General features: G+C 44.4%; 1 protein-coding gene across 1 annotated transcript; it reads left to right on the top strand.

Moving 5' to 3' along the window:
• Window positions 1–3168: 3168 nt before the first annotated feature.
• On the top strand, window positions 3169–219716 carry LOC141252906 (myosin-binding protein H-like). Its single transcript, XM_073670668.1, has 11 exons — window positions 3169–3556; window positions 70589–70723; window positions 72670–72837; window positions 119583–119671; window positions 148725–148920; window positions 152098–152237; window positions 156745–156904; window positions 170526–170662; window positions 197661–197847; window positions 210587–210618; window positions 219599–219716. The coding sequence occupies exons 1-10, from the start codon at window positions 3244–3246 to the stop codon at window positions 210595–210597; spliced, it is 1536 nt and encodes a 511-aa protein (XP_073526769.1). The 5' UTR covers window positions 3169–3243; the 3' UTR covers window positions 210598–210618; window positions 219599–219716.
• The last annotated feature ends 68642 nt before the right edge of the window (window positions 219717–288358 follow it).

Genomic DNA, 288358 nt, shown 5'->3' on the forward strand with positions numbered 1-288358 from the left:
TATGTGGCTTGTGTGCCAGCAGATCTCTGTGGCTTGTGTGCCAGCAGCTTTCTGTGGCTTGTGTGCCAGCTGCTCTCTATGGCTTGTGTGCCTGCAGATCTCTGTGGCTTGTGTGCCAGCAGCTCTCTGTGGCTTGTGTGCCAGCAGCTCTCTGTGGCTTGTGTGCCAGCAGCTCTATGTGGCTTGTGTGCCAGCAGGTCTCTGTGGCTTGTGTGCCAGCAGCTCTCTGTGGCTTGTGTGCCAGCAGCTCTATGTGGCTTGTGTGCCAACAGCTCTCTGTGGCTTGTGTGCCAGCAGCTCTATGTTGCTTGTGTGCCAGCAGATCTCTGTGGCTTGTGTGCCAGCAGCTTTCTGTGGCTTGTGTGCCAGCAGCTCTCTATGGCTTGTGTGCCTGCAGATCTCTGTGGCTTGTGTGCCAGCAGCTGTCTGTGGCTTGTGTTCCATCAGCTCTCTGTGGCTTGTGTGCCAGCAGCTCTCTGTGGCTTGTGTGCCAGCAGCTCTCTGTGGCTTGTGTGCCAGCAGCTCTCTGTGGCTTGTGTGCCAGCAGCTCTATGTGGCTTGTGTGCCAGCAGCTCTATGTTGCTTGTGTGCCAGCAGCTTTCTGTGGCTTGTGTGCCAGCAGCTCTCTGTGGCTTGTGTGCCAGCAGCTCTATGTGGCTTGTGTGCCAGCAGCTATCTGTGGCTTGTGTGCCAGCAGCTCTATGTGGCTTGTGTGCCAGCAGCTCTCCGTGGCTTGTGTGCCAGCAGCTCTATGTGGCTTGTGTGCCAGCAGATCTCTGTGGCTTGTGTGCCAGCAGCTCTATGTGGCTTGTGTGCCAGCAGCTTTCTGTGGCTTGTGTGCCAGCAGCTCTATGTGGCTTGTGTGCCAGCAGCTCTATGTGGCTTGTGTGCCAGCAGGTCTCTGTGGCTTGTGTGCCAGCAGCTTTCTGTGGCTTGTGTGCCAGCAGCTCTATGTGGCTTGTGTGCCAGCAGCTTTCTGTGGCTTGTGTGCCAGCAGCTCTCTGTGGCTTGTGTGCCAGCAGCTCTCTGTGGCTTGTGTGCCAGCAGCTCTATGTGGCTTGTGTGCCAGCAGCTCTATATGGCTTGTGTGCCAGCAGCTTTCTGTGGCTTGTGTGCCAGCAGCTCTCTGTGGCTTGTGTGCCAGCAGCTATGTGGCTTGTGTGCCAGCAGCTTTCTGTGGTTTGTGTGCCAGCAGCTCTCTGTGGCTTGTGTGCCAGCAGCTCTATGTGGCTTGTGTGCCAGCAGCTTTCTGTGGCTTGTGTGCCAGCAGCTATATGTGGCTTGTGTGCCAGCAGCTCTATGTGGCTTGTGTGCCAGCAGCTTTCTGTGGCTTGTGTGCCAGCAGCTCTCTGTGGCTTGTGTGCCAGCAGCTATGTGGCTTGTGTGCCAGCAGCTTTCTGTGGTTTGTGTGCCAGCAGCTCTCTGTGGCTTGTGTGCCAGCAGCTCTATGTGGCTTGTGTGCCAGCAGCTTTCTGTGGCTTGTGTGCCAGCAGCTCTATGTGGCTTGTGTGCCAGCAGCTTTCTGTGGCTTGTGTGCCAGCAGCTCTATGTGGCTTGTGTGCCAGCAGCTCTATGTGGCTTGTGTGCCAGCAGCTTTCTGTGGCTTGTGTGCCAGCAGCTCTCTGTGGCTTGTGTGCCAGCAGCTCTATGTGGCTTGTGTGCCAGCAGGTCTCTGTGGCTTGTGTGCCAGCAGATCTCTGTGGCTTGTGTGCCAGCAGCTCTATGTGGCTTGTGTGCCAACAGCTCTCTGTGGCTTGTGTGCCAGCAGCTCTATGTGGCTTGTGTGCCAGCAGCTCTATGTGGCTTGTGTGCCAGCAGCTCTCCGTGGCTTGTGTGCCAGCAGCTCTATGTGGCTTGTGTGCCAGCAGCTTTCTGTGGCTTGTGTGCCAGCAGCTCTCTGTGGCTTGTGTGCCAGCAGCTATGTGGCTTGTGTGCCAGCAGCTCTCTGTGGCTTGTGTGCCAGCAGCTCTATGTGGCTTGTGTGCCAGCAGCTTTCTGTGGCTTGTGTGCCAGCAGCTCTCTGTGGCTTGTTTGCCAGCAGCTCTCTGTGGCTTGTGTGCCAGCAGCTCTATGTGGCTTGTGTGCCAGCAGCTTTCTGTGGCTTGTGTGCCAGCAGCTCTCTGTGGCTTGTGTGCCAGCAGCTATGTGGCTTGTGTGCCAGCAGCTCTCTGTGGCTTGTGTGCCAGCAGCTCTATGTGGCTTGTGTGCCAGCAGCTTTCTGTGGCTTGTGTGCCAGCAGCTCTCTGTGGCTTGTTTGCCAGCAGCTCTCTGTGGCTTGTGTGCCAGCAGCTCTATGTGGCTTGTGTGCCAGCAGCTTTCTGTGGCTTGTGTGCCAGCAGCTCTATGTGGCTTGTGTGCCAGCAGCTCTATGTGGCTTGTGTGCCAGCAGCTTTCTGTGGCTTGTGTGCCAGCAGCTCTATGTGACTTGTGTGCCAGCAGCTTTCTGTGGCTTGTGTGCCAGCAGCTCTCTGTGGCTTGTGTGCCAGCAGCTATGTGGCTTGTGTGCCAGCAGCTCTCTGTGGCTTGTGTGCCAGCAGCTCTATGTGGCTTGTGTGCCAGCAGCTTTCTGTGGCTTGTGTGCCAGCAGCTCTATGTGGCTTGTGTGCCAGCAGCTTTCTGTGGCTTGTGTGCCAGCAGCTCTATGTGGCTTGTGTGCCAGCAGCTCTCTGTGGCTTGTGTGCCAGCAGCTCTATGTGGCTTGTGTGCCAGCAGCTGTCTGTGGCTTGTGTGCCAGCAGCTCTATGTGGCTTGTGTGCCAGCAGCTCTCTGTGGCTTGTGTGCCAGCAGCTCTATGTGGCTTGTGTGCCAGCAGCTCTATGTGGCTTGTGTGCCAGCAGCTCTATGTGGCTTGTGTGCCAGCAGCTTTCTGTGGCTTGTGTGCCAGCAGCTCTATGTGGCTTGTGTGCCAGCAGCTCTATGTGGCTTGTGTGCCATCAGCTGTCTGTGGCTTGTGTGCCAGCAGCTCTATGTGGCTTGTGTGCCAGCAGCTTTCTGTGGCATGGCTTTCTCTCCAGAGTCCGGGCATAGTCATTGGTAGGGGCTATAGAGGGTGGCAGGGCTGCGACCTCCGCATCTTGTCATGTAGGGTTATTTTTGGCCTCAGAAGATGAGTGCCCCAATGCTCGAAATATCCAGAGGCAGTTCGTAAAAAACAGATGGTAAAATGCCTGACAGGCGGCTATATAAATTACAGCGCCCGACACTTTCTGCCATTCTGCTGCAGCGCACGAAGGAGACTGAATCATGCCAGCTAAGGTGCCCATTAAGAAATCCCCAGCGTCTAAAGCTGCCCCGAGCAAGGCTGCTGCTCCCGTGGCGGCCGCTCCGCCTCAGCCATCTGAAGAATCTAGCGCCAAAATCCCCGATAATCCCGCAGTAATCCCAGAGACGCCGGCTCCAGCTCCCGCGGCTCCTGCTGCGGATGTCACAGCCCCCGAGCCCCCTACAGCGGATGCCAGTGCCCCAGCGCCCGCTGCCCCGGCGGAGGAAGCCCCCGCTCCAGAAGCGCCTGCTCCTGCAGAAGAGAAGGTTCCCGAGCCACCTGCTCCAAAGGACGGTAAGGACGGTCAGCCGCTCAATGCAGGCACAGCCGGAGCTGAGCCTGGGACTTGCTGTGAGCCTGGGACCGCTGCGAGCCTGGGACTTGCTGTGAGCCTGGGACTTGCAGTGAGCCTGGGACTGCTGTGAGCCTGGGACTTGCTGTGAGCCTGGGACCGCTGCGAGCCTGGGACTTGCTGTGAGCCTGGGACTTGCTGTGAGCCTGGGACTGCTGTGAGCCTGGGACTTGCTGTGAGCCTGGGACCGCTGCGAGCCTGGGACTTGCTGTGAGCCTGGGACCGCTGCGAGCCTGGGACTTGCTGTGAGCCTGGGACTTGCTGTGAGCCTGGGACTTGCTGTGAGCCTGGGACCGCTGCGAGCCTGGGACTTGCTGCGAGCCTGGGACTTGCTGCGAGCCTGGGACTTGCTGCGAGCCTGGGACTTGCTGCGAGCCTGGGACTTGCTGCGAGCCTGGGACTTGCTGCGAGCCTGGGACCGCTGCGAGCTTGGGACTTGCTGTGAGCCTGGGACTGCTGTGAGCCTGGGACTTGCTGTGAGCCTGGGACTTGCTGTGAGCCTGGGACCGCTGTGAGCCTGGGACCGCTGCGAGCCTGGGACCGCTGCGAGGCTGCCGGACATTTATGGAATGTTCACACTGAGGTTTTTCAGGAGTTTCGGAAGAAGAAACTGAGTGGATGGTTTCCAAATCCTTCTAAAAACTTCACAAAAACTTGGATTCTCCACTCAAGTTTCAAGTGCTCCAAGAACTCCTTGAAAAACTGTGCCTGAACATTACATGCACACAGTGGCCCCGATTCATCCATTGGTCACCCTGGTCTCCATGAGATGTGCTGGAGCCAGACACTCCTGATTCATGAAGAGGCACATGTATGTTCATGAATCAGGAGCGTTGGGCGAGCTGCGTACACCTATGTGTGGGTGTCACCACAAGTCCTACTCCAGTCCCTGCTGGAGTAAGACTTGTGGCTTGACGAATGCTGCCATTTCTCATGAAATTGATGAGCGGCAGTCACCACGCCCTGTCCAACCTCAGCTCTGCCCACTGTGTCCAAGCTGGGCGATCATGGTGTGAGAGCAACAAACGTCGCACATGTTAGCGCAGCCTCCAGAAACTTCAATTTTATGTGACTTTTTAAAGCTTTTTACTCAAGAAAACTGGAGTAATAACTGTGATTTATCAGCTCCGGTGTTTTTAAATAGTGGTTTTGTTGGCAGTTTTGCCGTAGTTTTTGTGGTAGTAGAACAATTATCCAGAATAAAAGACAGTTTTTCACCTGTACAACGCCAGAATGTTTGTTTTTTTACATTTAGGCCATGGCCCCACTATCAGTATTTGGTCAGTATTTTTCTCTGGAGTGGGAATCAAAACCAGGTGAGGAACAATCAGAGAAAAGGTATAATAGAAACAAGTCACCAATTCTGCATTTATCACCCACTCCTGGTTTTGGCTCCCACTCCTGAGAAAAAATACTGACTGAATACTGACCAAATACTGATAATGGGGCCATGGCCTTACAGTGAATAAAATGTACAAGGACAAAAGCAGTTTCCTATGTTAATAATTGCAATTTAGCCATATAAAGCAGATGCTATATGGTGGATTTGTATAAGATGCATTTTCTTTTGTGCCCCCATAGACTTGAGTAGGCGAGTCACATCCAGCACATGGAAGACACTAGTACAGGCTACAATTTTTTTTCACATTCGGGTCGTGTGACATAAACAGTCATCTGAACAGCCCTATGGAGTTAGATTGGTCCTAGTGCTGTCTGTTAGAGGGGAGCTGTTATCACAGATGGCACATGGGCTGAAAATACAGGTATAGGAACATACGCTCTGGAGTATAAGGCTCCATCGTATTCCACTCACCCATTGTATAACCTGTGGTAAAAGAGCAAACCGGCTAACTGTATGGGAACAGTAAGAAAGATAAGGATGACATGGCTAAAAGCTTAGTCTTATGACCTTGGACAATCCCTTGCATTGGTCTCTTTCGCATATGGACTGAAAATATGCTTGTGTGAACCAGCCCTTTCTCTGTGGCCACAAATGAACTAAGAGTGGTTTCACACTGCATTTAGGCACCCGTTCAATGGCCCCGTCTGGACTCCCCTAAAAACGGGATTTGGGTGTATACGCCGGCGGGACCATAGACTATAATGGTGCCAGCAGAGCAAACGTGCCCTCTGACTTGCATTATTTTTGGACATGTATACCTACTGGAGGTGGACACTCAGACGTAGTAGCCTCTTTCTGCACCATTAGTCTATGGCTGCATCGGCGCATACGTCCGAATCTCATTTTGCGGGGGTTCAGACGTAAGCCCTGACTGAGCCAGTGAACGATTGCTAGAACGCAGTGTGAATAGGGAGTTATAGTAAACACCTCACTGGACTGTGGGCCCAATTCATTAAGACTGGCATTAATGCACACTAGTCTTAATAGCTGGAGCGTTGGAGTAAGACCACGTGCACACGCTGAGTATTTGGTCAGTTTTTTACCTCGGTATCTGTAAACCAAAACCAGGAGTGGAACAGTCACAGGTAAAGTATAATGGAAACACGTCACCTCTTCTGTATTTATCACCCACTCCGGGGTTTGGCTTATAAATACTGAGGTAAAAAACTGACCAAATACTCAACGTGTGCACATGGCCTTAGATGTGCCTCTTAAAGATTTGGCCGCATCTTACAACCGCTGTGCACCTCTGCCAGTAACATTACTCCAGCCAATGGCTAGCGGACATTCCTGGTGAGTTTTTGATCTTGCAGATGTTCTGCACCCATTAAGTAAATTAGGTCACTTGTGGTTTTTCATTGCGTTTTTGGGTGTTTTTTACGTACATTTTTTGACTTTATTGATAGCATCTTGTGTGGATTATGTGCTTTTTTTATGTGTTTCCACTGCGGAAATTCACTAGAAACGTATATGCATTTTTAACTGTGGATTTTCCGCATCTAATGCAAGTCTGTGGGAAAAATCTGCACAGAAAAGTCAGTATCCCCACAAGAGAAATTGACATGTTGCAGATTTAAAAGGAAATTGCACCACAGGTCAGTTTACGCTGAGTAGAAAAAGAAGCTCAGTGGGCTGGTAAAAAACGCACATGTGTTTTAAGGGGGGTTCTGCATCAGAATCACACCAAAAACACATGTAACCCGCACATGACTGTTAATAAAGTTTTGTTAAAGCCAAATACCAGGATGTATCGAAACAAAGCAGCTTTATTTAAAAAATAACGTATCAAAAAGAGACAAAAAGCACAGAGTCAAAAGCAAGATAAAAACGGATGTAGAAAAGCACTCAAAAACGCAATGAAAAATGCAAGTAACCTAATTTACATAATAGGTGCAGAAATTCTGCAATATCAAAAATTACCAAATTCTCATCATGGGAACGTATCTCACAATGACTATTCGGTGCATTTTTTTGAGTGCGCAAAAAACACAAAGAACTATAAATCCATTTCCAGCAAAGTGAATGGGATTCATAGAAATCTCATGCTCCCCGTGCTTCTTTTACGCAGTGTAAACTGATCTTGAGAACATGTCATCTTCCCTTGCGGTAAATATGCATTTTATTTGCAGAATTTCCCCATAGACTTGAATGAGAGGAGAGATAAAAAATGCAGAAACGCACTAAGAACACATGTAATCCTCACATGACTTTATCAATAAAGGTTTATTAAAGCAAGGTAACAGAATGTTTCCAAAACAAAGCAGTTTTATCTAAAAAAAATGACAGAGAGAGACAAAAACTGCAGCTGATAAAAACACATAGGATCCATAGACTTGTATTGGCCCTTGTCATCCGTGCTGCTGGTAAAAAGCAGACATGTTTGCAGCACTATAGATTATAATGGGTACGTGTCGTATCCGTGAATAAAATGGATGCCTCACGTACCTGAAACAGGGACATGTGAAGGGGGCCTTAAAGAAGTGTTAAAGGGGGGTTTAATTAGATTAGGGCCTAGTGATAATTAGTTGTTTCTCGGTTTACACCTGTTCATCAGCTGTTCAGTTTTCCTTTTTTTAAACTACTGGGGGTTTCTCACGCAGCATGATTTGTAATTCCATGTTTGTGCTTTTTTATTTAACAAAAGAATATACAAAACTCAACAACACAGGTTTTCATGGAGTTTTTTTTGAACCAAAGCCAAAAGTAAATTTACAGATCATGGGAAATATAAAGGAAGAAATTTGACTTCCTGCATCTTGCTGAATCCACTTCTGGCTTTGGTTAAAAAAAAACTGCATAAAAAACTACAGAAAGTAGAGGTTTTCCAAAAACCGCTTTTTTTTCACATGGATTCCTCCTGGAACTTAAAAGTATCACAAAACTGCTGCAGAAAACGAACATAAGGCTATGTTCCCACCATGAGCTTTTTGGTGAGTTTTTGATGTTGCAAATTGTATGCACCATTTCTGCACCTATTAAGAATAATTGGTAGTACTGCGTATTTTTCCGCAATGATAACCCGCAGCGGAAATTTCCGCAGCATGTACACAGCACATGCGGATTATCATTGCTATGCATGGCAGGCCTTCTACCATGCGTTTTTAAAGCATTTCTGCAGCGTTTTTGCCGCTGCGGAAACGCTTAAAAAACGCATCGTAGGCACACAGCCTTAAGCAGTTAAAAGAAGTAACCTGTTCATTCTTTAGGCAGCTTTATTTGGAAGCCACCCATTGTTTATAGTTGAAAGTACACAGGTAAAAAACTGGCAAAAAGTGACAGCGAAACTGCCAGCTCCGCCATTTTAGGAAAAAAGACTGATAGCTATTCTTGAAGTGGCTTCGCCTAGGAAAACCTCGGCGACTCCACCGATATGACGTCATGTGCATATACTCTTAGGGTATGTTCACACTGAGGCGTTTTGCTGTGGAAACTGAGCGGATATGGTACAAAATCCTTTTAAAAACTTCAAAACTCCTGAAAAAAATGGAGTTTCTACTCAGATTTCAGTTAAAAAGATGGTGAACACACCTAATTGGGTATATACCAAGAGCGAAATTAAACCCTATCCATAGCATTACTCATAACTTCCCACATGCTGAGGAAATTACCTCTGGGATGTCTTCCAAGCCTCGTTGAACATGCGCATCTCCGCTCCATTCACCATTCTTTGTCAATGGGAGTGCTGGAGACAGCCAAGTGGTCGGACTCCACTGATCAGGAAATTATTCCCTATGGATAGGGGTAACTTCAAAATTTAGTACATACCCCATAGGCCCCTTCACACATCCTGATATTTCCGTTACTGGAAAAAACAGTACCGGTGCTATCCGTGTCCGTGTGTGTCATCCATGTGCACAGTTTGTGTGACACATACTGGAATAGAATGCAGAATAGAATGACAGATGTTTAAGTGTTAAAGATATGCAAAGAGATAGATGAGATATATAATTAGTGAAGTGTGTTTGTAGTTTACTATACATGTATTAAGCTAATGAATAAACTAATGAAGAAAAACAATATGGGGTCCCCCCCCATTTTTGATAACCAGCAAAGCTAAAGCAGATAGCTGCGGCCTGATATTACCAGGCTGGGAAGGTTCATGGATATTGGGGCCTTTCCAGCCTAAAAATACAAGCCCACAGCCGCTCCAGAAGTGGCACATCACATTGGATGCGCCAATTATGGCACTTTGCTCGGCTTTTCCTGATTGCCCTGGTGCGGTGGCAATCAGGGTAATGTTAGTTGGGGTTGATGTCAGCTGTGATTTTTGACAAATCACACCTGGAATCAAGCCCCGGGGTTAGTAATGGAGTGGTGTTTATAAGACAACCCCATTACTAACCAAGTAATAAAAAACACCATACACACACACACAGAAAAAAAACACTATATACTATCCCTCGTTCACCACTTTATTGGAAAAAAACCCCATGCAGGTCCAAAGTAATCCACAAAAACTGAGGAAATCCAGAAATGGATACCTCAAAAATATAAAAAAGACAGAAATAAACACACGAGACAGTCATTCGTTCACCAATTTATTTGTAAAAATATTCCCACGAAACTCCGATGTGGTACACTTTCCTCACATCCTGCTCCAGCGTCTGTGAATAGCAGCAAAGTTACTGCTATTAACAGGCACCAGGTAATTACATCAACGCTCATCATCGTCTCCATGTCTCACTGAGCGCAGCGAGACTCGGCTACTCTGATGAGCATTGTAGTCAGTCCCCGGCGGGAACAACAGGTTAAAGCACCAGATGCGCCACTTCTGGGACGGCAGCAGGCTGGTATATTTAGGCTGCAAAGGGCCCAATCACCAGGGGCCTTTCCAACCTGATAATATCAGCCCACAGCTGTCCGCTGGTTATCAAAAATAGGGGGGGAACTCCACGTCATTTTTTTCATTTATTTATTACCTAAATACATCTATCTCTATCTTTGCACATCTAACACCTAAACATCTGTCATTTCTATGGTCCCCAATGATAATCCTCATGTGCTGTGCACATGCTTCAGTAATTTCCACTGCGGATTATCATTGTGGAAAACTATGCAGCATGTCCATTAATTTTGCGGACACGCAGCGTAATTGCCGACATTGACTTGCATTGAATCGCATAATATCCGTATGAGTACATGTGCACATGCGGATATTAAGCAATTCAATGTGCGGATGGTACCCGGGGAGGAGACTCTCCTCCAGACCCGGGTACCATAGAACCTGTTAAAAAAAGAATTTAAAATAAAAAATAAAGATATACTTACCTTCTGATGTCCCCCGGTGTTTTCTCCGCTACGTCCGGTCTGTTGTATGGGTCACGGTGGTATGAAAGGACCTGCGGTGACGTAATTTAGTCATGTGACAGGTCACATAAAGAAGTTGTGCACTACTTGATATTATTCCCCCAATGTATTCCCCCGGGGCCCCTAAAACTTTTTGTAAATACCTTCTGTTGCAGATAATGCCTGTGAGCGGCGCCATCGGTGACCACTCACAGGCATCACGTGACCCCGCGCTGACGTCACGTCAAGTGAGGCGTGACTCAGCACTGGGGTCCCCGCGGTGGCTGCTTGGTTGTGGGCGGGGTTACCCCCCGCGACACATCCAGCATCAACCGCGCGCTTTCCCAATGAATGGGGAGAGGCAGAGTGTGCGGTGGATGCCGGGTGTGAAGGGGGGGGGGTTGGTAACCCTGGCATCCACCGTGGAACCAGGAAGACAAAGACCCCCGGATGCTGCCAGCACTTGTTGTGACATCAGCGAATGTCAGAGCCGGCTGCAGCCGGGGGTCACGTGATGCCTGTGAGCGGCCAGTGATAGCGCAGCTCACAGGCATTATCTGCAACGGAAGGTATTTGCAAAAAGTCTTAGGGTCCCCGGGGGGATACATTGGGGGGGTAATCTAAAGTAGTGGACAACCCCTTTAACAAAAAACACCTGCAAAGGCTTCCTAAGCGTTTAAAAAGGTCCCTCAGTCTGTTTCAGTAGGCTCCACAACCATAGGGAAGACTGCTGACTTGACAGATGTCCAGAAAGCAGTTATTGACACACTCCATAAGGTCATTGGGACTCCAGCAAACCACAGTGAGAGCCATTATCCACAAATAGCGAAAACATGGAACAGTGGTGAACTTTCCCAGGAGTGGCTGGCTGACCAAAATTACCCCAAGAGCGCAGAGATGACTCATCCAAGAAGTCACAAAGAACTGCAGGCCTCACTTGCCGCAGTTAAGGTCAGTGTTCATGACTCCACTATAAGAAAGAGACTGGGCAAAATCGCATGCATGGCATAGTCCAAGATGAAAACCACTGCTGAGCAAAAAGAACATAAAGGCTCGTTTCAGTTTTGCAGGAAACATCTTGATGATCGCCAAGACTTTTTGGAGAATACTCTGTGGACTGACGAGACAAAAGTTGAACTTTTTGGAAGGTGTATGTCCCATTAAATCTGGCATAGAAGTAACACAGCATTTCAGAAAAGGAACATCATACCAACAGTAAAATATGTTGGTGGTAGTGTGATGGTCTTCGGCTGTTTTGCTGCTTCAGGACCTGGAAGACTTAAGGGACCTGGAAGAAAAACTAAATTAAGACTTTACAGTGGCCTAGTCAAAGTCCTGACCTTAATCCAATTGAGATGCTGTGGCATGACTATAAAAGGGCGGTTCATGCCGCCAGCAGTCAAGGGTCCAGTTACTCACAGTAAAGTGCAAATAAATGCTGGTCACAATCCAGCCATTTAGCATCTACATACGCTGCCTATGGTGTTAATCGAGTGGATGTAATGACTACGCGACCTGTGGTTTCTGGTGATCCTCCTCAAGCGCTGCATTCAGTCCTCTGAGGCGGGATGTAGTGGCAGCAGAAGATGGTGCTACTCCCCACAGGCAGAGCAGGGCCTCCAGGATATTTTTAATATCTCTGGAAAGGAGTATTGCAACACAAAAAAGTAAAGGTTTGCATTTTTTTGAGCAAGTGATGGTTCATCTTTTAATTGCTTCAGTTTGGTTTATTGCAAACAGCAACAAGTTTGTAAATTTTGCTAAGTCTAATTTGCAATGTTATAACTGATTGCAACAGCACATATTTCTTTATGTATATTTTGTAGTTTATTGGTAAGATTTATCGGCATTTAAAAGAGATATATCTTTCCAGGTTTTCATGAAAATCAGTCTGATTTTCTTCCCGTATTACATTAGAACTTCTGTTTTTTTATGGTATATGTGTTTTAGGTCTTAATAGTTTTACAGTTGAGATGAGACACAACTCCACGGTCATCTTAAAAACTAACATGCTGATCCAGAAGAAAGCAAACACCCCATGAGGCAGATGCTAATTATCTTGTATTATGGGAAATATTCCTTCCTGACCCCACATACAGTAATCAGAGTAGTTTCCTGGATCTATGTCCCAATGTGCTCATAACTTGTAATGTTACATTTATGAAGAACAGCATCAGGCTCTGCTTTAACTTGTTTAGTAAATTGACAATTACAACATGTTATGCCAGTGAGTTGCTCATCCAGTAAAGAAACGCCATCTACGATGATGATTAAAACTTATTTATTAAGCCTGCTTATATAGCCCCATCATGTTCCGCAGACATTATTATCTTAGTCCCCATTGGGGCTCACAATCTAAATTCCCGATCCATATGTTTTTGGAGTGTGGGAGGAATCCGGAGAACCTGGAGAATCCTAAACAAACACGAACAGAACATGCAAACTCCTTGCAGATGTTGTTCTCGGTGGGATTTGAACCCAACAGCCCAGCGCTGCAAAGCAAACCTTCTTTCTTTGTATAAAACTTGCACCTGGAAAGATCTTTGTGCTGTTTTTTCTACCAATTCCTTTAATAACCTTGGTACTTTTTCTTTGCATTTGCTCTAGTTCATCTACAGTGGAATAGACATACTACATAGAAGACAGACAACATACAGTGGGTAAAATAAGTATTTGATACACTGCCGATTTTGTAAGTTTTCCCATCTACAAAGAATGGAGAGGTCTGTGATTTTTATCGTAGGTACACTTCACCTGTGATAGACAGAATCTAAAAATGAAAAAACAGAAAATCACATTGTATGATTTTTACATCATTAATTTTCACTTTATTGCATGAAATATGTATTTGACACAATAGAAAAACGGAACTTAATATTTGATACAGAAACATTTGTTTGCAATTACAGAGGTCAGATGTTTCCTGTAGTTCTTGGCCAGGTTTGCATACACTGCAGCAGGGATTTTGGCCCATTCCTCCATACAGATCTCCAGATCTTTCAAGTTTCGGGGCTGTCGCTGGGCAACATTGAGTTTCAGCTCCCTCCAAAGATTTTCTATTGGGTTCAGGTCTGAACACTGGTTAGGCCACTCTAGGACCTTGAAATGTTTCTTACACTGCCACTCCTTATTTGCCCTGGCTGTGTGTTTCGGGTCATTGTCATGCTGAAAGATCCAGCCATGATCCATCTTCAATGTTCGTACTGAGGGAAGGAGGTTGTTGGCCAAAATCTCGCAATACATGACCCCACCCATCCTCCCTTCAATACGGTGCAGTGGTCCTGTCACCTTTGCAGAAAAGCACCCCCAAAGTATGATGTTTCCCCCAACATGCTTCATGGTTGGGATGATGTTCTTTGGGTTGTACTCCTTCCTCCAAACACGGCGGCGGGAGTTGATACCAAAAAGTTCTATTTTGGTCTCATCTGACCACATGACCTTTTCTCATGCCTCCTCTGAATCATCCAGATGGTCATTGGTGAAATTCAAATGAGCCTGGACATGTGCTGACATGAGCAGGGGGACCTTTTTTGCCCTGCAGGATTTTAATCCATGACTGCGTAGTAACGGTAATGTTTGAGACTGCTGTCCCAACTCTCTTCAGGTCATTGACCTGGTCCTCCCGTGTATTTCTGGGCTGATTCCTGACCTTTCTCAAAATCATCCTTACCCCAGGAGGCGAGATCTTGCATGAAGCCCCAGACCGAGGAAGATTGACTGTCATATTGTGTTTTTTTCATTTTCTAATAATTATGCCAACAGTTGTTGCCTTCTCACCAAACTGCTTGTCTATTGTCCTGTAGCCCATCCCAGCCTTGTGAAGGTCTAACATTTTGTCCCTGGTGTCCGTAGACAGCTCTTTGGTCTTGACCATGGTGGAGAGGTAGGAGTGTGATTGATTGGGTGTGTGAACAGGTGTCTTTCATACAGGTAACAAGTTCAAACAGGTGCAATTAATACAGGTAATGAGTGCAGAGTAGGAGGGCTTCTTAAAGAAAAACTAACTGGTCTGTGAGAGCCAGAATTCTTGCTGGTTGGTAGGTGATCAAATATTTATTTCATGCAATAAAATGTCATTCAATTATGTAAAAATCATAGTATGCAATTTTCTGGTTTTTATTTTTACATTCTGTCTCTCACAGTTGAAGTGTACCTATGATAAAAATTACAGACCTCTCCATTCTTTGTAGGTGGGAAAACGTGGAAAATCGGCAGCGTATCAAATACTTATTTTCCCCACTGTATGTTGTCTGTCATCTATGTAGTATATAAATATGTATATTCTGGAGCACAAAGTTATACAAGTGTGGCCTTTTAATGCATCCCACAAATTAATTTGACTTAGTAGAACTGGTCATTAAAGTTAAGTTTAATGTCAACCAAATACAGGTCTTTTTCAGTTCCCGTTTTCCCCAGTGTTTTACTATTTAGTACCATAATGGTACATTTTGTTTACTTGGCTCAAGTGCATGACCTGACATTTGTCTATGTTAAACTTTAATTGACATTTTTCGGTGTAAGCTTCCATCTTTCACAAATCCCCCTGTAATGCTAATTTATCCTCGTCTATATAAATTACCTTGCATAGTTTACAGTAATCTGCAAATATTGAAATAATAATCTATATGCCCTCAACAAGGTCATTCATATATTGAAAATATATATTACAAAGAAAAGAGCACAGTGCTCAACCCTATAGTACCTTAATGGCAACTGTGATCCAATCAGAGTGCATTCCCATTTTAACAGATATTTTGTCCTAATCCTATATCCTGTTTATATACCAACCTTTATATGGCACAGTTTCAAATGCATTTGATAAGTCCAAATAGACACTCACGGCCTTACCTTCGTTCAGTGTGAAACTTGCTTCCTCCTATTAGTTTGATAGAACCAATTCCTCAAAAACCCATGTTGATATAGGGTTATGACGTTATTTTTATTGAGAAACTCCAATATAGCGTCTTTTAGAAAACCTGCAAAGATTTTGCCATAGGGTTATATGTTCCAGGCTTTGAATATTGACACCACATTTACTATGTGCAAGTACTCTGGAATACACTTTGTTATTAAGGAATCCTTTAATGCTAGAAATAACGGTTCTTCTATCACAGTTCCTGTGGAACTTGGGACTTAGTTATTTGTCTATTTTGGTGTTTAGAGGAACTTCTTGTAGGGTTATGCATTTAAGGTATACCTCAACATGTCATCTATCACTAGACTTTCATGTATACTGTACTGTAGAAAAAAAGGTGTATTTAATAGATTGGCCTTTCCCTATTTTAACTTTTTTTTGGCAATGATTCTCTTTGCCTTAATCAGGTATTGTTTCAGATAAAATAAAAAAGGCCGAGATTGAAGATATTGGTAGATTGTTCTGTAAGATACTGTTCTATAGATAAGATGTACTCACAGATATGAGACACCTCAATGTCTTTTGCGACATAATTATCCTTGAAAACAAACTAATAATTGTTTTGCTTGTGCGTTGTTTAATTATTACTAATGTTCAACATTCTTTGGTCTGAACAAGTGTAGAAACTCCATGATTGTCAGCCAAAAGTATGACTTGTATATTGTATTCTTTTTGCAGCAAGTGAGATCCCTCTCTCATATTTCTTTTGCCTGTTATATTTTGCTATCCATTTTAGTTGTTTTTTATTGTAACTTTTATGCTATATAAATCTCCTTTTTACTGAAATCACCTAGGAAAACTCAATCTTTAACTAGAAAATATATATTTTTCCATATCAAGGTTATCTCTTAGCCAGTGATAATTAGCCTTCTCGAAGTTTAGTGGTTGTGTTACCCCTCTACTAAACATCTTACTAAAAAATAAGTGAAAACTTATTATGCTGTGATCACTATTACCTAAGTGACCTCCAACCCATACATTTTATAGTCTGTCTGACCAATTGCTTAATATTCATTCATTTTCATGTCTAGAAGTGCCCCCTCTTGTTGCTTCCTGTACTAGTTGTGAAAGGCAATTGTCTTTTATTACCGTCAAATATCTGCTGGACCTGTTCCCCAATTTATATCTGGGTAGTTGATGTCTACATTTCCGGATTGGAGTGCCAAGGGCGCACCAATAACACTGACTCTGGGGGGCCCACTGCTCAGCTACATGCAAATGTCACATTACCATCATTCACAAGTTTGCCTATGTTTCTATATAATAATAAACAGGGTAGTTTGTTAAATGAATGATGAGATGCTGCCTTAGTCTGTACATTGTGAAACAAATGTATTGTGCCAACTATTTATCTGATAGATGGAGTGGGGCCCACCTAGGGATTCACCTGTTCTCCTGTGGGCCAGTCAGAGCCTGGATGTCTCCTATAATTACTTCACTTTGACTTACTGCCTCATCTCTTCGTGTTATCAGTACATATTCTGGTACTTCTATTATACTTGTAATCTTTATTATTATTTTATTATTCTTTATCCGTCCCTGATATCCACCCATAGGGATTCTACAGTTTGATTTTCGTCACAGTTATCATCACGCTGAATGCGCTTTGGGGAAGATTTTACATGTAAACAAACCCCTCTCCCTTGTTGATTTGTACCTTTATTCCTAAACAAACTGTAGCACTGTAAATTTTATTAGCCCAGTTAGAGCTGTTTTTCAGTGATGTCTACATCATACATCATCTACATCATAATTTTTATCCAACATTATAATTTTCCATCGTATTAGTATATATTCACTTTCTGTAACTTTCTGCATCTCTATTCCTCCTCTCTATATTAACTGTTTTAACCCCTCCCCCCCATTCCACACTTTCAATACTTATTCTCAGGCCACTACCTACAATATCTTTCCCTCCTGTACAATAATTGCCTTTCCCCATTCTCTAGTTTAAACACTTACCTAGCATTCTAGCCATTTATTTCCCCAGTACAGCTGCACCCTCCCCATTGAGGTGTAGCCCAAGTCTATGATAGAGCCTATAGCCAGCAGATAAGTCAGCCCAATTTTATTTGAAACCCCAAGCCCTTCTTCCTCTACATATTTATGAGCCATTTACTTGCCTTCCTTATGTGGTGTGGGTACATGGCATAGGTAGTATTTAAAAAAACACTACCTTTAAGATCATTGTGTCATGCAGGGGTGGCGAACCTCCAGCCCATAGGCTGTTTATGTCCCACAATGTAATTTCTTCTGGTCCACGGGCATATTCCTGAGACCACAGTGACTGGCCCTATTTTGCCCTTTAATTCCTCCCTAGACTATGAGTACGCTCACGCAGATTTTGTTGCAGCACATGCAACAGATAATTATGTGTCATGCACAGTGTAGGAAAGACAAAGTGTAACACGAGGGGATGAGGGGAAGGGAGCCCAGACACTAGGGAAAGGGGAAGTGGAGACTCCTAGGCAGATCTAATATCACCATGTTTCCCCTACCGTCCTTATATTGGTTCCTCATCAATCACCGAACAGGAAACCTAAGCCCTGTATATCCCTAGAGCTAGGCCCTGGATAGGGAAGGGGGGTGAGCACTGGTCAGTCCCCACTATAAACTAAAGACATCAAGGGAGACATACACAGGGGGAAGAAACTTAGCTTGTGCAGACTTCAGAGAGATTACTCCAAATGTCCTCCAGAGCACCAGAGAGGAAGTAAGCCGACTGCAATAGCTCCAAGCCTTCACAAGGGAACATGTGAATATCACCGGCACCTCCCTGCAGCAAACTGAAAGTATTTAAACACCCAGGCAAGGGTGTCAATCAGAGCAAGACGGAGGTAGCCGCTGGGTCCTAAAGAAAGACAGATTTGAGAAGGCGTCTGTAATGCCAAATGAAGTGACCTTCTGCAACCAGCTGCAGAACGACTGTCTGTTACATCTGACACACCCGTGACATTATGTCCATACTTATAAGAGTACTTAAGGGAAATCTGTAGAGTCGTTTTGTATAGTATTCTAATAATATACTGAAATAGGACTCAGGCAGCCCTTTCAGGATATGTAACTTTTTTTTCTAAGTGGCCCCATGTGTTGCTGTAAGCCCCAGACAAATTTATTGTCTTGCGCTGGCAAGTCAAGCATATGTAAATGGCAAATGAATATTCACCCCTTCCTCCGCCCATAATCCCGCCAAACACTCTGAACTGATTCTGTCAGACTGCCGTATGCCCGAGGGTCAAGTCGCAATCCTTGAACCTTGCCGTCTGCTCGCCTGACCTGGGAGTGACAGCTACTCACTCATGTCTGGAGAGCAGATGGCCAGTCCGAAGATTGAAAATCGATCTTCTAGCGAGTAACTCAGCAATCTGACTAAGTGATAACGGCCTGGACAGGTGGGTGGGATTATGGGAGGGGTGAATATTCATTTGCCATTTACATGCACACTGGCAAGTCAAGCGTATGTAAATGCCAAATGAATATTCATCCCTTCTCCCGCCCATAATATCGTCCACACCTCCCGGCGAGCATCACTGATTGGATGCAGTCAGACTGCTGTGTTACTTGCCGGAGGATTGCATCGCCATCCTCGGACTGGCCGTCTGCTCTCTTGACATGAGGGTTACAGGATATATTTCTGTGCAGCTGTCACACTCAGGTCAAGAGAGCAGGCAGTTGGTCCGAGGGCATACAGCAGTCTGACAGAATCAGTGAAACCAGTGCAGAGGGGTGGATGCGATTATGAGCGGGGGAAGGGTAGAATATTCATTTGCCATTTACATATGCTTGACTTGCCTGCGCGAGACAATAAATTTGTCCAGAGCTTACAGCAACACAAATGGGGCCATGTAGAGAAATAAAAGCTACATAGTTGTCCAAACCCTATTTCAGGACACTATTAGGATACCACACAAAAATCACCTGACAGATTCCCTTTAAAGAGTAATTGTCATTTTAATTTTAATTTCACAAATCAACAGTACACATGAAAATAAACCACTTTGTAATAAATATTATTGGAGAAAATAGCTTTTCTCACTTTTTTTACTTCTTGATTTGACCTTTTTCTTTAATTTCATGGGCAAAATCTGTGTTCAAATTTTCCCATTGCTGATATAGGAGATAACAGTTGATGCTTATAAAATTCTATGGAGAGGGACGGAAGAGGCAGAAGCTAGAGGATGACACTGATATTTTGCTGCAAAATCTCTTGAAATGACAGTTTCAGTTCTTCATAGAACTTTATAAAACTTTATAAGCACCAAATATCATACCCTGTCTCAGTAATGGGAAAGTTTCAATTCACTGAAGAGGAGAAAGAAGCATTTCTTCAATAAAATATATACTCTATGGTGATATTCACATGTCCATGTTTTTTCATAGACCATGTGTCCATGCAAAACTCACGGAGATGTGTCTGTTTTTCTCTGGTGTCATGGATAAAAAGCGCCAATACAAGTCTATGGATCAGTGAAAAACACGTCCAGCACACGTAATGGCATTTGTGTGCCAACCATGTGCTGCCCGTATTTAACATTACAAAGGATAGGAGAAGCTTTGTAATTTATTTATCCATCCATGACTAACCCTGATGACACACTGATGGTAAAAACGGACACACAGACCATACATTGATGACACCCTGACCAAACATTGATGACACACCTGTCATCAAAACACTATATGTGGGGTTGTTCGCATGTCCGTGTATTTTGGTAGACCTATTGGTCGCACATAAAATCACAGAGACATACACGATTTTGATCTCGGATAAACCTTACCAATGAACATCTGTCGGTCCATAAAAAAATTGGGCAGCACTCGGATGTCATCATTGTGCTGTTCATATTTCACGGACTGATTGACATGAGAAGGTTGAGAAACCTTCATTGTTTGAGAAAAACTGATGTACAATACAAAGTTATATTGTGGTACCGTGTTAGCCAGAAAAATCGATGTAAATACTTTTATGCCAAAAATGACAAAAGTATTCTTGGGGTCATACCTTTATTGGCTAACCAGAAAAAAAAAAAAAAAAAAAAAAAAAAAAAATATATATATATATATATAAATATGCCAGCTTTCAGAGCACAGAGGCTCCTTCTTCAGGCGAGATTACAAATGAATTCATAAGACAAAAGGCACAGCATTTGAGAGATGTTACAGCAAGACATTTGTTCATGAGGTGTAAGTTGTGATGCCTCCTACAGATAAGTTAGGGAGAGCAAATTAGTTTTTTTTGTTGCAAAATGAGAGGCCTTAGGAATGTTTAATTATCTGGAGGTGTGAATTGTGTCCATGTAGTGAGTCATAAACCCAGGTGTTATATTTAGTCCTGTTGTCAGTGAATTGAACATCCTTATCAATTTGAATTCCCCAATTTTTCTTTCTCTGTTGCCCTTGAAGTGAGCTTTTAGCATTAAAACTTTTAGATCTTTCATACAGTGTCCCCGGCCAGAGAAATGTTCACAATTCAAACCTCCAGATAATTAAACATTCCCAAGGCCTCTCATTTTGCAACAAAAAAAACTAATTTGCTCTCCCTAACTTATCTGTAGGAGGCATCACAACTTACACCTTTTGTCTTATGAATTCATTTGTAATCTTGCCTGAAGAAGGAGCCTCTGCGCTCTGAAAGCTTGCATATATATATATATACACTGCTCAAAAAAATAAAGGGAACACTCAAATAACATCTCTTAGATCTGAATGAATGAAATATTCTCATTGAATACTTTGTTCTGTACAAAGTTGAATGTGCTGACAACAAAATCACACAAAAATCATCAATGGAAATCAAATTTATTAACCAATGGAGGCAAGGATTTGGAGTCACCCCCACAATTAAAGTGGAAAAACACACTACAGGCTGATCCAACTTTGTTGTAATGTCCTTAAAACAAGTCAAAATGAGGCTCAGTATTGTGTGTGGCCTCCATGTGCCTGTATGACCTCCCTACAATGCCTGGGCATGCTCCTGATGAGGTTGCGGATGGTCTCCTGTGGGATCTCCTCCCAGACCTGGACTAAAGCATCCACCAACTCCTGGACAGTTTGTGGTGCAATGTGACGTTGGTGGATAGAGCGAGACATGATGTCCCAGATGTGCTCAATCGGATACAGGTCTGGGGAACGGGCGGGCCAGTCCATAGCTTCAATGCCTTCATCTTGCAGGAACTGCTGACACACTCCAGCCACATGAGGTCTGGCATTGTCCTGCATTAGGAGGAATCCAGGGCCAACTGCACCAGCATATGGTCTCACAAGGGGTCTGAGGATCTCATCTCGGTACCTAATGGCAGTCCGGCGACCTCTGGCGAGAACATGGAGGGCTGTGCGGCCCTCCAAAGAAATGCCACCCCACACCATTACTGACCCACTAGCAAACCGGTCATGCTGAGGGATGTTGCAGGCAGCAGATCGCTCTCCACGGCGACTTCAGACTCTGTCAAGTCTGTCACATGTGCTCAGTGTGAACCTGCTTTCATCTGTGAAGAGCACAGGGCGCCAGTGGCGACTTCGCCAATCCTGGTATTCTGTGGCAAATGCAAAGCGTCCCTCACAGTGTTGGGCTGTGAGTACAACCTCCATCTGTGGACGTCTGGCCCTCATACCACCCTCATGGAGTTGGTTTCTAACCGTTTGTGCAGACACATGCACATTTGTGGCCTGCTGGAGGTCATTTTGCAGGGCTCTGGCAGTGCTCCTCCTGTTCCTCCTTGCACAAAGGCGGAGGTAGCGGTCCTGCTGCTGGGTTGTTGCCCTCCTACAGCCCCTTCCACATCTCCTGGTGTACTGGCCTGTCTCCTGGTAGCGCCTCCAGCCTCTGGACACTACGCTGACAGACACAGCAAACCTTCTTGCCACAGCTCGCATTGATGTGCCATCTTGGATGAGTTGCACTACCTGAGCAATTTCTGTGGGTTGTAGAGTCCGTCTCATGCTACCACGAGTGTGAAAGCACAACCAGGATTCAAAAGTGACCAAAACATCAGCCAGAGAGCATTGGTACTGAGATGTGGTCTGTGGTGCCGACCTGCAGAACCACTCCTTTATTGAGGGTGTCTTGATAATTGCCAATAATTTCCATCTATTGTCTATTCCATTTGCACAACAGCATGTGAAATTGATTGTCAATCAGTGTTGCTTCCTAAGTGGACAGTTTGATTTCACACAAGTTTGATTTACTTGGAGTTATATTCTGCTGTTTAAGTGTTCCCTTTATTTTTTTGAGCAGTGTATATATATTTTCTGGTTAGCCAATAAAGGTATGACCCCAGAAAAACTGATGAAACTCTGAAAAAACTCTGATGTTAAAAACTGACATGCTGATCAAACTCTGATGAAACTTTGATCAAAAACACTAATGAAACTTGAGACTGAATTTTTATTTCTCATATACAAAAAAAATGTCTAAAAGAGGCCATGTTCCCACAATAAGCCTTGGTGAGTTTTTGATGTTGCACATTTTCTGCACCCATTAACCCTGCTGTTCTGTTTGGTCAAAAATGACCGAATTTGAAATGTGATATTTTTTAAAATATTCATTATGCGGTTCTAGAACCTGTGGTTAATTGGCTTTTCCTCATTTGAGGAGTTCTTACTATGGGTATTCTTTTTTTTTTGTTTACTTTTTGCTCCACTTTTATTTTTACACTTGTACTGTTCGGTCAAAAATGACGGATAGCCTTTTATACTAATCTCCAGCCATTTTTTGAGTAAAATAAAGGAGTTATAATCTCATTTTGGACTATATATTACATCTACTATTATTTATCAATTTATCTAGGTCCTTTTCGTCCGTGCAGATTTACACATACATACAAATCAAGGTATGCGAGAAGTTTTGGATTTGAAATACGGACTCAAAGGACAAAATGTTACATGCCACAATTTTTTCACATCATACCAACTGGGACAGATGTTGCTGAAAAGAAAAATGACCATGCTGGGTACTGTTAGAAAAAATAAGCCAGAAGGTATCCTCAGTAAGAGAGACGTTTATAGTTCTATGTTTTATTTTACTAAGGATACAACAGTAGTTTCTTACGTTCCCAAAAAACACAAACAGGTCATTCTGATGAGCACAATGCACCATGATAGTGCAATCAGTAATTGAGACAGAAAGCCGAACATGATTTTACATTACAATGCCACAAAAGAGGCAGTTGATACTCTAGATCAACTCATAGGCACTTACACCTGTAAACGCAAAACAAATCGGTGGCCAATGGTTGTTTTTTACAACACTCTTGATGTGTCAGCATACAATGCATTTGTGTTATGGCGTGAAATACACCCAAATTGGAACAAAAATGAACTATATAAAAGAAGAATTTTTATAGAGGAATTGGGAAAATCACTGGTTAGCCCATATATCGAAGAAAGAAAAGTAACACCCAGAGATGATGGAGCGGCAGCCATTGTCCACAGGATCTGACAGCATACTAAAGGAAGTGAACCAGCGGCTTCCACCGGCACTGCTACGATACCCACGGCCTCCACCAGCAACGCAACCAGCCTAAAACGGAAACGATGCGCCTTCTGTCCAACATCAATTAATCACAAAACAAATGGGATATGTTGCAGTTATGTAAAGTACTTATGCAAAAGACATGTAAATTATACTTGTGACGAATGCAAACAGTAAATTTAGCACCGTGAACCTTATTTACCATTTTATATAGAAAAAACTGAACTTTTTATTTTTTTATTTATTTTTTAAAAAATATATTTACATACAGTTTGATATTATTAGTTATAGTTTACAGTTATATAAAGAATATGTTTTTATGTGCAATATGCATGAATATTGCAATAAGGCCATGTAACAATTTTTGATACAAAAAAAATAAAAATTAAGTTTTTGATTTAATTTTTCATTTGTTTATGAACAACCATGTTCACATACAGTATAATAATGCAACAGGTATTCAAATAAAACACTTGAATTAGCTAAAAATCAAGACTTTAATAGGTCCGGTCAAAAATGACCGGAACATTCTAAGTGTATAGTAGACCCGAACAGAACAGCAAGGTTAAGTAAAATAGGTTACTTGCATTTTTTTTCGAAAATACACAACATACAAAAACTCTCAAAAACTCATTATGGGAATGTAGCCTCTGGGTTTCATCAAACTGACTTTTTTTTGGCATGGACTTTTCTGACAGAGAAAATTGGGATGAAAATCTAAGTATATTTTTACAGTTTTAATAGTGGTGTTTATGTATAAGATTTTTTATGCTTATTATTCATTCAGTGGCTAAACTTTGAACTAGTTTTCAAGCAGAAACACCACAAGAATTGACATGTGCTTTTTTCCATGCTGGTAAGCAACTTTATGTGCGCTATGAAAGCCTGTTTTCCTAGTGAAATCAGTTGGAAACTTATTTCAAGAGTTCAGTTCACCTCAGGGTGAAACCAGATAGTGCGACTAAATTAAAATTTGCTGAGCACACCCACTTGCAATGGTGTATTGAGCAGCTATTGGCCACTGTGGGCAGTTGTAGTTTGAGAATGTGTATTTAGCTGCACCATATGTTTTTACTTTAACCCCTTCAGGACCTTAGACATATCCATACGTCCAGGTTGGGAAGGACTCCCCGACCTTGGATGTATGGATATGTCCTAGTGATTTTGTGTTCACAGGAGCTGTATGCGCGCGATCGCTGTCTACTGTTAAGTTAACATCATAGCAGACACGCAGCTGTCACTGCCAGGAATGGCAGTTTAACCCCTTTACCCCCCAAGGTGGTTTGCACGTTAATGACCAGCCAATTTTTACAATTCTGACCACTGTCACTTTATGAGGTAATTACTCTGGAACGCTTCAACGGATCCCCCTGATTCTGAGATTGTTTTTTCGTGACATATTGTACTTCATGATGGTGGTAAAATTTCTTCGACATCACTTGCGTTTATTTGTGAAAAAAAAACGGAAATTTGGCGAAAATTTAGAAAATGTTGCAATTTTCAAATTTTTAATTTTCATGCCCTTAAATCAGAGAAATATGTCACACAAAATAGTTAATAAATAACATTTCCCACATGTCTACTTTACATCAGCACAATTTGGAAATAAAATTTTTTTTGTTAGTAAGTTATAAGGGTTAAAAGTTGACCAGCGATTTCTCATTTTTACAACAAAATTTACAAAACCATTTTTTTTTAGGGACCACATCACATTTGAAGACACCATTCTAAAAAATGCACCCCTCAAGGTGCTCAAAACCACATTCAAGAACTTTATTAACCCTTCAGGTGCTTCACAGGAATTTTTGAAATGTGGAAGAAAAAAATGAACATTTAACTTTTTTCACAAAAATGTTACTTTAGACCTCAATTTTTGTATTTTCGCAAGGGTAATAGGAAAAAATGGACCCCAAAATTTGTTGTGCAATTTCTCCTGAGCACGCCGATACCCAATATGTGGGGGAGCACGGCAGGGTTTGGAAGGGAAGGAGCACCATTTGACTTTTTGAATGTAAAATTTGTTTGAATAATTAGCGGACGCCATATTGCGTTTGGAGAGCCCCTGATGTACCTAAACAGTGGAAATCCCCACATGTGGCACCATTTTGGAAGCTAGACCACTCAGGGAACTTATCTAGATGTGTGGTGAGCAACCTGAACCCCCAGGTGCTTCACAGAAGTTTATAACATGGAGCCGTGAAAATAAAAAAATGTAACTTTTTCCACAAAAATTATGTTTTAACCCCATATTTTCACAATGGTAAGGGTAGAAAATGGACCCCAAAAACTTTTGTGCAATTTCTCCTGAGTATGCCCCATATGTGGGGAAAACACATTGTTTTTGAACGCAAAATTGGCTGGAATTGAGAGCGGACGCCGTGTCGCGTTTGGAGGGCCCCTGATACGCCAAAATAGTGGAAACCCCCCACAAGTGACCCCATTTTGGAAACTAGACCCTTCAAGATTTTTATCAAGGGGTATAGTGAACATTTTGAACCCAGAGGTACGACACAGAATTTGATAACATTAGGTCATCATATTCAATAAGTCGTCATTAGTCTTGAGCGCAAGTGCTCGCTACTTGAGTTTGCATCGGGTGCTCGAGTGACTTGCTCGAGTCCCTGCCCCGCATGTTTCACGGTTATTAGACACCCCAAAAAAAACATGCGGGGATTGCTCGTGCATAGCAGGCAATCCATGCAACTTTTTTGGTCACGAAGCATATGGGGCGGAGACTCAAGTATGTCACTCGAGCACCCACGATACTCGGTGCATACCCGAGCCCCTGATACAAACTCAAGTAGTGAGCACATGTGCTCAACACTGGTCACCATATTGTCATTTTTTTCCTTTGCTTTTGAAAAAATCCCAACCCCAACCCTAGCACAGCCCTAACCCTAGCACAGCCCTAACCCTAGCACAGCCCTAACCCTAGCACAACCCTAACCCTAGCACAGCCCTAACCCTAGCACAACCCTAACCCTAGCACAACACTAACCCTAGCACAACCCTAACTCTAACCCTAGCACAATCCTAATCCTAGCACAACCCTAGCACAACCCTAACTCTAACCCTAGCACAACCCTAACTCTAACCCTAGCACAACCCTAACCCTAGCACAACCCTAACCCTAGAGTTTATTTTTTACTCTGCTCCTCGTGCGGTATAAGTGATTAGACGACTTTATTCTTCGGGTTGGTGCGATAACAGCGATACCAGATTCATATCAGTTTTTTATGATTGACAGCTGTCATACACTAAAAGACGCTTTTTTTTGCAAAGACTCGTTTTTGCATCATCATATTTTGAGAGCTATAATTTTTCCATATTTCGGCCGACAGAGTCATGTGACGGCTTGTTTTTTTGCGGGACAAGTTGACGTTTTTATTGGTCCCATTTTTGGGCACGTGACATTTTCTGATCTGTTTCTATTCCGATATTTGGGAGGCAGAATAAACAGAAAGGAACAATTCAGGAATTGTTTTTTTTATGTCTGTCCACGTGTGGTAAAAATGATAAGGCAGCGTTATTCTTCGGGTCAGTATGTTTACAGCGGTACCATATTTATATATTTTTTTATGTTTTGGCGCTTTTACACAATAAAAACTATTTATAGACAAAATAATTTTTGTATCGCTTTATTCTGAGAGCTATAACTTTTTTATTTTTCGCATGATGGAGCTGTGTGGCGTCTTGTTTTTTACGGGACACGATGATGTTTTCAGCGGTACCATTTTTATTTACATTCGGCTTTTTGATCGTGTGTTATTCCATTTTTTGTTGGGCAGTATGATGATAAAGCATTGTTTTTTGCTTCGTTTTTTTTTTTTTACTCTGTTCTCTAAAGGGGTGAACTAGTGAGACAGTTTTATAGGTCAGGTCATTCCGGATGCGGCAAATATGTGTACTTTTATTGGTTTATTTTTTTTTTCATAATAAATATTTTTTTTAACTTTCTGTCACTTTTTTACTTTTAAACTTTGTCCCACTATGGGACTTTACTTTTGCAGCCTGATCCGCTGTATAGCATAAGAATGGCGCCTCCCTGTGCTATGCAGCTCGTCAGCGCTGCACAGGGAGATGTTACTTTAGTCATGCACTGCGCATGACCAAAGTAACTTCCTGCTGTCTGGTGACCCGAATGTTGTCATGACGACATCGGGTCACCATGATAACATCCGGGAGCCGCCGCAGACAGCGCAAGACACCGGCAGAGGAGGTAAGTATTGGCGCTTACCTCCCCTTGCCCCTTCAATGCTGCGATCGACTTCAATCACAGCATTTTGGGGGTTAATGTGCCAGCAGCGGTGCAGGACCGCTCTTGGCATATAGCACTGGGTGTCAGCTGTGACAATCAACTGACAACTGGCGGCGATTGCTCCGCACCGCTTGTGTGCGGGCGCGATTGCAGCACGCGTAATAGTACGTAGCTAGTCCATAAGTCCCAGGGCACAGCTACGTACTATTACTGACAGTGTCGTAAAGGGGTTAATGCCCTAAATGCTGTGATCAATATCAATCGCAACATTTTGAAGGCAGGGGGTTCCCTCTCCCTCCAATCCGCACCTCCGCAAAGTCATCGCAAGGGGCTCATCGTTGCCATGGTAACCTGACGTCGTCATGACAACATCTGGGTCACCATGGGTAGCAAGCTTGCTAGACCATGCTCAGTGCATGGTCTAACTAGCTTGTGTTAGTGCAGCACTGACAGTTATAAACCATTGCAATGCTCGTGCACTGCAATGGTTTATAACAGTGATCAGACTGCAAAAAATGAAAGTCCCATAAAAGAACTACCAAAAGTAAAAAAAAAAAGTAAACAATTTTTTTAAAAAATCACCTAATAATAAAAATATATTGTGCCCATAAATAAAGATTTTTATGAAAAAAAAAATAAACAAAAAAGTACACATATTTGTTATTGCCGCGTCTGAAATGACCTGACCTATAAAACTGTCCCAGTAGTTAACCCGTTCAGTGAACACTGTAAAAAAAAAAAAAAAAAAAAAGAAAAGAAATGAGGCAAAAAACTATGCTATTTCATCATACCGCCAAGCAAAAAGTTGAATAAAACGCAATCAAAAAAATGAATGTAAATAAAAATGGCATCGCTCAAAATGTCATATTGTCCCGCAAAAAACAAGCTGCCATACAGCTCCATCAACGGAAAAATAAAAAAGTTATAGCTCTCAGAATAAAGATATGCAAAAATTATTATTTTTTCTATAAAATAGTTTTGATTTTGTAAAAGCTCCAAAACATAAAAAAATTATATAAATGTGGTATCGCTGTAATCATACTGACCAGAAGAATAAAGCTGCCTTATCAATTTTACCACACGTGGAACGGCATAAAAAAAATAAAAATAACGCAATTCTGAAATTGCTGGTTTTTGTTCATTCTGCTTCCAAAAAATTGGAATAGAAAGCGATCAAAAAATGTTATGTGCCCGAAAATCGTAACAATAAAAACATTAACTCGTCCTGCAAAAAACAATCCCTAACATGACTCTGTCAGCAGAAATATGGAAAAAATATAGCTCCAACAGTATGGTATTGCAAAAACTAGTTTTTGCAATAAATAAACATCTTTTAGTGTGTGTGTGACAGCAGCTAAACAGTAAAAAAAACTAAAGAAATCTGGTAGCGATGTAATCGCACTGACCCGAAGAATAAAGTCATCCAATCACTTAAACCGCATGAGGAACACTGTAAAAAATAAAACCGATTTCTGACTTACTATTGATTTGTTCATTCTGCCTCCCAGAGTTCGCAGTAAGGCTTCGCTCACATTTATCCTGCACTCTGCGTGATATATGATTAAGATGCAACCCCTGAAGGAAGATTTCCTATAATGAAGCAGATGAAGGCACTGTGGATTCTGTCTGGCCTATGATCCGACAGTGTCCGTATGTTTAGGCGTGCATAAAAGTGCGATCGGCCACAGTTTTTTGCACCTCTGAAAAGAAGGACTCCGCTGAGCAGAGGCCAGATGGAGTCCAGAGTAATTCTGCTGCCTCATTATAGTGAATGGGTCCCTCGTGGGTTTCTTCTAAATCCTGTCATTCGGAGATTTACATGGAAACCCCAATATAAGTGCTCAGCCTAGAGCGCTGGATAAATGTGATCCCAAATGTTATGTAAAATGTTCCCAATAAAAGCTTCAACTCAATCCACAAAAAAAGCAAGTCCCCACTCAGGTTCATCATCTGTTAACAGAAATATAGGGGACTTCCACGTGACTGGTAATACATCAAAGGCTCTGGAAAAGTGCTATGGCTCCTCTCCACCCAAAAGAAATTGAGCGAATTCTGCACTCCCAAATACAAATGCTCCCTTCACATCTGAGCCACAGTGTGCCTAAGCCACATTTAATGTCCACATGTTTGGCATTTCTGTAGCGATGAGAGCCCGCCTAATTTAAGGGTGCATGTCTACAGAAGCACAAGCTGGGCTTAACGTACTGGGCACTACAACGTACAGGGCACTACAGTGTACAGGCACAACAATAGCAGATTTGCATTTTTCACTCAGCAACATCCACTGCTGCGTGTTTTTGGAAAACACCAATGGAGTCAAATCATAACTACACCTATAGATAAATTCCCAAAGGGGTATAATTTCCAAAATGGGGTCACTTGAGGGGGGGTCTTCTGCTCTCCTAGCATGTAGTGGTTAGGTATATGGAGTCTGCAAACTATTCTAGGAAAATATGTGTTCCAAGAGTCAAATATTGTTCCGTACCTCCCGAGTCTCGCCGTGTGGCTAAGCAGTACTGTACAGCCACATATGAGGTATTTTCACGTTCAGCATAAACTGTGTGACAAGTTTTGGTGCCACATTTACCCATTTACCTTTGTGATTATGTAAAATCTGGGTCTAAAACAAAATTTTGGTGGTAAAAATGTAATTATTTTTTCTTCACTCCCCAATGGTACAAAACTCTGTCCCACACCGCGGTGTCTATTTGATCACTGTACCCTTAGATTAATTAATGAAAGGTGTAGTTTGTAAAATGGGATCACTTATAGGGGATTCTTCTGTTCTAACACCTCAGGGGCTCTCCCAGTGGGTCATGGCACCCGCAAACCATAACAGTAAAATGTGCATTAAATTATGGTACTCCTTCCCTTTTGAGTTTTGCACTGTGTCTCAAAAGTAGTTCCTGAATACATGTAGGGTATTGGTGTACTCAGGAGAAATTGCACAACAAACTGAGAGGTCCATTTTTTCCTATTAGCCCTTATAAAAATTAAAAATTTGGGGCTAAAACAATATTTTAACGGAAAAAAATGAATTTTTATTTCTTCACTGCCCAATGTTATATATTTCTGTGAGGCAAATGTGGTGTCAACATGCTCACTGCACCCCTAGATGAATTAATTGAGAGGTGTAGTTTGTAAAATGACATCACATATGGGGGATTTCTGCTGTTCTGGAATCTCGGGGGCTCTGCCAAGGTGACATGGCACCCTCAAACAATTCCAGCAAAATATGAACTCCAATATGGCGCTTCTTCCCTTCTGAGTTTTGCACTGTGTCTCAAAAGTAGTTCCTGAATACATGTAGAGTATTGGCATACTCAGGAGAAATTGCACAACAAATTGTATGGTCCATTTTGCTCCTGTTACCCTTGTGAAAATGAAAAATTTGGGGCAAAACCAACATTTTTGCAGGAAAATTTAATTTTTTTCATTTTCATAGATCAACATTATACACTTCTATGAAGCTATGAAGCACCTGGGGGTTCAAAGTGCTCACCACACATCTAGATAAATTCCTTGAGGGCTCTAGTTTTCAAAATGGCATCACTTGTGGGGGGATTCCACTGTTTAGGCACATCAGGGGCTCTCCAAACCCGACATAGCGTTCGCTAATGAGTCCAGACAATTTTGCATTCAAAAAGTCTAAGGCGCTCCTTCCCTTCCGAGCCCTACAGTGCGCCGAAACAGTAGATTTTCCCCACATACGGGATGGGGTATCAGCGTACTCAGTAGAAATTGCACAACAAATGGTATGGTCCAATTTCTCCTTTCTCCCTTGTGAAAATAAAAAAATTGGGGCTAAAAGAACATTTTCACAGCTCAACGTTATAAACTTCTGTGAAGCACCTGGAAGTTCAAGATGCTCACCACACATCTAGATACATTCCTTGAGGGGTCTATTCACTTAAGGGGGGGTTCAACGGTTTAGGCACATCAGGGGCTCTCCAAATGCGGCATGACATCCGCTAATAATTCCCGCCAATTTTGTGTTCAAAAAGTCTAATGGTGCTCCTTCCCTTCTGAACCTTGCCATGCACCCAAACAGTGGTTTTCCTCCATATATTGGGTATCAGTGTACTCAGGAGAAATTGCTCAACAAATTTTATGGTGTATTTTCTCCTTTTACCCTTGTGAAAATGCAAAATTTGGAGCTAAAAGAACATTTTTGTGGTAAAAATTAGATTTTTGTTTTTTATTTTAGCATCTCTACGTTATAAACTTCTGTGAAACACCTGGCGGTTCTAGGTGCTCACCACACATCTAGATACATTCCTTAGGGGAGGTATAGTTTCCAAAATGTGGCCACTTGTGGGGGATTTCCACTGTGAAAATAAAAACTTTGGGGCTATAGTAAAATTTTTATGAAAAAAAGTAAAATATTTAATTTTTTTCCTTCCACGTTGCATTTATTCCTGTGAAGCAACTGAAGGGTTAATAAACTACTTGAATGTGGTTTTGAGGGGTGCAGTTTTTTGAATGGTGTCAGTTTGGGATATTTTCTGTCATATAGGCCCCCCCAAAGTCACTTCAAATGTGATGTGGTCCCTAAAAAAAGGTTTTGTAAACTTTATTGGAAAAATTAGAAATCGCTGGTCAACCTTTAACCCTTCTAATTTCCTAATAAAAAAAAATATATGTTTAAAAAATTGTGCTAATGTAAAGTAGACATGTGAGAAATGTCATTTATTAACTATTTTGTGTAACATAACTCTCTGGTTTACGGGCTGAAAAATTAAAAGTTTGAAAATTGCAAAATTTTCATCAAACATTATTATTATTTTTTTTTTACAAATAAACGTAAGTCATATAGAACAAATTTTACCACTATCACGAAGTACAATATGTTCCGAAAAAACATTCTCAGAATCAGTGGGATCCGTTGAAGCGTTCCAGAGTAATTACCTCATAAAGTAACAGTGGTCAGAATTATAAAATTTGGCCTGGTCTTGACCGTGAAAACAGGCTTGAGAGTTTAAGGGGTTAAGTGATTTTTCTGATATGCAAGAAACAGGCTGCTTTTCATAAGTGTTTTGGACCAGATTTTCATCAGTAATTGGTCCATGTATTTGATATTGCTGTTAGAGAATAATCAGTCATTTTCTCGTATACTAAAAATAATAGCAAAGCTTTTTCTACACATTACAATATTAAAAAGAGACAGCATACGGCTTTAACACAGATGACATCTTGGTGCTTTCCTTGATTTTAATGGACCCTTTATGGGTGATTTTGATCAGTGACTTGGAGTAAAAACAGGCGTGTTCATTTTTTTTTCTGTGGACCGCAAAAAGAAACACTGGCATATGTACAGTCACATACTATAATGGGTACATGTTCTATAGAATGGATAGAAAATGAATGTTAAAACGGTTGTCTGAAGGGGACCTAATCCAGACCCCTTTTATTAATTGGCCATAGTATGTGTCCTGCGAAGGAGACATGAGTTAAAATTGTGTTGTAAAGGTCAACAAATGTGCATATCGTAATGTTGTAATTGCATGCTCGTTCTGAAGAGGGGACATGAGTTAGTAATTTGTCGAATGAGGAGGAAAGGTTAGTTAAAAGAGTGAGCCGTGTGTGCATGCTGAAGAGGAAACATGAGTGCGTAGTGTGTACTGTACGTCCTTCCCAGACTTCACGGATGTCTTCCTCCACCTGTTCATGGAAATATGTAGAGAATGTGCCCTGTCAAATGTTTGAAACAACTTTAAATAACACATGCAGAGCTATGCAAGAAAGCTTCTCGTAGGCACATTCCCAAATTACTTCTGTTTACATGAAGCATTAAAAAAGCATTAAAGAAGCTCTCCACTGCTGGACAACCCCAGCATAATAATTTCAGGATCCTAATTAATGTAAAAACAGTGTATACTCAACTCATGGTGGGGCGCCGTTCCAGCGATGTTGGCTCCTCTGTTCCCAAAGAGTCACGTGCTTGCTGCAACCAATCAGCCTTTACTATTTCCTCAGAATGGACAGAATATTGGTGAACTGCAGCCAAAGAACGCCTACTGATTGGCTGCAGCCTATACTAGACACAACTCACGTTACTTTTCTGCTGCAAGTGAGTATCCACTGTTTATTTTATTTTTTTAAATTTGCATCCTCAATTGATTAAGCGTAAGTTGTCGAATAGTGGATAACTCCTTTGATTGGTACTCGTGTGGTAAAGAATCCGGCACTCTTGAATATTTAATATAAAAAATTATTTAATGTTACAGTTCAATATATAGTGTATAAATCATGTAATGTTTCAGTCAAACCAAGTTTTAGCAAACATAAACAGGGAATGGAGGACAGCCCGGGTAAGGCTGTAGCAGCAGTGCTCTTACTGACGTGCCAACAAGCTGCTCTTACTATTTCTCTCATTGCGCAGTGAAAAACTGAGAGAAACAAGAAGAAAAGCTAGTTGTCACATGACTATAACTATGAAAATCGCATATGAGTGAAGTGGCCAAGTGATGGCTACTGGACCTAGCAAGCAGAGCTGAATCCTGACAGTGAGTATATCACACACTGTTAGGATTGGTATGCTACAGGGCTTAATTTTCATAATTGAGATGAAAGTCTGCAGTCACTCCAAGTGACTGCAGGATTCTGTATTCTCAAAGCGCGTGCACTACACACTTTTAGGATTCTCCCATGATGGCGGCAAGAGTGGACGGTCTGCAATTTGCAAACTTCCAGCCACATTCTGACTAGATGTGTCTGGCCTTTTTCATTGAGTGAGGCCATGCATGTTTAGTCGGCACGTGACCGCATGTATGTAAATCGCATACTTGCGGTTTTGAGACCTGACATTCTCACCGCCAGCACCTGAAAATCCTGACTGTGTGCAGTGCACGCTGTAAGAATTAAGTCTGCTGTCACATAGAGTAACTTTAGACTTCAATCACAAACTTGGACAACCCGTTTAATGCTCCTAACATAAATAAAAATATAGTAACCCTTAACTATGTTTGACGACACAACACTTTATCAATATAGACATGTATCATGTAATCGAACAATTTATGGATTCTTACATGTGTACCAGATCAGAACCAATAACAGCACAAAAATACATCACCAGAACCACCATTAGTACAGAAATACATCACCAAAACCACTAGCAGTACATGAGTACATCACTAAGACCACCATTAGTACATGAATACATCACTAGGGCCACTATTCGTACATGAATTCAGTACCAGAACCACAGTCAGTACAAAAAATACATCACCAGAATCAACATCAGTACAGAAATACATCACCAAAACCACAATCATTAAATAAATAAATAAATAAATAAATAAATAAATCACCTGAACCATGATCAGTACATGAATACATCACTAGAACCACCATCGGTTCGTGGTACATTAATTGTAATGTCAGGTCATACCCATATATATTTGCAGCGCATGAACCTACAACTCCCAGAATGTCCTTAACAATGGTAAGGAGATGCTTGAAGTTGTTATCAATCATCATCAGACTGCGGACCATACAGGAACCACAGCACAGTACTGATAAGAATTAATTAGTATTGCAAATAAGCATTTACATCTAGGTACCTCATAGATGATGTCTCTGATTAGAATTGTTCTCGCTTTTCTTCAACTTGTCCAGATGTCATGATGACTTTTCACATTCACAGCTCGTCTCTGCTGATTTCTATCTTCTCCAGTCTTCTGCAGCACATCCCCACATGATGCTCTTAATAGAAGCGCGATTATAATGCTCCTGAATAAAAATATCTTCCCTACTCTGTGCCCCTGAATAAATAATTGCCTTTAACTGTGTTCCCTACACAAAATATGACTTCCAAACACTGTCCCTCTTATCGTACATGCCCTCCACATTGCCCTCTCCTTTCCATACTGGGCCCCACTCTCTATACTGTGTGCCCTCATCACATTCCCCTGTCCCCGTCATACTGTCCCCCCATGCTGCCCCCTCTCTATACTACCCACACACTAACCAGTCTCTATTTTGTGCCCTGCTCACACTTTTCTCCCCTATACTGTTTCCTCACATTATTCCCCTCAGTATTCTTTTCACACATCCTCCCCCTGCTAACCATACTGTCTCCTCACATATTTACTCCCTCGGTGTCTATTCTGTCTCTTCACACATTCCCCCTGCTCCCTATACTGTGTCCGCAGCCATCTCATCCTCCTCGCCCCCCATACCATGTTCGCACCCATCCCAACCCCTTGCTCCCCTATGGTGTCTGCACCCATCCCCACCCCACGCTCCCCATATGTCCAAATCCATCCCCTTATACTGTTTCCTCATAAATCACCTCCCTCGCTCCCCATACTGTTTCTGCACACATTACTCCCCTCATATTGTTTCCTCATACACTCCCCCTCGCTTCCCATAGTGTGTTCACACCCATCCCCCTTTCACTCCTCAAACTGTGTCCTCAAATTTCTCCCACACCTTTCGCTTCCCATACTGTATCAACGCCCAACCCTCCTCACTCCCCATGCAATGTCCGCACCCATCCCCCATCACTCCCCATACTTTGCACCTGCCCATTACCCCTTGCTCCCCATTCTGTGTCCGCACCCATCCCCCTTGCTCCCCATACTGTGCTTACACCCATCCCGTTTTGCTCCTAAAACTGTGTCCACACTCATCCCCCTCCCTTGCTCCCAATATGGTGTCTGTACTCATACCACTTGCTTTCTATACGGTGCTTGCACCCATCCCCCTTGCTCCTCATACTGTGTCTGCATCATCCCCCATCATTCCCCATGCTGTGTTGATGCCTACCCCCCGTCACTCCCATACTGTCTGCACCCATTCCTCTCTCCCTCACACCTAATAGTGTCTGAACCTATTCCCCCCTTGCTCCTCATACTGTGTCTGCATACACCCCTTCTCTCCTCATACTGTGTCTGAATCCATTTCCCCCTCTTGCTCTCAATACTATGTCTGCACCTATTTCCCCTTCGCTCCCCATACTTTGTTTGCACCCACTCTCCCTCGCTCACCTTACTGTGTCTGCATGCATTCCCCCCTCCTTTACTTCCCATACTGCATCTGCACCCATCCCTCCTCGTTCCCCATACTATACTGCACCTAATTTCCCTCTCCCTTGCTCCCAATACGGTGTCTGCACCCATCTTTCTCTCGCTCCCCATACTGTTTCTGCACCCATTACCTCACCTCGCTTCCCATACTGCATCTGCACCTATCCCTCTCTCTCCCCATTCTGTGTCTGCACACATTACCTCCTCTCGCTTCCCATACTGCATCTGCACCCACCCCTTTCTCTCTCTCCCCATTCTGTGGCTGCACCCATTCGCTTCTCCCTTGCTCCCCATACTGTGTCTGCACCCTTTTCCCCTTCACTCTCCATACTGTGTCTGCACCCACCCCCCTTTGCTCTCCATACTGTGTCTGCACCCATCAATCCTCACGCCCCTTACTGCATCTACACCCATCCTTTCGCTAAATCCCCATACTTTGTCCTCAAATTCCTCTCCTCCCTATTAAAAATAAATCTTCTGTGTCTTAAGCTACACTAGTTGCTATCCGGATTTAATGTGGTTTTCCTGTACTGCAGATGGACTCACAAGGAGAAACTTGGGAAGCGATGAGTTGATTAAGAGTTGTTTACTGATGTAGTTACAAAGTCAACGTGTTTTAAAGTTATCCTAAACTTTTTCCTTGTACTGAACATACATCGGAATTGACAACCGACACAGGGACTAGCCCAGCCCCTGAATGCATGTCACTGATGACCCTTTGTTCTAGGATGGGGACAGAGGCTGCGGCAGTGACAGCAGCCTCTGCCCCCTCATGACATCCCATTTGAGTATCCCAGCATGCACTGGGGATTCTCAAACGAAGGGTCATGAAAACAGGAATACTTAAAAAAAAATAAAAGTAATTAGATAGATTAGAGATGGAATGGTAGGGACTTTTTAATTAAAGTGTACTAGAAAAGGGTTTAGATTATTACAATTAATAGATAGACATGTAGAATTAAAATCAATGTTAGGTTCGGCCCACCCCTTTAAAGTTTTCTGAAAAACTTCCCATTATTAAAACGTTTAATTGATTGCTTGCAAGGCAATGTAATGTTCCCTCTTGATTCTTAGTGGAAAAGTTTTATTATTATAATTATGCTGAGTGGACGGACTCCAAAATCTCTTCAATTGCTGTTCTCCTTTTCTGGGAATGGTTTATATAATTTATTGGGAGATTATTGTTTTTTACTAATGCCTCTCCACTGCCACTGCGATTTTAATCTGCAGTTGTGCTGTCAAATCTACAGCACATGCTTCCACATTATGGATATATAATGACTCTTGTAGACTGCGACCCGTCAGTGGGCTCAGTAATTGGCTGCGGTGATCACATGCACTAAGGTCGTGATGGCACTGCTGCAGCTTGTCAGCAAAGGCCATAACTGCTGAGTTTGGTATGTACAAGTACAAGCCAATACACATAAAAAATTGATTCCCCCTTAAGTTTTTTTGAATGTTTTACAGCTAAACATTTGCATTTGTAGTTTGTATGTTCCTGGGTACTCCAGTTTCTTCCCACACTCTAAAAGACATTCTGAAGGGAATTTAGATTGTAAGCCCTAATAGGGAGTGATGACAGTGTATATAAAGTGTGGTGCAATATGTTGATGGTATATGATAATAAATAAGAGTCATTTTCTTTACTAAACATAATTGCATGCATTTTTACTCAAAAATTGTTTGCAGCCATAAATGCATTTTCTCACCAACAACACTATAGACACACACTACAGGCATGTTGAGTGCTGCATGGGTCACAAGCTTCAACATAAGAGCACAGCTAAGTTTGTCATTTAGTATAACACTGCTTGTTACCATGATGAATTTTTATAAGACCTTAGAGTCTGCTTCATAACTTCTACCTACGCCAAGTATCAGTCATTTTTACTAATGGTGTTACATCCAGGAGGAATCTACTTGTCAAACTTTTATACAAGGAGGCACTGCTATAGTGAGGGTGATTAATGAGTGGAACAGGCGGCCACGAGAGGTGGTGAGTTCTCCTTCAATGGACGTCTTCAAGGAGAGCCTGGACAGACATCTGAGATGATTTAGTGAATCCTACATTGAGCAGGAGGTTGGACACGATGGCCCTGGAGATCCCTTCCAACTCTAACATTCTACGATTCTATGATTCTAAGTGATCAATCGGGCAAAACAACATGATATGTAGAAATAGAACACAATTTACACTCTTTTAGTCTTTTTATGACTGGTAGCCCTCCTTAATAGGGAACAATGTAGCTAATAGTGTGTTGTCCTGTCTGTGATGAAGCTCAGAAGGAAATTGCAAATGTTCTTTCTAGGTTGAACGTGGTCTTGCTGGTTCCAATAAGAGTTTATGGAAATGTAATGACTCATATAGACCAATGGCAAAGCTATTTCTAGTGTTGCCTTGTAAAAATATTTCCACACATGGATGATGGCAAACTGTACGGTTTTAAAAATAGAAGTGAGAGTTGTATTTCAAGTATACCCTTGTATAGAGGAAGGCAGTGTAGCAAGGTTCACAACCATACTAGCAATTTTATGGCGTACTTCACTTTTCATCTTATTGTGTAGTATATGTTATATGATAAAATCTGTCAATCATTACATTTTATACAAGTTTAGGGACTGAAATAAGGACCAGTAAAGCTTCAGTATTAGTAAATTGTAGTTCATTGATAAAGTATAATAATTGTAATAATAATTAAAGCCATGTGAAAAACTAAGGATACCTTATGGAAAATTAAGTCAATGTAGCTGAGCAAAGGGAAGATATTGATTTTGCAATAGTTAATCAAACACTTTATGTATGTCATTTGCATACTATTGTCATATGCATACTCTAATTGTTACTAGTCCTTGAGAGTAACTAGAATTATTTTTTCCCAATTCTTCATGGAAATTTTTTTTGTTGTGTTAAACGACCAACTATTTTGGAGGAGATAAAAATTTTGTTTTAGAACCTATATTTGAGTTTTTATAAAAGAAAATCTGTGCTTTCTTAAATAGTGCTTGTGATGCTCCATACTGTATTTAAAAACTCTAGATTTGTTGGCTGTATAGGTTCTATAACAATGTTAAACATGATACACAGGTAGCTAACATCACTTGATTTATGTGTAGCCATCATAATCCCTTACTGTATTTACCATAAATCTCAATGGATGGATATGATATTGAGGTCTTTATAATAGTGTACGAATATATTTGTATGTGCATGTATAACGAAGATAGCATTGCACATACCATTTTAAATACTAAATATCATATTCCTCCATTGAAATTTATGTTATGAGATCATGATTATGACGGCTACATATAAATAAGGGGATGTTAGCCATCTGTTCATAGAGTTGTATACTAAGTTATAGACTGTATCTCATGCATCTGGTTTTTACCCTATTTTTATTGAAACAAGTTTAATTTATGAGGATAATAATTTTAATTATAATAATAAGAGTTACATTTTATCCTCTATGTTCCCATCCTTGGTTTCATCTGACCACTAGAATCAGGTTTCTGCCCTTACTTTGTGCCACTCTTAGATGAGTTAACAAAACTCTGGTAACAGTGTCTGTTAAAGGGAACTAGTCAGGTCAGATAATACTATTAACCTGCATATGTAGGGTTAATCTGAAGGTTAATAGCGTTAAGAAAGTGCTTAGCCGTAGTACTGAAAGTGCATCAACTGGGGGAAAATGAACTTTATTCCTCCCAGGAGCCGCAGGCTTTCAGTCACACAGGCGTGGCGGCGCGGCTTAACTCACCATTCCCAGCACTGGAAGCTGCAGTTGTAAACCTGTCCCAGCACTTTGATTGATGTCTCACTCTGCTCTGATGCACCAAAAATACGGCTGTCAAAGTGCCATGGCACGCTTATACTCTCTGCCCAGCAGTTGGGCACCTCCCTTATGCTATTACCCTGCAGATGAACCCAATATCTTCAGATTGTTAGCGTTATCCAATTTGACAGGTTTCCTTTAAGGGCTTGCACACACGAGCGTATAATATGGCCGAGTACTATCCGATCTTTTATCGGATAGCACTCGGCTCATTGTTATACTATGGAGCAGGGCAGATCTGCGTGTTTTTTTTTTCTCATGTCTATTCAACATGAGGAAACAATCGCATCATGCTGTGAGGGCATCCGATAATTGGATCACATGCACCCATACAAGTCTATGGGTGTGTGTGAAACGTATGTCATATGAGTGGAATTCAACATTAGCGGACAGAAACAATGGAGAAGATGGAGAAATTTAAATTCTCCATCTTCTCCACACCTGTGCTGTGATTCTCTCATGCAAGAGTATCACAGCACAGTAAGATGACACTCGGCTCAAACTCTGATAGTTTTAGAAGAGTGTCATTAACATAAATCGACGGCCGTGTGACCCCAGCCTAAGGCTCCCTTCACGTATCTGTATAATACCAGTATCGGTGACATCAGTGTGTTGGATCAGAGTGCCATCAGTGTGTCATCAGTGTGCCAACCTTTTTTTTCCTTTTCTTTTCTCAGGAGTGGGAGCCAAAACCAGGTGAGGAACAATCAGAGAAAAGGTATAATAGAAACAAGTCACCAATTCTGCATTTATCACCCACTCCTGGTTTTGGCTCCCACTCCTGACAAAAAATACTGATCGAATGCTGACCAAATACTGATAGTGGGGCCGTGGCCTAACTGAAGAAAACTGATGAAACTCTGGGCATAAAAATCTAATGAAAATCACTGATGAAACTGTCCTTTTTTCTCGTATGTCAAAAATACTGTCATCAGATGTTCATCAGCGTTTGGTTAGTTTCATCAGTTTTTTTCACTGAGAAAACAGCTGCATTTAAAGGATTAGCACCCATTACTGTGTATGAGTGATTTTAATCTCTGATGCCAACAAAAAAAACAGATAACAGATATGTTTCTGTGTTTTTTTTTATGGACATAATTCGTAAAAAATAAACCAGACAAATCAGCAGCACCGTGGACTATAATGGGTACATGTTTCAGCCTGAAAAACAGGGATAGAACATATACATGAAACACAGTCGTCTGAATGAGGCCCTAGATGCAGGTATATATCCAGTGTCTGCCTTCAATGGAGCAGAATCAGCGTGTGATCTAGTCATCATTTACTACTCAGCGAATATGCTGACTTTCTCCTCTCCGTTGTGTGTGTGCGGTATTTTGTTACACTGAACAATCGTGTCTTAGACCTAATGTACCACACCACACTCCAAATTATTATGCAAATGCTATTTTTCTCTGATTTTCCTAAATGTTTGATGCAAATGAGTCAGTATAAAGTTCAAATCATCAAATATTAGAGTATAAATCATTTTATTGGACAAACCTCACAATGATAAGTGTTTTTTTTCAAAATGAAAAAAACTCAACATGCACCGTTCCAAATTATTATGCACAACAGAGTTTCCAAAAAGTTTATAGGTTGTAAAGAACTGAAAATGGTCATTTGTTGAATTCGCAGCACTAAGAGGTCACATTTACTGGAATCAAACGCCTTTTCAATCAAAAACATCTTAACAGGCCAAGTTACATGTTAACAAAGGACCCCTTCTTTGATATCACCTTCACAATTCTTGCATCCATTGATCTTGTCAGCTTTTGGATAGTTTCTGCTTGAAGTTCTATACAGGATGTCAGAATAGCCCCCCAGAACCCCAGAACTGCTCTTTTGATGTGAACTGCCTCCCACCCTCATAGATCTTTTGCTTGAGGACACTCAAAAGGGTTTCAATAGGGATGAGGTCAGGATGACCACTCCATAAGTTTCAATCCTTTTCATGCCTATAGCAGCCAATGACTCAGAGGTATTCCTTGCAGCATGAGATGGTGCATTGTCATGCATAAAGATGATTTTGCTAGAGATGGATTGGTTCTTCTTTTTGTACTATGGAAGAGAGTGGTCAGTCAGATACTCTATATGCTTTGCCAAGGTCATTCTCACACCTTCAATGACCCTAAAGACGCCTATCAGCTCTCTCTCCATGATTCTGACCCAAAACATGACTGTCACCTTGTTGCTGACATCAAAGCCTCGTTGGGACATGCCGGCCATCCACCAACCATCCACTACTCCATCCATCTGGACCATCCAGGGTTGGTCAGCACTCATCACTAAACAAGACTGTATAAAATTAATTTTCATGTATGTCTGGACCCTCTGCAACCGTTTCTGCTTGTGAGCACTGTTTAGGCGTGGCCAAATTATAGGTTTATGCACAACTGCAAGCCTTTGGAGAATCCTACACGATGATCATGAAAGATCTAATGTTTTCATACATAGTGCAATGCTTTGGACAATTTGATGCTTTTCGGCAGCAAAGATCCTTTTTCTTTCCCATATTGCTTGAAACCTTTAGCTAGCGTAATAATGTGAAATGTCCTTTTTAAGTAGTTTTCCTTTAATTGGGCTCACCTGGCAAACTAATTATCACAGGTGTTTAAGATTGATTTCAGCTACCCAAAGATCCCTGAGAAACAATACCATCCAAAAGTTTATTTGGAAAACAAAAAATTACATCTTTATGACACTTAACGACTGCTGATACACATTAAAACGGCGGCTGTTATGGGGCCTTATTTCCTCATTGTTGTTTTAAAACGCGATTGGGAATAAGGGTATAGTGCCACCCAGAGTTGGACAATTCTGGGGTCTAGAGCACATGATCAGAGACGGATTTTACGGTTCCCGATCAATGAATAACCGATCACAAAAAGAAAAACTGTGCCTGCTATTAAAATCATTTCTCTCTCTTCTGACATGATATACCTGTCAGAGGAGAGAGAAATGATGCTCCCCGAGCCCTCCGGTATGTCTGCCATCCCCCGGACCCTCATGCTCCGTCCCACAGTCCTCCACGTCATCTTCCTGAAAAAAAATGGCTGGTGCATGCACAGTGCGCCCGCCGAGATCTGCTTGCTGGTACCCAAGAACAATAGGGAATTTTTCCTATAGGTTCCTTTTAATCACTGTGATAGACCCTATCACAGTGATGAAAAAACAATCAAATCCCCCTCCATCATCCCCTTAGCTAGATAAAAATTATAAAATATATATATATTTTTTTTTCCATTCTTTGCCATTAGGGTTGGGGTTAGTGTTGTGTTATGGTTAGGACTGTGTTAGGCTTTGCTTTAGGGTTGTATTAAGGTTGGGGTTAGGGTTGTGTTGTGCATTCCCCGCATGTTTTTGTTTGGGTCTCTAACAGCAACGAAACATGTGGGGCTTGGACTCAAGCATGTCACTTGAGCACCCGTGATATTCGGGTATAGTTTCCAAAAAAGGATCACTTATGGGGGGTTTCCACTGTTAAGGCATATCAGGGGCTCTCCAAATGCAACATGGCATCCACTCTTGATTCCAGCTAATTTTGTGCTCAAAAAGTCAAACGATGCTCCTTCCCTTCTGAGCCCTGCCATGTGCCCAAACAGTAGTTTTCCCCCACATATGTGGTATCGGCATGCTCAGGAGAAATTGCACAAATTTTGTGGTCCATTTTCTCTTGTTACCCTTGTGAAAATAAAAAAAATTGGAGTCAAAAGTAACATTTTTGTGAAAAAAAGTTAAATGTTAATTTTTCCTTCCATATTGCTTCAGTTCCTGTTAAGCACCTGAAGGGTTAATAAACTTCTTGAATGTGGTTTTGAGCACCTTGAGGGGAGCAATTTTTAGAATGGTGTCACTTTTTGGGTAAAGTTTTTTTCACAAATAAACGCATAGTCATATCGAACAAATTCGAACTGTTGTGTTCCAGTTCAATTGCTTCTATGATGTTTTGGACTTCCCATTAGATACATGTAGGGTTTCGCTAGCTATAGGGTTTAACTGAGTGTCTTGTTAGCTTTCGGAGATCTTGTGGTTATGAAAGACAGTAAATCCATTGAGGAAATTATGCAGTACCTTTTAGATACATTTATTACATTTTTTAAATCCCTTAGTGATGTGAGACGTATCAATACATCCCTGCGGCCTGGTACTTATCGACCAGGGACGTATGGATACGCCTCGGCGATTTTGAAAGCACAGGGGCTGTGCACGCTCGATTGCCGCGGGATATCAGATGATTCTAACAGCTGACAGCCCACACCGCTCCCGGCACTTTAACCCGCTAAATGCTGCGATCACTGTGATCGCAGCATTTAGCGTGCAGTCAGCGGGAAGAAAGCCCCTCTGCCTTTGGATAGAAGACCCGCGACATCATCACGGGGTCGCGATCATTGTCATAGAGACCCGATGGTCAACAACGCTCGGAAACTTAGTAGATTATGCACAGTGCATGATCTAGCAAGTTTGTCTGTTAGTTCATAAGTGACAGCTTGTATAGTACAGGAATGCTGCTGCATCAGCCTGCAATTAGTGAAAGTCCCATAGTGAAACAAAGTGTAAAAGTAAGAAAAAGTAAAAAAAAAATTGAAAAATATTTTTTTAAAAAAATCACAAAATAATGCTAAAAAATAAAAATATATTGTACCCATAAATAAATATTTTTATGAAAAAATAAATAAAAAAAGTACACATATTTGGTATCGCCATGTCTGGAACAAAACTAGCTAACCCCTTCAGTGAGCACCATAAAAAAACAAAAAAACGATGCTTTATCATCATAGCGCCGACCAAAAAGTGGAATAAAATGCGATCAAAAAGAAGAATGTAAATAAAATGGTACCACTGAAAACGGTACCGCAAAAAACAAGCCGCCATATAGCTCCATCAGCAGAAAAATAAAAAAGTTATAGCTCTCAGAAGAAAGCGATACAAAATTATTATTTTTTCTATAAAATAGTTTTTATTGTGTAAAAGTGCCAAAATCTAAAAAAAGTTATAAATTTGGTACCACTGTAATCATGCTGACCTGAAGAATAAAGCTGCCTTATCAATTTAACCACACGCGAACGACATAAAAAAATTCCCAAAAACCATTCCTGAATTACTGTTTTTTGTTCTTTCTGCCTCCCAAAAATAAGAATAGAAAGTGATCAAAAAATATCATGTGCCCCAAAATGGTACCAATAAAAACATCAAGTCGTCCTGCAAAAAACAAGCTGTCACATGACTCTGTCGGCCAAAATATAGAAAAATTATAGCTTTCAAAATATGGTGATGCACAATAAAAAGTGTATTTTTTTCGTGTGTGACAGCAGCCAAACATAAAAATCCGCTATAAATCTGGTATCGCTGTAGTAGCACCGAACCGAAGATTAAAGTTGCCTAATCACTTATACCGCATGAGGAATGGCGTAAAAAATGAATAAAACCAATTCTTCACCTGCTGTTGATTTGTTCATTCTGCCTCCCAAAGATGACAATAAGACATTTTTTCTGCGCTGATTGCTTACACCTGGGTTTCCGTGTAAATCTCTGAAATACATGATTCAGACAGAACCCCTGGAGGAAGATTTCCTTTAAAGAGGCACTGTGGACACCATCTCTCCTATGATCTGTCGGCATCCGTCTTTTTATTAGGCATGCATAAAAGTGTCGTCGGCCACAGTTTTGTGCACTTCTGAAAAGGACAACGCTGAGCAGAGGCCAGACAGAATCCAGAGTAACTCTACTGCCTCGTTATCTTGAATGGATCCCTCGGGGGTTCACGTTACTCGGACATTTAGATGGAATCCCCGATATAAGTGCTCAGCGTAAAGCGCAGGATAAATGTGATCCAAAATGTTATGTAAAATGTTCCCAACAAAAGCTTCAACTCAGTCCACAAAAAAAAGCAAGTCCCCACTCAGGTCCGTCATCAGTTATCGGAAATATAGGGGACTTTCATGTTACTGGTAGTACAAAGGCTGTGTAAAAGCCCCATGGCTCATCACCCCCCATAAGAAATTGAGCAAATTCTGCACTCCCAAATCCAAATACCCCTCTCCCTTCTGAGCTTCAGTTTGTGCCTAATCCGCAGTTAGCGTCCACATGTTTGGCATTTCTGTAGCGATGAAAATCTGCTTAATTTACAGGTGCGTGTCCAGAAAAATGAGCTGGGCACAACATACTGGGCACTACCATTAATGTTCATTACAATGGCAGTTTGCAATTTTCACTCAGCAACATCCACTGCTCTTGTTTCTGGAAGAAATCCGTGGAGTCAAAATCGTCAGTGCACTGGTAGATAAATTCCCAAAAGGGGTATAATTTCCAAAATGAGGTCATTTTAGGGGGGATTCTACTCTTCTAGCTTTTAGAGGCTCTGTATATGGAGTCCGCATACTATTGTAGAAAAATCTGTGCTCCAGGAGGCAAATAGCGCTCTGTCCCTCCCGAGTCTCGCCACAGGGCTGCCAACAGCAATTTCAGGGCCCCATACTGGCAAAATTTTTGGGCCCCCTTGTGGCTCCGCCTAGGCTCCATCCCAGCTCCACCTCCACCCCAGCTCCGCTTCTACCTCTCGAACCTTTCACTGTCCCACCGCCCACTCTTGAAAAAATTCCACTTTTGCACCACGTCCTCACCAATCACACATTACCAGTTCCCATCGAACACCATATCACATAGATAGCCTTCAGCTTTTGTTTTGGCCAAAAGATTTTTTAAGCTGCCACCACGACAAGGTAGACTCTTCTGGCCAGGCCCTACTCTACTGTAACCTATTAAACATTTCTTAAAATATCCAATACTCTTTTTAGGTATATTTTTATTTATTTTTCTTTAAAGGAATGTGTCACATACATATTTTAAAATGACCAATACCTCAATCAAGGGACAAATACCGTCACACCATGACCAGACCACATGCTACCACAACATAGTGACCGAATAATACAACATACAAGGGACAAATACCGCCACACCATGGCCGGACCACATATTACCACCACATAGTGACCGAATAATACCACATACAATGGACAAATACTGCCACACCATGACCAGACCACATATTACCACCACATAGTGACCGAATAATACCACATACAAGGGACAAAACCCGCCACACCATGACTGGACTACATATTACCACCACATTGTCACCAAAAAATAACACATACAAGGGACAAATACCACCACACCATGACTGGACCACATATTACCACAATATAGTTACCGAATACTGCAATACTGATCATTAATAAAAAAAAACCATAATACTAATATTACCATAAGCGCCATTATACAAGGGAGCTCTGTACATGGTATACGGTGTATAGTGTAAGTGTACAGGTAATACAGTGATCACCAGTGACATTATACACAGGAACTCTGTACATAGTATATATTGTCAGTGTACAGATAACACACTGACTCACCAGTGACGTTTCTAGGTGAAGTCCTTCATCTTCGTTTTTCTCCTTCATCCAGCACAGACCGTCGTCACTTCTTCCAGCCAGGACTCATCTCTGCATAAAATAACACACGGTTATCTAGAGCACATTCCCCAACTTCTACACTACACAGCTGAATACAGATGTGAACCCACCATTAATATATAATTAGTTATTATGCAACCCACCATTCCAAATATAAATTGCAATCCACCCCTGCGCCCCCCCACTTACTGTAAATAGCCACTTCCCCATCTAATAAATATATAAATTAATTAGAACCTGTACTCTTTCCCCTCAATTCATTACCAGTCACACTCCTGCATCCTCAACGCCCCCTACTCTGTACCTCCTGCTCCCCCGATTCATTATATTTACATGCACCCTCTGCCCCAATTTATTATGTCATGTCCGTGCTCTCCCCACCCCCACCCTCTATTCATCATCATTTACTTTCCCCCACTCCCAATTCATCATTTGCTCTCCCCCAACTCCCAATACATCATTTGCTCTCTCCACCCCCCACTCCGAATTCATCATTTGCTCTCCTCACCCCCCACTCCCAATTCACCATTTGCTCTCCCCATCCCCCACTCCCAATTCACCATTTGCTCTCCCCATCCCCCACTCCCAATTCACCATTTGCTCTCCCCACCCCCAATTTACCATTTGCTCTCCCCACCCCCATCTCCCAATTCCCCATTTGCTCTCCCCACCCCATCTCCCAATTCACCATTTGCTCTCCCTACCCCCATCTCCCAATTCACCATTTGCTTTCCCCACCCCCACTCCCAGTTCATCATTTGGTCTCCCCACCCACCACTCCCAATGCATCATGAGCTCTCCCTACCTCACACTCCCAATGCATCATGTGCTCTCCCCACCCCCAATGCATCATGTGCTCTCCCCACCCCACTCCCAATTCACCATGTGCACTCCCCATCCTCCCCACTCCCAATTCACCATGGCTCTCCTCACCCTCCACTCCCAATTCACCATTGGCTCTCCCCACCCCCCACTCCTAATTCTCCATGTGCTCTCCCCACCCTCCACTCGCAATTCTCCATCTGCTCTCCCCACCCTCCACTCCCAATTCTCCATTGGCTCTCCCCACCCTCCACTCGCAATTCTCCATCTGCTCTTGCCACCCTCCACTCCCAATTCTCCATGTGCTCTTGCCACCCTCCACTCCCAATTCTCCATGTGCTCACCCCCCACTCTCAATTCACCATGTGCTCCCCCCCCCCACTCCCAATGCATCATGTGCTCTCCCTCAAGAACATTTAATTAATTCTATTAAAAAACATAAAGTTTTCATACTTACCTCTCATACAATCCCTGCAGCTGTACTGGCATCCTGGCGCTCTATGCAGGCACGTACGCGATGACTCATCGCATACGCGCCTTCATCAGCGCATCACTGAAGGGGAGGAGGGACTCCCTTGGAGGTGCTGCATGGCCATTTAGTCTTGAAGGCTGTGAGCGCCCCTAGGGTCCCTGCGCCGTGGAGATGTATGCCGCCACACAAACGATACCCTGGGGCCTGGTGAGCAGTAGGACAAGAGGGGGGGCCCCGGCCCGGCCCAGGCCCCTGCTCTTTGCTTCTGGTCACCGGGCAGCAGTAAGGGCAGTAATGCCCTGATGGCGGCCCTGTCTCACCTTATGGCTAAGTAATGCTGTACAGCCACATATGGAGTATTTCTCCATTCAGCAGAAATTGTGGGACAAATTTTGGTGCCATTTTTACCCATTTCCCAGTGTGAAAATGTAAAATCTGGGCTAAAACAAAATTTTGTTGGTAAAAATGTTATTATTTTTTTCTTCACTTCCCAATGGTATAAAATTCTGTGATCCACCTCTGGTGTCAATATGCTCGCTGCACTCCTAGAATAATTAATTGAGAGATGTAGTTTGTAAAATGGGGTCTCTTAAGGGGGGTCTGCTGTTCTGACTCTCAGGGGCTCTGCCAATGTGACATGGCACCCTCAAACCACTCAAGCAAAATCTGAACTCCCATATGGTGCTTCTTCCCTTCTGAGCTTTGCACTGTGCATCAAAAGTAGTTTTCGACCACATATGGGGTATCAGCGTACATAGGAAAAATTGCACAACAAATTTTGGGGTCTATTTTCTCCTGCTCTCCTTGTGAAAATGAAAAAAAATTGGGATAAAACAACATTTTTGTGGGAAAAATATATTTTTTCATTTTTACAGATCCATGTTGTAAAATTCTGTGAAGCACCTCTGGGTTCAAGGTGCTCACCACACATCTAAATAAATTTCTTGAGGGGTCTACTAATTTCCAAAATGAGGTCATGTGTGGAGGTTTTCCCATGTTAGGCAGGGGCTCTCAAAACGCAATGACACCCGCAAACCATTCCATCAAAGTCTGCGTTCCAAAATGTCACTCCTTTTCTGAGCCCTGCCATGAGCCTAAATAATAGTTTACCCCACATATGGGGTATCTGAGTGCTCAGAAGAAATTGCCCAACAAATTTTGGGATCCATTTTTTTTATGTTACCCCTTTGAAAAGAAAAAAATTTGGGCTAAAAAACATTTTTATGGGAAATAGTGGATTTTTTTTTATTTTCATGACTTCGTTATAAACTTCTGTGAAGCACTTAGGGGTTCAAGGTGCTTACTACACATCTAGATAAGTTCCCTTGAGGGGTCTAGTTTCCAAAATGGTTTCACTTGTGGGTGGTTTCCACTGTTTAGGCACATCAGGGGCTCCCCAAATGCGACATGGTGTCTACTATTCAAGCAAATTTTACATTCAAAAAGTCAAATGGCGCTCCTTCCTTTCTGTGCCCTGCCGGGCACCCAAACAGTGGTTTCCCCCTCATATGGGGTATCTGCTTACTCAGGAGAAATTGCACAACTAATGGTATGGTGAAATTTCTCCTGTTACCCTTATGAAAATGCAAAATTGGGGGCTGAAAAACATTTTTGTGGGAAAAATGTGAAAATTTTATTTTTACAGCTCAATGTTATAAACTTCTATGAAGCACCTTGGGGTTCAAGGTGCTCACCACACATCTAGATAAGTTCCCTGAGGGGTCTAGTTTCCAAAATGGTGTAACTTGTGGGGGTTTCCACTGTTTAGGCACATCAGGGGCTTCCCAAACGCAAAATGTCATCTGCTAATTATTCAAGCAAATTTTACATTCAATAAGTCAACTGGCATTCCTTTTCTTCCAAACACTGTCATGCGCACAAACAGTGGTTTTCCCCCACATATGGGGTATCAGCATGCTCAGGAGAAATTGCCCAACTAATTTTGGGGTCCATTTTTTCCTGTTACCCTTGCAAAAATAAAAAAATTTGGGTCTAAAGTAAAGTTTTTGTGAGAAAAAGTTAAATGTTCATTGTTTTCTTCCACATTCTCGAAATTCCTCTAAAGCACCTGAAGGGCTAATAAACTTCTTGAATGTGGTTTTGAGCACCTTGAGGGGTGCAGTTTTTAGAATGGTGTCAATTTTGGGTATTTTCTGTCATAAAGGCCCCTCAAAGTCACTTCAAATGTTATGTGGTCCCTAAAAAAAATGGTTTTGTAAATTTTGTCGGAAAAATGTAGAAATTGCTGGTCAATCTTTAGGCTGTGTGCCCACGATGCGTTTTTTAAGCGTTTTCTCAGCGGCAAAAGCGCTGCAGAAATGCTTAAAAAACACATGGTAGAAGGCCTGCCATGGTCCCCAATGATAATCCGCATGTGCTGTGCACATACTGCGGAAATTTCCGCTGCGGATTATCATTGCGGAAAAAAACGCAGCACTACCAATTATTTTGTGGAGGTGCTGAGTCTTCGCCGACATTGACTTGTATTGAAACGCATGGATTACGCATCACTGCATATGCAGATGCGCATTCCACGCATTTCAATGTGCAGATGGTACCCGGGTCTAGAGGACAGGAGACTCTCCTCCAGACCCGGGTACCATAGAACCTGTGAAAAAAAGAATAAAATAAAAAATAAATATTATACTTACCTTCTGATGGCCCCAGCTGCGCTCGTCTTCACTTGCCGGCAGATTGCGGTGGACTGAAGGACCTGCGCTGACGTCATAGTCATGTGACAGCAGGTCCTTCAGTGAAGTGTACCGCGATCTGCCGGCAGCCAGGACGCATCGAAGCAAGACACCGGGGGCCATCAGAAGGTAAGTATAGATTTATTTCTTTATTTTTAACCATTCTATAAGGTCACACTATATAAATTCATGCCATTTGCATGGATTTATATAGTGTGACCAAGTTGTCAAACACTTTCCAAGTGATGCTAAAATCGCTTGTAAAGCGCTTGTCAACCCGCATGCGGAAATGCATGTGAAGAACGCTTCAATTACGCTTGTTCCTGGCAGGAAAAACGCATGTACAATCCGCATGTACAATCCGCATGCATTTTTTCTGCCAGGGAGATGCAGAAACGCTCAGGAAAAATCCGGAGCATTTCTGCATCGTGGGCACATAGCCTTAACCCTTATAACTTCCTAACAAAAAAAATGTTGTTTCCAAAATTGTGCTGATGTAAAGTAGACATGTGGGAAATAGTTATTTATTAACTATTTTGTGTGGCATATCTCCCTGATTTAAGAGCATGAAAATTCAAAGTTTGAAAATTGCAAAGTTTTCTAAATTATAGTCAAATTTCCGATTTTTTCACAAATAAGCGCCACTCATATCAAAGAAATGTTACCACTATCATGAAGTACAATATGTCTCGAAAAAACATTCTCAGAATCAGTGGGATCCATTTGAAGCATTCCAGAGTTATTACCTCATAAAGTGGCACTTGTCAGAATGGTAAAAATTGGCCTGGTCATTAACGTGCAAACAGCTTTCGGGGGTAAAGGGGTTAAAATCATCCATACCCTGTCTGGTTAGTGCTAGGGTTTCTTCACACAAAAATTATTTCTTTAATATTTTAATTGTTTTTTAAAAAGTTTTAAGTGTTTTTAATATTGTTTAATTACAAACAACTTTGGTGGTAATTATTTTTTTAAGTTTCTTAGAGAAATTGTCATGACTCTGTTGTCGGGTTTCCCGGGGCCAGGGGCACCTTCCCTGTCCCTAACGCTTGGAGCGCCCTAGCTATCCCTGTTCCCCGGATTACTTCTAATGGTGATGACGCCGGGGCCAAGTACCTTGCTGAGCTCATGAATCCACCGTCAGTCTGTTCCCTCCCCCCACCCAGAGAAGAGGGGAGTAGTAGTGTATTGCAGTACACCAAACTGACTAACAAGGTAATTTGAACAGGGATAAAGGAAAATACCAATAATACAAATATACACTCGCAAACAACAGTTCCCTGTTATCAATGTCATAGTTTTTCTCAGCGGATGACTTTTTTAGAAAAATATGCACATGGACGCCATTTACCAGGAGATGCACCCTGCGACAGTACAGCCCCACACCCACTTCAGATGCGTCAACTTCTACTATAAATGTCTGAGTGACGTAAGACTGTATGAGAATCGGTGCTGATGCAAAAGAGTCTTTCAAGGTATCGAATGCCTCCCTAACCGGACTGAACCATTTGGAAAAGTCCTTCCCTTTCCTGGTCACATCCGTCAGAGGTTTGGCCAATACCGAAAAATTATTGATAAACTTATGATAGTAGTTGGCAAAACCCAAAAACCTTTGTATCACCTTTAAGTCCTTAGGACAATCCTTTACCGTCCGGACTTTCGCCGGATCCATGCAAAAGCCGGTGGACGATAAAACAGAAAAGGAATCTCCTCAACCGAGAACATACATTTCTCTGGTTTGACAAATAATTTATTGTCTCTGAGTATCTGTAAGACCTGCCTGACATGTTCCTGATGTGATTCAGTCAGGCGAATAAATTAATATGTCATCAAGATAGATCACAACAAATCTACCTGCCAGATTACTAAAAAATGTAATTTATAAAGTGCTGAAAGATGGTGGGAGCATTAGTCAACCCAAATGGCCTCACAAGTTCTCATAGTGTCCCTCAGGTGTATTGAAGCCTGTTTTCCACTCATCTCCCTTTTTAGTAAGAATGAGATTATACACCCTCCCTGAGATCCAGTTTAAAAAACCATTTTGCTTCTACAATCTGGTTAAAGATGTCCGAGATGAGAGGGAGAGGATACGGTTCCTGGACCGTGATCTAGGCAGGGGCATCTTTTTTCTTAACAAAGAAAAACCCTGCAGCAATGGGGGATGAGAATGGTCTGATATGACCCTTTGCCAAACTTTTCACAATATAGTCCTTCATGACCTGGACCAGATATATTATATAGTCTGCTCTTTGGCAGTTTGGCCCCAGGAATAAGGTTAACGGCGCAATCATAAGGACAATGGGGAGGAAGTTCTTGGCACCCCTTCTCTGAAAGCACATTCCCAAAATCAGACAGGTATTCAGGCACAGATTGGGTATCCACCCTGGCTAGCTGGGTGCCCTTGACAATATTCGCTCCACTTTGCAACCTCCCGAGTCTTAAAAAGGACCACAGGGTTGTGAAGCGTAAGCCAAGGTAGTCCAAAAAACACATAGCAGTCAATACATTCTGAGTGCATGGCCCCCACCTGTAGCTGTATCCTTTGGATGACTTGAGTAAAATTCCCCTGGCTCAAAGTTGCGGAGTCTATAGCACTTATGGGTATGTATCTAGACAGGGTTTGAGGCCCTGGATCTGGATGAATCTGGCGTCGATCAAATTAAACCCTATCCCACTATCCATAAAGTCTGAAATAACACCCTTATTTTTGCCCAGATGGATCTCAGTCGGTAGAAAAAATTGTGACCTACCCACGGAGTAGATATGTAAACCCGGGTTGCTAACCTCCGCATAACCCGGGCTCCTTAGTTTTCTGGCGGTTGTTTTGCGGTGTGATAGGAAAGGATAAGAACCCACAAAATGACCCTTTCCATCACAGTAAAAACACACTCCACTTTGTGCCGAACTGTAGTTGAACCGATAGAATGAGCCCACCCAACTGCACGGGTTTCTCAGTTAACACAGACCAAGGTTCCCTTGACCCCAGACCCCCCCATGAATTGGAAGGTTCTTTATGTCTCATACAAAGTAAAAGCATCCTTTACTTTTACAGATTGCCCTTGACAGAACCAACTACAGAGCTCGGGGTCATTCCACTTAGTATGTGTGGACCACCTCTGAAACTCGGAGCAACAATCCTCTGCTGGCTGGTCTCCCTGCTGGAGCTGCCGTAGCGTGGACTCGGCCAGAGAGACACAGACATCATATACAGTGCCTTGTGAAAGTATTCATTATACTTGAACTTTTCTACCTTTTGCCACATTTATGGCTTCAAACATAAAGATATAAAATTCTAATTTTTGGGGGGGAAGAATCAACAACAAGTGGGACACAATCGTGAAGTGGAACGAAATTTATTGGATATTTTAAACTTTTTAAAAAAATTAAAAACTGAAAAGTGGGGCGTGCAATTTTATTCGGCCCCTTTACTTTCAGTGCAGCAAACTCACTCCAGAAGTTCAGTGAGGATCTCTGAATGATCCAATGTTGTCCTAAATGACTGGTAGAATCCACCTGTGTGTAATCAAGTCTCCGTATAAATGCACCTCTGTGATAGTCTCAGGGCTCTGTTTCAAGTGCAGAGAGCATCATGAAGACCAAGGAACACACCAGGCAGGTCCGAGATACTGTTGTGGCGAAGTTTAAAGCTGTATTTGGATACAAAAAGACTTCCCAAGTTTTAAACATCTCAAGGAGCACTGTGAAAGCGATCATATTGAAATGGAAGGAGTATCAGACCACTGCAAATCTACCAAGACCCGGCCTTCCCTCTAAACTTTCATCTCGAACAAGGAGAAGACTGATCAGAGATGCAGCCAAAAGGCCCATGATCACTCTGGATGAACTGCAGAGATCTACAGCTGAGGTGGAAGAGTCTGTCCACAGGACAATAATCAGTTGTACACTGCACAAATCTGGCCTTTATAGAAGAGTGGCAAGAAGAAAGTCATTTCTCAAAGATAGCCATAAAAAGTCTCGTTTGAAGTTTGCCACAAGCCAACTGGGAGACACATCAAACATGTGGAATAAGGTGCTCTGGTCAGATGAAACCAAAATCCAACTTTTTGGCCACAATGCAAAACAATATGTTTTGCGTAAAAGCAACACAGCTCATCACCCTCAAAACATCATCCCCACTGTCAAACATGGTGGTGGCAGCATCATGGTTTGGGCCTGCTTTTCTTCAGCAGGGACAGGGAAGATGGTTAAAATTGATGGGAAGATGGACAGAGCCAAATATAGGACCATTCTGGAAGAAAGCCTGTTGGAGTCTGCAAAAGACCTCAGACTGGGATGGAGATTTATCTTCCAACAAGACAATGATCCCAAACATAAAGCAAAATCTACAATGGAATGGTTCAAAAATAAACGTATCCAGGTGTTAGAATGGTCAAGTTAAAGTCCAGACCTGAATCCAATCAAGAATCTGTGGCAAGAGCTGAAAACTGCTGTTCACAAACGACCTCCATCCAACCTCAATGAGCTTGAGCCGTTTTGCAAGAAAGAATGGGCAAGGATTTCAGCCTCTCGATGTGCAAAACTGATAGAGACATACCCCAAGCGACTTGCAGCTGTAATCGCATCAAAAGTATAACTCAAGGGGGCCGAATAATATTGCATGCCCCACTTTTCAGTTTTTAATTTTTTAAAAAAGTTTAAAATATCCAATGAATTTCGTTCCACTTCACAATTATGTCCCACTTGTTGTTGATTCTTCCCAAAAAAATTAGAATTTTATATCTTTATGTTTGAAGCCAGAAATGTGGCAAAAGGTAGAAAAGTTCAAGGGGGCCAAATACTTTCACAAGGCACTGTATATGATATGGAAAAATTCATCAACCGTCCTGAGCGACAGAGAGTCTTATAGGAGAGAAAATGCTCATTCTTGGGGGTGACCCATACGGATAGAAATTACTATCCCAAGCCAATGCTACTCAGTTCCTGAGGAGTGAGGGCATAACTTAAAGTAAAGCTTACGGGCCTCTCTGAAAACAGCAGACTTGTCCCGCCCCCCAGAAAATCTGTCAGGCAAAGCAATTTTGGGCTCCACTAGGCGTTGCCTGGGAGTCACAGTCCCCAAGCCTGATTGGTTAGGATGCTGCAAAGCTACCGTGCATAGGTCTGCCACTTCCAGGCTAAGTTGCTGCAGTTGCCCTGCCAAAGCAATCACTGGATCCATGGTGGATAAAAAAAAAAATGGTCATGGCCTGAGTTAATGTCATGACTATGTTGTCCAGTATCCCAAGGCCAGGGGCTTCTTCCCTTTCCCTAAAGCTAGAGGCACCCTAGCTATCCCTGTTCCCCGGATTACTTCTATTCCTCAAGACACCATCAGTCTGTTCCCTCTCCCCTCCCAGGGAAGAGGGGAGTAGTAGTATATGGCAATACACCAAACTGACTAACAAGGTAATACGAACAGGGATAAAGGAAAATACCAATTATGCAAATATGCACTCACAAACAACAGAAGGAAACACTGGGGAGTGAAGGATCGGTAAAACCAAAGTAGGAGAAGAAGAGGATTTGCATACAACCAAACTAAGCAACAGTCTTCAATAAATCCACCAAACATCCTCAAACAACAACACTCCACCAACTCCTGAACCATGCAGCAATGAAGCTAAGTCTGGCACTTCTTGATTGCCAGAGGCGAGTATATATAAGAGAGGGGAGTGACCAACTGTTAACAGCTGAGAGCTTCAGCACAAGCAAGCTTCCAGGAGCTCTCAACTGAAACAAATTAACCTCTGCACTGCTAGAAGAAAACTGCACCGTTTAATATGAAGGTGAAGTGCTTCTAATTAGTGCAGTAGTAGGAGAAATCAGACAGTGCGGTCTTCTGACTCCTCCCTGTCGTGATAAAACCCGTGATAGAAATCTATAGAAAAATTGTCAGAGAAAAAGCTATATTAGAGCTTACTGCATTTTGTAGGAAAAAAATCACTAGGGACTTTAAAGTGATACCTGTAATGTTTAAACTATAGGTTCCAGTTGGGCCCTCCCCTCTCAAAAAAAAAGAAAATATATGTTTGGCAGGGTCACAGAAGAGCATATCTCACAACTTTGCAACCTTAAAAAAAAATTTGCCTCCTATAGAAGCCCTAGATTCCCCTTACATTGCACCCATCAAGTATGATTCCAACAAAAGTGCACCACACTGTATGATATCCCCACAGTGAATTCCTACACAGTACCCTTTCAACGCAAAGAATGATGGCCCTACTGTGCCCCACCTCAACTCCCCCGGCAAAGTATGGTAACCCCAACACAGGATGATCCCCCATCTTTGACTCCCACACAGCCTTCCATACAGTATAACTTGCCTACATACAGTATTATGACTCCACACCTCTCCACACTGTATAATGGCTCCCACTAGCCCTCCAAACAGTATGATGGACCCCACACAAACCTTCACACTGCATTATTGCCTGCATACAGTATAATGGTCCACACATAGCTTTGTATAAACTATAAATGCTTTCACATAGCCCTCCAAACATTATAATGGCCCCACATAGCCCTCTAAATATTATTATAGCCCCCACACAGCCCTCCATAAAGTATAATGGACCCCACATTGCCTCCCAAATAGTATTATGCACTCCTCATAGTCCTCCATATAGTATAAAGCACTCTCTGTAGTCCTCCATATAGTATAATGCACTAGAGTCCTCCATATAGTATAATGCACTCCACAGTACTCCATATAGTATAATATACTCCACAGAACTCCATATAGTATAATGCACTCCCCATAGTTCTTCTTATAGTGTAATGTTCTTCCATAGTCCTTCATATAGTATACTGCACTCCGCAAAGTCCTCCATATAGCATAATGCACCCCATAGTTCTCCATATAGTATAATGCACTCCCAATAATCCTCCATCTAGTATAATGCGCTCCCCATAGTCCTCAATATAATATAATGCTCTCCCCATAGCCGTTATATAGTATAATGCACTCCCCATAGTCCTCCTTATGGTATAATGCACTCCCCATAATCTTCCATATAGTATAATGCGCTCCCCATAGTCCTCAATATAATATAATGCTCTCCCCTTAGCCTTTATATAGTATACTGCACTCCCCATAGTCCTCCATATAGTATAATGCCCTCCCCATAGTCCTCCATATAGTATAATGTATCCCACAGTTCTCCATATAGTATAATGCACTCCCAATGATCCTCCATATAGAATAATGCACCCCATAGTCCTTGATATAATATAATGCTTCCTTTAAACAGTATACTGTACTCCCCATAGTCCTCCATTTAGTATAATGTACTCCATAGTCCTCCATATAATGTAATGTACTCCGTAGTCCTCCATATAGTATAAAGTACTCCCCATAGTCCTCCATATAGTATAAAGTACTCCCCATAGTCCTCCATATAGTATAATGCACTCCCCATAGTCCTTCATATAGTATAATGCACCCCATAGTCCTTCATACAGTATAATTCACTCCCCTTAGTTCTCAATATAGTATAATGTCCCCCATATTCCTCCATATAGTATAATGTACTCCCCATAGTCCTCAATATAATATAATGCTCTCCCCATAGCCTTTATATAGTATTCTGCAGTCCCCATAGTCCTCCATATAGTATTAATGCCCTCCCCATAGTCCTCCATATAGTATAATGTACCCCATAGTTCTTCATAGAGTATAATGCACTCCCTTTTGTTATTCATATTGTATAATGTACCCCACAGTCCTCCATATAGTATAATGCACTCGGCATAGTCCTCCATATAGTATAATGTACCCCACAGTTCTCCATATAGTATAATGCACTCCTAATGATCCTCCATATAGAATAATGCGCCCCATAGTCCTTGATATAATATAATGCTCTCCCCATATTCCTTTAAACAGTATACTTCACTCCCCATAGTCCTCCATATAGTATAATGTACTCCATAGTCCTCCATATAGTATAATGCACTCCGTAGTCCTCCATACAGTATAAAGTACTCCCCATAGTCCTCCATATAGTATAATGCGCTCCCCATAGTCCTTCATATAGTATAATGCACCTCATAGTCTTTCATACAGTATAATGCACTCCACTTAGTTCTCAATATAGTATAATGTCCCCCATAGGCTTCCATATACTATAATGCACTCCACATAGTCCTCCATATAGTGCAATGCATCCCCCATAGTCCTTTGTACCCCATAGTCCTCCATATAGTATAATGCACTCCCCATATTCCTCCACACAGTATTATGGCCACTACCAAGCTACCTACTGACCTTCTCCTCCCTCTCCCTCCCCTCTCTGATCGCCCCTCCCAGCACACTCCCCTACCCCCGTAGAAACCTCAAACTCATCGACTTCCACTCACTCTCTGAGTCCCTCCTCCCTCTCTCCGGCCTAGCTTCTTCTCAGGACGCCGCCGCCGCCGCCACCCTCTACAACACCACCCTCACCACAGCCCTCGACCAAGCTGCCCCGCTCTCACACGTCACAACCCGTGCACACAGACAACCCTGGCTAACGCCCCTCACGAAAAAACTTCGGCAGACGTCTAGAGTGGCTGAGCGGAAATGGAAGAAATCCCACTCCGCTGAACACCTCACCCTGTTCAAACAGTCCCTCACCGCCTTCAAGACTGCTCTCACGAATGCAAAACAAGACTACTTCTCTTCCCTAATAATCGCCCTATCCCGCAACCCCAAGCAACTTTTCAGTACCTTCAACTCTCTACTCCGTCCCCCTGCACCCCCCCCTCGCCCCTCATCTCAGCCGACGACTTCGCCACCTTCTTCAAGGACAAGATTGACAAAGTCAGACAAAGCTTCGATCTACAAGCCGCTCGGCCCCCCACCCCCACCGCCCAACCCCCCTCACCCAAATGTAGTTTCTCCCCCATGACAGAAGACCTCCTCTCCTCTCTGCTAGCTCACTCACACCTCACCACCTGTGCCCTCGACCCCCTCCCCTCCCACCTCATCCCTAACCTCACCACTGTCCTCATCCCCGCCCTAACCCATCTTTTCATCCTATCACTTAAATCCGGCACTTTCCCATCATCCTTCAAGCATGCCACAATCACACCCTCCTCAAAAAACCCTCCCTTGACCCTGCAATAGTCTCCAACTACCGCCCGATATCTCTCCTCCCTTTTGCCTCAAAATTACTTGAACAGCACGTTCATGCCGAGCTGTCCTCCCACCTCTCCTCCTCCTCCCTCTTCGACTGTCTTCAATCCGGTTTCCGACCCCACCACTCCATCGAAACAGCCCTAACTAAAGTCACCAACGACCTACTGACCGCCAAGAGCAAGCGACACTACTCCGTCCTCCTTCTTCTCGACTTCTCCGCCGCCTTCGACACAGTCGACCATCCCCTCCTACTCCACATCCTAGAATCCCTTGGCATCACTAACTTAGCCCTCTCATGGATCTCCTCCTACCTAACGGACCGGACTTTCAGCGTCACCCACTCCCACACCTCATCCTCGCCCCACCCCCTTTCTGTTGGAGTTCCCCAAGGCTCAGTCCTGGGACCACTACTCTTCTCCGCATACACCCTCGGCCTGGGGAAACTCATCGAATCCCACGGCCTCCAATACCACCTCTACGCTGACGACACCCAGCTCTACCTATCTGGCCCCGACATTTCCGCCCTACTATCCAAAATTCCCCAATGCCTATCCCCCATCTCATCCTTCTTCTCCACCCGATTCCTGAAACTCAACATGGACAAGAACGAGATAATCGTCTCCCCCCCCCAACCGCTCTCCCCAGCACCACAACTTATCCATCACAATCAACGACTGCACCCTCTCACCCGTCTCCTACGCCAAGTGCCTCGGGGTAATCCTTGACTCCTCCCTCTCCTTCAAGCCCCACATCGAAGCCCTCGCCACCGCCTGCCGACTCCAACTGAGGAACATTGCCCGAATCCGCTCGTTCCTTGACCAGGACTCGGCAAAAACGCTTATCCACGTCCTCATCATCTCCCGTCTCGACTACTGCAACCCCTTGCTCACTGGCTTCCCCGCTTCCTCCCTTGCACCTCTCCGCACCATCCTCAATTCCACTGCCCGACTCATCCACCTATCTCCGCTTTTCTCCGCGTCCCTCTGCCAAGCCCTTCACTGGCTCTCCATTGCCCTGAGATCACGGTTCAAAACCCTAACCCTAACATACAAGGCCATACATAACCTGTCCTCTCCCTACATCTCCGACCTGGTTTCCAGACATGTCCCCCCGCGCGATCTTCGCTCCTCTCAAGAACTTCTCCTCTTCTCCCCTCTCATTTCCTCCTCCCACAAACACCTACAAGACTTCTCTCGTGCATCCGCCATTCTCTGGAACTCTCTCCCCCATCACATCCGACACTCCCCTACCCTGGGAACCTTCAAGAAAAACCTAAAGACCCACCTCTTCCTTCAGGCCTACAGCCCACACTGAGACCCATCCGCTACACCATCTCACCCTCTCCTCTCCCTTTCCTCCTGTTTCCCCACCCACCCCCTATAGACTGTGAGCCCTCGTGGACAGGACCCCCTGCCCTACTGTACCAGTGCGCCTCGTTCGATGTTTCATGTTCGTGTCCCTGTCTGCCCCTACACTTGAAAAGCGCCATGGAACCTAATGGCGCTATATAAATATTTAATAATAATAATAATAATAATAATAATACCAAGCACTCACTGATTTAAAAAAATACGATACTCACCTCTACAATACTCACCTCTCCTCCTCGTTTCCCTGAGGCATGTCATCCTGCCCACTGGGACGTCATCCCGCCCACTGCACTGAGATGCCAGATGCGGAGGAAGAATTATGGATCATCATTGCTTTCAACTGTATCAGCCTCCAGGATGCCGATACAATTGAATGTGCGATGATGGGTGGGAGTATTGGCCCTGACAATGGGCATTCCCAGCACACGGGCCCCACAGCGGCTGCGTGGCCTGCCCCCGTCACTGATGACAATATCACAAAAAAAGCAATTGTGTGGGAATCCAACCAAATAGAGTCAGAATCCCCAGTGCGTTTTCTTATTTCTTTAATAAAATATCTGTATATATTTAATATATTTTTCTCTGATCGCTGTATAACATTAATCCATCGTTCAGTATTTGCATAAGGGTTGGATCACTGAGATGTCGGACTCAATAATAATACAATTAATTTTCCTTTCCAACAAATGGTGAAAAAAATTGCAGTATGCACTTGTCTGGTCCAGCTTACAGCTGCTTGCTATATCAATTACAAGCAGCTGCACATGGAGACATTCAGGTCTGCAATTTTCAGACGTGACTGTCCCGAGTTTCAGCTGGCCTAAGGAGCACTACTGAAAAGCAACCAACAGTTTCCTTATCTCAAGTAAATGAAGGAGGGTGGATTACATCTATTTGTTATGCTTCACCTGCGCTTGTCTCTTCAAACCACAGCAAATGCAACATGGCACCTTGAATTATCCTTTAAGAATACAAAATATGTCTGAAATAAGTAGCATGTGAAAATAAGCAATATACGGTGTATATTTATTATGAAGATGCAGTAGTGGAGCTATATTATCAACCTTGGAACTCTGCCTATTTTCTAAGGAGTGGATGGTGAGCACAGGACGATGACCTGAAACTTGATCAATCTAAAGGCGTCTTCCGGCTCAACATACATTTTTGCAGTCACTCTCTGGAATGACAGATTGCTAAATCCTAACAGTGTGCAATATGCACACCGCCAAAATTCCCCTCTCTTCCTGGCTTAATCCAAGTATTCTGTTGAGAAAAGGGGATGAGAAGTTTGTGGACACATAATTTCAATAGTGCAAATTGCATGCTTGCGGTCACATGACTGCCTGCTTGAACTGGAAATAGAGGAGAATCCTGACTGTGCAATTTGCACACTGTAAAGATTCAGTAATTTGCAGTCACGTTGAGTGACTGAAAAAATGTATATTCAGCCCAGAAAACCCATACAAGAAACAGTTGAGATTTATCATAGCTAGTGCAATAAAAATTGGGGCAGTTGCCCTTGCAAACCAGTTACAATCTATCCCTCATTTTTACCTCTTCCTAACATAGGACATCCTAGCATGTCCTATGTCTGGTCCTCGACTTTGATGCAAGCTCAGGATCTGACCCTACATCGTAGCCTGCAGACATTGGCTCATTAAGGCTACATTCCCACCATGAGTATTTGGTGAGTTTTTGATATTGCAGATTTTCTGTACCATTTCTGAACCTATTAGGCAAATTAGGTTTCTTGCATTTTTTCATCAGCTGTCATGTCACCCTAAGGCCACATGCACACGTTCAGTATTTGGTGAATTTTTTACCTCAATATTTATAAGCCAAAACCAGGAGTGGATCAGAGGAAAGTATAATGGAAACTCGTCACCACTTCTGTATTTATCACCCACTCCTGGTTTTGGCTTATAAATACTGATGTAAAAAACTGACCAAATACTTAACGTGTGCACGTGGCCTAACCACCATGGATGGAGTCGCGATTCACTTGTGTCTGTTAATATGTTAAATGCCGCCATGACCGCGCCGGAAGAGCGTCATGAGACCCGCCCATCGGCGTGCCCGTTGCATTATCGCCGGTCACCGATAGGTTGGCCCAGTGGTCGGCGCTCATAGCAGATGAGCACTTTTTGTTGCTGTAACACAGGCGATCCGATGGAGACTATTGACGTGAGTAAAAAGTAGAAAAAAAAGTTTTTAAAAACATTAAAAAAATCTAAAAGTTCAAATCACCCCCCTTTTGCCCTATTCAAAATAAAACAATAAAAAGAAAAAAAATAAATACAGATATTTGGTATCACCCTGTTCAGAATCGCCCAATCTATCAATATATAACAAGAATTAATCCAATCAGTAAACGGCGTAAAGAGAAAAAACACTAAAATGCCAGAATTACGTTTTTTTGGTTGCTGCAACATTGCAATAAAATGCAATTAAGGGGCAATGAAAACATAATTTCAGCACCAAAATAGCATCAATAAAACAACAGCTCAAAAAATAAGCCCTCACCCAGCCCCAGGTCCTGCAAAATGGTGATGCTAGGGGTCTCGGAAAATGGCCCTGTCTCATGCTGCACATAACACATCTGCATCTCTGGCTGCTGTGGGCATAAAAGGGGACAAACTTATGGTGTGGCCCCCATTCTCCCCTGACCTCAACCCCATTGAGAACCTCTGGAGCATCATCAAAAGGAGTGTCTATGATGGCGGGAGGCAGTTCACATCTAAGCAACAGCTCTGGGAGGGTATTCTGTCCTCATGCAAAACAATTGAAGCAGAAACCATCCAAAACCTGACAAATTCAATGGACGAGAGAGTTCAGAAGCTCCTTTCGAACAAGGGGTCCTATGTGCAAATGTAACATCACCTAGAATAAAGTTTTGAGTTGAAAACTGTTTGATTTCAGTTTCTAATAACCTGCTAATGCTTATAATTTCAAAAATGACCATTTTTTTGTTCTATATTAAAATGAAAAGGTTGAAAACTCTGCTGTGCATAATACATAGTTACATAGTTACTTAGTTTATAAGGCCGAAAAAAGACAAGCGTCCATCCAGTTCAGCCTATTTCTTGTGCACTGCAGCTATTCCGCAGCATTGATCCAGGGGAAGGCAACAAAAAACCATGCGGTATAGGCCAATTTACATCATTGAGGAAAAATTCACTTCCCGACACCAATCTGGCAGTCAGATTAAATCCCTGGATTAATTAACTAAGCATAAGATGTAATTTTATTGTTCTCAAGAAAGGCGTCCAGGCCTCTCTTGAACTCATTAAGTGAGTTGGACATCACCACTTCCTCTCCCAGAGAGTTCCAGAGTCTCACGGCTCTGACCGTAAAAAATCCCCTTCTATGCTGGTGCAGGAACCTCCTTTCCTCCAGACGCATAGTGTGCCCCCTCGTCTTTGTCACCATCCTTGGTATAAACAGGTCATGGGAGAGATCTCTGTACTGCCCCCTGATGTATTTATACATGTTTATGAGGTCTCCCCTAAGCCTTCTCTTTTCCAACGTAAATAGGCCTAATTTTGACAACCTCTCTGGGTATTCTAGGCCCTCCATTCCCTTTATTACCTTAGTCGCCCTCCTTTGTACCCTCTCTAGCTCCAATATGTCTTTCCTGAGCACTGGAGCCCAGAACTGTGCACAATATTCTAAGTGCGGCCTTACCAGTGCTTTATACAGAGGAAGAACAATGTTCTCATCATATGCCCCTATTCCTCTTCTGATGCATGCCATGACTCTATTTGCCTTCGCAGCTGCTGCCTGACACTGGGCACTCCAATTTAATTTGCTATTAACCAAGATGCCCAGGTCCTTCTCCATGTCAGATTTCCCCAACGGTTTCCCATTTAATATGTATGGGTGACTGCTGTTTTTCTTTCCCATGTGCATGACCTTACATTTATCGGCATTGAACCCCATTTGCCATTTTTTGGCCCAACTCCCCAATTTATCTAAATCCTCCTGTAGCTGTGCCCTATCCTCATCTGTATTAACTACTTTACAAAGTTTAGTATCATCTGCAAATATTGCTATTTTACTATGCAACCCTTCCACTAGATCATTAATAAATATATTAAATAATATAGGGCCCAAGACAGACCCTTGAGGCACCCCGCTAGTAACCCTGACACACCCTGTGCTTACTCCATTGATAACCACACTCTGCTTTCTATCACTCAGCCAGCTATTTACCCACTTGCACACATTATCCCCCAGACCAAGCATTCTCATTTTATAAACCAACCTTTTGTGTGGCACGGTATCAAACGCTTTGGAGAAGTCAAGGTATACAACATCCACTGACTCTCCCCGGTCCAGCTGTGAGCTCACCTCCTCGTAGAAGGCGATCAGGTTTGTTTGGCAGGAGCGATCCCTCATGAATCCATGTTGATATGGAGTTAGACAGTTATTATCATTAAGATATTCTACAATAGCATCTCTAAGAAATCCTTCAAACAATTTACCCACAACAGACGTTAAGCTGACTGGTCTATAGTTCCCAGGGTCACTTTTAGACCCCTTTTTGAATATTGGTACCACATTTGCTTGGCGCCAGTCTAGTGGGACAGTCCCTGTCCATAAAGAGTGCTTGAATATAAGATACAGCGGTCTGTCTATCACATTACTTAATTCTTTTAGTACCCGGGGGTGTATGCCATCTGGGCCTGGTGACTTGTCTATTTTGATATTATTTAGGCGTTTCTGAACTTCCTCCTGGGTTAGGTGGGTGATATTTAGCGGAGGGTTTACTTTATCACTCTGCATTTCCTCCGATAAATTGTTTTCTTTTGTGAAAACAGTGGAGAAGAAGCTATTGAGTAGGTTTGCTTTACCCTCATCGCCCTCTATGATTTTACCCAGGTTATTTTTCAATGGGCCAACTCCATCAGTTTTAATCCTTTTACTGTTTACATAGTTAAAGAACAGTTTGGGATTCGTTTTACTTTCCTTGGCAATTAGTCTCTCTGTCTCCTCTTTTGCTATTCTTATTTGTTTCTTACAGATTTTGATTTTTTCCCTATAAGATATTAGCGCTTCCTCGCTGCCTTCATGTTTAAGTTTACCGAAAGCCCTTTTTTTGTTTTTCATTGCCCTCTTGACTTCCTTATTTAGCCACATTGGCTTCCTTCTATTCCTAGCCCTTTTATTCCCATAAGGTATGTACCTTCTACAGTGACTATGTAGGACTGTTTTGAAAATTTCCCATTTTCCGTGCTCCTATTACTAAAGATACTATCCCAGTCTATAAGGTGAAGGGCATCTCTTAGCTGATCAAACTTTGCCCTCCTGAAGTTCAGTGTTTTTGTGACTCCCTTGCTGGGCACCCTACTGAAGCACATGTGGAATTGTATAATGTTGTGGTCACTATTTCCCAGGTGCCCCCCGACCTGCACCTCAGTTATTCTGTCTGGCCTGTTAGTTAATATTAAGTCTAAAAGGGCCGTCCCTCTAGTTGGTTCCTGCACAAGTTGTGACAAATAATTGTCTTTGATAATTGACAGAAACCTGTTTCCTTTCTGAGATCTACAGCTTTCAGTTTCCCAGTCTATGTCGGGGTAGTTGAAGTCCCCCATAATAATCACCTCGTTATTTTTTGCTACTTCGTCTATTTGTCTCATTAATAGACTTTCCGTGGCTTCTGCTATATTTGGTGGTTTATAACAGACTCCTATGATAATTTTATTATTGTTTTTTGCCCCATGTATCTCCACCCATAAGGACTCGACCTCCTCATTTCCCTCCCATACATCCTCCCGTATTGTAGGCTTTAGACACGTCTTTACATATAGACAGACTCCACCCCCTTTCCGACTTCTTCGATCCCGTCTAAACAGACTGTAACCATGTAAGTTAACTGCCCAGTCATAGCTTTCATCTAACCATGTCTCGGTTATTCCCACTATGTCATAGTTACCTGTAGATATTTCTGCTTCCAGTTCATCCATCTTGTTTGTCAGGCTCCTGGCATTTGCTAGAATGCAGTTTACATGATTTTGTTTTGTTCCAATCTTCTCCCTTTGGATTGTATTTGAAATTTTCTTACCTCTCTTCCAAGTATCTTGTCTTGGACCTTCTTTGTCGCACTTCATATCTTTCATTAGTATGTTCTCTGGTTGCATGTTCGTGTCCGGCATTTTTCTTCCCATCCCCTCTTCTTCTAGTTTAACGCCCTCCTGATGAGTGTTGCGAGTCTCCTGGCGAATGTGTGTTTCCCGGGTTTGTTGAGGTGTAGTCCGTCTCTGGCAGGGAGTCCGTCATAGAGGTAATTCACACCGTGGTCCAGGAATCCAAATCCTTGTTGTCTGCAGCATCGTCTCAGCCAGTTGTTCACATCAAGGATACTGTTCCATCTCCTGACGCCATGCCCGTCTACTGGAAGGATAGAAGAAAAAACTACCTGCGCATCCAATTCTTTTACTTTCTTCCCCAATGCTTCAAAGTCCTTGCAGATTGTCATTAGGTCCTTCTTTGCCGTGTCATTGGTGCCAACATGTATCAGAAGAAATGGGTGGACATCCTTGGAACTGATGAGCTTCGGTATCCTATCGGTAACATCCTTGATCTTCGCCCCTGGGAGGCAGCATACATCTCTTGCGGTTATGTCCGGTCGGCAGATAGCTGCTTCTGTTCCTCTCAGTAGTGAGTCTCCCACCACCACCACTCTTCTTCCCTTCTTGGCTGTCCTTTTTCTTGTCGCTTCTGGGTGCTCTTTTCTTTTTTGCTTGCTGGTAGTTCCTCATCCTTAGGTGTGCCATCTTCGTCCTCCACAAGTCCTTGGAATCTGTTTCTCAGTTGTGTGGTTGGTGGTGTCTCCATGGTCTTCTTGCTTCTTTTGGTCACTTGCCTCCATTTGTCTGCCTCTGGAGGTTCTCTGACGCTTCCTTCACTTTCCGTGACCAGTAGTGACGCTTCTGTTCTGTCTAGGAAGTCTTCATTTTCCTTGATGAGTTTTAATGTCGCAATTCTTTCTTCCAGTCCCCGCACCTTTTCTTCTAAAAGAGCCAGTAGTCTACACTTCTGGCAGGTGAAGTTGGTTTCAGCTTCTGGTCGATCTGTGAACATGTAGCACATGTTGCAGCTCACCATGTAGGTTGTCACATCTGCCATGCTGCTCCTTGTCCCTGCTGACTGGATGTCTGTCTTCTTTCTTGTGATACCCTAGGAGAAACAAAATTAATTTGGAACATGCATTTTGAGTGCAGTTTGAGTGTTTTATTTTTTTAAAAATATACTGTTATCATAGGCAGTTTGTACAAAAACCTTTCAATTGTACTCTAATAGTTATTTGACTGGAAAATTACTATGACTGCAATTCATATAGGTAATTTGGAAAAATCTGAGAAAATATTATTTGCATAATAATTTGGAACACAGTGTATTGCCAGGTCATTTCTACAGCACAGTGAATAATGTAAAAACAAAACTCTAAAAACAATTGTGATTTTTTTTTCCCCCCATTTTTCAGTGCATCGAATGGTAAAATGAATGGTAAACTAATGCTTGTCCAACAAAAAAACAAGCCCTAGTTCTGTTATGTTGAAAAATAAATTGATGTCTCCTGGAAGAAGGGAGGAAAAAACAAAATTCAAAAATTGCCCTGTCAAGAAAGGGTTAATATATCCTTTAATAAATATAAGCTGGGATTTGATTGGTTGCTATTGGAAGTATACTAGTTTTACCTGGCACTGAAAATAAATATATATTTGGGTACTACCCTGCTAAAACTGTCACACATTATTATACTTGGCACTAAAAATATTTGTGATGAAAGCTTTTCTTATTTGACCAAATGTCCTTACTTTATTTTCAGAACCACCCAGCGCTCCTGGAAATTTGTCAGTGGATGGGATTGAGGCAACCTCTATATCCCTAAGGTGGAAAACTCCTGAAGCCGAAGGAACCTTTGCTATAGACGGATATTTGATTGAGTACCAAAAGGAGGGCGGTAAGTCTAAATAAATGTTTTCAATTAGTAATTTATTACCAGATGTAGTTTAGTAAGGTGACATATAACTATTTCTAATTCCAAAATCTGTCATAGTGCTAAAATTCCTTTACATAATGTTATGTTTTTGCATAATACATAAAAATTCATAATCTGTTGTTGGTCATTGCAGCCCAAAATACCACCCCTACAAACAGTATAAAGAGATGCATTGTAAAAGTATGCAGTTGTAGCTATGCTGCAACTCAATGCATTATTTTCTTTAACGCAATGGTGTATTCTAATGGTGAATTCCCACACTACAGATTTTGGCACAGTAAGGCCACGGCCCCACTATCAGTATTCAGTCAGTATTTTTTCTCAGGAGCGGGAGCCAAAACCAGGAGTGGGTGATAAATGCAGAATTGGTGACTTGTTTCTATTATACCTTTGCTCTGATTGTTCCTCACCTGGTTTTGGCTCCCACTCCCGAGAAAAAATGCTGACCGATTACTGACCAAATACTGATAGTGTGGCTGTGGCTTAAGACTGAGGCTACATGGCAATTTTGGCTCTGACACAGGTCACGCTGCCACAGACCTTTATTAGTGATGGGAGAGCATGCTTGGCACTGCTCAATACTCGATCGAGCAGCGGAGTGCTCGATCAGTTATTGAGCAGTGCCGAGTATCGCGAGGTGCTTGTGTCCCCTTAAGAAATGCCGCACTAAAGCTGGGTATTACCCTTCTGGGAGAGCAGGGACTCCTCTGTCAGCTGGACTCATTGTGAGTACTCGAGTATTTTATTTTTTCCAGATAGAGAGCGATCTTCAGCTCACAAAGAGTGCTTATGATAGAGGCGTCCCTGCGCTCCCAGCAGGGGAATACCCGGTTTCAGTGAGGCGAGTGGCTTCTGTTTCCCATTCACTTCTATTATTCTCGCTACTCGAGTTGAGGACATCCGAGTAACCGACGTGCTCAATTCAAGTACCGAGCACTTGAATTTTTCAGTACTCAATCAACACTAATCTTTATGTGCCACTGCTCCATTGCAGTGTAATGCAGGTGAATGGGGTCATATTGCAATCCCAAACGTACTGTGTTCACGACAAGCAAGTCGCTAGAAATCTAACTGGGTCCGACTTTTTACATCTTGCTTGTTGCAAGCAATTTATTAGTCATTGTTTTATCTTTTTAAACCCGAGTGCCAGTTTATCAAAGTTTTTTTGCAAGAAAACTTACTTAAAAAGTTTTGAAAAGTTGCTATACAAATTGCCTCTTCAGAGAAAAAGAGGACTTGAACTCAATAGCGCCACCTTTTGGAAGCAGCAATCCTACAAGTAACAATCAACCCTTTAATGAGTCGTGCAATATGAAAAGTTGCTAAATTTTTGCACAATTTTGCAACTCTGGTGCTTTTACTCCAATTTCACATAACTCTTCTAAATTGGATGGAGTTGAAGCAGAACAGAGGTGCAATGGGGCCATGATGCCACAGCTCCTTTAATTCATGATGAGCTGTGGCGTACTTTATACCAAAAAGCTTACTCCAGTATCTGACTGGAATAAGATTTGTGGTGGGCAAATGACGGAAATTGTCATACACCAGTCAGATGTTCCTGATTCATCAAGAGGCGAATCCACCCCAGAAACACACTAAAAACCCTTGTGTGTTTCTTAGCTGCGGATTTTCTGCATCTGTTGCAAGTCTATGGGGAAAATCTATATATAAAACTCAACTTACCCACAAAAGAAATTGACAGGTTGCGCATTTGAAACATGCACCACAGGTCAGTTAACGCTGAGTAAAAAAAAAAAAGCACAGTGGAAGTGTGATTTCTATAAATACCATCTTTACTGGAACAGTAAGATGCTGCCATTTTGACGCAGCAAAAATACACAGCGCCAAAAACTCACCAAAAACTCATCGTGGGGACACAGCTTAACTGTCTCTGTATTTTCTTTTAGGTACAGAGTGGGTGTCTGCAAACAAAGAGCCCAGCATTTCTACTCATTACAAAATTACAAATTTGACTACAGGTGATAAGATCTTAGTTCGGGTCAAAGCCATTAGTAAGGCCGGAAACAGTGATCCAACAGCTCTGGAGCATGCAGTTCTAATTCGTGAAATAGTAGGTAAGAAAATTTGTGTGTTTATATATTGTTACATAGAAGCCGCGTATTCTTCAATTACGTTTCCATAATAAGGATGCAAACAGCAGACTATCCCAGTCCAGAGATGCACTTAAAGCCAAGAAAAAAAAGAAGTGCACCACACTCAAACTTCAGCCACCACATTTTATTCACCAGGCATGCAAAGTTTGAACCTCAACCCTTGGCTGGACAAAGACGGTTGAGGTTGAAACATTGCGTTGCATTGTGAATAAAACACCTTGGATGAAGTTGGAGTGCTGTGGACTTTTTTATTCTAAACCTAGAAAACCCATTTGCCATGGGGTTTGCACAATCCACTATACAATTGCAATCAAAATGATTATACCCTCATTGCAAATTAAGCTTCTTAGCAAATTCACCAACTTTCTGTTTTTTGCCATAAACCAAACAAACAAGAACAACGTAAATAGCTCAACTAAACTAATATAACCACTAATATAAACATGAGTATGGTGGTTTCTCTAAATTCAACAAAAAATGCCTCTTTTACTGATACTAAAGTTTCAACTCCTTCATGACCAGTGTCTTTAGTACTTCGTAGAGCACACTTGGGTTGTTATGACTTGCTGCAAACATGATCAGTAGCCCATTCACAGCTTCTTAGCAGCATTCCTAAGGAATCTTAGAACTTTCATTGTAAGCAATGGCATCCAGTTCACTTATGCTTTGGGGTTTGTTGTATGTTGCAATCTTTTTCAAATCATGTCAGAGATTTTCTATGGAGTTCAAGTCACGCAACTGTAGCACCCACTCCAGGACTTATTCTAAAACCAGGAATTGGTGGACTTTAAGGTACTGGTATACTTGGGATCATTGTTCTTTTGGATGGTCCAATGACTCACAAGCTTCTGCTTCTTCACAGACGGTATGATGTTTTCTGCTAGCTTTTCCTGTTACTTGATTGAATCCATTTCTAGTGCCAGAGAATGCAAAGCAGTGTCAGAGCATCATAGAGCAATTGTCATGCTTTCCAGTAGGCAGGGTGTTCTTTTCAGTGTATGCTTCAATCGTCCTCCTCTAGATAATACCGCTGATTCATAGATCCGAAAAGGTAGAGTTTTGTTTCATCATTCCATAAAACAGAATCACAAAGTATCTTTGGCTTATTTATCACAAAATATAGTCACAAAGTAACCTTGGCTGTGATGTGGAAACCTATATGCAAAGTTTTCGAAGAAGCTCAAGAGGCTTCACACGTTTGCCAGTTTTGATCAAATCAGTGAGTCGATCGGTCGGAGACAAGAGAACACACAACCAATTCTGTGTGCCAGACTCGTCTGAGTCTCAGATGCCTGGTCACAAGCAAAGAGATAAGGAAAAAAAAAGGGGAATGTCTTTACAGGCTTTACCTAAAAAGGAATATTTAAGTTTGGGAAAAACATGGTCGTAAATTATGTCTAAATTCCTTAGAAACTGGCTATATGTAGTTTTACTATACGTTCAGAACAAAGGAAGGCTTTAATACAAAGACAGCTCTATTAGATACGCCTTATGTTATTTGCTTTTACGAATAACACTTATTAAGCTAATATTAAAATACAAAATTATCAAAGATATGTGAATTGTCTAAATAATAAAGCAAAGTATAAATATTTACCATAACAATTGTCACCAGGTCAAAAGTGACCTTTTGTTGAGTTGAAAATTTTTATGGTCTTTACAAGGGGGCATTGCTCTCAGGTTAATAAGGCACAACAGTCTAAAGCACGCCCCCAGAGAATCATCATGTGCGCAACGCTCCCTTGGTAAAGACCATAAAAGTTAGTACTAAATACAAAGACTCATATTTCTTGAACCCTATTGTGGATTGTTAAAAAAAAAAAAAAAAACTCAGAGCAATGAGACCTGACAGTTCCTCCTTAAGTGATTTTGACCATATTGGAAATTCCTGTTTTCTGCTTTTAAGTTAAAGCGCACCTGTCAGTAGGATTGTGCTCACTAAACCACATACATTGCCAGGTGGGCGACATTACACTGATTAAAATGGTACCTTGGTTGATGAAATCTGTCCTGTCGTTCTTGTGTAATCTTTACTTTCAGTTTGGAGATAATGATATGCTCGTGCTTCGGGGCAGCCTGTGGGGGGCGCTCTATCTGGTGCTCTGCTTATATATTCATCTGTTTGCTCTTATGACAGCTCACTGATCGTTCACTGACCTGCCTCCTATTTTACCTAGCCCCACACTACTAGATGCATTATGTGGGGTGAGGAGAAGCCTCAGGAAACCTGCCTATTGTAATTGTCATGCTAGTCTCATTTTCCATGGATGGCATTTTCAAGTATAATTATTTATTTGAACTGCCACAACTTTTCAGAAACCATACATGGCTGCAGAAATGGAGTTAGTCTCTGATTCATGCTGCCTGTGGTTTGGGCAGCTGAAAATTTCCCTTTAAAGGGAACCTGTCAGCAGATTTTAGTACCCCCAATTGATCTAAGCTGTGCTTTTTCAATCCTTTACATGATCAAAGTAATCGCTTTTCCAAAATTTATGTAAATGAGCCACAAGTTCTGGGGGCTTGTGTCTGCACTTACTTGACTCTCTGGCTTATTTCCCTCTTTTCCCACCCACCGCTATTTTTGGGTTATTGAATTAAAGATTATTATTATAGCGCCATTTATTCCATGGCTCTTTACATGTGAAAAAGGGGTATACATAGCAAACAACAAGTACAATAGTTTGAACAAAAACAAGTCACCAACTCGTACAAGAGGAGAGAGGACCCTGCCGACGAGGGCTCAGTCTACAAGGAATGGGCGAAGCTACAGTAGGTGAGGGTACAGCTGGTCGTACAGCGGTATGCTGGAGTGAGGGTTACGGGAGGTTGTAGGCTTGTCAGAATAGGTAGGTCTTCAGGTTCCTTTTGAAGGTTTCCACGGTAGGCGAGAGTCTGACATGTACAGAGTTTCCAGAGTAGGAGGGATGCACAGGAGAAATCTTGTATGCGATTATGGGAAGAGGAGATAAGAACGCATGTGTAGTCAAGTCCTGATGACGTTTTGAAAGTCAGACCATCGAGCTGCTCATGCGCGCCCCAGGGACTGACACCACCTGTAGGAGATCACTTAGACAAGAGTGATGAATCATTCAGTGACCGGTCTGTCATGCTATGTGATCGGTGCAGAGCAGGAGAGGAAGTTTACCGGTGCACATGACCTGAAAGGTCCTTAAGTTACAGTAATTGTGTGGAAAGTCCTTCAGCTGCTCAGCTCATGTAGCCTCCATTCAGGTCCTGATCAGGAACTGCAAGTGTGTGGTGTGTCTGTGTCAGAGCTGTGTGTATGTAAATATGCAGAACTCGTCCATTTAATATGCTCATTTGAATGATCCTTTAAAGGGGTATTCCCATCTCCAAAATCCTATCCCAATATGTAGTTGGTGTAATAATAATAATATTAGCAAATACCTCCAATTAGAAATGTAGAATAGTTTTTCTGATTCGCCCGATCTTTCCTCATGTGCAGGTATTGCAGGAGCTTAGGTATACATGGTTACGACAACTAGCAACTATCTAACTGTCACTATATTAGTGGTTATAACCATGGATGAGTTTTGCAATCGGAAGCTACCGGCAGTATTTTTCTCTTCTCTGGTGTCCTTCTTGATGTTTTTTTTTTAGCGGTATGTATAAGGAAGTGAAGGGTTTCCAAAGGGAAGCCTCCAGAAGAATGGTCAGGTTACCGTATATACTCCAGTATAAGCCGACCCGAGTATAAGCTGAGGTACCTAATTTTACCACAAAAAAAATGGGAAAACTTATTGACTCGAGTATAAGTCTAAGGTGGGAAATGCAGCAGCTACTGGTAAATTTCCCCATCCTGTTAAGTATTTCCCACTCATCCCCCAATCCTGGTATGCATTGCTCCCTCATCCCCAATCCTGTTATGCATGGCCCCTTCATCCCCAATCCTGGTATGCATGGCCCCCTTCATCCCCAATCCTGGTATGCATGGCCCCTTTTATCCCCCAATCCTGGTATGCATGGCCCCTTCATCCCCAATCCTTGTATGCATGGCCCCCTCATCCCCAATCCTGGTATACATAGCCCCCTCCATCCCCAATCCTGGTATGCATAGCCACCTCCATCCCCAATCCTGGTATGCATGGCCTACTCATCCCCCAATCCTTGTATTTAAGGCACCCCTCATCCCCAATCCTGGCATGCATGGCCTCCTCATCCCCAATCCTGGTATGCATGGCCCCCTCATCCCCAATCCTGGTATGCATGGCCCCCTCATCCCCAATCCTGGTATGCATGGCCCCCTCATCCCCAATCCTGGTATGCATGGTCCCCTCATCCCCAATCCTGGTATGCATGGCCCCCTCATCCCCAATCCTGGTATGCATGGCACCCCTCATCCCCAATCCTGCTATGTATGGCCCCCTCATCCCCCAATCCTGGTATGTATGGCACCCCTCATCTCCAATCCTGGTATGTATGGCACCCTCATCTCCAATCCTGGTATGCATGGCCCCCTTCATTCCCAATCCTGGTATGCATGGCTCCCTTCATCCTCTATCCTGGTATGCATGGCCTCCTCATCCTCCAATCCTTGTATGCATGGCCCCCTTCATCCCCAATCCTGGTATGCATGGCCTCCTCATACCCCAATTGTTATGATCTGCAACAAGAACTAAGGAAAGAAGGGGACAGCTTTCCCTACAGTAAGACTAAGCTGAATCCCTTCGATGTAGCGGGCTGGGTGTTCCTAGCGAACAGACCCGCCTTAGTCCTAGGCTAGTCTGAATGAAGACCTATAGAATAAAGGGAAGGGGTCCCTAAAAGAAAGTTCTCACGCTCGCGGTGCCTGCAGAAAGGTCATCGGAGTTCATATCCAGAGAAATCTCAGATTATCTCAATGACGTTAGTGCGCGCCGTCGGAAAGTTCCATTGACTTGCATTGGCGAGGCTCGTCTGAGATATGCAGCAAATCGCAGCATGCTTCGATTTTTTTTCTCAGTCCGATTTCAGCTGAGAAAAAAAATCGCAGTTGAGATGTAACCCATTGAATAACATTGGTCAGAGAGCAATCCGATTTTTTTTTTTTATCGGATTGCACTCATCCGTTTTTCTCACAAATGAGTATGCGTTCTTATGAATTCACCACGCCATGGCTTCTAATGCTGAAAGTTGAAATCTGTGTGTCGGGTGCCAGTCCTGCTGGTGAAATTCAGCCAAAGATTTGAAGAGAGGAAAGTAAGCGGCACGTCCGTCCAACAATATAGAAAAATTTAAAATTTTTCTATATCGTTGGACGGATGTTCTTCTTACTTTCCTCTCTTCAAATCTTTGCCTTCAATTCTCCTGTATTGAAGTGCATGAGACCTTCAGTTTTACTCTGGAGTCACACGAGCTTATAGCATCTTATGCAAGAGCATCGGATGCGATATGCTAATGACACTCGGCTCCCGCTCTGATGTGAGCATGAGCTGAGTGTCAGTGCTCTGTGCTCTGATTCTCTCGCATGAGAAAATTGCAGCACAGGTGCAGAGGAGATGGAGAAAGTTATTCCTCCATTGCCTATCTCAGCGTATATCGGACTGCCCTGGGGTGACATTCAAGTGCAGGTCGCTGTTTCACACCACCCATAGACTTGTATTGGTGCCTGTGCGCCGAGTCTCGCTGCCAATCGCAGTTTACTGTGATTATTTTCTCATGCCGAATCAGCATGTGATCTGCACTTCCCCATAAAATAACACTGGGCCGAATGATATTCGATAAAACATCGTATAGCACTTGGCTGTATTATACGGCAGTGTGAGCAATAGCCTTAGGGCTCATGCAGATCACAATATAAATCAGATGTGCTATCCGATCAAAAATCAGATAGCATACAAGGACAGCATATTTACCCATTTTATTTAATAAGGCTTCTAAGAGTAATGATTTTTGTCTTGGTTCAACTGTCAGTAAAAAAATCACAGCATGCATTACTTTCTTTCATATATCAGATGAGACTCGCCTATTCAATTTTTTGGGTGCTTTAAGGGAATCTGTGAGTAGATCAACCCTCCTAAGCCGTCTATATAAGCATGTAGGTCATTGGAAGCTTAATAAAATGATACCTTGATATCTGCTATCTGATGTCTTATTCCAGAGAAATTTTCTTATATGTAAATGAGCTGTTCAGGACTATGGGCTGGACACTGATCTACATGAGACTCCGCCTCCAGAGCTTGTTATAAATAAAAGGGGGCATTACCAGTGTGATGTATAATGGTCGCTCTCTGCTCTCCTGATCTCACTGCAGAGCTGTGTGTGATTATACCTGACACATCTGCAGGCTCCTCTCAGCCTCAGCTTCCATCTCACAGGCAGACATTGTGGCAATATTGTTGCAATACAACAGTGCTCAGAGAACTGCAAAAATGAATTTGCAAGAAGACAAAGTTCAGTTCTACTTTTCTGTGTTAGTTACATGTCTCACACTGGTAACTCCCACTATTATTTATAATATGCTCTGGAGGCAGAGTCTCATGTACATCAGTTTTCTGCCCACAGTTCTTAACAGCTCATTTACATACAAAAAAACGTGGATTTCTCTGTAATAAAACATCAGATCGCAGTATTCAAGGTATCATTTAATTCAGCTTTCTATCACCTACATGCCCATAATGACAGTTTAGGAGAGTTGATCCTACTGACAGATTCCCTTTAAAAAAAAAAAAATTGGGATTGCACACAGAACCTTCATGTGGCATCCGAATTTTGCAGATGCATTTCTGTTATTTATGTAGAAAACTGTCTTTGATTATGGACATTTTTTAATTTAGATGTATGAAAGTGGATCGCACACTGACGTCAAACGAATGTCACGCGGGCGTTATAAATCAGACACATGGATAGCACACGGATGAAAATAAGATGAAAATTGTCTGAGTTTTCTGGATGAAATTCAGCTGATTTTTTTATACTCTCATTTCTAGCTGGCCTTACGCTGACACTTGGCCTATTAGACCCTTAGGCTTATAATACTGTCTAACAAGCTACCATACCATGAGGTCATTACCTGGCCTGGAGTTGCATGGCAACAGTTGCGATCCTGCGATCGCTGGGTAGTGATAAGCTTAAATTGGGAGCCACCTCCCTTTTTTAACATCTAGAGGCCACTGTCACTATTGACAGCAGGGTATAGGGGGTAAAGGACCATGATCGGTGCTCATGTCAGATGCATTAGGCTGTCAGTTATGTATACAGTTGACGCCTCTTGCAATTTTGCTCATTGAAAGAGCGCTATTTACTAAAAAGGTTTATCAGCAATTGTTAAGGGGTTAAGCCTAAAACCAAGCTGTAGCACAAGCTGTCTTTTATTGGAAGTTTAAGTGGTTTTGTTCCTTTGAAATTACAAACTTTACGCAAAAATTGCAGCTTTTTTGTGTCTTAGGCTGTGTGCCCACTATGCGTTTTTTAAGCATTTCCGCAGCGGCAATTCCGCTGCAGAAATGCTTAAAAAACACTTGGTAGAAGGCCTGCCATGTTCCCCAATGATAATCCGCATGTGCTGTGCACATGCTGCGGAAATTTCCGCTGCGGATTATCATTGCGGAAAAAAACGCAGCACTACCAATTATTTTGTGGAAGCGCTGCGTTTTCGCCGCCATTGACTTGCATTGGACCGCATGGAATCCGCATCACTGCATCTGCAGATGCGGATTGCATGCGTTTCAATGTGCGGATGGTACCCGAGTCTGGAGAAGAGGAGACTTTCCTCCAGACCCGGGTACCATAGTACCTGTAAAAAAAGAATAAAATAAAAAATATACATTATACTTACCTTCTAATGGCCCCCGGTATCCATAGCGATGCGTCTTGGCTTGCCGGCAGCTCGCAATGGTCTAAAAAGGACCTGCCATGACATCATTTAGTCATGTGACTGGTCACGCGACCGCTGACGTCGGCAGGTCCTTTAGTCTACCGCGAGCTGCCTGCAAGCCAGGACGCATCGGATAAAGACACCGGGGGCCATTGGAAGGTAAGTATAGATTTATTTTTTATTTTTTGACATTCTCTCGGGTCACACTATATAAATCCATGCCGTTTGCATGGATTTATATAGTGTGACCAAGTTGTCAAGCACTTTCCAAGTGATGCTAAAATCGCATGGAAAGCGCTTGACAACCCGCATGCGGAAATGCATGTGAGGAACGCTTCACTTCCTCTTGTCCCTGGCAGGAAAAACACATGTACAATTGACGCGCCCCCTGGGCCGTGGGGTACCCGGAGCCGGGTCTGTAGACGCTGGGGGTTGTAGTCACCGTGGCGGTGACCCGGTCCGTGACCCAGGGTGGTCAATCCAAGGGTAGTACCTGTGTATATGGGTTTTATAATGTCCGACTACGCCACCTGTGGAGTGCTACCAATGAGGCCGCTGCGGAACTGTCCTCTGAAGCTGGTGGTATTGCAGCAAGGGTATTATTACTCCCCACAGGAAGAGTGTAGCTTCAGGGCAGTGTGGGTGGATGATGGTGGTTGTAGTGCAGGGAGTCAGTAATGAACACAGTGTCCGTGTGATGCAGTCCCAAGATCTTTACTCACAGTTGTTGCAGTTCTGGTTACAGGGACCCATGTAACGGCCCTCGTCGTTCTGTGCTCACTCAGTGAGGGGTTCAGCCGACCCCCAAGTAACTCCGGAGTATTTAGCAGGACCCCCTTCTGTGTGTCCTTTCTCTGGCCTTCTCCCTGCACCTCACACCCAGTGACACTTCTATCCGGTACCCTCGGGCCTTGGTGGACGACGTGTGTTCCGTCCCCTGGGTTCTATGTGGCCACCTTCTTAGTGAGACTGGTGTGGACTTTGGCTTACAGTACATGAAATGATGCAGCCTCCAGTTTCTAGTTGAGCCTTGCTGTTTCTCTGCTAGTTGAGGGACCGGTTCCCCTCATCTGGCCTGACCCCTCTACCTCCTGGTAGCAGCGGGCGTACGGGTGGCCTTCTGCACGGCCCGTACCCCTAGGGTCCCTTCGGTTCCTGGAGCCTTCCTGCTCCCACTCCTCTCTTCTCCTTCCAGGCTCAGGCCTCCTGACTAGGCCCGCCTGTGGAGCAGAGCTCATGCAGAGCCTCTGCTCCTTCCACTTCTCCTCCTCTGACTGTCTGAACTCGATGACGACTCTCCCATCTAAGATGGTGTCCTGTTTTATACAGTTTCCTTTCAAGTGCTCCCAGGATCTACTTCCTACACCCCATCCACTACATGGCTCTCCCTCTCTAGGTGGTTCCCCCTCTCCAGCCAGGAACCAGGGACTGTGCTCTCCCGTAGGAGCAATCTCGCCCTGTCCCCCGGAAATGTGGTGTAGTGAATGCAGGTGTTATGGTCCTGAGCCATACTCCTTCCTTACCTGAGAGTGAGGTACCACACCTCTGGATGAGATGCAATAACTCTGTGGCGACCGAAACCTCAGGGGCGCCACACAATCCGCATGCGTTTTTTCTTCCAGGGAGATGCAGAAACGCTCAGAAAAAAATCCGGAGCATTTCTTTATCGTGGGCACATAGCCTTAAAGGAATATTTTCAAGTTGTCTATTGAGCATTTCAGTGGAATGCACTCTCCACTCAGTTTTTTCCTGGTTTCTAACAGGGTAGGCTCTCCTTGAATGACACCTCTGTTGGATAGAACTGTAGTATTAGCAGAACTATAAAGCCCATCACAAGTTCTCCTATATCACATTATTTGAATAAGCACACAGCTCTGGACAGGGAGAGCAGAGAACTGTGATTAGGAGACCTGCTGTGAAAGCTGCAGGGCTGGTGATTTATAACTGTATCTTTTCAGACCATGAGAGGGAGAGGCGGGAGGGGAGGTGAGCAGATAACTGTTGTATAGAAATCAGTGGACTGGAAAGAAGTGGATGGTATGTTAGGAGTTGACTTCCCTCCTGGAATGTAACTACTGCACACTCTGGCCTGCCGCTAGAGGCTGGACTTGATGGAAATTCATTTGAACTATAAAATATGAAGCCTCTCATTCCAGAATGACAGCAGATAGGAAAAGCTAGTCAACTGCAAACTTGGTTAATTTCCTGCTGTCCAAATTATTAATTAAAGCAATTTATTTGGTTTCTGATTACTGCAATAGCAATGGTTAGCTGAGCCATCTTGACAGGTTCCAATGAACTTGAAACACAAAACAAAGCCCTTAATTTTGACTTGTGTTGCAATAGGTAAATACTAAGGCTGTGTGCCCACTATTCGTTTTTCAAGCGTTTCCGCAGCGGCAATTCCGCTGCAGAAATGCTTAAAAACCACTTGGTAGAAGGCCTGCCATGTTCCCCAATGATAATCCGCATGTGCAATGCACATGCTGCGGAAATTTCCGCTGCGGATTATCATTGCGGAAAAATCCGCAGCACTACCAATTATTTTGCGGAATCGCGGCGTTTTCGCCACCATTGACTTTCATTGGACTGCATGTCATCCGCATCACTGGATCTGTACATGCGGATAACATGCGTTTCTATGTGCGGATGGTACCCGGGTTTGGAGAAGAGGAGACTCTCCTCCGGACCCGGGTACCATAGTACCTGTAAAAAAAAGAATAAAATAAAAAATAAATATTATACTTCCCTTCTGATGGCCCCCGGTGTCCTTGTCTTGGCTTGCCGGCAGCTCGCGGTAGACTAAAGGACCTGCCGACGTCAGCGGTCGCGTGACCCGTCACATGACTAAATTATGTCATGGCAGGTCCTTTTAGTCTACCGCGAGCTACCGGCAAGCCAAGACAAGGACACCGGGGGCCATCAGAAGGTAAGTATATATTTATTTTTTATTTTTTACCATTCTTTCGGTCACACTTTATAAATCCACGCCGGTTGCATGGATTTATATAGTGTGACCAAGTTGACAAGCACTTTCCAAGTGATGCTAAAATCGCTTGGAAAGCGCTTGACAACCCGCATGCGGAAATGCAAGTGAAGAACGCTTCACATCCACATGTCCCTGGCAGGAAAAACGCATGTACAATCCGCATGTACTATCCGCATGTACAATCCGCATGCGTTTTTTCTGCCAGGGAGATGCAGAAACGCTCAGGAAAAATCCTGAGCATTTCTGCATCGTGGGCACATAGCTTTAGGCTATGTTCACATGTCCAGAAGTCATTTTTTTTATTATCTATTTTGGGATGACAAAAGCGAAAATAAAATGCTTCAATACAGGATCCATTCATTTGAGCGAAGATGGAAATGTCCTATAATATCTCCCGTCTTTCTGCAATCCAAATGCAATCTTTTTCTTTTTGCTAGATAAAAAAAACAGGTCTGCATAATTTTTTTTTGTCCAGTTAAAATAAATACAGTATATTCCATAATTCAAATCCTTTAAAAAAAAAATTAAAAAAAAATTTGAAGCCTATGGTCATCTGTTATGTCATGCATTAATGGATCTGTTTTTTAAAACCAAGCACAGATCACTAGTTAAAAAGGAAACAAAAACAGATGCAAAACAGAAACGAAAAGTGTATATGTCTTTGCACAGCTTGTAATGGATCCAGCATTAAAGACTAGCTCCATTGGAATCAGATGCCAACTGGACATGTGAGCACGGCCTTAGGCCTCATTCACATGTCCGTGTTTCCAGTACATGTGGTAGTGGTGACGTGTTTCCTCTGATTACAAATACTGATGTAAAATACTGAATGTGTGAATGTGTCCTATCCTTCCGAGGCTATTCACATATCCGTGCTTTTTCATGGACTGTGTGTCCGTACAAAACACATGGAGACATGATTGTGTTTTTCCAGCAGCACGGATGAGAAGAGCCCGTACAAGTCTATGGGTCCATGAAAAACACGTACAGCAGATGGGTGGCATCCGTGTGCTGTACATACGTAAGACTGCAAAGTATAGGAGAAGCTTTGTCATTTATTTCTTTATCCATGAAAAACACTGATGGTAAAAACGGACACACGGGCCACATTCTGATGCCAAACACTAATGGCACCTGTACCTCTTTCACGTACATGTTTCAGCACGGACGTGTGAATGAGGCCTTAGAGGGAGGCTGTTTTCTAGAGCTTCTATTATTGGACAAACCAAGATACTCCTTTCCCTAAGAAATGTGTTCATAGTGCATTATGCCTTTCATGCTCCTGAAGTTCATTATTTTTTCTGCTGAGGTTATGCAAGTTTATTAATTATAAAATACTACAATTATGTTAGCTTTTCTCATACATCTGTTTAGACATATATTTTATGCCAAACCACCTGTGCAACCATTTGACTGCTGGTGATATATGTCCAGTTTGTAACAGGACAGTCGGTCTATAAACGGGTGTCTAATTTGAAGCCCAGCTGTTAGTGTATACGGTCTTGCTTACCGTCACTGATTCTAAAATTAGACACCCTCCCTTTGGCGTTTGTCTATTCATGTGTTTGCAAAACATGTATAAAAATATCTGAAAATGTAACACAAACTTATTCACCTGTGTATTTTGTACAAAAAAATAAGATGAGCCGTGATAAATGTAACTCAGGCTCTGTGCCCACGATGCAGAAATGCTGCAGATTTTTTCTGCATTTCCCTGACAGGGAAATCGCATGCGGATTTTACATGCGTTTTTCCTGCCAGGTAGAACGTTTGTCAAGCGTTGATCACATGCATTTCTGCATGCGGGTTATCAAGCGCTTTTCCATGCGATTTTAGCATCACAACTTGGTCACACTATATAAATCCATGCGACCTGCATGGATTTATATAGTGTGACCAAGTAATAGTTAAAAAAGGAATAAAAATGGTAAAAAAAAACAAAAACCATTATACTCACCTTCTGATGGCCCGTGGTCTTCTCTCCAGTGCGTCCGGTCTCTTGTACGGCTCGCGGTGGTGTAAAAGGACCTTCCATGACGTTATTTAGTCGTGTGACAGGTCACGCGACCGCCGACATGACTAAATGACATCATGGAAGGTCCTTTTATACCATCGTGAGCCACCGGGGAGCCAGGATGCACCATAGAAGAGACCAGGGGACAGGTGAGTATAATGTATATTTTTTATTTTAAATTCTTTTTTTTAACAGGTACTATGGTACCCAGGTGTAGATGTGTGGCGCCCTGCTGCGCATTGGTGCCACAGATCCCAGAGGGGTGCATGGACGGATTCCTCCACAAGAGGCTCTCGTAGCATTCACACACCTCCACCTTCCACCTCAGACCACCAGAGGGAGCCCGTTAGGGATATAAAAAGGGAAGGTGGAGCTAGGCAGTTCGGTCTGAGTCTGAAGTCTGCAGTCTACAGTCAGTCTGCTGCAGCCAGAGAAGTTGTCAGGTCAGTACAGACTCAGTGAGCTCAGTTAGTGAGCCTAGGATGTGCCGACGCCAAAAGAGCGGTGAAGAGTAGCGAGGCCTACTGCCCGTGTGAAGCCTAGCGAGGGCCCCGAGCGTGGCCGAAGGCAAGTGGAGTAAGCAAGCTACATAGGGGGCAGAGGAGCTTAGCCAGCTCACCCCAAAACCATTACCGGACACCGGGTCCGTGTCTGCAGGGATTCCTTACATCCAGCAGAAATAACCGGAACCCCTGGTGCACTATATGTCCCAGGAACACCAAAAGCTGACTGTTATACCAGGGTCAGGAGTCACGGAGGCCCAAGAGACCGGGGAGTGTGATCTCCAACAGAAGGCCTTACCACCATGTCAGCAGGTGCAAGACAGAGACTAAGTTAGGCCTAGCTCCAGGCAGGTCATAAACTTATCAGGAAAAGGCAAGAAACAGGAGGCCCCACACCCGCTCACTTGTCGAGAGTCCTGATATGTACCCTTCACCCTACAGTGCCCTGGATCGTGCCTGAAACACCACCAGTAAAGGTACTGAAGTGAACTTCGGTGTGCGTGCCTATTCTTCTACCCTTCCTCTGACCCGGCTGGGTCCCCTCTGTCCTGCATCCCTTCTCCTACGCTGCCCTGAGGCCCTGCTCCACCTGTGGGGAGCCGCACCAACTAAGCTGCCTGATCACCGGCATCAGAGGACTGTAGCAGCGCTGGTGATCCTCACCAGACACCACGGGTGGCGTCACAAACATTCCCCTTTCCCATACACCTTTTCCCCTTCCTTTGCTTTTATGAGTGACCCCAGGGTACGGCCCCGGGAGCTGGCCACCGCGGCATCCCCAGAACCAACAACAAGGCCCGGGCGCCGAGTCGTCCCCATCCCCTGGGCGTATCATCTCAGAGTCTCCTCTTCTCCAGACCCGGGTATGACGCACCCCTGGGCCTACTTGGTGTAGCGTTGCGCACGCGGGGACTACCCGGAGCCGGGCCTGTTGGGGGTAGTAGTCTCGTGGCGGTGACCCGGTCCATGCCCAGGGAGTCAGACTAAGTGGCGGTATATTAGCAGTAGATGTAGGACGACTACGCCACCCGTTGAATGCAGCTATGGAGCTGCCGCTGCAGGGCAGACCGCTGAGGCCGGTGGTAGGATAGTGCAGCGTAGATGGTATAACCCCCAACGGGAGGGGTATGGCCTCAGGGCAGCCGACGTGGATGATGGGGGTAGCAGGAACCACTCAGACGATGCGGTGTAGTTCAGGGTCTTTACTGGTGACAAAGATAGACCCTCCCGGAGTACTGGCTAGCGGTCGGGGCCTGGTCAGTCCTTGAGCAGATGGGATCCCCCTTGGCCAGGCGGAGTTGTAGGCCTCCCCAACTAATTGTACTCTTCTGGCTTCCTTGCTAGAGGCGGGTAAAGGTAGCCCACGTCCCTGAGTGTACCGTGTGGTGCTCACCCGTATGGCCGGTGACTTGGGGCCTTCTAGTGGCTTCCGCTCCATGACGCCGGTGCTGGTCCCACGCGTGTGACCGTGCCTTCGGGTTTCTTGGCCAGAGGACCTGAAATCCCCTGCCGGGCGGTTTCTGCTGCTGGGTCTGGGTTAATCCCCACAGCCTCGGACTCCGGGTCCGGTGGTAACTCTTCAATCAGGGCGAGCTCTTCAGCTGCCAGCCCCTGATTCCTTTTAGCACTGCTCCCACAGAGCTCCTGATCTCTCTTTCCTATAGCTGCTTCTCTTCTTCTCAACTCTTCTTCTCTCTAACCCTGCCTCAGCCCCAGCTTTATATAGGGGAAGTTCTTCCCCTCCCAGGACTGGGCAGGAGGTGTGGCATGCATAGGATTCCTGACCAGGAGACCTCCCACCTGCTCTCAGACGTAATATCTCTATTACTGTGGCAACCAGACCCCTGGGGTGTCACATTCCCCCCTAGTAAAATTTAGTACTCCGGGACTAAACATACTTTTGTAAACATAACAAGGTGCAAACAATAACATTCCAATAGAGACAACACATAAGGTGGTCACGGCGTGTCCGCAACCGGGTGTAACTTTTGAGGAAAACAAGGATGTCCATTTCACCAACACAGGGAGACGTAACCAGGTAGGGGTCTGTCCTGCCCCGAGTCCTTAACAGTCTTTCAGTCCGTCCTGGGTTACGCTCCAACTATATGCACAAAGGATTCCCGGTAAATCCACCAAAGACTCCTACAATTAACTAGAAACACATAATTATACACAAGCAACAATAAACAGGTAAACATTAATAAAATAGCTTGAATATTTAGATCCTCCACCGTATGGGCAGCTGGCCTCTAGTGACCCTAGTGGACCTACGGAGCTGGTTGATTGGTCCTGAGCTACAGGGTATAGGAGCTGTCAAGGGTAAACTGGGCAGCCGTCTACGTACTCTTTGGCTCACTAGGGGTATGGCAGGCTCACTATAAGCAGAGGGTTGATTTTCCTGGTCTGCTTGTGTGGGGCCTTCTGCCTCCTGGACCGGCTGTTCTTTCAGTTCTACCTGTGTCTCCGTAGGCACTTGGGATGCTGGTTGGAGGAACGTGAGGACGGGTACCACAACAGCACCATTGACTTGAGTCCAAGACCGAGGGAAGTCTCCGAGCACAGTACTAACCATATCTTCCCTTTCCTCTACGGGTCGAGGGTCTTCTTGTTCCTCTTCAGGGTTCCGTAGCTGTTCAGGACACTTCTTCAGGTGATCCCGGGATACAATGGCTGTGGTTTCCCCTCCGTCTTTACTGATTGTACAGATCTTTGGGTTGTCGTGGCTTGAGGGCAGTACGGTGTACGGGTCCTTCTCCCACTGGTCGTCCAACTTGTGGAGCCGTCTTTTCCTCTTCAAGACCTGCTCTCCGGGCACCAGGGGAACAGCGGGAGCATACTGGTTGTAAGTTTTCTCTTGTCTTTCCCTAGCTTGACAGAGACTTCGCTCCACGCTCTCCTGTACTTTCCGGTACTGCTGCTGCCTCTCTGTGTCCCAGTCTGCTTCTGGTGAAGTGTCCTCGGGTGTCAGGACTCCCATCTCCAGATCAACAGGAAGCTTACCAGGTCTTGCCCTCATTAGGTAAGCCGGGGTACAGTTGGTGGAACCTACAGGGATGTGGTTGTATAGGTCCACCAGGTCGGGCAGCTTTTCAGGCCACAGACTACGTTCTTCCAGGGGCAATGTTTTCAGAAGATCTATCACCACCTGGTTCATTTTCTCACAAAGTCCATTAGTTTGCGGGTGATAGGGTGTTGTTCTAATCTTCCGACAGCCATACAGGGTGCAGAACTCCTGGAAGACTTCCGCTTCAAAGGCAGGCCCCTGGTCCGTCAGCATCTGCTCCGGGTATCCGTGCGGACGGCAGAAGTGCTGCTGGAAGGCTCTAGCTGCTGTTTGAGCCGTTAAGTCCTTGACGGGGACGACAACCAAGAACCGGGAGTAGTGATCCACGATGGTTAACGCGTAGACGTAGCCACTTCTGCTTGGGGTCAGTTTTACATGATCCAAGGCTACCAGTTCCAACGGCTGTCTGGTGATGATGGACTGCAGGGGAGTCTTCTGGCTGGCACGGTCCCTCCTTCTTAGGTTGCATGGGCCACAGTCTCTGCACCACCTCTCGATGGTTCCTCTCATGCCTACCCAATGGAACCGCCCGCGCAGCAGGAACTCCAGCTTCTTCCATCCGAAGTGCCCAGCTCCGTCGTGGTATGCCTCCATCACCATAGCTGCGTCTCTTCTTGGCACCACTACTTGCCAGATTAGTTCATGCGTCCGGGAGTTAACCATTCTGCGGCACAACTTCCCCTTGTAAAGGAACAGTCGACTCTTCTCAGCCCACAGTTGCTTGGCTTCCTCCGGAGCGTCTGGGTCAAGGCGTGCATCTGGCCGAGTCAGCATCTCCTTTACCAGTCGGACGGCAGGGTCACTGTCTTGCGTCTCCGCCCAGTTGTAATGAGGTAATGGGTTGAACGTAGCGGATTGCTTACTCCTTACACGGTGGGAATACTGGATAGTCCCATGACGGTGGAACGCGGGGAGCTCAACTTCTTCCAGTTCCTCTGAATCTTCCCCTACGTCCGGTAGGTTTGGCATCCTGGACAGGGCGTCTGCGTTGGTATTGGAGCGTCCTGCCTGGTATTTGATTGTAAACTCATAGTTGGACAAGCGGGCCATCCATCTCTGCTCTAGGGCACCGAGTCTTGCAGTGTCCAGGTGTGTCAACGGGTTGTTATCCGTGTACACGGTGAACCGGGAAGCAGCAAGGTAGTGCTTAAAGCGTTCGGTGACTGCCCACACCACTGCCAGGAACTCTAGCTTAAATGAGCTGTAATTCTCAGGGTTTCTTTCGGTGGGTCGCAGTTTTCGGCTGGCGTAAGCAATTACCCGTTCCTTCCCCTGGTGGATCTGGGACAGTACGGCTCCTAGCCCGATGTTACTGGCGTCGGTGTAGAGGACAAAGGGCTGGCTATAATCAGGGTACGCCAGGATTTCATCCCCCGTGAGGGCCATCTTCAGCTGGCGGAAGGACTCTTCTTCCAGCTTCTCCCATCTGAAGGGTGGCTTCTGGTTCTTGGCCTTCCTGGACTGGCCTATCAGGAGGTCCTGCATAGGAGCTGCCTTTTTGGTGAAACCGGGAATGAACCTTCGGTAGTAGCCTACCAACCCGAGGAACTGCCTCACTTCCTTTACGCTGGAGGGGCTTGGCCATTCCTTAATTGCGGTGATCTTATCAGGGTCGGGAGCCACTCCGTCAGCACTCACCACGTGTCCCAGGTACTGCACCTTTGGCTTCAGGAGGTGACACTTGGAAGGTTTCACCTTTAGGCCGTAACTTGCCAGAGCTTCAAACACTTCCGCCAGGTGCTTCAGGTGGTCCTCGTAGGTCTTGGAGTAGACGATGACATCGTCCAGGTATAACAGGACCGTCTCAAAGTTCCGGTGTCCCAGACAGCACTCCATCAATCGCTGGAAGGTTCCTGGTGCGTTGCAGAGTCCAAACGGCATGCAGGTAAACTCGCTAAGTCCCATCGGGGTGGTGAATGCGGTCTTCTCCCGATCCGCCTCTGCTACAGGAACCTGCCAGTACCCGCTAGTGAGATCCAAGGTGGAGAAGAAGTTAGCAGATTTTAAAGCAGCCAAAGACTCCTCTATTCTTGGTAAGGGGTACGCATCTTTGTGTGTGATACGGTTAATTTTCCGGTAATCTACACACATTCTCATGGTGTTGTCTTTCTTTTTGACCAAGACTAGTGGAGCTGCCCAGGGGCTACAGCTATCCCTGATTACCCCAGCCTCCTTCATGTCTCTAAGGATCCCCTTGGCGTGTTGGTAGTGTGCAGGGGGTACGGGCCGATACCTCTCTTTTATGGGAGGATGGTCTCCCGTGGGGATGTGGTGTTCTACCCCCTTGACTCGCCCGAAGTCTAACGGGTGTTTACTAAACACTCTCTCGTTCTCTTGAACCACCCGGTAGACTCCCTGTTTCTGGTGGGAGGGAGTGGAGTCAGTACCCAAATGTAGTTGCTGACACCAATCCTCCATTATTTTCTCAGAGCCGTTACCTTCCTCCGGATGAGATGGAGGCAAGGGTTCCACAGACTGTATAGAATTTTGGTTGATAGTATATAATTTGGCTAGCGTAGCATACCGGGGCAGGTATACTTCCCTTTTCCCAATATTTATTATGCGAACGGGTACCCTCCCATGGCGTACATCAACTACCCCCCGGGCTGTCAAAATGGTGGGCCTACTGTCTGAGTAGACTGGCTCTACCATAGCCTGGTAATCTCTACCTCTCAGACCAATAGCTGCCCGGCACCAAATCATCATTTCACTTTTCGGGGGTATGGCAATAGGGAAAGGGTCACACATTCTTACGCTACCAATCTCACCGCCGGAGAGTTCCACTTGTTGCCGTCGCATCAGTGCCCGGATCTCTTTCTGGAGCACTCGCTGCTGGCCGGAGCTGGCGTTCTTGGCAACCTGCTGTAAAATGAAAATCACCTCTGCAAGACAATTTTCAATCACATTAGTTCCTAGAGTTATCTTTGGGTGACTCTCACGCTTGTCAATGTCCACAATGATCAGTCCCTGTGCTGCCAGTTCGACTCTACCGATTTTAATGGTCATCTCTTTAAATCCGATCTGCGGCACGGGTTGACCATTGCTGGCAATAATACTCAAGTCGTCGTCAGGGTAGCGGGTTATATCCGAGTCATTCCAGTACTGCTTGAAGAGCACGTACGGGATGGTGGTGACCTGTGACCCGGTGTCCAGTAGGGCACTCATAGGAATGCCATCCAGTACCACAGGCAAGACTGGACGTCCTCCCACATATTTGTCGCGCCAGCTCGATGGGCCTGGTGATCTTTTTCATGGGGGTTGGCCCTCTACCCCAGGTTGTGCCAGTTTAAAGGACAGTACCTTGCCATATGTCCGGGTTGATTGCAGCGGCGGCAGATGGGTTGTCCGTCCTCGTTGTATCGGTCGCTGGGTCTTCCTCTGGCCGGTGGGGTCCTCCTTGGTCGACGCCACGGGATGTCCTCCGGTCCGGATGCCAGCTGGATCTTCCCTGGAGTGGAAACCTGTAAAGACTGCACAGTTCGGGTTAGCGCAGCAACGCTTTTAGCTAGCTCTTGGACCTGATGGTGCAGGTCTGGAGCCGGGTCATTTTTCAAAGCCTGCGCATCAGCCCCCACAGGCCCTGCCGACAAGGGCGCCGCCTCCTGGTGGTAAGTGATAGCTGGGCGCCTGTGGGTCACAACGCCACCCGGTGCCGGTTCTCGGAGCACCCGGATGGCTCTGTCCTTGAACTGTGCAAAGTCCAGATGAGGATCCTGTAAGGCCATTGCTCGCAACTGGGTTCGGTGGACATTGCAATATAGTCCCTCTATAAATTGTTCGGTCAACAGCCTGTCCTCGTTTCCCACGCTGTCGGGGTCGGTCTGCTTAATGGCTCTCAGGGCCTCTTGTAGGTTTAGTGCATAGTCCCTTATACTCTCATGTGCTCGCTGCTTGCACCCATAGAATTTAAGCTTAATCTCGGCTGAGGTGCGGGTATCAAAGGTGTCCCTCAGCCGGGTTAGTATCCCTGCGACAGTCCTCCTCCCAGGTGGCCAGGACTTTACCTCCCTTTGGGCTGCCCCGGTTAGTTGGGCCACCAGGATGCTCACTTTTTGCTCCTCTGTGAGGGGGTACACCTGGAAGAGGCTATCCAGCTTTTCTTTAAAGTCATTCAGGGTATGTGACTCCCCTGAGTACTGGGGTAGCCAGGCTGCTCCCGGGACATAGGGCATGGTGAAAGGCATGACTGCAGCAGCGGTGGCGCTGGCGGGGGTTGAGGCAGTGAAGCTCTCCTCCGTATCCGACATCTTTCTCCCCCCCTAGTGGACCGTGGCCTACCTTGCGATGATCCTCTTCCGTAGGCCGCGGCTCCGCAGTGGATCGTCAGGGTTGAGGACCTTCCGTCGCGCTCCTGTGACGTCAGCGTCTGCTGGGCTCCTTCCAGGACCTTACGCGACGTCTGGACGTGAGGCGGGGCTTAGGTTCTCGCGCGCTTTCGGAGTCCACGCCCCTCTTCTTCCCGCGCGGCGTCTTCAAGATGGCGTCCAACGGCGGGAAAACTCCACGGAAGGCGGGAAGAAGGCAGAAGATGGCGCCGGATGGCGGGAAAACTTCGCGGATGGCGGGAAGAAGGTAGAAGATGGCGCCGGATGGCGGGAAACCTCCACGGATGGCGGGAATCTTCACCACTGGTAAGTTTGAACAGTCTTTTTCAGGCACGCAGTACCCGGTGGTTGCGGGCACGAAATCCTGCCGACTACGCCAAAAAGCTGACGCACCCCTGGGCCTACTTGGTGTAGCGTTGCGCACGCGGGGACTACCCGGAGCCGGGCCTGTTGGGGGTAGTAGTCTCGTGGCGGTGACCCGGTCCGTGCCCAGGGAGTCAGACTAAGTGGTGGTATATTAGCAGTAGATGTAGGACGACTACGCCACCCGTTGAATGCAGCTATGGAGCTGCCGCTGCAGGGCAGACCGCTGAGGCCGGTGGTAGGATAGTGCAGCGTAGATGGTATAACCCCCAACGGGAGGGGTATGGCCTCAGGGCAGCCGACGTGAATGATGGGGGTAGCAGGAACCACTCAGAGACGATGCGGTGTAGTTCAGGGTCTTTACTGGTGACAAAGATAGACCCTCCCGGAGTACTGGCTAGCGGTCGGGGCCTGGTCAGTCCTTGAGCAGATGGGATCCCCCTTGGCCAGGCGGAGTTGTAGGCCTCCCCAACTAATTGTACTCTTCTGGCTTCCTTGCTAGAGGCGGGTAAAGGTAGCCCACGTCCCTGAGTGTACCGTGTGGTGCTCACCCGTATGGCCGGTGACTCGGGGCCTTCTAGTGGCTTCCGCTCCACGACGGCGGTGCTGGTCCCATGCGTGTGACCGTGCCTTCGGGTTTCTTGGCCAGAGGACCTGAAATCCCCTGCCGGGCGGTTTCTGCTGCTGGGTCTGGGTTAATCCCCACAGCCTCGGACTCCGGGTCCGGTGGTAACTCTTCAATCAGGGCGAGCTCTTCAGCTGCCAGCCCCTGATTCCTTTTAGCACTGCTCCCACAGAGCTCCTGATCTCTCTTTCCTATAGCTGCTTCTCTTCTTCTCAACTCTTCTTCTCTCTAACCCTGCCTCAGCCCTAGCTTTATATAGGGGAAGTTCTTCCCCTCCCAGGACTGGGCAGGAGGTGTGGCATGCATAGGATTCCTGACCAGGAGACCTCCCACCTGCTCTCAGACGTAATATCTCTATTACTGTGGCAACCAGACCCCTGGGGTGTCACAGGTACCATCCTCACATTGAATCGCTTAATATCCGCATGTGCACATGTTGTCATGCGGATATTAAGTGATTCAATGCAAGTCAATGGCGGCAATTACGCTGCGTGTCCGCAAAATTAATGGACATGCTGCGGATTTTTCCGCAATGATAATCCGCAGCGGAAATTTCCGCAGCATGTGCACAGCACATGCAGATTATCATTGGGGACCATGAGGCACGTATTACCAAGCATTTTTAAGCGTTTTCGCTGCGGAAATTCCGTAGCAGAAATGCTTGAAAAATGCATAGTGTGCACGCAGTCTCACACTGTGTAGAAATTTTCCATGCAGAAATAGACAGGTCATGCAGATTTTTAACTCTTTGCTGACATCTGCAGTTCATTTACAGCAAATGTGTGCTCTTACTATATTGGTAGGCTCACATGAGCATGCAGTATTTTTTTTCCAGGTGCTGTCCGTGAATAAACTGACAGGTGCTGTCCGTGAATAAACTGACAGCTCACGGACCAATGTTATTCAATGGGACAGTTGAGATGAGCGATTTTTTTCACTGACCAAATCTGCGTGTGAATAAAATTGCAGCATGCACTAGTTTCTTCAGTGCGTCGGATGAGACTCACCTATTCAAGTCTATGTATGCTCAAAACAAATCAGATGCTGTACAGAGTCACAGTATAGCATCCATTTTTTATGGATACTTTGCAGTTATTTAATATAGGAAACTGTAAATTGTTTTGTAAATGATTAATAGCTGCTACTGTGAATAAACGGCATATGGACTGCACACGGATGACAAGTGAGAAAAAAATTGTCCCAGTTTTCTGGATGAAACTGAGTGTTTTTTGATACGGTCGTGTGAACCTACCCTGAGTGTTAGGCCGCATTCACACATTTAGTATTTGGTCAGTATTTTGCCTCAGTATTTATAAGCCTAAACCAGGAGTGGGTGATAAATACAGAAGTGGTGACTTGTTTCTATTATACTTTTCCTCTGACTGTTTCACTCCTGGTTTTAGCTTATAAATACTGAGGCCAAATACTGAATGTGTGCACGTGGCCTTAAAAACAGGTCCGTATGAGTCATAACATGTCCTATTCCAATCAAATTTTGAAGATCTGACTCTACCATTAAATTCTATTAGGATCTGTGAGACACGGATGAAACTAGGAAGACGTACTTTGTACCTTCAGAATTCCTTGCTAGTTTCATCCATTTTAAATTTATACATTGAAAAGTAAATAGATAAAAATGTTCAGTCTTCCAGTCTCAGTGGAAAAAACCTGATGCAACTAGGAATCAAATGGGAAACAACTAGGATCCAAATAGGATGCCACCTGAGAAAAAAATTGTTCCATTTTGGTAAGGGTCAGTGTGCTGTCCAAGAAAAAAACCCACAGACATCACTATGATGTGTCACATGGATGTCTGAATGTAGCTTAAGAAAAAAGAGGCCTCAGAGGCGATCTCATTTAGGGCTCATGCTCATGGCTGTTTAAATCAGATGAGTTCTATCTGTTAAAACCACCCATGTTATTCTATGAGGCCATACACATGATCCGAGTGGAAAAAAAATCCCAGCATGCACACTTTGCCTCTGAGACTCGGGTGGCTTTTGCCTATTCAAATTTGTGGGTCTGTGGAAAAAAATGGACCGCACTTTAATGATATCCGAGTGTCATCCAATATTCGTGGACTGACATAATGGAGAAAGTGGAGAATTTTTTTTTCTCTCCAAATCCTGCTCCGATGAAACCATGATCATAGTCTGATTAGCATACTTGAACCGTTTTTCTTGGATGGAGAGAAAACAGTCATGTGACACTAGCCTTACTTGTATTAATACTAATGTAGTCCATACAAAGGACTGGCACATGATTTGTTCCTTCCAAAGACCTACACAAGGACCATGGGACACTTATGGCATTAGGAGTGAAAACTAATTAGGAAATTTGTAAAGGAAAAGGTTCTTTACCATAATCAGACTATGATTACCACAAGAGTTAGTAATGGTAGATCCCATATCCGAACCTAAAAAGGGTCTTTTCTGCTTAATTATTAAGGGCTATAAATAATGTATGACTGATGGAAAAACCTGTAGGTAACAAATCCAAATTGTTGCCAATTTTGCTTTTTATCTGTGTGGATCACAACAAAATCCATAAGTGCAAGAAGCCGTAAAGTTAAAGGTAATCTGTCAGCACAATCTACCTTTTTATGTAGTCTTGTTGCTCTTTAAAAGATAATTTCATGCTTTTCTTTATTTATGCAATTAATTGATCTCTGACTGAACATTGCTGTTTTTATTCATTTGTAAATAAGTCTTTAGTGTTTTGGGCTTTCTAAAGCACATCTGAGTCTCTTCCTCCTTCTTCTCCGCCTGTCACCACTGTCTCCTGACTGCCTGACAGATCGATGGCCTGACAAAACAGCCTATATGGTGTCAAACCAGCAAAAAGAGGCAGAAAGGGAATAGAGCCAGAGAGGCAAATGCTCAAGAAGTGCTTCAGATACCCCAAAGCCCATCGGCCTCGTTTGCATATGAATTACGATAATTTCTTGGTTCGGAACAACAAATTGTGTAAATCAGAACATGGATTACGTTATATCCCAGAAAGTAACATGACCATAGAAATTGTTTTTTGTGGAGTGTTTGGGGGGCTTGATTGTGATGACTCATTCTCTTTTTGTAAAATGATTGCTTTAGTTTGGCCAGCAGCAATAATGTGTTGTGTAGATAGGTGACTGCTGCCGTTATATAATGTGACAGCGTCATGTCTGAAAGCCGGGTACAGAGACAAGCAGATTTATTTTCAACTCAGCAGTTGAATTCTGCACACGATTTGGTTCAGAATTTTTAGTGGATTTGCACAACAAATATAACTCATGTGAACATACTCTTAGGCCCTGCTTCATTTAAACTTGGGTCACACAACTGTTTTTCTCTCATCCGAGAAAATCTGATCAGAGTGTGATACAATTTACTCGGATGTGGAGAGTAAAAAAAAAAAAACTCCATTCTGCCAATCCGTGAAAATTGGACTAGACTCGGATGTCATCTGAGTGCGGTCCGATTTGCATTCTTTGATTTTTTTTTCCTCGGATCACTCAGTCCAAGGAAAAAAAAATTGGATACGTGCATGGCTTCATAGAATAACTTTGGTGATTTTGATGGATAGAACTTGTCTGATTTAAACGGTTGTGTGCACGAGCCCATAATGAATTCAGACATGTGCTCAGCCCCATAGAATAACATAAGAAAAACATAGGCAGGATTGCTATCCACCAAAATAATAGATAGCACTAGTCCAATTTTTACGGTTGTCTGCACGAGCCCTAAGACTGGTGTTTTGTGGCATGCAAGAATAAGATGAGCTGAATTAAGAAGCGTATGCCACTTAATGAATTGTCCACATGTTATCAGTCGCATGTGCCTCCGTGCGCCTGACCAGAAATGTTATTACAGTCAGAGACTGGAGTAACCTATCTGACATGATAAAAGTCGCCACTCTTGATGATTTTGATATCCCGCCCCGGCTCTTCAACAGTGACATGAAAATGGCAAAAGTTGCAACATATTTGCATGTTTAGGCTATGGGTTGAACTAGATGGACTTAGTCTTACTTCAACCTTAAAAACTATGTTACTATGTTTTCGGTCCATGTGTTGTCAAAGTCTGTGATAATGTGCTAATGCAATTGGCACACATTGAAAAAAGATCACACTATATTCTATCCTGGTCCATATGCGAAACAATAGAAGGCAGCTCATGCACTCATCCTTGCTTCTGTTCCAAATAAATTCTTTTTCCTATTTATTATGTAAATGAGGCACAGGGGGGCTTTCCAACATCCAAAACTCCCTGGCCTGCAGGTCTCACATGCCTCACCCATCCAAATACTCTTGCAGGCGGCGTCATTCCCCATGCCGGATGTCTTCTTCAATACTGCGACGTATGAGCAGATGCATAATCCTGATCTCACTGCCTCATCTGGATTTAACTGCCCTTACACGTCTGCTGGGAAGGAGATTTCGGACGGGGAAGGCAGGTCACTCAGACAAGAGTCACCTGTCAGTCAGAGAGCTCCAGACTACGGAAACCAGGGAAAGGTGGAAAGAGGACATGAGCTGTAAGTGCAGCTCCAAGCCCTTTTCACTTGTGCTAATTTTGCATTAAAATTGGATAAAGGATTACTGTACTTTGGAATAGAAACAAAGATTACAAACAAGAAGGAATAGATTTATTCTGCAATCCTATGACCTAACAGATGTTTGTGGTTCATGGTATAAATCCCCGCTGACAGGTTCTCTTTAAGCTGAACAAAGCGCAAACTTGCTTTATTTCCTTAAGAAATATGGCCTATATTCCGCAAGGCTCTTGTTAGTGATTCGTTTCAGATTCACACGCTGGAGACCTGCTATCTGGTTGGTAAGCAAAACCTCACTTTAGACATCGAGTTGAAGATTTACTAAAACTGTATAAAAAGACAGATTACTAGAGCACTTTAAGGGTTTGTGCACGTGACCTACATCAAGACCGCCACAAAAAGTTAACATAATGCAAAGCAATACTAAAATGACATTTTTGTGCACATGTTCAGACATTTGTTACTTCCATTAGGCTGTGTGCCCACGATGCGTTTTTTAAGCGTTTCCACAGTGGCAAAAACGCTGCAGAAACACTTAAAAAACGCTTGGTAGAAGGTCTGCCATGTTCCCCAATGATGATCTGCATGTGCTGTGCACATGCTGCGGAAATTTCCGCTGCGGATTATCATTGCGGAAAAATCCGCAGCACTACCAATTATTTTGCGGAAACGCTGCGTTTTCGCTGCCATTGACTTTCATTAGAACGCGCCAATTCCGCAAGACTGCATCTGTGCTTGCGTAATTGGCACGTTCTAATGTGCGGATGGTACCCGGGTGTGGAGGAGAGGAGAGTCTCATCCACACCCAGGTACCATTAAAATCTGTAAAAAAAAGAATAAAATAAAAAATAAATATATACTTACCTTCTGGCGGCCCGCGGTGCGCTCCTCCTTGCTTCCCGGCACTTCGCGATGGAATGAAGGACCTGCGCTGACGTCAGAGTCATGTGACGGGTCACGCGACGCTGACGTCGGCAGGTCCTTCAGTGTACCGCTGCCGGCAGCCGGGACGGAGGAAATCAAGACAGCGCGGGCCATCGGAGGGTAAGTATACATTTATTTTTTGACATTCTCTCGGTCACGCTATATAAATCCATGCCGGTTGCCCATGCTGTTTGCATGGATTTATATAGTGTGACCAAGTTGTCAAGCACTTTCCAAGTGATGCTAAAATAACTTGGAAAGCGCTTGACAACCCGCATGCGGAAATGCATGTGAAGAACGCTTCACATCCGCATGTCCCTGGCAGGAAAACGCATGTACAATCCGCATGTACAATCCACATGTACAATCCGCATGTGCAATCCGCATGCACTATCTTCATGTACAATCCGCATGCACAATCCGCATGTACAATCCACATGCGTTTTTTTCTGCCAGGGAGATGCAGAAATGCTCAGGAAAAAATCCTGAGCATTTCTGCATCGTGGGCACATAGCCTTATACTTCATGATTCAGAAGCAGTTATAAGAAGCAGCATGTCCAGTCTTCAGGTGGCTTCCGCTTAGAAGCTGCTTAATAGCTATAGTTTAAACAATAGCAAATAAAGCCACCATAAAAACAATGGCTTCTTAAAGACGCTGTGTGCAAATACCCTAAGACTGTAATAAACTCCCTAAGGGCTCGCTAAGGAAAAAAGAGACAAAAACCGCAGCTGATAAAAACACATGTAAAGAAAAAAGAACTCTAGCATGCAATGGAAAAAAGCAAGTAACCTAATTGGTGAAGAAACGCTGCAGAATATCTAAATACTAATTGTGGGAACTTAGTCTAAGGCTGCAGTCAGAAGGCTGTATGTTCTCTCATCTGAGGGATTCAGGCTGATTAAGCAAATGACACTCTGATCCAACTCTGATCATAGTTTGGTCAGAGTGTCAGCTTAGTGTGATCCGATTCTCTCGGATGTGAGAATCGTAGCACAGGCATTCTGTGAGTCCGTGGAAATTGTAATGCACTCGGATGTCATCCAAGTGCAATCTGATGATTTCCACGCACCCATAGACTTGAATGGATGAGTGCCATCTGATTTGCTCCGTAAATCGCAGCATGCTTGCAAATGTGTTTCTCATGTTGAATCGGTGTGAGAAAAAAAACACAGATCTGCACTACCCCATAAAATAACATTGTTCCGAGTATAAATCATCGGAGAGCACTCGTCTGATTTATATGCTCGTGTGAGCTCTTAAACTGCCCTGAATTTATCAGTGGTTCTTGCTGGATCATACATTTTTAGACACTTTTGTCTAAGATTACACAACTTATTAGCTTCTATTTTGCAAGTAGTGTATTAGACATTTATTTATTTACATACAGGTGTCCATTACGATAGTTTTCACTTCTAATTTCCATCGATTTAACAAGAAAATAAAAATTAACTTGTATTAGAATAATTTTAAAATATGTCGGATCATTATTTTTCAAAAATGCAGGTTAAAATTATACAATATTTACCTAAATAAAAAAAAAGCCATCCAAAAAGTCTATATACCGGCAAAATATGAGGCAGCAATATATACAACTTTATAAATAAGCTAAAAATAAATACAATTGGATGTGATTAAAACCAAAAGAACAGCGGTCATGGGAACTATTGATACATAAAAAGCATAAATGAGAAAATCGATGAACTAAAGTATAGCAGTTTGCTGCCATCAACTTCCAAATGGCAAATTTTTTTCAAACAAAATGTAAAAATGTCTAATATTCTCTTCCTGATATGTGTTCGATGTTCTGTTGTGAAACAAGTAAGGCTATAAGAGATATCCAAATCATTACATTCTTGTTTTTTTTACATTTTACAGAGCATCCCGTAATACATTGCCATATTGGACATAAGGTGCCTTACTTCCACCCACTGATAACTTTTTTAACGTATTTGATAAAGCATCTAATACTCACTACACTAATTCAAATAGCAGTCAGAATTGTATATGTAAATGAGAAAATGCCAGCATCTATATCTTATTTGGGTTTTGTCAAGTATCCTGGTAGATCATATATGTATCAGTAATAAGATTTTTATCCAGAAGATTGCTACAATGGCAACAGTATCAAGACTACTGGCGTTATCTGAACTGTATCTACATGACCGGTGGGTCTGCACCGATGTAGTAATATTTGACTGCTGATAAAATAAGTATCAGACCCCCCAGCCAACATGTTTCACCACACCTGTAGCGTTATCGAGTTATTTATTTCTATATATGTACATAACATAATATGGCATCTTTGAAGCATAAATAATGAAGTCATGAAAACTGTCATGCTAAAACAGTATACCACAGGTACAAACTATAGTCTTAAATATGTGGATACAAGCAGGGCTGTGTTTGGCGTTCATGCTGCCATGGGCATGTTAAGTGGTTACTCCCCCCACTGGTAAGTCAGAATAAAGGTATTTGCACACGATGTCATTTTGAAAAATTAGGGCACTTTGGTGCACCCGTGGCATAGCCTTTGTCTTGGTGCACTTTGTTTTGGTAGACCACGCTCCATGGGTATGAGCGAATGCTGTCTAAACTCAGCATGCATGTCTGCACTTATACTAATGGTGCGCAGTGGCACACTCCAAATGTCAGTGTCAGTACTCACACCGTGTGGCTGTGGGTGCATTTTGACACCTGGTTCCTGCCTGTCAGCTGCTGCCGCTTGATGCACCCGGCAGTGTAGTGAGTGGCTTTAACCCCTTTACCACCTATGAGTACGATACCCGCAGCTGTTAACATGTTAAATATTGCTGTCAATCTCTGCCAGAGGCATTTAACATTGCCGTGCCGGAAGCGCATCACTAGTCCCAACCATCGGCCCCCATGTCACATGACCGCGGGTTGCCGATGAGTTGGCATGACAACCTGAGGTCTGCAGGAGACCACTGTGGTTGTCATTGCCGGGATGCTATGACCTCCGCCCAGTGGTCGGCCCTCTCAGCAAGTGAGCATTTTGCTACACACAGCAGGGCAGAAGCCCTGCTGTGTGTAGCACAGGCGATCAGATGATCGCAGCTTCTAGTCTCCCATGGAGACTATTGAAGCATGTAAAAAGTTAAAAAAAAAAAATGTTTTTATGCAGGAGACGCATAGGAAATACCAAGATATGAAGCCATTATTGAGGATCAGCTGTGTACTACCCTCGTAAGGGCAGGAGTTTTGGGGCATAGGGTCAGACAGCATGAAAACTTTCCCTGCCTGACACCAGTTACAAGAAACCCCTGTCCCTCTTATCTGTGAAGGTACCGGCTGTTGAGTTGTGATCATTCCATTTATTTTTGACTCCTCATAATTATGTTGGTACAAATTTACTTTACTTAGCTCACAGAATCTAATATATATAATTGTCTTATCCCGTCTGTCTGTCTGTCCAGGAAATCCCACGTCGCTGATTGGTCAGGCCGCGGCCAATCAGCGACGCGGGATTTCACAAAAAGATGGCGGCCGTTAGCGGCTCACTCTCACACGCTCACCCTCACACCCTCACCTGCACACCCTCACCCGCACACGCTCACGCTCTGACGCTCACGCTCTGACGCTCACGCTCTGACGCTCACGCTCACACGCTCTGATGCTCACGCTATGACGCTCACTCTCGGACACTCACGCTCTGACGCTCACGCTCTGACGCTCACGCTCTGATGCTCACGCTCTGATGCTCACGCTCGGACGCTCACGCTCGGACGCTCACGCTCTGACGCTCACACTCGGACGCTCTGACGCTCACTCTCGGATGCTCACGCTCTGACGCTCACGCTCACACGCTCTGATGCTCACGCTATGACGCTCACTCTCGGACACTCACGCTCGGATGCTCACGCGCTCACGCTCACACTCACGCTCACGCTCTGACGCTCACGCTCTGACGCTCACACTCGGACGCTCTGACGCTCACTCTCGGATGCTCACGCTCTGACGCTCACGGTCTGATGCTCACGGTCTGACGCTCACGGTCTGACGCTCATTCTCTGACGCTCACGCTCTGATGCTCACGCTCTGACACTCACGCTCACACGCTCTGATGCTCACGCTATGACGCTCACTCTCGGACACTCACGCTCGGATGCTCACGCGCTCACGCTCACACTCACGCTCACGCTCTGACGCTCACGCTCTGACGCTCACACTCGGACGCTCTGACGCTCACTCTCGGATGCTCACGCTCTGACGCTCACGGTCTGACGCTCACGCTCTGACGCTCACGCTCTGACACTCATTCTCTGACGCTCATTCTCTGACGCTCATTCTCTGACGCTCACGCTCTGATGCTCACGCTCTGACGCTCACGCTCACACGCTCACGCTCACACGCTCTGATGCTCACGCTATGACGCTCACTCTCGGACACTCACGCTCTGACGCTCACGCTCTGATGCTCACGCTGTGACGCTCACGCACGGACGCTCACACTCGGACGCTCACGCTCACGCTCTGATGCTCACGCTCTAATGCTCACGCTCGGATGCTCACGCTCTGACGCTCACACTCGGACGCTCTGATGCTCACTCTCGGATGCTCACGCTCTGACGCTCACGGTCTGACGCTCACGCTCTGATGCTCACGCTCTGACGCTCACGGTCTGACGCTCATTCTCTGACGCTCACGCTCTGATGCTCACGCTCTGACACTCACGCTCACACGCTCTGATGCTCACGCTATGACGCTCACTCTCGGACACTCACGCTCGGATGCTCACGCTCTGACGCTCGCGCTCACACGCTCTGATGCTCACGCTCGGACGCTCACGCTCAGACGCTCACGCTCTGACACTCACGCTCACGCTCTGATGCTCACGCTCGGACGCTCATGCTCTGACGCTCACACTCGGACGCTCTAACGCTCACTCTCGGACACTCACTCTCGGACGCTCACTCTCGGACGCTCACTCTCGGACGCTCACTCTCGGACGCTCACGCTCACGCTCTGACGCTCACGGTCTGACGCTCACGCACTGACGCTCACACTCGGACGCTCTGACGCTCACTCTCGGATGCTCACGCTCTGACGCTCACGCTCACGCTCTGATGCTCACGCTCTGACGCTCACGGTCTGATGCTCATTCTCTGACGCTCACGCTCTGATGCTCACGCTCTGACGCTCATTCTCTGACGCTCACGCTCACACGCTCTGATGCTCACGCTCTGATGCTCACGCTATGACGCTCACGCTCGGACGTTCACGCTCGGACGCTCACGCTCTGACACTCACGCTCACGCTCGGACGCTCACGCTCGGACGCTCACGCTCTGACGCTCACGCTCGGACGCTCACGCTCTGACGCGCACACTCGGACGCTCACTCTCGGACACTCACTCTCGGACGCTCATGCTCTGACGCTCACGCTCACGGTTTGACGCTCACGCTCACGGTCTGACGGTCACGGTCTGACGCTCACGGTCTGACGCTCACACTCGGACGCTCTGACGCTCACTCTCGGATGCTCACGCTCTGACGCTCACGCTCTGACGCTCACGCTCTGACGCTCACGCTCGGACGCTCACGCTCGGACGCTCACACTCGGACGCTCTGACGCTCACTCTCGGATGCTCACGCTCTGACGCTCACGCTCACGGTCTGATGCTCACGGTCTGACGCTCACGGTCTGACGCTCATTCTCTGACGCTCACGCTCTGATGCTCACGCTCTGACACTCACGCTCACACGCTCTGATGCTCACGCTATGACGCTCACTCTTGGACACTCACGCTCGGATGCTCACGCGCTCACGCTCACACTCACGCTCACTCTCTGACGCTCACGCTCTGACGCTCACACTCGGACGCGCTGACGCTCACTCTCGGATGCTCACGCTCTGACGCTCACGGTCTGACGCTCACGCTCTGACGCTCATTCTCTGACGCTCATTCTCTGACGCTCACGCTCTGATGCTCACGCTCTGACGCTCACGCTCACACGCTCACGCTCACACGCTCTGATGCTCACGCTATGACGCTCACTCTCGGACACTCACGCTCTGACGCTCACGCTCTGATGCTCACGCTGTGACGCTCACGCGCGGACGCTCACACTCGGACACTCACGCTCACGCTCTGATGCTCACGCTCTAATGCTCACGCTCGGACGCTCACGCTCTGACGCTCACACTCGGACGCTCTGATGCTCACTCTCGGATGCTCACGCTCTGACGCTCACGGTCTGACGCTCACGCTCTGATGCTCACGCTCTGACGCTCACGGTCTGACGCTCATTCTCTGACGCTCACGCTCTGATGCTCACGCTCTGACACTCACGCTCACACGCTCTGATGCTCACGCTATGACGCTCACTCTCGGACACTCACACTCGGATGCTCACGCTCTGACGCTCGCGCTCACACGCTCTGATGCTCACGCTCGGACGCTCACGCTCAGACGCTCACGCTCTGACACTCACGCTCACGCTCTGATGCTCACGCTCGGACGCTCACGCTCTGACGCTCACACTCGGACGCTCTAACGCTCACTCTCGGACACTCACTCTCGGACGCTCACTCTCGGACGCTCACTCTCGGACGCTCACGCTCTGACGCTCACGCTCACGGTCTGACGCTCACGGTCTGACGCTCACGCACTGACGCTCACACTCGGACGCTCTGACGCTCACTCTCGGATGCTCACTCTCGGATGCTCACGCTCTGACGCTCACGCTCACGCTCTGACGCTCACGGTCTGATGCTTATTCTCTGACGCTCACGCTCTGATGCTCACGCTCTGACGCTCATTCTCTGACGCTCACGCTCACACGCTCTGATGCTCACGCTCTGATGCTCACGCTATGACGCTCACGCTCGGACGTTCACGCTCGGACGCTCACGCTCTGACACTCACGCTCACGCTCTGATGCTCACGCTCGGACGCTCACGCTCTGACGCTCACACTCGGACGCTCTAACGCTCACTCTCAGACACTCACTCTCGGACACTCACTCTCGGACGCTCACTCTCGGACGCTCACTCTCAGACGCTCATGCTCTGACGCTCACGCTCACGGTTTGACGCTCACGCTCACGGTCTGACGCTCACGGTCTGACGCTCACACTCTGACGCTCACACTCGGACGCTCTGACGCTCACTCTCGGATGCTCACGCTCTGACGCTCACGCTCTGACGCTCACGCTCTGATGCTCACGCTCTGACGCTCACGGTCTGACGCTCATTCTCTGACGCTCACACGCTCTGATGCTCACGCTATGACGCTCACTCTCGGACACTCACGCTCGGATGCTCACTCTCTGATGCTCACTCTCGGACGCTCACGCTCTGACACTCACGCTCTGACGCTCACGCTCTGATGCTCACGCTGTGACGCTCACGCTCGGACGCTCACGCTCTGACGCTTACGCTCACGCTCTGATGCTCACGCTCCGACGCTCACGCTCTGACGCTCACACTCGGACGCTCTGACGCTCACTCTCAGACGCTCATGCTCTGACGCTCACGCTCACGGTTTGACGCTCACGCTCACGGTCTGACGCTCACGGTCTGACGCTCACGGTCTGACGCTCACACTCTGACGCTCACACTCGGACGCTCTGACGCTCACTCTCGGATGCTCACGCTCTGACGCTCACGCTCTGATGCTCACGCTCTGATGCTCACGCTCGGACGCTCACGCTCGGACGCTCACGCTCTGACGCTCACACTCGGACGCTCTGACGCTCACTCTCGGATGCTCACGCTCTGACGCTCACGCTCACGCTCTGATGCTCACGCTCTGACACTCACGCTCACACGCTCTGATGCTCACGCTATGACGCTCACTCTCGGACACTCACGCTCGGATGCTCACGCGCTGACGCTCACACTCACGCTCACTCTCTGACGCTCACGCTCTGACGCTCACACTCGGACGCTCTGACGCTCACTCTCGGATGCTCACGCTCTGACGCTCACGCTCTGACGCTCACGCTCTGACGCTCATTCTCTGACGCTCACGCTCTGACGCTCACGCTCACACTCTCACGCTCACACGCTCTGATGCTCACGCTATGACGCTCACTCTCGGACACTCACGCTCTGACGCTCACGCTCTGATGCTCACGCTGTGACGCTCACGCGCGGACGCTCACACTCGGACGCTCACGCTCACGCTCTGATGCTCACGCTCTAATGCTCACGCTCGGACGCTCACGCTCTGACGCTCACACTCGGACGCTCTGATGCTCACTCTCGGATGCTCACGCTCTGACGCTCACGGTCTGACGCTCACGCTCTGACGCTCACGGTCTGACGCTCATTCTCTGACGCTCACACTCTGATGCTCACGCTCTGACACTCACGCTCACACGCTCTGATGCTCACGCTATGACGCTCACTCTCGGACACTCACGCTCGGATGCTCACGCTCTGACGCTCGCGCTCACACGCTCTGATGCTCACGCTCGGACGCTCACGCTCAGACGCTCACGCTCTGACACTCACGCTCACGCTCTGATGCTCACGCTCGGACGCTCACGCTCTGACGCTCACACTCGGACGCTCTAACGCTCACTCTCGGACACTCACTCTCGGACGCTCACTCTCGGACGCTCACTCTCGGACGCTCACGCTCTGACGCTCACGCTCACGGTCTGACGCTCACGGTCTGACGCTCACGCACTGACGCTCACACTCTGACGCTCTGACGCTCACTCTCGGATGCTCACGCTCTGACGCTCACGCTCACGCTCTGATGCTCACGCTCTGACGCTCACGGTCTGATGCTTATTCTCTGACGCTCACGCTCTGATGCTCACGCTCTGACGCTCATTCTCTGACGCTCACGCTCACACGCTCTGATGCTCACGCTCTGATGCTCACGCTATGACGCTCACGCTCGGACGTTCACGCTCGGACGCTCACGCTCTGACACTCACGCTCACGCTCTGATGCTCACGCTTGGACGCTCACGCTCTGACGCTCACACTCGGACGCTCTAACGCTCACTCTCGGACACTCACTCTCGGACACTCACTCTCGGACGCTCACTCTCGGACGCTCACTCTCAGACGCTCATGCTCTGACGCTCACGCTCACGGTTTGACGCTCACGCTCACGGTCTGACGCTCACGGTCTGACGCTCACGGTCTGACGCTCACACTCTGACGCTCACACTCGGACGCTCTGACGCTCACGCTCTGACGCTCACGCTCTGATGCTCACGCTCTGACGCTCACGCTCTGATGCTCACGCTCTGACGCTCACGGTCTGACGCTCATTCTCTGACGCTCACGCTCACACGCTCTGATGCTCACGCTATGACGCTCACTCTCGGACACTCACGCTCGGATGCTCACGCTCTGATGCTCACTCTCGGACGCTCACGCTCTGACACTCACGCTCTGACGCTCACGCTCTGATGCTCACGCTGTGACGCTCACGCTCGGACGCTCACGCTCGGACGCTCACGCTCTGACGCTTACGCTCACGCTCTGATGCTCACGCTCCGACGCTCACGCTCTGACGCTCACACTCGGACGCTCACGCTCTGACGCTCACGCTCTGACGCTCACGGTCTGACGCTCACGGTCTGACGCTCACGCTCGGACGCTCACGCTCGGACGCTGACGCTCACGCTTGGACGCTCACGCTCTGATGCTCACGCTTGGACGCTCACGCTCTGATGCTCACGCTTGGACGCTCACGCTCGGATGCTCGCGCTCGGATGCTCACGTTCGGACGCTCACGCTCAGATGCTCGCGCTCGGATGCTCACGCTTGGACGCTCACGCTCGGATGCTCACGCTCGGACGTTCACACTCACGCTCGGACGCTCACACTCACGCTCGGACGCTCACGCTCTGACGCTCACGCTCAGGCTCTGACGCTCAGGCTCTGACGCTCAGGCTCAGGCTCTGACGCTCAGGCTCTGACGCTCAGGCTCACGCTCTGACGCTCACGCTCTGACGCTCACACTCGGACTCTCGGACGCTCACTCTCGGACGCTCACTCTCGGACGCTCACGCTCACGGTTTGACGCTTACGCTCACGGTCTGACGCTCACGGTCTGACGCTGACGCTCACGCTTGGACGCTCACGCTCTGATGCTCACGCTTGGATGCTCACGCTTGGACGCTCGCGCTCGGATGCTCACGCTTGGACGCTCACTCTCGGATGCTCACGCTCGGACGCTCACGCTCGGACGCTCACGCTCGGACGCTCACACTCACGCTCGGACGCTCACGCTCTGACGCTCAGGCTCTGACGCTCAGGCTCAGGCTCTGACGCTCAGGCTCTGACGCTCAGGCTCAGGCTCTGACGCTCAGGCTCTGACGCTCACGCTCACCCTCGGACGCTCACCCTCGGACGCTCACCCTCGGACGCTCACCCTCGGACGCTCACCCTCGGACGCTCACCCTCGGACGCTCACATTCTCACGCTCCCACGCTCACATTCACACGCTCCCACGCTCACCCTCACACGCTCCCACGCTCACATTCACACGCTCACCCTCACACGCTCCCACGCTCACCCTCACACGCTCCCACGCTCACCCTCACACGCTCCCACGCTCACCCTCCCACGCTCCCACGCTCACCCTCCCACGCTCACCCTCACACGCTCCCACGCTCACCCTCCCACGCTCACCCTTACACGCTCACCCTCACCCTCACACGCTCACCCTCACACGCTCACCCTCACACGCTCACCCTCACACGCTCACCCTGTGCTAGCCGGTCATCTCCCGGCTGCTCGCAGCAGAAGTTACCCTACCGACGGCCTCGCTCCCCGGTCCTCCAAAATTCATTAAGGGCCCCGGGGGGATACATTGGGGGGTTAATTTAAAGTAGTGCACAACCCATTTAAACACTGCTTCGCTGATTAGTCGCGCCCGGTCGGCCGCATACATATTGTAGAATACCCGATGCGTTAGAATCGGGCCACCATCTAGTATGTTATATGTGGATATGCACATTGAGGAAAACAGATGAATAGACGTGCAATATTTAGAGATGTCTATTGATAAATAGAGTCGATTTATGGATTTGAACATATGGATCTAATTGTATAATCTGTCCCATTGACCACTGTTGATGTAGAATTTTTCTCAGGATGGATATGTGTGTACCACTGTTTACACATATATACACACCTATGTGTTTATTTGGTCTGATTGGCTGTTGATTAACAGCAGGACACCTCTGATTTTAACATATAGTCTATGAGGAAGGTGTCTAATAGGAGTCTATAGCTCCATTGTCTGTCTGATTGTAGGGATTGGGTGGACCGTGTTATATACTGTCAACCTTATAATAGGGGTGAGTGAACCTACAAGTAATCATTACCCCACTTTTTATCTGTCTAGGTTTTTCACATATTTTAAATAAGTATAATAATAAAAATTGATTAAATTCTCAAATAATTGCTATAATAATTGGTAAATGAGTGAGACTCACATTCTACCATAGCTGTTATTTCTTCTATGTGCACAGTACGATCAAGTTAGCCATTATTCTGTGCAAATGAAGGTGTGATCACAACTAGAGATTAGCGAATATACAGTACAGACCAAAAATTTGGACACACCTTCTCATTTAAAGATTTTTCTGTATTTTCATGACTATGAAAATTGTACATTCACACTGAAGGCATCAAAATTATGAATTAACACATGTGGAATATACTTAACAAAAAAGTGTGAAACAACTGAAAATATGTCTTATATTCTAGGTTCTTCAAAGTAGCCACCTTTTGCTTTGATGACTGCTTTGCACACTCTTGATGAGCTTCAAGAGGTAGTCACCGGAAATGGTCTTCCAACAATCTTGAAGGAGTTCCCAGAGATGCTTAGCACTTGTTGGCCCTTTTGCCTTCACTCTGCGGTCCAGCTCACCCCAAACCATCTCGATTGGGTTCAGGTCTGGTGACTGTGGAGGCCAGGTCATCTGGCGTAGCACCCCATCACTCTCCTCCTTGGTCAAATAGCCCTTACACAGCCTGGAGGTGTGTTTTGGGTTATTGTCCTGTTGAAAAATAAATGATGGTCCAACTAAACACAAACCGGATGGAATAGCATGCCGCTGCAAGATGCTGTGGTAGCCATGCTGGTTCAGTATGCCTTCAATTTTGAATAAATCCCCAACAGTGTCACCAGCAAAGCAACACCACACCATCACACCTCTTCCTGCATGCTTCACGGTGGGAACCAGGCATGTAGAGTCCATCCGTTCACCTTTTCTGCCTCGCACAAAGACACGGTGGTTGGAACCAAAGATCTGAAATTTGGACTCATCAGACCAAAGCACAGATTTCCACTGGTCTAATGTCCATTCCTTGTGTTCTTTAGCCCAAACAAGTCTCTTCTGCTTGTTGCCTGTCCTTAGCAGTGGTTTCCTAGCAGCTATTTTACCATGAAGGCCTGCTGCACAAAGTCTCCTCTTAACAGTTGTTGAAGAGATGTGTCTGCTGCTAGAACTCTGTGTGGCATTGACCTGGTCTCTAATCTGAGCTGCTGTTAACCTGCGATTTCTGAGGCTGGTGACTCGGATAAGCTTATCCTCAGAAGCAGAGGTGACTCTTGGTCTTCCTTTCCTGGGGCAGTCCTCATGTGAGCCAGTTTCTTTGTAACGCTTGATGGTTTTTGCAACTGCACTTGGGGACACTTTCAAAGTTTTACCAATTTTTCGCACTGACTGACCTTCATTTCTTAAAGTAATGATGGCTACTCGTTTTTCTTTACTTAGCTGCTTTTTTCTTGCCATAATACAAATTCTAACAGTCTATTCAGTAGGACTATCAGCTGTGTATCCACCAAACTTCCGCACAACACAACTGATGGTCCCAACTCCATTTATAAGTCAAGAAATCCCACTTATTAAACCTGACAGGGCACACCTGTGAAGTGAAAACCATTTCCGGTGACTACCTCTTGAAGCTCATCGAGAGAATGCCAAGAGTGTGCAAAGCAGTCATCAAAGCAAAAGGTGGCTACTTTGAAGACCCTAGAATATAAGACATATTTTCAGTTGTTTCACACTTTTTTGTTAAGTATATAATTCCATATGTGTTAATTCATAGTTTTGATGCCTTCAGTGTGAATGTACAATTTTCATAGTCATAAAAATACAGAAAAATCTTTAAATGAGAAGGTGTGTCCAAACTTTTGGTCTGTACTGTATATTCTACTTGAATATCACAGAAAGACACAAACAAGGGTCAGGATACAAGATGAAAATGGTAATAGCCATTTATAGTAGACACAAGATAATTAAGATAGCGTCAACTAAAATGGGAAATCAAGATGTCCACCCCACCCTATGCTCGTTTTACATAATGTGCTTCATCAGGGAGTGGGTATCAGGTTAAAGGGTGCTCATTTTAAATACATACAGTCTAATATACTAATATAGAGGAGTAGAAAAGGTATATCCCAAATGCAGATACAGAAATTATAGTGTGAGGTCACTATGTAGGCTGATCAACTGACTGGTCACACAATGCGAAGATCAAGCATGTCATTAATGACATTGCATGGCACTTCTAGAGAACAACCAAAGGCATCACATCAACTTCATGGTAATACCTTGAGCTGCTCACAAAGAATACATAAGGAAGGCTGTGGTTTTAAGTTACACCTGCAGAGGGCGCTATATACAAGAAGAAAAGATTAATAATAGTAACAGAAAAAAAGAGCAAATGTAAAAGAAGTGAAACTAGAGCAAGAAGAATGCCATGAACCAAGCTGTATTAATACATACAGAAAGAGACAAAAAAGAAAGTGCAGAAAATGAGAAGTATCAAAACAGGAAACGTCAAGAGGTTTTGTTTACGGTTGGTGACATGGTTTGGTTGTCCTCAAAGAATCTGCGGTTGAGGATTCCTTCTAAGAAATTGGGTCCGAAGTTTGTGGGACCATTTAAGGTGCTTCAGGTGGTTAACCAGTCTGCTGTTAGGTTGGAGGTTCCTTCCTCCTGGAAGATTAATCCGGTGTTTCATATTTCCTTGTTGAAAAAAGCTGATGTATCGGATAGGGATGCCACTGTCACAGTTCCTTCGGTGGTGGAAGATGGTGAATATGAAATTTCTCGTATCCTGAATTCCAGAAGGCATAGAGGGAGATTGCAGTATCTCGTCGCTTGGAAAGGTTTCGGTCCTGAGGATAACTCCTGGGTAAGGGCAGATGATGTCTCTGCTCCTAGACTTATCAGAGCGTTCCACAGGAGGTTTCCTGATAGGCCTGGGCCTGGAGGATCCGGAGGATCCTAATAGAAGAGGGGGTATTGTTAGAACCCTCCTGTTAGTTTTTTTCTATTTTGTGGTCGCGTGACCTGCTGCCTATTTCTTCCAGCTCCGCCCTTCTGGCTTTGCTGGACTTCAGTGTTACTTTGACTCTTAATCTAGCCAGGTGCTTTGTACCTATCTCTATAGTTTGCTTGGTCCTTTGACCTCTAAGTATTTTTGTCTGTTTGTCTTTTTGCTCCGCTACAACTTCTGCTAGGAGGTGTCCAATTTTGTCCCAGTCCTTAGTACTTTTAGGGACCCCTCCCTTATATCTATAGGTCTGCGTTCAGACTAGCTGAGGACGAAGGCGGGTCTGTTCACAAGGAACAGGTTGCCTGCTGCATCGTAGGGAATCAGCTTAGTCCTATTGTAGGGACAGTTTTCCTATCTTTCCTTAGTTCTTGTAGCAGATCATAACACTGACCTTCCACCATAACATTTTTCCCTTTGACAATCCTTTACCCCCTCATGAAATAAAGGCAAACCCGAACTGTTGGATTAAAGTCGGTCTTTATTATAACAAACATAACAATAAATAATTAATCACATATGTCCAAACACCGTAGAATTAAGGTGCTAAACACTTTCTATATGCAATATATACCTTAGATCCTTAATTGTCATATAACAGGATTCAGGATAAAAGTGATTCCAGCTCCAGCATGCCATTTACCATCATTGCATGACTAGAGTTAAAATTACCTTCTACAATACTAATGATGATGTGGCGCCCCTGAGGGTTCAGTCGCCAGAGAGGTACTGCATCTCACCCAGAGGTGTGGTATCTCACTCTCAGGTAAGGATGGAATACTGCCCGGGACCCTAACACCTGCATCCAACACTACACTACTCCAGACCGGCAGGAGGGGCAAGATGCGCTGCTGCGTTGATGAGCTCTGTTCCTGGCTGAAGTGGGGGGAACCAAGAGAAGGGGAACCGTGGGTGTGGGTGGAGGAAGAATATCAGGGGAGTACTTGATAAGGAGGATATAAAAAGGGAAGCCATCTTGGGTGTGCAGTCAGTCAGTATAGAAGAAGCGAGGAGTTCAGTCAGAGGAGGAGAGTGTGCTCTGCAGGAGCTCTGCTCAGGTGGAGCGGGCCTAGTGAGAGAGGCCCAGGACAGACTGAAGAGAGGAGAGGAGCAGGAAGGAAGGCTCCAGTAAAGCAGAAAGGATCCTAGGGGCACGGGCAGTGCGGAGGCCACCCGTGCGCCCGAACCCACCAGGAGTGGAAAGATCAGGCCGCAGAGAGTTGACCGGCTCCTAAACTAGCAGAGTTCTTCAAGTCTCAACTAGATAACCGGAGGGTGCAGCATTTCAGGTGCTGCAACCAAAAACCACATCTAACTCGCCAAAAAGGTGGCCATATAGGACCCAGGGGACAGAGAAAACGTCGCCCGACAAGGTCCGGGGTCACTGGCTTGGGACACTGGGTGTGAGGTGCAGGGAGTCGGCCAGAAGGATCACACAGAAGGGGGTCCCATTACGTACTCCGGTGGTACCTGGGAGTTTGGTGAACCCCTCCCTGAGTAAACACAGGATGGCGTGGGAAGTTACTCTGGCCCTGGTAACTTGGAGTCTAAAAATCGTGAGTAAAACCCTGAAGACTGCACTCCACTATCTCTGCAAATTATTACTGCGCCATCATCCCCTGCACAACCCTACACACCTACTTCATCTATAACATCCCTGCAACGCCCTGGAGCTAAGCTCTGCCTGTGGAGAGCTAAACCAACCCTGCTGCACTAACATCAGCTCCCGAGGACCTGCTCCGCAGCGGCGGCTCCCTTTTGCCACATACCACAGGTGGCGTCACGAACATTTCATAAAAACTATAATTCCTTTACTATAAAATTCCCCTTTTATTGACCGCCCTGGGTCACGGACCAGGTCACCGCCACTGTGACATCTCCCCTAGCAACGACCGGCCCAGCTACCGAGTACCCCACGGCCCAGGGGGCGCGTCAATTACTCTATACTATCATCACTGTCCAGGCAAAGCCGTCACCTATCTGTTAGGACACTCTCCTTAACTCATCTGCATCATGCACTTTATAAGACAGTATTTACGTTTGCCCTAGGCTCATTAATTAATGATACTTACCTTTTAGACTAGCTCTCTATATGCTGGTGCTGATGAGACACTAATGCAGTGATCCCTCTTTAGTTTAGGCTATTTAGGTATGGTTGAAAGATTTTCTCAGGACTGTTACCCCACTGCTGTTGTGAGTTGTCAGGCATTCGATTAAGAATATATATTTAATACAAAGAGAGGTCTGTTTTTACCGTCACCCTTTCATGAATTTAAGCTGTAATCTACTATATAGGGTAAGCCTCTCATTTCTAGGGGTTCCATAACCTATATATAGTATCTACTTTGTATCTATCACATGCCCTTACCACACTACTGGTAGAATATGTATTAATAGTGTCTCCCTTCTATTGGAGGTTCCCCCCCAGTTTTGTATTTTAATACTGTGGATTTTATGTTGTTTCAATAAAAATTATATTTTTTATATTTGAGCTGGAGTCACTTTTATCCTGAAGCCTGTTATATGGCTATTAAGGATCTAAGGTATATATAACCATAAATAATAATAACTTTTGGTTGAAGGAGGTTATTGGAGCTCCAAAATGGCCTGACATTACCAAAAATATTTTTTAATCTTCCAGCATTACCCCCAGCCGCAACCACCAGCTCGAGGGCACCTCCATCACTGGAAACACCTTCTACATGCCACCGACTCCCCAGGGACCCCACCCTGTAGAGTCACAAATATTCCGCCATACCATTAACAAATCCTAAACACAATTGGAGGGTGCCATCTACTTAATGCACAACCCCCACCACAATTTTCCACCAACTCCAAGAACCTATTCACACCGCCAAGCTGAAATGACACCATGACAATCCTATCTATGCCCCTTTACCAGAATAAACCAAAACAAAAAAAATCAGGGCAGACGAGACATTTTGCTGTGGTTCCTCTGTACAGATGAATGCCGCTCAGCTTCTCCCTCCCTTTTTATATGTATCTGCTCATTTGTAACAACCACCCACCTACTACTGCCTCCTTAAAATTTTGACCACACTAATGTTCCCCAACTACGTGCAGACTAATTAACCCCTTATCGGCCCTACAAAACCAAATATCGCTCAATAACAATAAACCTATAGTATATAGATTCCAGGGGACGGTCAGCAGAGAAAGCACACCGACAAAAGTTTATAAAAACTGGTCTTTTATAGCCAAAAGCACATGAACAGTTTGAAAAGATAAAAAAATTATGTCAATATTACATTATACAATGCAATATTTATTTACCAACAGAGAGCCATTAATTCCCCAAGCTAACAATCAATTCAATAATGTTATATTTACCAAAAGAACCCTTTCACACAATCAGGTCTTCAGCTAGCTCCTTCAGTTCCTCTCATCACACCCCCAGGTGTCTCATCATAGAATGGTTCACCCTTAGCGTGTTCCTCCTAGAATACCTCTTCTCAAGGGATCTCCTTGGTCAAGGGATGTTATTCCCTTGGTATCTCTCCTCCAGGGACCTTTTCTTGAATGACTTTCTTCCTTCAGGGACTCGCTTCCTTGGATTTGCTATGATCAATGACCTGTATTAATTAATCTGTGTTTTCTCCCTCCAATATGCATATAAAGGATCCTAATTTCATTATTCTGAATTATCCTTTGTTAGCTCACTGCATTTTGTCATTCAGAGTGAAGATGTGCTGGCTAGTAGAGTTGAGAAATTTGCTTTGCACAGCCCCTGTCCGCGGTCCAGGTCGGTGCTTTCTGGCCATGGACAGGAGCTGCGCCTATTTCTTTATGCCCCCCCCCTCCAGTATCCTATGCTCAGCTTGTGATTTGCCGGGCTAACAAAATATCATCTGTGCCCCACATGCCGCACAGATGACTTCATGCCAGGTTGGTAAATCAAATTCCATACTTTAAATCTGGAAGCCCCAGAAATTTGTGCAGCTCCTGTTCACAGCCAGAGAGCACTAACCTGGACTGCGCACCGAGGTAGCGCGAAGCGATCTGCTCATCACTAATGCTAAGTAAAATCACCCATAATGTTTTTACTGCAATAGGAAAATTCTTGTTCTCGTTGGAGCCTTTGTACTGTCAGATATAAACATTGATATGTGCATCCTGATTACCAATTCTACTGACAACTGACCAAAGGCCCACTACTTAGAGATTTTTTGGCTACAGAAATCTCAATTTTGTTGTGCAAAAAAAATACAAAATAGTATAGATAGATATTTAATACATTTTTAGATCTGCATATCTGTATATCTTACAATATGGCAAATACCTGCAGCGTTTAGCTTAATGTATATGAAGTAACCTCAAAGCTGTATTACTGTAGGGTATAACATCCCAAACGATTCCCTCATCCATTGTGAGCACCTTGTCAACACGGCTCAGCATAGCCCGAGAGACAAATCCCTGAAAATTTGCGGCAAAAGTAAAAAAAAAAACATTTCACACAGAAACTGTCAGAGAAATCAAACTTAAAGGGGTATTCCCATCTCCAAGATCCTTTCCCAATATGTAGTAGGTGTAATAATAGTAATATTAGCAAATATCTTCAATTAGAAATGTGGTATAGTTTTTCTGATTCGCTGTGGACCTTAGGTATCCATGGTTACATCCACTGATAAAGTGATTGTTAGCTAGCTAGCTGCTAGTGGTCGTAACTGTGGATACCTAAGGTCCTGTAATGCCTGCACATGAGGTAAGTGGCATAGCGAATCAGAAAAACTATACTACATTTCTAATTGGAGGTATTTGCTAATATTATTATTATTACACTTACTACATATTGGGATAGGATCTTGGAGATGGGAATACCCCTTTAAGGCAAAAAGCAGGAAAGAAGGGAAGGGTGTAATAGATGATCAAGGTCTCTTCATGGCATTGACATGACACAAGTGAATGTCACACAGGTCCTACATATGGTGTGGTGTAATATAATATACCTTAGCCGGACCCCTCTAGTTTTCATTCCTGGTACACTAACTCCTTGGGATGCCCAAAATTGCAGAGGTTAGAAAAAAGTACTCACAACGTTTTTTTTATATTGTTTGGTATTTTGGAATTTAAGAAGATTCTTATTTTTGTTGCATTACAAATATTTAATAAAATTATAATTGTTATAAAAAGCAATTGTAGAAATATAAGTAAATGTATTCTAAAATATCCCAATATGATTATTTTTTGGAAATCTGTTACTTTTAAAGAGAATGTTATAATTATGTTCAAAAACTTTATTGTAGATCGTCCAAAAATTCGACTTCCCAGATACCTTCGTCAAACGTATGTGAAGCATGTTGGAGAAGCAGTGAATCTGGTTATTCCTTTCCAGGTAATAGGGTCTAATTTGCAGTGTGCTGTACTTATACAGTATATGTGTATTTGTTTTGGATTGTCAAATTTGCGGTATGTCCTCAACGTCGTGGATTTTTTTGTTGCTATGGATTTCTCCAGCAATGTGACATTTATGTCAAACTCTGCATTTCCCTTTCTTTTTAATACCTTGTCATATCTATGTACAATGTTAGAAACTGCCTAAAAACTCAGTTTCTATAATTATTTAATAGCTAACTAGATTAGCTTGTCACTTTAAGATACATGGATTGGAACCTATTATTACCCTGCACATCTTAAGTATTTAGGAATTAATGTAAAGGAGTTGATAAACTAGGCCTCATGTGGCTGAAGTGTGTCAGCAGTTCCTGCATGATGAAAGCATTGATGCTTTGGACTGGCTTGCCCGTTCCTTAGACCTAAATCCAATTGAGAACATCTGGGACATCATGTCTCGTTTCATCCACCAACGCCTGGGCATGCTCCTGATGCAGTGGTGGATGTTCTCCTGAGGGATCTCCACCCAGACCATCAGTCAACTCCTGAACAGTCTGTGGTGCAACGTGGCATTGCTGGATGGAACGAGACATGATGTCCCAGATTTTCTCAATTGGATTCAAGTCTGGGGCACGGGCAGGCTAGTCCAAGGCATTAATGCTTTCATCATGCAGGAACTGCTGACACACTTCAGCCACATGAGACCTAGCATTGTCATGCATCAGAAGGAACCCAGGGCTCACTACACCTGTATATGGTCTCACAATGGGTCTCAGGATCTCATCCTGGCACCTAACGGCAGTCATGGTACCTGTGGCTAGCACATAGAGGGCAGTGAATCTGCTCTCACCCGTGAAGAGCACAGGGCGCCAGTGTCAAATCTGCCAATCTTGGAATTCTCTGGCAAATGATAATCGCCCTGCTCGGTGTTGGGCTGTAAGCTCAACACCCACTTGTGGACGTCGGGCCCTCATACCACCCTCATGGAGTCTGTGTCTGCCAGTTTGAGCAGACACATGGATGTTAGTGGCCTGCTGGAGGTCATTTTGCAGGGCTTTGACACTGCTCCTCCTGTTCCTCTTTGCACAAAGGAGGAGGTAGCGGTCCTGCTGCTGGGTTGTTTCCCTCCTATGGCCCCCTCCATGTCTCCTGGCGTACTGGCCTGTTTTCTGATCTCTGTTCCATGCCCTGAACACTGTGCTGACAGACACAGCTACCCTTCTTGCCACAGCTCACATTGATGTGCCATCTTGGATGAGCTGCACTACCTGAGCAACTTCTGTGGGTTGTGCTGTAGACACTGTCTCATGCTACTGTACCTCTAGGTGTGAGAGTATTGACAAAATGCAAAAGTGGCCAAAACAACAGCCAAAAAGTATGAGAACAGAGAAATGGTCTCTGGTCACCACCTGCAGAACCACTCTCCACCATTTGCACAACACAGGAGAAATTGATTCACAATCAGTGTTGCTTTATAACTGGACAGGTTGATTTCACAGAACTGTGATTGACTTGGAGTTACATTGTATTGTTTAAGTGTTCCCTTCATTTTTTAAGGAGTGTATATTGATTTTTATATTGGCTTAGAGCAGTGTTTCCCAACTCCAGTCCGGAAGGCCCACAAATAGATCTTGTTTTCAGGATTTCCTTACTATTGCACAGGTGATGGAATTATTGCTCATGCATGTGATGCAATTATCACTTGTACAACACTAAGGGAAACCTGAAAATATGACCTGCTGGTGCGCCTTGAGGACAGGAGTTGGGAAACACTGGCTTAGAGTATCTCAGTGTTAAATTTACACCTGGGTTCATAAATTATTATGGATTCATTTCTGGATTATACATAGGAGGCTAGTGTACAGCCATGAGTCTCTGGTAAATATATATTCTTTCTATTATTACATGACAATTGATATCATAACTTTAACCGATTAGTGACCAGGCCTGAATGGGCCTTAATTAGTGATGAGCGAGCGTGCTCGCCACTGCTCGGTACTCGCCCGAACATCGCCCTGCTAGGCGAATATTTCCGGGTTGCTCAGGCAGGAGCTCGGGTCCCCACCCTGCATGTTTGGCGCTCTTTAGAGAGCCAGTGAACATGCAGGGATTGTCTGCCACGCACTGTAATGCCGTAGCCATGTTGGTTCTGGCTTTACAGTGATTGGCTGGCCGCACAGCGTCATCAGGTCTATATAAGACCCGGTGACGCTAGGCTCGTCACAGTCTATCCCAGAAACAGGCTGAGTAGGGAGAGGTGCTGCTGGGGACAGAATTGGCGGTGTACTAGTTAGGCAAAGGTAGTGGTACTCCAGGAGTATATATATATCCATCTGAACTAACAGTCCTTCTGAGGACTAATCCAGCTGCATATATTAATCCTGATAGAAGGAGTTAGGCAGGCAGGCAGGGTTTGTGGCAGGAAGAGGACGATGGCCTTTTCGCACCTGTGTGGTGCTTCTACGGATCCAATCACTACGGGATCTGTAGAAGCACCACACAGGTGCAAAACATCCGTCGTCATCTTCCCCTCTCCCTGCATTGCTCACTCTTGCCTTGCAATGTACCACTTGCTGGATTAGCAGTTTTTCCGGATTAAAGGACTTTTAATTGCAACAGGATCGGTGAGTTGCTGCCTTTCTATTTTCTTCTCATTTGCTCAAACCTATTCACAGTTGGTCCCTGACAAATAGCATATCTGTGAACAATGTTGTCAGAGTATTACGCCACTTTTACGGACATACATAAAACAAGGTAAAATGGAAAAAATGTTAAGATACATGCTTTCCAGGGTAATGACTTGTATATAAAGCCAAAGAAATACTAAAAAAAAAAAATTATGGACTGTGGAAGACATTTATGCAACCAGATTGAACATGAACATTCATCTGGAGCTGACCACCTAGCAGCACTTGTCCCTATTTTAAATGCATCTAACAGCGTTATCGATAAGTAATAGAATAGATTTTAATTTTTTTTGGGCAGCACCATGCAGTATAAGGCAATAATACCTGGCTGGATTGATGTAATACGCTATCCATACTGTGATACCTCACCCGTAAACTAATTTCAGATAAGACAGTTAATATTCTAGAATATAGAATCTATTTGAATTGTCCTTCCCATTATTAAGGAGTGAGTCTCCTATACCGTTATTGCATATGCAGCAATTTCAAGGGCTGCCAAAAATTAGGACGTACTTCAATACACATTTGAAGAGACGTAAAAAAAAAGAAAAAATAAATAAAAAACACATTAGAATCTTTCTTTAGTATAAAAACCAGACTCGTCAATGTAACCTCAATGTAATCACATTGTTCAGCTCCCGCACCTCCTCCTCCTCCTGTTCAGCCTCCATCTCCGAAATGACCACATCAGTCACCAGCTGGAAGCACTGCAGCACTGCCTTGGCCAAGCGGCAACAGGCTGTGTTGAAGCTAATATGCTTAATGCTTAGGTGGCAAACCGCTCACCGCTGCAGAGTTGTTGAAAACTGTAACACAGCAGGCAGATCTGTGGCTCTCACCGCTGAACCTGGTGACGGAGAAATGACAGCTGTAGCAGATACGGTTTCCCTGTATACCACTCCTTTCATCCGACCTAAAGAATATGGCTGTGGTGAAATACAACTCTCTCCGAGAAGCAGCCCTGGCTAAGAAAAGTCTATGTGAAGGTTCCCGGATACTCTATGGCTGTTTTTTTTACTGTGGATTGGATGTGCTGCTCATGCATGTTTTTTCTCAAACCGCATTGCAGATTAGGCCATTGCCCAACTCTGTAGTCATGAAATTCAAGGTGCAAAGAAATATCTTTGTGTGGCGAAGCACCACCGAGAAGTGTGAGCTGATGTTGGACGGTCTGCCATTGCTTATGCAACAAGCTGCATTAGAGGACTTCCTGGGAGAAATGACAGCCTGAGTAGATACGATTTCCCTCTATGCCAGTCCTTTCACCGAGCTAAAGAATATGGCTGTGGTGAAATACAACTCTCACCGAGAAGCAATGTCAGACTGAAGAATATTGGGCCCACCAGAGGATTTGATGCTGAGGGCCCACCTTTCTCCCCCGCTCAAGAGCCCCATAGCAGCTGCAAAGTTTGCGCTATATGAATTTTCCTGATGGAGAAGCCAGGGCCCACCGGAGGATTCTCTGATGGGCCCGTCCAACCCTGTTGAGAAGCAGCCTCGGCTAAGAAATGTCTGTGTGAAGGTTCCTGGACACTGTATGGCTGCTTTTTTACTGAGGGGGAAACCCACACAAACACGAGGAGAATATACAAAATCCTTGCAGATGTTGTCCTTGGTGGGATTTGAGCCCAGGACCCCAGCGCTGCAAGGCTTCAGTGCTAACCACTGAACCACTGTTCTGCCCTCTCTGTTCTCCCTCTGATATCTAACATGCTGGAGAAACTTGCACCTACTGCCACTCGGTATCTTCAGCTCCTTTGTGAGAAACTAATGAATTTGGCCAGCCACTCAGTCTACCAAATAAAATTCCTGAGAAGGAAATTGTGGATGGCTTTGCTACTGGTACTGGGGGCACTGCTAATACCATGGCGTCATGCCATCGTTCACTGGAAATATTCCAGGCTGGTAGGAGCCAAGCTGATTCCCACCAGCAGCAAGCTCACTAGACGTTGGCCTCTATCATGCTTACGACCTGCAAGGTTTGCACTTTGAGCTCTCTCTTGAAGAAGCCAGGGCTCACCAGAGGAGTCTCTGGTTCTCTGGTGGGCCCGTCCAACACTGCTGAGAAGCAGCCCTGGCTAAGAAAAGTCTGTGGGAAGGTTCCTGGACACTCTATGGCAGTGTTTTTACTGTGGACTGGCTCCAGCAATCTATAAGATCCCTTCGCTGGCTCCCCATTGCCCAGAGACTCCAGTTCAAAACCATGACATTCAAAGCCATCCACAACCTGTCTCCTCCATATATCTGTGACCTAGTCTCCCAGTACATGCCTGCATGCAACCTCAGATCCTCACAAGATCTCCTTCTCTACTCCCCTCTTATCTCCTCTTCCCACAATCGCATACAAGATTTCTCCTGTGCATCCCCCTACTCTTGAACTCTGTACCCCAACATATCAGACTCTCGCCTACTGTTGAAACCTTTAAAAGGAAGCTGAAGACCCATCTCTTCCGACAAGCCTACAACCTGCAGTAACCCTCGCTCCACCATACCGCTGCACGATCAGCTGTACCCTCACCTACTGTATCCTCACCCATCCCTTATAGACTGTTTGTGCGCCCTCACGGGCAGGGTCCTCTCTCCTCTTGTACCAGCCGGTGACCTCTTTTCACATGTAAAGTGCCATGGAATAAATGACGCTATAATAATAATAAATAATAATAATTATACTAATTGTACTCTGGGTCAATTGATGGCACTTTCCTGGTGTCTTCCCCTAAATTGATGTGTTTTGGCAGCTTTTGGTCCCGTTTGAAGGTGTTGTGTATGCATTTGGTTTTGGCATCCATTGAATCCAATGGCGTTCAGCGAATATTCGACAATTACATTGGCGAATATTGCAAAAAACGGCGATCGTAATCTGAAACGAATATTGATATATTCACTCGTATATAATCAGAAACACCCTTAAAAAAATTATGTGGGCATGGCATAATGGTGTCACCCTGGTGATATGGTGGTGGAGGATGCAGAAAAGGAGGAGGGCGACATAAAATAGAACAATTCCTGAAGCGTATATACATGTCTGAGTGTGAAGGGGTGCATGGGAATATAGACCCCCCAAAAAATTACCACTGGATTTGAGTTTATGTTCGATGCTATCATCTGGTGGTGTTGACAAGTCTTGTCCAATCCAGCCCTTGTTCATTTTCATTAGTCAGCCTGTTATTTTTTTTAAGTTGATAGGCGGATGCGCCTATCAGTTATATCAGGCGGCACTAAAAACCTTCTCTGACAAGATGCTAGCCTCTAATGCATAGAGAGACAGTTCATGCCACGTGTCCAGCTTGGATGCTCAACAGTTGTAAGGCATTGAGAGGAATCATGAAGGACGCTGGTATGGTCGCAAAGGTAGTCCTTCAGCATCTTCCAAAACTTTTCCCTCCTTGTCAGAGTACCCCGTGTATGAGGGCCTGGGCGCTGGGAGGGTCTGAGAAAACTGTCCCAGACCTTTGACAGCGTTCCCCTGCCTCTGACGCATCTTGTTTGTGTTTCCCTCACTTGTACTCCTTGGTTGTCCAATGAACTGTCTGTGACCTCTGCCGCCAGCGTTGTCAGATGGGAATTTTTTTTTTGTTATAATTCTTCAACAAGAGCCTGAACTTAATATATCCAAAAATGAACTCCTTCGGTTTCCTCCTTCTACTAATCTTCCTATACCTGAATTTTACTAACCTACCTATATCTGACTTTTACTAACCTACCTATACCTGACTTTGCTTTTTCCTTTAGGTGGTGCCACCATAACTCCCACTCGGCATGCCTGCTGTCTTGGAGTCATATGTGACACAACTTTCCTTTATTCAACGTGGAAAATCACTCACTCACTCATGTCACCTTCACCTTAAAAACAGCTCCAGAATTCGACCTTTTCTCACCTTTGATACTGCTAAAACTCTTATTGTCGCTGTTATTCACTACTGCAACTCTCTTCTAATCGGTCTCCCTCTAAACAAACTGTCTCCTCTCCAATCCCTTCTGAATGCAGCAGTCAGGGTCATATTTCTATCAAGCCACTTCACCGACGCCTCTACCCTGTGCCAGTCGTTGCACTGGTTAGGTTAAACAGTCACTACAGAATACAATACAACTCATCTCTCTCACCCACCAAGCTGTCCACAGTTCTGCACCGCCCTATATCTCATCCCTCATTTCTGTGTATCACCCCTCACATGCCCTCCGTTCTGCAACTGATCTAAGACTGACATCCTCCTTAATCAGAACCTCACACCTCCGTCTCCAAGAATTTTCTCGTGCCGTGCCACTTTTCTATAATGCCCAAAATGCGTACAACACGATGGTCATGGTAAAGGCAGCAGAATATAAAGTCGGCCACGTGTGCCAAACTGCCAACAGCCAAGACTTCCCTATTCTCCCCAAGAGGATGACTGTCCATGTTCTCTTCCTCCTCCTCCTCATTATCACCCAATCCGCATTGAGATGAGATGAGATGAGGCTGGGCTTGGTAGCATCACCCTGTATAGTTCCTTGCTCCGCCTGCAATGCTTCCTCTTTAATTGTGAGCAACGAGTGTTTCAGTAGACAGAGAAGCAGGATGGTGACACTAATTATGGCGTCATCGCTGCTCACTAACTTGGTGGAGTCCTCAAAGTTTTGGAGGAGGGCACAGATGTCAGACATCCATGCCCACTCATCAGCTCTTATGTGCGGAGGCTGACCTGAATGCCGAAGGGCATGTTGAAGCTGGTACTCAACAACTGCTCTCTGCTGCTCAAAATCATTCTAAACATCTGCAGCATTGATTTCCAATGCGTGGTCACATCGCACACTAGTTGGTGAGCTGGAAGCTGCAAACGCTGCTGAAGCCTTGCCAGGGCGGAGGAAGCTGTAGCTGACTTTCTGAAATGGTCACACACATGGCGTACTTTCACAAGCCGCTGTGGTAGATCTGGGTAGGTTTTGATAAACTCTAAGTTGAGCACATGATCCAGGCATGGTACATGTGCAAGCCTGCCTAGCTTCAGAGCCGACACCAGGTTCTCTGATACAGCTTTCAACAACTCTGCAACGGTGTGCGGTTTGTCGCCTAAGCATACAGTCCTGCTTATTGTTATTGGCACCCACAAAGTTTAAGTACATAATCGGGAATATCTCCTGAAAAAAATGATTCAAGTGATGATGGAGGAGGTGGTGCAGGAGTAGAATGTGAGAGCAACCCTGATTGACCTAGGACCCACAATCCTCTGCTTTGGGAGGATGTATTCCATCCCAGGGTCCCACTGGGTCCCGGATTCCACAATATTAACCCGCTGGAATGTGTCAGTGAGATGTACCGTCCCTGGCCACATTCACTTGTCCACATGTTTGAGGTGAGGTGAACCTTCCCACTAAGTGCACTGGGCAGGGCACAGGTAATGTTCTGGGACCCGTGCTTGTGTAAGGCGGGGACGACACCAAGCGAAATAGTGGCGGCTGGGGACCACATACGAAGCCCCGGTTGCCGCCATGAGGTTGTGGAAAGCTTCCGCCTTCATGAGCCTAAAAGGCAACATTTCAAGTGCAAGCAGTCCAGAATTGTGGCAGTATAGTATTGCGGCCTGTGGGTGGGTGGCTGGCTGGCTGCTTACTTGCACTTGCATTCCAAGGACTTGGGTAGCGACAACTGAATGCTGCGCTGGGACAAGGACGTAGACTGTGATGGTTGCAAGTCTGCAATGACAGGTGCAGGGCGGGAGGCATCTTTGCATGTGCCTTGGACAGCGGATTGGCGTGCACACACACAACAGCGGAAGAGGCAGTGGTGTCACCTGCAGACACTGTTCCTGGACCTTGGCGTTTGGCCCAGCTAGTCAGGTGCTTTGCTGTTATGTGCCTGAGCATTCTGGTGGTGGTCAGGCTGGTAGTTTTGTTGCTCTTGCTGATGCTGGCCCGGCAGATGTTGCAAATGGCCTTTTTGGGGTTATCTAAACAGTCTTTGAAAAAGAACCAGACTCGGGAAGACCTAAAAGTTGTACTGGCAACTACCGTCCTGTTGGTGTCCGGGAAACAGTTGCCCACCTTGTGTCTGTGGCCACCACACTGCTTGTTCCTGCCTGTTGTGGTGCTATGCCTCCCTCCCCCTGTGTGCTGCTGTCCTTGCTCTGCATGTCCCCTTGCCAGGTTGGGTCAGTGACTTCATCGTCCACCACTTCGTCTTCCACTTCCGCACCCTGGTCCTCTTCCTGACTTTCTGTCCATTGTGTCTCATCATCATCCACCTCTTGCGACAGTAATTTCACTTTCCCACCTTCGGGTGACCATGGCTGCTCAAATCGCTACATGTGATATTCTGTTGCCCTGCTTGAAGTTGGCAGAGTGAGAGGCCCGAATCTATCAATGGAAAAGTGAACAGCTCTTGGGGTAACCCTGGACTCCTTCAAACCACATATCCAAGCTCTATCCACTTCTGAGCGGACTGAGTGATAGGCCAGAATCTATAAATGGAAAGATGAACAAAACTGCTCTTCGGAGTGTCCAAGTGTGGGATCAGTTGTCTCAGGGCACTCGGAATGGTGAGAGGAAGGAGGATCATGGTGAGAAAGATGCTGACTCCAAGTAAAAACATCTCCTGCATCCGCACATTCCTCAACCACGAATCTACAAAAACGCTAGTGCACGCCCTCATCATCTCCCATTTCGACGACTGCAACCTCCTGCTCTGTGGCCTCCCTTCTAACACTCTCGCATTCCTCCAATCTTTCCTAAACTCTGCTGCCCGACTAATCCATCTGTCGCCTCTCTGTTGCCTGGCCTCTCCTCTCTGTCTATCCCTTCACTGGCTTCCCATTGCCCTGAGACTCCAGTTCAAAACCCTAACCTTGGCATGCAAAGCCATCCACAACCTGTCTCCTCCATACATCTGTGACCTAGTCTCCCGATACTTACCTGCACGCAACCTCAGATCCTCACAAGATCTCCTTCTCTATTCCTCACTTATCTCCTCTTCCCACAATTGCATACAAGATTTCTCCCGTGCATCCCCCCTTCTCTGGAACTCTCTACCCCAACATTTCTGACACTCACCTACTGTTGAAACCTTCAAATGGCGCCTGAAGACTCACCTCTTCCGACAAGCGTACAACCTGCAGTAATCCTCGCTCCACCATACCACTGCACGACCGTTTTATCCTCACCTACTGTATCCTCAGCCATCCCTTGTAGACTGTAAGCCCTCGCGTGCAGGGTCTTCTCCTCTCCTGTACCAGTCAGTGTTACATTTTTGTTCAACATTATTGTAATTGTTTTTACAATGTATTTGTATATCCCTTTTTCACATGTAAAGTGCAAGGAATAAATGGCGCTAAAGTAATAATTATAACGTGGTCCAGACTCATGGCTACTGAGACTGGACCGTGTGGAAGACAGAGAGGCGGTGGTGGCAAGCTGACTGGAAGCATTATCTCTCTGCTATTCAACCAATAACCTTTTCACACTGCTCTGGTTTCAAAGCGGTGTTCCGCTGCCTCCTAGAAATTTGGACAGGAAGGTAGTTCGACATGATATGGGTGTTTGTTGTGCTCCCTCAGCAGGCACAGTTTCATCTTGCCCACGGCCTTGACCTCTGCGTGCACTATCACCATAACATCCACTTCCCTGTCCCTTGTGACACACCTTACCCATTTTAAATGGAGTTTAATATTTGTCACGTTGCCAAAAATGTCTTTATTATTACCGCAGTAATGTAGGATCACGTCTGATGACCACAGTTTTAGGCAGTGACCTGGGAGTCAGAGATGGTCTTTCCCATGTCTTTTCAGCAATGTATGGATGTGTCTGATCATGTCTCACACACCACATGGCCAGATAAGGTAGTAAAATGTTAAAATTACATTTACCGGTGAATGCATTTTTTCACCTTTGAAAGCAATGCAAAAGTGCAAAAACGCATCAAAAACAATATGTTTTATTGTCAGCCCGTAAAAGGGGCGTAATACTCTGACAACATTGTTCACAGCGATCACCTGGAAGTCATAGATGCTTCCAGGGGCCTTCCTCATGCTGTTCCCATGTCATTTGAGCACTGTTCCCATCGATTTGGGCAATTTTTAGGCCCTCTGCAGACCGCCGAGGGGAGCCGCCTGAAAAATGCTCGAGTTTCCCATAGACTTACATTGGGCTCGTTGCTCGGGTCGAGCACCCGAGTATTCCAATTTTCTCGACTCGAGCAACGAGCACCCAAGCATTTTAGTGCTCGCCCATCACTAGTAAAAATAAGAAACGCAATAAGGCAGACATGGGAGCCACAACACCCATTTGAACGAAAGTCTTGGAAGAGAGAGGCCAGCATCTTAGTGCTCCATTATCACTTCCGTTTATGACTGGACAGTTTTTTTTTTTTCATTTTTAATTCTCCTCTTTTCAGCAGTCATAATTAGTGTTGAGCGATACCTTCCGATTTCGGGAAATATCGGATCGGATTGGATCGGACCGATGCCCAAAAAGTATCGGATATCCCCGATTCCGATACCGGAAACCAATGCAAGTCAATGGGACACAAATATCGAAATAAAAATAAACGCTTTCTTTCCTTGTAGGTTAATTCTACATGAAGGAAAACAACTAAGAATAATGTAGAATGTATTACATGAAAAGCCGGCAATTCATCAGCGGCATACACCGGTACCCGACAATTTAGAACAGAAAGAATAGAACATCACACATAGATTAGATAGATAGAAACATGTCAGTCACATATATATGAAGTACAGTGACAGTGTTGCTTACAGTTCTTGTCATTTAGTGTAAAGGATTTATTAAAAAAATAACAGTGTTTTCATGCACCGTCTCTTTAAAAAAGCCGGCCGGCAATTCAGCAGCAGTACCCGACAATTTATTACAGAAAGAATAGAGCTTCACACATAGATTAGATAGATAGAAACATGTCAGTCACATATATATGAAGTACAGTGACCGTGTTGCTTACTGTACTTGTCATTTAGTGTAAAGGATTTATTAAAAAAATAACAGTGTTTTCATGCACCGTCTCTTTAAAAAAGCCAGCCGGCAATTCAGCAGCAGTACCCGACAATTTATGACAGAAAGAATAGAGCATCACACATAGATTAGATAGATAGAAACATGTCAGTCACATATATAAGAAGTACAGTGACAGTGTTGATTACTGTACTTGTCATTTAGTGTTAAAATAAAGGATTTATTAAAAAAAAAATTGGCGTGGGGTTCCCCGTAATTTTAGGCTCTAGCGGAGGTTAAGCAGACAGCTGGGGCAGATGTTTGAAGCCTGGGAAGGGGGTAATACCCACGGAGCTTCCCAGGCTACTAATATCAGCCCCCAGCTGAATACCTAGCCTTTACTAGCTATTAAAATGGGGGACCCCCAAAAAAATGACGTGCGGTCCCCCCTATTTTAATAGCTAGCAAAGGCTAGGCAGACCGCTGGGGGCTGATATTAATAGCCCAGGAAGGGTGCCATGAATATTGGCCCCCTCCCAGGCTAGAAACACCAGCCGTCAGCCGCCCCAGAAATGGCGCATCCATAGGATTTGCCAATTCTGGCACTTAGCCTCGCTCTTCCCACTGCCCTGTAGCAGTGGCAGTGGGGTAATAGGGCTGGGGTTGATGTCAGCTTATAATGCCAGCTGACATCAAGCCCAGGTTAGTAATGGAGAGGCGTCTATAAGACACCCCCATTACTAACCCCATAGTCAAAGTTAAAAAAAACACAAACACCTAGAATAAAGTCCTTTAATTGAAATAAAGACACAATTCTTTATTGTTCTAAATTAAACCATACTTACCATCACGCCCATTCCAGCTAAAGCCAACGATCTCCTGCAATAAAAGTAAAATAATAAAGCAACCTCATCCTTACCTTTCCATGGCTTCCCACGACGGCTCCAGCTCTGCTACATTCACATAACAGGCTGGATCGCAGCCGAAAGCTGCCATCCATCTTGCCATGCCGTCGAGACTGAGAAGCGCAGGCATGCTTGCGCTCCTCAGTGTCTGGCTGTGACGGCATCCAGATGAGCCGAGTTCATGTCCAATGAACTCAGCTCACCTCATGCACGTCACTGACAACGTGGGAAAATTCTCCTGCTCAAGCGCTGAGCGCAGGAGAATTTTCCCACGCTGTCAGTGACGTGCACGAGGTGAGCTGAGTTCATTGGACATGAGCTCACCTCATGCACGTCACTGACAGCGTGGGAAAATTCTCCTGCGCTTGCAGTGAGCGTGAGAGAATTCTCTTGCTGAAGCGCTGAGCGCAGGAGAATTTTCCCACGCTGTCAGTGACGTGCATGAGGTGAGCTGAGTTCATTGGACATGAACTCGGCTCATCTTTATGCCGTCACAGTGAGACACTAAGGAGCGCAAGCATGCCTGCGCTTCTCAGTATCTGCGGCATGGCAAGCTGGATGGCAGCGTTCTGTTGCGATCCAGCCTGTCATGTCAATGTAGCTGAGCTGAAGCTGTCGTGGGAACCATGGAAAGGTAAGGATGATGTTGCTTTATTATTTTACTTTTATTGCAGAAGACATTGGCTTCAGCTGGAATGGGCGTGATGGTAAGTATGGTTTAATTTAAAACATTAAAAAATTGTGTGTTTATTTCAATTAAAGGACTTTATTCTGGGTGTTTGTGTTTTTTTATTTAACTTTGACTATGGAGTTAGTAATGGGGGTGTCTTATAGACGCCTCTCCATTACTAACCTGGGCTTGATGTCAGCTGGCATTATAAGCTGACATCAACCCCAGCCCTATTACCCCACTACCACCGCTACAGGGCAGTGGGAAGAGCGAGGCTAAGTGCCAGAATTGGCGCATCCTATGGATGCGCCATTTCTGGGGCGGCTGACGACTGGTGTTTCTAGCCTGGGAGGGGGCCAATATTTATGGCACCCTTCTTGGGCTATTAATATCAGCCTCCAGCTGTCTGCCTAGCCTTTGCTAGCTATTAAAATAGGGGGGACCCCACGTCATTTTTTGGGGGGGTTCCCCATTTTAATAGCTAGTAAAGGCTAGTATTCAGCTGGGGGCTGATATTAGTAGCCTGGGAAGCTCCGTGGGTATTACCCCCTTCCCAGGCTTCAAACATCTGCCCCAGCCGTCTGCTTAACCTCCGCTAGAGCCTAAAATTACGGGGAACCCCACGCCAATTTTTTTTTTAATAAATCCTTTATTTTAACACTAAATTACAAGTACAGTAATCAACACTGTCACTGTACTTCTTATATATGTGACTGACATGTTTCTATCTATCTAATCTATGTGTGATGCTCTATTCTTTCTATTCTAAATTGTCGGGTACCGATGCTGAATTGCCGGCCGGCTTTTTTAAAGAGACGGTGCATGAAAACACTATTATTTTTTTTAATAAATCCTTTAACACTAAATGACAAGTACAGTAAGCTGAGCGCTGCCATCCAGCTTGTCATCCTTCAGAGACACTGCAGAGCGCAGGCATTATGGGAACTTCCGATTCCGGTATTCGATATTCTAAAAGTATCGGAACTCGGTATCGGAACTCCGATACCGCGAATATCGGTCGATACCCGATATTTCAGTATCGGAATGCTCAACACTAGTCATAATGTTTTCATCATTGTCATTAACGTGGTTTGATGAAGCTTTGTTTTATGAAGGACACATTGTAACATTTTTCTCTGCAATTCAAATATAGAAAAAAAAGCTATTTTTTTACTGCTAGTTTTATAGTCATGTCGATAACTTATGTATGTCGTTTTTTTTTTGTTCTATGTTTATAATATAAAGTATTTTATATATAAAAAAAAAATTTGATGATGATGAAGATGATTTATACATGTTTTTATTTTTTACATAAAAGATGTCTGGAGAACATTTTCTTTTTCTCCACTGCAACTGGGCATCCATAGCCCCAGTTGCAGATGAAAACATCCCACTGCAGTGCCAGGCTTCACTGATCTAGGTCTGACCGGACCCAGGAGCTCCACTATGCCAGCGGAAATCCAGTGCTGATGCTTCTGATCACTGCATAGCACTTATTGAGCACTATGTAACTGGCAAAAGACAAGACAGAAGCAATAATAAACCGCTTCTGTCTCATCTAGATTGTTTTTGGCTGGATCATTAACCCAGTGACATAAATTTACAATGGTACAAGGTTAACGCCCACTACCAAGTGTCGTAAATTTACAATGCTTGGGCGTTATCAGATTAAATTAACATTTTAAAGAGTAACCATCATTTTACTCCTTTTTCATAAATCAATAGTACACGTGAAAATAAGAACTTTGTAATATATCTTATTAGAGAAATCCGATTCTTCTCCTCCTGAACTGATCTTTTATTCTCTAAATTCAATTCAGTAGTAAATTCTGTCTTCAGGGAATGAGAAAGGCAGCACGGTGACTCAATGATTAGCATTGTAGCCTAGCAGTGCTGGGATCCTGGGTTCAAATCCCACCAAGGACAACGTCCTCAAGGAGTTTGTATGTTCTCCACTATTTTTGCGTGAGTTTCTTCCCACACTCCAAAGACATATTGATAGGAAATTTAGATTGCAAGTCCCATTGGGGACAGTGATAATATCTGTAAAGAGCTGTTGAATTAATCGCGATATATAAGTGAGTAAAATAAACAATACGGAGAAGTAACAATAAGAATTCATTAGAGCTCAGTGTTTTTTCTTATTAGAGTATGAGATGGTTCCCGGTATTTTTTTTTCTTCTCTTTAATTGTTGCTAGTGATGCGCCCCTGGGCCTGTGTCGCGCTGCGTTGCGCACGCGGGAGCTTACCCGGAGCCGGATCTGTTGAGGGTTGTAATCTCGTGGCGGTGACCCGGTCCGTGCCCAGGGAGTCAAACTGAGCGGCGATGTATCAGCGGTAGATGATGGACGACTACGCCACCCGTTGAGTGCAGCCAGGGAGCTGCTGCTGCAGGGCAGACCGCTGAGGCCGGTGGTAGGATTGTGCAGCGTGATAGTATAACCCCCAACGGGAGGGGTATGGCCTCAGGGCAGCCGACGTGGATGATGGGGGTAGCAGGAACCACTCGGAGACGGTACTGTGTAGTTCAGGGTCTTTACTGGTGACAAAGATAGACCCTCCCGGAGTACTGGCTAGCGATTGGGGCCTGGTCAGTCCTTGAGCAGATGGGATCTCCCCTGGCCAGGCGGAGTTGTAGGCCTCCCAAACTAACGATACTCTTCTGGCTACCTTGCTAGAGGCGGGTATAAGTAGCCCACGTCCCTGAGTGTACCGTGTGGTGCTCACCTGTATGGCCGGTGACTCAGGGCCTTCGGGTTTCTGGGCCAGAGGACCTGCAATCCCCTGCCGGTCGGTTTCTGCTGCTGGATAGGAGTTAGTCCCCACAGCCTCGGACTCCGGGTCCGGTGATAACTTCTCAGTCAGGGCGAGCTCTGCAGCTGCCAGCCCCTGACTCCTTGTAACACTGCTCCCACAGAGCTCCTGTTGTTTCTTCCTATATTTGCTTCTTTTCTCTGCTTCTTCTCTACTCACTCACCCTGCCTCAGCCCTAGGTTTATATAGGGGAAGTTCTTCCCCTCCCAGGACTGGGCAGGAGGTGTGGCATGCATAGGATCCCTGACCAAGAGACCTCCCACCTGCTCTCAGACATAACATTGCTGTTACTGTGGAAAACCAGACCCCTGGGGTGCCACATTCCCCCCTAGTGAAATTTAGTACTCCGGGACCAAACATATTTTAGAAAAACATAACAAGATATAACAATAACAATAAAGAAACACATAAAGGTGGTCACGGCATGTCCGTAACCGGGTGCAGTCTTTGAAGAAAGCAAGGTGTCCATTTCACCAAAACAGGGAGACGTAACCAGGTAGGGGTCTGTCCTGCCCCGAGTCCTTAACAGTCTTTAGTCCGTCCTGGGTTACGCTCCAACTATGTACAAAGGATTCCCGGTAAATCCACCAAGGACTCCTAAAAATAACTAGAAACACATAATTATACACAAGCAACAATAAACAGGTAACCACAAATAAAACAATTTATACACTTCAAATCCTCCAACGTGCGGGTAACTGGCCCCTAGTGGCCCTAGTGGACCTACGGAGCTGACTGTCTGGCCCTGAACTACAGGGTGTAGGAGCTGTTAAGGGTAAACTGGGCAGCGGTCTACGGGCCCTTTGGCTCACTAGGGATATGGCAGGCTCACTGCAAGCAGAGGGTTGATCCTCCTGGTCTGCTGGTGTGGGGTCTTCTGCCTCCTGGACCGGCTGTTCTTCCAGCTCTACCTGTTGCTCCGTAGGTGCTTGGGATGCTGGTTGGAGGAAGGTGAGTACGGGTACCACAACTGCACCATTGACTTGAGTCCAAGACCGAGGGAAGTCTCCGAGCACAGTATTAACCATGTCTTCCCTTTCCTCTACGGGTCGAGGGTCTTCTTGTTCCTCTTCAGGGTTCCGTAGCTGTTCGGGACACTTCTTCAGGTGATCCCGGGATACAATGGTTGTGGTTTCCCCTCCATCTTTACTGATGGTACAGACCTTTGGGTTGTCGTGGCTTGAGGGCAGTACGGTGTACGGGTCCTTCTCCCACTGGTCGTCCAACTTGTGGAGCCGTCTTTTTCTCTTCAAGACCTGCTCTCCGGGTACCAGGGGAACAGCGGGAGCATACTGGTTGTAAGTTTTCTCTTGTCTTTCCCTAGCCTGACAGAGACTTCGCTCCACGCTCTCCTGTACTCTCCGGTACTGCTGCTGCCTCTCTGTGTCCCAGTCTGCTTCTGGTGAAGTGTCCTCAGGTGTCAGGACTCCCATTTCCAGGTCAACAGGTAACTTACCAGGTCTCGCCCTCATTAGGTAAGCCGGGGTACAGTTGGTGGAACCTACCGGGATGTGGTTGTATAGGTCCACCAGATCGGGCAGCTTCTCAGGCCACAGACTGCGTTCTTCCAGGGGCAACGTTTTCAGAAGATCCATTACCACCTGGTTCATTTTCTCACAAAGTCCATTAGTTTGCGGATGATAGGGTGTCGTCCTTATCTTCCGGCAGCCATACAGAGTGCAGAATTCTTGGAAGACCTCCGCTTCAAAGGCAGGTCCCTGGTCTGTCAACACTTGGTCCGGGTACCCGTGTGGACGGCAGAAATGCTGCTGGAAGGCTCTCGCTGCTGTTCGAGCTGTTAAGTCCTTGACGGGGACGACAACCAAGAACCGGGAGTAGTGATCCACGATGGTTAGTGCGTAAACGTAGCCACTTCTGCTTGGAGTCAGTTTTACATGATCCAAGGCTACCAGTTCCAACGGCTGCCGGGTGACGATGGACTGCAGGGGAGTCTTCTGGCTGGCACGGTCCTTCCTTCTTAGGTTGCACGGGCCACAGTCTCTGCACCACCTCTCGATGGTTCCCCTCATGCCTACCCAGTGGAACCGCTCGCGCAGCAGGAACTCCAGCTTCTTCCATCCGAAGTGTCCAGCCCCGTCGTGGTATGCCTCCATCATCATGGCTGCGTCTCTTCGTGGCACCACTACTTGCCAGATTAGTTCATGCGTCCGGGAGTTAACCATTCTGCGGCACAACTTCCCCTTATAAAGGAACAGTCGACTCTTCTCAGCCCACAGTTGCTTGGCTTCCTCCGGAGCGTCTGGGTCAAGGCGAGCCTCTGGCCGAGTCAGCATCTCCTTCACCAGTCGGACGGCAGGGTCACTGTCTTGCGTTTCCTCCCAGTTGTAGTGAGGCAAGGGGTTAAACGTAGCGGCTTGCTTACTCCTTACCCGGTGGGAATACTGGATAGTCCCATGCCGGTGGAACGCAGGGAGTTCGACTTCTTCCAGTCCCTCTGGATCTTCTCCTACGTCCGGTAGGTTTGGCATCCTGGACAGGGCGTCCGCGTTGGTATTGGAGCGTCCTGCCCGGTATTTGATTGTGAACTCGTAGTTGGACAGACGGGCCATCCATCTCTGCTCTAGGGCACCGAGTCTTGCTGTGTCCAGGTGTGTCAACGGGTTGTTTTCCGTGTACACGACGAACCGGGAAGAAGCGAGGTAGTGCTTAAAGCGTTCGGTGACTGCCCACACCACTGCCAGGAACTCTAGCTTAAATGAGCTGTAATTCTCAGGGTTTCTCTCGGTGGGTCGCAGTTTTCGGCTGGCGTAAGCGATTACTCGTTCTTTCCCCTGCTGGATCTGGGACAGCACGGCTCCTAGCCCGATGTTACTTGCGTCGGTGTAGAGGATAAAGGGCTGGCTGTAATCCGGGTACGCCAGGATTTCATCCCCCGTGAGGGCCATCTTCAGCTGGCGGAAGGACTCCTCTTCCAACTTCTCCCATCTGAAGGGTGGCTTCTGGTTCTTGGCCTTCCTGGACTGGCCTATCAGGAGGTCCTGCATAGGAGCTGCCTTTTTGGTGAAACCGGGGATGAACCTGCGGTAGTAGCCTACCAACCCGAGGAACTGCCGCACTTCCTTTACACTGGAGGGACTTGGCCATTCCATAATTGCGGTGATCTTATCAGGGTCGGGAGCCACTCCGTCAACGCTCACCACGTGTCCCAGGTACTGCACCTTTGGTTTCAGGAGGTGACACTTGGAGGGTTTCACCTTTAGGCCGTAGCTTGCCAGAGCTTCGAACACTTCCGCCAGGTGTTTCAGGTGGTCCTCATAAGTCTTAGAATATACGATGACATCGTCCAGGTACAACAGGACCGTCTCGAAGTTTCTATGGCCCAGACAGCACTCCATTAATCGTTGGAAGGTTCCTGGTGCGTTGCAGAGTCCGAACGGCATGCAGGTAAACTCGCTAAGTCCCATCGGGGTGGTGAATGCGGTCTTCTCCCGGTCCGCCTCTGCTACAGGAACCTGCCAGTACCCACTAGTGAGATCCAAGGTAGAGAAGAAGTTAGCAGATCTTAAAGCAGCCAAAGACTCCTCTATCCTTGGTAAGGGGTACGCATCCTTGTGTGTGATACGGTTGATTTTCCGGTAATCTACACACATCCTCATGGTGTTGTCTTTCTTTTTGACTAAGACTAGTGGAGCTGCCCAGGGGCTACAGCTATCCCTGATCACCCCAGCCTCCTTCATGTCTCTAAGCATCCCCTTGGCGTGTTGGTAGTGTGCAGGGGGTACGGGTCGATACCTCTCTTTTATGGGAGGATGATCTCCCGTGGGGATGTGGTGTTCTACCCCCTTGACTCGCCCGAAGTCTAACGGGTGTTTACTAAACACTCTCTCGTACTCTTGAACCACCCGATAGACTCCCTGTTTCTGATGTGAGGGAGTGGAGTCAGTACCCAAATGTAGTTGCTGACACCAGTCCTCCATTGTTTTCTTAGAGCCGTTACCTTCCTCCGGGTGAGATGGAGGCAAGGGTTCCACAGATTGTATAGCATTTTGGTTAATGGTATATAATTTGGCTAGCGTGGCATACCGGGGCAGGTACACTTCCCTCTTTCCGATATTGATTATGCGAACGGGCACCCTCCCATGGCGTACATTAACCACCCCCCGTGCTGTCAAGATGGTGGGCCTACTGTCTGAGTAAACTGGTTCTACCATTGCCTGGTAATCTCTACCTCTCAGACCAATAGCTGCCCGGCACCAAATCATCATTTCACTTTTTGGGGGCATGGCAATAGGGAAAGGGTCACACATTCTCACGCTACCAATCTCACCGCCGGAGAGTTCCACCTGTTGCCGTCGCATCAGTGCCCGGATCTCTTTTTGGAGCACTCGCTGCTCGCCGGAGCTGGCGTTCTTGGCAACCTGCTGTAAAAGGAAAATCACCTCTGCAAGACAATTTTCAATTACATTAGTTCCTAGAGTTATCTTTGGGTGACTCTCGTGTTTGTCAATGTCTACAATGATCAGTCCCTGTGCTGCCAGTTCAACTCTACCAATTTTAATGGTCACCTCTTTAAACCCGATCTGTGGCACGGGCTGACCATTGCTGGCGATGATACTCAAGTCGTCGTCAGGGTAGCGGGTAATATCCGAGTCATTCCAGTACTGCTTGAAGAGCACGTACGGGATGGTGGTGACCTGTGACCCGGTGTCCAGTAGGGCACTCATAGGAATGCCATCCAGTACCACAGGCAAGACTGGACGTCCTCCCACATATTTGTCGCGCCAGTTTGATGGGCCTGATGATCTTTTTCCTAGGGGTTGGCCCTCTACCCTAGGTTGTGCCAGTTTAAAGGACAGTACCTTGCCATATGTCCGGGTTGATTACAGCGGCGGCAGATGGGTCGTCCGTCCTCGTTGTATCGGTCGCTGGGTCTTCCTCTGGCCGGTGGGGTCCTCCTTGGTCGACGCCACGGGATGTCCTCCGGTCCGGATGCCAGCTGGATCTTCCCTGGAGTGGAAACCTGTAAAGACTGCACAGTTCGGGTTAGCGCAGCAACGCTTTTAGCTAGCTCTTGGACCTGATGGTGCAGGTCTGGAGCCGAGTCATTGTTCAAAGCCTGCGCACCTGTTCCCACAGGCCCTGCCGACAAGGGCGCCGCCTCCTGGTGGTAGGTGGTAGTGGGGCGTCTGTGGGTCACAACGCCACCTGGTGCCGGTTCTCGGAGCACCCGGATGGCTCTGTCCTTGAACTGTGCAAATCCCAGATGAGGGTCCTGTAAGACCATTGCCCGCAACTGGGTTCGGTGGGCATTGCAATATAAACCCTCTATAAATTGTTCAGTTAACAGCCTGTCCTCGTCTCCCACGCCGTCAGGGTCGGTCTGCTTAATGGCTCTCAGGGCCTCTTGTAGGTTCAGGGCATAGTCCCTTATACTCTCATGTGCCCGCTGTTTGCACCCGTAGAATCTAAGCTTGATCTCGGCTGAGGTGCGGGTATCAAAGGTGTCCCTCAGCCGGGTTAGTATCCCTGCGACAGTCCTCCCCCCAGGTGGCCAGGACTTTACCTCCCTTTGGGCTGCCCCGGTTAATTGGGCCACCAGGATGCTTACTTTTTGCTCTTCTGTGAGGGGGTACACCTGGAAGAGGCTATCCAGTTTTTCTCTAAAGTCCTGCAGGGTATGTGACTCCCCTGAGTACTGGGGTAGCCAGGCTGCCCCCGGGATATAGGGCATGGTGAAAGGCATGACCGCAACAGCGGTGTCGCTGGCGGGGGTTGGAGCGGTGAAGCTCTCCCCCCGTATCCGACATCCTTCTCCCCCCCTAGTGGACCGTGGCCTACCTTCATAGAATCATAGAATCATAGAATGGTAGAGTTGGAAGGGACCTCCTGGGTCATCTGGTCCAACCCCCTGCTCAAAGCAGGATTCACTAGATCATCTCAGACAGATGTCTGTCCAGCCTCTGTTTGAAGACGTCCATTGAAGGGGAACTCACCACCTCTCGTGGCAGCCTGTTCCACTCATTAATCACCCTAACTGTCAAAAAGTTTTTTCTAATATCTAATCTGTGTCTCCTCCCATTTAGTTTCATCCCATTGCTTCTAGTCTTTCCTTGTGCAAATGAGAATAAAGATGATCCTTCTACAATGTGACAGCCCTTGACATATTTGTAGACAGCTATTAAGTCTCCTCTCAGTCTTCTTTTTTGCAAGCTAAACATTCCCAAATCCTGCAACCGTTCCTCATAGGACATGGTTTGCAGACCAGTCACCATTCTGGTCGCTCTTCTCTGAACTTGCTCCAGTTTGTCTATGTCTTTTTTAAAATGTGGTGCCCAAAACTGTACACAGTATTCCAGATGAGGTCTGACCAAAGAGGAGTAAAGACCGATAATGACTTCACGTGATCTAGACTGTATGCTTCTGTTAATACATCCCAGAATTGTATTTGCCTTTTTTGCTGCTGCATCACACTGTTGACTCATGTTTAGTCTATGATCTATTAGTATACCTAAGTCTTTTTCACATGTACTGTTGCTTAGCTCTATTCCTCCCATTCTGTATATGCTTTTTTCATTTTTATTGCCCAGATGTAGTACTTTTTTCCCTGTTAAAAACCATTCTGTTGGTTGCTGCCCACTGCTCCAGTTTATTTAGGTCTTTTTGAATCCTCTCTCTCTCTTCTCTAGTATTAGCTATCCCTCCTAGCTTTGTGTCATCAGCAAATTTAATCAGTTTACCCTCAATTCCTTCATCTAAATCATTGATAAAGATGTTGAACAATACAGGTCCCAGGACGGAGCCCTGTGGTACCCCACTTGAGACATTCATCCAGCTGGATGTGATGTGAAGCCATTTACAACCACCCTTTGAGTCCGATCACTAAGCCAGTTATGAATCCACCTAACAGTTGCCTGGTCCATTGCATACTTGGTCATTTTTTCAATAAGGATGGTGTGAGATACTTTGTCAAATGCTTTGCTGAAGTCAAGATATACTATATCTACAGCATTTCCCTGATCCACCCAGTCAGTGATTCTGTCATAGAAGGAAATTAAGTTAGTCTGACATGACTTGTTAGTTACAAACCCATGCTGACTCTGGTTAATCACTTCATTCTTATCCATGTACTTACATACATGTTGTTTAATAATTTGTTCAAAGATCTTTCCTGGTATAGAAGTCAGACTCACCGGCCTATAGTTTCCTGGGTCCACCTTCTTCCCCTTTTTGAAGATAGGAACAACATTTGCTCTTCTCCAGTCTTCTGGGACTTCTCCTGTTCTCCAAGAATTTTCAAAGATTATGGAGAGTGGTTCTAAAATTTCTTCTACGATCTCCTTCAGTACTCTGGGGTGTAATTCATCTGGACCTGGAGACTTGAACTCATTTATGTTAGCTAAATATTCCCTCACAATCTTTCTGTTTACAGATAACTTGGATTCCTCTATTCCTTTAAAAGGACATTGAAGATCAGTTGATGTTACATTTTCTTTCTGAGAGAAAACAGATGCAAAATAGGAATTAAAAAGTTCGGCCTTCTCAACATCCTCTCTTACCATTTCTCCATTTTCATCCTGTAAAAATCCTATAGCATCTTTGACTTTTCTTTTACTTTTGACATACCCCCAAAATCCTTTTTTATTGCTTTTGACATCTCTTGCAAGCCTTAATTTATTGTCAGCTTTAGCTAACCTGATACGTGCCCTGCAGGATCTGCAGACTGCATTATAATCTTCTTTAGATATGCCTCCCTCTTTCCATTTAATAAACATTTCTTTCTTTCTTTTTAGCATGTGTTTAAGTTCTGTGTTCATCCATCCTGGTTTCCTTAAATGCTTCCCATTCTTCCTACTTTTCGGGATTGTTAACGATTGTGCTTTGAGAATCTCATTTTTAAAAATTTCCCATTCTTCCTGGACATTTTTCTCCTTAAGGACATCCAGCCATTGGATCCCTCCTATTCTCTTTCTGAGTCTCTTAAAATCTGCCTTTCTAAAATCTAACCTTGAAGTCTGAGTCTTCACATGTCTTCCTCCTCTAGTTATCCAAAATTCTATAATAGCATGATCGCTGCCTCCTAGGGTCCCAGCCACCTTTACCTCCTCAACCATTTCCTCCCTGTTTATAAGGATTAGATCCAAAGTAGCAGATCCCCTTGTTTTCTCCCCTACCTTTTGGAAGATAAAGTTGTCAGCAAGAGAGGATAAGAATTTGCTTGACCTGTTAGTTTTACTTGAGAGAGATTCCCAACAAATGTCTGGATAGTTGAAATCTCCCATGACCACTACGTCATATTTTTTGGAGAACTTGGTCATTTGATACATAAAGAGTTCATCCATATCTTCAGCTTGCCCAGGTGGCCTGTAGTAAATGCCTACAATGGTGTCCTTTCCGTTGTTCTCTCCTTGTATTCTTACCCAAACAGTTTCCACAGAACTCCCAGTCTCTGAAGCTTCAATCTCTGTGCAGATATACGCTTTTCTAACATACAATGCAACACCTCCTCCTCGTTTATCAAGTCTGTTTCTTGCAAATAAGTTGTATCCTTTTAGCCTTTTATTCCAATCATGTGTATCGTCCCACCAAGTTTCAGTGATTCCAATGACATCATATTCCTTTTCCTGCATTAGTAGTTCCAATTCTCCTTATTTGTTGCCCATGCTTTGTGCATTTGTATAAAAACATTTTAGTTTGTGATTGGTTTCTCTTCCTCCCATATTTTTATTATTTAAATTGTTTTGTCTTTGTTCTTCCTTTCCACTTCCAGTAGCAGAGATCTCAATAGTATTTGTCAGCTGTATGGCTTTTTCTGGCCTTTTGCTTCCCTTCCCACATTGTTCTAGTTTAAAGCTCTTCTGATGAGTGTAGCAAGGCGACTTCCAAATACATGTTTTCCAGTCTTCGTAAGGTGCACCCCATCTCTAGCAAGTAGTCCATCGTATAGGTAATTCATTCCGTGATCCAGAAATCCAAATCCTTGTTGACGGCACCATCGACGTAGCCAGTTGTTCACCTGTAGAATCTTATTCCACCTCATTGTTCCATGGCCATCCACTGGGAGGATGGATGAGAAGACCACCTGCGCTCCCAATTCTTTCACTTTCTTGCCTAAGTCTTCAAAGTCACTGCAGATGGTTTCCAGGTCCTTTCTTGCGGTGTCATTTGTCCCCACATGTATTAGCAGGAATGGGTAGTGATCTGTAGGTCTGAAGAGTCTTGATATCCTGTCAGACACATCTTTAATTTTTGCTCCTGGAAGACAGCACATTTCTCTTGAGGTTATGTCTGGTCTGCAGATAGCGGCCTCTGTTCCTCTTAACAGGGAATCCCCCATGACCACCACTCTCCGTTTTTTCTTCACAACATTCTTCTTTCTCCATCCAGGAGGATTCTGAGGGCTTACAAGGTTATTCATTGCTGGCAAAGTCTTATTTTGCTGTATTTCTTCATGGTTCTCCTGCGTGAGAGCCTGGTACTGGTTCCTGAGCAGTATGGGTGCTGACTGCCTCTCGATCCTCCTGCTTCTGTGGGTCACATGCTTCCATTCCTCTGTTTCGTCAGGTGCAGTTCGAATTTCTTCTCTTTCTGAATCATGAAGAGATAATTCTGCTCTGTCTAAGAACTCTTCACCTTCCTTAATGATTTTCAAGGTAGTTAACCTCTCTTCTAGATTTCGCAACTTTTCCTCCAACAGGGACACAAGCTTGCATTTCTGGCATGTGAAGTTTGGCTTTTCCACTGGCAAGTCTGTGAACATGTAGCAGGATATGCAGCTCACCAAATGGCTCCTGGACTCTTCCATGTTCTTATTGTTAATGTTCTGAAAACAGTGAAAAAAGCTTAAAAAAAAGCTTCAAAATGCGCGCGCCAGTAGGCGCGCGGTTTACCGATGTCCTCTTTTCAGCTCCAACAACCAAAATCCAGTGTTCTTTGAGCTCGCGGAGACTCTTCACTTACCCCAAAATGCAGTAGGAATATGCAAATTATCTCCTCAGGACTCCTCCCCTCCTTGCGATGATCCTCTTCCGTAGGCCGCGGCTCCGCAGTGGATCGTCAGGGTTGAGGACCTTCCGTCGCGCTCCTGTGACGTCGGCGTCTGCTGGGCTCCTTCCAGGACCTTAGGCAACGTCCGGACGTGAGGCGGGGGTTCAGTTCTCGCGCGTTTTCGGAGTCCACGCCCCTCTTCTTCCCGCGCGGCGTCCAATGGCGGGAAAACTCCACGGATGGCGGGAAGAAGGCCGAAGATGGCGCCGGATGGCGGGAAAACTCCACCGATGGCGGGAAGAAAGCGGAAGATGGCGCCGGATGGCGGGAATCTTCACCACAGGTAAGTTTGAACAGTCTTTTTCAGGCACGCAGTACCCGGTGGTTGCGGGCACGAAATCCTGCCGACTACGCCAAAAGTTGACGCGCCCCTGGGCCTGTGTCGCGCTGCGTTGCGCACGCGGGAGCTTACCCGGAGCCGGATCTGTTGAGGGTTGTAATCTCGTGGCGGTGACCCGGTCCGTGCCCAGGGAGTCAAACTGAGCGGCGATGTATCAGCGGTAGATGATGGACAACTACGCCACCCGTTGAGTGCAGCCAGGGAGCTGCTGCTGCAGGGCAGACCGCTGAGGCCGGTGGTAGGATTGTGCAGCGTGATAGTATAACCCCCAACGGGAGGGGTATGGCCTCAGGGCAGCCGACGTGGATGATGGGGGTAGCAGGAACCACTCGGAGACGGTACTGTGTAGTTCAGGGTCTTTACTGGTGACAAAGATAGACCCTCCCGGAGTACTGGCTAGCGATTGGGGCCTGGTCAGTCCTTGAGCAGATGGGATCTCCCCTGGCCAGGCGGAGTTGTAGGCCTCCCAAACTAACGATACTCTTCTGGCTACCTTGCTAGAGGCGGGTATAAGTAGCCCACGTCCCTGAGTGTACCGTGTGGTGCTCACCTGTATGGCCGGTGACTCGGGGCCTTCGGGTTTCTGGGCCAGAGGACCTGCAATCCCCTGCCGGTCGGTTTCTGCTGCTGGATAGAAGTTAGTCCCCACAGCCTCGGACTCCGGGTCCGGTGATAACTTCTCAGTCAGGGCGAGCTCTGCAGCTGCCAGCCCCTGACTCCTTGTAACACTGCTCCCACAGAGCTCCTGTTGTTTCTTCCTATATTTGCTTATTTTCTCTGCTTCTTCTCTACTCACTCACCCTGCCTCAGCCCTAGGTTTATATAGGGGAAGTTCTTCCCCTCCCAGGACTGGGCAGGAGGTGTGGCATGCATAGGATCCCTGACCAAGAGACCTCCCACCTGCTCTCAGACATAACATTGCTGTTACTGTGGAAAACCAGACCCCTGGGGTGCCACACTAGTCTTTCCCTGCTCATCATTTTTCTCACTGGCAGTGAGTTTCCTTCTTCTCAATGGTGTGTCTCAATTAGTGTACTCACAGCCCCTCAGAAAGTAGAGCATCTCACATACAGGAGAAGATTGGGCACAACCAGTTACTCTGTCTGCAATCCATTCTCTTTGGTTTAGGGTTTGTGAACTGAATCTTGGGGTATTCAGTAACTATCAGGATGTCCTGCCTTCAGGAAGTCCAAATGTAAGTATTTTTGTTACGCTCACGCTGGGACTGCCTGGCATGAGCGTGGATTGTGGTTCACCGGGCTACGGACTGAGGAGTGCCTGGAGGGCATGACTACGGGCCTCACCAAATCCGAACTCGGATGTATGGCAGGTTGACGACTCCGTGACCTGAGGAGGGATGAGGGAGGTGGACCAGGTGCTACACCAGGGCAGACCTCGGTCACACGGCTGCTGACCCACAACGAGGTATGCCGGTGCAGACAGGTTTGGCTGGTATGCAGATAAGCACTGGCAGGTTTTGGCGGGCAGGTCCAGCTGGTATACAAATGGGCAGGTAGGTCCTGGCGGGCACAGCTGGTATACAGACAGGCAGGCTTCGTAGGGCCCAGTACAGAGGCGCGGACAGGAGCGGAATGCGGCAGGTGTGGACAGGCAAGACAGGGCTCTGTTCACATGGAATAGAAAAGGTCAAGAAAGCACAGGAAAGTAGTAAGTACACAGAGGATAAATACAGGGACAGGGTAACGGGACAGAGAGAACCAGATTCCCACAGGGTACTTACTATGAAGTAGCACGTGGACACACAACTCACAAAATGGAGTACAGAGACAACAGATTGGAGATAGGTTCTGGTACAGACACTGCAGGTTATGAGAAAGGTAGTGGAACAGACAAAGGAGGTTAAGGGAAACATCAGACAGATACTAACTGGTACAGGAATAGGTCCTAGTTCAGACAGGGACTGACATAGGGATAAACAGGTGCAAGATTCAGGAAATGGGCCTGGGTATTCAGCCCACAGGGTGGCAGGAACAAACTAGAAAGGACACAGGTAAAGATTCAGGTTTCAGGCCAGGGAACTCAGCCCCAGGGAGGCAGATAACAGACTAGAAACAGGAAAGGCCTGGCAACTCAGCAGTTGTACAGAACACACTGAATGAGAGTGTTGCTCAGGCACCTCCCACAGGGTGGAGGTGCTTTAAGTACCCAATGCCTCTCAGCATTAGGCGGAGGACACATTAGGAATGTGCACAATATTCCTTTAAGAATCAGGAAGTGCTGGCACCGCCGCCCTAAGCATGCAGCCAAGACACATGCACACAGCAAGCAAAGGAACACACTGCGCAGCCTGAACTGGTAAGTCGGCAGCCTTGCATGGTGAAGATGGAAAGCCATGCCAGCACGCCACCAGGGATGTTACAATTTTTATATATGCCCTGTTTTTCATTAGTATTTATAATTTAAATTTTAGGGGGTTACTTATGTTAACTTGTTGATTTTGCTCTTAAGCAACAGACATAGTACATGCTCACAAAGTAGGGCATATACATTACATCCCCACTGAAATCATAATTTGCTGGTTATACCTGAAGAACCTAGCATATCTTCAACATTTCTTACTGGCCACTCAGCCCTCTGTTGAGATTGATGGGGTTTCACTGATGACAATTCAATTGGGCAAATAATTTTAATATAGTTAATCTTTTTGTTTCTGAATTTCTTAAAATTTCATAAATGTATTTTTCTTTCTTTCTTACAGGGTAAGCCAAGGCCACAAGTTAATTGGACTAAAAATGGACAACCTCTTGATCCAAAACAAGCCAGTGTTAGGAACAGTGAAAGCGACACCATTCTTTTTATCCGCAAAGCTGAGCGTAAAGATTCAGGAGTTTATGAACTCGCAGTACAAATTGATGACTTGGTAGATAAAGCAAAGATTGATATAAAAATTGCAGGTAATTATATTTAATAAGAAAAAATATTTTTACATTTCCCTGGTGTTCTAGGATAGTGGGGAGATTAATGCCAGCTTCCCTGATGGTCAGGGAAATGACAAGGTTAATGCTTGCTTCCCTAGTGTTCTGGAGTAATTGACATGTTAATGTCAGCTTACCTGATGGTTTAGATAGTGAGGGCTCACTCCCACTTGCGATTAAATTGGATGAATGCAGTCCAATAAAACAAAATCGGATTGCATTCAGTCCAATGTTAATCAATTAATCTGTTCTCATATGCATTTTTTTTTAGTTCTGATCGGATTGCGATCGGACTGAAAAAAGAAACGCAGCATGCTGGGATTGCATGTGGAATTCGGATCACACACACGCATATAAGCCTACGGGTGCGTGTGAAACATCACACTGCACTCAGATATTTCCGGGGTGCAGTGCGATTCCCGCCCACACCGGCAAATGAGGAGATGGAGAAATTAATTTCTCCGTCTCCTCCGCAGCTCTGCTGCGATCCTCTCAGAGCACAGAACACTGATACTCGGCTCACGCTCGTAGCAGAGCAGGAGCCTAGTGTCCTTAGCATATCACGTCCGATTCTCTTGTGTCAGATGTGATTTGCTAATGTGTCTCTGGCCTGAGAGAGATAATCCCATTTTGGTCATTTAGGGTAGTGGTAAGGTTTATGTCTGCTTCCTTGGAATTCTAGTCTACAAGTATAGTAAGGGGTTTTTACATGCTTTCTTGGTGATGTAGAGTAGTTGAAAGATTGAAACAGTTTTATCTGATTGTTTAGGGTATAGAGTGAAGGTTGAAGACTACTACTCTAATAGTCTTTACTCTTTGGTATTAATGAAATGAAAGCAGACCTGTCACCAGATTTCAAATTATAAATTGCATACACACATGGACAAAATCGTTGGTACCCTTCTGTTAAAGTCATAAAGACCCACAATGATCACTGAAAATCCTTGAAACTGACAAAAGTAATTTTCAATTTCAATTTAATGAATATCAACTAATGAAAATCATAAATTGCTTTTAAATTATGGTTCAACAGAAAAATTAAAACAAAAATGAAATTGAAAATGGCCAATACATAAATGATGGTAACCATTGAAAAGATTCAAAATAATTTGACCATAGGGATATGTTAAACTAAGGTATGTCCTGTGATTAGCATCACAGGTGTCTAAGTGTATACAAGCTTGTAATCAGTCAGTCTGCCTATTTAAGGGATGAAAAGTAGTCATTGTTCTGTTTATTATCATGCTGTGTATCACACTGAACATGAACCAAATAAAGTAGAGAGTTGTCTAAGGAGATTAGAAAGAAAATTATAGACAAACATGTTAATGGGAAAGGCTATACAACCATCTCCAAATAGCTTGATGCCCCTGTTAACTACAGTTACACATATTATTCAGAAGTTTAAGGTCAATGGTACTGTAGCCAATCTCCCTAGACATGACCGCAAGAGGTCAATTGATGACAAATTTAAGAGACAGATAATACGAGCCAAAGAGCCCAGAATAACTTCCAAAGATATTAGAGGTGAACACCAGTGTCAAGATACATCTGTGTCAGATCGCATCATTCATCACTGTCTTAGCCAAAGTGGCCTTCATGTAGGACAACCAAAGAGGAAACACCATTGTTTAAAGCAAAACTTATAAAAGCAAAACTGGAATTTGCCAAAATGCATATTGACAAGTCACAAAGCTTCTGGGAGAATGTCTTTTGGACTTTGGCAAGTCACAACTTGACTCATCAGTTCTACATTCACAGATGCAAAATGAAGCCTACAAGAGAAGAACATTGTACCTAGTGTGAAACATGGAGGAGTCTCCGTTATGTTTTGGAGCTGTGTTACTGCATCTGGCACAGGGTGGCTTGAACCTGTGCAGGGTATAATAAAATCTCAAGACTAGCATTGCATTCTGGAGCGAAATGTGCTTCCCAGTGTCAGAAAACGTGGTCTAAGTTGCAGGTCATGGGTCCTCCAACAGGATAATGACCCAAAACACAGCTAAAAACATCCAAGAATGGCTAAGACCAAACCCTTGGACTCTTCTGAAGTGATTTTCCATGAGACTTGATCCTATATCTTATTGAAGGAGCTGAAACACGCAGACTGAAGAAGGCACTCTTCAAACCTGAGACTACTAGAGCAGTTTACTCACGAGGAGTGGACCAAAACACTTGTGGACAGGTGCAGAAGTCTCATTGAGGGTATAGAAACATGCATTCATTTTATCATGTGACATACTGTATAGCAGTAAAAAAACTCCCAAGTGCATCGTAATTGCAAAAAAACCACAATGCCGCAATTGTTTTTTGTGTTTTTACCTCCAGTGCTAATTATACTTTAAATATTTCCTGACATTATGATTTGCCATGTTCCTACAATCACGGGAATACCAAACTGTTTTGTTTGTTTAGGATTTTTTTCAATTGGTGAAAATAAAAATTGGAAATTTGTAAAAAATGGAAAAAAAATGCTTGTGTCACCATATTCCAAGACTCATATCTTTTCAATTTTCAATCAAGTTTGCTGTGTGATTGCTTGTTCTTTTAGGGATATAATTTGTGATAGATATGATATTTTGATAACCTCTTATTGCATTTTTTTGATTAATTTCATATTTTGACAGATCGGACTTTTATGGACGTAATGATACCATGTGTATTTTTTTTTTCAAAGGGGGAAAAAAGGAAGGTCATTTAAACTTCTATTTCTAGATTTTTTTTTATTTTTGTTATGTTTTTTTTAAATACCAGCCATTTACTCTTTTAAGCACAGTTCGCCCCTCTGTTGGCGCTGTAAATGCTGCTGTCAGACATTGATAGCGACATTTAACAGGAGCTCCAAACCACGAGCGACTGTTGGGGCAAGTGTATTGGCTGCAGGCTGCACAGGACACAAGTCATGTCACTGTCTGGGAACAGCGGATGAGGTGAGTATTCAATGTTTTTATTTAAATTATTTTTTTAATAAGATAAATTCCTTTGGTTACAAATTGCATCTTATAAATCAAAAAGATGCTAGATATTCATAATCCATAATATATCCGAAGCTGTTATGGGTTACGTGAATTGAGTTTGTTGTTACATATTCTTTTATATAATTTGCAAAGTTGTTACAAATGTTTGTTAATACTTTATATTAATGTTTATTTTTAGAACGTCCTGGTCCCCCAAAAAGCATTAAATTAGTGGATGTATGGGGCTTTAATGCAGCTGTTGAGTGGACCCCACCAGTGGATGATGGTAACGCAGAAATTACTGGCTATACTCTGCAGAAGTCAGATAAGAAGACTGGGGTAAGCATTTGTAATTTTGAATATGTTTCCTAAACATATAATTATTATACAGTTATATGAAAAAGTTTGGGCACCCCTATTAATCTTAAGCTTAATGTTTTATAAAAATTGGTGTTTTTGCAACAGCTATTTCAGTTTGATATATGTAATAACTGTTGGACACAGTAATGTTTCTGCCTTGAAATGAGGTTTATTGTACTAACAGAAAATGTGCAATCTGCATTCAAACAAAATTTGACAGGTGCATAAGTATGGGCACCCTTATCATTTTCTTGTTTTAAATACTCCTACCTACTTTTTACTGACTTACTAAAGCACTTTTTTTGGTTTTGTAACCTCATTGAGCTTTGAACTTCAGAGCCAGGTGTATGCAATCATGAGAAAAGCTACTTAAAGTGGCCACTTGCAAGTTGTTCTCCTGTTTGAATCTCCTCTGAAGAGTGGCATCATGGGCTCCTCAAAACAACTGTCAAATGATCTGAAAACAAAGATTATTCAACATAGTTGTTCAGGGGAAGGATACAAAAAGCTGTCTCAGAGATTTAACCTGTCAGTTTCCACTGTGAGGAACATTGTAAGGAAATGGAAGAACACAGGGACAGTTCTTGTTAAGGCCAGAAGTGGCAGGCCAAGAAAAACATCAAAAAGGCAGAGAAAAAGAATGGTGAGATCAGTGAAGGACAATCCTCAAACCACCTCCAGAGAGCTGCAGCATCAACTTGCTGCAGATGGTGTCACTGTGCATCGGTCAACTGTACAACGCACTTTGCACAAGGAGAAGCTGTATGGGAGAGTGATGCAAAAGAAGCCGTTTCTGCAAGCACGCCACAAAAAGAGTCGGCTGAGGTATGCAAAAGCACATTTGGAGAAGCCAATTTCTTTTTGGAAGAAGGTCCTGTGGACTGATAAAACCAAGATTGAGTTGTTTGGTCATACAAAAAGGCGTTATGCATGTCGGCAAAAAAACACAGCATTCCAAGAAAAACACTTGCTACCCACAGTAAAATTTGGTGGAGGTTCCATCATGCTTTGGGGCTGTGTGGCCAATGCTGGCACCGGGAATCTTGTTAAAGTTGAGGGACGCATGGATTCCACTCAGTATCAGCAGATTCTTGACAATAATGTTCAAGAATCAGCGATAACATTGAAGTTACGTAGGGGATGGATCTTTCAGCAAGACAATGATCCAAAACACCACTCCAAATCTACTCAGTCATTCATGCAGAGGAACAATTACAATGTTCTGGAATGGCCATCCCAGTCCCCAGACCTGAATATCATTGAACATCTGTGGGATCATTTGAAGAGGGCTGTCCATGCTCGGCGACCATCAAACTTAACTGAACTGGAATTGTTTTATAAAGAGGAATGGTCAAAAATACCTTCATCCAGGATCCAGGAAATCATTAAAAGCTACAGGAAGCGACTAGAGGCTGTTATTTTTGCAAAAGGAGGATCTACTAAATATTAATGTCACTTTTCTGGTGAGGTGCCCATACTTATGCACCTGTCAAATTTTGTTTGAATGCAGATTGCACATTTTCTGTTAGTACAATAAACCTCATTTCTAGGCAGAAACATTACTGTGTCCAACAGTTATTAAATATATATATCTGAAATAGCTGTTGCAAAAACACCAATTTTTATAAAACAATAAGCTTAAGATTAATACGGGTGCCCAAACTTTTTCATATAACTGTATAATATTGATCTGCCCTTTTGCTGTGACACCACAAGCAGACTGTACCATTCTCCCCATTCTTCTTGTTTTACTGTTTTTAATTACCTTTTTATCTCCTGGGAAAAAACTGAGTGGTGAAGAGAAAATAAATGTAATTTGATATATAATTTCTATTAAAAAAATCCCACATTTATGCAACTACAGTAATATAATACTCATAATATTGGGTTTCTTCTGAGATGATTTGATATTAGATTTATATATTATATACAGTATATTTTATATATATTTAGGAAACTTACCAATTTGGGTCTGCCCCTTGTTTTATTAAATGAAAAGGGCTACCTCATGGCTCTTCACAGGGAACCTGTCAGCAAAGAAATGTAATTTGTAGAATTTGCATTTCAAACACTTAAAGCTCCTGGCTCTACAGTATCCAGAAAAAAAGCAGAAATAAATGAAAAAAACAATGGGTGGGAAGCTCTGAACTATACCAAGGGTGCACTAGGCACACCATTGGCTTAATAAAGAACAATTTCTGGCAAACACATTAATGAATTTAGAAACTTAAGACAACATTTTTATTTAGGTTATATACAAGGTGTTGTACTTGAGTTGGACAGTTACTTAGTGTTGACAGACTCCCTTTAAATCTTCCTAATTGTAACAACCTGTAATACAATGATAATATCAAAATAATACAAACATTGGTTTTTTTTTTTTTTTTCTCATTAAACTGTAAAAAATATTAATTAAAGGTTATTTATTATATTCTATATACTCGAAAATATTAACAACACATTAAGGCTGTGTGCCCATGATGCGTTTTTGGTGCGTATTTTGGTGCGTATTTGCAGCGCGTAAACGCTCCAGAAACGCATTGCATACCTTATCCCATGACTTCCTATGACATTCTGCAAGTTCTGTGCACATGGTCAGGATTTTTTCTGTGCAGATTTTACTCGCAGAAAAAATACGGACATGACCAATTCTTGTGCGTTTCTGCTTGCGTATTTGCCTATACAATGCATTGGAAAAATGCATGGCAAATATGCGTCAAAAACGCATGCGTTTTTCTGCCAAGGAGATGCAGAAATGCTCAGGAAAATTTCTGCTTCATTTCTGCATCCAGGGCACTAAGCCTAAAGGGAATCTGTCACTAGGTTTCTGCTATGAGGTCTGGGCTGAGACACTGATTTCAGTGATGTGTCACTCATTATGCTTTGTTATGTTGTTTCCATGCAATTGGTGCATTATCAGCAGCAAAATATCACTACCAGACTAGCTGCATGTATTCCTCCCTCCAACCATGCTCCCTGCACTGATTATCAGCTAAGTGAATATACAATGTGCATAGAAAGCTGCTAATTAATGGTGTGGGCAGGGTCAGCTTTCTAAGCACTGATACAATCAGAGTTTTCTCTGCTGTAGATGTATCACAACTGCTGCACTAAGTAAACTAAGTGACACAACACTGGAATCAGGGTCTATTTCCCTACATAATGCTGCTCTTAAATGACATAGAAAAAAGCTCACAACAGATTCCCTGTAAATGGAGCATATAGGCAAAAAAAATGGTATTTACCTATTTACTAATAGCCTCAGTAGTTGGCCGGCGACTGAGAGGACTGACCACACAGCTGCGATCGGAGCTAGCTGCGGTTGTTGCTGTTACAAGCAGATGCTGGCTGTATAACACCGCATCTGCTCAGTATGTAGCGGGCTTTTGTCCCATGTGACCTGTGACAAAAATTTTGCAACAAATTAAAGGATTTAAGAGAGTCTAACAGCACAAAAAAACTGTTCAAACCAAGCATCTTTTAGAAAACCTAGCCCTAGCAAAAAAACGTACATTTAGTGTCCAAAATTCAATGATACATTTGCCAGAATAGGCTTAAAAGTGTTTAGTGCACCCTTGGCAAAACAATTCTGTTTACCTTCATAGCTGCTTGTTTTCTATTCTTCTCTGCCCTTATCTGCTCCTGTAAAGCCAGTGCTGTTAATCAAGAAAGATGGGGGGGTGGAGAGATAGATGCAAAACATGAGGCTAAGAAGGTGCACAAAACTGTTTGGTCATACCCAGGGTGCACAAAGTACCTCATTAGCATATTTAAGTAGAGAACAATTTCTGGCATATGTAGCAATGCCTTTGAACACTAGAAATACACATTTTTTAGGGCTTTGTCTCTTACAAGCTGCTGTGCTTTGTTTGAACAGTCATTTTGCGTACATTTTTGCCAGCGTTAGCTGTGGCTTGTATGGAGTGGATTGAGGAGCTGAGCCCGCTTCATACGCAGCCGATGTTCATAGCTGGCATCTCCCTGTAACAGCAGTGGTTGATGCAAGCTCCAGTCACTGCAGTTAATTATTTAGATGCTGCTGTCAATCACTGACATTACAATCTAAGGAGGGGTTATTAACAATTTTAGTTAGAAGGTTTAGATTTTTTTACCACTAAAATATAGAATAAACCTTGCAAGTTTAGTATTACCATAATTATACTGACCTCGAGAATCATAAGCAAAATCATTTGGGTTATTGTTTCTTCACCAATTCACCATTCCCGAAAATCTTTTATACGTTTTTTCAACAGTATATTGTAAAATGAATGGTGTCATGCAAATCATTCATTCATCCCACAAAAAAACAAGCTCCCATATGTCCGTGTTGACAGAAATATAAAAAAGGGGGGAGGGTGCAAGGTTAGGGGGAAAAAAAGCGCAAATATGAAAAATGTCCAGTTTCTTGTTCTTGGTTTTATTTTGCCTTTTTTTTTACCACTTTAGCATCATAAATTTACATTTCATGTTCATATTCATGTTTTAGGAATGGTTTACAGTTCTTGAGAATTACCGCCAAACTAACTGCACTGTTTCCGACTTGATTATTGGAAATTCCTACTTCTTTAGAGTGTTTTCTGAAAATTTGTGTGGCCTTAGTGAAAAATCAGCAGTTACTAAAGGTTGTGCTGTAATAAAGAAAGCAGGTGAGTTTCTTGTATAGTGTTTTTACTGTCTTAAGCAAAATAATTCTAATTAGATTTTCTATCTTTTTAAAATCATGCTATTATTACTAATGTAGTTTCAGAGTTTCATAGTTTTAGGTTGAAAGTAGACTTACGGTAATTCCATCGAGTTCAACCTATAACTTAACATATTGATATAGAGGAAGGCAAAAACTGTATGAGGCAGATGCCAATTGCCACGTATTGGGGGAAAAATTCCTTTCAGACTCCACATATATCAATCAGACTAGTTTCCTGGATCAACATCCCATCATAGAATCAAGTACCCATAATCTGTAATAAAATATTTTTCAAGAAGGGCATCAGGCCCTACTTCTACTTTTTTAATTAATCAACCATTACAACATGCTATTGCAAAGAGTTCCTTCATTTTACTACCCTTAAAGGAAAGAATTGACGCCTGTGATTTGATTAAACTTTCATCCCCCTAAAAGTAGAGGATGCCCCGTTGTCACAGTCACAGTCCTAGGTGTAAAAAGATAATTAAATAGATCTCTGTACTGTCCCTTCATATATTTATACATTATAATAAGATCGCCCCTAAGCCTTTGTTTTTCCAAACTGAATAACCCAAAGTTTAATAATCTGTCTTGATATTGCCGTTCACCTATTTCTTTAATAATCTTGGTTGCTCTTCTCTGCCTCCTCTGAAGTTTAGGTATGTCCTTATAAACTGAGCCCAAAATTGTACTCAGTATTCTAAGTGTGGCCGGACTAGTGACTTGTAGATAGGCAAATCTAAGTTCTTGTCATGAGCATCTATGCCTGTTGACCTGGCACTGGTCACTAAAGGTACCAGGCACAGGCAGTGTCTATGCCTGGTGCCTAGAGCTGGTCACTAAAGTTGAGTTTGCTGTCCACCCATATGCCCAAGTCTTTTTCAGGGACAGTTTTAGGCTGTGTGCCCACTATGCGTTTTTTAAGCGTTTCCGCAGCGGCAATTCTGCTGCAGAAACGCTTAAACGCTTGGTAGAAGGCCTGCCATGTTCCCCAATGATAATCCGCATGTGCTGTGCACATGCTGCGGAAATTTCCACTGTGGATTATCATTGCGGAAAAATACGCAGCACTACCAATTATTTTGCATAAGCGCTGCATTTTCGCTGGAAGGGAAGGAGCACTGCTTGACTTTTTGAAAGCAAATTTGACTGGAATCGAGAGCGGATGCCATGTCGCGTTTGAAGACCTCTGATGTGCCTAAACAGCTGAAACCCCCCACAAGTGACCCCATTTTGGAAACTAGACCCCACAAGGAAATTATCTAGATGTGTGGTGAGCACCTTGAACCCCCAGGTGCTACACAGCAGTTTATAACGTTCATCTGTGAAAATAAAAAAATCACATTTTTTGCCACAAAAATGTTCTTTTTGCCCAAATTTCACTTTCAGCACTCTGATCGCAGCTATAAAGCATAGCAATTGCTATGCTTTATAACTGTCAGTGCTGCACTGATACAGGTTAGTTAGATCATGCACTGCACGTAATCTAACTAACTTGCTAATCCTGGTGATCCAGATGTCATCATGATGACATTGGGTCACCATAGCAACGATTGGCCCCTCGCGATGACATTGCTGGGCACCGATCAGAGGGCAGGGGGAGCTCCCTCCCTCTGCCTGCCTTTTAAATGTTGTGATCGATATCGATCACAGCATTTAGAGGGTCATACTGACAGGAACGGTGTGGACACCGCTTCTGGCAGTGAGTGCCAGTGTCAGCTGTTATGTCAGCTGCACACCCGGTGGCAATTGCACGCATGCAGCTCCTGTGTGTGCAAAATCGCCTGGACGTATTGATACATCTAAGGTCGTGAAAGGGTTAATAAATACCCTCTGATTCTTGTAACCGAGTCTGTTTTTAATCCAATGACACTTCATTTTTTTTACCAATCTTTAACCCCTTCACGACATTTGATATACCTATACCGTATTTTTCAAACTGTAAGATACACTTTTTTTCCCCAAAAAATTGGGGAGGAAAATGGGGGTGCATCTTATAGTCCGAATGTAGCTTACCAAGAGGGTGAAGGCGGCAATGGGACAGGTGTGGCTTCAGGAGTGTGGCGATGCTGCGGGCCCCAGGCTGAGAGGAAGGGGTGTCCTAGCGGTGTGAGGCTGCGGGTCCTGGGCTTCAGCAAGATGACTTTCAGGCAGGAGCTGAATTCCTGCTCTGCCCATTGATTTCCTGTGGGCTGCAGGAAAATAAACGCCGGAGGCAGCGCATGTTCCGATCTAGATCTCAGTTCAATGACGAGCCAAGCTCTGGCTGTCACGGCCAGGAGTGGTGCCTGCACCGCCCTGGGCCATTTAAATCGATTGCAGCATTTAAAAGGCTGAGAGTGGGAGGAGGCTCTCTTTACCTTCCAATCGGCGCCCCTGCAATGTCATCGTTAGAGCTTTATCGTTGCATAATAACTCCAGAGGTCATCGCAACGACCTTCAGGTCAGCCAGCTATGGCAAGCCAGTTAGACCATGCCAGGAGCATGGTCTAAGAGGCTTCTGTCAGTGTAGCACTGACCGGTATAATGCATTGTAATTCTGTTTCATTGCAATGCATTATAACAGCGATCAGAGTAATAAAAGTTCCCATAGAGGGACTAAGTAAAAAGTTGTAAAAAAAAATTGTAAAGATATTTAAAAAAATCATAAAAGAACAAAAAAATGAAAAAAAATATTATGCCAATAAATACACATATTTATGTGAAAAAAATAGGAAAACACATTTGGTATCACCACGTCTGAATGACCTGACCTATAAAACTGTCACACTAGTCTGTCCATCCATCTTTTTAAGCGTGCATAAAAGCGTAGTCGTCCACAGTTTTATGCACCTCTAAAAAGAAGGACACCGCTGAACAGTCCAGAGTAACGCTGCTGACCCATTACGGTGAATGAATCTCTTAAGGGTTTCATCTGAATCATGTCATTCTGAGATTTATTGGGAAAGTTCGATGTAAGTGCTCAGCATAGAGCACAGGATAATTGTAATCCAAAATGTTATTTAAAATGTTCCCAACAAAAGGTTCAGCTCAAGCCACAAAAAAAGTCCCAATTTATGTCCGTCATCTGTTAATGGAAGGAGACTCCCACATTACTGGTACCACAAAGGCACTGGAAAAGCGCTGTCGCTCCTCGACCCTGAAAATCAAGCGAATTATGCACTCCCAAATCCAAATTCCCCCTCCCTTGTGAGCTTCCCGGGTTCCCTAAACCACATTTAGCATCCACATGTTTGGAATTTCTGTAGCGACGAGAGCCTGCCTAATTTATGGGGTCCATGTCTCCAGAATAGTGTTGAGCGAGTATGTTCTGTTCCGAGTATGCTCGGCCGAGCTCCGAGTATTTACAGCTGCTCGGTGATATGTTTGAAACGCTCCCGTGTGCATGATTTGCAACTGTTTGACAGCTTTATTACATGTGAGGAATGTGTAAGAAATACTTTCCTCACATGTAATAAAACTGTCAAACAGTCACAAATCATGCACACGGGAGCGATTCAAACATATCACCGAGCAGCTATAAATACTCAGAGCTCAGCCCGAGCATACTCGGCGAAAGGGTTAACAGAACATACTCGCTCAACACAACTCCAGAAGCATGAGCTGGGCACAATATATATAGGCATACAATGTATGGGCACTACAATGGCAGGTTTGCAATTTTCAATTTGCCTGCCACAAACTGTAACGCTGTAGCCATCTTGGTTATGGCATTACAATGATTGGCTGGCCGCATAGCGTCATTGAGTCTACAGTGGTGGCCAAAAGTATTGGCACCCCTGCAATTCTGTCAGATAATACTCAGTTTCTTCCTGAAAATGATTGCAATCACAAAATCTTTGGTATTATTATCTTCATTTAATTTGCTTGCAAGGAAAAAACACAAAAGAGAATGAAGCAAAAATCAAATCATGGATCATTTCACACAAAACTCCAGAAATGGGCCAGACAAAAGTATTGGCACCCTCAGCCTAATACTTGGTTGCACAACCTTTAGCCGAAATAACTGCGAACAACCGCTTCCGGTAACAATCAATGAGGTTCTTACAATGCTCTGCTGGAATTGTAGACCATTCTTCTTTGGCAAACTGCTCCAGGTCCCTGATATTTGAAGGGTGCCTTCTCCAAACTGCCATTTTGAGATCTCTCCACAGGAGTTCTATGGGATTCAGGTCTGGACTCATTGCTGGCCACCTTAGAAGTCTCCAGTGCTTTCTCTCAAACCATTTTACAATGGTTTTGGAAGTGTGTTTTGGGTCATTGTCCTGCTGGAAGACCCATGACCTCTGAGGGAGACGCAGCTTTCTCACACTGGGCCCTACATTATGCTGCAAAATTTGTTGGTAGTCTTCAGACTTCATAATGCCATGCACACGGTCAAGCAGTCCAGTGCCAGAGGCAGCAAAGCAACCCCAAAACATCAGGGAATCTCCGCCATGTTTAACTGTAGGGACCGTGTTCTTTTCTTTGAATGCCTCTTTTTTTTCCTGTACACTCTATGTTGATGCTTTTTCCCAAAAAGCTCTACTTTTGTCTCATCTGACCAGAGAACATTCTTCCAAAAGGTTTTAGGCTTTCTCAGGTAAGTTTTGGCAAACTCCAGCCTGGCTTTTTTATGTCTCGGGGTTAGAAGTGGGGTCTTCCTGGGTATCCTACCATACAGTCCCTTTTCATTCAGACGCCGACGGATAGTACAGGTTGACACTGTTGTACCCTCGGACTGCAGGGCAGCTTCAACTTGTTTGGATGTTAGTCGAGGTTCTTTATCCACAATCCGCACAATCTTGCGTTGAAATCTCTCGTCAATTTTTCTTTTCCGTCCACATCTAGGGAGGTTAGCCACAGTGCCATGGGCTTTAAACTTCTTGATGACACTGCGCACGGAAGACACAGGAACATTCAGGTCTTTGGAGATGGACTTGTAGCCTTGAGATTGCTCATGCTTCCTCACAATTTGGTTTCTCAAGTCCTCAGACAGTTCTTTGGTCTTCTTTCTTTTCTCCATGCTCAATGTGGTACACACAAGGACACAGGACAGAGGTTGAGTCAACTTTAATCCATGTTAACTGGCTGCAAGTGTGATTTAGTTATTGCCAACACCTGTTAGGTGCCACAGGTAAGTTACAGGTGCTGTTAATTATACGAATTAGAGAAGCATCACATGATTTTTCAAACAGTGCCAATACTTTTGTCCACCCCCTTTTTTAGATTTGGTGTGGAATTATATCCAATTTGGCTTTAGGACAATTCTTTTTGTGTTTTTTCATTGAAGACAAATTTAAATGAAGATGATAATACCAAAGAATTTGTGATTGCAGTTATTTTCAGGAAGAAACTGAGTATTATCTGACAGAATTGCAGGGGTGCCAATACTTTTGGCCACCACTGTATATCAGACCTGGTGATCCTATGCTTGTCACAGTGTACACCGGAAACAGGCAGAGTAGGGAGATGTGCTGCTGAGTGAGGGAGAGATTAGCTTGTTTATTAATTAGTATATATATTCCACAACATACATATATATATATATATATATATATATATATATATATATATATATATATATAGTACAGACCAAAAGTTTGGACACACTTTCTCATATAAAGATTTGTCTGTATTTTCATGACTATGAAAATTGTACATTCACACTGAAGGCATGAAAACTATGAATTAACACATGTGGAATTATATACTTAACAAAAAAGTGTGAAACAACTGAAAATATGTCTTATATTCTAGGTTCTTCAAAGTAGCCATCTTTTGCTTTGATGACTGCTTTGCACACTCTTGACATTCTCTTGATGAGCTTCAAGAGGTAGTCACCGGAAATAATTTTCACTTCACAGGTGTGCGCTGTCTGGTTTAATAAGTGGGATATCTTGCCTTATAAATGGGGTTGGGACCATCAGTTGTGTTGTGCAGAAGTCTGATGGATACACAGCTGATAGTCCTACTGAATAGACTGTTAGAATTTGTATTATGGCAAGAAAAAAGCAGCTAAGTAAAAAAAAACGAGTGGCCATCATTACTTTAAGAAATGAAGGTCAGTCAGTGCAAAAAATTGGGCAAACTTTGAAAGTGTCCCCAAGTGCAGTTGCAAAAACCATCAAGCGCTACAAAGAAACTGGCTCACATGAGTACCGCCCCAGGAAAGGAAGACCAAGAGTCACCTCTGCTTCTGAGGATAAGTTTATCCAAGTCACCAGCCTCAGAAATCGCAGGTTAACAGCAGCTCAGATTAGAGACCAGGTGAATGCCACACAGAGTTCTAGCAGCAGACACATCTCTACAACAACTGTTAAGAGGAGACTTTGTGCAGCAGGCCTTCATGGTAAAATAGCTGCTAGGAAACCACTGCTAAGGACAGGCAACTAGCAGAAGAGACTTGTTTGGGCTAAAGAACACAAGGAATGGACATTAGACCAGTGGAAATCTGTGCTTTGGTTTGATGAGTCCAAATTTGAGATCTTTGGTTCCAACCACCGTGTCTTTGTGCGACGCTGAAAAGGTGAACGGATGGACTCTACATGCCTGGTTCCCACCGTGAAGCATGGAGGAGGAGGTGTGATGGTGTGGGGGTGCTTTGCTGGTGACACTGTTGGGCATTTATTCAAAATTGAAGGCATACTGAACCAGCATGGCTACCACAGCATCTTGCAGCGATATGCTATTCCATCCGGTTTGCTTTTAGTTGGACCATCATTTATTTTTCAACAGGACAATGACCCCAAACACACCTCCAGGCTGTGCAAGGGCTATTTGACCAAGAAGGAGAGTGATGGGGTGCTACGCCAGATGACCTGGCCTCCACAGTCACCAGACCTGAACCCAATCGAGATGGTTTGGGGTGAGCTGGACTGCAGAGTGAAGGCAAAAGGGCCAACAAGTGCTAAGCATCCCTGAGAACTCCTTCAAGATTGTTGGAAGACCATTTCCGGTGACTACCCCTTGAAGCTCATCAAGAGAATGCCAAGAGTGTGCAAAGCAGTCATCAAAGCAAAAGGTGGCTACTTTGAAGAACCTAGAATATAAGACATATTTTCAGTTGTTTCACACTTTTTTGTTAAGTATATAATTCCACATGTGTTAATTCATAGTTTTGATGCCTTCAGTGTGAATGTACAATTTTCATAGTCATGAAAATACAGAAAGATCTTTAAATGAGAAGGTGTGTCCAAACTTTTGGTCTGTACTGTATATATATATATATATATATATGTGTGTGTGTTATATATCCATCTGAAATAACAATCCCTCTGAGGACTAATCCAGCTGCATATATTCAGTGGTGATAGCAGGAGTTAGGCAGGCAGAGATTGTGGACACTATACAGCACAATAGGGTCAATTGCGAGTTCTGTCTGTTGATGCTGCCGCCTGTTACAGATATCCGTTGGACTAGATAGGACTAATTTTTTTTTTGATCTTAATCCTGATTATTTCTTTAAAAAGAAATACAGTCCAACATTTTACTGCTCCATTTGCTTCTTAACACTGCAGAATACAGCCAGATCTTTTTCTATCATCAGACGTGCTGCCATATTTCTGTGATACAAATCCAGCAATTTGTAGGGGACGTGCAAGATATTCTACTCCATTTACAGTTTAGCAAAAGTGTGTTGGTGAACCTATTCACACATGGTGGCTGAGCAATACTAAATTAGAAGGGCAGTGCTTAAAACCGTGGGCGTCCCGTCAGACTTATCAGGTATTACTGCGGTACAAATCCAGAAATTTGTAGGGGATGTTCAAGATATTATGTTACATTTAAAATGGGCAAGGCGTGTGGAAATGGACGGGAAAGTGGACGTGACTGTGATGGTGCATGCAGAGGCTGAAGCCGTGGGCAAGCTGAAATTGTGCGCAACAAGCACCCATATCATGTCTCTCTACTTTCTTGTCCCAATTACTAGGGGACCGCAGCACACCAGTATTGAACCCAGACGAGTGTCAAAAGGTTGTTGGCTGGATAGGAGATAATGCTTCCAGTCTCTTTGCCACCACCAGCACCACCCGGTCTTCCAGACGGTCAAGTCTCAGTAGCCGTGAGACTGGACCACATATTCCTTTCTCCCACCATTCCGAGTGCCCGGAGACAACTGATTCCACACTTGGACACTCCAAAGAGCTATTCACTTTTCCATTTATAGATTCTGGTCTCTCTCCGGCCAGCTTCAAGCAGGGCAAGAGGAGATTGCATGTAGCGATGCCCAAATATTTGAACAGTCACGGTCACACGAAGGAAAAACTGATATGCGCATCTCCCCTGTCAACTGAAAATGCTGACAGGCTGACTCTTATAAATATGAACAAGGGCTGGATTGGGCCAGACTTCTCAACACTATCGATGATGGTAGCGGAACATAAAGTCAAATCCAGTGGCTTTTTTTGGAAGGTCTATTCCCATGCACCTCTTCACACCCAGACATGGGTATACGCTTCCTGATTTTGTCTACTTTCTGTTGTTCTCCTTTTTCTCCTTCTACTCATCCTCCACCACCATATCACACGGGTGACTGTGATGCAACACCCACATAATTTTTTTTAATGGTGTTTATGATGCCCGTGTTCCTCTATTTGTCTTTAAATTGGTATTGGGGTTTTTCCAAAATTTAGGCAGCCGTTACAGTCACTGCATACGCAATAACTGTATAGCAGAACTGGTCCTTTATAATGGGAACATTTTGTTACTGAGGCCCTCCTCTATGTCTCTTCACAGGGATATTGGAGAGCATCCAAATTTTTGGCAGCCCTGCCACTCGCTGCATATGCAATGACAGTATAGCAGACACACTCCTTTATAATGGGAACATTTTGTTTTTGGAGGCCCTCCTCTACGTCTTTTCAAAGGGGTATTAGATTGCGTCTTCATTTTTGGCAGCCCTTGAAGTCACTGCATATGCTATAACAGTATAGGAGACCCACTCCTTAATAATGGGAACAACAAAACGTTGCCATCTGATGGTCCTTTAACAATAGTGAGAGCTGACTGCTGACCCTTTAAGAATAGTAAGAGCCACCTGATGGCCCTATAAAAATAGGCTTTGTGACTTTCATTGTCTCTCCTTCATAAATGAAACAGGATGTGTCTGATCATGTCTCACACACCACATGGCCAGATAAGGTAGTAAAATGTTAAAATGACAGTTACTGGTAAATGTATTTTTCACCATTGAAAGCAATGCAAAAGTGCAAAAACGCATCAAAAATGCTACTTGTGAACATAGCCCAAGGTGTGGAGTAGCATTTTTGTTTTTGGTCATTTATTTTGCCTTATATACAATCATTACCCTGGAAAGGATGTTCCTTAACATTTTTCCTAGGAAAATCCATTTTGTTTTTGTTTTTGGTGGGGGGGCGTCAGAGAAATTCTTGAGTTTCCCATAGACTTACATTAGGCTTGTTGCTCTGGTCGAGCATTCCAATTTGCTCGACTCGAGCAACAAGCATCCGAGCATTTTAGTGCCCGCTCATCACTACTCATTAACTATACATTTTTTTTATATTACTATAAAATATTATTAATGTACCTATTAATTTATTTTTCCTTTTAAACATCCAAGGGTGAAGCTATCATGTGCATGCTATCTAAAATATATATTGTACAAGGTTTGCCTCTTGTTATTGTCAGTTAAAGGCATTGTCCACTACTCGGATAACCTCTTCTCAATCCCTGTTTCCGCCAGTAAAATAATAACGCCTATAATCGCCTGCGGTGCCAGCGCAGTTACAGCGGTGTTGATAATGGCTTGCCCGAAGGCTTGCATGACATGGTTATGTCACGTGATCCCTGCAGCTAATCAGCTCTGGCTTCACTGTCTCCTCCTTCAGACATAACAGACATCTGGAGGAAGTGAAAGCTGCGACTGTGCTCTCACTTCCTCTGTAAGTCAATTATGTTTGTAGGAGAGGAAGTGAAGCCAACACTGATTGGCTGCTCTGCAGGGCTCATGGGTATTAGGACTTTTTTCTTATAACTTACTGTAGTTAATTTTTTAGGACACAAGATGAACAAAAACAGCAAATCAGCATTGTTTTAGAAGGTAGAAGGATAAATATTGAAATACTTTTAAATTCTGAATTGTTACAGATTGAGCAATGCCAAATGTCGATATCTTGTTTTTTTGGTGGGGGGCTGAGGGCAGGGTTTGAGTGTTTTTTTCTTTTTTTTCAAAATTGGGAAAACTGGATTTTTTTTTTGTATAAACAATTTTAATATGCAATCTTTTGTACTCATAGAAAATACACTACTTATGGTATCTATTGCAATGCATTATCTGCCTCCAGTAGGAACTGAAGCTTATGGTGTTCGTTTATGGCAGGCTTGGAGGCCCTTGTTAGACTCCCTGTTGCCATTCACACTCATTAGTGTGAGAGGTGAGAGTGCTGGGACTGGAGGTCGCACCAGTCTATGCAGAGGATGCTCAGCTGTACATTACTGTTCATATGGCTAAAGCTGCTTATGGTTCTGGCAGAACTCCTTTGTGTAGGCCATCCAGATCATGTACATGTGTGTCATTATGTGGCAAGTTACCTACAAACATGTAAATGATTTTGTGTTTAGGGGGTGAAAGTTCATCTAAATTGGCCCAAGGTGGTATAAGAAATTAAGAGAATAAAATGTATAGTCACCTGCGGACTGGCGCCACTCCTATACCCTCAGTACTGTATTCCTTGCCAGTTTCCGGCATCAACAGTTGGCAGGAGGATTCCCTAGAATGCTGAAACTAATCCGCGGCCAGTAATCACCTGCAGCCTTTACATCTAGAAAGAAACATTTGATCACATCAGTCCAGGACTGTGACTTTGGGTGGCCCCACTATCAGTATTTGGTCAGTATTCAGTCAGTATTTTTTCTCAGGAGTGGGAGCCAAAACCAGGAGTGGGTGATAAATGCAGAATTGGTGACTTGTATCTATTACACCTTTTCTCTAATAGTTCTTCACCTGGTTTTGGCTCCCACTCCTGAGTTAAAATACTGACCGAATACTGACCAAATACTGATAGTGGGGCCGTGGCCTAAGGCCGAGTTCACATGATGTATTTAAAATCATCCATTTTATAACCAGAAAAAAATATTTTTCATCTGTATTTTTATCTATATATGCCATTAGTGTGTCTATTTTTTTTAACGTCCATATGCAATCCATATGTCTTTTGAGTCATCCTTATGGCTCCATTTTTTACGCAACCATTGACTTATGATGTGCGAGTCAGATCACAATATGGATCAAAGTAGTTCATGCTGTGATTTCTTACACATGACCCATCAGTCCATGTGTAAAAACATTCATGTGAACTACGACATTGACTTGTGTTGGTCCATATACTATCCAAATGCTAATCGTTTTGCGTATGGACATCACAAGGACGTTTAATACATTCGTCTGAACGAGCCCTAAGGTTAAAAAAAGACAGATGATTTTCATCTCAATTGTCATCCATATGGCATCCATTTTTAATCAGCAGTTCTTAAAGTTTACAAGTCCAAAAGAGTTTCCTATGATATAGAATTGTTAAAGAATTGCAATGTATCCACAAAATTTGAATGCCACATGGTTGATCCATACGTGATCCGATTTTTTTTTTTACTTGTGCACCTATTGAATTTATATAGCAGAAGGAAACTACCAAAGCCTGTGTGACGCCCCTGAGGGTTCAGTCACCACAGGGGTACTGCACCTCAGTAGAGGTGTGGTATCTCCTCTTCCAAGTAAGGATGGAGCACTTCTCAGGACCCTACTTCACCATTCAACACTACACCACTCCTGTCCTGAAGGGGGCCTAAATGCACCAGGGTGCTGTCCTGGCCCGGGATATAGGAGATGGGGGGAACCAAAGTTAGGGGGACCATGTAGTGGGTGAGGGTGGAGAACACACTTTTAGGTTACACTTATTCATTCATATTTAATCTACAGCCATCTTAGGTTCAAGGTCTTTGATTGTGATCTTCATCGCTGATTGTGGCCTTCTGCTAGAACCTGCAGCCTATTGAAGATACACGGTCCTCGTTCTCTGGCCTTGAGACGGGGAGCGGGTCAGAGTTAACCACTGCCTCTACCCGGTCAAGGTCCAAGCCTAAGAAGGCCTGGAGGGGAGCGGAGGAGACAAGCTCCACAGGCAAAAGGATCCCAGGGGGATACGGACGGAGCGGAGTCGCCACCTGTATTTCTTACTCTGACCTAGTCAGAGGGACTCCTGCTGCAAGAGGGGTGACCGGCCCCCGATATCTGACTCTGTTACTTCACGTCTCAGTCAGAAAAGCCCGGAGGCTTAGTGGATCCCAGGAGGGATACGGACGGAGCGGCATACGCCACCTGTACCTCTCTACCTGCGTTTATCCAGTGGGACCCGGCCTTACACCTAGTTCTAACCACACATACTGTCAGGAGAAGACTTAGTCTGAGAACTCACCAAGGAGAGGAACACATACCAGAGGGGTCTCGACAGGTGCTCCTGATCTACCTGGAAAGTGCTGGACCCCCTTCCCGGTGGCCGCAGTATGCCGCGAGGAGCAGAGGGAAGCTTTGCGGCTAAAGTTCATCTGAATGTGAGTAAAAACCCTGGATGACTTCACACACCGCCTCAGCTTGTTATTTCCTGTGCGGCACTGCACCCACCATCTTCCTCATCACACTGCCCTGAGGCCTGCTCCGCCCGCGGGGAGCAGTCCCATCGAAGCTGCCCTTTAACACCGGCCTCAGTGGACTGAAGCAGCACTGGTGTCTATCACCGGAAACCGTAGGTGGCGTAGTTGGAAAATACCACTCAAACATGAAAGCCCATTAAAAAACTTTTGTGTGACCGCCCTGGGCATGGACTGGGTTCGGGCCACGACTGCAACCCCCGAGACACCTACACTGACCCCGCTCCAAGTAACCCCATTTCTCAGGGAGGGCCTCACACCTCCATCCATAATTAATTTATTACTTTAAACCTGGATTTTTTTTCTTTAAGTTAAAAACATGTATCCAATGAGATTCCACAAACAGGAGATATGAATATTGCTTACGCGTTTCAGGCACATCTAGCCCTTATTCATAGATAGTATCATTGCTATGGCCAGCTGTGTCTGAAACCTGTAAGCGATATTCATATCTCCTGTTTGTGGTCATGTGAATATGACTTTATAACCAGAAAGGGATAGAGAAAACTAATAGACTGCAATTTAGTTCAATGTCTGAAACCGAATATACTTTATGTTTTGTGCATGTCCCTTACTATTTATTCTATGAGTTTTTCATTTAAGACTTTTAAGGCTATTCTGGCCTGCATACAAAGCAACAGAGAGCAACTTGTGTTTTTGCTCTGTCCCAGGCAACTAACACATTATTCCAGCATAAAAGATAGCTTCCTGGAATCTAGCATAACAAATGTATAGTACCTGTGTCTGGTCCAGTACATATTACCTATACTTGATCCCAGGCAAAAACTTCCAGCTTTCTTGCTGTTATCAGTCAGGAAAATACTGTGTTTTGTTGGTTTAAAGGATCCTTCATTTATTATTATATTGTTTATATGTCTATTTTAATACTGTCCATGTGCTAAGCTGACAAATTCTATATTATTTTTGTATTTAAATAGAAACTACTTACAAGCGTCCTGAATATGCAGAGTGTACCCTTGCAGAAGCTCCAAAGTTTACTCAGCCTCTCAATGACAGAACAACAACAAATGGATATACTACTAAGCTGTATTGTAGTGTACGTGGCAGTCCCAAGGTAAGAGATGCCAGCACTTGAAATGTGCTAGTGTTATTCACAATAAAATGTCACCCAACAGTTTTTATATAGTTCGGCAACTGCTTTAGGCAGGGTTCAGACATCCATATTTCGAAGTCTGTATACAGACTGCAGTGCCTAGACAGAATTCAAGGTTTCCTGCACTGAACTTACAGCGTTAGGCCACGGCCCCACTATCAGTATTTGGTCAGTATTCGGTCAGTATTTTTTCTCAGTAGTGGGAGCCAAAACCAGGAGTGGGTGATAAATGCAGAATTGGTGACTTGTTTCTATTATACCTTTTCTCTGATTGTTCCTCACCTGGTTTTGGCTCCCACTCCTGAGAAAAAATACTGACCGAATACTGACCGAATACTGATAGTGGGGCCGTGGCCTTATAGGTGAGTCAGGAGACGCTGTGTCAGCATACAGACCATGAAATAATCTTGTCTAGACCTTGACTTAGACTATTACCTTTTATATAAACTCCAGGAAAAGCTGTTAGTAACTTCAGCTGGAGGAATCAAGACTCAAAAACCATGATTAATATTTTATTTTGGAATATTTTTTTTTACTGTAAATTCATTATAGCTTTTGCAGCAGTTTTACTCATCCCCGTCAGTATTTGGGTTTTCTAGACTATGTTGTTTTGATTTTCCAGATGTTTTGGGCTAACTATTAATTTGTAACTTTTCAAAATACCACATCATTTTTGTGTAGTGATACTCTATTGTCCTACTTTAGCACCGTTGGACATTAAAGTGAGACATAAAAATGCTTAACATGGCAACATTTTCATCTAAAAGGGCACAAAAAAAGTATCTTTTCATATGAGCTAAATTCATCCTCCATTTTTATTCACTTGGCCCAAAATATATTAGTGAAAACAGTCAAGACAGAAAAATTAGTTAAATGGAATCTTTCAGTAGGTTTAACACTTGTAAGCCGTCTATAAGAACATGTAGGTCATAGGAAGCTGAATAAATTGACATCTTGATATCTGTGATCCAATGTCTTATTCCAGAGAAATCCACATGCAAGTGTCCTCTCAGTTCTTCAGCTCCCACCTCACAGGCGGCCAGTGTTGCAACATTGTTACAATACAGCAGAGCTGTGAGAGCTGCAGCTGCTAACATGATTGTTTAGAGACCGCTCAGTTCTACTGTACTGTGTTAGTTACCTATCTCACACTGGTAGCTCCCCCTTTTATTAAAAATAATCTCTGAAAGCAGATTGTCATGTAGATCAGTGTCCGGCCCATAACCCTGAACAGTTTATTTACATCTAAGAAAAAACATGGATATCTCCAGAATAAGACATTAGATCGCAGATATCAAGATATAATTTTATTTATCTTCTTATGACCTAAATGCCATATAGACTGCTTAGGAGAGTTAATCCTGCTGACAGATTCCCTATAAAAGAAACACAAGTAAAATGAATAAACTAAATGTAACTAAAATACTAATAATCTCCTTAATCTGTAATTTCCTGCCCATCTGTGTAAATTAGATGATCTAACAGGTCATCTTTAAAGAGCACTTGTCACCAGGTCAAAAGTGTCCAGTTTTTGCTGTTATTATAATTATTATATTCCCAATGCTCTCCAGAGTTTTCTGCCATCTGTTTGTTTTTTTAATCTGCCATACTGTTTTAGAGATATGAGCCTTTTGATGTCGTGCTATTTCTTTATGGTATTTACTAAGGGGACGTGGCTCAGAGATTTCAGAGAAATCCATGTGCACAAGGTTGATGGTCAATATCAGATGCTCATGATCTACAGGTCCACAGGCAAACACTATACTAAAAACAGGCATGATTTGGTCATGGAAATCACTACATGGGCTAAGAATTATTTCCAGAATCATTGTCTGAGAACACAATTCATCATGCAATCCATAAATGCAAGTGAAAAAACTATCATGCAAAGACATTTAGCAACACAATCCAGAAACTTGTCTTCTCTAAAATATACTGAGGCAAAAAATAAAACTTCTGTGGTCATATGAATAAAAATTTGAATTTTTTCATGGAGACCATGGATGCCATCTTTGTGGACTCAAGAGGAGATGCACCATCAAACTTTTTATAGGGCACATTTCACAAACCTGCATCTCTGATGGTATATGGTGCCATTAGCACCTAGGGCATGGACAGTTTATGTAGCGCCGGCGTCCCTGCCCTCTGCTAGGCAGGGACGCTGTTCCCCTCACCTCCCTGCTCCGTGCCCGGCGTCCTCCTCCCGCTCTGCTGGCAGCGCGCGCTCCTTCCCGGCCACTGTGCTTAGGGCGCGCGCGCGCTCTCCCTCCCTCTTAAAGGGGCCGCGCGCGCCGTCCTAAGGAGTCCCCGGCCAATGGCCGGAGGACTTCACCATATATAAGGCACCTCCTCCAAAATGGAGGTGCCCGAGCAATGTTGTTGCACTGTTCACTACTCTGCTTCAGCCCTCAGGTCCCGTTGCCAGTTACCTGCCAGATACCTGCCAGATTCCTGCCAGCTTGCTGTCTTATTCCTGCCTGATATTCCGCTACCTGCCTGCTAGCCTGAGGTCCGACGGTCTGCCTTACAACTCCTGTCAGTCTGTCTAAGGACCAGCTTGCCCGCTCACCTGGGAGCGCACTTCAGCTACCTGCCTGCTTGCCTGAGGTCCGACGGTCTGCCTTCCAACTCCTGTCAGTCTGTCTATGGACCAACTTGCCCGCTCACCTGGGAGCGCACATCTGCTACCTGTCCGTTAGCCTACCTGGAGGCTCTGCCGTCACGTGCTGTGACCACCCGCTTATCCAGAGACTCTCGCCCGCTCATCTGGGAGCGCTCATCTGCCGCCTGTCTGTTGGTCTTCCTGGAGGCTCCGCCGTCACATGCTGTGACCACCCGTTTATCCAGAGACTCTCGCCTGCTCACCTGGGAGCTCAAGTCTACCATCAGCCGCCACAGGTCGTACCAACCCTTTACCCAGAGACTGCCCCGGTCACTTGCCGTGACCATCTGCCCGTTCTTCCAGAGACTGTCCCGGTCACTTGCCGTGACCATCTGCCCGTTCACCCAGAGACTGCCCCAGTCACTTGCCGTGATCTCCTGCCCGTTCTTCCAGAGACTGTCCCGGTCACTTGCCGTGACCATCTGCCCGTTCACCCAGAGACTGCCCCAGTCACTTGTCGTGATCTCCTGCCCGTTCTTCCAGAGACTGTCCCGGTCACCTGCTGTGACTGCCTGCCTGGTCGCCACCCGCTCCCTTACAAGGACCGCCCCCTTGTATAGTAGCTCAGAGGTTCCGCCTCCCAGACCCGTTACAGTTTGCTCGGGCCATGGAACCCGGTGGCACCCAAGCTCCCTCGCTCTCGGACCTCTGTCATGAACTGTCCCGTCAGAGGTCCCAACAGGAGTCCATCCTGGGTCACCTGCGGAATGTCAATTCTCGCCTGGACACTCTGACTGCTCCACCAGCAACCACCGCCAGTGCCATGACTCGCAACCCGGCAGCTCCGCTGCCCACCAATACCATGGTATCCTACCCCGGACCCCGGCTTTCTGCACCTCCTCGCTTCGGAGACGACTCCGCCCAGGCTCGGGGCTTCATTAATCAGTGCACCCTGCACTTTGAACTATTATCCCACCAGTTTAACTCCGACCGGGCCAAAATTGCCTTCATCATGTCCCATCTCACCGGGGAGGCCCTGGCCTGGCTAAATCCTCTATGGGAGAGAGGAGACCCCCTGGTGTCCGACTTGCCTGCCTTCCTCACGGCTTTCCGGAAAGTCTTCGACGAACCCGGACGGAAGACCTCATCCGCATCATCTCTGCTTCGCCTCCGTCAGGGAAGTCTCACCGTGGGCCAATATGCCATACGGTTCCGTACCCTTGCCTCGGAGCTGGCCTGGGATAACGACGCTCTGGTATCCGTCTTCTGGGAGGGTCTGTCCGGCCGTATTAAAGATGAACTTGCCGGTCGGGACGTTCCTACCACTCTCGATGACCTAATATCTCTTGCCACCCGGATTGACCTACGGTTCCAGGAGCGTGCCAAAGAGGTCACCCGTGAGAGGAGGTTTCCACGTCTAGCTCCTACTTTTCAGAAACCCGTCACTCCCTCCGTCTCTCCCCAGGTACACTCTCCTGAGCCTATGCAGGTCGACCAGACCAAGATGGTCAAAACCCGTCAGGACTTACGCCGTGCCGAGGGGAGCTGCTTCTACTGTGGCAGTAAGGAGCACCGGATCCGTGCCTGCCCAGAGAGGTCGGGAAACGCCTGTGTCTAGGTTCGCTCAGAGAGGTCGACCTAGACAAGAATAAATCCTCTCCATCTCTGCTGCTGTCAGTTTCAATCGTCTGCGGGGAGAACCGTTATTTCGAAGTAGCCCAACTGGACTCTGGAGCAGCCGGGAATCTTATTTCACAGTCCCTGGTAGAGAAATACCGCATCCCCACCAAACCTCTGGCTGTACCCTTGTCTGTTGCTGCCGTGGATGGGGGCCTCTTACCACGCCCCATCCAACTCATCACCGAATCCATTACTCTGCAGGTGGGAATGCTGCATTCTGAGAGTATCTCCTTTCATGTTCTGCCTGGACTCTCTCATGCCCTCTTGCTAGGTCTACCTTGGCTCCAGAGACATGCACCCGTGCTTGACTGGCAGACCGGAGAAGTCCTTCGCTGGGGACAGGACTGCCATAAGACCTGTCTGGTTCCCGTCCATCCCGTCCATCCTTCTCCTACCCCAGCTAATCTACCTGGACTTCCGATTCCTTATTGGTCTTATGCTGATGTCTTTAATAAAAAGGAAGCAGAGACACTACCCCCTCATAGACCATACGACTGCCCTATCGACTTGTTACCCGGTACTACTCCTCCCCGTGGGCGTATTTATCCATTATCCGCTGCTGAGACCCGGTCGATGTCCGAATATATTGAGGAGAATCTGGCCAGGGGATTCATCCGGAAATCTACCTCCCCGGCGGGAGCAGGCTTCTTCTTCGTAAAAAAGAAGGACGGCTCTCTCCGTCCCTGTATAGACTATAGAGGCCTTAACCAGATCATGGTGAAGAATAAATACCCCCTTCCGCTCATTCCGGAGTTATTTGATCGTCTGAGAGGGGCTAGAATCTTCACCAAACTGGACCTCCGTGGGGCGTACAACCTGGTTCGTATCCGTCAGGGGGATGAATGGAAGACGGCATTCAACACCCGGGACGGCCACTATGAATATCTGGTAATGCCCTTTGGTCTCTGTAACGCTCCTGCTGTCTTTCAAGAGTTGGTCAATGACATCTTCCGGGACCTTCTCTACTCCTGCGTAGTGGTGTACCTGGACGACATCTTGGTCTTCTCTCCGGATCTCCAGACTCACCGGAGGGACGTTCGTCAGGTCCTGCTCAGGCTCAGGCAGAATCACCTCTTCGCTAAATACGAGAAGTGCCTCTTTGAGCAGACCTCGCTTCCGTTTTTGGGCTACATTATTTCTCAGACCGGCCTACGAATGGATCCAGAGAAACTGTCTGCCATCGAGAAATGGCCTCGACCGGAGGGGTTGAAGGCCATTCAGCGGTTCCTGGGCTTCGCCAACTATTACCGCCTCTTCATACCACACTTCTCTTCCCAGACTGCCCCAATTTCCGCGCTCACCCGTAAGGGTACTAATCCCAAAGAGTGGCCGCCCGAAGCAGAGGAGGCCTTTCTTTCCTTAAAACAGGCCTTCTCTTCCGCCCCGGTGCTGCATCGCCCGGACGGCAACAAGCAGTTCTTCCTGGAAGTTGATGCCTCCTCCTCTGGAGCCGGAGCGGTACTTACTCAAAAATCATCTTCCGGGAGGATGGTAACTTGCGGCTTCTTCTCTAAACTCTTCTCCTCCTCAGAGCGCAATTATTCCATAGGAGACCGAGAATTATTGGCCATCAAACTGGCATTGGAGGAGTGGCGTTACCTGCTCGAGGGGGCTCTTCACCCGGTAATAATTTACACTGACCACAAGAACTTGGCTTACCTCCAGCATGCCCAGAGACTTAACCCGCGCCAAGCCCGGTGGTCCTTGTTTTTTGCTCGCTTTGATTTTGTTCTTCATTTTCGCCCGGCTGACAAAAACGTCAAGGCGGACGCCCTGTCTCGATCCTTTCTGGTGTCTGATCTCGAGGAAGATCCGAAACACATCATCGATCCCGCCAGAGTAATGCAGGTGGCTCCCGTGAGTCTAAATCGTCTCCCTCCCGGAAAGACGTTCGTATCAGTACCTGATCGGGAGAAGATCCTTCACTGGGGTCACTCGTCTAAACTGGCTGGCCATGCCGGTCAGAAAAAGACCCTCCAGCTTATTACCCGGCACTACTGGTGGCCTACCCTGCACAAGGACGTAATAGACTTTGTTTCTGCCTGTGTGTCCTGCGCCCGCAACAAGGTTCCGAGACATCTGCCAGCCGGTCGCCTCCTTCCGCTCCCAGTACCTGCTGCCCCCTGGCAGCATATAGCAATGGACTTTATAACTGACCTCCCAGTCTCTGCCGGTTGTACGGTCATTTGGGTGGTCGCTGACCGCTTCTCCAAGATGGCTCATTTCGTTCCCCTGCCAGGCCTCCCGTCTGCACCCGAGCTAGCTAAAGACTTTATTCATCACATCTTTCGTCTTCATGGCCTGCCCCTCCACATCGTGTCGGATCGTGGGGTACAGTTCACCTCACGCTTCTGGAGAGCCACTTGTAAACTGCTAGATGTCACCCTGGACTTCTCTTCCGCTTACCACCCACAGTCCAATGGTCAAGTGGAGCGGATCAATCAGAACCTGACCAGTTACCTCCGGCACTTCGTTAATGCCCATCATTCAGACTGGGTGGATCTCCTACCATGGGCCGAGTTCTCTTATAACAATCACGAGAGCGAATCCTCCTCCAAATCCCCGTTTTTTGTAGTCTTCGGTCAGCATCCTCGGATTCCTTTTCCTGTCTCCACCTCTGTGGACAACCCGGCTGCGGAATCTCTCGTTAGCAAATTTTCCTCCATTTGGGAGAGTACCCGATCCGCACTCCTTCAGTCGTCCGAACGGATGAAAAGACACGCTGACAAAAAACGCCTGGATCCTCCACAATTTCGTCCCGGAGATAAAGTCTGGCTCTCATCTAAATATGTCCGACTCAAGATACCTTCTTACAAGTTAGGGCCTCGGTTCCTCGGCCCCCTGGAGGTCATCAGTCAGATCAACCCGGTGGCCTATAAATTGAAACTCCCGGCCAACTTACGGATCCCTAACTCCTTCCATGTATCTCTCCTCAAACCTGTGGTACTTAACTCTTTTTCCAAGTCTACAGGTACGCCTCCTGCTCCGGTTTCTGCTGAGGACGAGTTTGAGGTAGAGAACATTCTTGCCACCAAAAGGGTAAGAGGAAAGACCTTTTTTCTAGTAGATTGGAAGGGGTTTGGTCCTGAGGAGAGAACGTGGGAGCCCCGGGAGAACATCCATGCCCATCTTATCCTTGCTAAATTTTTGTCTGGCCTAAAAAAGGGGGGGCCTAAAGGGGGGGGTACTGTAGCGCCGGCGTCCCTGCCCTCTGCTAGGCAGGGACGCTGTTCCCCTCACCTCCCTGCTCCGTGCCCGGCGTCCTCCTCCCGCTCTGCTGGCAGCGCGCGCTCCTTCCTGGCCACTGTGCTTAGGGCGCGCGCGCGCGCTCTCCCTCCCTCATAAAGGGGCCGCGCGCGCCGTCCTAAGGAGTCCCCGGCCAATGGCCGGAGGACTTCACCATATATAAGGCACCTCCTCCAAAATGGAGGTGCCCGAGCAATGTTGTTGCACTGTTCACTACTCTACTTCAGCCCTCAGGTCCCGTTGCCAGTTACCTGCCAGATACCTGCCAGATTCCTGCCAGCTTGCTGTCTTATTCCTGCCTGATATTCCGCTACCTGCCTGCTAGCCTGAGGTCCGACGGTCTGCCTTACAACTCCTGTCAGTCTGTCTAAGGACCAGCTTGCCCGCTCACCTGGGAGCGCACTTCAGCTACCTGCCTGCTTGCCTGAGGTCCGACGGTCTGCCTTCCAACTCCTGTCAGTCTGTCTATGGACCAACTTGCCCGCTCACCTGGGAGCGCACATCTGCTACCTGTCCGTTAGCCTACCTGGAGGCTCTGCCGTCACGTGCTGTGACCACCCGCTTATCCAGAGACTCTCGCCCGCTCATCTGGGAGCGCTCATCTGCCGCCTGTCTGTTGGTCTTCCTGGAGGCTCCGCCGTCACATGCTGTGACCACCCGTTTATCCAGAGACTCTCGCCTGCTCACCTGGGAGCTCAAGTCTACCATCAGCCGCCACAGGTCGTACCAACCCTTTACCCAGAGACTGCCCCGGTCACTTGCCGTGACCATCTGCCCGTTCTTCCAGAGACTGTCCCGGTCACTTGCCGTGACCATCTGCCCGTTCACCCAGAGACTGCCCCAGTCACTTGCCGTGATCTCCTGCCCGTTCTTCCAGAGACTGTCCCGGTCACTTGCCGTGACCATCTGCCCGTTCACCCAGAGACTGCCCCAGTCACTTGTCGTGATCTCCTGCCCGTTCTTCCAGAGACTGTCCCGGTCACCTGCTGTGACTGCCTGCCTGGTCGCCACCCGCTCCCTTACAAGGACCGCCCCCTTGTATAGTAGCTCAGAGGTTCCGCCTCCCAGACCCGTTACAGTTTATACATCTTGAAAGATGCCGGGTGTAAAATAAAGATTTTAGAACAATATATTTTCCCATCTACCTAATGTCTGTATCATGGAATACCTTGCATATTTCTGCAAGACAATGTTAAACCACATACTGCATCCACAACATTCACAGAACAAGTTTGGGTGAGAACTGGCCACCTGCAGTCTAGACCTTTCACCAATAGAAAACTTTGGGCACATTATAAATTAAAAAAATCTGTCAAACATCCAGGACTCATTTTCTGAGTACAGATCTTTTCTAGAATTGCAGTTCAAATCAGCTACTAAGACAGAATGAACTAAGCGGATAACCATGCACTTTCCACATAGAGTTAAAGATAGAAGGACGCAAGGTAAGGTAATGGAGTATATTTCAAACATACATAGCTTTACAAAGGCTGGTCAAAAAAAAAATATATATATATATATATATATATATATATATATATATATATATATATATATATATATATATATATATATATATATATATATACATATATCCAAATGGAACAAATACAGCAATAAAACCCCACAAAATCACAAAATGTGTATGTGCAGTTCTTAATAAGTTAAAGAAGCACTCCCATGAATATTTTTCTTCATTAAAGGTGTGTATATATGTATAGTGTAGTGTGAGTATATTAATATACAGTGGTGTGAAAAAAAATGACCCCCTTCCTGATTTCTTATTCTTATGCCTGTTTGTTACACTTAAATGTTTTCAGATCACAAAACAAATTAAAATAGTAGACAAAGATAACAAGTAAACACAAAATGCAGTTTTTAAATGAAGGTCTTTATTATTTATTATTAAGGGAAAGAGAAATCCAAACCTACAGGGCCCTGTGGGAAAAGGTGGTTACCCTCTTCCCCTAAAACATAAATTAACTGTGGTTTATCACATCTTTGGGAAGCTGAGTTCAATTTCCCTCGCCACACAGAGACCTGATTACTGTCGCCTCTGTTCTGAATCAAGAAATCATTTAATCAGGACCTGCCTGACAAAGTGAAGTAGACCTAAAGACCCTCAAAAGCTAGACATCATGCTGTGATCCAAATAAATTCAGGAACAATTGAGAAACAAAATAATTGTGATCTACCAGTCTAGAAAAAGTTATATAGCCATTTCTAAAGACTACAGCGAACCACAGTGAGAGCCATTATCCACAAATTGCGAAAACATGGAACTGTGGTGAACCTTCCCAGGAGTGGCCAGCCGACCAAAACTACCACAAGAGCGCAGCCACGACTCATCCAAGAGGTCACAAAAGACCCCACAACAACATCCAAAGAACTGCAGGCCTCACTTGCCTCTGTTAAGGTCAGTGTTTATGACTCCACGATAAGAAATAAACAAGGCAAAAATGGCATGCAAGGCAGAGTTCGAAGATGAAAACCACTGTTGAGCAAAAAGACCGTTAAGGCTTGTCTCAGTTTTGCCAGAAAATATCTTGATGATCTCCAAGACTTTTGGGAGAATACTCTGTGGACTGACAAGACAAAGGTTGAACTTTTTGGAAGGTGTGTGTCCCATTACATCTGTTGTAGAAGGAACGCCTTCAGAAATTCGCATTTCAGAAAAGAAACATCATACCAACAGTAAAATATGGTAGTGGTAGTGTCATGGTCTTTGGCTGTTTTGCTGTTTCAGGACCTAGAAGACTTGCTGTGGTAAATGGAACCATGAATTCTGTTGTCTGCCAAAAAATCCTGAAGGAGAATGTCCGGCCATCTGTTCGTGACCTCAAGCGGAAGCGCACTTGGGTTATGCAGCAGGACAATGATCCAAACACACCAACAAGTCCACCTCTGAATGGCTTAAGAAAAACAAAATTAAGACTTTCGAGTGGCCTAGTCATGACCTTAAAAAGGCGGTTCATGCTCAGAAACCCTCCAATGTAGCTGAATTACAAACATTTTGCAAAGGTGAGTGGTCCAAAATTCCTCCAGACCGTTGTAAAAGACTCATTGCCAGTTATTGCAAATGCTTGATTGCAGTTGTTGCTTCTAAGGGTGGCCAAACCAGTTATTAGGTTTAGGGGGCAATCACTTTTTCACACAAGGCCCTGTAGGTTTGGATTTCTTTTTCCCTTAATAATAAAGACCTTCATTTAAAAACTGCATTTTGTGTTTACTTGTGTTATTTGTCTAATATTTAAATTTGTATTGTGATCCGAAACATTTAAGTTTGACAAACATGCAAAAGAATAAGAAATCAGGAAAGGGGCAAACAATTTTCACACCACTGTACTCGCGTACCGCCGCTCTATTCAAGATCAAAAGCTACTGTGCTTTGTTTCTCGGTGACATCACCGCTCTGCTTAGCTCTGTGTGACCCTGAATTGACTTTTATAATGTAAGACTATGCGGCATCAGAACAAGGCACGATAGACTTACATTGTAAAAGTGACTCCTGGCTCCCTCATAGAACAAAGAGTGACCCGGATAGTCTGAATTGCGGTGTTGTCACAGAACAGGAGCGGAACGATGCTGGATCCAAGAGAAGTTGGCGGTAGGTGAGTATATTAATACACTCACACCATACACATATACACACATTTAATGTAAAAAAATACTCAGTTGAGGGCTTCTTTATCATAAGATTAAAAAACAGAGGACAAGAAATTAATGTTGATTACCATAATTTTTTTCTATATGGGAAGTAAATTAAGAGTCTCTATTATCAAATAAAGTCCAAAACCAATACAGAGATTATTGAAAAAATCTATTCACAATATAGCTATGATGAAAATAGTGGTAACATAGAGTGGATTATCCTCCCTCACATAAGTAACTTCAAACTTTAATCCAATGAAATAAAGGATATTATCACGGCTATAGTTATTGGTGTTTGTAAGATAAGATTCTTATTACCGATATATGTCGGTAATAGCATTGTAGTCAAACCTCAAATATTAGCACGTTTTTGCACTGTTGGAAAACTTAAAGCACAAAAGCTTCACTATAAAATGGCAGATAAGTCAGTATTGTAGCAAGCCATTTTTGCATATTCTGATTAGGTAATGTGAGTAAAGATGCAAGATGCCAAGAAGCTGCAGACAAGTGTCAAGAGTTGAGTGTAGATATCAAACACTGCAGGGACAGTTAATAAAATGAGTTAAAAGGCATAATACTCAACATTGTTTATTACTCAAAGTCTTCTGTGCTATGGGAAATCTGCCTATTTGTAATGTCATTAAAGGGTTATTCCCAAAGTCATAATGTGGTCTCAGTTTTCTGTACAAACAGAATTACTCATGTGTGCCAATATAACCTTGTTTATAGCTATCGCCACATAATGATGATCCTAGTGCTCTCTTTAGCCTCTACTAGATCCATGCTCCAGAAGTTCTAATGCTGTTGGTCAAGCATGTCCAGATGCACCTATTGACTCTGTCTAATTAAACATCTGAAAGCTGAGTTGTAGCACAGTTCAGCTTATGCTATCCTGAAGATCCCACTGATAGCAACTGCATTTGCACCTTATGACCCTGTTTGATTCATGAGAAACTGTTTCACCTATGACCCTGTCAATTGTAACATCCCCCAGATTCTCTCACAACATATCCAATGCACTGACATTTGTGTTGTAACATAACTCAGCTATTCTATGCTCAGCTCTGCTATGCATACAGGGAAGAATATGATCAAGCTCTGAAGATTCTCATGAGCCAGCAACAAAATGTGGGGCATGTAAATAATGATGATTATTGGTCAAATATTGGGTCACAGTCACTATATTGAAAACTATAAATATCATCCATCTAAATAAAAATTGCCTATTGTGAGATCAAGAGCAAGGGAAGAGGCCTGCAGCACTAATAAGAAGCAGTGTGCTGCTAGGAAATGTAGTTTTAATAGACAAGAATAAGACCGTCCATTTATCTCTGTGAAGCTGCATGCAAAGAGAGGTAGAAAAAAACCCACAAACTTGCAAGAAAGAAACTTCATGTTGTGCTTGTGCTGTATATTAAAAATAGTCATGCAAATACCTTGCTTTGTATACAAATATTGCCATTGTGGATATAACCCTTTAATTACTCATAAACACACATTATGGCCATGCTGTGGACAGTTAAATTGAAGTATTTAGCTTTTTAGTCACCTTTACATTCCACTCTTGCAATCCATCAAGAGTCTACATAAGATGGAGACTCATGAAAGCATTCACTATATGGGGTAGTGTTTTAAATGCCCTGCATCACACCAGCACTTTTCATTCAATCATGACTGTCTCAAAATGCGTGCAAATAGGTGCACCTCCAGAGTCCAGCTTTGCAAATTACAAGACTTAAAGGATATGTTTACACATACTGTTTGAAAAATCCACATCTAAAATCCGCTTCTAAAAGACTTGTGGTATTTTGAGCAGTTTTGTAAGAGTGTGTGTTTTTTGCTGTTATTTTCATGTGAGTTTTTTCCATGTTTTTTTCCAGTGTGGAGTTTAATGTGTTTTTAATTTAATACAGGGTGTATCAATACAGTGTGTTTTTTGTGCCCTTTTGTTGCACAAGCCTTGTCAAATAAGTGATAAAAGCTGTGCGAAAAACATGTATTGCAGCAATTTACCCATGGCAAATGAAAGAATCTTGTTTTTAACATGCAGAAAAAAATGTCATGTTACAGTGCCTTGAAAAAGTATTCATACCCCATGAAATTTTTCACAGTACACCGACAAACTTAAATGTTCTTTATTGGGATTTTATGTGATATACCAACACAAAGTAGCAAGTATTTGTGAAGTGTAAAGGAAATGATACATGGATCTCTAAATATTTAAAAAATATAGATCTGAAAATTGTGACATGCAATTGTATTGAGCCACCACTGAGTCAATTCTTTGTAGGACCACCTTTCATTGCAATTACTGCTACAAGTCTTTTGGGGTATGTCTCTACCAGCTTTGCGTATCTAGAGGCTGAAATTTGTACCCATTCTTCTTTTCAGAATAGCTGTAGCTCAGTGAGATTGGATGGAGAACATCTGTAAACAACAATTTTCAATTCTTGCCACACATTCTTAATGGGATTTAGGTCTGGACTTTGACTGGGCCATTCAAACACATGAATATGCTTTGATATAAACCATGCCATTTTATCTCTGGCAGGATGTTTAGGCTCATTTTCCTTCTGGAAGGTGGCCCTACGCCCAGTCTCAAGTCTTCTGCTGCCTCTAACAGTTTTTTTTCCAGGATTGCTCTGTATTTAGCTCCAATCATCTTCCCATCAACTCTGATCAGCTTACCTGTTTCTGCTGAAGAAAAGCATCCCTACAGCAGAATGCTGCCACCATCATGTTTGAAAGTGGGGATGGTGTTATCAGGGTAATGTGTAGTGTTAGTTTTCACCACACATAGTTTTGCATTTAGCCCCAAAAGTCCTACTTTGGTCATATCTGACCAGATTACCTTCTTCCACATGCTAGCTGTGTCTCCTACATGGCTTTTTGCAAACTGCAAATGGGACGTCTTATGGCTTGCTTTCAAAAATAGCTTTCTTCTTTCCACTCTCACATAAAGGCATATATGACTAATAGTTGTCCTGTGGACAGGTTCTCCCACTTGAGCTGTGGATCTCTGCCGCTCTTCCAGAGTGACCATGGGGCTCTTGCCTGCTTCTCTAATTAGAGAAGCATCTCAAGCAAGGAGAGCACTAATTAGTGATCTCCTTGCTTGGGATGTCAGGTTAGGTCGACAGCAATGTCTTGGTAGGTTTGCAGTTGTGCCATACTTTCTTCCATTTTTGGATGATGGATTGAACAGTGCTTCTTGAGATGTTCAGAGCTTGGGCTGTTTTTGTTATAACCTAACTCTGCTTTATTTTTTCGACATCTTTATCCCAGACCTTTCTGGTGTGTTCCTTGATTTTCATGATGCTATTTGATCCCCAATGTTCTCAAACAAACCTCTGAGGCCTTCACAGAACAATTGTAGTTATATTGAGAATAAATTGCACACAGATGTATGCAATTTACTAATTCTGTGACTTCTGGAGGCAATTGATAACTAAGGATTTTATTTGGTAGTATCAGACTACAAGGGGCTTAATACAAATGCACATCACAATTTTCACATTTATACGTTTGAAATATTTAGAAATCCATGTAACATTTCCTTTACACTTCACAAATACTTACTACTTTGTGTTGGTATATCACATAAAATCCCAATCAAATACATTAAAATTTGTGGATATAACATGGAAAACTTCATGGGGTATGAATACTTTTTCAAGGCACTGTAGGTGTAACCTGATTTGAAACATTTTTTATCTGAATTTTGGCATGGAATCCACTCCAAAAATTACATTAAAAAAACTCCGTATGAACACATCTAGAGCTATTGTGACAGTCCATTCCTTGTTCATTAGAGTATCTCTGGCAACACAAGAGGGACCTACACATTGTTTCATAGTTTCAAAGTTTTAAGGTTGAAGCAAGGCACCATTGGGCTCAACATGTACTCAAGTATGTTGAGCCACAGCATGGCTAAAACACTTGAGACATACACTCCCTGACAGAAGTTATGTCACTTATCCATGTTATATAAATAAAGGCTTATAACCTGACATTAAATTCATCCATTGGTTTTATAAATTACTCTTTTGAAAGCTGAAACCCTCCCAAATTTGGTATAGGTTAAGAAAATAAATTGGCATCAATGCTGAAATACTAATCATTTAATGAACGCACAATGGTCAGATTTTGGCAAGACAAAAGTTTTGTCGCCTGGTCATATAATGCACCCAATCCTAGTTTACATCCTCCCCAGTGCTCAGTAAATTATCGGTTAATTAGTGGGTGTGTATAAAAAGAAACCCAGCACCCCAGACCTTCACTTTAACTGCAACTTGAGCTTTGACAACATGCCAAAAATCCACCCTGCAACCAAAGCCTTGATTATCAAGAGGCTGAAGACCAGATGCACTGCAGAGGTGGCTGGCACCTTTAATGTGTCTCAGCGTCAAGTACAAAGAATTAAAAAAAGATTTGAAGAGACTGGAGATGTGTTTTTTACAAGCCCAGGTCCGGCAGACCCGGCAAGACTACTGCTCAGGAGGAACGTTTGTTGATTAGAAAATCCAAAGCAAGCCCCTCTTCCACTGCAGCAGAGCTCCAACAGGCCTGGTCACCTCAAGTCCCTGTGTCAACTAGAACAGTTTGTAGGATTCTGTCTCGAAATGGCCTCCATGGTCGAATCAGTGCCCAGAAGCCAGCACTAACAAAAGGCAAATAAAAAAACGTGTGGCATTTGCAAAGTCCCACAGCCTGCTAAACAGATGGATGCTGGAAAAGTGGCAGAAGGTGGATTTCTCTGATAAATCTTCAGTAGAATTACACCACAGCCGCCGCAAATACTTCAGGAGACCTACTGGAGCCCGTATGGATCCAAAATACACCTAGAAAATAGTTAAATTTGGTGGTGGAAAGATCATGGTCTGGGGTTACATTCAGTATGGGGGTGTGCGAAACATTTGCAAGGTGGAAGGCAATATCAATAGCCTAAAATATCAAGAAGTATTAGCTACCTCTTACATTCCAAATCGTAAAAGGGGTCAAATTCTGCAGCAGGATGGTGCTCCATCTCATACATCCATCTCTACAACAAAGTTCCTCCAGGCAAAAAAGATCAAGGTGCTCAAGGACTGGCCAGCCCAGTCACCAGACATGAACATCATTGAGCATGTTTGGGGTAGGATGAAAGAGGAAGCTTGGAAGACAAAACCAAAGAATCTAGATGAACTCTGGGAGGCATGTAAGACTGCATTCTTTGCTATTCCTGATGACTTCATTAATAAATTGTATGAATCATTGTTGAACCGCATGGATGCAGTCCTTCAAGCTCATGGAAGTCACACAAAATATTAAATATGACTCTAATAGCACCACAACCTCATTCACCAATGTTATGCAACATATATTTGTATTTTTAAGATAATTATTTATTTGAATATCACATTACTTTCTGTGGGCGACAACACTTTTGTCTTGCCAAAATCTGACCATTCTGTGTTCATTAAATGATCAATATTTCAGCATTGATACCAATTTATTTTCTTAACCTAAACCAAATTTGGGAGGGTTTCAGCTTTCAAAAGAGTAATTTATAAAACCAATGGATGAATTTAACGTCAGGTTATAAGCTTTTATTTACATAACATGGATAAGTGACATAACTTCTGTCAGGGAGTGTATGCTAATTGCCCCATATTTGAAGAAAAAATTTGTTCCAGACTTCACATGTGACAGTCACACAAGTTCCCTGGATAATCGTCCTATGAGAATCTAGTTTCATAGCCTCAGTGCTTTTACAGTAAAGAATTGCCATATGTGATGATGATTAAACCCTCTTTCCTATAGACCATACATGTCAAACTCCACCACCCCTAAGTGGGGCCATTATTCTGCATGGAGGACTATGTGGGGCCACTATTCTGTATGGAGGACTATGTGGGGCCATTATTCTGTATGTAGGACTATGTGGAGCCATTATTCTGTATGGAGGACTATGTGGGGCCATTATTCTGTATGGTGGACTATGTGAAGCCCATTATTCTGTATGGAGGACTATGTGGGGCCCATTATTCTGTATGGAGGACTATGGGGGGCCATTATGTATGGAGGACTATGTGGGCCCATTATTCTGTATGGAGGACTATGTGGGGCCCATTATTGTGTATGGAGGACTATGCGGGGCCCATTATTCTGTATGGAGGACTATGCGGGGCCCATTATTCTGTATGGAGGACTATGGGGGGGGGGCATTATGTATGGAGGACTATGTGGGCCCATTATTCTGTATGGAGGACTATGTGGGGCCCATTATTCTTTGACTATGTGTGGCCCATTATCCTGTATACTGAATGGCCCGCGACTTTGTCCAAGTTTTTACTTTTGGCCCTCTGTGTGTTTGAGTTTGACATCCCAGCTATAGACGTAGAGAATGTGCCATGTCAAATGAAAGAATAAAGAGGACAGCTTATCTCATGTCTGTATAACCCTTATTATATTCTAACTCTTCTTGAGTGTTGATTTACGCTAAAGAAAGTTGTTGGCTTGCCAGATACAATATGCTATAAAGGTAGGTCCAAGTGATGTAATCAGCACTTCTTAACCATAAAAGTGACATGAAGTATTATGTTTATCCATAAAAACAGAAAAAAATGCAGGAAAAACTATTTATAGCACAATTGTCACAGACAAGTCCACTCGGCCAATGTGTTTCGATGCTAGTGATACTTACACATGGCTAAACACAAAATATCCAGAAAAGTTAGTGTTATTTTTTCCACCAATGTAAAGTAAAGATAATTATACATATAAACATAATATACAAATATTTTACTGGACAAAATATATAATGCATTGTTATAACTTCAATCTATACATTAAAGTTTGCTATTATGACTTATACAGTGAAGGAAATAACTATTTGATCCCTTGCTGTTTTTGTAAGTTTGCCCACTGACAAAGACATGAACAGTCTGTAATTTTTAGGTTAATTTTAACATTGAGAGATAGAATATCAAAAAAAAATCAGGAAAATCACATTGTATAAATTAGATAAATTTATTTGCATTTTGTAGTGAAAAATAAGTATCTGATCTCCTACAAACCATTATGAGTTCTGGCTCCTACAGACCAGTTAGACGCTCCTAATCAACTCATTACCTGCATTAAAGACAGCTGTCTTACATGGTCACCTGTATAAAAGACTCCTGTCCACAGACTCAATCAGTCAGACGCTAACCTCTACAACATGGTCAAGACCAAAGAGATTATAAGGATATCAGGGACAAGATCATAGACCTGCACAAAACTGGAATGGGCTGCAAAACTATAGGTAAGACGCTGGGTGAGAAGGAGACAACGATTGGTGCAATAGTAAGAAAATGGAAGAAATACAAAATGACTGTCCATCAACATCGATCTGGGGCACCATGCAAAATCCTACCTCGCGGAGTATCCTTGATCATGAGGAAGGTGAGAGATCAGCCTAAAACTACACGGTAGGAACTTTTTAATGATCTCAGGATAGCTGGAACCACAGTCACCAAGAAAATCATTGGTAACACATTACACCTTTAAAGGTTTAAAATCCTGCAGTGCCCTCAAGGTCCCCCTGCTCAAGAAGGCACATGTGCAGGCCTGTCTGAAGTTTGCTAATGAACACCTGAATGATTCTGTGAGCTAATGGGAGAAGGTGCTGTGGTCAGATGAGACAAAAATTTAGCTCTTTGGCATTAACTCAACTCGCCGTGTTTGGAGGAAGAGAAATGCTGCCTATGACCCAAAGAACACCCTCCCCACTGTCAAGCATGGAGGTGGAAACATTATGTTTTGGGAGTATTTCTCTGCTAAAGGCACAGGACTACTTCACCTCATCAATGGGAGAATGGATGGAGCCATGCACCGTAAAATCCTGAGTGACAACCTCCTTCCCTCCGCCAGGACATTAAGAATGGGTCGTGGCCGGGTCTTCCAGTTAGACAATGACCCAAAACATACAGCTAAGGCAACAAAGGAGTGGCTCAAAAAGAAGCACATTAAGGTCCTGGAGTGTGCTAGCCAGTCTCCAGACCTTAATACCATAGAATATTTCTGGAGGGAGTTGAAGCTCCGAGTTGCCAAGCGACAGCCTCAAAATCTGAATGATTTAGAGATCTGCAAAGAGGAGTGGAACAAAATTCCTCCTGACATGTGCGCAAACCTCATCATCAACTACAAAAAACGTCTACACAAGTATTCAAATTCTAAAACAAACATTTATCAGGACACTCAATGCCTATCAAGGGACACTACAATGGGGCTACTGTCACACTATCAGTATTTGGTCAGTATGTGTAAAGCCCCTGTCACACTAAGCTAGCTAGCGAGATCGCTGCTGAGTCACAAGTTTTGTGACGCAACAGCGACCTCAGCAGCGATCTCGCTACGTTTGACACGTAGCTGCGAGCAGGCCCCTGCTGTGACATCGCTGGTCGTGTCGAAATGGCCTGGACCATTTTTTGATCATTGAGGTCCCGCTGGGTAGCATGCGTCGGTGTGTTTGACACCTTACCAACGACCTCGTTGGCGATTCAGAACTGAGAAGTCGTCCCTCATCGAGGTCTGAATCGTCAGTGTAGCTGCTATGTGACAGGGTCCCAATGACTACCGACATCGTTATACAGGTCACTATGGGACGCCGAATTGTTGCTGCGTCGTTGGGAAGATCTGACTGTTTGACATCTCACCAGCGACCACATAGGGACGCAGCAACGATCCCTGCCAGGTCGTATCGTTGTCGGGATTGCTGTAGCGTCGCTAAGTGTGATGGTACTTTAAGACATAACCAGGAGTGGAACAATCAGAGGAAAAGTATAAGCGAAACACGTCACCACTTCTGCATTCATCACCCACTCCTGGTTTTGGCTTACAAATACTGATGTAAAATAATGACCATATACTCAACGTGTGACTGCAGCCTACTAGGAAAAAAAACGCATAGAAACCACAACACTATAGCGCACATGTAAGGAAAGTCGTTATCTGAAGGGCTCATGTTTCAATAAATATTTTTTTTTAATTTAAGCCCTTTGGATGAATGGTGGCTAGCCATAATATCTAAAAGACTTCTCTAACGAGAACTTGCTTTCTCCAATTGTCACCTTTTGTTCAACTGGTTACTTCCTCAAAAGCAAAAATAAATTAAAACTGGCCAAATTGCTACTGTATGTCTTAATAAAATGTTTGGCAACTCCGAAGGCATTGATCACTTGTTTTTCTGTGGTGTTAATGTGTTTTGATATTCTAACTCTAAATTTACAGTACTGTGCAAACTTTTTAGGCCAGTGTGGAAAAAATTCTGCAAAGTAAGAATTTTTTCAAATATAGAAGTGTTAATAGTTTATTTTTATGAATTTATATAAAATGCAAAGTGAATGAACAAAAGAAAAATGTTATTCAAATCAATATTTGGTGAGACTTTTGCCATCAAATCATCTATCTTTCTAGGTACACTTGCACCCTGTTTTTGAAGAAAGGGAGTTTTTTCCAAACATTTTTGTGAATTAAACTCAAATCTTCTGTAGATATAGGCTTGCGCAAGTCCACCTGTATCTTCATGTAGTCCCAGACAAACATGATGTTGAGTTCAAGGCTCTGAGAGGGCAATATCATCATGCCTACGACTTTGTTCTGTATACTGAACATTCTCAGGAGGAGGCGGGGTGGGTCTTTAGGCTGCTCTGCATTATTACTATGGGGGCAATGCTTCCTTGATAATGACCAAAAAAGTTAACACTAAATAAATAGGCAGATCCAAATGGCAGAGTAAAAAAAGAGCCAGTGGCATTGAATTTGTTACGAATGCGGTAAATGGTTTGTCTCTTTGGGGCTTGAGTACCAAATGTTTCAACCCAATTTGCTCTAACGGTTTCAGCATTTTGAGATTTCCAACACTCTGTTAAAATCCATTTTCTTTGATCTGTATTTAAATTATTTGCCATTATTTGTTACCTGAATTATCTGAAAAGAAAACAGATTTGGGGGAGATCTATCTGTGAAAACTAGATCTGTGAAACTGGCTCAGTTGCCCTTAGCAACCAATCAGATTCCACCTTTCTTTTTCCAAAGAGTCTGCGAGGAATGAAAAGTGGAATCTGATTGGTTGCTAAGGGCCAGTTTCACTTTACACCATGTTTGATAAATCTCCCCCTTCATAACCTTATTACACTTTCTGTCCACCTACTTTTAGACCACCCTGTATATGTGTGTGTGTGTGTATATATATATATATATATATATATATATATATATATATATATATATATATATATATATATACAGTACAGACCAAAAGTTTGGACACACCTTCTCATTTAAAGATTTTTCTGTATTTTCATGGCTATTAAAATTGTACATTCACACTGAAGGCATCAGAACTATGAATTAACACATGTGGAATTATATACTTAACAAAAAAGTGTGAAACAACTGAAAATGTCTTATATTCTAGGTTCTTCAAAGTAGCCACCTTTTGCTTTGATGACAGCTTTGCACACTCTTGGCATTCTCTTGATGAGCTTCAAGAGGTAGTCACCGGAAATGGTTTTCACTTCACAGGTGTGCTCTATCAGGTTTAATAAGTGGGATTTCTCGCCTTATAAATGGGGTTAGGACCATCAGTTGTGTTGTGCAGAAGTCAGGTGGATAGTCCTACTGAATAGACTGTTAGAATTTGTATTATGGCAAGAAAAAAGCAGATAAGTAAAGAAAAACGAGTGGCCATTATTACTTTAAGAAATGAAGGTCAGTCAGTCCGAAAAATTGGGCAAACTTTGAATGTGTCCCCAAGTGCAGTTGCAAAAACCATCAAGCGCTACAAAGAAACTGGCTCACATGAGGACCGCCCCAGGAAAGGAAGACCAAGAGTCACCTCTGCTTCTGAGGATAAGTTTATCCGAGTCACCAGCCTCAGAAATCGCAGGTTATCAGCAGCTCAGATTAGAGACCAGGTCAATGCCACACAGAGTTCAAGCAGCAGACACATCTCTACAACAACTGTTAAGAGGAGACTTTGTGCAGCAGGCCTTCATGGTAAAATAGCTGCTAGGAAACCACTGCTAAGGACAGGCAACAAGCAGAAGAGACTTGTTTGGGCTAAAGAACACAAGGAATGGACATTAGACCAGTGGAAATCTGTGCTTTGGTCTGATAAGTCAAAATTTGAGGTCTTTGGTTCCAACCACCGTGTCTTTGTGCGACGCTGAAAAGGTGAACGGATGGACTCTACATGCCTGGTTCCCACCGTGAAGCATGGAGGAGGTGGTGTGATGGTGTGGGGGTGCTTTGCTGGTGACACTGTTGGGGATTTATTAAAAATTAAGGGCATACTGAACTAGCATGGCTACCACAGCATCTTGCAGCGGCATGCTATTCCATCGGGTTTGCGTTTAGTTGAACCATCATTTATTTTTCAACAGGACAATGACCCCAAACATACCTCCAGGCTGTGTAAGGGCTATTTGACCAAGAAGGAGAGTGATGACCTGGCCTCCACAGTCACCAGACCTGAACCCAATCGAGATGGTTTGGAGTGAGCTGGACCGCAGAGTGAAGGCAAAATGGCCAACAAGTGCTAAGCATCTCTGGGAACTCCTTCAAGATTGTTGGAAGACCATTTCCGGTGACTACCTCTTGAAGCTCATCAAGAGAATGCCAAGAGTGTGCAAAGCAGTCATCAAAGCAAAAGTTGGCTACTTTGAAGAACCTAGAATATAAGACATATTTTCAGTTGTTTCACACTTTTTTGTTAAGTATATAATTCCACATGTGTTAATTCATAGTTTTGATGCCTTCAGTGTCAATGTACAATTTTCAAAGTCATGAAAATACAGAAAAATCTTTAAATGAGAAGGTGTGTCCAAACTTTTGGTGTGTACTGTATATATAATTATATATATATATATATTTTTTTTTTTGCATGAAATACAAAGGAAATGTGTCATCTTTAATTTAGCCTTAGCCATCTTCAACTTGCTTAATTGTTCACAATAATAGTAATTGTGACCAGGGTTGCCCAAACCTTTCCATGCCACTGTATCTGCAAGGAAAGGGGAGAATTTCAAGCCCATCGGCACTCCCTATACTTGTAGGTAAAATTCCCTGTTAAAGGAAAAATTATGAATTTGTAAATACTATACGCTCATAAGGATAAATCTTTGTAACTCCTCAGTGTATAACGTATGTTTCTTCAAAACCTGTCTTACTCCACTATTGCCGCGTTATGAGAAATGTAAGGGACTCCACTGTATTGATTATTCCACTTGAAGTAAAAGAAGATTTAAAACCTCTTCAGGCTACGTTTCCACAATGAGCTTTTGGTGAATTTGTGATGTTTCAGATTTTCTGTGTATTTCTGCATCCATTAAGTAAAATTCAAAGATATGCAGCGTGAAAAACTCATTGTGGGAACGTGTAACCTACATGTCCTTCAGATGTCCAGGGACACATTGTGTTAATCAAATATAGGGATTTAGATAACATTTCTTTGACCTCCAGACCACCCCTTTTAGACAAAACACACTCATAATAAATCACATGCAAGGTTATTCACTTGCGTTTTAAGATACTTTTAAAGATGCTTTCTTGTCCTGAGCTGCAATACAATCCGCAACTCACTGGTCTGTTTGTAAAGGGAGGTGGATTTAATGTTATAGCAAATTGGTATATGTGAGTGATTGTTATAATATAGAAAATGTTACTTTTGATTGCATGAGTACATAAATTTTCATAAGGACTTGAGAATGTGTGTGTGGTTACGAACCCTATTCTTTTATTTGTGTTGGATCAAAATAAAATATACAGAAAATTAATGAGAAATTAATGAGAGCCGGGGATCTATTTATTCTTCTAAGTTGGCTATTCCAAATATTTATACTGCAATGAAACATTACCTGTGATTTAACTTTGCTTGACATTGTACAAATTTTAAACTTCTGTCAGGAAAGCAGTCAAACATCTCTCACTGGAGGTATACAGTTAAATGATTAAATGTATAATCTCGCGATGGGGGTGGTCAAACCTCTGGGATGTCTACCTGTATGAATGAGGGGTCAAAAGTCTCCAGTATTCAGGGCTGCCACTAGAAATTTCAGGGCCCCATACTGGCAAAATTTTCGGGCCCCCTTGAGACTCCACCCCAGCTCCGCCCCCACACCTCAAACCTTCCACAGTCCCACCGCCCACTCTTGGAAAACTCCACTTCTGTACCACGTCTTCACCAATCACACATTACCAGTTCCCATCGAACATCATATTACATATACAGTCAGCAGCTTTTGTTTTGGCAAAAAGAATTTTTAAGCCGCCATCACAACAAGGAGACTCTTCTGGCCGAGCCCTACTGTACTTTAACCTATTAAACATTTCTTAAAATATCCAGTACTCTTTTTAGGTATATTTATTTTTCTTTAAGGAAATGTGTCACATACTTTTTTTAAAATGACCAATAATATCACATACAAGGGACAAATACCATCACACCATGGCCGGACCACATAATACCACCACATAGTGACTGAATAATACCACATACAAGGAACAAATACTGACATACCATGACCAGACCACATATTGCCACTACATAGTGACCGAATAATGCCACATACAAGGCATAAAGACTAGACCACATATTACCACCACAGTGCCTGAATAATACCACATAAAATGAACAAATACCTCGACACCGTGACTAGACCATATATTGCTACCACATAGTGACCGAATACTACAACACTGATCATTAATAAAAAAAACACAATACTAATATTACCATAAGTGCCATTATTCACAGGAGCTCTGTACATAGTATACAGTGTATAGTGTCAGTGTACAGGTAATACAGTGATCACCAGTGACTACATACACAGGGGCTCTGTATATAGTGTCAGTGTAGAAATAATACAAGGATCATCAGTGATGTTATACACAGGAGCTCTGCATATAGTGTCAGTGTACAGGTAATACAGTGATCACCAGTGACATTATACCCAGGAGCTCTGTACATAGTATATAGTGTCAGTGTACAGAAAACACACTGACTCACTAGTGATGTCTCTAGTTGAAGTCCTTCGTCTTCGCTTTTCTCCTTCATCCAGTACAGACCGCCATCACTTCTTCCAGTCAGAACTCGTCTCTGCATAAAATAACACAGTTATCTAGAGCACATTCCCCAACTTCTACACTACTCAGATAAATACAGACGTGCACCCACCATTAATATATAATTAGTTATTATACAACACACCAGTCCAAATATAAATTCTAATCCACCACTGTGCCTCCACTAACTATAAATAGCCACTTTCCCCACCTAATAAATATATAAATTAATTAGAACCTGTACTCTTCCCCCCAACTCATTACCAGTCACACTCCTGCATCCTGAACGCCCCCTCATTCTCCCGATTCATTATATTTACATGCCACCCCAATTCATTCTGTCATGTCTTCTCTCTCTCCCACCCCCAGTTCATCATCATTTGTTGTCCCCCACTCTCAATTAATTATCATTTGCTCTTCCCACCCCCACCTTCAATTCATCATTCGCCACCCCCCACCCTCAAGTCAACATTATTTGCGCTCCCCCACCCTCAATTCATTATTTGCTCTCCCCACCCCCAATTTGTCATTTGCACTTTCCACCCCCCCACTCCCAATTCATCATTAGCTCTCCCCACCCCCACTTCCAGTTTTCTCATGTGCTCTCCCCACCCCCCACTCTCAATTCATGATTAGTTCTCCCTATCCCCACACCCAGTTCATCATTAGCTTTCCCTACCCCCACTCTCAATTCATCATTAGCTCTCCCTACCCCCACTCCCAAATTCATCATTATATATCCCCACCTCCCACTCCCTATTCATGTGCCCCCCCCACTCCCAGTTCATCATTAGCTCCCCCCACTCCCTGTTCATCATTAGCTCTCCCCCTACTCTCAGTTCATCATTAGCTCCCCCCTACTCCCAGTTCATCATTAGCTCTCCCCCCTACTCCCAGTTCTTCATTGGCTCCCCACCCACGCCCAGTTCATCATTAGCTCTCTCCCACTTCCAGTTCATCATGTACTGTCCCCCAAGACCATTTAATTCTTTAAAAAAAATAAAGTTTTCATACTTACCTCTTATACGATCCCTGTAGCTCCACTTCTGGCCTGGCAGCATCCTTGCGCTGGATGCCGGTGAGTACGCGATGACGTCATCGCGTACGACCATCTCCAGAGCATTACTGAAGGGGAGGAGGGACTCCCCTGGAGCTGCACAGCCGTTCAGTTTTGACAGCCATGCCGCACCAAGGCTAACTGTGCAGAGGAGACGGCGGCACTCAGGCACACAGCGACAGTGGCACACAGCGGAAGCGGCACACGATACCCTGGGGCCCGGTGAGCAGAAGCACAAGAGCAAAGGGGCCCCGGACCGGGCCCGGGCCTCTGCTCTTTACTGCTGTTCACCGGGCCCCATACAACAGTAAGGGCAGTAATGCCCTGATGGCGGCCCTGCTAGTGTGAATCAAACAGTAGTGTTCATGGGCAATCACTGCTCTATATAGTTGTCCCTTCCATTCCATAAAAGTGAATGGATCAGTGTTTGCATATGTACTGTACTGCTTCATTCACTCAAAAGACTTTGAGGCCTCCATTCTTGGGATTGGTGGGTTCCCAGCAGTCAGAACCCAAGTAGTCATCTTTTGGATGGAAGATAAATGTATTTAATGGGAAACCCTGTTTTATTATGAATTGTTAGCGCAAGAACCAGTCAATTTTGAAATGTATTAATAAATATATTTATTTTTAAGCCTAAAGTAGTGTGGATGAAAAACCAGATGGAAATCAGAGAAGACCCCAAATTTCGTTCTCTTGTAAATCAAGGAGTTTGTTCTCTTGAAATCCGCAAGCCTTGTGCCTTTGATGGTGGTGTGTATACATGCAAAGCGGTTAATTCTCTGGGAGAGGCAACTGTAGATTGCAAACTGTGTGTTAAAGGTAAGAGAAAATGTTTGTACGTTAATGTTTAATTTATTTTTATGACTTGCTGTTATGATGAAGTGGACACTAATAAAATCTGCTAAACTGTGAAATAGACAGTGTCTATGTGCCCACGATGCAGAAATGCTCTGGATTTTTCCTGAGCGTTCTGCATCTCCCTGGCAGAAAAAAACGCATGCATATTATATTATATTATATAATGCTTACAATATAAATACTTATATTATATTATACTTACCTTCTGATGGCCCCCGGTGTCCTTGTCTCGGCTTGCCGGCAGCTCCCGGTAGACTAAAGGACCTGCCGACGTCAGCAGTCACGTGACCCGTCACATGACTAAATGACGTCACCGCAGGTCCTTTTAGTCTACATCGAGCTGCCGGAAAACCGAGACAAGGACACCGGGGGCCATCAGAAGGTAAGTATAATATTAATTTTTTATTTTATTCTTTTTTTTTACAGGTACTATAGTACCCGGGTCCGGAGGAGAGTCTCCTCTTCTCCAAACCCGGGTACCATCCGCACATTGAATCGCATGTTATCAGCATGTATAGATCCAGTGATGCGGATGACATGCGGTCCAATGCAAGTCAATGGTGGCAAAAACGCCACGTTTCCGCAAAATAATTGGTAGTGCTGCGTTTTTTTCCGCAATGATAATCCGCAGCAGTAATTTCCGCAGCATGTGCACAGCACATGCAGATTATCATTGGGGAACATGGCAGGCCTTCTACCAAGCGTTTTTTTAAGCGTTTCTGCAGCGGAAGTTATGATGCTTTCACATTCTCTAATGTCACACAGTGTATTGACCCCAATGATTGCTAGTTTATATTGCTTCAATTTTTTTTAACCTCTTGGAGACATAGCCATCTTTCATTTTTACATTTGTCTTTTTCTCATCACCCTCAAAGGCATATTTTATTGTTTTACTTGTCTATGGATATCGCCATATGAGGACTTAATTTTTTGCAGGACTGGTTGTAGTTTTAACACGCTACATATATATATATATATATATATATATATATATATATATATATATATATATATATATATATATATATAGATATATATATAGATATATATATAGATATATATACAGTGTAAATATATACATATATATTGTGGGAAGGCAGCAGGTGATAAAATCTTGGATGGAAGGTATGATGTAGGTCCCAGAATGAAGGCTCCAGTAACAGTGGGTTGCTGAGCATTTTTTTTGTTGGACCGGATTTTGGGTCCAGGATTTAGGAGTGGCCTGGGTGAAAATGCTTGCTCCCATAGCTCCAATCCAGCTTTTGCAACTCATATAAAAGACTGTTAAATCAGCTCAGGTGTGTGTAGTGTTGGAAAGGCAGTCAGTTCGTTTGCTGATCCAATGGAAAGAGGAGCAGAGCCTGTGTTGCTGCAAGGGTGAGAGACCGTGTGCTTAATTTGCCTACCTAGACAAGGGTCTGTGTTTTGTTTTTTACTTTGTTACTTTTGTTTGTCAAGGTTTACGACGTTTAATGAACATCACCTTGTTTGACAAAACCTGGTGCCTGCGTATACCTGAAGCGCTCCCAGAAAATTGGGTGATATTTACTGTGTGTTTATACAGTGGGGAAAATAAGTATTTGATACACTGATGATTTTGCAAGTTTTCCCACCTACAAAGAATGGAGAGGTCTGTCATTTTCAGCGTAGGTACATTTCAACTGTGAGGGACAAAATCTAAAAAAAAATCCAGAAAATGACATTGTATGATTTTTACATAATTAATTAGCATTTTATTGCATCAAATAAGTTTTTAATATAATAGAAAAACAGAACTTAATATTTGGTACAGAAAGCTTTGTTTGCAATTACAGAGGTCAGATGTTTCCTTTAGTTCTTGACCAAGTTTGCCCACACTGCAGTAGGGATTTTGGCCCACTCCTCCATACAGATCTTCTTCTTCTCCAGATCTTTCAGGTTTCGGGGCTGTCACTGGGCAACATTGAGTTTCAGCTCTCTCCAAAGATTTTCTATTGGGTTCAGGTCTGGAGACTGGCCATGCCACTCCAGGACCTTGAAATGCTTCTTACAGAGCCACTCCTTAGTTGCCCTGGCTGTGTGTTTCAAGTCATTGTCATGCTGGAAGACCCAGCCAAGACCCATCTTCAGTGCTCTTACTGAGGGAAGGAAGTTGTTGGCCAAAATCTTGCGATACGTGAACCCATCCTCCCTTCAATACAATGTAGTCATCCTGTCCCCTTTGCAGGAAAGCACCTCTAAAGTATGATGTTTCCCCCACCATGCTTAATGGTTGGGATGGTGTTTTTGGGGTTACACTCATCCTTCTTCTTCCTCCAAACACGGCGAGTGGAGTTAATACCAAAAACTTATATTTTGGTCTCATTGGACCACATGACATTCTCCTATGCCTCCTCTGGATCATCCAGATGGTCATAGGTGAATTTCAAATGGGCTGGGACCTCTGCTGGCGTGAGTAGGGGGACCTTTCATGTTTGTAATGTTTGAGATTGTGGTCCAAGCTCTCTTCAGGTCATTGACGAGGTTCAGTTCTGGGTTAATTCCTGATCTTTCTCCGAATTATCTTTACTCCACTAGGCGAGACCTTGCATGGAGCCCCAGACCGAGGAAGATTGACAGTCATCTTGTGGTTTCTTCCATTTTCTAATAATTGTGACAACAGTTGTTGCCTTCTCACCAAGCTGCTTTCCTATTCTCCTGTAGCCCATCCCAGCCCTGTGCAGGTCTACAATTTTGTCCCTGGTGTCCTTAAACAGTTCTTTGGTCTTGGCCATGGTGGAGAGGTTGGAGTGTGATTGATTGTGTGGACAGGTGTCTTTTATACATGTAATGAGTTCAAAAAGGTGCAATTAACACAGGTAATGAGTGCAGAGTAGGAGAGCTTCTTAAAGAAAAATTAACAGGTCTGTGAGAGCGAGAATTCTTGCTGGTTGGTAAGTGATCAAATATTTATTTCATGCAATAAAATGCAATTTAATTATTTAAAAATCATACATTGTGATTTTCTGGTTTTTATTTTTAGATTCTGCCTCTCACAGTTCAAATGTACCTACGATAAAAATTGCAGACCTCTCCATTCTTTGTAGGTGGGAAAGCCTGCAAAATCGGCAGTGTATAAAATACTTACTTTCCCCACTGTGCGTGTATGTATGTGTATATGTATGTATGTATATATATATATATATATATATATATATATATATATATATATATATATATATATATATATATATATATATATATATATATATATATATAGTACAGACCAAAAGTTTGGACACACCTTCTCATTTAAAGATTTTTCTATAATTGCTTTGATGACTGCTTTGCACACTCTTGGCATTCTCTTGATGAGCTTCAAGAGGTAGTCACCGGAAAGGGTCTTCCAACAATCTTGAAGGAGTTCCCAGAGATGCTTAGCACTTGTTGGCCCTTTTGCCTTCACTCTGCGGTCCAGCTCACCCCAAACCATCTCGATTGGGTTCAGGTCTGGTGACTGTGGAGGCCAGGTCATCTGGCGTAGCACCCCATCACTCTCCTGCTTGGTCAAATAGCCCTTACACAGTCTGGAGGTGTGTTTGGGGTCATTGTCCTGTTGAAAAATAAATGATGGTCCAACTAAACGCGAACCGGATGGAATAGCATGCCACTGCAAGATGCTGTGGTAGCCATGCTGGTTCAGCATGCCTTCAATTTTGAATAAATTCCCAACAGTGTCATCAGCAAACACCCCCACACCATCACACCTCCTCCTCCATGCTTCACGGTGGGAACCAGGCATGTAGAGTCCATCCGTTCACCTTTTCTGTGTCGCACAAAGACACGGTGGTTGGAACCAAAGATCTCAAATTTGGACTCATCAGACCAAAGCACAGATTTCCACTAGTCTAATGTCCATTCCTTGTGTTCTTTAGCCCAAACAAGTGTCTTCTGCTTGTTGCCTGTCCTTAGCAGTGGTTTCCTAGCAGCTATTTTACCATGAAGAAAACCTATTTAGACGCCACAGGAAGTGGAGTCTTACCCGATTTCATAAACTAAACCAAAACAAAAAAGAATCCTTAGATCCGAAAAGAAATAATCCATTCATATAAACCCAGAAATAATATGATGAAAGTACCTAAGGGTTCTTAAAATTATTTAAAGTTAACCATAAAGAACCAAAGGACTCTTTTCAAAAAACTGCGGGATCAGTTAAATCATATATATAATAAATTTTATTGAAAATATATACTCATATAAATAGACAAAAACCCATATCACGTGAAACAGAACAAGTTGCTAAAATTGTTATAAACAATGATGTACAATAAGAGCCCATGAAAACACATAAGATCCTCAGCACAAATCACTCAAGTATTATCACAAAGGCAGCAGATATAAAGTAACATATTTCATTCAGAAAATAAGAAAGATGTGAATATTCCACAGGTATCCCTGTGCGCAAATACACACATAAGCACCTAATGAATACAATGAACATTACAGGCATTAGATATTAAAAAATCCTATACCTGAGGACATGCTGGCGTCTTTGTGGAGCGGACTGGGGATCAAAACAAGCGCCTCGACGCGCGTTTCTCCTTCTGGCTTCGTCAGGAGGCGTGGAGAGAATTTAAAAGGGGCACTATATAAATGAATTTGTCAGGATGACCGGCGAATCGACTCACCACTCGTCATGTTGCTCCTCCCCTCGGGGCGCGGCCAGCCGGCGCGTGCCAGGAAGGATGGGAAGGAGGACGTGCGTCTTCCACCCCGTCGTCCCGGCAACACGTCCCGCCCGCAGCGCCACAGGGGACCAACAGCGCATATGCGGGGCGCGTCTGCGCCACTAGAGGTAAGGCGACAAATGAAATTAAATATTAAAGGATTATAAGCTTTTTGATTTTCAGGGAATTCTCATTGATTTATGGTAGATTAAGGAAATATAAAATTAGGAGCGCATAACCAATGATTATTAAGTACGTGACTACCGATAGGTATACAACTATATAATTAATGACAAATATTTCATGCCTACTGTGTCCAGAGCGGACAACGTCCCATTATTCAAAACTTATTTTAAGGGATAACCAATAAGAGGTTCCCCAGAGACATAAGAGATCACATAATATCGATGTAAAGAAAACATACATACAACTGTTCATCTTCCAAAAAGTATTTCCCTGTAAATATTTGCAATATCGCATAAAAACAAATCAATATAAATGTGGCAATATAAATATAGCACCAATATAAACACAGCAACATTTCCTTGCAAACATTGGGAATATTGCATAGTAATAATCAATATAACATCATGCTGTTACAAATGGTAGACACCTTAAGAATATATATACAATCCCAATATAAAGCATCTTTACATGATCTCTGCAAACAAAATAGCCGATGTCAATATATGATGTAAATAGATGTCCTTGGGTTTAAGGCTCAATAGATACTTGAATTCTGCAGTCCCTTGGGAAGAAGCAGATGACAGTACTAGATCGTCTTGAGCCGGCGTTGAATGAAATAAAGCATATGAACACATCCGAACTAGAACATATGAAAGAATACAGGTATAAGTAAACAAAACTGCAATATGAAATACATACATACTGTATATAGTGCCCTAAAATTAAAAAAGATTAATGTCAGAGAAAAGACTTGAAACTGATAGCCTCGTTTAGGCCGTTGGGGGATAACGTATCCAAAATGACCATCCATCGAGTTTCTTTCTGGAGCAGCTTTTATTTTATGTTCCCCCCTCTAATGCCCATATACACGTGATCGATACCACAGACGGTCAAGCCCCTTGGATTACAATTATGATGTTCAAAGAAATGTCTGGGGATGGTCTTAAGCAGATGCGGTTCAGAACAGTCAGCTGCATTTTTTATGTCCCGGACATGTTCTTGAATTCTCGTCTTTAAGGAACTAGTTGTCATGCCTATGTAGATACGTCCACAGGGGCATTTGGCATGGTATATTACCGCTGTGGTATCGCACGTGATATGATGAACAATTTTGAAGGTTTTTTCATTACTTGAGTTGGTAAATATTTTTGTTCTTGAAACATACTTACAGGCTGAGCAGTCTCCACAAGGAAAGCACCCCCAGGGAGGACCTGAGCTGCCAAAAAGATATTTACTCCTGGGGGGAACATAATGGCTGTTACAGAGTATATCTTCTAGTGTGCGTGATTTGTGCCAAGTCACGGATGGATATTTAGGTAACTGGTATTGTAGGTCTCTATCTGATCGTAGTATCGACCAATGTTTTAATAAGATTTTTTTAATCCCATCCCAGTTGGCGTTAAAGGTAGTAATAAAGCGTAAAGGTTGGTCAACAGAAAGGGATTTTTTTGATTTTTGGTTCACTGTTAAAAGAGTTTGTCTGTTGGTACTTTTAGCTCGATTAAAGCCCTTACGAATATCTTGGTATTTATATCCCCAACTCAGAAACCTACGAGAAGTCGTCAGCCTGAGTACTGAAACTTGTATGATCAGAACAGATGCGGCGGGCCCTTAAATATTGACCTATAGGGATCGATTTTTTTTCAATTTTGGTGGATGAGATGATTGAAAATGCAGAAGCGAATTAGTGGATGTTTTTTTCCAAAAAAAATCTGTACTAATAGTACCATTGGATGATCTGGTGATAAGTAAATCAAGAAAATCGATCCGGCTTTGGCTGTATTTCCATGTAAGTTTAATATTCAGATTGTTGATATTTAACAGGCTCAAAAAGGAGTCTAATTGTGACGTGGAGCCCTGCCAGATGAAAAATACATTGTCGATATACCTCGACCACAGGACCACGTGCTCATGACCTGGTGTGTCAAGGACCGTGTCCCTCTCCCACAGCCCCAGGAAAAGATTGGCATATGAGGGGGCACAGGATGCCCCCATTGCCGTGCCCTGGAGCTGTAGGAAGGGGCAGTCCTTAAACACAAAAAAAATATGTGTTAGAATAAATTGTAATAATGACAAAATAAACTAAATCAAATCTGGTTCAAAATTAGTCATATTCAAGAAAGACCGTGCAGCACTGATCCTGTGGTTGTGGCATATCGACGTGTATAAGGACTCCACGTCGCAGGTAACAAGCCACATGTCATCCTCCAGAATGACCCCGTCTAGTCTCCTCAAAACATCAGAGGTATCCTTCACATAGGAAGGAAGGGTTTCTATGCATTTCTTTAGATAAAAGTCAATAAACTGACAGGCTGGTTCACAAAGACCCCCCCCATGCCGGAGACAATGGGTCTCCCCGGTGGGCTGAGGGGGTGAACTTTGGGGAGTAGGTAGAACGTAGGTATGATTGGATGTTCAGGCAATAAAGCTTCCCCGATTTTTTGTGGGATGATGGAAGTCATTAGGCCCTCATTAATTAGGTTCGAAAGTTCTTCTTTAAATTTTGATAGTGGAATGGAGTCCAGTCTTTTATACAATTCCTTTCTATTCAGTTCTTTAAATGCTCCTGCCTCATTCATGTCTATAGGCCAAGCGACCACATTGCCCCCCTTGTCCGCCCTTTTCACAACAACATCTTTCATGTTTTTTTAGTTCTCTGAGGGCTAATCTATGCGATCGAGAGAGATTGTCCTTGATAAAATCGTTATTTAATTTGGCAAAATCTTCTTTAACCATTTTCACAAAGATTTCCACCGGCAGACAGGAAAACGAGGGTGGAAATGGATTATTTATTTTCGGATCTAAGGATTCTTTTTTTTTTTGGTTTATTTTACCATGAAGGCCTGCAGCACAAAGTCTCCTCTTAACAGTTGTTGAAGAGATGTGTCTGCTGCCAGAACTCTGTGTGGCATTGACCTGGTCTCTTATCTGAGCTGCTGTTAACCTGCGATTTCTGAGGCTGATGACTCGGATTAACTTATCCTCAGAAGCAGAGGTGACTCTTGGTCTTCCTTTCCTGGGGCGGTCCTCATGTGAGCCAGTTTCTTTGTAGCGCTTGATGGTTTTTGCAACTGCACTTGGGGACACTTTCAAAGTTTGCCCAATTTTTCACACTGACTGACCTTCATTTCTTAAAGTAATGATGGCCACTCTTTTTTCTTTACTTAGCTGCTTTTTTCTTGCCATAATGCAAATTCTAACAGTTTATTCAGTAGGACTATCAGCTGTGTATCCACCTGACTACTCCACAACACAACTGATGGTCCCAACCCCATTTATAAGGCAAGAAATCCCACTTATTAAACCTGACAGGGCACACCTATTAAGTGAAAACCATATCCGGTGACTACCTCTTGAAGCTCATCAAGAGAATGCCAAGAGTGTGCAAAGCAGTCATCAATGCAAAAGGTGGCTACTTTGAAGAACCTAGAATATAAGACATATTTTCAGTTGTTTCACACTTTTTTGTTAAGTATATAATTCCACATGTGTTAATTCATAGCTTTGATGCCTTCAGTGTGAATGTACAATTTTCAAAGTCATGAAAATACAGAAAAATCTTTAAATGAGGTGTGTCCAAACTTTTGGTCTGTACTGTATATATTAATATATGATTATTAATTTTTATGTGTATGTATATATATTTATTCTGTAGGAATGATATTGCAAACAGTTTTATGTTTCATAAAAAATGCTGCCAATTTTTTGGGTATCCCAAGGAATAAAAAAGTTATTTTAAAACCACAACTTGTACAAATTCAATAGAAGTTAATTAGTCATTTAGGCCCAAACACTGTTACATGGTTAAAGCTGTTTTCTATACTGAGCTCAGTGATTGGCTGCAGTAGTCATGTGCACCGAGGACATGACATCATGCGACAGCCAATATACATTCCAAAATTCCAGAGCAAAGAGCACTGGAAAGGGAGGGTGACTACTTTCGGTGTTTGTTATTTTACATTTCAGGATTCATATAAGTCCACTTTTTAAAAAATGAAAAAGTCAATTAATGAGTTATTTGAAAATAATGCAAACAATATACCAGGTATAAGAGTATACATAATAAGAGTATGCATAATAAGAGTATACAATGTAGCATATAACAGCCAAACCAGACAGCACTGTTTTGTTTTTTTTGCAAAAAATAAAAATATTTTTGGAAAAAATAAAAGCAGGAAAAAAATCGCTCAATCAGGAAGAGACTTAAGAGTATCTGTCACCAGATTTCACATTACAATCTAAACGTAACCCCTTCCTGAACGGGCCAATTTTTTATTTTGTGGTTTTATTTTGTCCTCTTCTTCCAAGAGTATTTTTTTTCACTAGCAAAGCCAAATGAGGGCTTGTTTTTTGCTTATAGGTAATATCACCGCACACTCATGATGTGATGCAAAATAAGAAGTCTTTTATAACATTTCAGTGATTTCATAGAAAATATAACAGTAAATTTCATACTCTTCGGCATTTCGACTTTCCCGAGTCTTAATCATGGTGTCGCTATAGATAAAATGGCAACAGTATATATGCTAATGTCGAAAGAAGATATAGGTACATATAAAATAAACATAAATGGAATATACATACAGTGTATATATAGCGTCAATAGTGTAGTAGGAGCAGATGCATAATAAAGGAAGTTACTGGGGATGATGCACACAGTGTGAAAAGAAAATACTTTTGAATGCAGTTAGGTACAAAATGGATGTTACCATAAATAAGTATTCTCTAATGTTTCAAATACAGATCTATTTGCCATGAATAATATATGCAAACAAAAATGGGTAAAATGGGAGTGATATGCTCGTATAAATACATATAAGAAGTCTATAGTACACCGGTTGTATATTAAGGATCTGGAATTAGAGCAAAATAGAGACAACTATCTTACCAATGCTGAAGTAGTGCATGGAGGAAGGTAAGGAAGGCTGTGATACAGCTGAGAGGTAGGACCAATGGAGGGGACGCTGTGCAGCATCTAAATGAATGTCCTGGAGCAAGAACGATCAGCGTTCATTAAATGGTGCTGCATGGAGTGTCAGCAATGAGGTCACTGGCTGGAAACATGGCATGGCCGTTGATATGGACGCAAGTGAAAAGTGTGGTATGCATCAGTGAGGGGCGAAAATTCTGGAAGTGATCTACCCTGCAAGGAGCACACGATAGTTATTATAGACACGAGTGAACTTGGTGCTAACAAGATAACGAGAATAAGTGCACAAATGTAAAATAAAAATAAAATGATCTGGATGGGGAAAACAGAGGCTAAAAGAATGGGTATATAGAAGGGATGTGAGCAGAAGATAGATGAATAGAACTAATGCTAAGTGAGGATGTAAGAGGAAAAGATGAAAGAAAGACATACATGGGATCAGAGAGAGGGAGCTGAAAAATATACAGTAAGGATAAAGATAAGGAATGCTGAGGAGCAGGGATGTTGCTACCGGTGTACTTACCTGTCGCTGAGTAATAGGAATCAACAAGTCTAAAAACAGAGGTGTATACATATATTAGTCACAATACATAAAATACTGTTTATGTCAATAGATCATATTCTCTGTTAAGACCCCATGGTGCTAATGTTTGAAGGTTATGTACCCAGTAGGATCCTCTTAATTTGAGCATTTTCACATGGTTAAAACTATATCTAGGTCTAGGCACTTGCTTGATAATCTGAAATTACCATATATCTAGCTTCTGTAAAGGGATGTGGCAAGGGCAGCCATGTTATATTGCAGTGTATGGTGGATTAATGGCTGGTAATTCTATACCTGATGTTGTGTGGTCTCACCTATGCACATGTGAAGAACCCTTTAATTCGGAATGCTTTACCAGTTTGCGGATGTGTGAAATATTCAGATTTAATTATGTCAGAGCAGCTAAAGCAGTGGAGACAGGAAAAAGTACCTGTCTTTTGAATGCTTAAAAATTCTTGGATGGGTACACGTGTAAGGCTACCAATGTCTGCCCTTACAAGATCATCACAGAGGTTACATGGTCTTTTATGACATACTAGGGGTTCAGATTTGAATTTTCTGGGGGTATTCTCTACTAAGTAAAGGCCAGTGTTTTTCCTATGACAAGCTATCCCCAGTTACTTCCAGTATTAGGCATTTGATCCTACTATATTGTCGACACTATATATATATATGTATATTTATGTTTATTTTATATGTATCTATATCTTCTTTCCATATTGGTATTTTCATTGTTGCCATTTTATCCCTCATGACACCATGAATAAGACTTGGAAGAATCGAAACGTCTTATCTTTGTCACCCACAGCATGAAATGTACTCCTATATTTGCTGTTGAATCACTGAAATGTAATAAAGACTCCTTATTTTGCATCACATCATGAGTGTGCAGTGATTTTACCTAAATACTTTTAAGGGACCCATCCTTATCTACTTGCACCTCCTCCTCATCCAATTGAGTGCACTCCAGATTATCTTCATTCATTGCTCGTTTTCTGCTGGTTGAGTTGCAGATGTGAATGACACCATTAATTTTGCTATGAAATGTTCTAAAAACCAATAGAAAGATTCCAAGTTGTGCATAATTTTGAAAAAAAAAAAAAAACACAATTCCCCCTTGGGTTTTGTTTTCATGGAATTCCATGTGTGTTAAAATGACCTGGCAACATGATTCTGTTCGTTGTAATTACAGTGATGAATTTGAACACTTTCTTTACTTTTTAGTGGTTAAAAAAATGTGATTTGCGTCACCATTACCTATGACTTGGAACTTTATTTTTCTGTTGATGGACGCTCATCATGGGTCTTTTTTGTTTTTCCAGTCCCTATACTAACATTCCAAGCAATTCACAGCTTTTTTTCTGCACCATTTTATATATGTTTAATCCTTTATTGACATCCACTGTACATGTACTGTGCAAGTTGGTAGCTGGTATATGGAACGTGCTCACTGGGTGAGCCTTCCCCATACCAGGCAGATAATGGCTGTGATGCACAGTCAGCATCTGCCTCTAACAGCCGCGGGTAGAGCTTTGTGAACCTGTTAAATGCTACTGTCGAACTCTGACAGTGACATTAACAGCGCGCCAGCATGGGGAGCGTCTTCTTATGCACCCATGACGCTTTTGTGGTGTGCGAAGGGTTGCAATGACAGCTGGGGGTCTGGTGAAGACCTTTGTGACTGTCATAGTGAAGCTCCTTTAAAACTCAGTCTGTGGATGGGCTTCAAAGTAAACTGTGATTTTTAATATATGCAGCAATGTATAATAAAAGCGATCAGACAATCACAGGTTCACTTTCCATAAGGGCACTAACAAATACAGTAAAGCATGAGGAAAATCCTATTGCTAGTTAACTTTTGCCACTCAATGTACGTCATAAAAACAATTTTCAAAAACAATGTTAGAATTGCGTTTTTTTTCACAATTTCACCGCTCTTAGAATTTTTTCTCGTTTTCCAGTATACTATGTGGTAAAATCATGGATGTCATTCAAAAGTACAACTCGTCCCACAAAAAACAAGCCCTAATCCAGCCATGTGTACAGAAAAAAAAAGTTATGGCTTTTGGAAGAACGGGAGGAAAAAGACGAAAACACAAAAACAAAAATCGGCCATGTCGGAAAGGGGTTAAATCTGTGTGCTGTCAGACTTTTACACATCTTCATGTTTTGGCCTGTATCACCAGACCAGTAAACGCTGTAACTGTGGAATTTTGTTACAGAAATATGAAGCTTTCCATTGTGATGGTGATGATATTGCTTTTATTTTTCACATTATATATTTTCTGTTTATTATGTTTTTAATGTTGTTACGTGTAGTACATTAAGGTCACTAAACTAATATTTTTTTTGTAGTGCCCCAATAAACACAAATTTTTCATCACAAGGTAAGCAATGATATACAATGTAAATAAGGTTAAAGCAGTAATGATAATTAAAGGGATGTATAAGCAATAACATTAATTAAAACTGTAGGCAATAAAAGTCTCCATTCATACAGCTTATCTGTGGGGATGCTGACATTGGACCAATGCCAATGTAATATGGATAACCTAAGCTGAGGATATTCCATCAATATGTCAAATTTATGAGTAAATGTTATACGCTTTGTACATTTTTACCAGTTTGATAGTGAGAAAATATAATTTACATCTGCTGTAAGGGTAAATGTGCAACAAATTTGTCACCAGCTCTAATGTAAATACTTTTATGTCCAAAAATGACAAAAGTATTCTTGAAGTGATACCTTTGTTGGCTAACCAGAATAAAATGTATACAGTGGGTGTGGAAAGTATTCAGACCCCTTTACATTTTTCACCCTTTGTTTCATTGCAGCCATTTGGTAAATTCTAAAAAGTTCATTTTTTTGTCATTAAAGTACACTCTGCGCCCCATATTGACTGAAAAAAAGCAGAAGTGTAGAAATTTTTGCAAATTTATTAAAAAGAAAAACTGAAATATCACATGGTCATAAGTATTCAGACCCTTTGCTCAGTATTGAGTAGAAGCACCATTTTGAGCTAGTACAGCCATGAGTCTTCTTGGGAATGATGCAACAAATTTTTCACACCTGGATTTGAGGATCCTCTGCCATTCTTCCTTGCAGATCCTCTCCAGTTCCATCAGGTTGGATGGTGAACGTTGGTGGACAGCCATTTTCAGGTCTCTCCAGAGATGCTCAATTGGGTTTAGGTCAGGGCTCTGGCTAGGCCAGTTAAGAATGGTCACAGAGTTGTTCTGAAGCCAATCCTTTGTTATTTTAGCTGTGTGCTTAGGGTCATTGTCTTGTTGGAAGGTGAACCTTCTGCCAAGTCTGAGGTCCAGAGCACTCTAGAAGAGGTTTTCATCCATGACATCTCTGTACTTGGCCGCATTCATGTTTCCTTCAATTGCAACCAGTCATCCTGTCCCTGTAGCTGAAAAATACCCCATAGCATGATGCTGCCACCACCATGTTTCACTGTTAGGATTGTATTGGGCAGGTGATGAGGTGTGCCTGGTTTTCTCCACACATACCGCTTAGAATTATCACCAAAAAGTTTCATCTCATCAGACCAGAGAATCTTATTTCTCATAGTCTGGGAGTCCTTCATGTGTTTTTGAGCAAACTCTATGCGGGCTTTCATATGTCCTGCACTGAGGAGAGGCTTACGTCAGGCCACTCTGCCATAAAGGCCTGACTGGTGGAGGGCTGCAGTGATAGTTGACTTTGTGGAACTTTCTCCCATCTCCCTACTGCATCTCTGGAGCTCAGCCACAGTGATCTTGTGGTTCTTCTTTACCTCTCTCACCAAGGCTCTTCTCCCACAATTGCTCAGTTTGGCTTGATGGCCAGGTCTAGGAAGACTTCTGGTGGTCCCAAACTTCTTCCATTTAAAGATTATGGAGGCCACTGTGCTCTTACAAACCTTGAGTAATGCAGAAATTCTTTTGTAACCTTGGCCAGATCTGTGCCTTGCCACAATTCTGTCTCTGAGCTCCTTGGGCAGTCCCTTTGAGCTCATGATTCTCATTTGGTCTGACATGCACTGTGAACTGTGAGGGCTTATATAGACAGGTCTGTGCCTTTCCAAATCAAGTCTTATCAGTTTAATTAAACACAGCTGGACTCCAATGAAGGAGTAGAACCATCTCAAGGAGAATCACAAGGAAATGGACAGCATGTGACTTGAATATGAGTGTCTGAGCAAAGGTGTAACATTCCTGGCGGCGTGCTTGCATGGTGCACCATCTCCCACCATGCAAGACCGCAATCTTACCTGTCAGTCCATGCTGCACTCTTTGCTCCATTACCTGATGTGTCCATGTCTCTTGTCTGATTGCTTAGGGCGTGGGCGCGGCTTTCTGCTTGTTTCTTATAGCTACTCTGTGCACAGTCCTAATGCATCCCCAGCCTATTGCTGTGAGTCACTGGATACTTACACCCCCTCCACCCAGTAGGAGGGGCCTGAGCAACACTTTCACTCAGTTTGTCTTTTTCAACTGAGGTTCCAGGTCCTTTCCTGACTCTAGTCTGTCCGCCACCCTGGGGGCTGAGTACCCAGGGCCTTTTCCTGTACCTGTGACTTCTAGTCTGTTTCCGCCACCCTGGGGGCCGAGTACCCAGGGCCGCTACCTGTATCTCTGACTTCTAGTCTGTTTCCGCCACCCTGGGGGCTGAGTTCCCAGGCTCGTTCCTGTATCTTATTCCCAGTTCAGTTTCTGTCTGAACAGTGTCCTAGCCCGTTACTTGTTTCTCTCTATGTCCGTACCTTCCCTTTGCCTGCAGTGTCTGAACATGCACCTAACTCCAACTCATTGTCTCTGTACTTCTGTTTGTGAGTTTTGTGTCCACTCGCTACTTCATTGTAAGTACCTTGTGTGTATCTGGTTCTGCTTGTCCCCTTTCCCTGCCTCCGTGTCTACTTCCTGTGTTTTAACCATCTTCCTGTATTTTCCAGTCTGTTCCATGTGAACAGAGCCCTGTCGTGTCTGCCTTCACCTTCTGCTCTGCTTGTTCACCGCTCCGGCGGTTCTGCTCTGCTTCGCTTGTTTGCCGCACCTGCAGTTTTGCTCCGCTCTGCTTGTTCTACCGCATCTGCGGGTTTTGCTCCACTCTGCTTGTTCTACCGCATCTGCGGGTTTTGCTCCGCTCTGCTTGTTCTATCGCATCTGCGAGTTTTGCTCTGCTCAGCTTGTCTACCGCATCTGCGGGTTTTGCTCTGCTCACCTTGTCTACTGCATCTGCGGGTTTTGCTCTGCTCACCTTGTCTACCGCATCTGCGGGTTTTGCTCTGCTCTGCTTGTCTACCACATCTGCGGATTTTGCTCTGCTCCGCTTGTCTACCGCATCTGCGGGTTTTGTTCTGCTCAGCTTGTCCACCGCATCTGCGGGTTCGTTCCAGTCTGTACAGGTCCCTATCCTGCCTGCGTTTCTACCTGCCAGTACCTGCCTCTCTGCATGTCAGCCGTGCCTGCTAGTGCCCACCTGTCTGCATACCAACTGGGCCTGGCAATATCCACCTGTCTGCATACCAGCCGTGTTTGCCAGTACCCACCTGTCTACATGCCAGTCTAACCTGCCTGTTCCTGCATTCCCCTGTGTGGGTCAACAGCTGTGACCGGGGTCTGACCTGGAGTAGCACCTGGTCCCTCTGCTCGGTTCCTGCTTGGTTCACGGAGTCGACTGAGCCGCCGTGCGACCTTGGTCGGATCGGGTTGATACTTTGTTACGCCCCTCCAGGCACTCCTCGGTTCATGGTACAGTGGGATCACTAATCACGCTCACGCCAGTCAGTCCGGGCGCGAGCGTAACAAAAGGGTCTAAATACTTATGACCATGTAATATTTCAGTTTTTCTTTTTTAATAAATTTGCTAAAATTTCTACATTTCTGTTTTTTTTCAGTCAAGATGGAGTGCAGAGTGTACTTTAATGAGAAAAAAATAGAACTTTTTAGAATTTACCAAATGGCTGCAATGAAACAAAGAGTGAACAATTTAAAGGGGTCTGACTACTTTCCATACCCACTGTATGTGCAAGCTTTCAGAGCACAGAGGCTCATTCTTCAGGCAATAATTTTCATTTGTAATATTGCCTGACGAAGGAGCCTCTGTGCTCTGAAAGCTTGCATATATATTTTTTCTCTGGTTAGCCAATAAAGGTATCACTTCAAGAATACTTTTGTCATTTTTGGACATAAAAGTATTTACATCGATTTTTCTGGTTAACACGGTAGCACAATATAACTTTGTATTGTACATCACCAGCTCTAACAAATCTTTGCAGACTCTGCCCACTCTTCTCATTATTTAGCAAGTGACAAAAGTTGGATATTTTTCCATGTCATCACTTCAGCTAAGCAAGCTTACAGTACAATCTGGTCTAAATTTGGTTGAAAAAAAATTAACCAAGTTTATATATTTTTATATACAATATGTTTTATTTGCATTATTTATCATAAATTTATATTCCAAGGCAAAATAACTATTATTATCTGTAATAGATAGATAGATAATGTGATAGAATAAAAATTAAACCCCATTCACATGCTCTGCATTCACATGCTGTGCATTTTTATAGGATGCTGTGGATTTTCATTTCTGATTCAGATTGATTACAAATTTGCCACAGATTTTGCACATTGCTATATAAAGGTATAAACCCATTGTAAAATATGCTGCAAAATCTGCACATTCGATAGTTTACAGAGGATTTTAGTTTACTTCCTCAGCAAAAATAGGTTCTTGGCTTAATAATAATGTTAATAATGGCATTTGCATGTAATTGTTCCTTGTATATGGATTGATAGCTTGCATCGTGCCAAATACCAAGAATTATCCTAGCCTATAGGCAGTGCTACAATCAACTCTTAGTAAGGCAACTTTTAATCTCTATATGTATAGTCCATATAACGTAAATACATCAATTTTAATTTAGTTGCATGCACAATTGGCCTCCCTGTGACTGTCATTCAATAAAAGAAAGACTCAATGAAATTGAAGCTGCCATGGTGCAAAATTCTGTTCGCACCAGTCTTAAATGACTTTTCTCTCAAGTGGTAACAAACTTAATCTGCTGCTTAAATGTTGGAAATATTCTGACTACTTCTGCAGCAACGTATATGTGTATAATATATACAAAATCGTCTTATCCCGTCTGTCTGTCTGTCTGTCCAGGAAATCCCGCGTCGCTGATTGGTCCGGCCGCGGCCCATCAGCGACGCGGGATTTCAGGAAAAGATGGCGGCCGTTAGCGACTCATCTGCCGGATGGAGGTCAGCGGCGATGCAGCGGGGAGATGACCGGCGCTAGCAGCTCATCTCCCCGCTGCTGGCAGCACAAGTATCCCGACACCCACCTCCATGCGGCTAACGTCGGGAGCTCAGCGGCTTGGCCCGCTAATCTCCGGAGGGCAAGTGTGAAGGGAGGACCGGGGAGCGGCGCCGCCGGTCAGGATGCTTCTGCCGCTTATCTCCCGGCTTCTCGCAGCGGAAGTAGCCGCACAGGCAGCGCCGCTCCCCGGTCCTCACTTATACGACGCTGATTGGTCGCGGTTGCCGGCCACGACCAATCAGCAATATGGGCGGCAAATTTAAACGCCGCTCTGCTGATCGGTCGCCGGCCCCCATCCGCGACCAATCAGCGAGATTGGTACCAAATTTCAACAACGCTCTGCTAAATGCGCCCGGTCGGCCGCATACATATTCTAGAATACCCGATGCGTTAGAATCGGGCCACCATCTAGTATATATATATTTATATATAGTTGAAACTAGAAGTTTACATGCACTATATAAAAAGACACATATGCATGTTTTTCTCAATATCTGACATGAAATCAGAATAAACCTTTCCCGTTTTAGGTCAATTAGTATTACCATAATTCTTAATATTTGCCAGATGCCAGAATAATGAGAGAGAGAATGTTTTAAAGGCATTTTTATTACCTACTGCAAAGTCAAAAGTTTACATACACTAAGATTACTATGCATTTAAACAATTCTGGACTGCCCATACGATGATGTCATGTGTTTGGAAGCTTCTGATAGGGTTTTGGCAACATCTGAGTTAATTAGACACACACCTGTGGATGTATCTTAATACACACCTGAAACACTTTTTCTCTGTGTGTAGCATTATGGGAAAGTCTAAAGAAATCAGCCAAGATATCAGGAAGAGAATTGTGGACTTGGCTCATCCTAGGGTATAATTTCTAGATACCTGAAGGTACCTCGTTCATCTGTACAAACAATTATACACAAATACGAATAAGAAGGGAACGTCCAGCCATCATACTGCTCAGGAAGGAGACGGGTTCTGTGTCCCAGAGATGAATGTGCTTTGGTCCGACATTTGCATATCAACCCAAGGACAAAAGCAAAAGACCTTGTGAAGATGATAGCGGAAGCTGGTAAGATTGTGTCAATATCCACGGTGAAACGAGCACTGAATCAACATGGGCTGAAAGGCCACTCTGCCAGGAAGAAGCCATTACTCCAAAAGAAACATAAAAAAGCCAAATTAATGTTTGCAAATGCACACAGGAACAAAGACCTTCATTTTTGGAGACATGTCCTGTGGTCTGATGAAACTAAAATTTAACTTTTTGGGCATAATGACCATAGTTTTGTTTGGAGGAAAAAGAGAGAAGCTTGGAAGCCTAAAAACTGTGAACACCATCCCAACTGTGAAACACGGGGGTGGCAGCATCATGTTGTGGGGTTGTTTTGTGCACTTTACAAAATAGATTGCATCATGAGAAAAGAATATTATGTGGCAATACTGAAGCAACATCTGAAGACATCAGCTAGGAAGTTAAAGCTTGGGCGGAAATGATTCCTCCAAATTATTATTAATTATTTATATAGCGCCATTGATTCCATGGTGTACTGTACACCTATAGTAAACAAACTAACAATGATAGACTGGTACAGAGGGAAGATGACCCTGTCCTTGCGGGCTTACATTCTACAGGAATGGGGAAGGAGACAGTAGGTTGGGGGGTTGTTAATGTACAATGTTACCATTTTGGCAGTATGCTTCGGGTCATTGTCCATTTGGTCAAAGTGATTTAAGGATAACAAAGTCAATGTTTGGAGTAGTCATCACAAAGCACTAATCTCAATCCTATTGAAAATTTATGGGCAATGCTGAAAAGGCAGGTGCGAGCAAGGCAACCTACAAACCTGCATCAATTACACCAGTTTTGTCAGGAGGAATTGGCGCAAATTCCGACCAACTATTGTGAGAATCTTGTGAAAGGATATCGCAAACGTTTGACCCAAGTCATTCAGTTTAAGTGCAATGGTACCAAATACTAATGAAATGTATGTAAACTTTTGACTTTACAGTATGTAATAAAAATGCCTTTAAACATTCTCTCTCTTTCATTATTCTGGCATTTGGCAAATATTAAAAATTATGGGAAGCATGCATTTGTCTTTTTTTATACTTTTTATATAGTGTATGTAAACTTCTGGTTTCAACTGTCTGTGTGTGTATGTGTATATATATAAATATAAATATAAATATATATATATATATATATATACAGTACAGACCAAAAGTTTGGACACACCTTCTCATTTAAAGATTTTTCTGTATTTTCATGACTATGAAAATTGTACATTCACACTGAAGGCATCAAAACTATGAATTAACACATGTGGAATTAGATACTTAACAAAAAAGTGTGAAACAACTGAAAATATGTCTTATATTCTAGGTTCTTCAAAGTAGCCACCTTTTGCTTTGATGACTGCTTTGCACACTCTTGGCATTCTCTTGATGAGCATCAAGAGGTAGTCACCGGAAATGGTCTTCCAACAATCTTGAAGGAGTTCCCAGAGAAGCTTAGCACTTGTTGGCCCTTTTGCCTTCACTCTGCGGTCCAGCTCACCCCAAACCATCTCGATTGGGTTCAGGTCTGGTGACTGTGGAGGCCAGATCATCTGGCGTAGCACCCCATCACTCTCCTTCTTGGTCAAATAGCCTTTACACAGCCTGGAGGTGTGTTTGGGGTCATTGTCCTGTTGAAAAATAAATGATGGTCCAACTAAACGCAAACCGGATGGAATAGCATGCCGCTGCAAGATGCTGTGGTAGCCATGCTGGTTCAGTATGCCTTCAATTTTGAATAAATCCCCAACAGTGTCACGAGCAAAGAACCCCCACACCATCACACCTCCCCCTCCATGCTTCATGGTGGGAACCAGGCATGTAGAGTCCATCCGTTCACCTTTTCTGCGTCGCACAAAGACTTGGTAGTTCGAACCAAAGATCTCAAATTTGGACTCATCAGACCAAAGCACAGATTTCCGCTGGTCTAATGTCCATTCCTTGTGTTCTTTAGCCCAAATAAGTCTCTTCTGCTTGTTGCCTGTCCTTAGCAGTGGTTTCCTAGCAGCTATTTTACCATGAAGGCCTGCTGCACAAAGTCTCCTCTTAACAGTTGTTGTAGAGATGTGTCTGCTGCTAGAACTCTGTGTGGCATTGACCTGGTCTCTAATCTGAGCTGCTGTTAACCTGCGATTTCTGAGGCTGGTGACTCGAATAAACTGATCCTCAGAACCAGGGGTGATACTTGGTCTTCCTTGTCCTGGGGCGGTCCTCATGTGAGCCAGCTGCTTTGTAGAGCTTGATGTTTTTTGCAACTGCACTTGGGGACACTTTCAAAGTTTGCCCAATTTTTCGGACTGACTGACCTTCATTACTTAAAGTAGTGATGGCCACTCGTTTTTCTTTACTTAGAATTTGTATTATGGCAAGGAAAAAGGAGCTAACAGTCTATTAAGTAGGACTATCAGCTGTGTATCCACCAGACTTCTGCACAACACAACTGATGGTCCCAACCCCATTTATAAGGCAAGAAATCCCACTTATTAAACCTGACAGGGCACACCTGTGAAGTGAAAACCATTTCCGGTGACTACCTCTTGAAGCTCATCAAGAGAATGCCAAGAGTGTGCAAAGCAGTCATCAAAGCAAAAGGTGGCTACTTTTAAGAACCTAGAATATAAGACATATTTTCAGTTGTTTCACACTTTTTTGCTAAGTATATAATTCCACATGTGTTAATTCATAGTTTTGATGCCTTCAGTGTGAATGTACAATTTTCATAGTCATGAAAATACAGAAAAATCTTTAAATGAGAAGGTGTGTCCAAACTTTTTGTCTGTACTGTATGTATGTGTATATATATATATATATATATATATATATAATATAAATTTATTTAAGTAATATACACATATACCTTTTCGACTTAGTTTCATAAATCGTCAGATATCTATTTTTGCTTCTAGTTATGTACACTTAAACAGAGACATTTAACAAATGTTTGGTTTCATTAACTCATTTGTGACTGTTTTTTTTCCCTTCTATTTTAGGATGGATTTGTCAGTGAGCTTCATCTAATATTGCATATACTATCAAGATGCATTGATGGCTTCTGAGCTGCGCAACATATATGTATTTGTTGTACTGTCTCTCATCTGACTGGATTCCGTTTGCAAATAAAATATATTGGCACAAAATTGTGTGTAATTTATTTGTCACAATTCTGTATATAAAATAATTTAGGTTAATATCTGATGACCAAATTCAGATACTTATTGTATACAGTGTTACAAATGCAGTTCCTCTCAGTGCATCATTAAATAATCAAAAAAAATAAAATTGTAATTAAAATATATTTCCTTCACAGTTTCATGGATAGTCAATAATTCCAAACCAATCTTCCACATGGACCATATTCACACCATGTGCATAAGCATATCACTCATTAAAGGGGTTTTCTGAGATTATTTTATTTCTTTACTATGGACCTAAGAGCTAACAGGCATGTAGTTGCTAACTACTTGACCATTCTGCCCAACGCCGATCTCTGCTGCCTCAGAGCGCAGACCGCTCCTGACAGCGATTCCGTGCCTTCTGTTGAGGTCACATCGACAGAGCAGCCGCTTCTCTTCAGCTTGCTCTTTTGACAGGGATTGACTGCCAATGTCATGCGGAAGAGGAACTGCTGCTCTGTTGATGTGAAGTAGCAGTATTGCCAGCACAAAAATTGTTATTTGCTCTGTGCTGGCACCGGGCAGAACAGATGGGTAGTTAACAACTACCTGCCTGTTAGTTCTTAGGTCCATAATAAAAAGTAATCTAATCCAGGATAACCCCTTCAAGTGCGTCTTCACTTGATTATGCCCCTTTAGAATCTGATGGGGTGAAAGCAGGAACACACTGGGACTAAAGTTCAGCCCTGGCATCAGGGCCGGACTGTCTATCTGGCAGTTCTGGTAAATGCCAGATGGGCCGGTTCGGCCGTGGGTCGCATTACCTGCTATTAGCAATTGTGACGGAGCACAGAGCCGAAGGCATCGTCACTTACTCAGGCAGGCCGCGGGCATCCCTTCACATGCAGCGCAGGTCACTTACGCAGGCAGGCCACGGGCATCCCTTCAGCCGGGGACTTGCTGGAGGCCGTCACATGCAGGTGATGTCAGTGGTCGATGACGTCACTGCATCGCACCGCCAGCATCCACTGAGAGACGGGACAGAAGAGGTGATTGACGCTGAGGAGGATGAGGAGGCAGGATTAGGTGACTATAAAGATTTTTTTTTATTTTTGGCTGCTGTGGGGAACTCGATAAGGATGTTTTGTTAGCAAGTATCGATGTGGAGGCCTTGTATTCCACGATACCGCATGAGAAAGGTATCGAGGCTGTAAAATTCTTCCTTGGGTCCCGAGGGAATCAATTTCAAGCACATATGTTGATACTTACCCTTTTAGAATTTGTACTAACTAACAACATCTTTCTATTTAACGGTAAAACCTTCCACCAGCTCAGGGGCACAGCCATGGGCAATTCCTGTGCGCCAATTTATGCTAATCTGCTCCTGGGCTGGTGGGAGGAAACCGTGGTCTTTACGGAAGAAAGACAACGTTTTACTAGATATATCAAATTATGGACAAGGTATATCAATGATATACCTATATTCTGGATGGGACCCAGGAAGGAATTCGTAAAGTTTGTCGAGGATCTGAACAACACACTAGGGCATAGATTTACACACGAGATGCATCAAACGAGCCTGCCCTTCCTAGATATATTGATTTCCAAACAGGAGAGAGATTAAATGCACATCACAATCATCGAAAACCTACGGCCACTAATTCCCTTCTTCGGTGGGAGAGCCACCATCCTTTCCCTCTTAAGAAGGGAATACCAAAAGGCCAATATATTAGGTTAAGAAGGAACTGCTCTACTGATGAGGAATTTACACAGCAAGCAAGGGAGATGAGAGAGAGATTTAAGAGAAGGGGTCCTTAGATGAGCATACCAATTTGCATTAAAACAAAAAAGAGAGACCTTACTTACCCCAAAAGTATTGGATAAGGAAAAAGGGAATACAAATTTCATGAGATTTATCGCGACATTTGATAATGGTGCCCCGGAAGCAAGAAAAATCATAGAGAAATATTGGGGAATTCTAGCAATGGATGAGGATCTAACAACAATAGTGGGTAATAGAACAATTGGGGAAAGAGTAGTTAAAAGCCATTATGCCCCCCCCCCAAAAAGAGACAAATCATGGTTACCAGTAAGACCAAAGGGCTGCTACAAATGTAGCCGGTTTGTGGCCTGCCTGAATATTAAAACTACGAAAACGTTTATAAGTAATGTCACTGGGGAGTCTTTTGAGATCAGGAACTTTATCAATTGTAGAACAAAGTTCGTAGTGTACAAGGCAACATGTATCTGTAAAAAGGAATATGTCGGAAAAACTATACGAGAGATGAGAAGACGAGTGGGAGAACATTTAAACGATATTTTAAATAAAAAAGAGACACCTTGCTGACAACTTTATCTTCCAAAAGGTAGGGGAGAAAACAAGGGGATCTGCTACTTTGGATCTAATCCTTATAAACAGGGAGGAAATGGTTGAGGAGGTAAAGGTGGCTGGGACCCTAGGAGGCAGCGATCATGCTATTATAGAATTTTGGATAACTAGAGGAGGAAGACATGTGAAGACTCAAACTTCAAGGTTAGATTTTAGAAAGGCAGATTTTAAGAGACTCAGAAAGAGAATAGGAGGGATTCAATGGCTGGATGTCCTTAAGGACAAAAATGTCCAGGAAGGATGGGAAATTTTTAAAAATGAGATTCTCAAAGCACAATCGTTAACAATCCCGAAAAGTAGGAAGAATGGGAAGCATTTAAGGAAACCAGGATGGATGAACACAGAACTTAAACACATGCTAAAAAGAAAGAAAGAAATGTTTATTAAATGGAAAGAGGGAGGCATATCTAAAGAAGATTATAATGCAGTCTGCAGATCCTGCAGGGCACGTATCAGGTTAGCTAAAGCTGACAATGAATTAAGGCTTGCAAGAGATGTCAAAAGCAATAAAAAAGGATTTTGGGGGTATGTCAAAAGTAAAAGAAAAGTCAAAGATGCTATAGGATTTTTACAGGATGAAAATGGAGAAATGGTAAGAGAGGATGTTGAGAAGGCCGAACTTTTTAATTCCTATTTTGCATCTGTTTTCTCTCAGAAAGAAAATGTAACATCAACTGATCTTCACTGTCCTTTTAAAGGAATAGAGGAATCCAAGTTATCTGTAAACAGAAAGATTGTGAGGGAATATTTAGCTAACATAAATGAGTTCAAGTCTCCAGGTCCAGATGAATTACACCCCAGAGTACTGAAGGAGATCGTAGAAGAAATTTTAGAACCACTCTCCATAATCTTTGAAAATTCTTGGAGAACAGGAGAAGTCCCAGAAGACTGGAGAAGAGCAAATGTTGTTCCTATCTTCAAAAAGGGGAAGAAGGTGGACCCTGGGAACTATAGGCCGGTGAGTCTGACTTCTATACCAGGAAAGATCTTTGAACAAATTATTAAACAACATGTATGTAAGTACATGGATAAGAATGAAGTGATTAACCAGAGTCAGCATGGGTTTGTAACTAACAAGTCATGTCAGACTAACTTAATTTCCTTCTATGACAGAATCACTGACTGGGTGGATCAGGGAAATGCTGTAGATATAGTATATCTTGACTTCAGCAAAGCATTTGACAAAGTATCTCACACCATCCTTATTGAAAAAATGACCAAGTATGCAATGGACCAGGCAACTGTTAGGTGGATTCATAACTGGCTTAGTGATCGGACTCAAAGGGTGGTTGTAAATGGCTTCACATCCAGCTGGATGAATGTCTCAAGTGGGGTACCACAGGGCTCTGTCCTGGGACCTGTATTGTTCAACATCTTTATCAATGATTTAGATGAAGGAATTGAGGGTAAACTGATTAAATTTGCTGATGACACAAAGCTAGGAGGGATAGCTAATACTAGAGAAGAGAGAGAGAGGATTCAAAAAGACCTAAATAAACTGGAGCAGTGGGCAGCAACCAACAGAATGGTTTTTAACAGGGAAAAATGCAAAGTACTACATCTGGGCAATAAAAATGAAAAAAGCATATACAGAATGGGAGGTATAGAGCTAAGCAACAGTACATGTGAAAAAGACTTAGGTATACTAATAGATCATAGACTGAACATGAGTCAACAGTGTGATGCAGCAGCAAAAAAAGGCAAATACAATTCTGGGATGTATTAACAGAAGCATACAGTCTAGATCACGTGAAGTCATTATCGGTCTTTACTCCTCTTTGGTCAGACCTCATCTGGAATACTGTGTACAGTTTTGGGCACCACATTTTAAAAAAGACATAGACAAACTGGAGCAAGTTCAGAGAAGAGCGACCAGAATGGTGACTGGTCTGCAAACCATGTCCTATGAGGAACGGTTGCAGGATTTGGGAATGTTTAGCTTGCAAAAAAGAAGACTGAGAGGAGACTTAATAGCTGTCTACAAATATGTCAAGGGCTGTCACATTGTAGAAGGATCATCTTTATTCTCATTTGCACAAGGAAAGACTAGAAGCAATGGGATGAAACTAAATGGGAGGAGACACAGATTAGATATTAGAAAAAACTTTTTGACAGTTAGGGTGATTAATGAGTGGAACAGGCTGCCACGAGAGGTGGTGAGTTCCCCTTCAATGGACGTCTTCAAACAGAGGCTGGACAGACATCTGTCTGAGATGATCTAGTGAATCCTGCTTTGAGCAGGGGGTTGGACCAGATGACCCAGGAGGTCCCTTCCAACTCTACCATTCTATGATTCTATGATCGCGAAGCATGTAAATTTGATTCATGGAGGAGATCCTAAGGTAATCTCCTTTGTTGGGATCGACTGTATGAAAATCAACAACAGCGGTGGAGACATGGACAAGATCTTCCAACAAAAAGAAGCAAGATGGATATTCCGTTTAGGCACCATGACCCCTAGGGGATTGAATGAACAGCCCAGTTATAGCTGCTTCATTTAAATGTCATGTCTTTACCCCCATTTATACGTAGTATTTTTTGTATATGTGCTCATGCTTAGATGACCCCCCTATAAGGACCTGCCGAAAATCAGATGTGTTAAAAATGATAGTGAATTCCTTCTTAAAGAAGGCTGAATGTCAATATGCCCCTAATAAGAAGATGGGCAACATGAGCCTTTGATGCTCTGATGCTAATATCAGCCTTAGTAATAACCTCTGGATTTAAGTGATGGCTAGAATAATTAGCAAAAATGGTAATGTGTATATAAAGGAAATATATTTGCTGATGTAGTAAAAATGAGCATAGTCTTCAGTCCCCATAACCTGTGAAAATAAGAGTAGGTGACTATGAGAATGGGGGTGAGGTTCCCCTGCGAGATATGAGAGTGGCATGCAATGTTGGAGAATTTCTTGATAAAACCTATGTGGGATTTGCGTATTAGAGAACTGTTCTAGGCAAGGGCGCGCCAGATATGTGTAGCACCCTGAGGATTCGGCTGCTACAGGGGTATTGCACCTCAACCCAGAGGTGTAATATTCCACTCCCGGGTAAGAATGGAGTGTGGAGCTGAGCTCAGAAGGCTGCATGCACTACACACATCCCATTTCCGGAGGGCAGACCAACGGTACTCCCACTTAGAAATGTGCAGGTACGATCGAGTCTGTCCTTGGCTGGAGTGGGAGGGGGGTGGAACATCCCAGTAGTGTAGGGGCAGATAGGGGGAGCAGTCTGGGTAGTGCTAGGAGCTCATTGGGTGCTGGTCACCTGAGCTCACACATAGAGGGAGTATAAAAGGTGGGAACCATCTAAGATCAGGGTCAGTCAGTCAGTCTGTGGGAAGTCAGCCTGTTGTAGTGAGGACTTTGCAGAGCAGTGGAAGAAAGCAGAGGAGCAGAGCAGCCCCAGGCCCAGAGTGAGAGAGGAGAGAACGAAAGACCCAGAGGGGGAGAAAGAAGGAACTCTGAGAGCCCAAATACAATCACAGGGTGAAGAGTTGGCAACAGGGTACCGGATCCCAAACTGGTGGGGGCTACAGCATACCTCAGCCAGAGACCGGAGGTCGTGGGCAGGATTGATCTGCCACGATCACCCACTAAATCCACCCGGAAGGCAGACCACGAATAGGGTCAGGGAACCCAGTGACAAGGGTTTACCACCAAGAGGCCCGAGGGAGCCGGACATAGGTGGATCCCTGGTGGGGAAGGCCAGAGACGAGGACAGGACAGAAAGGGAGCTCAGAACTACTTGGGGGTTGGCCGAGTCCAGGACCTGGTGGACGCAGCACGGCTCGGGTGGTCACTCAAGGCCGAAGTGACCGGTACAAGAACAGCAGTAAGTAAAGAACCCTGAACTGCACAACCCGACTCGGACTCTCATTACCATCTTCCCTGCACTTCCACAACCACCATCCTCTGCACCTGACCCCCTGAGGCTATACCCTTCCCGTTGGGGGTTATACCACCTAAGCTGCACAAACACCATCAGCCTCAGCGGACCCTGCTGCAGCGGCGGCCGTAGTGACCGCAATTCAACGGGTGGCGTAGTCGACATAAAGAACTTTAGTAACATCAGTAAGGACTGCCACACACTGAGCTTGACACCCTGGGCACGGACCGGGTCACAGCCACTCGGAGACTACAACCCCCATCTGATCCGGCTCCGGGTATCCCCCAAACACTGGCCCAGGGGGCGCGTCATATGCGTCACACATACCTAGAAATGATGAGAGGAATGTGCGCTGCGGATACCTGGAAATAACGCGAGGAAATGACGTGAGCAATGCATGCGTTCCGGGCGCCCGGAGGTGATGTGAGCGGCATGGGTCCCGGGCACCCGGAGGTGATGCAAGCGGTATGCGTTCCAGGCGCCTGGGGAGGAGTCCTGAGGAGATAATTTGCATATTCCCACTGCATTTTGGGGTAAGTGAAGAGTCTCCGCGAGCTCAAAGAACACTGGATTTTGGCTGTTGGAGCTGTAAAGAGGACATCGGTAAACCAGGGGAGGAGTCCTGAGGAGATAATTTGCATATTCCCACTGCATTTTGGGGTAAGTGAAGAGTCTCCGCGAGCTCAAAGAACACTGGATTTTGGCTGTTGGAGCTGAAAAGAGGACATCGGTAAACCAGGGGAGGAGTCCTGAGGAGATAATTTGCATATTCCCACTGCATTTTGGGGTAAGTGAAGAGTCTCCGCGAGCTCAAAGAACACTGGATTTTGGCTGTTGGAGCTGAAAAGAGGACATCGGTAAACCAGGGGAGGAGTCCTGAGGAGATAATTTGCATATTCCCACTGCATTTTGGGGTAAGTGAAGAGTCTCCGCGAGCTCAAAGAACACTGGATTTTGGCTGTTGGAGCTGAAAAGAGGACATCGGTAAACCAGGGGAGGAGTCCTGAGGAGATAATTTGCATATTCCCACTGCATTTTGGGGTAAGTGAAGAGTCTCCGCGAGCTCAAAGAACACTGGATTTTGGCTGTTGGAGCTGAAAAGAGGACATCGGTAAACCAGGGGAGGAGTCCTGAGGAGATAATTTGCATATTCCCACTGCATTTTGGGGTAAGTGAAGAGTCTCCGCGAGCTCAAAGAACACTGGATTTTGGCTGTTGGAGCTGAAAAGAGGACATCGGTAAACCAGGGGAGGAGTCCTGAGGAGATAATTTGCATATTCCCACTGCATTTTGGGGTAAGTGAAGAGTCTCTGCGAGCTCAAAGAACACTGGATTTTGGCTGTTGGAGCTGAAAAGAGGACATCGGTAAACCAGGGGAGGAGTCCTGAGGAGATAATTTGCATATTCCCACTGCATTTTGGGGTATCCAGTGTTCTTTGAGCTCGCGGAGACTCTTCACTTACCCCAAAATGCAGTGGGAATATGCAAATTATCTCCTCAGGACTCCTCCCCTGGTTTACCGATGTCCTCTTTTCAGCTCCAACAGCCAAAATCCAGTGTTCTTTGAGCTCGCGGAGACTCTTCACTTACCCCAAAATGCAGTGGGAATATGCAAATTATCTCCTCAGGACTCCTCCCCTGGTTTACCGATGTCCTCTTTTCAGCTCCAACAGCCAAAATCCAGTGTTCTTTGAGCTCGCGGAGACTCTTCACTTACCCCAAAATGCAGTGGGAATATGCAAATTATCTCCTCAGGACTCCTCCCCTGGTTTACCGATGTCCTCTTTTCAGCTCCAACAGCCAAAATCCAGTGTTCTTTGAGCTCGCGGAGACTCTTCACTTACCCCAAAATGCAGTGGGAATATGCAAATTATCTCCTCAGGACTCCTCCCCTGGTTTACCGATGTCCTCTTTTCAGCTCCAACAGCCAAAATCCAGTGTTCTTTGAGCTCGCGGAGACTCTTCACTTACCCCAAAATGCAGTGGGAATATGCAAATTATCTCCTCAGGACTCCTCCCCTGGTTTACCGATGTCCTCTTTTCAGCTCCAACAGCCAAAATCCAGTGTTCTTTGAGCTCGCGGAGACTCTTCACTTACCCCAAAATGCAGTGGGAATATGCAAATTATCTCCTCAGGACTCCTCCCCTGGTTTACCGATGTCCTCTTTTCAGCTCCAACAGCCAAAATCCAGTGTTCTTTGACATCGGTAAACCGCGCGCCTACCGGCGCGCGCATTTTGAAGCTTTTTTTTTAATCTTTTTTCACTGTTTTCAGAACATTAACAATAAGAACATGGAAGAGTCCAGGAGCCATTTGGTGAGCTGCATATCCTGCTACATGTTCACAGACTTGCCAGTGGAAAAGCCAGACTTCACATGCCAGAAATGCAAGCTTGTGTCCCTGTTGGAGGAAAAGTTGCGAAATCTCGAAGAGAGGTTAACTACCTTGAAAATCATTAAGGAAGGTGAAGAGTTCTTAGACAGAGCAGAATTATCTCTTCATGATTCAGAAAGAGAAGAAATTCGAACTGCACCTGAGGAAACAGAGGAATGGAAGCATGTGACCCACAGAAGCAGGAGGATCGAGAGGCAGTCAGCACCCATACTGCTCAGGAACCAGTACCAGGCTCTCACGCAGGAGAACCATGAAGAAATACAGCAAGATAAGACTTTGCCAGCAATGAATAACCTTGTAAGCCTTCAGAATCCTCCTGGATGGAGAAAGAAGAATGTTGTGAAGAAAAAACGGAGAGTGGTGGTCATGGGGGATTCCCTGTTAAGAGGAACAGAGGCCGCTATCTGCAGACCAGACATAACCTCAAGAGAAATGTGCTGTCTTCCAGGAGCAAAAATTAAAGATGTGTCTGACAGGATATCAAGACTCTCCAGACCTACAGATCACTACCCATTCCTGCTAATACATGTGGGGACAAATGACACCGCAAGAAAGGACCTGGAAACCATCTGCAGTGACTTTGAAGACTTAGGCAAGAAAGTGAAAGAATTGGGAGCGCAGGTGGTCTTCTCATCCATCCTCCCAGTGGATGGCCATGGAACAATGAGGTGGAATAAGATTCTACAGGTGAACAACTGGCTACATCGATGGTGCCGTCAACAAGGATTTGGATTTCTGGATCACGGAATGAATTACCTATACGATGGACTACTTGCTAGAGATGGGGTGCACCTTACGAAGACTGGAAAACATGTATTTGGAAGTCGCCTTGCTACACTCATCAGAAGAGCTTTAAACTAGAACAATGTGGGAAGGGAAGCAAAAGGCCAGAAAAAGCCATACAGCTGACATATACTATTGAGAGCTCTGCTACTGGAAGTGGAAAAGAAGAACAAAGACAAAAAAATCTAAATAATAAAAATATGGGAGGAAGAGAAACCAATCACAAACTAAAATGTTTTTATACAAATGCACAAAGCATGGGCAACAAACAAGGAGAATTGGAACTACTAATGCAGGAAAAGGAATATGATGTCATTGGAATCACTGAAACTTGGTGGGACGATACACATGATTGGAATAAAAGGCTAAAAGGATACAACTTATTTGCAAGAAACAGACTTGATAAACGAGGAGGAGGTGTTGCATTGTATGTTAGAAAAGCGTATATCTGCACAGAGATTGAAGCTTCAGAGACTGGGAGTTCTGTGGAAACTGTTTGGGTAAGAATACAAGGAGAGAACAACGGAAAGGACACCATTGTAGGCATTTACTACAGGCCACCTGGGCAAGCTGAAGATATGGATGAACTCTTTATGTATCAAATGACCAAGTTCTCCAAAAAATATGACGTAGTGGTCATGGGAGATTTCAACTATCCAGACATTTGTTGGGAATCTCTCTCAAGTAAAACTAACAGGTCAAGCAAATTCTTATCCTCTCTTGCTGACAACTTTATCTTCCAAAAGGTAGGGGAGAAAACAAGGGGATCTGCTACTTTGGATCTAATCCTTATAAACAGGGAGGAAATGGTTGAGGAGGTAAAGGTGGCTGGGACCCTAGGAGGCAGCGATCATGCTATTATAGAATTTTGGATAACTAGAGGAGGAAGACATGTGAAGACTCAAACTTCAAGGTTAGATTTTAGAAAGGCAGATTTTAAGAGACTCAGAAAGAGAATAGGAGGGATCCAATGGCTGGATGTCCTTAAGGATAAAAATGTCCAGGAAGGATGGGAAATTTTTAAAAATGAGATTCTCAAAGCACAATCGTTAACAATCCCAAAAAGTAGGAAGAATGGGAAGCATTTAAGGAAACCAGGATGGATGAACACAGAACTTAAACACATGCTAAAAAGAAAGAAAGAAATGTTTATTAAATGGAAAGAGGGAGGCATATCTAAAGAAGATTATAATGCAGTCTGCAGATCCTGCAGGGCACGTATCAGGTTAGCTAAAGCTGACAATGAATTAAGGCTTGCAAGAGATGTCAAAAGCAATAAAAAAGGATTTTGGGGGTATGTCAAAAGTAAAAGAAAAGTCAAAGATGCTATAGGATTTTTACAGGATGAAAATGGAGAAATGGTAAGAGAGGATGTTGAGAAGGCCGAACTTTTTAATTCCTATTTTGCATCTGTTTTCTCTCAGAAAGAAAATGTAACATCAACTGATCTTCACTGTCCTTTTAAAGGAATAGAGGAATCCAAGTTATCAGTAAACAGAAAGATTGTGAGGGAATATTTAGCTAACATAAATGAGTTCAAGTCTCCAGGTCCAGATGAATTACACCCCAGAGTACTGAAGGAGATTGTAGAAGAAATTTTAGAACCACTCTCCATAATCTTTGAAAATTCTTGGAGAACAGGAGAAGTCCCAGAAGACTGGAGAAGAGCAAATGTTGTTCCTATCTTCAAAAAGGGGAAGAAGGTGGACCCAGGGAACTATAGGCCGGTGAGTCTGACTTCTATACCAGGAAAGATCTTTGAACAAATTATTAAACAACATGTATGTAAGTACATGGATAAGAATGAAGTGATTAACCAGAGTCAGCATGGGTTTGTAACTAACAAGTCATGTCAGACTAACTTAATTTCCTTCTATGACAGAATCACTGACTGGGTGGATCAGGGAAATGCTGTAGATAAAGTATATCTTGACTTCAGCAAAGCATTTGACAAAGTATCTCACATCATCCTTATTGAAAAAATGACCAAGTATGCAATGGACCAGGCAACTGTTAGGTGGATTCATAACTGGCTTAGTGATCGGACTCAAAGGGTGGTTGTAAATGGCTTCACATCCAGCTGGATGAATGTCTCAAGTGGGGTACCACAGGGCTCCGTCCTGGGACCTGTATTGTTCAACATCTTTATCAATGATTTAGATGAAGGAATTGAGGGTAAACTGATTAAATTTGCTGATGACACAAAGCTAGGAGGGATAGCTAATACTAGAGAAGAGAGAGAGAGGATTCAAAAAGACCTAAATAAACTGGAGCAGTGGGCAGCAACCAACAGAATGGTTTTTAACAGGGAAAAATGCAAAGTACTACATCTGGGCAATAAAAATGAAAAAAGCATATACAGAATGGGAGGTATAGAGCTAAGCAACAGTACATGTGAAAAAGACTTAGGTATACTAATAGATCATAGACTGAACATGAGTCAACAGTGTGATGCAGCAGCAAAAAAAGGCAAATACAATTCTGGGATGTATTAACAGAAGCATACAGTCTAGATCACGTGAAGTCATTATCGGTCTTTACTCCTCTTTGGTCAGACCTCATCTGGAATACTGTGTACAGTTTTGGGCACCACATTTTAAAAAAGACATAGACAAACTGGAGCAAGTTCAGAGAAGAGCGACCAGAATGGTGACTGGTCTGCAAACCATGTCCTATGAGGAACGGTTGCAGGATTTGGGAATGTTTAGCTTGCAAAAAAGAAGACTGAGAGGAGACTTAATAGCTGTCTACAAATATGTCAAGGGCTGTCACATTGTAGAAGGATCATCTTTATTCTCATTTGCACAAGGAAAGACTAGAAGCAATGGGATGAAGCTAAATGGGAGGAGACACAGATTAGATATTAGAAAAAACTTTTTGACAGTTAGGGTGATTAATGAGTGGAACAGGCTGCCACGAGAGGTGGTGAGTTCCCCTTCAATGGACGTCTTCAAACAGAGGCTGGACAGACATCTGTCTGAGATGATCTAGTGAATCCTGCTTTGAGCAGGGGGTTGGACCAGATGACCCAGGAGGTCCCTTCCAACTCTACCATTCTATGATTCTATGAAATGACGTGAGTAACATATCGCAGGCGCCCGAAAATGATGTGGGCAACTGCCTATGATACACATTAAGAGGCTATAAGCCCCGGACACATAATAGGACAAGAGAAGCCACGTGGGGAACCAGAATATGTACCATGTGACTCTGCTTTGAGGCATATGATGTCATTATGGGATCGTATGAAGTAAATATACTATGTTTAATATAAAAATTGAATGAGCTATTTGAGATATATATTGCCACACTTAATTTGGAGGAAGTGAAATGTTATACTTTATAATAAGGATATTGTGAACTATGGCAAGTAATTTGAATTGAAAAATAAGCCCCGCCCCGGAAATGACATAAGACGCACGCTAACAAATGGACGGGAAATTAATGTATTTAAACAGAGAAGATTGATGTGTGATCATTCCCCATTTCTTCAATTGTGGAAAGTGGTAACAGCATTCTGTACCACCATTGTGCGGTTCAGTACGATTTTTTAAGTCACTTGGCACTTTATAGCAGAGAGTCACTTTTTTTTTGCTCTTTTGTATTGCTAGTGCTCCCCAAAATACTAAATACACTCCCCTGATGAATCCTCCATAAGGAGGAAGAAACGCGTCGGGAGGGACTTTTTTGTGAGTGACGTTGTAAGATATACTTGGGTACTGCCCTTGTTAGGGCGGGAGCTAACACCAGGTGCACGACAGGGTAGATTTCTTCTAAAGAACTAATGGACTGAATGGGATGAAGAACCCGCATACTAAAAATGGGTGAGATCCACACATATCACTAACGTTTAATAACACTGTATTTTTTTCATTTATTGACCAGGATTGGTTTGAAATTATTGGCCTTTTTGTATTCGTTATCCAAAAGGTCATATGTTTACATTCTAAAAGGGCTAATTAGACATTATATGTCTTAGATTTATTTGTCTATTTCTGACATCTTTTGCCTCTTGTTTGATGTGTTTTAAGAAGTTATATTTGTCCATCCTGATGTGAATAAGATGTAATAAGGCTATGTGCCCACGTAGTGTTTTTCAAGCGTATATGCTGCGGATTTTCCGCAGCGTAAATGCTTGTGAAACGCTATGTAATCCGCTCCCCATGGTCCCCAAGGGGATTCCGCAAGTTCTATGCACATGCTGCGGAGTTTTCCGCAGCGTTTATGCTGCGCTCAAAAATCCGCAGCATGTCCATTAATTTTGCGTTTCCGCAAGCGGAATTGCCTTTGTGCAATGCATTAAAGAACGCAAGGCAATTCCGCATGTGGAAAACGCGCGATAAACGCATGAAAAACGCGCAATAAACGCGTGCGGAATTCCGCATGCGTTTTTCCAGGAGAGGACTTGCAGAAATTTTCAGCTTCATTTCTGCAACGTGGGCACATAGCCTTAGGGACTGGTATCAGATATCGGAGGTATTTATTATAAATCTTTTTAGAGATTTATTAAAGGTTATGTTTTAAGAGATACCTCTTGCCTTTTATATGCTGTGGGGAACCATAATACTATATAGGGGCTGTTTGTGGGGGATGATTCTGCTATATGGGGGCTGTTTGTGTGGAATCATAATACTATATGGGGGCTGTTTGTGGTGGATCATCTTGCAATATGGAGACTGTTTGTGGGGGATTATCCTTCTATATGTGTGCTCGTTGTGGGGGATCATCCTGCTATATGGGGGCTGTTTGTGGGGGACCATAATACTATATGGGGCTGTTTGTGGGATTATCATCCTGCTATATGGGGGCTGTTTGGGGGGATCATCATGCTTTATGGGAGCTGTTTGTGGGGGATCATCCTGCTATATAGCAGCTGTTTGTGGGGGACCATAATACTATATGGGGGCTGTTTGTGGGGGTCATAATACTATATGGGGGCTGTTTGTGGGGGACCATCATACTACATGGAGGCTGTTTGTGGGGGATCATCCTGCTATATGGGGGGCTATTTGTGAGGGACCATCATATTACATGGGAGCTGTTTGTTGGGAACCATTATACTATATGGGGGCTGTTTGTGGGGGATCATCATACTACATGGGGACTGTTTGTGGGGGATCATCTTGCTATATGGAGGCTGTTTGTGGGGGATTATCCTGCTATAGGGGGCTGTTTGTGGCGCGACCATCTTACTACATGATGACTGTTTGTGGGGGATCATCCTGCTATATGGGGGCTCTTTGTGGGGAATCATCCTGCTATATGGGGGCTCTTTGTGGGGAATCATCCTGCTATATGGGGACTCTTTGTGGGTGACCATAATACTACATGGGGGCTGTTTGTGAGGAACAATAATACTATATGGGGGATGTTTGTGGGGGACCATCATACTATATGGGGGTTGTTTGTGGGGGACCATCATAGTATATGGGGGGCTGTTTGTGGGGGACCATCATACTATATAGGGGTCTGTGGGGGATCTTCATCTTGTGTGGGGGCTGTGGTGGACATTATACTGTGTGGAGGTCTATGGGGCACATTATACTATGTGGTGGGCTGTGGCGACCTTCATACTGTATGGGGTGATTAAGGGGGACATCAAATTTAATGGGGTGGTTATGAGGGGCATCATGCTTTATATAGCGGTTTGTTGTGCACCTCATACTGTATATTAGGGGCTGTGCTGAGTACCATAATGTATGGGGGGTTGTGGTGACCATCTTAATATGTGGGTGCTGTGCTGCATCATACTTTGTATAGGGTTTGTGGGGTCATCATACCATGTGGGCCATAATACTCTATGAGGGTCACGAAAGGGGTATCATAGTGGGTGAGACCACTTAGGGGTAGTAGAGGGAAAATAAATGTGAGTGCTACAATACATATCCTCCGTTTCTTAGAAAGTTGGGAGACATGCCTTTCTTTGACGTGATAGGACTTTTTCTATGGGTCTTGTTATTTCTATGTACTCCCCTTGGGAGGCCCAATGGGGGGTCGTTGTCATTATGGGGAAGCAAGGAGGCATTATTATTATTATAAGAAAGCATAGGGGCTGTTTGTATTATTGTAACTAGGTGCATGGTCACTATTATAAGGGGTCACGGGGGAATTATTATAAGGCAGCACAAGCTGTGGTTTGTGTAGTTACATAGTTACATAGTTTATAAGGCCGAAAAAAGACAAGCGTCCATCCAGTTCAGCCTATTTCTTGTGCACTGCAGCTATTCCGCAGCGTTGATCCAGGGGAAGGCAACAAAAAACCATGCGGTATAGGCCAACTTACATCATTGAGGAAAAATTCACTTCCCGACACCAATCTGGCAGTCAGATTAAATCCCTGGATTAATTAACTAAGCATAAGATGTAATTTTATTGTTCTCAAGAAAGGCGTCCAGGCCTCTCTTGAACTCATTAAGTGAGTTGGACATCACCACTTCCTCTCCCAGAGAGTTCCAGAGTCTCACGGCTCTGACCGTAAAGAATCCCCTTCTATGCTGGTGCAGGAACCTCCTTTCCTCCAGACGCATAGTGTGCCCCCTCGTCTTTGTCACCATCCTTGGTATAAACAGGTCATGGGAGAGATCTCTGTACTGCCCCCTGATGTATTTATACATGTTTATGAGGTCTCCCCTAAGCCTTCTCTTTTCCAACGTAAATAGGCCTAATTTTGACAACCTCTCTGGGTATTCTAGTCCCTCCATTCCCTTTATTACCTTAGTCACCCTCCTTTGTACCCTCTCTATCTCCAATATGTCTTTCCTGAGCACCGGAGCCCAGAACTGTGCACAATATTCTAAGTGCGGCCTTACCAGCGCTTTATACAGAGGAAGAACAATGTTCTCATCATATGCCCCTATTCCTCTTCTGATGCATGCCATGACTCTATTTGCCTTCGCAGCTGCTGCCTGACACTGGGCACTCCAATTTAATTTGCTGTTAACCAAGACGCCCAGGTCATTCTCCATGTCAGATTTCCCCAACGGTTTCCCATTTAATATGTATGGGTGACTGCTGTTTTTCTTTCCCATGTGCATGACCTTACATTTATCGGCATTGAACCCCATTTGCCATTTTTTGGCCCAACTCCCCAATTTATCTAAATCCTCCTGTAGCTGTGCCCTATCCTCATCTGTATTAACTACTTTACAAAGTTTAGTATCATCTGCAAATATTGCTATTTTACTATGCAACCCTTCCACTAGATCATTAATAAATATATTAAATAATATAGGGCCCAAGACAGACCCTTGAGGCACCCCACTAGTAACCCTGACACACCCTGAGCTTACACCATTGATAACCACCCTCTGCTTTCTATCACTCAGCCAGCTATTTACCCACTTGCACACATTATCCCCCAGACCAAGCATTCTCATTTTATATACCAACCTTTTGTGTGGCACGGTATCAAACGCTTTGGAGAAGTCAAGGTATACAACATCCACTGACTCTCCCCGGTCCAGCTGTGAGCTCACCTCCTCGTAGAAGGCCATCAGGTTTGTTTGGCAGGAGCGATCCCTCATGAATCCATGTTGATATGGAGTTAGACAGTTATTATCATTAAGATATTCTACAATAGCATCTCTAAGAAATCCTTCAAACAATTTACCCACAACAGACGTTAAGCTGACTGGTCTATAGTTCCCAGGGTCACTTTTAGACCCCTTTTTGAATATTGGTACCACATTTGCTTGGCGCCAGTGCTTGGTGCTCATCACCTCTATGTAGCAGAGGTGATCGGACAAGTGCTGCTTCTAGTCTCCTATGGAGACTATAGAAGCATGCAAAAAGTGTAAAAAAAAGTTTTAAAAAATATAAAAAAAATTAAAATATAAAAGTTTAAATATTGACCGAAAAATAAAAAGGCTCTGGGAAGAAGGGGAGCAAAAAAACAAAAACTCAAAAAAGGAAAATGCTCTGGTCATGAAGGGGTAATTTTAAAGTCTGCAGTGACTCTGTATGACTGCAGATTTCTGAATTCTCATAGTGTGTGCATCGCGTGCTGTGATTATTCTCCGGTGTCGGGAGAGGCCGGTCATGTGACCACAAGTATGATTTGAATTCAGCATGTGATCGCATGAATTCAAATCATGCTTGTGGTCACATGACGGCCGCTCCCAACGCTGGCACCGGAGAATCCTGCCAGTGCGTGCTGTGAGGATTCAGAAGTCTGAAGTCACATAGACTTTAACACCAAGCCTGGACAACCCCTTTAACAATCAATATGGTGGTATTATCAGTACTGTATATACGGGTAATATTTGGTTGTGGTTTGTTGGTATTTGTCTGTTATATTGCAATATTGTTATTATTCAATTTTATATAGCGGTATTACTAGACACATTGAAAATCTTGATTTCCTTCAGGGAGGGTAATATAAGTAATAGATATCTCCATCTGGGCTCGGGGGCTGGGACTGCATGGGCCTGTATGCTTTTATATGCAGGGCTGAATTTCAGTCCCAGTCCGTCCCTGCCTGGCATTTGAAAGCATGCAGGCCCATACTGTACCCTCCCTCTTCCCCAGATTGGGATCTGACGCGCCCCCAGGGCAATGGGGTATTCTGCAGCCGGGCCTATGGATGCTGGTGGGGGATATGTCACAGTGGCTGGCCCGGTCCGTGGCCCAGGGCGGTCAACCAAAAAGGGGGAATTGTAACTTGGATAAAAATAAAATAAATAGTTTGTGACGCCACCTGTGTTACCTGGTAAGGTTTACCAGCGCAGCTGCAGACCTCCGGGGGGTGATGGGATGGCAGCTAAGGTGTTTCTGCTCCCCACAGGTGGAGCGGGCCCCCGGGGCAGTGTGGAGTTTGATGGTGGTGATGCTGGGACTTCTAGTTCAGGCGGATGGCGCAGCAGGAGTAACTGACAGAGACAGGGGATTCGCTTCAATACCTTTACTGGTGCGGATGTCAGGTACGGTCCAGGGTACTCAGTAGGATGGGTGCACTTCAGGACTTCTCCCCAGTGAGCCGGTATAAGGCCTCCCGGTCCGTGTCTGCCTCTCTGTATGCTCCTGGCCAGCCTGCAACTGGGCCTAGCTTATGTGTCGTGCTGTTCCTTCACCTGTCGCTCGGTAGTAGGACCTTCTGCTGGCAACCACTCTCCCTGGACGCTGGGGCCTTGTGGTTCCTGGTCCTCTAATGGGTCTATCTTCAGGTCAGCCAGGGACTTGTAGTTCTCCTGGAATGCCGGTGATCCCTACTGGGTATAAAGGGACCCTGTAGGCACGGACCCGGTGTCCGGTTTGTATATCGGGGTGAGCCTATGATGCTCCTCTGCCCCCTTCATCTCCTCTCTCCTTTATCCTCTTGCCTTCGGCCACACTCGGGGCCCTCAGAACTCAGCAGCTGAAGCGCAGCGTCTTCGCTGCTCTCAGCGTCAGCACGCTCTCAGACTCTCTCTGTCTGACTACTCACAACTAACTGAGCTGCCTGGCTCCACCCTCCATATATATATCCCTATCAGGGCTCCGTCTGGTGGTATGAGGTGGAAGTGTGGAGGTGTTTGTATGTAATGAGGGCCTCTTGTGGAGAAGTCCATCCATGCACCCTTGGTCCTGTGGTACCTGTGCACAGCAGGGTACCACAGATCTCTATTACTTGTAGTACCCTGCTTACAGGAAATCAAGACTACTACCTATATTTCCAATAACACCGCTATATAATATTTTATAATCTTGCAATATTACAGACAATTATCGCCAGATATACAGTGGAGATAATACCAACATTAGCCAAAACCTCTGTACTAGGACTGATATTACCACCATACAGTGATCATATATTGTTAATATCAGTTCTACACCAGTGCTCTACAGACCATATATGTGTGTACTGTGCAGGTTCTCACCAGAGACGTTCTCGTTGATTATTGTCATTCACTTTCCCTTTTCTTTTTTATTCATCCCAGACCACCATGATCTCTTCTTCTATCCATAACTGGTCCCTGCAAAATATAACACTGAAACATCCTTAAATTACAGCCCCCTCCTCAAGTTCCCCCACATCTACATAAACCATATAGTGCTTTAACCAGTGCCCTAAACAGTAATAATGCACCTCTGTGCTCTGTATAGTAATAGTACCCTCCTTTTTTGCCCAACACAATAGCAGTGTCCCCTTTGTGCTTCTACACAGTAATAATGTTTCCACTGTACTTCTTCATAGTAATAATGTCCCTCTGTGCCTCCTTATAATAATTACTCTTGACTCCTTATAATTACCCTGATCCTACTTATAAGACAGACACCCCTGTGCATTCTTGTAATACTAATGCCTCCTGTGCTCTCCCTATAATAATAATTCCCATGTGTGCCTCCTTATACTAATGCCCCCACGCCTCTATTGTTCCTCCTTATAATAATGCCCCTGAACAGGGGCGCACATAGAAATTAGAGGACCTCTTTGCAAAAGTCCTACCACGGCACATAGGTGCAGTCACAGAAGGGCAGACTTCTTAACTTATAGATATGGAGAGGGATATGTATTGCACTTGGTTATTTTGCCCCTACTGAAGCCCCTTAGTGTTCTCGCCCACTATTCCATGGCCCCTATAGAGTATGATGTCCCCAAAAATGCTCCAACACATAATGATCCCACATTCCTCCACTTACACAGTATCACAGTATCATAGCCCCACAAACTCCCACACAGATGGTCACTCCAGCCCCTCACATAGTATGATGGTCACCACAAACCACACACAGTAAGATGATCACCCCAGCTCCCCCACAGACTATGATGGTCACCCCAGCCCCCTGCACACACAGTTTGATGTCCAGCACAGACTCTCCAAACAGCATAATGTTCACAGCCTCCCCACACATTATTATGATGGTCACGAGTGACCCCCAAACCGTATGATGGTCCCTACACAGCATCACAGCATGATAGTCTCCACAGCCCCCCATACAGTATGATGGCTCCCCCACAGTCACCCACACATTATAATGGTTATCCAACAGCCCTGCACACAGCATGATGGTCAACACACACAGTATGAAGCCCCTAAATAGTATGATGGTCCCTCACAAGCCCTTGTATAGCATGATGGTCCCTCACAGCTTTCCATATAGTATGATGTCTCCCTATAGGCCCCTATATAGTATGATGCCCCCCCCCCCCACAGCATTCCATATAGTTTGCTGGTCGGCACACATCATTTTATCGGCACCACAGCCCACAAAAAAAAAATAACCTAATCGAGCATTCGTGTCCACCGCAGCCACCATCTCCTCTTCAATCCTGTTTTGCAGTGGATGCCGGCAATGTGATGTAGTAATGTCATCGTGTGGCACCGGCCTTCAACAGGCCAAGACTATCCTGAAGCCTGCCGAAGTTGGTGACGGAGTTTGGAACTGGCCAGTCTGTCACAGCTGTTAATAGTATCGGCGGCGTGAGAACACTGATACTGCTAAGAGAGTTGCAATTGCAAATGCCAGATGGCCAGTCCAGCCCTGGATGATACCCAGGTCTGAGAAAGAGACTGGTTTGCGTGTGTGGCTTCTAAGTTTTGTGATATGCTCTTACAATGCTCTAATTTTATGAGTACAATTTAAACAACTCACAATAACAATATAATTGCAGTGTAACTCAATATACAATGTTATTTCAAAAAATAGATGAGTAGATTCCAATTCAGTGTAATCAATGATGGTGAAACTGCAAATCAAAAGCTAGATCTCTGTAAAATCACACTTAGAGGGCTCTATGCTGTTTATGGGTTTTTATGTCACTTGCAGTTTTTTATTTATTTTTTTAAAATTTACAATCAATAAAAAACAGAAACCGTAAAATTTACACACTGTTCACTAGGCCTAATATTAGACTTCTGCTTCCTAGTCTTTTTGGCAGCCACATAGACATAAACAGCAATATACTGGTTATGATAATATGAACTTGATATAAACCAGAGAGACCATAGGTATTTTCAAAACCCCAAGATAACATAATTAAAACACCATATGTTGACTAAAAGAGATAAATGCTTTATTTATGTATTTTTTCAGAAATAACACATAGGTATAAATAACATGTGTGAAAAGACATAACATGGGCATGTGAGGCAGCAGAGGGTAGATAGAGACACAGCTGGTATCAAATTCACTTTGGACCTGTAATAGGTCACATAGTCCAGCTCTGCTACATTCACATGACAGGCTGGATCGCAGCAGAAAGCTGCCATCCAGCTTGCCATGCCGCAGACACTAAGAAGCGCAGGCATGCTTGCGCTCCTCAGTGTCTCGCTGTGACGGCATCCAGATGAGCCGAGTTCATGTCCAATGAACTCAGCTCACCTCATGCACGTCACTGACAGCGTGGGACAAATCTCCTGCGCATGCGGTGAGCGTGAGAGAATTCTCCTGCGCTCACTGCAAGCGCAGGAGAATTCTCCCACGCTGTCAGTGACGTGCATGAGGTGAGCTGAGTTCATTGGACATGAACTTGGCTCATCTGGATGCCGTCACAGCCAGACACTGAGGAGCGCAAGCATGCCTGCGCTTCTCAGTGTCTGGGGCATGGCAAGCTGGATGGCAGCTTTCGGCTGCGATCCAACCTGTCATGTGAATGCAGCAGAGCTGAAGCTGTCCTGGGAACCATGGAAAGGTAAGGATGAGGTTGCTTTATTATTTTACTTTTATTGCAGAAGTCATTGGCTTCAGCTGGAATGGGCGTGATGGTAAGTATGGTTTAATTTAGAACATTAAAGAATTGTGTGTTTATTTCAATTAAAGGACTTTATTCTGGGTGTTTGTGTCTTTTTTTAACTTTGACTATGGGGTTAGTAATGGGGGTGTCTTATAGACGCCTCTCCATTACTAACCTGGGCTTGATGTCAGCTGGCATTATAAGCTGACATCAACCCCAGCCCTATTACCCCACTGCCACCGCTACAGGGCAGTGGGAAGAGCGAGGCTAAGTGCCAGAATTGGCGCATCCTATGGATGCACCATTTCTGGGGCGGCTGACGGCTGGTGTTTCTAGCCTGGGAGGGGGCCAATATTCATGGCACCCTTCCTGGGCTATTAATATCAGCCCTCAGCTGTCTGCCTAGCCTTTGCTAGCTATTAAAATAGGGGGGGACCCCACGTCATGTTTTGGGGGGGTCCCCCATTTTAATAGCTGGTAAAGGCTAGGTATTCAGCTGGAAAGCTCCGTGGGTATTACCCACTTCCCAGGCTTCAAACATCTGCCCCAGCCATCTGCTTAACCTCTGCTAGAGACTAAAATTACGGGGAACCCTACGCCAATTTTTTTTTTAATAAATCCTTTATTTTAACACTAAATGACAAGTACAGTAACCAACACTGTCACTCTACTTATTATATAAGTGACTGACATGTGTAGCACCCTGAGGATTCGGCTGCTACAGGGGTATTACACCTCAAGCCAGAGGTGTGGTATTCCACTCCCGGGTAAGGATGGAGTGTGGAACTGAGCTCAGTAGGCTGCATGCACTACACACATCCCATTTCCGGGGGACAGACCAATGGTACTCCCACTAGAGAAATGTGCAGGTACGACAGTGTCTGTCCCTGGCTGGAGTGGGAGGGGGGTGGAACATCCCAGTAGTGTAGGGGCAGATAGGGGGAGCAGTCTGGGTAATGCTAGGAGCTCATTGGGTGCTGGTCACCTGAGCTCACACATAGAGGGTGTTATGCACACGCCCGGGCTAAGCGGCGTGTGCGTGTGATTGGTAGTGATTCCACTGGACCGTGCCGGAGAGTGAATGCCTGGAGGGGCGTGACTAAGTATTCACCCGATCCGACCAGGGTCGCACGACGGCATACGACGCCAGTGCACCAAGGAGGAACCGAGCAGAGGGACCAGGTGCTACTCCAGGACAGACCCCGGACACGGCTGTTGACCCACACAGGGGAATACAGGAACAGGCTGGTAGGCTGGCACACAGACTGGTGGGTATAGGCAGGCACGACTGATATGCAGGCAGGCGGGTATGCAGGCAGGGGGGTAAAGGCAAGCACAGCTAGAGTGCAGACAGGAAGGCACTAGCAGGTAGGAACACAGGCGGGATAGGACCCAGTACACACCGGGACACAGGAACAATACAGGCAAAGGGGTACAGGCAAGCACGGCTAGAGTGCAGACAAGGCTGAGCAGGGAGGACAGGGCTCTGTTCACACGGAACAGACAGGAAGGGAAAGGCAGAGCCAGACACCCACAGGGTACTTGCAGTGAAGTAGCGAGTGGACCACAAACTCACAAACGGGAGTACAGAGACAACAAGCAGGAGTTAGGTACGAGTTCAGACTCTGCAGAAAAAGGAAGGGAACGGACATAGAGGCAAAACAGGTAAAGGATAGGAGAGAGTTCAGACTGGAACTGAGTGTACGGAGGAGACCGACACTGCAGCGGGATACAGGAGCGGGTCTGGGAATACTGCCCCCAGAGAGGCGGGACGAACAGGCAAGGAGCGTGTTCAGACAGGACAGACAAGATACAGGAGTGGGTCTAGGTAATCGGCCCCTAGAAGGCAGGAGGAACAGGCTAGGAGCGAGTTCAGACAGGACAGACAAGAGAACACAGAAAGGACTCAGTTCAGACACGGGAACTAATACCGAAAAGCAGGAGACATACAGGACTCAGTTCAGACACGGGAGCTGATACCGCAAAGCAGGAGACATACAGGACTCAGTTCAGACACGGGAGCTGATACCGCAAAGCAGGAGACATACAGGACTCAGTTCAGACACGGGAGCTGATACCGCAAAGCAGGAGACATACAGGACTCAGTTCAGACACGGGAGCTGATACCGCAAAGCAGAAGACATACAGGACTCAGTTCAGACAGGCCTGGAAATACAGCCTCCAGGAAAGGCAGACAAGGAAACAAAGAACGGGACCTGGCACCTTCAGAGTGCAAGCACACACTGAAGGAAACACTATGCTCAGGCAGGGATAGAAGGGAGCTGCTGAGCTATATACCAAGTGACAGACAGCAATAGGCTGAGGACGCACAAGGGGTGTGACCCACAGCAGGTACAAAAGGCAGGAAGTGATCGGGCGCCGCCCTTAAGCAGCAGAAACAGACACAAACAGACAGCATGGAGGGAAGCCAGAGAGACATTCTGGACAGGAGATCAAGTGCGCCCTCTTGCACAGTGGGAGATGGACCACCATGCAAGGACGCCGCCAGGTATGTTACAGAGGGAGTATATAAGGTGGGAACCATCTTAGAACAGGGTCTTTTGTAGAGGTTTGGTCAGTCTGTCAGTCTGTCAGAGTTGAGTCAGAGAAGCAGAGCAGCTCAGCCAGCTCCAAGGCCAAGAGAGAGAGAGAGGAGAAAGAAGGACCCAGAGGGGGAGAAGAGAGAACTCCAAGAACCCAAGATTAGATCAGAGGGTGAAGAGTTGGCACAAGGGTACCGGATCCCAAGCTGGTGGAGGGCACTAATCCTTAGCCAGAGACCGGAGGTCGTGGGCAGGATCTGCCACGACCACCCACTAAATCCACCCGGAAGGCAAACCAAGAATAGGGTCAGGGAACCCAGAGACAAGGGTTTACCAACAAGAGGCCCGAGGGAGCCGGACTTAGGTGGATCCCTGGTGGGGAAGGCCAGAGAGAAGGAACGTCAGAAAGGGAGCTCAGGATCACGCTCCAGAATTACTTGGGAGTTGGCCGAGTCCAGGACCTGGTGGACGCAGCACGGCTCGGGCGGTCACTCAAGGCCGGAGTGACCAGCATAACAGCAGTAAGTAAAGACCCTGAACTGCACAGCCCGACTCTGAGTCTCATTACCATCCTCACTGCACCTCCACAACCACCATCCTCTACACCTGACCCCCTGAGCCTATACCCCTCCCGTTGGGGGTTATACTACCTGAGCTGCACACACACCACCAGCCTCAGCGGACCCTGCTGCAGCGGCGGCCGTAGTGACCGCAAATCAACGGGTGGCGTAGTCGACATAAAAGAACATCCAGCAACATCTGTAGGACTGCCACACACTGAGCTTGACACCCTGGGCACGGACCGGGTCACCGCCACTCGGAGACTACAACCCCCATCTGATCCGGCTCCGGGTATCCCCCAAACAACACTGGCCCAGGGGGCGCGTCACATGTTTCTATCTATCTAATCTATGTGTGATGCTCTATTCTTTCTGTTCTAAATTGTCGGGTACCGATGTAAGCCGCTGAAGAATTGCCAGCCGGCTTTTTTAAAGAGATGGGTGCATGAAAACACTATTATTTTTTTTTAAATTAATCCTTTATTTTAACACTAAATAACAAGTACAGTAACCAACACTGTCACTGTACTTATTATATATGTGACTGACATGTTTCTATCTATCTAATCTATGTGTGATGCTCTATTCTTTCTGTTCTAAATTGTCAGGTACCGGTGTATGCCACTGATGAATTGCCGGCTTTTCATGTTTCACTGTGAGCACTGTTCCCATCGATTTGGGCAATCACTGTAATGCCACAACCACCATGGCTGTGACATTACAGTGAGTGGCAGACAATCCCTGCATGATTGGTGCTCTAAATAGCGCCAAACATGCAGGACGGGGACCCGAGCTCCCGCCCGAGCATCTCGAAAGTACTCGGCGAGCTCTGAGCATCTCGAGTACTGAGATGCTCGGGTGAGTACCGAGCAGTGGCGAGCATGCTCGCTCATCACTACATATTACCTTTAAATATGTAAATTACACCATTAACACATGAAGGAAAATAAAAGTATAATACAGAAAAAGTCCCAGGCATACATTTTCTAATTTTACTCAGGCATGAGCCAACATAATCAACAATGCCTCCATACAATGATGATATAATAGTAAGATACCAGGTTTACCCAAGAAATGTGCAATATATTATCATGCTGCATACTATAAAAGAGAATACAGCACTGATCAGATGCAGTCTGTTGCACAAGGTGTGGGAAAGATTAAATGCAACACGAAGGGAAGAGGGGGAGGAAGCCCAAACACTAGGGAAAGGGGAGTGGAGACATCTAGGCAGATCTAATATCACCCTACCAACTCTACCATCCCTATATAGGTTCCACATCTATCGCTGAACAGGACCCTAACCCCTTGGAGACCCTAGAGCTTGGCCCTAGATAGGGAAGGGGCAGTACTGGTCAGGCCCCACTACAAACTAGAGACTACAAGGTAGACAAGGGGATAAACTTAGCTTGAGCAGACACCAGAGGACTAAGTCAACTGTCCTCCAAGGGCACCAAAGAGGACGCTAGCCGACTGCTAGTGCTACAAGCCTGGACATAGAAGTATCACCGGCGATTCCCTGGAACAAACTGAGTGTTTTAAACTCCCAGGCAAGGGTGTGTCAATCAGCAGCAGGAGGGAAGTCGCTGCAGGGTTCTAAAGGAAGAAGGTTTAAGAAGGCATCAGTAATGCCAAGCGCAGTGACCTTCTACAGCCAGATCCAGAGCGACTGTCTATTACACCTGACACACCCGTGACACAGTCATAGGCAGAATGCATAACTAATAAATCTATAGGCACACACTGACATCTCTGATTGGAATGACTTTTGTTTTCCATCTGACCCAGACTGCTGAGATAACTTTTCCTGAAAAATGTAAGTGTAATGTTCAGACATCTTGCAACTCTTGCTTCTGCAGCCCATTCCTACTTTCTGTTGCAACACATATCCCCTTTCTTTAACACTGCCACCCTACTACTACTGCTAATATCATACCTACTACTGTTACAAGTGCCACCATGTACCATACGTACAATGCTGACCAATGCCCACTAATGAAATAATCCTTTCAAGAAAGGAGGTCTAAGGGGTAGCGTTTCTCCTTATGGAGAGTGACACACCAGCTCTGGCACGTCAAGGTAAGGAGGCTTATTCACCATGCAATGCCCCTCTGGGAAATTCAATATGCAAATTGCCTCTTCAGAGAAAAAGAGGACTTGTACTCTATTACGCCACCTATTGGAAGTAGCAATCCTACAAATCACAATCAACCCTTTAACGAGTCGTGCAATATGACTTAGGATAAAAGCCAAATCAGAATCTCAATTTGCAGATACGGTGTTTCGGGCTGTTAGCCCTCATCAGTGCAAAGTATGAGAACTGATTTGGCTAGGTGAGAGGCTCTGGACTGAGGTCTAAGGGGTAGTGTTTCTCCTTATGGAGAGTGACACACCAGCTCTGGCACGTCAATGTAAGGAGACTTAGTCGCCATGCAATGCTCCTCTGGGAAATGTAATATGCAAATTGCCTCTTCAGAGAAAAAGAGGACTTGTACTTTAATTATAAATGATGGCAGCTGTGAACTGATAACTATTAAACATGAGTTTAACCCCTTAATGACTGCCGATACACATTAAAACGGCGGCCGCTAAGGGGCCACATTCCCTCATTGCCGCGTTAAAATGGTGATCGGGAACAATGGTATAGTTCCCCCAAGAGTCCAAAAATACCGGGAGTGGCTGAGAACCTGGAGAACACGATCAGGGCCAGATTTTCCGGTCCCCGATCAAGTGATCATGGTTATTCAATGAATAACAGTGATCACGTAAAAAAAAAAAGTGCCCGCTATTAAAATAATTTCTCTCTCTTCTGACAGGATATACATGTCAGAGGAGAGAGAAATGATGTCCCAATGGCCCCACCCGTTACGTCCTCCATCCCTCGGCCCTCCGTATCTTCTTCCTGAAAAAAATGGATGGCTCATGCGCAGTGCACCCCCCGAGATCTTGTGGCTGGCACCCGGCAACAGCAGGGAATTTTCCTATTGGTTCTAACTTGATCACTGTGATAGACCTTATCACAGTGATCAAAAGCAAATAATTAGTAAATCATCCCTCCCTGTGTCATCCCCTTGATCAGAATATTTTTTTTTTATTTTAAGATTTTTATTTATTTCATTCTTTTCCCATTAGGGTTGGGCTTAGGGTTAGGGTTGGACTTAGTGTTAGGGTTGGGCTTAGTGTTAGGGTTGGACATAGGATTGGGTTTAGGGTTAGGGTTGGGCTTTGGGTTAGGGTTAAGGTAAGGGTTAAGGTTGGGGTAAGGGTTAGGGTTGGGGTAAGGGTTAGGCTGTGTGCCCACTATGCGTTTTTTAAGCATTTCCGCAGCGGCAATTTCATTGCAGAAACGCTTAAAAAATGCTTGGTAGAAGGTCTGCCATGTTCCCCAATGATAATCCGCATTTGCTGTGCACATGCTGCGGAAATTTCCGCTGCTGCGGATTATCATTGCGGAAAAATCTGCAGCACTGCCAATTATTTTGCGGAATCACGTTGACTTGCATTGGACCGCATGACATCCGCATCACTGCATCTGCAGATGCGGATACCAGGCGTTTCAATGTGCGGATGGTACCCGGGTTTGGAGAAAAGGAGACTCTCTTCCGGACCCGGGTACCATGGTACCTGTAAAAGAAAGATTAAAATAAAAAAATATACATTATACTCACCTTCTGATGGCCCCCGGTGTCCGTAGCGATGCGTACTGGCTTGCCGGCAGCTCGTGATGGTCTAAATAGGACCTGCCATGATGTCATTTAATCATGTAACACTGGGGGCCATCAGAAGGTAAGTATAATATTTATTTTTTACCATTCCTTTATGGTCATACTATATAAATCCATGCCAGTTGCATGGATTTATATAGTGTGACCAAGTTGTCAAGTACTTTCCAAGTGATGCTAAAATCGCTTGGAATGCGCTTGACAACTCGCATGCGGAAATGCATTTGAAGAACGCTTCACATCCGCATGTCCCTGGCAGGAAAAACGCATGTAAAATCCCCATGCGTTTTTTCTGCCAGAGAGATGCAGAAACGCTCAGGAAAAATCTGGAGCATTTCTGCATCGTGGGCACATAGCCTTAGGCTTGGACTTAGGGTTAAGCTTGGGGTTAGGGTTGGGGATGGGCTTAGGGTTAGAGTCTATTCCAAAGTTAAAAAAAATTATGATATGACGACTAGTATTGAGCGCATGTGGGCAGAGAGTGCTCGAGTGTGCACAGAGTATCGTGGGTAATCGAGTGACATGCTTGAGTCCCAGCCCCGCATGTTTTGCGGTTGTTAGGCAAACCAAAAAAACACAGGCAATCCCACATGTTTATTAACTGTCTAACATCCGTGAAATATGAGGCTCGAGAATGTCACTGATACTTGGTGTATACCCGAACATTATACTTGGTGCATACCTGAACACCCAATGCAAACTCGAGTAGAAAGCACTTGCGCTCAACACAAATGACGACATAGTCAATATGACAGCCTAATGTTATCAAATTCTGTGTAGTACCTCTGGGTTCAAAAAAGAACAATGTTGGAAAAATTAGGGTATGATACCAACGGACAATGCTATAGGACCCTAAAATCTTTATAGGATCCTATTATGACCCTGCCTAGCAGTGGAGGTTGGCACCCTATATTGTGTGTAATGGCCCCCCCGCTCATCGATGGCTGGTCCTAGTGATCCTATTTTGACAGAAATGCTAGGGACTGTCCTAACCATATCAAAGGAAAAACAATGGTCAAAAGCTTTTTAATTTATATGTAGATAAATATGAAGAGGCACTGAAATATTGTTCAAAAGAGCATTATACAGTAGCTGACAATCCCATATAGCTTAAACTAATGGCATTGTAACCCAACAAATAAGGAAGTCTATATGACTTATCTGACATTTATTATTCAACAATGATCCATATACAATGGGTACGGAAAGTATTCAGACCCCTTTAAATTTTTCACTCTTTGTTTCATTGCAGCCATTTAGTAAATTCTAAAAAATTAATTGTCTTTTCTCATTAATGTACACTCTGCACCCCATCTTGACTGAAAAAAACAGAAATATAGACATTTTTGCAAATGTATTGAAAAAGAAAAACTGAAACATCATATGGTCATAAGTATTCAGACCCTTTGCTCAGTATTGAGTAGAAGCACCCTTTTGAGCTAGTACAGCCATGAGTCTTCTTGGGAATGATGCAGCAAATTTTTCACACCTGGATTTAAGGATCCTCTGCCATTCTTCCTTGCAGATCCTCTCCAGTTCTGTCAGGTTGGATGGTGAACGTTGGTGGATAGCCATTTTCACATCTCTCCAGAGATGCTCAATTGGGTTTAGGTCAGGGCTCTGGCTAGGCCAGTTAAGAATGGTCACAGAGTTGTTCTGAAGCCACTCCTTTGTTATTCTAGCTGTGTGCTTAGGGTCATTGTCTTGTTGGAAGTCTCATGCTGACCATTTCCTTGTGATCCTACTTAAGATGGTTCTACTCCTTCATTGGAGTCCAGCTGTGTTTAATTAAATTGATAGGACTTGATTTGGAAAGGCACACACCTGTCTATATAAGACTTCACAGTTCACAGTGCATGTCAGACCAAATGAGAATCATGAGCGCAAAGGAACTGCCCAAGGAGCTCAGAGACAGAATTATGGCAAGGCACAGATCTGGCAAGGTTACAAAAGAATTTCTGCAGTACTCAAGGTTCCTAAGAGCACAGTGGCCTCCATAATACTTAAATGGAAGAAGTTTGGGACCACCATAAGTCTTCCTAGACCTGGCCATCCAGCCAAACTGAGCAATCATGGGAGAAGAGCCTTAGTGAGAGAGGTAAAGAAGAACCCCAAGATCACTATGGCTGAGCTCCAGAGATGCAGTAGGGAGATGGGGGAAAGTTCCACAAAGTCAACTATCACTGCAGCCCTCCACCAGTCGGGCCTTTTACACTATAATTACCATATTTTTCGTACTATAAGATGCACCGGACCATAAAATGCACCTAAGGTTTTAGAGGAGGAAAACAGGGAAAAAAAATTTAAGCAAAAAATGTGGTCATGATGCCCTGTTATGGGGGAGGGGGTCTGCTGCAGACACTGGTATTGGGGTAATGTCTCCCAATTCTGTTAATATCCTCCATCCTGGTATGTATGGGCCCTCCTTCCTGGTATACATGGCCGTCATCCCATCCTGGTATATGTGGCTCTCATCCCCATCCTGGTATGCATGGTACCCCTTGATCCCCCATCCTGGTATGCAGGCACCCCTTGATCCCCCATCATGGTATGCATGGCACCTCTTGATCCCCCATCCTGGAATGCATGGCACCCCTTGATCCCCCTTCCTAGGATGCATGGAACCCCTTGATCCCCCATCCTGGTATTCATGGCACCCATTAATCCTCCATCCTGATATACATGGCGACCCTTTATCCCAAATGCTGGTATGCATGACACCCCTTTATCCCGCATCCTGGTATGCATGGCACCCCTTTATTCTCCATCCTGGTATGCATGGCAGCCCTTAATCCCCCATCCTGGTATGCATGGCACCCCTTTATCCCCCATCCTGGTCTTCATGGCACCCCTTGATCACCCATTCTTGTATGCATGGCACCCCTTTATCCCCCATCCTGGTATGCATGGCACCCCTTTATACCCCATCCTGGTATGCATGGCACCCCTTGATCCCCCATCCTAATATGCATGGCATCCCTTGAGCCCCCATCACTCTGCCCACAAAAAATAAATAATCATACTCACCTCCTCACTCCTCCAGCGCTGTCCCGCTCTGCTGCCGACACTCACTGTGTGAGCCGCGCATGGCGGGGCGCACATGGCGTCCCTGCCATGTGCCCTCACACAGTGAAGTGCTGTGCCGGAATGTCTCTTCAATAGCTGACACACTGTACCACAGTGAGGCTCCTGCTGCCACTCTGCGGTCAGTGTGCCTGCTATCAAAGACCTTGAATATTCACTACAACCCATGGGAGTTGGTTGTAGCGAATATTCATGAGCTTTAATAGCGGGCACACTGACAGCCGAGCGACAGCAGGAGCTGCTCTGCGGCTCCAGTGTGACGGCTATTAAGAAAAATGAATATTCATTGTTCTCCACGCCCATGGGCATGGGGAGCAGGGAATATTCATTTTCTTTAGTAGCAGGCACAGCGTAGGCTGCAGAAGGTGGCTGCTGCCTCCTGTGCCACGCTGATTCCCCGCTGCCGCCTATGTGCCCATTTTAGAGAGTCAGCTATAGCTTCCGCCGCCCTTGCCGTGTTTCAGCAGCATTTGCAGCTTCCGGCTCACAGCCTGGTGTGTGATGTCCCTACGCGTTGGAACTCTACACTGCAGATGTTGGGAAGGATTTATGAGCAGAAGAGGGCAGTTGTTGAGTACCAGCATCAACAAGGTCGTCGGTATTCAGTTCAGACTCCACACATGAGACCTCAGGAGTGGACATGGATGTCAGACATATGTACCATCCTCCAAAACTTTGAGGACTCCACCAAGATGGTGAGCGGCGATGACACCATAATTAGAGTCACCATCCCGCTTCTCTGTCTTCTGAAACGCTCTCAGCTCACAATCAAAGAGGATGCATTGCAGGCGGAGCAGGATGAGATGGAGCAAGGAACCAAACAAGATGATTACACACAGCCCAGCCTCATCTCATCCCAACGTGGATTGGGTGACAATGAGGAAGAGGAGGAGGAGGAGGAAGGACAGGCGCTAGTTTCATGCACTATAGACGGTACTACCTGCACAGCTGTCATACCGTCTGTTCAGCGTGGATGGCCAGAGGACAGAGATGAGGAGGAAGAGGAGGAGAGCATGGTCAGTCATCCTCTTGGTGAGGACACGGAAGTCTTGCCTGTTAGTAGTCTGGCACGCATGGCTGAGTTTATGTTGCTCTGCCTTTCCCATAACCCTCGCGTTCTCAAAATTTTGGGTGACAGTCATTACTGGTTGGTGACACTTCTGGACCCACGCTACAAGGAGAACTTTATATCTCTTATTCCTGAGGCGGACAGGTCTACAAAAATGGGGCTGTACCAGAAGGCCCTTGTTGCGGAACTATTAAAAAAAATTCCCATCTGAAAACGCTGGCAGCAGAGGGCATACTTCGTTGGACAGCCAAGGAGTAAAGGCGAGAGAGACACAACTTCAATCCAGCAGAGGCAGGGGAACACTGTCAAAGTTCTGGGAGAGTTTTCTCAGCCCCTCCCATCGCACAGGCCCTGAGGCGCGGGGTACTCTCACAAGGGGAAGATGCTGAGGGAGTACCTTGCCGACCGTACCAACGTCCTCCGTGATTCTTCTGTGCCTTATAATTATTGGGTATCCAAGCTGGATACATGGAATGAACTGGCTCTCTATGCCTTAGAGGTCCTGGCCTGCCCTGCCGTCAGAGTTTTATCAGAGCGGGTTTTTAGTGCCGTTGATGGAATTATAACTGATAAGCGCATCCGCCTGTCAACTGAAAATGCTGACAGGCTGACTCTTATAAAAATGAACAAGGGCTGGACCACCGAATGATAGCAGCTTAACATATACTCAAATCCAGTGTCTTTTCTTGGGAGGTGTATTCCCGTGCACCTTTTCACACCCAGACATGGGTATACGCTTCCTGATTTTGGCTATTTGCTCTTGTCCTCCTCCTTCTCCTCATCCTCCACCACCATATCAGCAGGGTGACCGTGGTCAGTGATGCAACACCCACATAATTTTTTTAAAGGGTGTTTATGATGCACGTAGAAATTTTTTTTTATACAGTATGTTCATGTGTACCCCCCAGGGGTAAATGTTTGTCAGCCCATACACTTAGTGCATGGGCATTACAAGTATAGGAGGCCCGTTCCTTTCTAATGGGAACATTTTTTTATGAGGCCCTCGTCCACGTCTCTTCCAATGGTCATTGGAGTGCCTCCAAATTTTTGGCAATCCTTGCATTCACTACATAGGACAACACTATGGGAGACCCACTTCCTAATAATGGGACATTGTTTTGAGGAGGCCCTCTGACCTCCATGTCTGTTCCAAGGGGCATTGAAGTGCCTCCAAATTTTTGGCAGACCTTGCATTCACTGCATAGGCCAACACTATGGGAGACTCTCTCCTTTCTAATGGGAATTTGTCGTTCCTTGTTACTGTGGCCCTGCTCTATGTGTCTTTAAATTCTTAGTGGGGTTTTTCCTAAAATTGTCAGCTGTTGGACTCACTGCATACCCTATAACTGTATAGCAGACTCTCTCTTTTCTAATGGGAACATGTTGTACCTTGTTACTGTGGCCCTGCTCTGTGTGTCTTTAAATTCTTAGTGGGGTTTTTCCTAAATTTGGTCAGCCGTTGGACTCACTGCATACCCTATAACTGTATAGCAGACTCTCTCCTTTCTAATTGGAACATGTCGTACTCGTTACAGTGGCCCTGCTCTATGTGTCTTTCAGAGTCCCTCCATCATCAATGAAACAGGATGTGTCTGATGATGTGTCACACACTGCATTGTAAAGATAAGGTTGTAAAATGTTAAAATGACATTTCACGGTGAATGCATTTGCCTTAAAAAATAACGTAAAAAAAAAAAACAGTAGGATCTTTCTTTAGTATAAAAACAGAGTCGCCAATGTAACCTCAATGTATTCACATTGTTTAGCTCCTGCACCTCATCCTCCTCAGCCCCCTCCTCCTCTTCAGCCTCCACCTCCAAAATGACCACATCAGTCACAAGCTGAAAGCACTGCAGCACTGCATTGGCCAAGCGGCAACAGGCTGTGCTGAAGATAACATGCTTAATGCTTAGGTGACAAACCGCCCAGCGCTGCAGACTTGTTGAAAGCTGTAACACAGCAGCCTGATCTGTGGCTCTCACCGCTGAACATACAGCCAGGCATGGTCGTGTGTGACAATGGGTGGAACCTGGTGATGGAGAAATGACAGCCGGAGTAGATACGGTTTCCCTCTATGCCAGTCCTTTCACCAAGCTAAAGAATATGGCTGTGGTGAAATACAACTCCCACAGAGAAGCTGTTTCAGATTGAAAAACATTGTGCCCACCAGAGGATTTGATTCTGAGGGCTCACCTTTCTCCCCCGCTCAAGAGCCCCATAGCAGCTGCAAAGTTAGTGCTATCGTGAACTCTCCTGATGTAGAAGCCAGGGCACACCAGAGGATTCTCTGGTGGGACCGTCCAACCCTGCCGAGAAGCAGTCCTGGCTAAGAAAAGTGTGTGGGAAGGTTCCCAGACACTCTATGGCTGCTTTTTTACTGAGGTGGAAACCCACGCAAACATGGGGAGAACATACAAAGTCCATGCAGATGTTGTCCTTGCTGGGATTTGAACCCAGGATCCCAGCACTGCAAGGCTTTAGTGCTAACCACTGATCCAATGTGCTGCCGTTCACCCTCTAATATCTAACAGGCTGGAGAAACTTGCACCTACTGCCACTCTATCTTCAGCTCCTTTGTGAGAAACTAATGTATTTGGGCAGCCACTCAGTCTACCAAATAAAATTCCTGAGAAGGAAATTGGGGATGGCTTCGCTACTGTTACTGGGGGTAGTGCTAATACCATGGCGTTGTACAATAGTTTACTGGAAATATTCCAGGCTGGTAGGAGGCAAGCAAATTCCCACAGAAAAGTACCAGCAGTAATGTTCAGGGACCCGCGCTTGTAGAAGGCGGAGACAACACCGGGAGAAATAGTGACGGCTGGGGACCGAGAATGGACATGACGCATGAGGTTGTGAAAAGCTCCCGCCTCCATGAGCCTAAAAGGCCACATTTCAAGAGCAAGCAGCTGCCCAGAAATCTGGCAGTTTAGTATTGCAGCCTGTGGGTGGGTGGCTGGCTGCATACTTGTGCTTGCATTCCAAGTAACAGAAAACTAAGCAGAAGGTGGCCTCTATCATCATCATGGCCTCACCTCGGCACTATGAACTCTCCTGAAGGAGAAGCCAGGGCCCACCGGAGGAGTCTCCGGTTTTCTGGTGGGTCCGTCCAACCCTGCCAAGAAGCAGCCCTGGCTAAGAAAACTGTGGGGGAAGGTTCCCGGACACTCTATGGCTGTTTTTTTTTAATGTGGATTGAACATGCTTATGCATGTTACTTCTCATACTGGATTGCAGATAAGGCCATTGCCCAACTCTGTAGTCATGAAATTAAATGCACAGAGAAAGATGTTTGTGTGTCAAAGCACCACCAAGAAGTGCGAGTTGATGTTGGACGGGCTGCCATTGCTTCTGCAAAATCTGCTTTAGAGGACTTCCTGGGAGAAATGACACCCAGAGTAGATACGGTTTCCCTCTATGCCAGTCCTTTCACCGAGCTAAACAATATGGCTGTGGTGAAATACAACTCTCAGCAAAGACAGCTGTGGACTGGCTCCGTACCGTCCCTGGCTGCATTCACCTGTCCACGTGTTTGTGGTTAGGTGGTCCTTCCCAGTAAGTGCACTGGGGAGGGCACGGGTAATGTTTTGGGACCCGTGCTTGTGGAAGGCGGAGATGATACCGGGAGAAACAGTTAGTTAGTAAGTAAAGCCGAATAAAGACTTGCGTCCATCAAGTTCGACCTGTTAGTTCTGTAATTGCTAAAGTTGATCCAGAGGAGGGCAAAAACCCCAAATGATTTGGCCAATCTTCACCTGAGGAAAAATTCCCTCCCGACTCTGAAACCAGCAGTCAGAATAAATCCCTGTATCAACCTACTATTTTATTCTATTTTTAAGTATATGCAGAAATCTGCCTGGTATCGAGAAATGCATCCAGTCCCCGCTTGAACTGGTTTAGTGAATCCGACATTACCGTCTCCTCACTCAGTGAATTCCATATTCTCACTGCTCTTACCGTAAAGAACCCCTTCCTATGCTGGTGCTGAAACCTTTTCTCTTCCAGTCTTAGTGAGTGCCCTCTTGTTACCGTAATATCCCTCCTTTTGAACAAATCCCGGGCAAGGTCTCTATACTGTCCCCTAACATATTTGTACACATTTATTATGTCCCCCCTCAACCTTCTCTTTTCCAGGCTGAATAGTCCTAGTTTTGCCAACCTCTCTGGGTATTGCAGTCCCTCCATTCCCCTTATTAATTTTGTTGCCCTCCTTTGTACCTTTTCAAGCTCATTTATATCCTTTCTATATATTGGGGCCCATAACTGAGCACAGTATTCCAAGTGTGGTCTGACAAGTGCTTTGTACAGTGGAAGAACAATGTTCTCATCCTTTGCAGCTATACCTCTTCTGATACATCCCATTACCCCGTTTGCCCTTACAGCAGCGGCCTGACTTTGGGCACTCCAATTTAGTTTGCTATCAATCAAGATGCCCAAGTCCTTCTCCATCTCTGAATTCCCCAATGATTTCCCATTCAGTGAGTACTGGTGACTTCCATTTTTCCTTCCCATATGTATGACCTTACATTTCTCCTCGTTAAACCTCATTTGCCATTGAATGCTCCACCTACCCAGCTTATCCAAATCCCTCTGTAGGTCTGCACTGTCCTCTTTTGTATTAATTGTTTTACATAACTTTGTGTCATCTGCAAATATTGATATTTTACTTTTCATCCCGTTGACTATGTCGTTAATAAAGATATTAAATAACATTGGGCCTAGTACAGACCCCTGTGGTACCCCACTAGTGACGCTTACCCAATCTGAGTATATTCCATTTATAACCACCCTCTGCCTTCTATCCTTTAGTCAGTTAGCTACCCACTTGCAGACATTTTCCCCCAGCCCCATCATTCTCATTTTGTATACCAACCTATTATGTGGCACGCTATCGAACGCTTTTGAGAAGAGTGGCGGCTGGGGACCGAGTATGGACACCCGACTGCCGCCGGCATGAGGTTATGAAAAGCTTCCGCCTCCACGAGCCTAAAAGGCCACATTTCAAGTGAAAGCAGCTTTAGAGGACTTCCTGGGAGAAATGACAGCAGTACAGTGTCCATTTTAGGACATGATCAGATATCATAACATCAGAATGATGTCAGTTTGAGGCTAAATGCCCTGTCTGAGAACTGATTTTGACAAGTGATTTTGACAAGTGATTCTGACGAGTGATTCTGGCGAGTGATTTTGATGAGTGATTCTGACAAGTGATTTTGACGAGTGATTTTGACGAGTGATTTCGACAAATGATATTGACGAGTGATTCTGACGAGTGATTCTGACGTCAGCATCACTCTTCATGATCACTCGTCAGAATCACTCGTCAAGATCACTCGTCAAGATCACTCGTCAGAATCACTCGTCAGAATCACTCATCAAGATCACTTGTCAGAATCACTCTTCAAAATGACTCGTCAGAATCAATCTTCAAGATCACTCGTCAGAATCACTCGTCAGAATCACTCGTCAAGATCACTTGTCAGAATCACTCTTCAAAATCACTCTTTAAAATCACTCGTCAGAATCACTCTTCAAGATCACTCGTCAGAATCACTCGTCAGAATCACTCGTCAAAATCGCTCGTCAGAATCGCTCGTCAGAATCACTCATCAAAATCACTTGTCAGAATCATTTGTCAAAATCACTTGTCAGACAGGGTATTTAGCCTCAAACTGACATCATTCTGATGTTTGATTTTGATATCTGATCATGTCCTAAAATGGACACTGTACAGCTGGGTAGATATGGTTTCCCAAGTCCTTTCACCGCATTCACCTGTCCACGTGTTTGTGGTTAGGTGGTCCTTCCCAGTAAGTGCACTGGGGAGGGCATGGGTAATGTTGTGGAACCCGTGCTTGTGGAAGGCGGAGACGACACCGGGACAAATAGTGGCGGCTGGGGACCGAGTATGGATACCCAGTCGCCGCCGCCATAAGATTGTGGACAGCTTCCGCCTCCACGAGCCTAAAAGGCCACATTTCAAGTGCAAGCAGCTGTCAAAAATTTGGCAGTATAGTATTGCAGCCTGTGGGTTGGTGGGTGGCTGGCTGCATAATTGCGCTTGTATTCCAAGGAATGGGGTAGGGACAACTGAACGCTGCACTGGGACAAGGACGTGGACGGTGATTGTTGCAAGTCTGCAACGACAAGTGCATGGCGGGAAGCATCTTCGCATGCGCCAAGGATCACTTATGATGGGCACACTTTTAGGCAGTGACCTGGGAGTGAGAGATGCTTCCAGAGGTCTTCCCCATGCTGTTTCCATGTCTTTTCAGCATTGTATGCATGTGTCTGATGACGTGTCACACACCTCATGGCCAGATAAGGTTGTAAAATGTTAAAATGACATTGCCTGGTGGATGCATTTGTCTTGGTTGAATGCAATGCAAAAGTGCAAAAACGCATCAAAAACGCTACATGTGAACATAGCCCAAGGTGTGGAGGAGTATTTTTGTTTTTGGTTATTTATTTTGCCTTACAAGTCATTACCCTGGAAAGGATGTTCCTTAACATATTTTCCAGGAAATTCCATTTTGTATGTTTTATTGTGAGTCCGTAAAAGTGGCGTAATACTCTGACAACGTTGTTGACAGCAGTGATCTGGGAGTCAGAGATGCTTCCAGGAGTCTTCCCCTTGTTGTTCCCATGTCATTTGAGCACTGTTCCCATCGGTTTGGGCAATTTTTAGGCACTCTGCAGAGAGCCGGGGGGAGCTGCCTGAAAAATGCTTGAGTTTACCATACACTTGGGCTCGTTGCTCGGGTCGAGCAACTGAGTATTCCAATGTGCTCAACCTGAGCAACGAGCACCCGAGCATTTTAGTGCTCGCTCATCACTATCAATAACCAATAAACAGCTAATACCTCATGCCTTAACGTTTTCTGGTTCCTTTGTTATATATTATATGAATGGCAACTAACTGAGACGAAACCATGTATTAATAAAATATATTTATTACACACAAGTCTACAGCTATTATACTACTAAATTGTCTCACTAAAACTGTAAATATTAATAGCACACAATACTAATATATAATTAAACCCACAATTACTTAATTATATTTCCCACCCATGTTACCTAAAAACCACACACACGATAATAACAACCCACACGCCATCACTTGCTATCCCTATGGAAATTAAGGGGTTAATAGCAATGATTCTTAGCCCAGTCTTGAATGTTGAGGCTACTGGGTCCTGATGTAAAGATCCTGCTGAAGGCAGCTGTACAGGAAAAGAAGCAGGCAGGTGAGGACTAGAGATGAGCGAACCTCTCAAGGATCGATTCGTTTCAGATCGGCGAACTTCCCGTTGTTCTCTTAACAATTCGCCGAACAGTTCGACAAACATATCCAAATCCCATTGCATTCAATGGGAGGCAAAACCAAACGCATACACAACACCTTCAAATGGGCCCAAAATCTGCCAAAACAGCTCAAATTGAGGGCAGACATCAAGAAAACTGGTATCAATTGACCCACAGTAGAAATAGTATAATTATTATTATTTATTACTATAGTGCCATTTATTCCATGGTGTATATAGCATAATGCAATCCCCATAGTCTACGATAGAGTATAATGCAGCTCCCATACAGTACATATAGTATAATGCACTCACCATAGCCCTCGATAGAGTATAATGCAGCCCCCATATAGTACATATAGTATTATGTACTCCCCTTAGTCCTTGATAGATTATAATGCAGCCCCCATAGAGTATAATGCATCCCCATAGAGTATAGTGCAACCCCATAGAGTACATATAGTATAATGCACACCCCATCGTCCTCCAGTATTATGGTCACCATGTACTGACTGATTGAAAAAATGAATACAATACTCACCTCTCCCCATTTCCCCGCTGCTCTGGTCTCTGCAGCGTGTCTCCTCAGCAGCTCCACTGCCCAGCACAGCATGGTGTACGATGAAGTGAAGTCATCATGCCCACTGCGTCAGACGCAGAGGGGGAATGTTGGGAAAGGGAGCGTCACTTGATGCTCTCCCCTTCATCATTGTTTTTAACTGTATCGGCATCTATAATGCAGATACAGTTGAGTGTGCGATGTATGAGGGGTACAGAGCCGCTGCTGGGCCCCTGTGGCGCCCTGCTGCGCATTGGTGCCACAGATCTCAGAGGGGTGCATGGACGGATTCCTCCATAAGAGGCCCTCATAACATTCACACACCTCCACCTTCCACCTCAGACCACCAGTGGGAGCCCGTTAGGGAAATAAATAGGGAAGGTGGAGCTAGGCAGTGCAGTCTGTCTAAGTCTGGAGTCCACAGAGAGTTAAGTCTGTGAGAAAGTCAGTCCAGCCTGGACTCAGGAAGCTCAGGTTAGTGAGCCTAAGGCGTGCCAACGCCATAAGAGCAGTGAAGAGTAGCGAGGCCTACTGCCAGTGTGAAGCCTAGTGAGGGCCCCGAGGATGAGTGGAGTAAGCGAGATACATAGGGGGCAGAGGAGCTTAACCAGCTCACCCCACAACCATTTACCAGACACCGGGTCCGCGCCTACGGGGGCCTATATCCCCAGCAGGAATAACCGGAATCCCTGGAAAACTATATGTCCCAGGAACACCAAAGCTGGTCAGGAGTCGCGGAGACCCAAGAGACCGGGGATTGTGATCTCCAACAGAAGGCCCTACCCCCAGGTCAGCAGGTGCAAAACAGAGACCAAGTTAGGCCTAGCTCCAGGCAGGTCACAAACTTACCAGGAAAAGGCAAGAAACAGGAGGCCCCACACCCGCTCACTGGGGAGAGTCCTGATATGCACCCTTCACCCTACAGTGCCCTGGATCGTGCCTGAAAAACACCACCAGTAAAGGTACTGAAGTGAATTCCGGTGTGCGTGCCTATTCTTCTATCCTTCCTCTGACCCGACTGGGTCCCCTCTGTCCTGCATCCCTTTTCTTACGCTGCCCTGAGGCCCCGCTCCACCTGTGGGGAGCCGCACCAACTAAGCTGCCTGAACACCGGCCTCAGAGGACTGTCGCAGCGCTGGTGATCCTCACCAGACACCACGGGTGGTGTCACAAACATTTCCCTTTACCATACAATTTTCCCCCTTCTTTTAAGAGTGACCCCAGGGTACGGGCCCGGGAGCCGACCACCGCGACAACCCCAAAGAGTCAGGCAACAACAAGGCCTGGGCGTCGAGTCATCCCCATCCCCTGGGCGCGTCACCCCCCTGACTCACTGCCCTATAGCAGTGTGTTGCTATTAGTGGCACTCCACTGGCTGGGGGTCCCTGGGGGTGTGGGAGCCCTAGGCAAATGCCTAGTTTGCCTGCCTCTAATGCCGAATCTGCAAACATGCACCATAGGTCAGTTTACACAGCGTAGAAAAAAAAGCACAGTGGGCATGATATTTCTGTAAGTCTCATCCACTTTGCTGTAACTGTAAGATGCTGCATTTTTTTTGGCACAGCAAAAATACATAGCATCAAAAACTCACCAAAAACTCATCATAAGCACACAGCCTAAGGCCACGGCCCCACTATCAGTATTTGGTCAGTATTCGGTCAGAATTTTTCTCAGGAGTGGGAGCCAAAACCAGGAGTGGGTGATAAATGCAGAATTGGTGACTTGTATCTATTACACCTTTTCTCTGATTGTTCCTCACCTGGTTTTTGCTCCCACTCGTGAGAAAAAATACTGACCTAATACTGACCAAATACTGATAGTGGGGCCGTGGCCAAAGCCTATATGTTTCACATAGAAGAACCTCAGTGCTTTATGCAGATCATGCACAGTCATCTTCCACATAAATAAGCTTAGCTTTGCTAAGAAGTCTTGGAAATCTCATTTCATTTTTCACATGAAAAGTTATAAGTTATTTGGTTCAGAATTTAAATTCTGTAGTAACTTTTAACAAAAGCAATTATGTTATGTTTATTAATGGTTAAATTGTACTGTGAGATAAGCAACCTTTGCCCAGTAGCCTTTAGTTCTGTTTTTAGATCTCCAGGAAATCCCCTGTGCTCACCCATATGTAAATGTGTTTAAAGGACTTTGCCTGTTAACTGGTTGCAAGAGTGAAATTCTAGGTTCTCTTATTCACTTATGAAGGACAGCGTGTTAATCTACACCTGAAAGCAAATGTTAGATAAAAGAAGGATCTATCATGTTGCCCCAACGTTTGCTCTCATGGGAGATAATCAGTTTCTAAATGAGGGACAGGTTGGCTTAGTTTGATGTGCCCAAATCCCCTGTAAAAGACTGTATGTAGGATGAGCAGGGCTGCCACTAGGAATTTCAGGGCCCCATACTGGCAAAATTTTCAGGCCCCCTTGAGACTCCGCACAGGTTCCACCACACCTTCGCCTCCACCCCTCGAACCGTTCACAGTCCCACCGCCCATTCTTGGAAAACTCCACTTCTGCACCATGGCCTCACCAATCACACATTAACAGTTCCCATTGAACACTAGATCACACACATAACCAGCAGCTTTTGTTTTTGCCAAAAGATTTTTTAAGCCGCCACCACGACAAGGTAGACTCTTCTGGCCGGGCCCTACTCTACTCTAATCTATTAAACATTTCTTAAAATATCCAATACTCTTTTTAGGTATATTTTTCTTTATTTTTCTTTAAGGAAATGTGTCACATACATTTTTTAATGACCAATAATATCACAAACAAGGGACAAATACCATCACACCATGGCGGGACGAAATATTACCACCACATAGTGACCGAATAATACCACATACAAGGAACAATGACTAGATCACATATTAACACCACAGTAAATGAATAATACCACTTACAAAGAACAAATACCTCCACACTATGACCAGACCACATATTTCTACCGCATAGTGACCGTATACTACAATACTGATCATTAATAAAAAACACAATACTAATATTACCATAAATGCCATTATACACAGGAGATCTGTACATAGTATACAGTGTATAGTGTCAGTGTACAGCTTTATATTTTGTGTCAGTGTACAGGTAATACCAGGATTATCAGTGATATTATACAAAGGAGCTCTGTGTATAGTGTACTGGTATGCATATAGTGTAAAGGTAATACAGTGATCACCAGTGACATTATACACAGAGTCTCTGTACATAGTATATAGTCTATAGTGTCAGTGTACAGATGACACACTGACTCACCAGTGACGTCTCTATTTGAAGTCCTTCATCTTCGCTTTTCTCCTTCATCAAGCACAGACCACCATCACTTTTTCCAGCCAGGATTCGTCTCTGCATAAAATAACACACAGTGATCTAGAGCACATTCCTCAACTTCTGCATTATTCAGCTGAATACAGACGTGCACCCACCATTAATATATAATTAGTTATAATGCAACCCACCATTCCAAATATAAATTGTAATCCACCACTGTGCCCCCACTAACTGTAAATAGCCACTTTCCCCACCAAATAAATATTTAAATGAATAAGAACCTGTACTCTTTCCCCCAATTCATTACTGGTCACACTCCTGCCCTCCATTCGCCCAATTCATTTTATTTACATGCCCGCCCTCCACCCCAATTCTTTTTGTCATGTCCTCTCTCTCTCCCTCCCTCCCCCACTTTATCATCATTTGTTGTCCCCCACTCTCAATTCATTATCATTTGCTCTCCCCCTCCACCCTCAAGTCATCATTTGCTCTCCCCACCTCCACCTTCAATTCATCATTTGCTGCTCCCCTCGCCCACCCTCAAGTCATCATTATTTGCACTCCCCCCCACCCTCAATTCATTATTTGCTCTCCTCACCCCCACTTTGGCATTTGCTCTTTCCACCCCCACGCACAATTCATCATTAGCTCTCCCCACCCCCCACTCCCAATTCATCATTTGCTCTCCCCACCCCAGTTCATAATTAGCTCTCCCCACCCCCACTCTCAAGTCATGTGCTCTCCCCACCCACACTCCCAGTTCATCATGTGCTCTTCCCACCCCCCACTCCCAGTTCATCATGTGCTCTCCCCACCCCCCACTCCTAATTCATCATTAGCTCTCCCCACCGCCCACTCCCAGTTCATCATTAGCTCTCCCCACCCCCCACTCCCAATTCATAATGTGCTGTCCCCCAAGACCATTTAATTCTATTAATAAAATAAAGTTTTCATACTTACCTCTTACGATCATATGATCCCTGCAGCTCCACTTCTGGACTGGCAGCATCCTTGCGCTCGATGCCGGAGAGTACGCAATAATGTCATCGCGTTCGCACCATCTCCAGCGCATTACTGAAGGGGAGGAGGGACTCCCTTGGAGCTGCACTGTAGTTCAGTTTTGACGGCTGTGCAGCTCTAAAGCTCCCTGCGTGGAGGAGACGTGCGCTGGCAGCGGCACAAAGGCACACAATACAACGTGGCGCAGTGCGCAGAAACACAAGAGGAAGGGGGCCCCGGACCTGGCCCCTTATCTTTACTACTGTTTACCGACTCCATACAGCAGTAAGGGCAGCAATGCCTGATGGTGACCCTGAGGATAAGGCATACCCAGATGTCTGTTCAGTAACTTTAAAAAGGGAAGCAACAATCTTGATGTCACAGTTGGTGCCTGTGCAAAATTGCCATTTTATGACCTCAGCCAATTAGTATTTTTCAGTTTCCCCAAGACGTGTGTGGGTAGAAAGTTATCTATTATATCCTAGATTAATCAATTCAGGCCTTGTTTACATGTTGCATTAAAGGGGTTGTCCGGTCAAAAGGATCTCTGGTTCAGCATATACGACAGCATGTTCAAGTTTCTGCCAATATCCAGCAACTTTGTAAAGCCTTGGAAGAGGAAAAAACGCATTAAAAAATGCTGCAAAATGCAATGTGTGAACATAGCCTTATGCTGCTCTCAGATGAGGTAGCAAAAACCTGGTGACAGAATTCCTGTAAAAAATGCATCACGTCTGCACTAGAAACACATCTGAAAAGGGTAAAATCCCCCCCAAAAATGCAGCAGATTGCTATTTTGGTGCAGACATCCGCAGGAAAATACATATTAAGGCTCATTTCAGACTTCTGGATATATCCAGTACTGGAAAAACCAGTACCAGAGATATCCGTGTCTGTGTGTACGTGTGTGGCATACATGTGGCAACCGTGTGTCGCATCAGGATCACACGTACCAGTGCTTGGGAATCAGCGGTACAGTTAGCGGTAATGTTGAGAGTAGTATTCTGCTCCCACTGTGTCCTGATGTAAAATTAAGAATAAAATAAAAAAATCCTTACACTCACCTGTCCGAAGATGTCCCCCGCTGTAACCCATTTGACCGCTCATGCAGAGGAGCCGGGGGGAAATAACTTGTAGCAGCGAGCGGGCCCAGTTCTCTGCTGAGCTCAGCTGAGGTCTGGGGCTTTCTCGCTGCAGAGAGTCATTCCCCTGGCTAACTGTGTCACACTGAGGACACACAGATGTCATCCGTGTGTCATCACTGTGCACGTGTGCAGGATGTTTTGCGGCCCGCGCTGTGAGAAAAAAAAAGGACATGTCAGCGCATTTTGCCCACGGACACACAGTCCATTGAAACACACTGACATGTGCGTAGACACATTCATTTGATTGGGTTTACGTGTGTCAGTGTCTCCAGTACTTGTGGAAACGGACACCACATGTACTCAAAACATTGACATGTGAAAGGTGCCTTATACAGCAGTGTTAAAGGAATTATCCAGTCAAAAGTGATAAGTCTGCAGTCACTCTGTGGGACTGCAGACTTATGAATCCCCCCAGCGCATGCACTGTGAGCTGCGGGGATTCGCCAGCTTCAGACCAAGCAATGGAGGGTATGTGTAATGTATGTGTTCACCTCGAAGCCAGTTTTCACCTTCATGACCAGGCCAAATTTTCTGACCCGTGTCAATTTATGAGGTAATAACTCTGGAACGCTTAAACGGATACCGGTGATTTTGAGACTTTTTTTGTGACATATTGTACATGATAGTGGTAAAAATAATGGAAATTTGGCAAAAATACTGAAAATGTAGCAATTTTCAAACTTTTAATTTTTATGCCTTTAAATAAGAGAGTTATGTTACACAAAATAGTTAATAAATAACATTTACCACATGTCTACTTTACATCAGCACAATTTTTGAAACATAATTTTTTTTTGTTAGGAAGTTAGAAGGGTTAAAAGTTGACCAGCGATTTCTAATTTTTTCAACAAAATTTACAAAACAATTTTTTAGGGACCACATCACATTTGAAGTGGCTTTGGGGGGTCTATATGATAGAAAATACCAAAAAGTGACACCATTCTAAAAACTGCACCCCTCAAGGTGCTCAAAACCATATTCAAGAAGTTTATTAATCCTTTAGGTGCTTCAGAGGAATTCATGGAATATGAAAGGAAAAAATAAACATTTAACTTTTTTCAAAAATTTTTTACTTTAGACGCCAATTTTTTTGCTTTCACAAGTGTTACAGGAGAAAATGGACCCCAAAATTTGTTGTGCAATTTCTCCTGAGCATGACAATATTCTATTCTATGTGGGGGAAAACCACTGTTTGGGCGCATGGCAGGGCTCGGAAGGAAAGGAGCGATATTTGACTTTTTGAATGTAAAATTTGCTGGAATAATTAGCGCCATGTTGCGTTTGGAGAGCCTCTGATGTGCCTAAACAGTGACCCCATTTTGGAAACTATACCCCTCATGCAATATATCTAGATGTGTAGGGAGCATTAAAACCCCAGGCAGTTCATAATGTTGGACCGTGAAAATAGAAAAAAAAAACTTTTTGCCACAAAAATGTTCTTTTAGTCCCAAATGTTTTATTTTCACAAGAGTAACAGGAGAAAATGAACCCCAAAATTTATTTTGCAATTTCTCCTGAGTACGCAGATACCCCATATGTTGGGGTAAACTACTGTTTGGGCATATGGCACAGGGCTCAGAAAGGAAGGAGAGACATTTTGGAACGCAGACTTTGATGGAATGGTCTGCGGGTGTCATGTCGCATTTGTAGAGCCCCTGATGTGCCTAAACAGTGGAAAACAACCACAAGTGACCCCATTTTGGAAACTAGACTGCTCAAGGAATTTGTCTAGATGTGTGGTGAGCACCTTGATCCCCCAGGTGATTCACAGAATTTTGCAACATTGATCTGTGAAAATGCAAAAAATATATTTTTCCCACAAAAATGTTGTTTCAGCCCCAAATTTGGCCAGCAGGAGAAAATGGACCCCAAAATTTGTCATGCAATTTCTCCTGAGAACACCGACACCCCATATGTGGTCGAAAACTGCTTTTGAGTCACAGTGCACAGCTCAGAAGGGAAGACACACCATATTGGTGTTCAGATTTTGCTGAACTGGTTTGAGGGTGCCACGTCACATTGGCAGAGCCCCTGAGATGCCAGAACAGCAGAACCCTATAAGAGACAACATTTTTAAAAGTACACCTCTCAGTTAACTCATCTAGGGGTGCAGTGATCATATTAACACAACAGGTGGGTCACAGAATTTTATACCATTGGGCAGTGAAGAAAAAAATAATTACATTATTAACGATAAAATTTTGTCGCAGATTTTACATTTTCACACTTGGAAATGGGTAAAAATGGCACCAAAATTTGTCCCACAATTTTTACTGAATGTAGAAATACCCTATATGTGGCTGTACAGTACTGCTTAGCCATATGGCAAGACTGGGGAGGGACAGAGCACTATTTGCCTCCTGGAGCGCTATTTGCCTCTGGAGCCCAGATTTTCCTAGAATAGTATGTAGACTCCATCATAGGTCAGACGGCATCCACAGTGCCTCCATCTGCCTAATTATAGGGATTCTTCAGCCGGTGGTTCCGCCTGAATCACGTATTTCTGAGATTTACACGAAAATCCAGGCATAAGTGCTCAGCACAGGGCACAGGAGAACTGTGAGCCGAGCCTTACTGCTATCTTTAGGAGGCAAAATGAACAAATCAACAACAGGTGAAGAATTGGTTTTATTTATTTTTTACGCTGTTCCTTATGCGGTATAAGTGATTAGAAGACTTTATTTTTCGGGTTGGTGCGACTACAGCGATACTAGATTTATAGCGTTTTTTATGTTTGCCGCTGCTGTGACACACTAAAAGACCCTTTTTTTTGCATTACCATATTTTGAAAGCTATAATTTTTCCATATTTTGGCTGAGGGACTCATGTGAGGGCTTTTTTTTTTGCTGAATGAGTTGACATTTTTATTGGTACCATTTTCAGGCACATGACATTTCTTGATCGCTTTCTATTCCAATTCTTGGGAGGCAGAATGAACAAAAATCAGCAATTCAGGAATTGTTTTTTTTAATGACGTTTTTTTATTCCGTGCATGGTAAAAGTGATACGGCAAATGTATTCTTCGGATCAGTACGATTACAGCGATACCACATTTATATTATTTTTTAATGTTTTGGCGCTTTTATACTATAAAAACTATTTTATAGAAAAAATAATTATTTTTGCATTGCTTTATTCTGAGAGCTATAACTTTTATAATTTTTCCACTGATTGAGCTGTGTGGCAGCATGTTTTTTTGCGGGACAAGATGACATTTTCAAAAGTACCATTTTTATTTATATTCGTCTTTTTAGTCGTGTTTTATTCCACTTTTTGTTCGGCGGTATGATGATCAAGTGTAGTTTATTGCCTCGCTTTTTTTTGTATTGTTCACTAAAGGGGTTAACTAGTGTGATAGTTTTATAGGTTGGGTCTTTCCAGAGGTGGCAATACCAAATATATGTACTTTTTTTTCATTAAAATATTTATTTTTGGGTACAATATATTTTTATATTCCTATGCTGTACAAACTGTCAGTGCTGCACTGGCAGAGAAACTTGCTAGATCATGCACTGAACATGAGCTAGCAAGTTTGCTAGCTCTGATGACCCGGATGTCGTCATAACAACATCAGGGCACCATAGCAACGATGACGTCGTGGGGATGCCAATCCAAGGGCAGAGGTGGCTTCCTCCATTTTCCTACTCTCTAAATGTTGCAATCATTTTCGATCGCAGCCTTTAGGGGTTAAAGTGCAGGGAGTGTTGTGGCACTGCTCCTGGCACTGAGTTCCGGGTATCAGCTGTCAGAATCAGATGATACCCGGCGGTGATCGTGCGCGCACAGCTCCTTTGCGCGGACTATTGCCATGATATATCCATACGTCAAAGGTCGTTAAGTACCAGACAACCTGGACGTATAGTACAGACTAAAAGTTTGGACACACCTTCTCATTTAAAGATTTTTTTGTATTTTTATGACTATGAAAATTGTACATTCACACTGAAGGCATCAAGACTATGAATTAACAGTACACATGTGGAATTATATACTTAACAAAAAAGTGTGAAACAACTGAAAATATGTCTTATATTCTAGGTTCTTCAAAGTAGCCACCTTTTGCTTTGATGACTGCTTTGCACACTCTTGGCATTCTCTTGATGAGCTTCAAGAGGTAGTCACCGGAAATGGTCTTCCAACAATCTTGAAGGAGTTCCCAGAGATTCTTAGCACTTGATGGCCCTTTTGCCTTCACTCTGCGGTCCAACTCACCCCAAACCATCTCGATTGGCTTCATCTCTGGTGACTGTAGAGGCCAGGGCATGTGGCGTAGCACCCCATCACTCTCCTTCTTGGTCAAATAGCCCTTACACAGCCTGGAGGTGTGTTTGGGGTCATTGTCCTGTTGAAAAATAAATGATGGTCCAACTAAACGCAAACCGGATGGAATAGCATGCCGCTGCAAGATGTTGTGGTAGCCATACTGGTTCAGTATGCCTTCAATTTTGAATAAATCCCCAACAGTGTCACCAGCAAAGCACCCCCACACCATCACACCTCCTCCCATGCTTCACGGTGGGAACCAGGCATGTAGAGTCCATCCGTTCACCTTTTCTGCGTCGCACAAAGACACGGTGGTTGGAACCAAAGATCTCAAATTTGGACTCATCAGACCAAAGCACAGATTTCCACTGGTCTAATGTCCATTCCTTGTGTTTTTTAGCCCAAACAAGACCTGGTCTCTAATCTGAGCTGCTGTTAACCTGCGATTTCTGAGGCTGGTCACTCGGATAAACTTATCCTCAGAAGCAGAGGTGACTCTTGGTCTTCCTTTCCTGGGGCGGTCCTCATGTGAGCCAGTTTCTTTGTAGCGCTTGATGGTTTTTGCAACTGCACTTGGGGACACTTTCAAAGTTTTCCCAATTTTTCGGACTGACACGTTCATTTCTAAAAGTAATGATGGCCACTCGTTTTTCTTTACTTAGCTGCTTTTTTCTTGCCATAATACAAATTCTAACAGTCTATTCAGTAGGACTATCAGCTGTGTATCCACCTGACTTCTGCACAACACAACTGATGGTCCCAACCCCATTTATAAGGCAAGAAATCCCACTTATTAAACCTGACAGGGCACATCTGTGAAGTGAAAACCATGTCCGGTGACTACCTCTTGAAGCTCATCAAGAGAATGCTAAGAGTGTGCAAAGCAGTCATCAAAGCAAAAGGTGGCTACTTTGAAGAACCTAGAATATAAGACATATTTTCAGTTGTTTCACACTTTTTTGTTAAGTATATAATTCCACATGTGTTAATTCATAGTTTTGATGCCTTCAGTGTGAATGTACAATTTTCAAAATCATGAAAATACAGAAAAATCTTTAAATGAGAAGGTGTGTCCAAACTTTTGGTCTGTACTGTATGTATACTTCTAAGGTTGTAAAGGGGTTAATAATTTTAAACACCATCCATTTAAGTGTAATTCAGGCTGAAATAACCAATAAAGGCGATTATAAACCTTCATTAACCTTCAGTTGAAAACTTATTTGGCCTGCAAATATTTCTCTCAGCTCCCCAATCATATCCCCCCCAAAACAAAATTATGGTTGGTCAGCCAAGCACACGTTTACTTAATGGAAAGGGGGAAATACTGCTGATAACTTTGAAGAATCTTGCAGACAATACTAGTATTGCAGTTGTCAAGTATTGCAATATAAAGGAGTTTAATGGCGAGATCAGATTCTCATATATCCACTGAATGGCAGTGTCACTAAAGAAATGAGGACTTATTATACATTGTAAGTGTTCACGTTGCTGTCACGTGTTTGAAAAGAAAAGGCGTGTAAAGCTACGTGCAAGTCTTCATAGAAAGAATGTTGCCAAGCTTGTGTATCTGCATTATATTGGCCCAATTGCTACAGTATGTTGTATAATTTACAAGACTATTATACAGTGACCATTTTCTGCTGAGACATTAATGTTTTGCAAATATTAGACACCAATCTTAGCTTTAAGGGCACATATGTGTGAAAAAAAGTTCCGATATCTGGACCGAAAAAACGGACGAGTGCCATGCGATTGCTATGCGATTTTCTCACCTAGCATCCGTATGACATCCATGTGACATCCGCATGCAATCCGTATGCAATGAGATTTTAACATGGGCTTTTACATAGGGGAATTGTCTAGGGCTTTCACACATAGTTTTCTATGGCAATATTCTTCACTACATACAGTGCATTGTGAAAGTATTTGGCCCCCTTGAACTTTTCTACCTTTTGCCACATTTCTGGCTTCAAACATAAGGATATAAAATTCAAATTTTTTTGGGAAGAATCAACAACAAGTGGGACACAATCGTGAAGTGGAACGAAATTTATTGGATATTTTAAACTTTTTTAACAAATTAAAAACTGAAAAGTGGGGCGTACAATATTATTCGGCCCCCTTGAGTTAATACTTTGTAGTGCCACCTTTTCCTGTAATTACAGCTGCAAGTCGCTTGGGGTATGTCTCTATCAGTTTTGCACATCGAGAGTCGGAAATTCTTGCCCATTCTTCATTGCAAAACAGCTCGAGCTCATTGAGGTTGGATGTAGGGCGTTTGTGAACAGCAGTTTTCAGCTCTTTCCACAGATTCTCGATTGGATTCAGGTCAGGACTTTGACTTGGCCATTTTAACACCTGGATATATTTATTTTTGAACCATTCCATTGTAGATTTTGCTTTATGTTTGGGATCATTGTCTTGTTGGAAGATAAATCTCCGTCCCAGTCTCTTGTCTTTTGCAGACTCCAACAGGTTTTCTTCCTGAATGGTCCTGTATTTGGCTCTGACCATCTTCCCATCAATTTTAACCATCTTCCCTGTCCCTGCTGAAGAAAAGCAGGCCCAAACCATGATGCTGCTACCACCATGTTTGACAGTGGGGATGGTGTTTTGAGGGTGATGAGCTGTGTTGCTTTTACGCCAAACATATCGTTTTGCATTGTAGCCAAAAAGTTCGATTTTATTTTCATCTGACCAGAGCACCTTATTCCACATGTTTGGTGTGTCTCCCAGGTGGCTTGTGGCAAACTTCAAACGAGACTTTTTATCTTTGAGAAATGGCTTTCTTCTTACCACTCTTCCATAAAGGCCAGATTTGTGCAGTGTACGACTGATTGTTGTCCTATGGACAGACTCTCCCACCTCAGCTGTAGATCTCTGCAGTTCATCCAGAGTGATCATGGGCCTTTTGGCTGCATTTCTGATCAGTCTTCTCCTTGTTCGAGATGAAAGTTTAGAGGGACGGCCGGGTCTTGGTAGATTTGCAGTGGTCTGATACTCCTTCCATTTCAATATAATCGCTTTCACAGTGCTCCTTGAGATGTTTAAAACTTGGGAAATCTTTTTGTAACCAATCAGCGATATTGGCGCGAAATTTAAAACACCGCTGGGGAAGCAAGAGCCGGCTGCAGCTGGGGGAATTACATGCTGGTTGTGCATGGTCAGCGATGTTGTCACAAGCAGTATTGACAACATGACGTAATTACAAAATTTATTAGGGGCCCCATGGGGATACATTGGGGGGTTAATTTAAAGTAGTACACAACCCATTTAAACACTGCTTCGCTGATTAGTCGTGCCCGGTCGGCCGCATACATATTCTAGAATACCCGATGTGTTAGAATCGGGCCACCATCTAGTGTATATTTATATATATATATATATATATATATATATACACAATGCTCAAAAAAATAAAGGGAACACTTAAACAACAGAATATAACTCCGAGTAAATCAAACTTCTGTGGAATCAAACTGTCCGCTTAGGAAGCAACACTGATTGACAATAAATTTCACATGCTGTTGTGCAAATGGAATAGACAATAGATGGAAATTATTGGCAATTATCAAGACACCCTCAATAAAGGAGTGGTTCTGCATGTGGGGACCACAGACCACATCTCAGTACCAATGCTTTCTGGCTGATGTTTTGGTCACTTTTGAATGTTGGTTGTGCTTTCACACTTGTGGTAGCATGAGACGGACTCTACAACCCACAGAAGTTGCTCAGGTAGTGCAGCTCATCCAGCACATCAATGCGAGCTGTGGCAAGAAGCGTTGTGTCCAGATCCTGGAGGTTCTACCAGGAGACAGGCCAGTACACCAGGAGACGTGGGGCTGTGGGAGGGAAACAACCCAGTAGCAGCACCGCTACCTCCGCCTTTGTGCAACGAGGAACATGAGGAGCACTGCCAGAGCCCTGCAAAATGATTTCCAGCAGGCAACAAATGAGCATGTGTCTGCACAAACTGTTACAAACTGACTCCATGAAGGTGGTATGAGGGCCCGACGTCCACAGATGGGGGTTGTGCTCACAGCCCAACACCATACAGGAGGCTTGGCATTTGCCACAGAACACCAGGATTGGGAAAGTCGCCACTGGCACCCTGTGCTCTTCACAGATGAAAGCAGGTTCACACTGAGCACATGTGACAGACGTGACAGAGTCTGAAGAGGCCGTGGAGGGCGATCTGCTGACTGCAACATCCTTCAGCATGACTGGTTTGGCAGTGGGTCAGTAATGGTGTGGGGTGGCATTTCTTTGGAGGGCCGCACAGCCCTCCATGTGCTCGCCAGAGGTAGCCTGACTGCCATTAGGTAGCGAGATGAGATCTTCAGACCCCTTGTGAGACCATATGCTGGTGCAGTTGGCCCTGGGTTCCTCCTAATGCAGGACAATGCCAGACCTCATGTGGCTGGAGTGGGTCAGCAGTTCCTGCAAGATGAAGGTATTGAAGCTATGGACTGGCCCGCCCATTCTCCAGACCTGAATCCGATTGAGCACATCTGGGACATCATGTGTCGCTCCATCCACCAACCACAGACTGTCCAGGAGTTGGTGGATGCTTTAGTCCAGGTCTGGGAGGAGATCCCACAGGAGACCATCCGTAACCTCATCAGGAGCATGCCCATGCATTGTAGGGAGGTCATACAGGCACTTTGAGGCCACACACAATACTGAGCCTCATTTTGACTTGTTTTAAGGACATTACATCAAAGTTGCATCAGCCTGTAGTGTGTTTTTCCACTTTAATTTTGGGGATGACTCCAAATACAGGCCTCCATTGGTTAATAAATTTTATTTCCATTGATGATTTTTATGTGATATTGTTGTCAGCACATTCAACTTTGTACAGAACAAAGAATTCAATGAGAATATTTCATTTATTCAGATCTAGGATGTGTTATTTCAGTGTTCCCTTTATTTTTTTGAGCAGTGTATATATACACAGACTGATAGATACATACACAAAATCAGATTTATATATGCATATATATAAATATGTGAGTGATATATTCTGTGCATGTAATTTATTGTGAAATTAAAGAATTTATTTAAAAAAAATGGTATGGGGTCCCCTGTAATTTTATTGTCTAGCAGAAGTTAAGAAGACAGCTGGGGGCTGATATTAATAGCTCAGGAAGGGTGCCATGAATATTGGCCCCCTCCCAGGCTAGAAACAGAAGCCCTCAGCCGCCCCAGAAATGGCACATCCATAGGATGCGCCAAATCTGGCACTTAGGCTCGCTCTGCCCATTGACCTGTGGTGGCGGCAAGTGGAGTTATAAGGCTGGGGTTGATGTCAGCTTATAATGCCAGCTGACATCAAGCCCAGGTTAGTAATAGAGAGGTTAGCCACCATTGCTAATCCCATAGTGGAAGTCAAATGTAAAATAAATACACCCACACCGTGAATAAAATATTTTATTTGAAATAAACACAGACACTTTTTAATATTCTAAATTAAACTCTACTTACCATCACGCCCATTCCATCTGAATCCATTGTCACCTGTCATAAAAGTAAAATAAAAAACCAACCTCATTCTTACCTTTCTGACGTGAAGAACAGAATCCATGTGCCCCGCGACTTCTCCAGCAGTGCTACATCTAGATGGCAGGCTGGATCGTAACTGGACGTGACCATCCAGCCTGCCATCCTGTCGGGTATTGCTGTATTGTAACTGTATGTGGCTGATGAATTGCTGGCTTTTAAAGAAACGGGTGCATGAAAATTGGATGGCACTCGCATGGCCCGAGTGCCGCACGATTTTTTTCACGCACCCATTGAGTTGCATTGGCGAGTCTCGTCCGAGATATGTGGCAAATTGCAGCATACTGCGATTTTTTTCTCAGCCCGATTTCAGCTGAGAAAAAAATTGCAGATGAGATGTCACTCATTGATTAACATTGGTCCGAGTGCAATCCCATTTTTTATCGAATTGCTTTTCTCTGTTTTTCTCGCAGATGAGTATGAGCCCTAATTCACATAGCCACATGAATAGCTGAGGGAATATTGTATTGTGGAAAAAAGGGGGATGGAATAGCATCAGAAAAAGATACTTACCTAAGGTCTGCAAGCAACTCCATTTTTATCACAAAACATATGGTATTTTAACCCCTTCCCAACTTAGCAATTTCTGTTTTTTTGCGTTTTATTTTTTTCCTCCCCTACTTACAAGAGCCATAACTTTATTTTTCATTCCACATCCCACTTTTTTTTGAGTGATGAGTTGTACTTTTTAATAATACCATACATTTTACCATATAGAGTACTGGTAAAGCGAGAAAAGAGTGTGGTGAAATAGCAAAAAAACATAAATTCATACTTAGTTTTTTGGGAATTGTTTTTACGGTGTGGTCATGTGGTTGGATTGACCTAGCAATATGATTCTCCTCATCAGTACAATTACGGTGATACCAAACTGGTACAGATTTTTTTATTTTAGTAGTGGAAAAAAATTCAGAAATTTGTAAAAAAAATTGTGTCTCCATTTTCTAAGACCTGTAACATTTTAATTTAATTTTCTTTTACTTTTTGCAGGAAGAGACTATATTTTATTTTTTTGAGATAGATATGACATCTTTACCGCTTCTTACAGCATTTTTTGCTTGGCAGCGACCAAACACAACAATTTTGGCGTTTTGATTTTTTTTTTTGTTTACGGTGTTTACCGATCTGGTGAATTATTATTATATTTTGATAGAACGGACTTTCATGTGCTCAGCGATACCACATGTGTTTTTTTATTTGATGTATTTTTTCATTTTTTTTTTACATCTTTTTTTATTTTTTTCTTTATTTATTACTCTCTTTATGGGATTTGAACCTGTTATCACTTGTGCTATATACAGCAAAACCACAATATTCCTCCCCCCCCAACAAAGCCACCACATAGCCTTTCAAATAGTATAATGGCCCCCAATATAGCTCTCCAAATAGTATAAAAGCCCCCACACAGCCCTCCAAATAATAAAATGACCCACAACATAGTCCACTAAACAGTATAATGGCCCATGATTTAAAAAAAAATGCTCACCTCTCCTAGTTCCCCCACTGCTCAGGTCTGAAGGTCTGCACAACTGGTGCGATGTAGTGGCGTCAACACACCTGCATTGCTCAGAAAAATATGGAGAATGATGGATGGAGGAGTTCACGACCAGGAATCAAATGCAGTTGAAAGTGTGATGCCACTGCATCATTTTACAAGTCTTATAAAAAGGCACTGACTTTTGAACTGCACCCCTGTCCCCTCATCTCTAAGTAATCTTGACACAAATCCCACTAAAGGCCTCCTTCATCCATGTAAAAAAAATGTACGTGTCACACATTTCATTTATCATCTGTATGGTAAACTATGAATTAACACATGTGGAATTATATACTTAACAAAAAAGTGTGAAACAACTGAAAATATGTCATATATTCTAGGTTCTTCAAAGTAGCCACCTTATGCTTTGATGACTGCTTTGCACACTCTTGGCATTCTCTTGATGAGCTTCAAGAGGTAGCCACCGGAAATGGTTTTCACTTCACAGGTGTGCCCTGTCAGGTTTAATAAGTGGGATTTCTTGCCTTATAAATGGGGTTGGGACCATCAGTTGTGTTGTGCAGAAGTTTGGTGGATACACAGCTGATAATCCTACTGAATAGACTGTTAGAATTTGTATTATGGCAAGAAAAAAGCAGCTAAGTAAAGAAAAACGAGTGGCCATCATTACTTTAAGAAATGAACGTGTCAGTCCGAAAAATTGGACAAACTTTGAAAGTGTCCCCAAGTGCAGTTGCAAAAACCATCAAGCGCTACAAAGAAACTGGCTCACATGAGGACTGCCACAGGAAAGGAAGACCAAGAGTCACCTCTGCTTCTGAGGATAAGTTTATCCGAGTCACCAGTCTCAGAAATCGCAGATTAACAGCAGCTCAGATTAGAGACCAGGTCAATGCCACACAGAATTCTAGCAGCAGACACAGCTCTTCAACAACTGTTAAGAGGAGACTTTGTGCAGCAGGCCTTCATGGTAAAATAGCTGCTAGGAAACCAGTGCTAAGGACAGGCAACAAGCAGAAGAGACTTGTTTGGGCAAAAGAACATAAGGAATGGACATTAGACCAGTGGAAATCTGTGCTTTGGTCTGATGAGTCCAAATTTGAGATCTTTGGTTCCAACCACCGTGTCTTTGTGTGACGCAGAAAAGGTGAACGGATGGACTCTACATGCCTGGTTCCCACCGTGAAGCATGGAGGAGGTGTGATGGTGTGGGGGTGCTTTGCTGGTGACACTGTTGGGGATTTATTCAAATTTGAAGGCATACTGAACCAGCATGGCTACAACAGCATCTTGCAGCAGCATGCTATTCCATCCGGTTTGCGTTTAGTTGGACCATCATTTATTTTTCAACAGGACAATGACCCCAAACACACCTCCAGGCTGTGTAAGGGCTATTTGACCAAGAAGGAGAGTGATGGGGTGCTACGCCAGATGACCTGGCCTCCACAGTCACCAGACCTGAATCCAATTGAGATGGTTTGGGGTGAGCTGGACCGCAGAGTGAAGGCAAAAGGGCCAACAAGTGCTAAACATCTCTGGGAACTCCTTCAAGATTGTAGGAAGACCATTTCCGGTGACTACCTCTTGAAGCTCATCAAGAGAATGCCAAGAGTGTGCAAAGCAGTCATCAAAGCAAAAGGTGGCTACTTTGAAGAACCTAGAATATAAGACATATTTTCAGTTGTTTCACACTTTTTTGTTAAGTATATAATTCCACATGTGTTAATTCATAGTTTTGATGCCTTCAGTGTGAATGTACAATTTTCAAAGTCATGAAAATACAGAAAAATCTTTAAATGAGAAGGTGTTTCCAAACTTTTGGTCTGTACTGTATGTCACAATGTTTTGGTGTTCGGCCACATATGCTGACTCAAGATCCAGGGAGGCGCAAATGACTCTGGGTTTACTCTATAGTCTTGCAATGTGATGCGTATGGGTACTTTCACACTTTTTATGGAGAACTCTGCAAATATCCTGCGAAGTTTGTGGGTTTTTGTCTCATGTCTATTCTTAGCTTTGACCGACTAGTGGAGGAGCCTCATCTTATTCGTCAAGACACCTGCATGTGACAAAGCATATCTCCAGAGGACTAAAGTATTTCTCGCTTTATAAGATGCACCTGATGATAATACAGTGCTGCTCACCATTATTGGCACTCCTTCATTTTTTTCATAGACTGTACAATATTTCAGAAATGAATGGAAATGTACCAAAGTTATATCCTCAGGATTTTTTAATTAGTGGTGCAAAGTCATACAACAATAAAACATTGTTTTTCAACTTCCATGTTGCAATTTCAAAGAAAAAACAGAATAAACAGGATGTGCAGCAATAAAGGCACCTCTAATTAATACTTGTCTGCACACCCTTTGTCATTGCTGAACACCTCCAAACATTTCTTGTAGCCATCTATAAGCTTCTTGCACTTCTCAGGTGGAATTTTCTCCCACTCTTTCTTTGCAGTTTGTTCAAGCTCTTGAATGTTTGCAGGATTCTTTTTCCCAATGGCAGATTTCAGCTCACCCCAAAGATTTTCAATGGGATTGAGGTTAGGACTCATTGCTGGCCATTTTAAAAGTCGAGTTTTCTATTTCAATCATTCCTGTGTACTTTTGGAAGTGTGGTTTGGGTCATTGTCTTGCTGGAGAACCCATGATCTGCGACCTAAACAAGTTTTCTTACACTGGGTGGGATATTTCACTCTAAAATTTTTGGATAATTCTCTGATTTCATGATTCCTATGAAAATCACGATCCACAGCACGCCACTCTTGCCGCCATGATTCAGCTCCCGCCTCCATGATTCACCTCCCACAACCACGATCCACAGCCCGCCGCTCCTGCCGCCATGATTCACCTCCCACAACCACGATCCACAGCCCGCCGCTCCTGCCGCCATGATTCAGCTCCCACCACGATTCACCTCCCACAACCACGATCCACAGTGTGCCGCTCCCACTGCCATGATTCACCTCCCGCCGCCATGCTTCACAGCCCGCCGCTCCCGCTGCCATGATTCACCCCCCACAACCATGATCCACAGCCCGCTGCTGTCGCCACTATGATTCATCTTCCGCCACCACGATCCACAGCCCACAGCTCCATGAATCAGCTCCCGCCACCATGATTCATCTCCTGTGGCTCCCGCGCCCTTGATTCGCCTCCTGCCACTTCACATGACCACCCGCACAGCCTGTCCGCCAAAAGCTTTCCCTGGGCAACTGTGAGTGATAGCGCAGTTTGTGCTTTCATATGTTTTATATGAGGGGAAAAAATTGAGTCTTATAAAGCAAAAAATACAATATTTGCTAGTAACCCTGAGTTACTGTATGTCACCCTTTTTCAGTGAAATTTTTCCTACTAGGGCCAAATGTGTAATATGTTTTCATATAGTATTGTGCTTGTTAGTTAATTGTTTCAAACCTGCAGTATGTCCAGGTGTGTAGTGTATGGTAAGTATATAGTTTTATGAGCCTACTATATTGGGATTGAATGTTTAGAGATGAATCTTGCACTTTCACAGCCCTGCCTATGAAAGCCCATCAATTTGTTGAGTGTGCTTTTGGTATTTTGTCCTCAAAATGGCGTATTTTCCAGAGCACAATCCAAATGCATCCGACCAAGATCCAGGCAGCCATAAACACTTCCATGATCCTGCCTAATTTTTGTAGGATTCATGATGCATCCTTGAATTATATGGAGGATATGATAGCATCTAACTGTTAATAGAGGACATACAGCGTGGTACCCAAGCAGGCCCCTCTGGCCTTAAAGTTAGGGATATTTTTGCTGACTATTTTCTTTCCCCAGAGGGTTGTGCCGCGCCCCCTGGGCCTGTGCTGTGCAGGGGATACCCGGAGCCGGGCCTTCTGTAAGATGCTGGGGGTTGTAGTCTCCGTGGCGCTGACCCGGTCGGTTGCCCAGGGCGGTTAAACCAGTGGCAGTCTATTGGTGTTATAATAATTGTCCGACTACGCCACCCGTGGATTGCGGTCAGTGGGGACCGCCGCTGCGCTGCAGACCGCTGAGGCTGATGTAGTTTGCGCAGCCGAGTATGGGATAACTCCCCACGGGAGAAGTATTGCCTCAGGGCAGCTAGTGTGGATGATGGTAGTGATGGTGTGAGCGTCCCAGTACTAATGGTGCTGGTGCGGCGATGAAACACAGAGACGTGTGGTTGCAGTTTCCAATGCTTTACTCACAGTCCTTTACTGGTCCTAGTCACCTCGGTACCGGCGGTGACTGCCCAAGCCGTGCTGCGTCCACCAGGCAAGGGGCTCGACCAACTCCCAGGCAATTCCAGAGCGTGGCACAGGACTCCCTTCCTTTCCTTTCTCTGGCCGTCCCCACCAGTGACCCACCTTTGTCCAGCTTCCTCGGGCCTTCTGTTGGCGAAACCTCTCTCCGGTTTCCCTGACCCTATGTGGTATGCTTTCCTGGTGGATGTAGTGAGGGGTCGCACCAAGATGTGGTCACAACCTCCGGTTTTGGCTGAGGATTAGTCGCCTCCACCAATTTGGGTTCCGGTACCCTGCTCTGCCAACCCTTCATCCTGTATCTCCTGGGCATATGGGGTTCCTTCTGTCCTCGTGTCTCTGGGCCTTTCTCTGTGTTCCTGTTCCTTGCTTCCTTTCTTACTGTCCTTTCTGTTCATTCTCCTTTCTCTCTCTCTCAGGCTCCAGCCTCCTGACAAGGCCTGCCTGCGGAGCAGAGCCCACGCAGGGGCTCTGCTTCCTGTCTTCTCCTTTCATTCTTAGCTTCTTCTCTGCACTGCACTGACTACTGTTCTAAGATGGTGCCCACCTTTTATACCTCCCTCTCTGTGTATGAGCCCAGGTGACTTGCAACCAATGGGCTCCTACCTATGCCCAGAAACCCAACCCCTATCTGCTCCTACACCACTGGGTATTCCACCCCCCGCCCCACTCCAGCCAGGGACAGATGCTGTCGTGCCTGCACTTCTGTCTAGTGGGAGCACCGTTGACCTGTACCTCGGAAATGGGGTGTGTGTGGTGCATGCAGCTTACTGAGCCCTAGTCCACACTCCATCCTTACCCGGGAGTGGAATACCACACCTCTGGTTTGAGGTGCAATACCCCTGTAGCAGCCGAGCCCTCGGGGTGCTACATTCCCCCCTGGTAAATCACAGCACGTCCTCGGGCTGGAAAAGAGCAAAACAATTTAAAACATACAAATTTTTAGAATGCATTCGCATATAAGACATTAACTTTTCACTCATCCCTTTATGGGAGGTACTCTTTTCTTTTTAACATTACTGGTATAAACATCTTCATAAAACACTTTGCTAATGCCACCGGAACTCTTTTTGCAAAAACACCATACAAAACTTTGGCATTTCTATTTTAGCAGCATATTAAACTTTTTCAGTAGAAAACATTCTTAAGTGAAACCTTTTTTTTTTTTTTTTTTAAAACCACATTCTTGAGTTCTGGCCGTGGTGCGACTTGCAACCAGGTGTTCTTTCTTCTTAGGGGAATGGCTGCTCTCAGTCCCCAGCCAGATTAGGAAAAAGGGATGGCTGTTCTCAGTCCCCAGCCAGATAAGAGATATAGGGGGTAACTTCTACACAGTTCTATATCAGTCCCAACGGGGACCACATTCCACTCAGTAACAGTTTCTATACCCTTACGGGTAACTATTTACAGTTCCACTTTACCGTTCACTGGTAACGGTGTCCTCCTGATGCTCCTTCCTCATAGCCTTCAGATCCGTCCGGATCCTCAGGGTAGTCCATGTCTGGGCGGTACCGCAGCTCCTCCTCGGTCAAACGGTGGACATGGAGGGCATACAGTCCCTTTGCGCCCTTGTGTAGCAGGCCTTGCGACCGGGCCTGGAGAAGGTCGCTGTTGATGACGTCCGGGGTCAGAGGGTGCGATTTTGGGCCTGGGCTGGTGGCGACAGTGACCAGGGCTGGAGGGCTCGGCAGCAGGGCTTGTTGCGGGGTCTGGAGCAGGTCGGTGTTTGCAGCGCCCGGGATCGGCGGCTCCACCAGGGGGCCCGGGAGCAGGCTGACACTGGCAGCGTCCGGGACAGGGAGACTCCTCTTACCTGCTCCCGCGACCGCTCCTGCATCACGCGTCTTCTCCTGGCGCTGGTCGGGGCCCGCGACGGCTGGGGCACTGCCGATGCTGGGCAGCTTGGTCTGCTGCCGGTCCGCCATCTTGCTCTCCGTTCCTAGTGTCTTCCTCCCCCCTGGTGGACCGTGGCCTACCTTGCGTTGATTTTCCTCCGTAGGCGGCGGCTCCGCAGTCGATCGTCGGGGTTGAGGACCTTGCGTCGCGCTCCTGTGACGTCAGCGTCGCTCCCTCTCCCTTCCAGGACCTTACGCAGCGTCGGTGAGTGGGGCGGAGCTTCAGATCTCGCGCGCTTTCGGCATTCATGCCCCTCTTCTTCCCGCGCGGCGTCCCGAAGATGGCGCCCGACGGCGGGAAAACGACTGCGGATGGCGGGAAGACGGCGGGAAACGACCCAAGATGGCGTCTGATGGCGGGAATCGGCCCCGGATGGCGGGAAACGACCCCGGATGGCGGGAAACCTCTGGAAATGGCGGGAGACTTCTTTTCCAGGTACATGTACAATTTTCTTCAGGCTTGCAATACCCGCTTGTGGCGGGTTGGTAATGATCCTGCCGACTACGCCAAAGTTGCCGCGCCCCCTGGGCCTGTGCTGTGCAGGGGATACCCAGAGCCGGGCCTTCTGTAAGATGCTGGGGGTTGTAGTCTCCGTGGCGCTGACCCGGTCCGTGCCCAGGGCGGTCAAACCAGTGGCAGTCTATTGGTGTTATAATAATTGTCCGACTACGCCACCCGTGGATTGCGGTCAGTGGGGACCGCCGCTGCGCTGCAGACCGCTGAGGCTGATGTAGTTTGCGCAGCCGAGTATGGGATAACTCCCCACGGGAGAAGTATTGCCTCAGGGCAGCTAGTGTGGATGATGGTAGTGATGGTGTGAGCGTCCCAGTACTAATGGTGCTGGTGCGGCGATGAAACACAGAGACGTGTGGTTGCAGTTTCCAATGCTTTACTGGTCCTAGTCACCTCGGTACCAGCGGTGACTGCCCAAGCCGTGCTGCGTCCACCAGGCAAGGGGCTCGACCAACTCCCAGGCAATTCCAGAGCGTGGCACAGGACTCCCTTCCTTTCCTTTCTCTGGCCGTCCCCACCAGTGACCCACCTTTGTCCAGCTTCCTCGGGCCTTCTGTTGGCGAAACCTCTCTCCGGTTTCCCTGACCCTATGTGGTATGCTTTCCTGGTGGATGTAGTGAGGGGTCGCACCAAGATGTGGTCACAACCTCCGGTTTTGGCTGAGGATTAGTCGCCTCCACCAATTTGGGTTCCGGTACCCTGCTCTGCCAACCCTTCACCCTGTATCTCCTGGGCATATGGGGTTCCTTCTGTCCTCGTGTCTCTGGGCATTTCTCTGTGTTCCTGTTCCTTGCTTCCTTTCTTACTGTCCTTTCTGTTCATTCTCCTTTCTCTCTCTCTCAGGCTCCAGCCTCCTGACAAGGCCTGCCTGCGGAGCAGAGCCCATGCAGGGGCTCTGCTTCCTGTCTTCTCCTCTCACTCTTAGCTTCTTCTCTGCACTGCACTGACTACTGTTCTAAGATGGTGCCCACCTTTTATACCTCCCTCTCTGTGTATGAGCCCAGGTGACTTGCAACCAATGGGCTCCTACCTATGCCCAGAAACCCAACCCCTATCTGCTCCTACACCACTGGGTATTCCACCCCCCGCCCCACTCCAGCCAGGGACAGATGCTGTCGTGCCTGCACTTCTGTCTAGTGGGAGCACCGTTGACCTGTCCCTCGGAAATGGGGTGTGTGTGGTGCATGCAGCTTACTGAGCCCTAGTCCACACTCCATCCTTACCCGGGAGTGGAATACCACACCTCTGGTTTGAGGTGCAATACCCCTGTAGCAGCCGAGCCCTCGGGGTGCTACAGTTGCATATTATGGCAAACGGAGGGGAATAGATATTTTTTTTGCAGTTTAGTTAATTGGGCAATTTTTTAAATTTATGTTTCAGATAGTTTGGGAAATACAATCAGGACACTTTACATGGGTTGTGAGATTAATTTTTTGGGAAAAATGAAAGGTGGCCTTTTTGACAGTTTTTTGCTTTTCAAAAACAAAAAATACCTTATTACAATGCTCAGCACACTTTTTTTGGTGTTTTATGTATTTCTTTAAATAATAAAATTGTTTATAAAAAATATTTGAACGCCTTAACTTTGCAAATACACAGTTGCCTCATGGGATCACACACTTATGAGTTTGCTGATTGTTTCACATGAGGTGTCACTACATTTGTGAGTGTCAAGTACAGAACATGCGTGGACCAACCACATACATCTTTTGCCCTGGTGAACCACAAAAGTCAGCACAGCCAACATCTACATTTCCATTAATCACTGTAGTATTCTGTATGCCTTCATCTCTAATGATGGACCTTTATATGTGAGTGACTATGTGTATGAGATTTGTACACTTTACGGGATATCACTCAGGTCCACAAACAACATTCCCTGCCAAATATTGATATACAAAGTTGGTGGGGTTTTTTCCTAATATGGCTGGCCCCCTGTAGTGGCCACCCAGCTCGTGTAAGGAAAGGAAATCATTTATTCAGCCACAGTATGGATTTGAGTCTCAAAGTTGTGTTTGGATCAACGATGGTCACTATGCAGTGTTTGGTAGCTAGAGGGACGACCTGTCAGTTTGCATTCAGGCTGTGCAGTCATCCTGACAGAGCTGCTTGCCAATAAAAGTGTTGCGCCATGCTTCCAGTCACCATACAGTGTATACTGGTGTGTGAAGGAAGTTGCAAGGTCAAACCTAGTTGGACTAAGGCTATGTGACCACGATGCAGAAATGCTCTGGATTTTTTCCTGAGCGTTTCTGCATCTCCATGGCAGAAAAAAAGCATGTGGATTGTACATGCGGATTGTACATGCGGATTGTACATGCGGATTGTACATGCGGATTGTACATGCGTTTTTCCTGCCAGGGACATGCGGATGTGAAGCGTTCTTCACATGCATTTCCGCATGCGGGTTACAAGCGCTTTCCAAGAGATTTTAGCATCACTTGGAAAGTGCTTGTCAACTTGGTCACACTATATAAATCCATGCAACCGGCATGGATTTATATAGTGTGACCCGAGAGAATGTCAAAAAATAAAAAATAAACCTATACTTACCCTCCGAGGGCCCCCGCAGTCTTGCTGCGCTCGTTCCTAGCTGCAGGCAGATCGCGGTACGCTGTACTGAAGGATCTGCCGTCACATGACTGTGACGTCACCGCAGGTCCTTCAGGGAAGGAGTCCGGGGGCCGTCGGAAGGTGAATACAATCTTTATTTTTTATTCTATTCTTTTTTTTAGAGCTTTTAATGGTACCTGGGTGTGGAGGAGAGTCTCCTTTCTTCTACACCCGGGTACAATCCGCACATTAGAACGCGCCAATTACGCAAGTACAGATGCAGACTTGCAGAATTGGCGCGTTCTAATGCAAGTCAATGGCGGCGAAAACGCAGCATTTCCGCAAAATAATTGGTAGTGCTGCGTTTTTTTCCACAATGATAATCCGCAGCGGAAATTTCCGCAGCATGTGCACAGCACTTGCGGATTATCATTGGGGGACATGGCAGGCCTTCTACCATGCGTTTTTTAAGCGTTTCTGCAGCGTTTTTGCCGCTGCGGAAATGCTTAAAAACGCATCGTTGGCACACAGCTTAAATGCAGAGGCAGTGGGGCATTTACATACCTACTTTCCTCATGGTAGATGCCAAGAAACCTTACCATGATTTGCTGTTGACTTGATTTTGGGAACATGACTGCTTACCTTAAAACTAGTGATGAGCGAACGCGCTTGCCACTACTCGGTATTCGCCCGAGCATAATGGTGCTCGACAAGCTCGGCTCTCAGAGAGTATTTCCGGGTTGCTCGGGCGGGAACTCGGGTCCCCTCCCTGCATGTTTGGCGCTCTTTAGAGAGCCAATGAACATGCAGGGATTGCCTGCCATGCACTGTAATGCCGTAGCCATGTTGATTGTGGGCATTACAGTGATTGGCTGGCCGCACAGCGTCATCAGGTGTATATCAGACCTGGCGCCGCCATGCTCGTCATAGTCACTCCGGATCAGACAGTGTAGGGAGAGGTGCTGCTGCGTCAGGGAGAGATTTGCTTGTGTATTAGGTAGTGTAGGGAGAAAAACCATACATTACACATATCCATCTTAACAAACAGTCCTTTTGAGGATTAACTAATCCATCTGCAGAGATATCATGCAGGCAGTGTATATAGGAAGGCAGTGTATATAGCAGACTGCAGTGCATATAGCACAAGAGGCTCCATTCCAGTTCTGCCTTCTGCTGCTGTTAGATATTTCTGGAAATAGGCCCAGGTCTCAGGGGCCAGGAATAATTTTTTTTGCATCTTAATCCTCATTATTTGTTTAAAAAGTAATCCAGAGAACACGTTTTTTCTGCGCCATTTGCTTGATGGCACTGCAGAATACAGCCAGGTCCTTTCCATATTACAGCTCTAAAAATTCATCTATTTAAAACTGTGTTTTCTCCACCACAAAGATCACATATACGTTTTCAGAAAATACTGCCATTTCTGGCCTCCATTAAAAAAAATTTTCAGTGTGTCAGCAAAGTTTTTGACACTGGTTTGTGGTTCAAAGCAGTTACCTACAGGCCAGGTATTCAAAACTGTGTTTTCTCCGTCACACGGATCACATATACGTTGTCAGAAAATACTGCCATTTCTGACCTCCATTAAAAATTTCTTTCAGTGTGTCAGTGAAGCAATTCACAGCAGTTTGCTGGTCAAACTACTTACCTACAGGGCAGGTATTTAAAACTCTGTTTTCTCAGTCACATGGATCACACATAAGTTCGCTCCAAACTCAGTC

The sequence above is a fragment of the Phyllobates terribilis genome, unplaced genomic scaffold (assembly GCF_046119375.1).
Source record: "Phyllobates terribilis strain yellow unplaced genomic scaffold, ASM4611937v1 Scaffold_2__4_contigs__length_985480577, whole genome shotgun sequence".
NCBI lineage: Eukaryota > Metazoa > Chordata > Amphibia > Anura > Dendrobatidae > Phyllobates > Phyllobates terribilis.

Excerpts from the sequence above, each read along its gene's own strand:
- LOC141252906 (XM_073670668.1), top strand. The coding sequence starts at position 3,244 with ATGCCAGCTAAGGTGCCCATTAAGAAATCCCCAGCGTCTAAAGCTGCC. Across the intron at positions 72,838-119,582 it reads TCTAATTCGTGAAATAGTAG|ATCGTCCAAAAATTCGACTT; the intron begins GTAAGAAAATTT and ends ACTTTATTGTAG. Across the intron at positions 148,921-152,097 it reads GATTGATATAAAAATTGCAG|AACGTCCTGGTCCCCCAAAA; the intron begins GTAATTATATTT and ends GTTTATTTTTAG.